Here is a 247,583-nt window from a genome sequence, read left to right on the forward strand (position 1 = left end):
TGTAATAAAGCATTAAGTTCCTCTGTTATACCAACCACATTTTAAGTGTCAACAAACACACGTGGCTAGTGGCTACTGAACTTGACAGTGAAGATACAGGATAACCCCACCATCATGGAAAGTTCTATTGGACAGCGCTGGTTAGAATGAAATGCTGTGTACCATCAGTTTTTATAAACTATGAACCCATTCAAATGTGTTAAATGAAATCTCTAGCGGAAGTCAAGTGTGTTGTAGAAATTCAGAAGAGCTTTGTACGTCTTACTCTCGTGGGGGGAGTGCATGGTGATGTTTTGGGGTCTTTAGTATGGGTTAGCTCAGGAGTGGCATTTTAAAGCCCTTGAAACATCTGGCTTGCTTGCTCCCTAGTGTGCTAGATCCGGGCTCACTAAACAGGGCTTTGTGTGACTGATGTGAGCACGTGTGAGCGACTGAGCACCCTGGAATGCTCACTGTCCCTGGATGGTTCTCATCTGAGGTAGGGAGGGGCCTCCTAGGCAGCCTGCAGGGCTTGGATTTGGCCCTTGGTTGGACTGCATGCAGCCTGGCCTCAGAGAGCCCTTCTGGAGTGTAGTATTGCTCAGGAAGTCTTCCCTGTCAGTAAGAGGTAACATTCTTCACTATGTTCTTCTATGTCCCAAAGTTTTTATTTAAAAAATTCTTTAATTCAACAAGAAATCTGTTGGTGTATGGGATGTGAGGTAGGAATCTAGTTCTGCATTGAATAGCAAATGTCCTATCATTTCCCCCCCCCCCCCAACTAATTTGAAATGCCACTTGGGTGACATAATAAATTTCTCCACATAAATGGATGTTTTTCCACTTATCTCTCCCTACATAGCCATTACCCTGCTTTAATTGCTACAGCCTTGCAGTTTATTTTGTTATCAAGCAGGGCAGTACCTCTCTCATTATCCTTATTTTTCAATCTTTTATCTGTTCTTGTTCATTTCCTCTTACTGGTGCACTGTAGAATTAGTTTATTAAGTTTTCCTAAATGTCCAAATGGAATTTGCATTGGAATTCACAGGCTAATGAGACAATTGACATTTTAACAATATTGGGTCTCTTGGTTTATGAACAAGGTTCTCTGTTCCATTTATCTAGCTTACGCTTCTTTAAAGTTTAATATTTGTCTTTATTTCATTGTGAGTCAATTTAAAAGTATTTGTTGTGGCAGATGTGAAAGTGTCCATTTTTCCCATGAAGTCTTAAAGTACTTAATGCTAGTATAAGGGAAAACTACCATTTGTCTGAGTGTGTGTTTCAGTTAGATTTTTAGTTGTGGTGACCAAATTATCTGCCAAGAACAACTTGGAGGTGGGAAAGTTTATTAGAAGCTCATGATTTCAGAGGTCTCAGTCCACAGAGAGCTGACTCTGTCGCTCTGGGCCAGAGGAGAGGGGAGGGGCCCAGCAGAGGAAAAGTGCTCAGCTCCAGGCAGAGTCCGGAAGCAAAGACTGGAGGGATGGGGGGAGGGACCAGAGGGAAGATGCATCTTCCAGAGCACCTCCAGCGACCTGCCTCCTGCCTACAGCTACCACCCAGTTAACACAGGAGCTTTTGCAGGGACACCTCAATCCAAACCATAACAGGATTGGTCTTACTGAAACTTCTCTTTTTATGGTGTTTTTGTTTTGTTTTGTTTCTGTAAACTCTCTCGGATTTTTCTAGAATGTCATACCACCTACAAATCAAGACAGCTTTTCCTTTTTTTATTCCTGGTGTCTTCACCTCCTCTCTCTGCTTGCATTGCTTTAACTTTCTCGAGTATCCAACATGATTTATGTAATAGTGGCAAAAACAAGTCTTCTTGACACTTAATAGGAACACTTCCATTAACTCACCATTAAGGATAATGTTTACTGAAGGATATTCATTTCTTTTTTAAATTTGCTCAGAGAGGTTGAAATTCAGTCAGAATATTGTTTTACACTTGAGATAATTTTATTGCTTTTCTTCTTTAAATTGTAAATTTTGAATTACAGTAAGATATTTCGTATCATTGAACAACTTAAAATCCTGGAACAAACCTTACTTGGCCAGTTATATTAGAATTAGCGTTTAAACATGCAGATAAATTCCATTTGTCAGTATTTCATTTGAACTCCCATTTTAGGATTTTTGCGTCTATTTATTTGTCCAACTACAACTTTTTAAGTTATAGCTGGACACAATACCTTTATTTTATTTATTTTTATGTGGTGCTGAGAATTGAACCCAGCGACTGACATATGCTAGGCGAGTGCCCTACTCCTGAGCCACAACTCCAGCCCTGCATCTGTATTTTTAAGTGATGTTTCTTCATAGGTTTCTTTTTAGCCCATTTATTTTGAGTTTTGTCTCTTCAGGGTTATGCTAGCCTTATAGAATGACGAGGGAAGTTACCACACTTTTCAGGTCTGGAATCTTTATATATCCTGAGGGTCCGGAGGAACTTTCCTGTAGCTGAGACAAAGAGCTTTTTAAACATAGATTTTTTTCACTAATTTTAGTAGTAGTTTGTCTATTGTGGTTTTCTACTTCTTTAAGTCACTTTTGGCTCCATTGTTCGGAGCAGCATTAGTCACAATGGCCAAAAGATGGAAACAATCCAGATGTCCATCAACAGAAGAATGGAAAACAAAACGTAGGATAGACACACAATGGGACTTATTTATCCATAAAAAGGAATGAGGTTCTGCTACATGCTATGACATGAATAAACTGTGAGGACATGCTTACTGAAATAAGGCAGTCACAAAAATACAAATGAGTATATAAGTCTATATATTTGAAATAACTAGAACAGGCGAATATGTAGAGATAGAAAGTAGATTAGAGGTAACAAGAGTCTGGGAAGACAGGAATGGAGGATTATTGCTTAATGGTTACAGAATTTCTGTTGGGGATGATGGAAAGGTTGGGAAATAGATAGTGCTGATGGTTGCACAATAGTGTGAATTAATGCTACCAACTACACTTAAAGTAGTTAAAATGGCACATTTTATATTGTGCCTATTTTATCACAGTAAAAAATTTAGATCCACATAAAGTAGTTTTTGTTTTTGAAAAGGTCACTTTCAGTAATGTACATCTTCCATTTCATCTACAAGTTTAAAATTATTGGTATGAATTCATAGTTTATCCCTTTTCTTAATTTTATGTATTTGCATATCATTTCTTTTTGGTTATTCAGGTCACCAAAAGCAAGTTTATCCCCTTTTTCACCTCAAGAAACAGTTTTTTATTTTATTGATTAAATATTCTAATTTCTTTCTTTTTAATTAATTCCTCCTAATAACTGTATACATTTCTTTTTCAAGAATTATTCCATTGTATTTTTAGTTCCTTTTTTTTTTCGGTGTGTGTGGGGGTCCTATTACCTTCACTGTCCTTCGTTTCAAAAGAGTTAATGATTTTAGTTAAAATTTCATTTTTAATTGTAGAAAGTAAGCATGGCTTTTTTAAATTTACAGGCTGATTGTTTGCTTGTTTTCTTTTTGGCTGCCACTTTGCTATTTCTCCTTTCTAACTTTACTACCTTGTGGCCAGAGACTGTACAGCAATGTGTGTCATATGTGATTTGTACTTTGGCAACTATACTGAAATTTTCTATGTGGCCTAATGAATAGAATCTTTTATGAGTGTTCTGAGGTCAACTGAAAAGAATGTATGTGATATATATGTATGAACATGCAAATATTTATATGGATGTGCATAAATAAATAAATAAATGCATTCTAACAGTTACTAATGTTATTCAAATATTCCATATACATACAAAAATTCTCTTTTTAATCTGTAAATTTCTAAGAAAGATCTGGGTTAAAGGGTTCCAGTAACATTTTTTAATTATCAATGTTTTTTGCATATTTGTATATTAAAGGTACATAGAGGACAAAGGTTTATAACAATGACCTTTTATGAAGTATCTTTTCTCATTTTATCTAATGCTTCCAATTTAAATCCTATTTTTTCCTGACTTTAAGAGTGCCATCCTAATCGTCTTTATTTTAGATCTTTATTAATTTTAAGGTACATGGATTTAAAAATCAAATAATTTTATGAGAGTTAAAACAAAATAAACTCTTGACCTTGCCCCTTCCACCGTTGATTTCCTCTCCCTAGAAGCAATCGCCTACTACCTTGTTTTTTCCAATAATTGCATCCATATTTCTAAATGATAATTTTTCCCACTACTATCTCTCAATTCTCAATTTTAGATTTCATCTATTTCCTGTTGTGGAATATTATTATTTCTCTCTCCCTCTCTTTAAATTTTTTAGTTATAGGTGGACACAATGTCTTTGTTTTACTTTATGTGGTACTGAGGCTCAAACCCAGTGCCTCACACATGTTAGGCGAGCGCTCTACCTCTGAGCCCCAACCCGGCCCTATTTCTCTCTATTATGTGATCCCACCACATTCCAAATTCCATTCCGCATACCCTTTCGAAAGGGTTATAATTTGTGTTTATGTCGATATTCAATTTTTGTTATTATGCCTCTTAAAATGATTCATAACTAGGCTACTTAATATATAACGATTATATATCTTTTTGATATAATTTTCTGTTTTCCCAGGAGCTAATAAATTTAGCCTTGTCTGATTTTTTAAGTACTCATCCACAAATTCATCCCAACTTTCCACAGTGAATCTCCTGTCCACAGCACATAGTTCCTCCTGCCAGAGGTTGACCTCAGGGCCTCCTGCATTGCTGTCCTCCTCGGATTCAATTCTGTTACCCTCATCCTGGGTATCCCCTTGATCTATCTCCTGTGTTGGATTCTGTAGTTGATCCCATACCTTTCTTTTTCTTGGTTTACTCTCTTGTTTTGGTGGGTGGTGTCCAACTTTCTCAGGACAGGATAGATGACGGTGACCTGTCTGAAAATGTCTTTTTTCTACTCTTCATTTGAATGGTAGTTTGCAGGTGTCTATAGATTTCTATGTTGGAAATCATGTTGCCACAGGATTTGGAAGGCAATGCCAGTTCTGGTCTTGTTCTTAAGACACTAATGACGATCGGACTCCTATTACTTTGTCTATGACTTGTTGGTTTCCAGGAGGCTTTCAGGATCTTCTCTCCTGAGAGCTATGAAACCTCAAAGTGAGTTGCCTCAGTACGGATTTCTTTCCAGGCATTATTCTGGGCCTTATTGGACTCTCCATTTAGAAACTTGTGTATTTTATGGCTTGGAGATCTGTTCAATTGTGGACTTGATAATGTCTTCTCCTTTGTTCTTTCTGGAACCCACTAAACTGATGCTCTATTATTTCTAATCCATTTAAAATTTTTAAAAACTTTTTTTTTCAGTTGTTGATGGACCTTTATTATTCATTTATTTATATCTTGTGCTGAGAATCAAACCCAGTGTCTCACACATATGAGGTAAGTGTTCTACCACTGAGCCACAACCCCAGCCTTCTTTGTAGTCTATTTTCATCTTTCTTTTATATATATGTAAATGTATATGCATATATTTAAACATATATACATTTGTATATATGTGTGTATACACACACGCAGGTGTATATAAAAGGACATTTTAATTCTTATCCTTAGAAACTATAAAGACTATACAAGATTTAGAAATGAGACTGGCCAAAGAAGAATCATGCATTCTTATGCCTTTTCTTTTGTCTGATCTCTCACAAATATAATGTTATCAGCTATGAATGTCAGTGCTTGTTGCCTCACATTATTTTTATCCATACATTCTCTGTAGTCTACTTTCTCTTCCACTTGAATCCATTCTATCCTCCACATTCACTTGAATGCAAGACCCCTTTTTTTCACATACTGATATGCCACTTCTCTAAGGCCTGGCTGGAACACTGTTACTCTGTGCAATGTTTTGTTTTTTTTTTTTTCCATTAAGGACCAAGGATCTTTATTCTCAGTTCTGAAATGAAGTCCATGACTCAGATAATATGCCACTGTTTGAAAAAAAGAGATCCCACCAACTTCACTGTATCATTAGTTATTAGAGAAAATAGCCTGACTGAATTTTTCCCTTCCACCTGTCTCATGACAGGGTCCTGACCCACTTGCCCAAGTAACTGCACATAATTCAAAGATCTTTCAAGAACCACACTGTTGACTATTTCTGACTTGTATCTATAACACAGATCTTGGAAACCTGGCTTCTATTTTTTTTTTCTTACAGTCTTTTCGTTTTGAGGCTTTTCCTTATATGCTTACTCACGTATATGATTGCACTCTTAAATTAATTAAATCATGTGTATTATCACATTTTTAATTCCTGAGGCCATTTTTGAATATTCCTAATCTTTATTCATAGACACAATTATCTTCTCTCTTTTACTTTTTTGGTCCTGGGGATTGAACCCAGAGTCTCATTCACGTTAAACATGAGTTCTACCACTGAGTTATATGCCTAGCCATCTTCTCATTCTCCAAATTTCATTTTCTCTTTTGTTATTTTTTTGATTACTGCTTTTATGTGGAAACTTTCCTCAATTACCTGTCAACCCTTAGATGACCCTTTATAATTAGGAGTAAGTCACTTAAAGCATATGGGGGGAAAAACCTTACTCTAAGCTGCTTTCTGAGGGGTGTGGCTTGTTCCCTAGTGAATTTACTATAAGGAGATCTGGCTGGGCAGTGTAGTTGGGGAAAGCCAACCATCAATGTTTGAATGTCTTTGCTCTTAAGCTACTCAGATACCTTAGAAAAGGGGCTCTCTATTGCCTGGAAGTAATAGTGCAGACTAGCAGCATTCTTGGAGTCACGTGAAGGCAAAGGACCTGGAATCTCATAGTTCCTAATATGCGGCATTTCCTTTAACTCTTCTATGTTCACTATAGTCCTTCATTCCTGTCCTGAGGCTGGAGTCCAATGTTGCTCTAGTTCCTTCTCTCCCTAGTCTTTTGTGGGAAGTGTCATTAGAGCTTTAACTCGTCATATATGGACTTTCCAACAATAATCCCATTTTTAGCTTCACATCCATTCTATCCTCCATATTCAGAATGCTTCCCATGCTGAGTCTTTCTGGTGGATTGTGCCACAAGGCTGCCTACTTCTACTTCCACCACTGCCAAACAGGTATTAGTATTTTCCGGTCATTTAATCATTCACAAAATAGATTACTTTCCCCAGCTAGTGTAGATTTTCCAAGATATATATATATATGTATATATTAGTTGTAGGTGGACACGATACCTTTATTTTATTTATTTATTTTTTAATGCGGTGCTGAGGATTAAACCAAGTGCCTCACGCCTGCTAGGCAAGCACTCTACCACTGAGCCACAACCCCAGGCCCCCTTTTCCAAGATTTTGTTGCAGTTCTTTGTCCTGATGAGTTTATGCCTATTTAAAAAAATCCCATTACTGTATCATTAGTGGGTGGGAAGGGAGTGGGAACATCTTCAATCCATCATGTTTAACTCAGTGTTCTGTGCTTATTTTCTTATTCTAACTTGCTGGGAGCCATTAGCCAAGTAGGTATGACAATTTCCTTGCCAGCGTACCCCATGTTGCAGTGACATTGAATGTACGTGACCTTGCTCAAGGACCAAGGCAGATTAGGGTGTTCCCGGTTTAGGTTCCAGGTTTAAGGTTTAAGATTATTCCTGCTAGGAATAGGGCGTATCCTGCTGCCTGAGTTCCCCTTGAGTTCTCACGGGATTCAGACAGTATATTTTGGAGATAGAAGCCCAGTGGAGGTGGATTTGGGAGAGAACGAGGATTTGGGCAGAGAACGTGGATTTCCCCAGAACGTGATTGTAGACGGCTGGTGTGAGTTCGGGAATAAAGAGTTGCTGTTTGAATCTACAAGCTGTGTGGTGGCTCGTGATTGTGTGCCCAGCCAGACTGCGGCACTACCTTTACTTGTTCCTGCATTTGGAAACTTTAAACCATAATTTTGTTTCAGGTGTTTTACATAGTAATAATAATAGCTAACATTAAGCACCATTTGCTAGGCACTTACCACATTATATATATATTTTCACACACACACATGTATTGGAGAACAGGTACTATACATGCATTATATGATTTATTACTCACAACAACACTATTAAAAAGGTAGCAAATACTATTAATATGCTTTCTTAAAAATCCTTAATGGGGGAACTGGGGTTGTAGCTCAGAGGTAGAGTGCTCGTCTAGCATGTGTGAGGTGCTGGGTTTGGTCCTCAGCACCATATAAAAATAAAGGTATTGTCTACCTATAACTAAATAATAAATATTTTTAAAAATCCTTAATAGGTGGTGGACCCAAGAGGGAGAGCCAGAATCTGTTCTACTGTACTAATGACTGTACTACTAGTAATGGCAACTTAATTTTTTCTTTAATCCTGTAGACTCTTTGTCCTCTAATAGGAGAATTTCAGCCCTTCATACTCAATGGGATCAATAACATGCACGAATGTGTTCTTACTAACTATGGCAAATTGTACTATTTCTAGCAATCATTCACTCTTTTCTAATGTGAATTGAGCTGCTATTTATAGCATTGATGTGGCCATATCATTATCTTATGTTGATTTTAAGCCCTTTGGATATATACCAAGGAAGTGGTTCCATTCCAAGTTTTCTGAGGAATCTCTATACTGCTTTCCATAGTGGTTGTTCAAATTTGCAGTCCCACCAGCAAGATATGAGTGTATTGAATTGCTTTTGTGACCCTGAATTTAAACAGAGTTTTCTTGTTCTAGTTTTGCCAACAATGCAATCCTTTTTTTTTTAAAGAGAGAGTGAGAGAGAGAATTTTAATATTTATTTTTTAGTATTTGGCGGACACAACATCTTTGTTTGTATGTGGTGCTGAGGATCGAACCCGGGCCCCACGCATGCCAGGCGAGCGCGCTACCGCTTGAGCCACATCCCCAGCCCGCCAACAATGCAATCCTATCCACTTTCTATCTTCTAAGAATCCCTCAAATTTCTGGACTATGGAAGCTTCTTTCTTATTTGCTTTGTTATCTTATGTTTTAATTATTCCTGTAATAAAGAGCAGGATAAAAATTTGTCTTCAGTTCTTCCATGAGCCAACTTCATTCAGCTCTCTCTACTTCATCTTAAAAACACATTGTCTCTAAAACAAAGTGGGGAAAGAGAACAAGTATCTTTGTGAAGAAAATTGCTTCCTCAAAGTCACTTCTGATTGCTTCCCGGAGGATACTTTAACATCTGTCTCACAGTCCACTTCTAGTGAAGACTGATGCTTGGCCAAACCAGCTAATTCCATTTTTTGAGTTATTTTCACATTTTTCATTTTAGTATTGCTTTTCACTTGTCCCCCTTCCCCAACCCATCTATCCCTTATTTCAAAAGTGCAGAATTGCCACATAGTCTAATTTCTCTTATATAGAAAATTGTCTAAGAAACTTATTGCATTAAAATGTTAGGAATTTAATATATTTAATAATATAGTTTCCATACCAGTAATATATAAGTAGTTCTGCCACAGTCTGGCTGGGCACAAATGCCGCAGTCTGGCTGGGCACACAATCACGAGCCACCACACAGCTTGTAGATTCAAACAGCAACTCTTTATTCCCGAACTCACACCAGCCGTCTACAATCACGTTCTGGGGAAATCCACGTTCTCTGCCCAAATCCACGTTCTCTGTCCAAATCCACGTTCTCTGTCCAAATCCACGTTCTCTGCCCAAATCCACCTCCACTGGGCTTCTATCTCCAAAATATACTGTCTGAATCCCGTGAGAACTCAAGGGGAACTCAGGCAGCAGGATACGCCCTATTCCCAGCAGGAATAATCTTAAACCTTAAACCTGGAACCTAAACTGGGAACGCCCTAAACAAGATTATCTTAAAACCGGGAACACCCTAATCTGCCTTGGTCCTTGAGCAAGGTCACTTACATTCAATGTCACTGCAACATGTCAGCAACATGGGGTACGGTGGCAAGGAAATTGTCATACCTACTTGGCTAATGGCTCCCAGCATCTCCCCACTTCTGATTAATTAAACAACAAGCAATGTGGCTTAAGGACCGTGCCTGGTAGGTTGTCCAATTCAACATATGGTTCTTACCCGTCATCGGAAAACTGACCTTTAGGCGTCAGCCTCCTGTCTTAGGTTGATACCACTGCAATTGAATCATACCCGTCACTGACTACCGGTCCAGCATACAGCCATACTTGTGGATAGGTCTATGCACCAGTGGGGGGGTGAGGTTCTTTGCCTCACCTCTGTTGGCCCCCAAATTTGGCCTTGGTGCCAGTGGGGGAGTGAGGTTAATGTGGCTTATGGACCATGCCTGGTAGGTTGTCCAATTCAACATATGGTTCTTACCCGTCATCGGAAAACTGACCTTTAGGCGTCAGCCTCCTGTCTTAGGTTGATACCACTGCAATTGGATCATACCCGTCACTGACTACTGGTCCAGCATAAGCCATTGGCCCCCAAATTTTAGACCATCACTAGCAGAAGGGAGGAGGATACAGAAATGCCACGACACCAAGCCAATTGACGGCTCCTTGGGAAAAATTGCATCACTGGTGACACCATCAGCAAAGATATGCCAGCACTACCACAACTAACATGGGGTGCACTGGCAAGGAAATAAAAATTACATCACTGGTTAATCACTGTCGCAGATGTAAGAATGGCCAAGCTGGAGTTCTGGATATCAGCTGTTATGGATTTGAGTCAAATCATCTTCTTTTCGATCTGTAGAAATTGTTTTAGTTAATCTCTCTGGAATCCAAATCGGCTGCTGTTCTCCCTGTGGAAACACACAAACAAAACCCCGACTCCAGACAATCACTGGGTCAGGACCTTTCCATTGTCCTGTTAGAATATCTTTCCAAAGTACCTTAGGCTTATGTATATTTTTTGGATACATATGTCTTTCCGCAGCACTAAGTCCTGATGAATCCAAATTTAAAAAGTTTAGAGTAAAAAGCGTTATTTTAAGTTTATCTTTGGGGGATATATACCCCTTTCCAATTCCCTCTTTTTGCTTTAATAAGTATGTCTGTATCTAATAGTTGTCTTAGCTTTTTGCATTTTCTATCTGTAATACCTTACTTGACATTTTCACCATCTTATTTTTATCTTCTAGTTGTCTTTTTTTTTAAGGTTTGTATTTTTACCCTTAGTTGCTTATTTTCCTCCTAGTTTTTTTCTTTTCCCTATTTTGTGGGTTTAAAATTCTTGTCTTCCTACATTTTTTAATCTTTCTACATCTTCTTTATCTTTTTTCTTTTTAACTTTCTATACTTCTGTCTTTAAAGTTTTTCACTTTAAATTTTTAATCTTCTTTATCTAAATATCTTTTATCCTATTATCTTCCCATTTTTTTTAAAGTAATGCCTTTAAGATTAAGCTTCTTTCCTCCATCATGAAGGCATTTTAACCATCTTCAATTTAACCTTTTAAAGCCTTTTAATTATCATCTATACTGTACTTTTAAATGTACTTTTTCACCACCTACAGCTTCACTCTTTTAAACGAGGCTTAGATTTTGTTTAAATCGCTTCAATGTTAGTTTACATGGCTGCCTTTCAACCAAAGGCCTTTTTTTTTTAACTCCATTGAGAAGCTTTGTCTCAATCTGCCATGTACAAATATCTTTTCTTCTTTCTTCCTTTCTCAAGCTTTTAAATTAAGTCTAGTTTCCTCAAAATTTTTTTAAATGACATTTTACAACTTTTTACTTTACCACACAGAGATTATCTCATCTAGAAACATTTCTTTTTCCTTTAACCTTTTATATTAAAATATATTTCCACATCTTGAATCTTTTTCTCTCTTTTTTAACCGTTAACCCTTTTTATAAATTCACATTTTGAAACAACTCTTATAAAATTTCTGATTTAGACAAATTACTCCACTTTAATAAGATGAAAGACTTTCATGTTTTTTATGATACTATAATACTATAATTGAAACCTAACTGAAAATTTTTCTACTCTTTGTATATAAATTACACATGATAGAATCTTAACACTTAGTAACCTTGTTTTAGCAAAGACACAGACCAAAGCAATATTAAATATTTTTCCATTTACCAATTTATGAAAACACACATAATGTTTAAATATATTACCTTATGGAACTTAATAAGTAAAGAGTGGTTGCTGTTTCAACATTTTAGCTTTGTAAATTAATCAGAACTTTGTAGAAACCAAGATCTTAGACAAGTGTAGCAAACAGAACTAGCCCTCTCTTTCTTGTTGAAGAAAAATCTTTCTACAGGATACCATGATGGTCCCATTGATATACTTAATAACTTGTCTTTAAAAAGCCATTGGCTACATTTTTGTATTGTATCAACATATGCCCTAATTGTTCTTGGTCTCACTGGGGTGCTTCCTTCCTCTAACAATTTCTCTTGCTCGGAGGCGAACAAATTCAAACCTTGAGTCACCCATTTTCCCCAGTTTGCCTGAGAAAGTTCTAGGAACAGGCAACTTGAAATAAAAACAAAATAAATCAAAACAATAACACATTGTTTTTTGAAATGTTCACCCATTCTTTCTCTCTTCCTCAGGGGTGAGAAATTTCACTTACCTCTAAGCTTCAGAAGTTCCCCGTACGGGCCACCAAATGCCGCAGTCTGGCTGGGCACAAATGCCGCAGTCTGGCTGGGCACACAATCACGAGCCACCACACAGCTTGTAGATTCAAACAGCAACTCTTTATTCCCGAACTCACACCAGCCGTCTACAATCACGTTCTGGGGAAATCCACGTTCTCTGCCCAAATCCACGTTCTCTGTCCAAATCCACGTTCTCTGCCCAAATCCACCTCCACTGGGCTTCTATCTCCAAAATATACTGTCTGAATCCCGTGAGAACTCAAGGGGAACTCAGGCAGCAGGATACGCCCTATTCCCAGCAGGAATAATCTTAAACCTTAAACCTGGAACCTAAACTGGGAACGCCCTAAACAAGATTATCTTAAAACCGGGAACACCCTAATCTGCCTTGGTCCTTGAGCAAGGTCACTTACATTCAATGTCACTGCAACATGTCAGCAACATGGGGTACGGTGGCAAGGAAATTGTCATACCTACTTGGCTAATGGCTCCCAGCATAGTTCCCTCTAGGGGGAGATGTATTCTAAGACCCTCAACGAATGCCTGAAACCTCACATAGTACAAGGACTTTATATACTGTATTTTTCATCTATATCTATATATCTACATATCTATACACCTACATATAGAATTACATATATAGATATATACATATATAGATACACAGATATACATATACAGGTATACACATATATTAAAAAGCTTAATTCATCAATTAGGCCCAGTAAGAGATTAACAACAATAACAATAGAACAGTTACAGCAGTATAGTAATAAAGGTTATGTGATTGTGGTTTCTCTCTTGGAAGTGTCAAGACAATTATTAATATTTTTCAACTGTTGTTTACCATGGATAACTACAATTGTGGAAAGCAATACTGGGGATGAGGGAGTATACTTTGTATACTTTGGAAGATGATGAATGAAGGTAAACAGTGCTCATTCTAAAGGGCCAATCAGTAATGGTGGCATTCCAGATATTTCAGAGAGAGAGGTCTTCAATGTACAATTGCAGACTATTTGCAAAGCCACTTTGCTTATTCATAAAATTAGCATTGCCTTCTACAGACAGAATTCTTTAGCAGCTCTGACCAAGTCTGCAAGGTGAGCTATTGACAATCACTTTTGTTTTCTGCTTAGTCCTTTGTAGTTAATGATAATGATGATTATGATTTTTGAGTAAAAGTCAGTGCATCCCTCTGGAGATTTCTTGGGGGTGGCACCTTTGGGATGGTGGAAGTCTTCGTGAGTGGGTGTGCAAAAGAGGTATTTTGAATACACTTTAGACTTTTCTCCAGAAATGGCACAAAGACAAGCTCAGTTTCCACAAATCTCATTCCCTGCTCAGTGACCCGCCCTCATAGGAATTTACTTGGTTTAGGGGAAGGAAATAATCCCACTCTGCACAGCTGTGTCTGGGAGAATTCATTAGCATGGAAATGTTCAACTCACTAAGCAGTGTCAACTCACCAGGTGTGCACCTGACACGGGTTAATTATTTCAAATTATGCCTCCCAATTATTGGATCCCCCTCCTTTACCCTGGATGGCATTATCTTAACAACTTGTCCAGATTCCACATCTTCCCTGCAACTTTTGACTTTTTAGCTACTCACTCCTACACTTAAGCCCATCCTGTCCATTTCAAAAATTTGTTCTTCAACTCAAGTCAGTCTTCTCATCTTCACTTCCCAGGGGTAGGGTGAAAGAGTGCCCTCATTTGCCCAAGACCTTCCCAATTTATGCCAGTTTTTCTGAGGTCAAATCTGATTTATCTTTTGGTCTAGACTTCATTTTTTAACTAAATACTGTTATTAAGCTAGGTTGGGTCTGCTATAACTGTGCCTTGTACTTCTAGCTGCATAGGGTGTGAACCTATGTGCAGTGAACAGAGCTCTCATCTTATCATGTGCTTAAGTCTGGCGGATGACCCTATGCTGACGGGCTGTATTTAATGCCTCATTTTCAAGGATGGTTTATAGGCCAGCATCCTGAAAACACAAAGTGTATAGAGAAAAAAAAAATGGCTGGGGACAGCTAATTTCTCCTAATCTTGGAGACAGTGGGAAACATATCCAGTGTTCTTGCCCTTGCCATTCACTGCGTCCCAGCCAGGTTTGTTGTGGCCCATAATGATCACTGAGATATCATTGTCAGGGTCAATGGAAAATTATAGCATAGATGTATGTCAATATGTACAGGATCTAGAGGTCGAACAGTCCTCCAGAGGGTTAAGAAAATATTTTGAACACTTGCATAGTGGACTTGTGATTTATAGTGTAAATATATACAGAAATATTTCTACCCCTTTATATCAGTTTATCTATAAACTGATATATCTACAACTATTATCTACAACTATTTATTTTGAGAAATACAATGAGCATTTGCACTGCATTTGGCGGGGTTAAGAAAGAAAACATGTATGTATAATGAAAAGGAAATACCAGGTTTCCATTGTTCTGAATGTTGATGTTGGATCTATAACACCACACTAAATACTTGTTGACATTTACCAACCACCATAGGGATCCTACTGATTTCACTAATCAGATAATAACCAAATGACATATGTCTGCTGAGGAAGCATCAGCACCTACTTGGAAAGGAGTAGATACTTTAAAAATCACTATGCCCCAAAACAACGATTGACCCTGTGAAATGCAGAAGATATACATTACCTATGACCTTAAAAACCCATGAGTTTTCACTTAGATCCAATAACTGTTCTAAGTTCATTTCATGAGTGAAAAGTGACAAATAATTGTTAACAGATTGACTTCATTCATTGAAGAAACCTTTTAATATTTTTAAATGATTCCAGTTAATATCTACAAATAAGACTTAAATATAGAAAAAACCCATACTCTAGTAATGATTGTCGTTGTTTGTCCCAACTAATTGAACCAATGAAATCAAAATATGGTTTTTGAAAGTTCATTATGTCAAAAGTGAAAAATCTGCCGTTGTTCATGCACTGTGAATTCAGATTAAAATTTTAGCATTGAGATAAAAATACTTGTAGTGAGATTTTTGTGATTAGAAATAATACTCTGATAGCTTGGAGCACAAATATATAGCATAACTGTCTCCAAACAAACTGTGATATTCTACCAATAGAAATGAAGCTATAGTATAGTTTAGTAAAGTAGCTATATTTCAGAGTACAGAAATATTCTCCTATGTGTACAGTTAGAAGAAATAAATTACAGTTCTTTGTGTCATGACACTGACATTGGAGGAAATCCATTTGCATGGAATAACATTTATTCCTTTATTATTAGTGCTAGGCATTGAACCCATGGACTTATACATGCCAAGTATGAGCTTTACCATGCATAGAGGAATTTTGAGAAAGCCTATGATTTCCTATCATCTAAATTTGGTGAAACATTTAAAACGACCATAAATACAGACAACTTTACTGACAAATGTAATCTTATTAAAATATTTATTGAAAAAAGTGCTCTGGGGGCTGGGGTTGTGGCTCAGTGGTAGAGCATTTGCCTAGCATGTGCGAGGCCCTGGGTTCGATCCTCAGGACCACATAAAAACAAATAAAGAAAATAAAGGTATTGTGTTCAACTACAACTAAAAATTAAATATTAAAAAAAAAGAAAAAAGTTCTCTGAATGAAGCAAAAGAATATTAAATGGGAGATTATTTAATGCCTATCTGTTTCATTGTGGGAAAAAAAAAGTGGACTTGGGAATATTCTCCATTAATATATATTTTTGTGCTCATCAAATCTCCCAGTTCTCTCCCTGAGAAATCCACCCTCAGTTCAACCTCTCTCCTCTCTCCAGTCCTCAGTTCTTACCAGCCACACGCAATCAGTCCATTTTGCTCTTGGGTCCCCTCTGCTGAACATGGCCTCTTGCGCAAGATGTCTAGCAAGAGGTCTGAAGACCAGGTACCTTCTTTAGTGTTCACTTGATCCTTGGGGGAGTCAAATGATGCATGTATAGTTCACTTAGTCCATTTTCTGTTGCTATATCAGACCACCACAAACTGGTTAATTCATGAAGAACGGAGGTTTATTTAGTCAGTAGAGGCTAGCAGGTCCAAGCTAACAGCTTGGCTTCTAGTGAGCACCATTTTGCTATATTATGACAGGGCAGAGGACATCAAGTGGCCAGACAGAACAAGCTTGCTAGAGAAAGCTCACTTTTAAAACAAAACCACTCCTGTGATTACCCATTCATTCATTAATGGGTCAATTCATTCATTAGCCAGGCCTGATGACCCAATCACCTCACAAACACTCCACCTTTCAAATATCATTAACATATGACTTTGGGGATGACACTTACAGAACATGAAATCTGAGGACTATATTCAAACCATAGTAGTTGCTCTGCTGTTGCTTCCCTCTCGGACCTATCACTCCTTCATCTTTTCTTCTACTGGGACACTGGGTCAGATCAGTATGGCTACTGGCTAAGCAAAGCAAATGTCCAATGAAGAAGCAAACTGTCCCTACCTCCTTCCTTGAAGGCATTTCAAACACTATAAGTGGATTTCTTGGAGAGCCTCCCCTTCCCCTTAGCTTTGGGAGGGAAAAGGGCTCCTTCTTCCAGCCCAACACAGACATACCCCATGAAAAAAAAGAAATAGTATTTATTCATAAACACCACTCCTGCATGTCTGCTTGAGTCAGGGTAGGGAAGGCAGTCAGCCCTGTAAGAAGATGGGGGCCCCGACTGCTGAAGTCTATCGGAGGCTCCTGAACTCACGATGTTCCTTGGTCCTCAGCCTGGGGACCTTGCCTGTAATTCTGGATAACAGGAAACATTTCAAGAAAATTCCACTAATAAGCCACATGATATTTTTCCTGAAAATAAGTTGCCTTATTCATGAGCTGCTGGTAGATCTTACTCTTCTTGCTTGTCAACTCCAAGCATTTCTCCTGTTAGCCCTAGCCGTGGCATGGGTTTAAATTTCCAAGCACATGAGCTGTATCTTAGACCCTGTTCTGCAATGTGTTATGCTTGGGCCAATTACTTGACTACTTTCAACCTATTTCCCCATCTGTAAAATAGGCATTATAATAGTTCTACCTGATAGGATCATTTATCAATCAAATAGTGCCTTTCATGCCAAAGACTTAGCAGAACATCTTGCATGAGAGGTTGTGTTTGGGCAAAGAGTGGGGAGCCAAGAGTGGAAGGCAGGGGTTTTCCTTCTTCCAAGCTCATTTGCTCCAAGTTGGACTTAATCAGTAGTTTTTTGTGTTTGTTGTTATATTTCGAATTTTTAAGATAATAGATGCCCAGTTATCATGACCATGGTTAGGGTATCATAAAAATGTATAAGAGAAGGAAAGAACGCTGTGAAAGGAGTGCTAACCTGTTCAAGATGCTGATGTGACGTGGAAGGTAATATGAGCATGGTATCTCTCTCAATTGGCAGCCTCCTTGCCATGTAGGGGCAGAACCTGTTTCTTTTCTTTTTTAAAAAAACATTTTTGGGGGCTGGGGATGTGGCTCAAGCGGTAGCGTGCTCGCCTGGCTTGCGTGCGGCCCAGGTTCGATTCCCAGCACCACATACAAATAAAGATGATGTGTCCGCCAATAACTAAAAGATAAATATTAAAAAAAAAAAAAAAAAAAACATTTTTGTTTTTTAGTTGTAGTTGGACACAATTATTTTATTTTATTTTTTTGTGGTGCTGAGGATTGAACCCAGTGCCCTGCACATGCTAGGTGAGCGCTCTACTGCTGAACCACAACCTCAGCCCCCCCAGAACTTGTTTCTTTACTCATCCTTCTAAGGTCATAGACTGACCATGCTTCTGCTTTGGCACTCATTGTGCTGAGTTATTACTAATATTTATTTATATTAACAGCAGATCTAGAAAAGATCTCAACAATATTTAGAGTTAATAAGAATTAATTGATAAGAATCGTTTAAATTATTTGATTCAATTAAACTAGGTCTGATCTCCTTTATGGTTTCCTAATATTCTTTTAGGGAAACTTTTAAACCTACAGAAAACTTGAAAGCATGGTACAATATGCACTCATATAATTTGCTTATTTCTTTGTCCACATGTATGGTTTTGGAAGAGCCACCTGAAAACCGTGAGCATTGTGACTCTTAACCATACTTTTAATTACTTAAGAAGGACTTTCTCATACATGTTGTGCATCTCTCATTCAAAATCCAAAATATGAAATACTCCAAAATCTGAAACATTTTGAGTGCTAACATGATGCCAGAAGTAGAAAATTCCATGTGATAAAATTTTGTTTCATGCACAGAATTATTTAAAATATTGCATAAAAATTTCCTTCAGGCTATGTGTATAAGATGTAAATGAAACATACATGAATTTCATGTTTGGACTTGGAACTCATGCATAAGATATCTTGTTATATACATGCAAATATTCCAAAATCCAAAACACTTGGGCTTCTGGCCCCAAGTGTTGTGAATGAGGGAAACCCATTGTACTGTTATTTCACTACAGAAAATTAACAATAGTTCCATACTATCATCTACAGTGTGATTTTCTCATGTCCCAGTTGTCTTGACAATGGCTTTTTTTCTTTTTCTTTTGGTACCAGGGATTAAACCCAGAGGCACTTAACCACTTGAGCTACATCCCCAGCCCTTTTTAACATTTTATTTAGAGACAGGGTCTCGTTGAGTTGCTTAGGACCTCACTAACTTGCTGAGGCTGGCTTTGAACTCCCAATCTTCCTGCCTCCACTTCCCAAGCCACTGGGATTATAGGCATGTGCCACAGCACCTGGCGACAATGGCTTTCATAGCTGTAATATTTCAAACAGGGTCTAATTAAGGTTCCAAAATTTTACTTGGTCATTACCTCTCTTTAGTCTTTTTATCTAGAATATTTCCCATAGTTTTTTTTTTTTTTTTTTTAATTATCTGGAGAGATCCAGCCACTGGTAGGCATATCTGTTCATATCCCAGATTCTGGACTTATTTCCTCATGTAATCATTTAACTTTTTCCTCTATCCCCTATATTTCTTGTAAACTGGAGGCTCAGTTTTACATGCATGATTGGTTCATGATGTTTCCTTTTCTTTTTTCCTTCAAGAAGACCTCAATCCCCTCTTTTTATTGGCCAAGAAATGAAGGTGCAAGCAAGAATTTGGAAACAGGCTGTGTACACGTTTTTGGGTTTTATTTATTTTTATTTTATTTTTTTTTGATTCTTTTATCTTTTTTATTGATTTTTTTTAAAAAATAAACGACAGCAGGCTGTGTACACGTTTTTGGGTTTTAAAGTCAGAAGATCTGAATTGAAAATAAGTCCTACTTGAATATTTGTTCAATTGGCTTTATCTTGTTGAAGTTTATTTGCCTCTGGCGGGGGGAAAGTTAGAGGGCTGAGGACACAGCTCAGTTGGTGGAGTGCTTGCCTTGCATGCACAAGGCACTGGGTTCAATCCCCACTGCCACACACACACAAAGTTAGAAATGATGCTCCCTAGAATGTTTTTGGTTCAGGTTTAAATATCCATTTTTACATTATTAATGCGGTGATCTTGGACTTAGGAATTCCAATCTCCTTTCTCTTAATTTGGGGTTCTTCGAAATTACTATCTTTGAATTTACTATATTGATTCCTATCAAACACTTAACAGTGCTTGTTCTCCTTCCTTTTTTTTTTTTTTTTTTTTTGTTGTTGTGCTGGGGATTGAACTCAGGGCCTGGTGTGTTTGTTTTAATTGATATAATACTTTAAAGTATATATTATGATAAATTTTATATTTGTATATAACCCACCAGCCAAATGAAGCTATGGAACACATTAGCAGGGTCTAGCTAACCCAATGACTTTACTATTGCTAAATTTAGATTGAAAAAGCACACCTCTATAGTGTCACCTGATATGTAAAATGAAAGGCAGTTCCAAAGTTCCATCACACTGCAGAATTAGAAAAGTCAGCAAAACAGTGTTGCTATAATATTGCTATTTTGGCATGCTCTTCTCTGGAGCCATCTATGTAGGAACACCATGCAAACATTTTAATGTTAATTAAGCATGTTTTATTATGTACAAATTTCAAAATAAAATATGAAAGTGCCTGTGTTCCTGCACTTTATCACTCACCCCTCTGAGTCAGCTTCATGGTCCAACATAACATTCTCTTCTGGGTGCCAATTGTAGTCACTTTTTAGGCACAGAAAGCACCAAATTCCAATAGCAGCCATGTCCCCAGAGACCTTGGCTGTAAACTTACTTCTTTTAGAAATTGTCTTGTGCTTCTTATTTCTCCCCTGCTTGAATATTGCTCAAAATAAAGTGGGTATTTGGTAAAGTTTAAGTTGTCTGTGAATGTGTGTAAACATACGATAACACATCTGAAATGAACAGGCATATCTGGAAATACTCTTTATTTTGTTCTCCATCTTCAGCAGAGTAATTGCACCTCACACCCTGCAACCCTCCCTGCCTTTCTTTTTTCAACACTGCAGAAGGTTCGTGAACCACGCCTGGGGTTGGACCTTGTTTGCCTTTGTTCAGACCAACAAACTGGGCATTGTCTTTGCACAGTCAGTCAGAGCTCTAAATAGTGGTCAAGAATGTGTAACCAGACATGTAATTACCAAGAGTGCCCTTTTCCAGACCCCATTTCAACTAAGTGCATTCCCCTCATTTCTCAAATTTGCCAGGCTTGTCGGTTTCTCAAGATTTCAGGCCCAAAGGCTTGGGACCATCTGTGTCTGGGATAGTATCTATTATGTGACTGGAATTCAGCAAATGTTGAAAAATAATTTCTTGTTGAGCAAGTTCAGAGGATCCTTAATATAATGCTGAGTATTTCCACTTGTCAAGCGGGAGGATCTCTGACAGAAAGCCTCTGTTCTTCAGAAGAGAGCCTGAAGGACAGTAGACCGTGCTTGGGGCTTCTCTGCATGGAGGGATGCGGGCTTGAGTGAGTCACTTTGCTTAAATCTGAGACTCTCTCTCTGCAAAATGCTGATGGTTATGAAGTTGCACCATTCCAAGGCTTTGATGAGGATTAGAGGAAGCAATGGGCAGAAAAACACCTATCAAAACTGTCCTGTCATGTCATGGCATTTCCACTGCTATGGTTCCTCGTGCTTCTCAGGGGCCATGGACCTACAGTTGTGAGCTGGGCAGGCAGTGCAGAGCACTGATGTGGTCTCTTCTGTTCTAACACCTTCTCTACCAGACTGAGGGTCCTTCCTGGACCCCAGTGGGAGACATCAGGTTGCTGCCTCTAAGGTATGTCTTAAGAAGTGACAAATGTTCTACATTCCCCAGGACATCTCCCTTGAGAGCTGCACTGGAGCCTGGAGTCCCCACCTTTAAACCTTCTCTACTTATAACTTAGCAGAACTTTTTGGAAGGAGTTTGACAAAATATACTAGGAACGTTACAAATGTTCATAGTCTTTGTTATGGTTTATAGATATATGGTGTCCCCCAAAAGGTCATATGTGAGGCAATGAAGGAAAGTTTAGAATTGAAATGACTGGGTGAGGAGAGTTTAACCCAGCCAGTGAATTAATGATCTGATAGGGATTACCTGAGTGGTAACTGAAGGTGGGTAGGGTATGGCTGGGTGCATGCCTTGAAGATCTATATTTTATCCCTGGTGAGTACAGTATCTCTCTTTCTCTGCTTCTTGGTGCAATGTCCGGAGCTACTCTCCCCCATCACACTTTTCTGTCATGGTGTCTGTGCCTTGCATTGAGCTTCAAGGAATGGAGTTGTGCTGGGAGCCATTAGCCAAGTAGGTATGACAATTTCCTTGCCAGCGTACCCCATGTTGCAGTGACATTGAATGTACGTGACCTTGCTCAAGGACCAAGGCAGATTAGGGTGTTCCCGGTTTTAAGATAATCGTGTTTAGGGCGTTCCCAGTTTAGGTTCCAGGTTTAAGGTTTAAGATTATTCCTGCTGGGAATAGGGCGTATCCTGCTGCCTGAGTTCCCCTTGAGTTCTCAAGGGATTCAGACAGTATATTTTGGGAGACAGAAGCCCAGTGGAGGTGGATTTGGGCAGAGAACGTGGATTTCCCCAGAACGTGATTGTAGACGGCTGGTGTGAGTTCGGGAATAAAGAGTTGCTGTTTGAATCTACAAGCTGTGTGGTGGCTCGTGATTGTGTGCCCAGCCAGACTGCGGCATTTGTGCCCAGCCAGACTGTGGCAGAGTTGGCCATTTATGGAGTGAGACTTTTGAAACTGTGAGGTTTGTGAAAACAAACCTTTCCTCTTCTAATTGTACTTGTGATGTCTTTTGGTTCACAGCAGCAAAAAAGCTGACTAAAAAAATCTTTGAATCTACAATTTTAAAAAATATTTATTTATTTTTTTAGTTGTAGTTGGATACAATACCTTTATTTTACTTATTTATTTTTTATTTTTTTATTAATTGTTCAAAACATTACAAAGCTCTTGACATATACTTATTTATTTCTTATGTAGTGCTGAGGATCGAACCCAGGGCCTCGCCCATGCTAGGTAAGCACTCTACTGCTGAGCCACAACCCCAGCCCTGAACCTACAATTTTATTTCAAGAATTTATTTTAGGAAATTACCATACTTCCCTCTCTTGCCTTTGGAGAATACATTCCAAGACCCCTCAGTGGATGCCTGCAGTGCTGGATAGTACTGAACCGTATGTATGCTAAGTTCTTCCCATACTACATGACTAATGAATGGGCAGTATCTAGAGTGTGGTTTGCTGGTTGAAGGAATGATTTGTGTCCCAAGTGGGACTCATGGCAATAGCAGAATATTTTATTATGCTATTCAGAATAGCAAAATTTTAAATTTATGAATTATTTATTTCTAGAATTTTCCATTTAACATTTTTGAATTTCGGTTGACTGCAGGTAACTGAAACTCATGAAATTAATGGGTAGGTAAGGGGAGGCTACTACAATAACCTGTATGCTGATTAGAAACAACCTACTACCCAAAGCCACAGGACTGGTAAAATACGATATAGTCAATCAACCTATTAAAAATTAGGTTGTGGGCTGGAGTTGTTGCTCAGTGGTAGAGCGCTTACCTTGCACGCGTAAGGAACTGGGTTTGATCCTCAACACCACATAAAAATAAATAAATAAAGATATTGTGTCCATCTATAATTTAAAAATATTTTAAAAATTAGGTTGTACATGAACAATCAGAAAAATGAGAAATTATACTCCATTTATGTATATCAAAGTGCATAAATGTATTCTACTAACATGTATAACTAATTAAAACAAATTAAAAAAATTTAAAATGCTTTTTGAAACCTTCACATTTGTGTAATTGTTAAAAAATGGTAAGATTACTTCCACTTTTCTTTTTTCTAATGGAAAATGTAATTATATATTTTATTTGAAAAACCTTAAATATCGAAAACAATAAAAGAAGTGGAAGAAAAAAATTAGGTTGTAACAGGTTATTTAATGACGTAGAATGTTAGCAAATATGAAGTGAAAAAGAAGCAGGCCACCAAATCAAACAATTTCTGTTACATTTATAAATAAATAAATAAGCATGCTTAGGGAATTTTTTTAATATGCCTCCTTCAAGTTAAGGAATTGAATCTTTTCACCAAGGCTTAGTTAAAATGCACAAGTTACCTAAAACTTAACAGTTAAAAGCATGGATTGCCCAAATGGATCTGGTCTTTAATCCCAGATTTGCTATGATTTAAGGTACAATCAGAGCCAAATTACTTAATGTCTCTAAGCCTTGGTTTTTCTCCTCCACGAAACAGTGATTATGGAAGTATTTGTTACACAGTGTGAGATAAAATGCTTGGTTCAATCCCCAGCACATGGTAAGCACCCAATAAATAGGAACAGCTACCACATTCTTCTATGAGTACCTCATGGATGTCAGTGCAGGTGGTGTGTCAGTTGACAGTCATCCTTGATGTATACAGGGATTAGTTCCACGACACCCTCCCTTAGCATACCAAAATCCGCAGATGCTCAAGTTTGTGTATAAAACAGCTAAGGATTTGTAAAGAATTTATGCACATCCTCCAATGTACTTTATTTTTTATTTTTTATTTTTTTGAGAGAGAGAGTTTCCCAATATTTTTATTTTTTAGTTTTTGGCAGACACAACATCCCTGTATGTGGTGCTGAGATTTGAACCCGGGCCGCACGCATACCAGGCAAGCGCGCTACCACTTGAGCCACATCCCCAGCCCCTCCAATGTACTTTAAATCATCTCTAGATTACTTTTACCTAATAGAACATGCGTGCTATGTAAATAGGTGTTATATTGTATCACGTAGGGAATAATGATAAGAAAAGTCTATTCTTTCCATATAGATACAATCCTTTCCCCACCCCAAATGCTTTCAATCCACAGTTGTATCCACAGATATGGCTGAAGATAGGAGGGGCTGACTATAATTTCTGGCTGCCTTCTTATAAGACAGATGAGGAGTTGGCAGTGGGAGAGGGTGGGGATTCTACAAGACCCTGGGCTGGTGAGCATCCTCTCTCCTGGTTGAGTCAATTCTGCTCAAAGTCTTGTGCACTAAGTTGGGGAGATGAGATACTTTTGTATCCCAACAAAATTCCTGTAAGGAAAAACTGCCCCACTTTAAGTTTTCTGACATATAATGTTCAGAGTAGCCAAATATCAGTGGCTAGAAGAACAACAAATTCTAATTTCCTGACTTGTAAGCAGTAAAGTTTCATAGTATTAACATAGCTTTGCATTTAATTTCCTTAGCTTTTTGACACAAACAAAGCATTCCCAACAAGAAAAAGAAAATAAAAGGGGGGATAAAAGCACAATGGAATATGCATGCCAATCTGAAGATATCACTGACATTCTCATTAAAAAAATGAATGCATGAAACAAGAGAAATAAATACTTTCACTTGCAAAGCATGCAGCAGTAATATAGCCATATTCAGGGATTATAAAGACAGTCAAGCTTGCTTTATCTTTGTCATGCCATAGTTCTTTTTTTTATATTATTATGTTAAGCATTTCTGTCAAATTTAGCAAAAGGCATCATTCTTCCAAAAAATAAAATAAACATACTTAGGTCTCAATATTAAAACAAAAACAAAACCAAAAAAACCTATTTCTAGCTTTTCCATGAGAAATAGTCACAAAACATAGTTCAGAGCCAGACATCATTTTAAAACATTAGCTAATTCACAAATACCCCAATCATACTGGAGATTACTCAATGCTGAAAAAATATTCCTTTTGGCAAAATCAACTTCTATTTCAATCCATTTCTACCTTAGTCTTCTTTTTCCCATATTAGTCTCTTCCCTGTCATGTTATGTCTGTAAAAAGATCTAAGAAATTTTTTACAATTTAATTTTAAAGACACTCTTTATAAATGACTTGCAGACTGTAGTTACTTATTTAAAAAGTCAATCTAGTTGGGATATGGCTCTTTCCTGGTATGTAAAATACACTTTCCTGGTTTTTTAAATATACTTTCCTGGTATGTAAAAAAAAGAAAGAAAGAAAAAGAAAAAGAAAGATTTGTAAGTTTTGTTGGGTGTGGAGGCATATGCCTGCAATACTAGCAGGAGGATCAAAGTTCCAGGTCGGCCTCATCAACTTAATGAGGCCCTAAGCAACTCAAGAGACCCTGTATCCAAAAGAAAAAGAAAATGCAAAAAGTGTTTTTGGGGATGTAGCTCAACAGTAAAGTGCCCCAAAAACAGAAACAAAAAGTCATTTCAATGTAAATAGAAGCAACTTGCAACTCATACTTAGAAGAGAGTTTGTGTAATTTTTTTTTTATTTTGATGTATTAACAACAAATACATGTGTCTAAGAAATACACCTTAGATAACAAGGAGGGTGACAGGACAGGAGGTGAGGGGGATCATAGCAAAAACTACAAAACTGACACTTTCCTAAACTACCCATGTGCTAAAATGTTGAAACCACTACATTAGGGCAAGAAAGACTAATGGTCTGCAACTTCTGTAAGAAACATCAAAACTGTTAAATTACTCTTACAAGTTGACTTGTGGCTTCTCTACCCTCTCAAAAAAGATATGGAGAAATCCTAACCCCCAGGATCTCAGAATGTGACCTCACCTGGAAACAGAGTTGTTGTAGATGTACCTGGTAAAGATATCCTCATGCTGGAATAGGGGCCCTCCCTCCAGTATGCCTGGAGCCCTCACATGGAGCCTTGCAGGAAGACTCAGACACACAGGGGGGACATCAGAGCATGAGTAAGGCTGAGACTGGCGTGAACAGCTGCAAGCCAAGGGACAGCAGAGACTGTCACAAACACCAGAAGGGGGAAGAGGCAGGGCAGCCTCCCCATCTTGACCCCAGCCTTCCGGTCCCAGGATAGTGAGACAATCCAGTTGTTGGCTGAAGTCCCCAGTTCATGGTGCTTTGTTAGAGTAGCCCTAGAAAATGGTGATTACTCAATTTCTTATTTTATTTTTAAATTAATTTTTTAATATCACAAGATATGTTCATAGAGAAAATTCCCAGGACCCATATCTTAAAAGGAGGAAAAAAAAACTTGAAATTTTGTTAGCCAACACCTACTAAAATTTGCTGTAATTCTTCCCATTATTTTTCCTATGACTAGTTTTTAAGTTTTAAATAACTATGTCATAATTTCAGATAAATTTCATATAGTGACATTTTAAATTGATATCACAATACACATTTTCTATGTGACTACAAACTTTTTAGACATCTTTTTAACTTTTCAGTGAAATCAGTGTTGCCAAGATTATTGTCTGGCAATTTTATTTTATAATTCTACTAAATCTAAGGAATTTAAAAATGCTTTTGATTATCTGATCAATTCTCTAAATTGTGCTTCGTGAGAAACAAGAGGTAGACTATTTTATTTAAAAAAAAAATGTTCATAGACCCTATGACTTAGTCCATTTTTTATTGCTGTAACAGAATGCCTGGATCTAGGTAATTTACAAACAAGAGAGGCTGATTTAGCTCACAGTTCTGGAGGCTGGAAGTCCAAAACCAGGTGGCTACATCTGCTCAGCTTTTGATGAGGGCCTTGTGCTGCTTTAAAGCCATGGCAGAAAAGCTCATGGACAAGTGGGTATACAAGAGGATCAAAGGGGGCTGGATGCTTCACAGCTACTCACTCTTGCCACAACCAACCTACTCTCTTGGGAACTACATTCATCCCTTCATAAGGGTGAACCCCCCAGGGGCTGGGGATGTGGCTCAAGCAGTAGCGCGCTCGCCTGGCATGCGTGCAGCCCGGGTTCGATCCTCAGCACCACATACAAACAAAGATGTTGTATCTGCCGAAAACTAAGAAATAAATATTTTTAAAAATTCTCTCTCTCTCTCCCCTCTCTCTTTTTTTTTCTTTTAAAAAAAATTCTCTCTCTCAAAGAAAAAAAAAGGGTGAAGCCCCCATAGCCCCAATGACTCCTTAAGGCCCCACCATCTCTCAAAACCGTTACATTGGCAATGAAATATCAACATGAGTTTTGATAGGGACAAACATAGACTGAGGTCACAGCTCACTTCAGATCTATGCATTACATGAGAGTAAAGAACCAGATAACCAACACATAGTTAGTCTCATGAAAACAGACTGGGTGATCTAACCATTCTGACAGTTTAGTTTCTGGTAAAACCAAATCCAGAGCTCAGCCCAGGTTCCCTGATTGCCACTTCTGAATCATTTCCTTTTTTCTTCTTCTTCAATATTTTCAGTTGTAAGACGTAATATCTTTATTATTTTTATGTGGTGCTGAGAATTGAACCCAGTGCCTCATACGTGTGAGGCTAGCACTCCACCACTGAGCTACAAGTGCAGCCCTACATCATTTCTTTATCTCTGCTTAAGTCATAGCAGTGATCCCAAAAGTGTTTATAAAGTGCAGCCTAGTTTTGAACTGAGAAATACATTTAATAAATAGCTGTGTCATGTGATCATGGAAATCTTTGATGTCAAGTGTACTTTAACTCAGGATTTCCCAACTTCTCTTGGCAGTGGAAATCTCAGAAACATATTACTCATATTCCTAACTTATACAACACGTAAAAGCAGAACTTGTGTGGTGGAAGGAGGGAGGTACAGGCAGTGAGCTTAGCAGTACTAACTTCCCAGAAATCCCTTGGAATAGTCAGGAAGCCATGAACCATCTCCAGGGAACCTAGAGCTCTAAGGAACACAGTTTTCATCCACTCTGCATAGAATGGAGGTGCAGAAAAGGACTTTCTCAGAGGTCTGACATGTTGAAAGGATGGTTTTAAAAATTGTTCTGAACTTTTTTTTTCTCCAGGCTACTGGTTCTCTCTTTCTTTCGATCACCTGCCCTGTTCCTTATTCCTGGAAATAGTAAAATAAGTGGTGACAATTACAAGTGGCCCATGTTGAATCCATATCCAGATCTTCAATCTTCAGTTCTTCTTCCTGTCAGCTAGCACCCCACTTCTCTGCATTTTCTTCTTTCTATAGAACTAAAGAGCTAAGCTTTGATTCTAAAGATTATGCTTGTGTAGTGCTTCTCCACAAGGACCATTTCATATCTAAATACATTCTTTTTTTCTTAAGCTACACAGCTAATAGTGATAAGTTCTAATGCAATAAAAGATGGAATTTGGTGAGAATGAGTGGCCCTTCCTTTTGTGATTCTAAGTGCATTTCTGGGAGACTTGTCTCCATCCATTTATACTTACTTGTCTCACACCACCCTTTCCCAAAATCTTCCCCCCCTCAACTCCCAAATAACCCCAGGACCTATCTGAAGCCAAGAATAGACAAGGCCAGGTGATCTAAGTCAGTCATAGCTGGCATCTTGACCTGATTCTGACTATGTTTTTAAGCTAGTTGGTCACAGAATGTAGATATGGAAAAGAAGATAAAAATGATACTTGTGTTTATTCAAAATAACAGGAAATTCACAAATACGACATTTATAGTTCATTGTTTATTACTGGTATGTCACTACTTAATCTTTTGATATAGGACATATTTTAGAAGGTTTGAGACTGGAATCATTCTAATTACCTGAGAAGTGCAAATTGATAGCACTAGTGAGCTTGTAGTAATGCTAATGGAGCCTTGTGGTGCATTCATTTTTAAAGGGATAAACTTGATTATGATTAAATCTCCTCTTCAATGATGCATATGGGCCAGGATCTGATACTTTGCATTTGAACTTATGATTCTACTTCAGTTGTGACATATTAAATGCTGGAGCATAAGAGAGGTACCCTGTCCCGCTACTTCCTGGGATGTATCTACACAGGCTGAGGATATAAATATCTGAGGAAGTATAAATAAAAGTCTACATCTTCTCAGCTAACAGGTCTGAGCTCCTGATTCCTTTCACTTAACCACTTACCAACACCAGACATCCCTGACAACTCTTGGCATCCCCACCCAGCTTTTCCCAACCACTTTCTATGGCTGCCATCTTGGTTTCTAAAGCTAGGGTTATCTCTGACCCAAATTTTGAAGCCCCAAGAGGATCTTGCAAATAAAGGACTTTTTTGCAATTCAACTTCACTTAAGCAATCCTGACATAGAAATATAAAGGGGCACTGACGCCCTAAAAGGTTTAAAATAGTTATTATTCTGTATTTTTAAAAAATGTTTACAAAAACCTTTTCTACAAAAAAAGATACTATGGATTGAAATTTGATTGTTATTGTGGCTTTCTTGGAAGGTAGGTCCTCATTAGGAGGGATTTAAGGCCTTTCTAGAGTTCACTCTTCTTCAGTTTGGATTAGTAAGCCTGAGGACTGGTTGTTATAAAGTGAGACAACCTCTTGTGTTTTGTCCCTTCTGTATACATTTGCTTGCGCTTCTGCTTTCAGGCAGGAGTTGAAATAGCATGAGGTCCTTGCTGGTGCCAAGCTCTTAGGACTTCCCAGTGTCTAGAACTGTGAGCCAATAAATCTCTTTTCTTTAAAAATTACCCAGCCTCTAGTAACAAAAATGGCATGGTATTGGCACCAAAATAGACTTGTAGACCAATAGTACAGAATAGAGGACAGAGAGACAATCTCCCATAAACACAGTTATCTCATACTAGACAAAGGCCCCAAAAACATACATTGGAGAAAAGATAGCCTCTTCAACAAATGGTGCTGGGAAAGCTGGAAATCTATATGCAGCAAAATGAAATTAAACCCTTGTCTCTCACCATGCACAAAACTCAGCTCAAAGTGGATCAAGGACCTAGGCATTAGACCAGAGATCCTGCGCCTAATAGAAGAAAAAGTAGGCCGAAATCTTCATCATGTTGGAGTAAGCCCCAACTTCCTTAACAAGATTCCTAAAGCATAAGAAATAAAATCAAGAATCAATAAATGGGATGGATTTAAACTAAAAAGCTTCTTCTCAGCAAAAGAAACAATCAATTAGGTGATAGCCTATAGAATGGGAGCAAATTTTTACCCCCAGAGCACTAATCTGTAGGGTACATAAAGAACTCAAAAAACTTAACACCAAAAAACCAAGTAACCCAATCAATCATTGGGCTAAGGAACTGAACTGACACTTCTTAGAAGAAGCTATACAATCAATCAATAAATATATGAAAAAATGCTCAACATCTCTAGTAATTAGAGAAATGTCAAAACTACTCTGATTCCATCTCATACAAGTCAGAATGGCAGTTATTAAGAATACAAACAACAATAAGCATTGGCAAGGATGTGGGGGAAAAGGCACACTCATACATTGCTGGTGGAACTGCAAATTGGTGCAACCAATCTGGAAAGCAGTATGGAGATTCCTTAGCAAACTTAGAACTACCATTTGACCCTGGTATCCCACTTCTTGGTCTATACCCAAAGGACTTACAAACAGCATACTACAGGGACACAGCCACATCAATGTTTATAGCAGCACAATTCACAGTAGCTATACTGTGGAACCAACCTAGATGCTCTTCAATAGATAAATGTATAAAGGAACTGTGGTATGTATACACAATGGGATATTGCTCAGCATTAAAAGAAAATAAAATTATGGCATTTGCAAGTAAATGGATGGAATTGGAGAATATCATGCTAATCGAAGTAAGCCATTCCCCAAAATACCAAAGGCTGAATTTTCTCTGATAAGTGAATGCTGATCCATAATGGATGGGGGCATGGAATGAGTGGAGACACTTTAGATTGGGCAAAGGGAGGGAGTGGAGGGGAGGGGAAATAGAGGTAGGAAAGATGGTGGAATGACGCAGACATCACTACCCTAGGTACATGTATGATTGAATGGTATGACTCTACTTTGTGTACAACCAGAGAAGTAAAAAATTGTGCTCCATTTGTATACTATGAATCAAAATGCATTCTGTTGTCATGTATAACTAATTAAAATAAATAAATAAATTACCCAGTTTTAAGTATTTTGTTACAGTAAAGGAAAACAAACTGAGATAACAAACAGGTCCACATAAAATGTATCTATAAGTAAGCTAGGACTTCTAGCCCTACTGCCCACAGTAATAACCTACTGATTAACATATTCATTAGCACATCTCTGTTCCATTTTTCACTTTCCTCCCTTCTTCACTGTGCTTTCAGGGATGATCTCTCAAATAAACTATCAAAACCAAATTATTATCTTAGGATCTGCCTTTGAGAGACCTGAGCTCAGATAACTTCCTCATCAGAGATGTGGCAACACCCACAGTTTTGAACTGGTAGCAAGGATCTTGCTCCTGGGCCACTTCTTCTTTTTTTGCCCTTTGATCTGCCTTCTGCATCCCCCGCCTTCTACCATGTTAGGCACTAGAGAAGTTGCTTCCTTTTAATTCAACTGGTATACTAGTTTAAAAGATTTTTATACTCTCCTCCAAAGCTCAAAGATGGCTTTGAAAGTGTGGAAGCCTGCAGCCCAATCTATAGTATTCCCCTTGTGCCATTAATAATCTCCATCCCTCATCCACCCTAGCTAAGAGGTATACATGATTATAGGGCTGAGACCAGGGTGATATAAATTAGTGTCTGCAAGGCTCTAAGAGGATCTGCCAATCATTTCATCCAATCCCTAATCTCACTTTAGAAAACTGAGGGGCCAAGAGAGTTAGCATTTGTTCAACACCTTGTCCATCAGAGAATGAGAACTCAGAGGTCTGACTCTTAAGCCTATGCTTCTCCTCTCTGAGCTTTTTCACATCAACCATCTCTCCCCTTGTTTGATTAATTCCCCTTGCTCACTAATACTTTGATCACTTACTTCCAGTTTGCCTAGTCCTTAATGACCCCAAACATTCAAGTCATATCCGTGCAGTCCTCTGCTCTCCTTATCCTCTGTTTTGTGGTTAAAAATCCATTTCCCCAAATATTATTGTAACAAAGAAAAAAACTAGGAAACAAATGATGAACAAGGGTCATCACTGTCAACCTTACATTCCTGTATCATTAAGCTCCCTCTAGAACTCCTGTGCCTGAGTGTAAGAGGACTGCCAGCCCTTCCTACCCCTACAAGATAGGCATTCATTTCCTTGGCTTCCTCAGCTCAGGGGCAGCATAACTGTTGCTGTGGTTGAATACATCCTCCACAATTCGTGTTGGAAATGAAATTCCCAACCAAGAATGTTAAGAGGTGGGTCCTTTAAGAGGTGATTACATCTTGAGAGCTCTGTCTTCGTGAATGGGCTAATGTGGGGAGCCTCTCTGAATGACCCATACCTTCCATCCTGAAGCAAGAGGCTCTGCCCATCACTACATTTCGTGGTGACTTGGGCGTTGTTCCAGCCCAGGAAGTAGAAGGCATGTCTTCAGGAGCTACATTCACCTATTTCTTTGTACTACTTACTACCCCTTTGCCCTGTTTGGGATAGAATGTTCCATGGAAACGCCCTTTGTGTGTCCCCTTCTCTCACTTGGCCTTTGGGTGTGGCCTTCCTAGCTGTTAGTCAACCTGCTGACAGCAGACATCACAAAGCTAGACTCAACCCCCTGAAACTTGACCCCTGGCTTCATTTGAATGGCTTCTCCTCATGGGCTCATGGGCTCTCTCTCTCTTTCTGCGAACCCTTAAGGTCAGAAGAGCCTTCATAGGACCCAAAGAAAAAGGCATCTCTGTCTCTAGTGTGATTATTTCGTGCAGCCCAGTTCACCTGGAGTGACCCTGAGTGTTTTAGTCGTGAGGAACACAACAGGCTGATATCACAGGAGTGGATTGTTACTGTGGGAGTGGGTTCCTGATAAAAGTTATGTGTTTGGACCCTTCTTCCCATCTCTGTTTCTCTCTGCCATACACTTGTGGGTGTACACAGAAACACACACACACACTCTCTCTCTCCTTTCTGCCTTCTACTATCAGATGATATAGTAAGAAGGTCCTTGCCAGATGAGGGCCCCTTGAACTTGGGGTTTTGTCCTCTACAACTGAAAGAAATGTCTCTGTTCTTTATTGGTGACCCAGTCTCGGGTATTCTATTATGGTAGTACAAAATAAACCACGACAAATGCTACTCTAGTCCTTAGTGACCAGAGAACTTGTTGATGTGACTGATAGTCTGGATTCTGTTTTCAACCCCTGACCTCAGTTTGTCTCCACTTAAACTGTCTCAATTATGTTACAGTTTGGATCTTAAGTGTCCCTCAAAGACCCGTATGTTAAGGATCCCAGGGTGTGCCATTCAGAAGTGGTAGAAACTGTAAGAGGTGGGGTCTAGTGTCAACTCTTATGGCATTGGGGTGTCCCTTGTTCTAGTCAGCTTTTTTGATGCTAAGACTAAAAGACATGACAAGAAATATCAGAGGAAGAAAAGTCTAGGGGCTCACAGCTTCAGAAGTTCCAGTCCATAGAGAACCAATTTCATAGCTATGGGCCCAAGGTGAGGCAGAATATCATGGCAGAAGTGTGTGGTAGAGGAAAGCAGCCCAGGACATAGCCAGCAGGAATCAGAGAGGGGGTGGGGTGGGGGAGACTGGGAGAGGGAGAGGGAGAGATCAGGTAGGAGAGGGAGGGGGGTGAGAGTGTTCCGATTACCCTGGACAAAATATAAACCCTTAAAGCAAACCCCCAGTGACCGACTTCTTGCAGTCACACCCTATCTGCCTATAATTACCACCCAGTTAATCAATATCAGTGGATGAATGCTCTGATGATGTTAAGGCTCTCATAACCCAATTATTTCACTTCTGAAAATTCTTAATTGTTTCACACATTAACTTTTGGGGAATACCTTGTATCTAAACATATGTACCAGCCCTTGAAGGGGATAGTGGAATCCTACTCCTCAGCTTCCAGCTGCCATGAGATGAATGATTTTGCTCCAATCATGTGTTTGCTTGCCACAGGCCCAAAAGAAACAGGACCAAACAATCATGTACTCAAACCTCCACATCTCTGAGCCAGAAATAAGCCTTTTCGTTTTAAAAGCCAAGTATTTCAGGGACTTGTTACAGTGAAAGAAAGTTGAGTAACACACACTGTCTTTCAGGGTTCTCTGAACTGAGTCCTCTGCCCAGGGTGGGCAGTCTTTTCATTCCTTTTCTATTTTTTCATTCTTTGCCCAAGCAAGCTATTCCCCACTCCTCTCCCCTGGTCTAAAATGCCAAATTAGTATTTATTTTCCAATATATCAACTACCTTGATTATCTTTTTGGATGGCTTTGTGTCCTCAAATAGATTCTTAAGGACAAGGTCCTTTCTGGCATTGTGTACCACAGGCTTGTTACACACTGAGTTTGTCCCTGCAACCCCACTGTGCATGTGTTGAAGCTCTAACCTCTCATGTGATTATCTGGAGACAGGGCCTTTAAGGAAGTAATAAAGGCTGGACTAGGTCATAAGGATAAAGCCACTACGGATAGCATTGGTACCCTTACAGGAAGAGATACCAGCAAGTGCATCCCTGTCTCCTTGAGTATGCACCAAGGAAAAGTCATATATGTATGTAGGGAGCAGGTGGCTGTGTGCAAGCCAGGAAGAGAACTTTCATCCAAAACGGAATGATATAGGGCTGGGGTTGTGGCTCAGCAGTAGAGCACTTACCCACCAAGGGCAAGGCCCTGGGTTCGATCCTCAGCACCACATAAAATTAAAAAAAAAAAAAAAAAAAAAAAACCCAAAACGGAATGGTACATAGCTTTGATCTTGAACTTTTAAACTCCAGAACTGCAAGAAAATAAACATCTGTTACAGCAGCCCCCCTTATCTGTATCTGGGATACTTTCTAAGATTCCCGGTGAACTCCTGAAACCATAGTACTGTGTACTATGTACATATGTACTAACCCTACATATACTATGTTCTTACCCTAAACACACATACTTATGATAAAGTTTAATTTATAAGTTAAGCACAATAAAAAATCAATAACAACAATAAAGCAGAACAATTATAACAATATATTATAACAAGTAAGATTTATAAAATTTATTTCTGGAGTTTTCCATTTAATATATTCAGACCACAGTTGAGCTCAGATAACTGAACCTCAGAAAGTGAAATCATGAATAAGGTGGAGGGGGTACTATATTTAAGCCACCCAGAATATGGTATTTTGCTATGGCAGCCTGATCTAATACATGGCTGTTCACTGAAAACACAGCCCCTACCCTTGGAGCTGGAGTGGACTTTCAAGGTGGGCAGGTATCTACTATTCTACTGTGAAAAGTGTACTAACTTTAGTTTGCTGTTCAAACCTTCCTTCTTCACTACTTCTCAGCAATCCCCATCTTTACCCCTGCTCAGAACAACATCTTGCAATTGTGAACAAGTCTTTCACCTCCTTGTCTGTGCCACCTTCTGGCACACCATCAGAGATCAAGTCTTAGAGAATCCACCATCCCCAGACCTCTTGCATTCCCTGTCACCAGGTCTTATTACCTTGGCCTAAGTTCTTATTTCTTACTTGTTCTTATCTCTAGTTTTCATCTAGTACACAGAAGAGGAAATAGATGCTCAGAAATTAAGCAACATGAGCAAGGTTGCACAACTGACAAATAATAGAATGAGCATTCAAATCCAGTTCAGTTTTGCCCCACATCCAGCATACTTAACATCAGACCTGTTTAGTGCTCTTTCCATCTTGCTCAGATTTACAGTGTTTGGCCTTGTTGTCTGGCTATTTATGAAACTGCTGTATGCTCATTATCAGAGTGCAAGCTCTCTGAAGACAGACTTGTGTTGTTCTTCCTAATATCCTGGGCAATGGCTAAGCCAAAGGCTTGTACTGTTCTTTGAGACCAGTTTCTGACTCAAAAGTGAGAAATAAGTGTTCCAATGATTATATGGGAAAAAGATACTTGAGGGCAGGGTGATTTAGAGAAACTCTATAGAAGAGATAGTTCTGAGCTGGGCTTGAGGTGACAGAACTTGAGAGAAAGAGGGGTGGTCTGAGGTGGGTCATGCCATGGGTTTAGTGTTGAACCAGTAGAAGGAGCTCCCTGGGGGGGGGGGGCGTGGGGCTGGCACTTCTGTATGGGGACCCACTGTGCACAATGAGCAAGTTACTTAATTTTTTTAGATATTGGTTTTCTAATGTGTAAAGTGAGAAAGATAAGAGTACCAGTAGATTAATGTGAAAAATAATGAGGTAATATGTGTACCTAGTATTAACAGTAAACACTATTAAAATATTAATAATATGGTCTGAAAGTTCATAAGTGCACCAGTCTAGTTCTCTAATTATTTAACCTGTATTCATAGTCAATTTCATTGCTGTTGATGGATAAAAATAAAAATTACTTGGAAGCATTAATAAATATATAGAAACATTCTGGTTACAGCGATTTTCCTAATCTGTGACTAGTAGGAGTCTTACAAGAGAGTCTCATGTCAAAAATCCTAGAAACTAAACTGTCAGGAAGAAGGAGAGTGCAACACATATTTTGGGTAGAGCAGATTAACATGGCTAAATCAGACTTAGATTTTGGAAACAGATGGCCAAGACGCAATGCCTGCTCCCCTTCCAGGTTATGCTTTTAAGGGTTTGGGTTCATTCTTTTATCTTCCAGTAGTACTTTAGTTTCCTTATCCCAGTGCAGTAAATTGGATGATGTACATAAAACCCTCAAGAATTGGCAGCTAATGACGACAATGAAAGTGTGATCTTTGTGAAACCCAGTTATGAAAGGCCTTGGCTTTTCATCCCGGTGGGACCCCGTACTCAGCCTATGTTCCTGTAACAGCAAGGTTAGTTTCCTTCGCGAACTTGTCAGAAATGCACGTTCTCAGGCCCATTCAAGACCTCCAGAATCTGAGCCTGGGGGTGGGACTGCTTTTACAAAACCTCCTGGTGATTCTTCTTTAACACCTGCTGTCAAGTAATAGGCAGCCAATGGAAATTTTTGGCTGATGCAGGAATGTGATAGAGAAGACTCTGATTAAACAGATTGCCCAGGTACTGACTAGCTTCCCAGGTTGCCGGAAGAAGCCTGTTTGTTGACCCTTAGTGACCTCCAGGTACAAAACACGGGTTAGTGCTTGCGACCCCAAACACAGTGCTCACGCTCTGAACGCTGTCAGAAACGGCCGGGCAGCCAAGCGACACTCAGCGAAGCCCGGGTAACTACAACCCTGTCACAAACGTAGCCTGGAAAAGAGAAAGGAAGAGAAAACGGTGTAGGGAAACCGGAAACGGGGGTCTTCAGGGCACTCCGCCTGGAGGTGGTGGGGGATGGGGAGAGGTGGTGTGAGGAGGGAGGGAGGGAGCACCCCTCGCCCCCTCCGCGGCCGGGCAGGGCGCGACACACCCCTCCCGGCGGGGGGGGGGACCCCAGGGGCTGTTGCCTCCAGCTTTGGGGTCCCGCTCAACGTTCTCGCATTCATTGTTAGTGCGAGCATGGGCGTTTCCTCAGCCCGGGCACCTCCCTGGGGGAAATCCCGCCCGCCGTACCCCGGGCCCGGCGTCTCGGGAGCGCGGAGCGGGCCGGGCGCCGAGGCCCCACCCCGGGCGCCGGGCGTCGAGTCCCCGCCGCTGCCCGCCGCCCGGCCATTGTTCGGGCCCCACCCCTGATGAATATTCACGCCGCGCGGGCGCCTCGCCCCGCGCCTCCCCGCCGGGGCTTCGGGGCGTGAGTGCGTTTCCGCCCGTTTTTCCTGCCGGAGAAGGAAAGGGGGAGCTGTTTTCTCTCTCCTCAGAATATATTTTTGGTGTCCCGTTTCTCCTCCTCCCGCGCCGCCGCCGCCCCCTCCCTCCCCGCCTCCCCGCCCGCCTCCGCCTCCGCCTCCCGGGTTATCTTTGTCTCGCTGCCTCGCGCTCACTCGCTCAACTCTCGGCGGCGCCGCGGCCCCTCGCTCCGGGCCCGTCCTCGAGGCGCGCGGGGCGCGGGCGCCGGGGCCTGAGGCGGCGGGCGACGCCCGGGGGGCCTACCGGCCCGCGCCATGGTGTGAGCGCCGTCGCCGCGCACGCTCCGCCCGCCCTCCGCGCGGCCCGGCCGCCGAGAGCCGCGAGCGGCCGAGAGCGCGGCCGTCCCGCCGCCGCCGCCGCCGCCCCCGGCCCCGCGAGGAGAGTCCCGGCCGGCCCGGCTGCGCGCGAGCAGCGCCGTCGGCGGCCTGGCCCCGGCCGACTCCGCAGGGCCACAGAGAGATTTATCGTTAGCATTTGTTTTGGGGGTAGCCAACAGGAAAAATGGCGAACGACTCCCCTGCAAAAAGTCTGGTGGACATCGACCTCTCCTCCCTGCGGGTGAGTGGGCCCGCGCGGGCAGCGGGCAGCGGGCAGCGGGACCGCGCCCTGGCTGGCCGGGCGCTCGGGCGGCGCCGTGGGCAGAGCCGCGGGCGCGGCGGCCCTTTGTCTGCCGTTCGGCGAGTGCGGGGACCCGGGCGCGACCCTCGGCACGGCCGCCGCCCCCGCGCACGGGGGCCGAGTGGGGCGAAGCCCACCTCTTTTGTCACCGCCCTTTCTCTCCAATTGCCCCGTCTATTGATTCATTTTGGGTCTCTTATAAATGCTATCCTCTCCCCTCCTTTCTCTCCAGGACCCTGCTGGGATTTTTGAGCTGGTGGAAGTGGTTGGAAATGGCACCTATGGACAAGTCTATAAGGTCGGTGTGGGGCGCCTTCTTTGTTTCCCGTGGCATGTAGAAACTTCTTGTTGGGGGACGAGGGAGAGGGTGAGAAATCCGCTGCTGACTGGAGGCCACGCCGCTTGGCTGAAGTTGGGAAAGGGGTTTCGCCTGGCATCCCCTTGCTTTTTAAACATCGAGTTTGTATTCACACTGGCCTTAAAAGACCTCATTTCCTGGCTTTGAGATAAGGAAATAAGCTACACAGTTAGGCATGCAGTTTAATTCAGCAAAATGGAAAAGGATCCCCCCCCACCCCCAAGACAACCTGATTTTTTTTTTTTTTCTTTTGCTCCAAATCTGACTTCCTGAGTTGTGTGTCAATTAAAATTCAGGATAGGCAGGCCTTGTCTATGATTATCCTAAACCACTGTCTTGGCTTTCTTGAAAATTGTCAAGAAAATTGTCGTGTTTCTTCGTTTTGAGTGCTTGCCAAGTGCTCAAGGTGGGGAGTTTGGTGTTACCTGGGACTACTTCATAAAAACTTTGGCTATCTTACCTTCTACTGATGGAAACATATTTTGGGGAAGCAGGGAGGAGTGTATGTTTGGGCAACAGGAGCAGGAAGAATTACAGTGTGGGGATTATAAAGTATGAATTCCAGGAATAACCTGTTTGACAGCTGTGTAATTGAAACAGAGATGAGGGAGAGCGGGGAGGAGAGAGGATGCCCTGGTTTCACACCCACCCCAGGTCTTTCTCTTTCTTTACATACATTCTTTGTATTTATATTTTATCACCCCCCCCCCCCCATGAAACTAGAATCTGGACACTGTGAGTCTGCACTGAGTAGCTGACACCTGATGTGACTAACAGTGTGTTGTTCATTTTTATCCAGTGCAGATTATGAAAGAGCTGTAGGTGAGGCAGGCACAGGCCTTGAAAATTCAAAACAATGTTAAATTCTCTCTGTCTCGGTTTGTTTTCTTATTGCTAAACGTTTTCTGAAAGTTATCTGCACTGGGGGAGTTTTCTAGCTGTTAAGAGTGGGTACAAGGTTGGGCTTGAGAAAAATTATCTTATGAAGCAGGGCTTTGTGGTTCATTGAAGAATTGTCATTGTCTCATTCAAAAGGGGGGGGGGAGTTGGAGGGCTTACTGTATACTTTGTCTTAGGCCAAGTGAAGTGTGGATCTTATTGTCTCCTTTCTGCTTTATGAATAGGCCTTATCTATCACTTGAACATTTCGCCCCAGCCCCAACTTCCCCTGGTCTGGGCAACTACTGACTGGCCTGTGGTCTGAACTTGAGTCCGTATTCTTAGGTGATCTCAAGTGAATTAGCATGTGTTTTGTTGGTTAACTGTTGGGGCTGGGGCCAGATTTTTGAATTTGAAAAGAAGCCCTGTTAGCTCTTCCTGCTGGGCTCAACAGAATTTGGAAGGCTTTGGAAAATTTTGGAAAAGATTGTGTTGCAACTCACTGAGTGACTGGTAACTGGCTTAAAGACATTTTCCCCAGCCCCAATGTTTGCCTAACCACCAGGCGGTTTTTTTTTTTTTTCTTCCCTAACCCAGTTTTTCTGGCCAAATCTAAGTGGTGAGTATACTCTTCCAAGTGAGTTAGCCAAAGCTTGTTTTTGACCTGGTTACACAGTAGTTGGATTGTTTGTATATTCCTCGGTCAGCATATGTGTTAAGGGCAGTGAAGTAAGTTAGAAGGCTGGAGCCCTTTTTGAAACCATAAGAAAAAGGAAAGAATAAAACCCCAGTGTGGATTAATTGGTTTTAAGAGATGGGTGCTCTTTATGGTAACAGCTTGGGCAGGTTCATTGTTGTTTCCCCTTCTCATTTCCTCTTTCCTTCCTTGTCCTTTACTGCTCAGGCTATTGAAAGAGATTTACTGAGACTACATTTGGGAAGTATTTGGGATAGTGACAATGACAATAGTGCTCTGACTACAAAGTCTGCACATTTGAGTAGAAATTCTTTAATTATGCAAACCTCCAAGGAGTTATAAAAATCTGTGCAGTTGCATATAATCCAGAATAAAGTAGTACTTGAGATTTTGCTGGTTAATTTTACCATTTTGGAAATTTTCAGATATACACAAAGAGAATTACAGTTCAGTTTAACGGTTATCAATCCATGACTGACCTGTTTCATCTGTATCTTCCTCCCCTCCTTTATTCATTTGTTTATTTTTGTGGTGCTGGGGATTGAACCCAGGGCCTGTGCATGAAAGGCAAGCACTTTACCAACTGATCTATATCCCCAGCCCTCCTCCCCTCCTTTATTTTAAGGTCAACCGCAGGTACTATTTTACCCTTAAATACTTCAGTTCATTTATTTTTTTCTTTTAACATAACCACAATGTCATTATCACATTTAGAAAATATCAAATATCCAGCATTAATGTTTTCCTAATTGTCTTAAACATGTCCTGGTACTTGTTAATATCACAAGAAGTTCTTCGATGATTATGAACTGGTACGTGGAACTTTAATCTACTGTCTTCAGTAGAGACAAACATCTCTGATTTCTTTTTAAATGTATAATTTCTAGAGTCATTTACCATTATGCATAGGGGTTTATTTAGGATTTTTGTTGGCTGATTGGTTTGGGAATTAGATTTTTAACACTTGAGTTAACTTATAGCATTTAATTTATTACTAAATTTTTTTTCAGAAAAACATTGTCAGGTAAAACACCTGTAAGCTGAACAACCTGTAGTACTGATATATTTCAGTGTTAAAGTTTCTACATTTTTGTTTTTTCAGTGACGGGTTGCTTATTTTGTAATTTATATGGAGTAAATGAGTCGAGAGTTTCTGAGTTTTGATATGTTCTATGAAAAGTACATTTTGGGGGGATAGTGTCTAGTTTTTAAATTACCTCTGAAAAAATGGTAAATGGTTGGGTGTATTTAATGGCATAAAACTTTTATCTTAAAAAATAGTCGAAAAGCATTATATTCTGTTCAGAGAGGTTTATTTCTAGCTTTATGTTTTTAAGGGCTCATAGGAAAGGATACTCAAAAATTAAAAAAAATTTATGGGTTTGAGAGTATAGCTCAGTGGTAGACAACTTGCCTAGCACTTCCTAGGTCCTGGGTTGATCCCCAGTACAAATATCCCCCAATTTTTTTTGTGAATTTATGTCAGAATATTACATTCAGAGTATCATATAAAAGAAGTGTCTGTGGCACAGTGGTCTGTATGTCTGTTTACTGATTCCCCAGGTTGAATAAATAGAATTTCATTTTTTTTATGAGTGATAACATGACAAATTAAAGCCAGAAATAAATCAAATTTGTTTTCATGTTGTTTGGATTTTATTGTTTAAGTATTTGTTTCACCATTTTTTGGTTTTCTTAGTAATTACTGCTATTTTGTGTTTTGTGGGCATATGGCCAGACTTGGAAGGAAAATTCTGAATCTTGAAAGGACTGCAGTGAGGGGTCAAGGGGGAAATCCATTAATAGTAGTTGTTACAGAGTTTAGAATTCAGCAGGTGAAGTGTCTGAAATCAGGGCTTGTTCAAGGAAGGGATGATAGATTTTATGTATGTAAGATGGAACATGTCTGACCCTATCTGTCCTTGGAGGAAAGGTACTGGTAGACCTTGGAGGTTGAGCAGTAGGGTACTCTCAACCCAGAGACCTTGGTGGTAAGGGGAGCTAACTGTGAGAGCCTCGTCCTCCAGCCACTGTGCTAATGCTGTACTCCTCAGTTAAGAAAGGCAGGGAGGGGAGGGTGTGCCTGAGAAGGGCTGAGTTACCTTTGGGAATGGCAGGAGGTTTAGGGAGTAGGGGTAGTCTCAAGAAGGCATTATTTGTGCTGGAGTTGAGGAGGACATCATTCTTTAAACACCGAGGAGCTACTGAAAGGTTTCATTGTTTTTGAGCCAGACCCAGTGGCAGTGGAGCAGTCTGTAATCCCAGCTCCTCAGGAGGGTGAGGCAGGAGGATTTCAAGTTTAAGGCCAGCATGGGAATTTAGGGAGCACCTCTCTCAAGATGATGATAATGATGACAATTAATAAAAGGGTTGGGGATGTAGTTCAGAGGTGGAGGACTTGCCTAGCATGCCTGAGACCCCAGGTTTAGTCCCTAGCACCACTGGGGGTAAGAAAGGGTATGTTAGAATTGGAAATCCCTGGGAGTAGGGGATTTGAGTAGATGATGTTTTGGAAGGAGCAGGTAAGGTAGCTGGCAATGGTCCAGAAAGAGGAGGTGAAGGTTGAGTTAGGGTAGTAGTGGCTGTGATGGTAAAGAGGAGGTGAGGTTGTGGCAGATACTTGGGAAACCCTCTTTGTTAGATTTAAGTTGCTGAATCCCCTTATTCTCTGCAGGCTTTGGTATGTCTCTTCAATGAGTACACTGCTCACTAGATAGGAGGAACCTTGTGATTAGCAAGGTGAAAGTGCTAAAATTTGATTGCTCAGTGGTATAATGCCATATAAACTATCTGGCTTTTAAAAATCATTACTTTTAACATTTTGGAGCAAGCACTTGAACCTTTGTGAGGGATTCTCTAAATATTATCTTTTAAATGTAGCATCTCTTGTTTTTAATTGGAGGTGAGGACATCCATTGGAGCAATGTGAATTCTGTAGAACTAGATGTTTTCATTAGAAGGAGGGTTGTGTCAGCTGATCTGCTGCTGAGTGGCATGTTTAGACTTGTTCTGATATCTGGATTTCCTTCACGCTAGAAAGATCCTGGACTTCGGTAAGGTGGGAGAAAGCCACCCTGTTGAACAAGTATTGGTGTGAAGCTATTAAAGATTATCAAACCCACACTTCCCAAAGCTGTTTTCACTAAATCAGGAAGCTTTTACAGAAAATCCAACCACCGCTGCTGATATTGGGTTTTATTGCTTGAAACTTTGTAATAAATATGTATTCATTTGCATACCTGCAAGTATTATATAGATGTGTATTTTTACTTATTATAATCCAGAAATATTATCCACATACTTGTGGTACAGTGTATGTGTTCACAGGTTCACAGATTGAGCCTTGAGGAGTAGAGAGACATTTTTGAAATTTTTTGAAATAATGCATCCTACTTTTTTTTTTTTTTGACACTGGTAATCAAACCCAGGGGAACTTTACTACCTAGCTACATTTTCAGTTCTTTAAAAAAAATTGTTTTTGTTTCAAGATAGGGTTTCATGAAGTTGCTGAGGCTGGCCTGGAACTTGAGAGGTCTTCCTGCCTCAGCCTTCTGAGTTGATGTGATTACAGGTGTGTATCACCACACCCAGCTTGCATATTACTTTTGAAATAATATATCACTGAACAGGTGTGTTGAGCTAAAGAATAAGGAGTTTTATTCCCAGGGAACTAAATATTGTAAGTTGAGTATGTTTTACCTTATGGAGAGATATTTTAATATATAAATTTCACATATGCTCTTTTATTTTGTTTCTTTGCTTTTATTAGCAAATACTTGCCTAACAGATACGAGCAAGTACCTGCTTGCCACTCTTAATATCAAATATTTCCATCTCTTTCTCAGTTGTATTAAGTTTATGATGCCTGGGCTTCCTATTATTACTATCAGCGCTTTAATCTTTTCAATTATTTAAAAAAATTGGCAGATTGCAATAGAATATTTAAATAATTGCCAGATATCCTCCTTTTCAGATATAGGATGTCCAGGCATTGAGGTCAGAACTGTGATGAGAAGTGAGCCACAACCATGGGGTTACCTGGCAGGTTCATTCCTAGGTATTGGGTAAAGTGTATTAGGACATTCAAGGTGAAATGTACGAAAGTGCAGACTGCTAAAATTCTCAAAATCCCACTATTCATTTAGAATATGTAATAATTTTAAGGATTGAGACAATTTTAGGTCATTTCTTTAGCTTTTGAGTCAGTATTTAAATTTTTTTTTCTATCATAAATAGATGGATAGTGGGTGATCATGGTTCATTATATAATGAGTATTTGCAAGTAGGTATTTTGAAAATTTATTATAAATAGATTTTTCACTAATTGAGTTTGGCTAGTTTGAATTATCAGTGTTAAAGTATTGTGCCACTTTAATATCTAATTTGGGGACTGTTCCTTGATTATCAGTGTAGAAATTCCCAAGTACTTATTTAACTTGTAGAAGTTGACAGTTGATTGACTTTAATATGATATTACAAGATATGAGTCCAGGTAATTGTTTTGTATGTATGGAAGGATGGCTAGGAAGAGAATGGAGGATAGGGTAATGTGTTATCAGTGGCAGTGTGGCAGCAATATGTTCTTGGTCTGTATAATGTTATATCATGACTTTTCAAACATAGTATCTTTTGTTATGAGACTGATCTAGGGATAAAGACTACTGGCATTATGCAGAAGAATAGCTACCTTTTAGGTTAAATAATAAAGCAATGTAGGTTGGGAGGTACTTGTAAGAATTTCAGAGGAAAAGGTGAGAATGGTAAGTTTTAGGACTTTTCAAATTCAAAAACTGGGAACTTAAAAACCTTGGTAGCATTATAAGGAATTTAGAAAACTAAATTGGGGGAGGCAGTGAAAAACAACCATTTGGGCTGGCTTCATCTAACAAGTACTAACTGTGTGTTACCAATGCTAGGCCTGTTGTGAGTATTTGTATGTCATGATGAACAAAACAGGTGAAAATCTACGCTCATGGAATGCTAGAAATTCAGGGGAATGGACACAAAATGCCAAAAATGTAGTATCAACTGTAAATCCTGTGTTGTCTACATTTCCCAGGTCCTCCACTCAGCCCACTTAAAATCAGACACAAAGAATTCTCCAGAACATCAAATGGCATGCTGCATGTGCTCTTTTTAAGTCTGAGTGACTCAGCCTCAGCAGAGTTTCCTTTATGTTAAAATTTAGTGAAACAAAGCACAAGAAAATTTAAATGAAAAAGTAGACATACAGAATACCAGCTTAAATTTTTTTTTTTATCATTAGAGCTAAAAGGTACAATGTTATCCTGTTTGCTATAAAAGTTTTTACACATTTAACTCTTAATTTCTGAAATGATCTCGCTGTGTAACCCAGTCAGTAGACCACACTCTGAGATGCTCTGAACTGGCAAGATTGATTTGGATTGCTTAGTAAGCTTGAGTTGGTGCAATAGCAAGCTGGAGAATTTGGGGCTCTTGTCCATGCCCATCACTTGATTCATCTACCATTGAGAAGCAGGGAGACAGAGCAGGTGTGCTTAGTGGCCAAATGTCTTTGACTCTGGACGGTATAACTGGGCTAAATGTGGACAAGTTATGCTATTTCAAGTAATTAAAAGAAAAAAACCTACCCTTTTACATTGTAATTTAAAAACCTCTTATTTTAGCTAAATGATGAGTACAGCCTTAAAAAACTTACTGAAGTTATGCATGCACATACTTAACAGGTGATACCAAAATGCTCATTTCAGAACTTGAATTTATCCTATTCCTCAGAGGCATCTATTTTTGATGCTTTTAGCTGCCACATCTTATGTTTACTGCCATATATCTACATTATGAGCTTATATCACTATTTTTCAATTTATCAGTTTTGTACATTTATTGACTTTCTGCAGCAGTAGTTAATTCTTGTTGAACTACTGTAGTTCAATAGTAGTTGGATATTTGGCTTCTATACTTCCCTTAAATGAGTTTGTCATAATTTTGGGTTAATAAAATAGTTGTTTATATTATCATAACTATGGAGATACCATTTATATGAGCCAAACAGTTGAATATTATTACATTTCCTTATTTAAATAGCACCCCTTGTCATTATTTTACTTTTGTGTTTGCTTGTTTTTGCCTCTTAGATGCCCTAGAAGATAAATCAAATGGCTAGCAAAATTCAGCCTCTCTTAACAATTTTTCCTAATGCTAAATATGTCAGATAATTTATTGTTTCTGATACCATGTTGATTTGAATTTTTCCACCCTGGAGATAACCTTACAACTGGGTAGGTGTGATTACCCTGGACCTGGTGTATAGTTGTTGTCATGGAACTTCACTGTTCTTGGATACCACAGTTTTTTTTTTTTTTTTAATCAATAGCACATCCTCCAGTAGCTTTTTTTTTGGGTGGGGGGTACCAGGGATTGAACTCAGGGGCACTCGACCACTGAGCCACATCCCCAGCCCTATTTTGTATTTCATTTAGAGATAGGGTCTCACTGAGTTGCTTAGCCTCACTTTTTGCTGAGGCTGATTTTGAACTCATAATCCTCCTGTCTCAGCCTCCCATGCCCAGCCTCCAGTAGCTTTTTAAGAAAATTATGGGATGTGAAGGTTTTAGGTCCTTTCTAAATCCTAAAAACAGGCCGTAAATCCCTGTTTTTTAATCTTGTATTCAACACTTTGCTCCATGTCTTCTCATCTAGAGCATCACTTCTTTCATCTCTACAGGGACTAAAGTTCTGAATTCCCAGGGATGTAGAGTGATGTGGGATAGTCACTAGATTGAGATAGAGAAAGGGGTGCAAACTTGTACCAATTCTCCTGATTTTAGCCTTCAACCTCACTTGATATTGGTTGTTTCCAAATGATGATTTTCTCATCATTCTAGGGGCAAACTGCCTCACTCTTTGGTGGTGTTCTCAGTAGCACTTAGATTGTAACATTTTCTTCTTTACTAAGTCACTTACTGCTCTGTCTACATTTTAGCTGTTCAACCTGGTAAAAATGATCTCTGCTGCCATCTTTTTTTATCTGTTTTTTGGTTTACCTTATAGTTTTTATGGGAATTAAGTCCCATGACCAATGTGATCAGTCCATCATGTTTAACTAGAAGTTGTATCTTTTTAAACTATGGTTTTACTTAGACATTTTTCTTTTCATCCAGGACAATAATAATAGAAACAACATCAACAACAAAAATGGAACAGATCATCACCTTTGTGGTGACTCTTAATTTGGGATTTGCAGGCCCAGGAGATAAGATGAGGGAGGAGAGAGGCAAGAGATAAAGTGGTGTTGTGCTATATTACTTTAAAGACACAAAGGAATTTGCAGGTTTTTTTTTTTTTAAATATAAGGCAGCTTATATTTTATATATATATATATATATATATATATATATATATATATATATATATGCCATGAAATTCACCATTCACCACAAAGCATTCTTAGAACATTTTGATCATCTCAGTAGGATCCTCATACCCATTTACAGTTAATCCCCATTGTAACCTGAAGCCCCAGGCAATCACTAATTATTCTGTTTCTAGAAAGTTACCTTTTCTGAACATTTTATTTAAATGGAATTAGTGTAGTCTCTCCCATGTAATTTTTTTTCCACTTCATACATTGTAATATTCATCCATGTAGCAGTGTGGAGGTTTGTTTCTGTTACATAGTAGTGTTACAGGTATGAGTGTGCCACATTTTGTCTGTATGTTTACCAGTTGATGGGCATTGGAGTTGTTTCTACTATTTGTCTTTTGTGAATTCAAAAGGTGTTTTTAAGTTTTTAAAATTTTATTTTACTAGAACATTATAATTATACATACTTTTGGGGTTCCTTTTGGTATAATTATACATATAAGAATTTGATTTCAGTCCTAATTCCCGTTCCCTTTTCCTCTCTTCCTCCCTCCTCCTTTTCTCCCCATTCTACTTATTTTCCTTTCTTTGATTGGTATTTTTACATACATATACAAGTGAAATTCCTTTTGGTTTTTTGTACATTTCCATATGTTATATAACATGATTCAGTTAGATTCATTCTGTATTTCTTTCCCCTCCCTCCCTTTTCATTCTTTTTCATTGATCTTCCCTATGTCTTTTATGAAATCTGATCCCCTTCCCAACTGCCTTCTTTCCCTTATTTTTCCCTAGTTTCTTCATATGAGAGAAAACATTTGACTCCTGATTTTCTAAGTCTGGCTTATTTCACTTAGCATGATTTTCTTTATTTCCATCCGATTACCAGGAGAATCTATTATTTCTTCTTTATGGATGAGTAAAACTCCATTGTGTGTGTGTGTGTGTGTGTGTGTGTGTGTGTGTGTGTATGTATGTATGTATCATATTTTCGTAATCCATATATCAAGGAGTAGGATAGCTGGGTTGTATGGTAGTTCCATTTCTAGTTTTTTGAGGAGCCTCCATACTACTTTCCAAAGTGGTTGTAATAATTTACAGTCTTACCAGCAGTGTATGATGTGGCTCAGTGGTAGAGTGCTCACCTAGCATGCATGAAGCCCTGGGTTCAATCCTCAGCACCACATAAATGTAAAATAAAAATATTGTGTCCACCTAAAACTTAAGAATAAATATTTCCTAGCCAGAATTTATTTTTCATATTCTTCATTTTTAAAATTTTATTTTTATGTGGTGCTGGGGATAGAACCCAGTACCTCATGCATGCTAGGCGAGCACTCTACCACTGAGCCACAACCCCAGCCCTATTTTTCATATTCTTAATAATTGCCATTTTGGCTAGAGTGAGATGAAATCTTAATGTAGTTTTGATTTGCATTTCTCTGATTGCTAGAGATGTTGAACATTTTTTTACTATATTTATTGGTTATTAATTGGTTATTTCCTTTGAGAAATTTCTGTTTAGTTGTTTTGCCCACTTATTGATTGGGTGTTTTTTTTTGTTGTTGTTGTTATTGAGATTTTTCTGAAGGTGTTTTTGCCTTGCATCACAGTCTTGTTCAGAAAAGCTACCTGATGGTGCTGTGTGCTGGAGCAAAGACCAGGAATTTATCTGCCTGTGTCTTCTCATTTCTCATCAGTTTAACCAAACATCTAGTTCTGGTGGCTGTTTGGAGCAGAGCTTTACCTTCCCTATTCTGGCTGTTTTTCATCACTATGAGCTTAAGTCATTTCTTTAAATATGAGTCCATTTTCTTTCTTATCATCATAAAGACAGTTTACTATTAGTGAGGTTACTGATATTAGTAACTGGGTCAAATTAGTTTTTCCTTCTCACTAATTGTTGGGGATTCCATTATGTGATAGCTATATGTGATATGCCATGTGAGTTTCCCTTTATCCCCAGCAGAAGCTTTTGAAACACCAGAATTTAAAAATACAACAAGGGCTGGGGTTGTGGCTCAGCGGTAGAGCGCTCGCCTAGCATGCATGAGGCACTGGGTTCGATCCTCAACACCATATAAAAATAAAAAATAAAGATATTGTATCCACCTACAACTAAAAAAATAAATATTAAAAAATAAAAACACAACAAAACAAAATCTATTCTCTTTGGTCAGAGAATGTATTCCAAGTTAAATAAATGCCTTGCCGTGTTACATGGGGAAATGAGTTTACTCATATTAATTTGCTTAAAGTGTATCTTCAAAATATTTTTGTCATATTTTCTAAAATTCTTCTATGATTTTTTTTCAAGTAGTAAATTAACATTCAGATAATATTTAGTTAAGTTTAATAATTGTTTACTTTTTGCGAATTCTTGAGCTTGAGAGTATTCTTACCTGCTTATGACATTAAAAGAATACCAATTGACTACCAGATCCCTGCTTCAGTTTTTGGGATTGTCTTTGTGTAATTGATGTGTAATTTTATGACTTCAATTTTGAGATCTCCAGTCAAAGGGTGCATTATCTGAATTAAGGTTTTGCATTAAGGCAAATACAGTTTATTTGGGATCCCCAGTTAGACACAGAGTATTGCCTGAAATTGTGCATTCAAGTGGCAACATAATTCTTTGGGTGTATTCATTCACTTAATAGGACTTGTTTCAAATTCTAGGGCCTTTCTTTTTTTTTTAATATTTATTCTTAAGTTTTAGGTGGACACAGTATCTTTATTTTACATTTATGTGGTGCTGAGGATCGAACCCAGGGCTTCATGCATGCTAGGTGAGCACTCTACCACTGAGCCACAATCCCAGCCCCTAGGCCCTTTCTGGTTTGAATTTGGTGTATTAGAGCATCACAATTCTCTGGCTCTATGTGCATGTGTTCTCATTCATTCTTTTTTTAAAATTTTTAATTTTAGTTGTCCATGGACCTTTATTTTATTTTATATGAGGTGCTGAGAATCGAACCCAGTACCTCACACATGCTAGGCAGGTGCTCTACCACTGAGCTACAGCCCCAGCCCTCTCATTCATTCTATATATATATATATAAATCCCTTATCATATATATGGTTCACACACTTATTTTCTTAATCCATGGGCTGATTTTTCATTTTGTTAACTCTTTTTGAGAGAGAGAGAGAGAGAGAATTTTAATATTTATTTTTTAGTTTTCTGCGGACACAACATCTTTGTATGTGGTGCTGAGGATCGAACCCGGCCGCACGCATGCCAGGCGAGCGCACTACCGCTTGAGCCACATCCCCAGCCCCTCTCATTCATTCTTATTGGTCCCTCCTTTGATTTTCAGAAGAAAAAAATGAAAACAAAACTTTTGGGTATATAGTCCTTTTACTCAGCAGTATTTGAGGGCTTAGTATCTGGTTTTTTGATTCATTGTCAGCAGCTGCTTTAAGCCTATTTGGTAGGCAAGATTTCTCTTATTCGTTTATTACTGAACTACTTAATGCATGTGTAATGTGTGCCAGGCACCATTTGGTGACAATGGACAAGAAAGGCAGTCAGCTTGTGCCTTTGTGTAGCATAAGCCCAATGTGTAAGGCAGAAAACGAACAAACAGTTTAAGAGGATGGTATTGCAGATGGGGAAGAGCTGGGGCCTATGTGGGCATACAACATGATAGCTAAACAGATCTGATAAAGAAGATGAGATGGCACACAACTTTGATGTGCTGGTTGATGAGGCATAGATGTGTGAGGAGAAACAGTCTCTTCAGTTTTAGAAGAAGCCATTGATCCTATGACTCATCATCTTGGTTAATACAAGATGGGGGAGGTTTGTTCCATTGATTATGGTGATTGACTGAATTTAGTTTGCCTTGATACAGCTGTGTGCCTTGCCTCCAACATCTGCTGTTTTGAATCTCCTGTATCACTTGAGAGTTACCAGCTTATTCATTTAGCAAAATATGTCTGTCAGAGGAAAGTGGAGGAGGAGCCCTCATGTCCCAGACCTCAGAAAGTCCTTTGAACAGTGTCTGAAATGATACCTGGTGAATGGATGGCCTCAAGTAGATCATATCTGCCCTATAAATGGGAGTTTGCTTTGTTCAGCTCCTGGTCCCCATGACCTTAGGGCTGGAAAGGACCTCTGTAAAATGGAAACATTGGTGTACAGGTTTGTGATATTCAGGTAGTTTTTAGACATTTCTATACTTCGAGTTTTGGAAGGAAATGATTAAAAGATTATTTGCTCTGTATAGTAGGGGCATCACTTGATGGGGACACTAGAAGTGTGTCATTAGTCAATATCATCAATTATATGAACATCATAGAGTGTTTACACAAACTAAGATAGCTGCAGTGTCAGTAGGTGATAGAACTTACAGAACTACCTTTATACGTGTGGTCCTTTATTGACTGAAATGTTATGCAGTGCATGACTGTATTTGCTTTATGAAGATGTGAACAAAAGAGCTGTCACATTTTATCTTTAAAATACGGTAGCTTTTAAATTTTCTTTTTCTGAACCTACTAATTAAAGTGGTTTTGTGGGCCTTTTTAAAAAGAAAAAATTGAAAATAATTAGAGTAAATATTTTTAATCCTTCTCTAATCTTAGTGGAAAACAGGATTTTTTAATTTTGAGTGCTATCCTTCAAAGTATAAAATTCTTTTTGGTTTATTTTGCTTAAATAGGACTGTTTTAGTCATTAACTTCCAAGATTGAATTAGACATTTCATATTAGTTTACTACTCAACTAGCTGAAAATATATTCATTCTTATTGTTACATGAAAATTTTAATGCTAAATTTTATACAGGACATTGTTTTTCTGAGGAGTTGCTCTCATTGGCAGTCTTCCTTTTTACACTTCTTTGTGATTGAATTTTTTCTCATTTTATTTCATCCCTTTTACTGACTTGTGTATAACTTACTTGGTAGGTTTCTTTAGGTTTTGTAGTACACATCTTTAAGTTATGGTCTACCTTCAAATGATACATACTTCATGTGTAAGAAACTTACAGTAGTATTCTTCTATTTGTACCCATTTGACTGTAGTTTGGCATACAGTTTTACTTTCATATGTGCTCTAACTCCCAAAATATATTTGTTTCAACAGTCAACAATTTTTTAAAGACAATTTGAACAGTAAATAAAAGAAAGCTAATATTTGTATTCATATGATCATCATTTCTAGTGCTTCTCATTTTTTGTATAGATCCATATTTCTTCTTCCTTTAGGTCTTTCGGCAATTTAGGTCTGCTGGCAACAAATTCTTTCAGCTTTGGTATATCTGAAAATATCCCCTTCCCCCGATATCATTTTTGAAAGACATTTTTGTTGGGTGTAGAATTCTAGGCTAACATTTTTTTCTTTTGGTATTTTGGTTATTCTACTTTATTCTCACTTGTTTTGCGGCTATTGAGAAGACTCCTGTTAATCCTTGTTTTGTTCCTTTGTATGTACATGTCATTATTTTCTGACTGCTTTTAAGACTTCCTTTATCCTTGATTTTGAGTGATTTGATTATGCCATACTTTGTACTTTTCCCCCCATTTTTTAAATTTAGTTTTTAGTGGACACGGTATCTTTATTTTATTTTTATGTGGTGCTGAGGATTGAACCCAGTGCCTCATGCATGCCAGGTGAGCGCTCTACCAGTGAGCCACAACCCCAGCCCTCCCCCGGTTTTTTGTGCTTGTGGTTTCTGAGCTTCTTGGGTCTGTGGATTCACTGGTTTCATCAAGATTTTCCCCCTGCCCCATATTCCCTCTGCCTAGGCTTTGGGACTCCCATTATGTACATATGTGTTAGACCCCTTGAAGTTGTGAGCCCCTCACAGCTCACTGATAACACTTTTGGGGGAAAAAAAACCTCTTTGAGCTTCATTTTGGATAGTTTCTATTGCTCCTCATTTGTTTTTTCTTCAGTGCTGACTTTGCCAAGTAATCCCATCCTGCATATTTTTCTTCTCAGTGTATTTTTATCTCTAGAAATCTGATTTGGGTCTTTAAAAATATTTTTCCAGGATTTACATTTTCTTTCTACTTAGCTTTTTGAAAATATGGAATATATTACAATAGCTGCTTTAATGTCCTTGTCTGTAATGCTAATGTGTCAATTTTGCATTGTTTCAGCTAACTGTTCTCATTATTGGTTATGCATCTCCGTGTAGTAATCCTTTAAAGGATGCCATTTATTATTAATTTTACCTTGTTTAGATTCCGTACTTTTTTTTTTTTTTGGTACCGGGATTGAACTCAGGGGCAATCAACCACTGAGCCACATCCTCATCCTATTTTGTATTTTATTTAGAAAGGGGTCTCATTAGTTGTGATTTACATTTCTCTGGTAACTAATGATGCTGAGCGCCTTGCTCCTTGCTGAGGCTGGTTTTGAACTCAGGGTCCTCCTGTCTCTGCCTCCCAAGACACTGGGATTATAGGCGTGAACCACTGTGCCCGTCCCAGTACATATTTTTGAGCTTTGTTCTGGGATGCATTTAAGTTACACAGAAATAATTTGTTTCTTTCAGGTCTTTTATGATTTTTGTTAAGTAGATCTGAAGCAGTCTGTGGTCAGTCTACCATGAACTGTTCCCCATTGCTCATGCAAGACCTTTCTGACTATTCTTAATTTCCTGGCTCTTATGAGTTATTACAGTTGGTCTGGTTTGAACAGGCACTGTTTGCTTCCTTGTGTGAACACCAGCTCTGCTCTATCTAGTCCTTTTGAATGTGTAGTTTTTCTTCAGACTTGGGTATTTTTCTTACATGTGTGTACTGACCAGCGCTTTGGCTGAGTACACAGGGGCTTCTCTTCAGAGTTCCAGAGTTCTTTTCTGTGCCACTTTTGTCTCTTGACTGAAACTCTTAACTGCCTTGATCTACCCAGACTCTCAGCTGCTTCTCCTTAGCTAAGGGAGTCTGCTGGGTTCTATGTTTCTTCTTCCTGTGCCATGACCTGAGAACTCTGTAAAGTGCTTAAGTTTAGGCAGGTTATGTTTCAGGGGTCACTATCTTTTCATTGCTTGATGTCGAGTTTCTTGAACACCACCCATTCATCAATTTGTGTGGGTTTGTTTTGGTTGTTTCAAGTGGAAAGGTGAATCAGTCCCTGTTAACTACATCCTGACTGGAAGTGCAGGCCCAGTGCCAATAGCAGTCTGTTTCTAATTTACCACTCATTAACAATGACAAACTGTAAAATTAGCCCTCCCCTTTTTAAGTGGGGGTTATGAGAATGTAAGAGAGCAACCATAGCTTTTAAAGGAAACATTAAAAAAAATTTATTGATTTTTTTTTTTTTTTTTAATTAAGATTTCAAACACCACAATATTCACCAATTTAAAGCATACAATTCAGTTGTTTTTAGTGTATTCACAGAGTTGTGCAACCATAGCAGCAGTTTTAAATTTTTTTTATCCCCAAGCTTCAATCCTCCTATCACTCTTTTCTCTCCTCTTCCTGCCCCAGTTATGGGCTACCACTAATCTGCTTTCTGTCTTTGTAGAAATATCTGCTTATTGTAGATATTTGTAGTTATTGTAGATATTTCACATAAAAGTTTTGTGATTGGCTTCTTTTACTTAGTGTAATTTTTTTTTTTTTTTTTTTGGTACCAGGGATTGAACTCAGGGGCACTTGACCACTGAACCACATCCCAGCCCTTTTTTGTATTTTATTTAGAGAAAGGGTTTCACTGAGTTGCTAAGCACCTTGCCATTGCTGAGGCTGGTTTTGAACTCTTGATTCTCCTGTCTCAGCCTCCTGAGCTGCTGGGATTACAGGCGTGTGCCACCACGTTTTATTTTTATCATTGAATAATATTCTGTTGTGTGTTTAAATAGTACATTATATTGATTCATTAGTTGATGGACATGAGGGTCATGTTGACTTTGGATCTGTTTGGCATAGTGCTGCTATGAAACTTTGCATAAAAGTTTTTGTGTGGGCTATGTTGGGTTTATATGTAGGAGTGGGATTGCTGAGTTATATGATAACTCTGACCTTTTGAGGAGCTATTAGAGTGTATTTCAAAGTGGTAGTACTATATACATTCCCACCAGCAGTAAATGAAATTTTAAATTTCTTTACATCTTGCCAACACTTGTAATTATCTGTCATTTTCATTATAGCCTTGTAGTGGGTGTGGAGTGTTCTCTCATTTTAGTGTTTGTGATTTGCATTTAACTAATGATGTAACTAATGATGCTGAGAATCTTTTTATTTGCTTGTTTCAAACTTGGTTTGGAATCTTGGAATCTTTGGTTCCAAGATTCAAATCTTGGAACACTAAGATTTGAATCTTTTCTTTGGGACTCCCCCCCCCCCCCATTTTTTTACCCATTATTTAAATAGGGTGAAATTGGGAGTGGTAGTACATACCTGTAATCCCAGCTATTGTTTTTTTTGTTTGTTTGTTTGTTTGTTTGTTTTTTGGGGGGGGGTGCTGGGAATTGAACTCAGGGGCACTCAACCATTGAGCCACATCCCCAGCTCTATTTTGTATTTTATTTAGAGACAGGGTCTCACTGAATTGCTTAGCACCTCACTTTTGCAGAGGCTGGCTTTAAATTGGTGATCCTCCTGTCTCAGCCTCCTGAGCCGCTGGGATTATAGTCATGTGCCACTGTGCCTGGCTAATCCCAGCTACTGGGGAGGCTGAGACAGGAGGATCTCTAGTGTGAGGCCAGCCTGGGTATTTGAGGTTTTGATTTGCAAAACTTTCCTCCCATTCTGTTACTTTTTTTTTTTTTTTTCACTTTCTTCATGGTATAATTTCAAGCACAAACATTTTTAATTTTGATATTCAATTTATCTTTCTTTTGTTTGTGCATTTGGTGTCATATCTAAGAAACTACTTCCTGATCCAAGGTTATGAAAATTTAGTCCTGTTTTCTAGTTTTAGCTTTTACATTTAGTCCTTCTATCCTTTTTTGTTTGTTTTAGTACTGGCAATTGAACCCAGCGACACTTGACCACTGAGTCACATTCTCAGCCCTTTTTTAAATATAGTTTTTAGAGATAGGGTCTCACTGAGTTCATGCTAAGTTGCTGAGGCTGGCTTCTTGTTGAATTGCTTTAGCATACTTGTCAAAAACCAATTGACTTTGAATGTGAAGGTTTCTGGATTCCTTAGTTTTTGAAGTTTTTATACTCTTCTGTTCCATAGGTCTCTATGTCTATCCTATGCCATTATCACACTATCTTAATTATCACACTATCTTAATTTAACTAATGACGTAACTAATGATGCTGTAAGTTTGAAGTTAGGAAGTTTGAGCTTTCCCGTGAGGTTCTTCAAAACAACTTGTTGATATTGCTCATCTTGATACTAAAGGCTGACATTAATATATACTTTCAAGGACCAGTATTTTTGCAGTTGCCCTAAGTTTTATGAATTGATACTTAGACTCCTTTTGCAATTAAAATTTTTACTGTTTTGCAAACTAATGTCTGTTTATACTTACGTACATATCATGCATAGGAAAGGTTCCCATATATTTGTAAGGGAGCATCTAAAGACATTCCCAAATCCTCTTCCCTCTGCAGATGGGTCAAGGAATAATTTAATAATATGATGTTTTCAGAGTCTTAGTGATCCTAACAGTTAAGGACCATATGATACAGAGGAAGAAAAAATAAAAGATCTAAAGAATGGAAACCACACCAAGATATCTACATGCAAAAAAAATCTGTCTAAATGATTTTATGATTTCTTATGAAAGTAGCATGGTAAAAAAAAATGTCTCCAGGATATGTACAAATTATATACCAAGATAACAAACCTGTCATTATCACAGAATACAGTGAATTTTAAGGAAGATGGAAGATTCTGGCCTTGGAATATTAAGAAATTGCTTTGAATTTCAAGAGCTGATTAATCAAAAATTTTTGTTTAAACAAAATCTTTATTTTGCTTGAAACATTTTAGCTCAGAGGAAGAATGAATTTTTTGCATTTTCAGTATTCCAGTTTAACAGTGATAAATGAAAAAGTTCTTAATCACCTATCATCTGACCCTACCAAAAATAAAACTCAAGGTGCTTTCCATTTCATTTACAATCCTGAAACTCAGCTGGCCTTAGGACAAGAATAAGTTGTATAGTATCTTTGTCTTGGAACCTCATTCATACAATACAGATAAACCTCAAATCCAATCCAGAGCATTACTTCAAGGAACAGTGTGATTTTAATACACTTTGAATGTGTGATAGTGCTACATCAAACTCTGGCAAAAAAATGTATCTGCTATTTGTTCTAGAGACTATAAGCCCCACCTATAGAATTCTTTAGTCACAGAAATGGGACTGAAATCCCCCCATTCCTAGCTAATTAAAAAAAAAATGACTTGCCACTCAGTACTTCTATAAATTCCTTAAACTTTTTGCTCTTCAGAGAATGTGATGAAAATATGTAGCCTCAAGAACAACAAGTGATGTGAACTCTATGCCTATACATTTGTGCTTGGGCTACCATAATGGAATGCCGCAGACTGAGGACCTTCAACAACAGATTTCATTTTCTTACATTTATAGAGGCTGGAAATCAAGGTTGAGGCCACGGCAGGGTTGGTTTCTCCTGAGGCCACTATCTTGGACTTGTGGAGAGCCACCTTCTTGTTTTGTATGGCATGGGTTTTGCTCTTCACATGCCTCCACAGTATCTTTCAGGATGATTCACATTTCCTTCTCCTATAGGGACACTAGTCAAAATGGATTAGGTCCCTTGTTTTAATAATAGAGTCCCATGCATGCCAGGCATGTGCTTTGTCCCTGAGCTATACCCTAGCCCCCAGACCCTCATTTTAACTTAGTCACCTTTTTAAAAAGCCCTGTCTCTTAAGTACTGCCACATTCTGAGGTACTTGGGGCTAGAACTTCCACATATGAATTTTGGAAGCTTTAGTCCATAACATACAAAATATTTTTCCTACTGAAGATATAGAAAATGATTATGCTCTAGAGTATTAATGATTTTAACACTTGATAAATCTGGAACTTTATTTTTAAGAAATAAAAAAATACAGAGAGTCTTCTAACCAAATGCATGTTCATTCAACACAAAATACTGTTATAGATGATAGAGATACAAAATTGGCGCACACACACATACACAAAGGGTTAAACTCCGTATTTTCACGTGGTTGAGGAACACCAGAAAATAAATGCATTAGATGGTGATAGTTGCCTATTTCAGTCATCTTTTGCTGAGTAACAGATCCACCCCCCTCCCCAACTTAGTGGCTGAATACAGGCTTTATTTTGTTTGCTGATGATTTTGTAGGTCAACACTTGGATTGGGGCTGTTCTCAGCATGGTGGTTCTGGTGTCTCCTAGGGCCCCTCAAACAGCTGACTTCATCTGGTAGTTAACTGGGGGTTGCATAGTGTAAGGGGCTGGTAAACTTCTTAGGCACCTTGGCCGGCCTTTCTTTGTCTTGTCATAATTTTCTCTTTCTGGCCTTTCTTCCTTTTATTCTTTTAGAATTTATTCTATTTTAGTTTTTTTGTGGTAATGGAGATCAAACTCAGGTTTCTCACATGCCAGGCAACTAAGTGCTCTACTGCTGAGCCACATCTCATATCTTTCTTTTGTCCTTTATTTAGGAGTTTTAAAGGGGTTTTGAATATTGTGGGAGATTCCATTTTGGGGGATAGAATTTGAGACACAATGTTGACCTTTTAAAATACCTTTATATTACAAAAAGTTCTAGTTACCAAATGCATTCACTATTACCAAGTGTTCTGTTTTAGGGCTGGAGTTAGGATTTTTCACCCATTAATTTGGATAGGGTAATAATAGCAGAATGGTTAAGTACATCATAAACTTTGCCTTGGCTTTAGGATTGTCTCAGTTCTCTTCTGGCAGTGCTAGACCTGCTTTTCTTAGCTCAACAGGAAATGAGAGTAGGGCTGGGCAGGGGAAATCATGCATATCCAGCTTTCAGTGTGCAGGCTTCTCATTGGTTTTCTAGGACAGTAAATCAAGTTTGTCTTCTTCCCCAAAATGTTGATTACTAAGGGGAAATGAGATATAGCTACAGGTAAACTAACTAGTTTGTGCCTGCTGCTTATGTGTCAGAAAATGAAGTGTAAAGATGTTTGATTTCTTAGGATGAATAAAATAAGTGATGATTTGAGGTTCAAGTGCCTCAGCTTAAGGCTGTCATAGAATAACTAACTCTTAATTTCTTTATTGTAGGGGAAAGAACAAACTCTTGGCTTGGATCAGCCAGTTATTTTGAAAACTCATAACCTTCTCTCATTAGAGGAGAAGTTGACTGGGACTCCATTGCAGGTGGATTTTCAGTGTCAGTGGGTGGCATGTGAAAGTGTCTGGTGTTCCATGTGCAGTGCACAAGACACAGGTTTGCAAATGGAAGGTGTTCCACAGCAATAATTTTGATGAGTTTAGAAAAGAATCAAGATATGTAGTAAGTGCAGTGAGGACTCAGTAGCCTTTGGTAATGTGTTTAGATGAATTAACAAGAGTTGGAGAGATGAAGACTTAGAAGAGAAAAATGCTAATACTGGAGGCTAGACTGATTTGTAGGAGTTCGGGAATCTATATGCTTTATTTGAATTACTGAAGAAGATATTAGTAGGAAGGGAGAAATCAGGAGAGCTTCAGGCCCAGGATGACAAAGGAAAGAGGAGAGCCAGGGCACTAAGGATGGATGAGAGGCAGAGGAGGTGATGGGAGGAGCACATGTTGCTACCATGAAGCTTTCCTTTTGCTCTAGTTTTGAGTCAACTTTCAAGTTTATCACACTTTAGTGTGCACTTGAATCAACTGGAGAGCTTGTTAAAATGCAGATTCTGATTCAGCATGTCTACAGTGGGGTCTGGGATTCTGAATTTCTAATATTCTTCAGGATGATGTTAAAGTAATTCCACACTTTGAATACTAAGAGTGTAGTGGGGCCAAGAAGTTAGAGAAGGAAAGAGTATTGGTAGTTTGCAGCTGACTGAGGTGTTTCATTAGAACACAGCTGTTAGGGTGTCTTATTTGGACTAGGATTATGTTATCTCTTTAAAGTATCTTGTGTATCTGTACAGTCAAGATGATGATTTTGTGAACAGATTGTAACTTTCAGATTACTAGAATCTGGAATACAGATTCTAGTCTTTCTGGGAATCACAGGGTAAATTTATGTAGGTTAGGGTGTTAGGAAGTTGACAGATGGGGAAAGAGAGACTTTGTGGTTTGGTCAGGACTAGGGTCACAGACATGTGGGATCTCCCTTTGGCCCCTTGTATGCTCTGTCTCTGTCTTTCTCACTGTCTGGGTTGAAAGGCAGTACAATGAAGTACTGCTACCTCCTTGCCATCCAGTTTGATGATTTGGTGACATGACAATATCATATATTGATGATGATCCTCATGATCCTTTTTGGTGTGTTGTGCATATGCTGGCATAGAACTAAAGTGTTTGAGAGAGTAGTAGGTCAGGTGCCAGGGTGGCCTAAGCTGTGGCAGTAAGTTTCTAGTAAAAACAGATGAGGCCATTGTGGTGTTGTGGAGAAGACTATAGACTCACACGGCAGGCTGTCAGACAACAGCTGTGTTTTGAGTCAGGAGAGGGGAAAAGTGGGCAGGTGTAAATGTAATCAAGTGGGTAACTTGGGAAAGACTCTTAGGCATGTTTTCTGGTTCTTGATTACATGCTCTCTCTTGCATCTAGCAAAAGAAGCAATAAAAAATGTCATTGTTGGAATAGAAAATTCAAAGCCAGACTGAGGAGTTCTGAAAAAGAGAGCAAGGAATGGAAGGTAGGAAGAGCTTAAAGAGCTGAAGTAGTTGAGAAGGAAGCAAGTTAAAAATCAGTCTTGGAGGAGATCTGCACAATGCAGTTGTGTTTAAGTGTATGTGTCTTTTGGGGATGGAGGGTAAGGCCATTTGTTTTTAAGTTAAATTGCTGGAACTGTAGAATGATAATTCTGGAAGAAACTCCAGAAAGCCTTTATTCACCCCCTCATTTGGCTAGAAAAGAGCCCCAAAAACCTAGTGAGGTGGAGGGACTGATTGAAGATATTTGCAGCTATACAGTGAACTATGGACTTTCACATTTTTGCCTCAAATGACTTGATGTCTACCCTGGCTTTCTCTCATTCATTTTTAAAAAATATACTTTCCTTGAGTTTCTTTCATGTGCAGGCACAGTAATAAACTTAAAAAAAAAAAAACATCATTTTCCTTTTATTTTTTAGATTGTGCTTTCTGAAAGTTTAATTAATCTTTTTGTTCCTTTTTTTTTTTGATGGGGGAATAATTACTAGATTTATCTTTTGTAGACCTTAATTGAACTTTAAAAACAAGTTCAAGTATGGCTGATTTTGGGCCGAGTTGATACTACCAGTCTTTAAAGAATAAATTTTTTAATACTCCATTTTCCTATAATTCACGTTTTATAATTTGGCTTTTAAAACATTGTACTCTAGCTGAATTGCATTTAGACTCATAGAATTTTTACTAGCATTAATTTCTATGGTAGAATATGTAAGTAGTCTCTGACATTTGAAAACAAGAGAGGATTAAAACTTGATTGATACTAGAATTTGTCAGTATCTCACGGAAGACAGTGATATGGAGGTATTTTGAGAATTCAAAATATACTTCTGAATGACTTTGGAGAGATGCAGGTTTTTCCTCTAGACCTCTGTTTAAAAAAAAATTCCGGAGAGGAAATTGCCCAGACTTTGTGAACTCTAGGGATGGCTGATTGGGCAGGGAAAGAAGACTCTGGCAGAGATAATGTATGGAATATCTGAATATTGCGTTAAGGGTGGTGTGTTGACTTTTTTAAAAAAAATTTAGTTGACCCACTGGTTCAGAGGAGGTGGTAATTGATACTGAATTCAAGAATTGTCATAAAGATAAGGTAACTATCCTTCCACTTTCTCTAGTAAATTGTAGATATTTAGAGCAGAATCCTCACTACTCCCCACAAAACCCCCAAATCCAATAAAAGTCAGACACAGTGATCTTGCTATCAGCTGATAGCAACTTTCTGGCTTAATTTTATTCCCTCTTTCTGCACCTGGTCAACAGAGTTCCTGCTGTGACCTTCCTGTGGACTTTGAGGCTATTAACTGTTGTGAGGGAGATAGAAGTGGTGGGAAATCTGAAGGAAAAATCATGGCAGAAGTTCTCAACTGGGTATACTTTAGAATCTTCTCAAGGAGCCTGAAATCTTCTTAAGGAGCCTGAAATCTTCAGCCTAAAGTAGCAAGTCCCAGCCTTGCATGCACATCACAGTCATCTGAGAGATAAGAGAGAAATTGATGCCTATGCTATAACCCCAGGAAATCAGACTTGATTATTCTAGGGTGCTACCCAGGCATTGGGATTTTTTTTTGGGGGGGGGGTACTAGGGAGGGGCACTCAGCCAGTGAGCCACATCTCCAGTCCTATTTTTTATTTTATTTAGAGACAGGGTTGTTGAGTTGCTGAGGCTGGCTTTGAGCTTGTGATCCTCCTGCCTTAGCTTCCTGAGCCCCTGGGATTACAGGTGTGTGCCACTGTGCTCCTCTGCATTAGGATTTTTAAAAGCTGCTTGCTCTGTGGTGCATGCAAGCTTCAAAACCATTGAGTTTTGGATGACAGCTGTCCAGTTAATACCTGAAACTGATGGTATTGAATTTGGAAGTTCTTTTGCACTATTTCCTCTCCTTTTCTTTTACCTTTATTTATTTTTTTATATTTATTATTTTTTACTTGTAGTTGGACACATTATCTTTTTCATTCTTATGTGGTGCTGAGGATCGAACCCAGGGCCTCACACATGCTAGGTGAGCGCTCTACCGCCGAGCCACAATCCCAGTCCCTTACCTTTATTTTTTTTTTTTTTACCTTTATTTTTTATAACCCAGTTTTGGAAAACACAACATTTAGTACATTGTGGGAATTTATCTCTTGAGAAAGAGGTAAATATAGGTCTGCTCCACTCCCCATCCCTGTCCTCAAATGGAAAGGTTATGAATTACTGTTGATTTTCTATCTGACTTAAAGTTTTCAACTAGGTGTTTTATTGGAGGTTCTTCCTTTGTATTTTGTTAATTTTCAGAGTTTGTAAAGATTTCATCTCACATATACAACTTTGTATGTAATTTTATTGGAGAGTATTTCCCAGAGGATACCTGTTGCTTTTGGAGGAAGAGGAGAAGAAACCTAAGAAAAATGGGCTTTAGATAAGCACAGAAGGTAGATTAAAAAAAAAAAAAATGAGAACCTACTTTAAGTTTTTGCATAGTATCTGGAGAACTGTCAGAATCGCTGTATTCTGTTGGAATTGACTTGAGAAGTCTGTTCCCTGCTTGTGTGCCTCTAGTGGTTGAGCCCCTGGCCAGAACCCAGATGAATTCTCAGTGAGGATGAGCAAAGCTGGAGGTTTCACCTTACACGTGGCAATGATTTTTTCCAAAATTTGAAGAATTAACCATTTATTTTTAAACTTTTTATTGCCAGCTTTTTTTTCCCCCCTTGGAGAGAAATTGAGAAGAAAATGTAAATTGGCCTGGTGGAGTTAAGAAATTGTAACTGGAGAAGGAGTATGTGGGTTAATTTATTCTGACTTCCTGCCCAGGCTCAGAAAGCCCTCTCACAGCATCTCTGGCCAGTCATTTGTCCTTTTCCTAGGGACAGGAGCTAATGGTCACTATTAGGTACACCACTCAAAGCAGTGTTGTCTGACATTTTCTTCCCTGTAACTTCTGCCCTAGTTAAGTAATGACTAGCCAGATTATGAAGACATTGGTCATGATACCCTAAGTCTTCTTAGCATTAACTGAGTATCTTTAGTTTTTTATTTCGAATATTTGACACATCTCATTGTGTCTTATATTATACCTTTGGAAGTGCCCCATTTTGATAATGATGCATTCAGAAACCTGTGGTACTTGGGATGGACATAGTGTTCCAGCTCTCCATCTAGTATGTGATGTCTTGTACACTTGCTTGACAGATTACAGATTCTGGATCAGTCCAAGAAAATAGGTAACAGGCTGAGCCATCAGGTTAGTGAGTGGTATAGCATCAAGGGCTGGGAGGGGCTCCCTCATTGGAACATTGACAGATCAATTATCTTGAACCAATCTGCTTATCTCTTTGGACTCAGTTTTCTTCTCTGCAAAAGGAAGGAATGGACCAGTCTGAGCCCGTTCATTTCTCAAGTGTTCAGTGCATTCAAAAGGTTTTTGAAACCTCTAGTACAGGATTTCATTAGAAGGCAATTAATATTTACAGAGCACCTGGTTTCACTCACAGGCTAACCCTAGACAGTGTTTTAGGTCTTCACTGGTTTCTTAGTTTTTGGTATTTTTCCACATTCAAAAAGATGCTGTTTGGAGGGAATGAAAACAATATCAGTTTTGAGCTTAGGACTTAAGGAATAGTTCTTTCACAGCTGTGGGAGATTGGCTCAGAGAGCAAATTTGTTACAAACAAATTGATCCCAGTACTCTACTCAGGCCTACGGATGAGGCCTAGAAATCCTTTTTTTTTTTTTTTTTTTTAAACCTTTGAAAATAATTAGCAATGTTTGGGAAGTACTAGTTTCAATAGTGTTCATTTCTATAGAGTGAAGTCTTTTTATGTAACATGGCATGTACCTGGGATTTACTTCAAAATAGCTTCATTTCAAAATAGCATAAGGGAGGAGGTAGGTCAGAGTACGGATGAAATAGGACTGTCCATGCATTGATAATTATTCAAGCTGGTGATAATAATTTAAGCTAGTACTTCTTTTTTTTTTTAAATTTTTTTTTTTATTTTTAATTTTTTATTGTGGGTTGTTCAAAACATTACAAATTTCTTGACATATCATATTCCACACTTTGATTCAAGTGGGTTATGAACTCCCACCTTCACCCCATACACAGATTGCAGAATCACATCAGTTACACATCCATTGATTTACATATTGCCATACTAGTGTCTGTTGTGCTCCGCTGCCTTTCCCATCCTCCCCCCTCCCCCTCCCCACCTCTCCCCTCCCCACCTCTCCCCTCCCCTCCCCTCCCCTCCTGTCTCTCTACCCCCTCCACTGTATAACCCTGAGGGTCTCCTTCCATTACCATGCAATTTCCCTTCTCTCTCCCTTTCCCTCCCACCTCTCATCCCTGTTAAATGTTAATCTTCTTCTCCTGCTCTTCGTCCCTACTCTGATCTTAGTTACTCTCCTTATATCAAAGAAGACATTTGGCATTTGTTTTTTAGGGATTGGCTAGCTTCACTTAGCATAATCTGCTCTAATGCCATCCATTTCCCTGTAAATTCTATGATTTTGTCATTTTTTAATGCAGAGTAATACTCCATTGTGTATAAATGCCACATTTTTTTTATCCATTTGTCTATTGAAGGGCATCTAGGTTGGTTCCACAGTCTTGCTATTGTGAACTGTGCTGCTATGAACATCGATGTAGCAGTGTCCCTGTAGCATGCTCTTTTTAGGTCTTTAGGGAATAGACCGAGAAGGGGAATAGCTGGGTCAAATGGTGGCTCCATTCCCAGCTTTCCAAGAAATCTCCATACTGCTTTCCAAATTGGCTGCACCAATCTGCAGTCCCACCAGCAATGTACAAGTGTACCCTTTTCCCCACATCCTCGCCAGCACTTGTTGTTGTTTGACTTCCTAATGGCTGCCAATCTTACTGGCGTGAGATGGTATCTTAGGGTGGTTTTGATTTGCATTTCTCTGACAGCTAGAGATGTTGAGCATTTTTTCATGTACTTGTTGATTGATTGTATGTCCTCCTCTGAGAAGTGTCTGTTCAGGTCCTTGGCCCATTTGTTGATTGGGTTATTTGTTCTCTTATTGTCTAATTTTTTGAGTTCTTTGTATACTCTGGATATTAGGGCTCTATCTGAAGTGTGAGGAGTAAAGATTTGTTCCCAGGGTGTAGGCTCCCTATTTACCTCTCTTATTGTTTCTTTTGCTGAGAAAAAACTTTTTAGTTTGAGTAAGTCCCATTTGTTGATTCTAGTTATTAACTTTTGTGCTATGGGTGTCCTATTGAGGAATTTGGAGCCCGACCCCACCGACTGTAGATCGTAGCCAACTTTTTCTTCTATCAGACGGCGCGTCTCTGATTTGATATCAAGCTCCTTGATCCATTTTGAATTCACTTTTGTGCATGGCGAGAGAAAGGGATTCAGTTTCATTTTGTTGCATATGGATTTCCAGTTTTCCCAGCACCATTTGTTGAAGATGCTATCCTTCCTCCATTGCATGCTTTTAGCCCCTTTATCAAATATAAGATAGTTGTAATTTTGTGGATTGGTTTCTGTGTCCTCTATTCTGTACCATTGGTCCACCCACCTGTTTTGGTACCAGTACCATGCTGTTTTTGTTACTATTGCTCTGTAGTATAGTTTGAAGTCTGGTATCGCTATACTGCCTGATTCACACTTCCTGCTTAGCATTGTTTTTGCTATTCTGGGTCTTTTATTTTTCCATATGAATTTCATGATTGTTAAGCTAGTACTTCTTCACTACCGTGAATTATTACCATTCTGCCACCTTTTCCATCTTTGTGGTGTGTTTGAAGTTTTCCAGACTAAAAAGATAGGCCAAAAAAAGTGGTATTTTGAAACATTTTACTTCTGCCTAATGTTTTTATTTTGTAGACATAAAATAGTGATAAGGTATGGAGGAGCATGCTCATCTCATTTAAAACAGACTCAAATCAGATCCCTCACATGAATAAGCCTCTACCTCAGTCTCTACCTCAGCATCTGCTGTGTTAAGTGTAGGGCTGATCATCACCCTTTTGGCTTCAGGTCTATAAGATACCATGAAAAGAGGGATTCTCTCATACAATGCCCTTTTCCTGAATCAGCATCTCAACACACTTAGGGTATGAAAGGAAAACTCTGGTGGGTGGTGATTGTGGTTGAAGATTTAGGGAGGAGCCAGGATGCCTGTGTAATATTCACACATGGCATGTAGCATTCTTTAGGACCTAAATAGTTGTAGAGTCTCTTTCTTCAGTCTCATCTTCCCCCTATAACATATTTGTTTGTGGCCACCTCATATTTCTTTGGTGGAAGTCTAGATAAAAGCTGGAGTTCACTGAATTTCTGGTGACCTGTGTGTGGGATCTTTGATGTGTAGTGGTTTTTTTTTTTTAGCTTGTGAAGATGAAGTAGTCAGATCAATTTAATATTAGAGTGGCAACTTTGAGAGTTTTGAAACCGTACTAACTTCAGGGATTCAGCATTATAAAAGGTCTTTAGGCTTATGTTTATTTCTAGTGATTCAAGGACTTTGGAGGAATTATGATGACTACTTTTGAATATGTGTAGGGTTTAAAAACCCATGAAAGCATCTCTTTATGGTCACGGGTTATGTGGGTAGGCAGGTGGATGTGGACATTATGCTACAGAAAACTTTTGCTACTTAATTGAATTTATGAGCCTTTCTCCTTGAGTATTTTTTATTTTAAATATTTTTTTAGTTGTAGATGAACACAGTATCTTTATTTTAATTTATTTTATGTAGTGCTGAGAGGATCAAACCCAGGGCCTTATGTGTGCAAGGCAGTCTACCACTGAGCTTCAGCCCCAGCACTCCCCTTTATTAGTATTTTAGTTTTGATTTTTATTGTTGACAAAAACCACTTAATATTAGTTAAGCATCAGCCGATATTAGCTACTCATCTTGGAGTTTATCACAGGCCTTTTCAGGTTCTTAGTCACTTTTCCACTCCTGCAGCTGGCGTAGGTCAACTGATACTTTCTATGCCATCATGAAGACCTCAAGCTTTACTTAGAACATAAACGACTTTATGTTGGAGTTAAAGAGCCTTAGTTGTCAGAATTATAGATTATGTTTCTTTTTTTTCTTTTAAAATTTTTTTTAATATTTTCTAAGTTGTCAATGGATCTTTTATTTTATTTATTTATAAGTGGTGCTGAGGATCAGACACAGGGCCTCACACATCTCAGGCAAGTGTTCTACCACTGAGCCACAACTCCAGCTCCTTGTGTTTCTTTAACTACATAGGAAAGAGGAAGATGTTTTTGAATGGCTTGGCTGGATTGTTTCATGTGAGATGGAAGAGGAATTCAGTTTGACTTCATAACTTTTTAATGATGTGTGTTAGGGTCGTCTACAAATGATCTGTAGAAATACACACTTAAGACAGTTAGCATTTACTCTTGTAGCAACCATCTTCTAAAAGAAAAAGATCTACTTCTGTAAAACTCAGTGGACCTTTATTTTAAAGGTCCTATGACAGTTTACTCCCCCCAGGAAATCCAAGAAATTAATACATGCTTTTTTTTTTTATCTTTTATCTAGCAGTATAAAGAACCTTGTATAGTCACTAGATTGTCTCTTGATTGTAAATGCAGAACTCCTTAAAGATAAATCCAAATGCTATAAAGGAAGCAATAGATGAAAGCAGAGCAGCTGAAAGAGTTAAAGCTGAGTTTTGTGTGTGTGTGTGTGTGTGTGTGTATGTCCCTCCCTCTATATCCTTTTCTTCCCTTCCAGGTCTTCCCTAAAAATATGCTTGGTGTTGTGGAAGATATTATATTCAGGAAATGTATTTTTTGTTTATTATTATGTTTACAATATCTTGTCCTCAAATTTTTCATAAAACTATTTTTGTCAGATATAACTTAGCAATAGCAAATACATAGCTACGAGTCTATTTTAGACTCTAAATTTTTTTTTTTTGCAAATACATATAAGTCAGTTTGCACGAAAGAGAGACAGGAGATGCCCAGTTGTCTCTTGGTTTGGCATTTGGTGCTAGTGTTAAAATTGTAAAATAGGAATGGGGGTGTAGCTCCGTGGTAGAGCATTTAGTTAGCATGGACAATGGACAAAGTCCAGGGTTCCATCCCAGCACCACCAAAAAAGAGGGGGGGACAATGAAAACACCAAATAAGGAGCGCATTTAGCACTCCAGGTAGGAATGTGTGGAACTAGAAAAGTAGAAGTTTGTTACACTGCGTCCCCCCCACACACACACACACATAAATAACTAAGGGAATAACCAGAGTTGGTAACATTAAGATTATAGCTCAAATAATCTGATGCTGAAACTGCACACTTAGAAGCAATGACTGTGAGTGGTGCTGAGTTCAATCTCTGGTACCCAAGGTGGGGAAAAAGAGTCTTAGAGAAGTAATGGCTGTATATTGTAATAACCTAGGGAGCTTTCATCCCAAAATTCAAATCAATAGGGAAGTTAGGGGTATATTCATGTATCACCACTTAAATTTTATAGTTAACATTTTATTAGTTTATTTTCTCACCTAAGTATCTGCCTATCAGTCTGTCTTGTTTTTTTTAAAAGGCATTTTAAAATAAGTTGTGGAAATCAGTACTCTTTACCTTGAAATGTTTCAACTTTAATGTTATCAAATAGAGTACAGTGTTTATTAGAACATTTTCTTTCTTTTAGGGGAAAAATGTACATGTAATGAAATATACAAATCTTAATGAGTTTTGACAGTGCAAATACCTGTGTAACTCGAACCCTCATTAGAATATAGAACATCACCATCACATCTGGGAACTTTAAAAAACTTAATTTAATCGTTGGTCCCCAATGATTAATCTGGGATGAGGTCCAGGGATGGCATTTTAAAAGTAAATCCTTCATTTGATATTAATGTGCAACTGTGTTTGGATACTGTTGCTCTAGATACTCCTGAATCTTGTAGTATGTGAAATAAATTGATTTATATTTGGTAACTTGGAAAAATTAAGAACTGAATCATTCTATAACATGAAAAACTGGTGAATATTTCACAAAAGTTAAACTTTTAGGAATTTAAAGATGCTATAAAGGAAGCAACAGATGAAAGCAGAGCAGGTTAAAGAGTTAAAGCTGAATTATGTGTGTGTGTGTGTGTGTGTGTGTGTGTCTCCCTCCCTCTCTGTACTTTTCTTTCCTTCCAGGTCTTCCCTAAAAATGTGCTTGATATTGTAGAAGACATTATATTGAGGAAATATATTTTTTGTTTACTATTATGTTTACAATCTCTTGTCCTCAAATTTTTCATAAAGTAACCAAGCAAGTAGCATTTCTCCATTTGTGGGGTGCAGTTGACCAGTGGGTAGCATAACCCAACTATTGGGTAATTAATTGAACAGGAAATAAAGTGCATCACATGTACTATGAAACCTTTATTTACACATATGTATATTGGGTAGTGTTTTTAATTGTACTATCTTAAGTTACAATAAAGATAGTTTGAAAACTCCTTATCTGGGAGATTCTAGGTTTGCTTTAGTGAAAGTTAGGAATGGTTAATAAATAAACTGAATTTTTAGGTATTTCTTTTGAAATTAACATTTCATTAGTTTTTTTAGCTTTATTGTACACTGATATCTGTGGTGTTGTTTTTAGTTGTATTCTGTTGGTGTTAGGTCTCGCGGTGGCTACACCCATCAAGGTAATTCTTCCTGCCCACCTTTGACTAGCAAGTCTTCTTCTGTCTGACTTTTTCTCTGTTGGCAAAGTGTTTCCTGTCTTGTGGGTAATTTAAACTAGTTTTGAGGAAAGGTTTGGTTCTTGGCACCTCCTACAGCCTGTAGCTGGCACAGCATCAGACGGCATACAGAGAACAGATGATCTGAGATGGCGAGAAACTGTTCTCATTTCTCTTCCAGCAGCTCCCTGGGGCCCTTGTGAGTATGTCTTCTCTGGAGAGACATGGACTGTGTTCAGGGGACCTTCCTTTAAAATTTGTCTGGCCCTAGAACACTTGCAAAGGGGGACTTTTAATAAGTTTGGATTCTCTTCTGAAACCCCTTTTTCCCTATGTTTTTAAAATTGTTTTTATCATTTGAAATGCCCATATTTTCTTTCAGATTTAAAGAATAGTGTGATAGATGGTCCATTTGGGGATTATATTCATGGCTTAACATTACTTTTCCTGTTTTTCTCCTGTTGTGAGAGATTTTGTGGTATATTTATGAATCTGAGATAGAAAGGTGTGTTGAATTGAATGATAGTTGTCTTAAGTTTGTTTTTTGCTGCTATAATAGAGTACCTGAGACTGGGTAATTTATAAAGAATAGAAATTTATTTGTTTGGCTCAAAGTCCTGGAAGCTAGAAGTTCAGGAGCATGGCACTGGTATCTGGTGAGGACCTTTGTATTATATTATCCTATTGGAAAAGGGCAAGCAAATCCAGAAGACAAGAGAATGGGGCCCTTATTGTTGGAATGTGGTTTTTCCCTAAGGGTTTGTGTGTTTGGAAGCATGGTATGATGTTGAGAGGTGGTGGAATCTGTAAGAGGTGGAATCTAGTGGAAGTTCGTCCCATCATTGAGGAAACTGCCCTTGAAAGGACTTAATTTAGTTCTCTTGAGACTCTGCTTAGTTTTTTGCAAGAAGTTTATTATAAAAAAAAAGCCAGACTGCCCCCTCCCTTCTGTTTGGCTTGGTGTATCACCATGTGATTTTTCCCCTTTCATATATTCCCACCATGATACCATCCATATGATGAAGCTGGGGGGCTCTTTCTAGAGCTGAACAGGTCATCAGTGTGAAGTTCTTCAACCTTTAGTATTGTGAACTAAAATATTACACCCCCCCCACCCCCACCCCTGCTGCTTTTGAAACAAATTATCCAGCCTCAGGTATATTGTTTTAGCAGTGGACTAATATAAGGGACTCAACATACCCTTTTATCAGGAACCCACTCCTGCAATAATGACATTAATCCATTCTAGAGAGTAGAACTCTTAAGATCTAATCACCTGTCCCAGCTCTCAAAACTGTTGCTGAAATACTTGCTCTTCTTTTCACTTCCCCTCCCTCCTTTTTTTGGATGGTGATTGGGAACAGTTTTTCAGTTTGTGTAGGCTACAGCATAAGTCAATCCTGGCTGGTTAGGACAACTGCAAAGAGACACCTGACTAATAAGGGAGAGTGGTAGAAGGAGCTGACTGCTCACTCACCCACTGTGGTTTGGTGCTCTTGCTTATTATTGACTCCAGAACTCTTGACTGCTGAATGTGTAGTGGTTATCCAGAACCCCAAAACACATTGAAATGATTTTTAGTAGGTTTGAGGATACTTTCTGGATTTTTATTTTGAGGCTACCATAATTTTTTTCATACTGGGGACTGAACCCAGGGACACTTTCCCACTGAGCTACATCCCCAGCAATTTTTAATTTATTTTGAAACTGGGTCTCAGCAAGTTATTTAGGCCCTTGCTGAGTTCCTAAGGCTGACTTCAGATCCTCCTGCCTCAGCCTCCCAGTTTTTGGGATTGCAGGCATGTGCTGCCAAACCTGGCTTGAGACCACCATCAATTCTTATATGTCAATTTCTATCAAATTACTTCAGCTCAATAGCATATAATAGGAATTTTACTTTAATTTGAATTGGACAGTAGTTTTTGTTGTTGTTGTTTTTTAATTTCAAAGCAAAGAACAGAAAATAACGTCTTCTAAAAACAAAAAGGGGGCAGGGTGAAGGGAAAGGAGTTTCAAAATGAAATGTTCCTGATTTTTATTCACTCTAGATTCCTTTTAAATGCAAAAGTTTTGGTTCCTGGTAGTGGATTTTACCTCACCTACACTTCTACAAATGAATAGGAAAATTATTAAAAATCCCATAATTTTGTTTGGATTTATAATATCATGATGCTTTCTGTAATTTTAACTGTTCTTTAGAACTGAGGAGGGAAAGCTGGTTCTGTAGTTTTCTGTGGTAATTATACTAAAACCGGCATTGAATGAGTAGATGCAGATTTTAATATAATTTATTATTATTTTTAAACTCAGAGGTGAAATAGGCTCAAAGAACCCACAAAAAGTAGCTGCTATATGATTTAGCATGGCTCTAGGGCTGAAGTAACCCATGCACTGTTCCTTCATAAACTTTCAGAACGTGTTTATGTTGACTTTATTTCTTTGAGAACTGATTACCTCTTGAGAGTGTAATCTAGATTGGTTTGTGTGGACTCGGGCTGCAGAAAAACAGCAGGTGACCTTCTCAGAGAAAGTGGCTTTACCATCTTGAGGAGAATAAGATGTAGCTGTTCAGAAAATGGGATATTATAAAATTCAGAGGCACTTTTGACTTTGCCTGTTCATCTCCCACATGCAGCTGCATCTCCCCTCTTCTGCTGTGCTGACAGAAAGGAAAGGCAGCTTTGCTAGTCATCTGCCTGCATCCAGCCAAATGTTATATGCTGGTGGACTTGGAAGGATGAAAGTATAGCCATCGTCCCTCATGTGTTTAGGGTTTAGCGGCTGTCCTCTCACTCTGAGTCCGTGACACTTGACCTCTATTCCTTTGTTACATCTTAAAAAGTCTTTTAGGTGTCTTTTCAGACAGTTGAAACCAACAATTTATCTGTGTCATGAAATGACTAATGAGCTACCATGAACTAAAAAGCCAACCTCTGTCCTTTGCATGCTCTTGGGTTCCCTGGCCTGGGCCTGTGTCTGCAGGAGTAGGAAAGCAGCCAAGAACAGACTTGTAGGTTGCACCTGCACCTCTGTGACTGAAGAGGGATGTGAGGCTGTTGCTGATGGGGTGCAAGAGTGGTAAGAAAAGACCCAACTTTTTAGGGAAATGAGGAAAGGGAAGGGATGTCAAGAAACCACTGAGCCCAAGGCATATAAGACCCACTGCTCCATTATCCTCTTGGGGCCCAGAGAGGGTCAAGGTCTTAGCAAGTTGGTGTCAAGTCCAGAATGAGAATTTGGGTCTTTTTGAAGGCTGACAACTTGACTGTTAGGTGCAGCACTTGATGTTGAGGGAGTAGAGGAGTTAAGAGGAAGTGAGGTGATTGGCTTAAAAGGCCAGAAGGCCAAGTGTATGGAGCATGCATGGGGCAGTGGGACAAAAACGAATTTTGGAACCAGACAGATCCATCCTGCTTTACTTTGAAGATAAACTGCCATGTGTGCAGATAGCCTTGTATAATGCTAGCCCAGGGTTTCCTTCTTTTGGGCTCTCTAGCTCTGGAACATCTGTTCTGTTGGAGGAGAGACCTCATTGTTAGAGGAAGAACACAGATTTGGCTTCTGAGTTTCTAATCCAATTCCACTTTCACATACTGGCCATGCGACTTTGAAATGTCATGGACTTTGCTCCCTGAGCCACCCAGTGGGCTCAGCAATCTTGACCTCAAAAGCTGAGGGCAGGGTGGGGTTGTGTTAGTGCATACATCTAGCAGAGTATGTGGCAGCTGGTCCACACTGTATACATGTGATGAAGTATTTGATAAGAATTCTTCATTTTCTTTCTATTATTATTTAGATTATTGATAGAAAAAAAATCCTCAGAGTGGGTAGAGATTATTGTCCATCATAGAGGGTCATAGAGGGTATCATGGTGTAGTTTCTGTGATAGGAAGAAAGATTGATGCTGTGAAATGATTTTTAGTTGAAAATCTTCAAATTTAAATATTAAAGAAAATAGTGACTTGGTTAAATGTTTCGGGGGGACCCCCATTTTTTCTTTACATTGTATAGGTAATAATCAACTTCTACAAAGTTTACTATTAAAAAAAAACTGGGCGAAAAACTTCACAGATAAATCTGAGGCACATTATTATCTATATTGTTGTGTTGAGTATAATTTAGTATGAACATCAGGTAATTTACTTAAGGTTGTAATCAGCTTTATTACATAAAAAACCTAAATTTTAATACACTCACTTTTCATTTCCATTCTTTAGTATCTGCAGTGACATGCTGGTTCAGCAGCATTATTTTACATACAGTGTTTGGTTGTTACCCATTCATTCATGCACACCCTGGAGACCTCATGCTCCTGGGCTGCTCTCTGAGAACTACTCTTGTCTTCCCCACACTTCTGCCTGTGTATGTCTGGGAGGCCTTTGGCTGACTGCTTTGTCTTGCAGCCAGCTCTTCTCCCCTGCCTGCCTTCTGTTGCTACTTCGTATGAGAGAGGTTCAGGCGACAGAAGTTCTGGATTTGTCTGTGCCATGTATGTGCTGTCCAGCAGCATGATCTCCTTTGCTGTTTTCTGATTGAAGCTTTAGCCTGCATGGGGGAGGGGTTGTGAAGGAGAAAAGGCTCCTGAAAAAGGGCTCAGAGGTCCTCAGCATCTTGGACTCTTAGAGAATTGCTGAGAGTAGTTGAGTTTATTTGGTAGATGTGTTGGGGCTAGGAGTCAGGAAAGAGCTAAGCTCAGTTAGCAAACATTTGGGCTTATGGACTAGATGTTAAATTTCCTTTGTCCAGCACCAAAGCTCTTTGTTTTCCCTTGGTAGAAGGCTTAACATGTAGATGTACAGTATAGTGACTTGAGTTTTAGTTGCTCAGACCCCTGTTGTGATGGCAAGCATGAGTTAGACTAGAAAGAAGCAAAGCTCTAACTCTAGAGCAGAAAGGAAGGTAGAGCGTACATGAGGGGCAGTCTTGCAGGGGCAAATGGCGTTACATACAGCAAACTTCTGGACTAGTTATTTTTGCCAAGGCTAGCCCTGTTTTTATTCATCCCTGTACACAACAGGCAGAAGTTATCAGAGAACAAAGGTCTCCTTTTTTTGGATGGTATCTGAGCAGCGTGCTTCTTGAACAGCTCAGTCAGGGCACCAAGTAGATGCCACCTGCTTTCATTTGATCTCAAGAGGGTTTCCTGTTGAGATCAAATGAAAAAGTCTGTGGGTTTTGGAGTAAACACTTCTCAGAATATCCCAAGTCATTTCAGTCATTTGTTGGGGTAAGCCAAGCCCAAGAGCCAGTGAGGCCAGAGATTCTCTGTCAAACTAAGGAATTCAGCCTTCCTCCTGAAGCTGCAGGGTGAAAGGTGTGAAGCAGGAGAGAGGGAGATAACTTGGTAGTTGGAAAGACCAATCCAGCAGAATGGGGAGGGTGGTGTGGAACAGTGTGACTGAAGACAAGTTTGGTTGCTGCTGGAATAGGAGCCAGAAATTGAAATAGGCATGGAAGTGGACCAAGGATGTAAATGAGAGTGGTGATAAAATCTGCCATTCACAGGTGTTTTATTCTACAAAAACAAATTGAACCAAATACTTTGAAAGCTAAAATGGTAGACTTGCTGCCACTGCTGCTGTGTGCAGGATCCATTCCCATTTGTTTTCTCAGGGTTCGCTATAGTAGCCTTCATTCTTCCTAGCTTCCACTTTTCTTTTCTTTTTTTTTTTAAAGAGAGAGAGAATTTTTTTTTTAACATTTATTTTTTAGTTTTTCGGCGGACACAACATCTTTGTTTGTATGTGGTGCTGAGGATCGAACCCAGGCCGCATGCATGCCAGACGTTCACGCTACCACTTGAGCCACATCCCCAGCCCCTAGCTTCCACTTCTGATATGTCCCCTACCATAAGCTCTAGGATCTATTCAGAACAGTAACCTGATCATGTCACTCCTTCAGCAGTCACCCACTACTCATATGACAAAGGTCAAACTCTTTTAACACTCTTGTAGTTTAGGCCCACCTGTCATGTGGTCCCCTTTTCTCTCTTGTTGCTGCCTTTTTGACCTTTTGTCAGGTCTGCTTGCCTAGCTCCTGCCTGCCAGGAACTTAAGGTTTCTGTAGAGCCCTCCCTGACTTGTCAGGTGGGTCTGGTTGTGAATACAAGCCCTTTTACCACTTTGTTTCTTCTTGTCTTATCACTTGGTACACAGTTGCCTTTGTGCAATCTCTGAGGGCTCACTACCCTGTCCTCTGACTTATCACAGTTCCTGGCATACAGATGAATTCAGTTTAGCCTATTATAACAATTCACTCTGTTGCTGAGTTTCACTCATCCAAAAATGTTTTATTTAGTATATCTTTGTTTCACATACTTGAGTCCCTTTTCAATGTGCCCTCTAGTTCCCTGTTTTAACTTTGTAATACTCCTCACAGTTTTCTGTTAATTTCTTAATCCTTCCTGCTGGAAAATAATTTCTAGGGATTCAGTTGGTGCTCCTGATACATATTGTACTTTGTACTTCGTGGATAATTAACCGTTTGTTGACTGAAAGTATTTGAGAATGATATTCATTAAATTAAAATAATTGAAACCCTGGTGGAAAAGAGTTCATCAGTTTGTCTCCTTCCTTATTTCTTTTTTGCCGTCTTTGAACAGGCCATTTCTACTATCACCGTATTGCATGCTTGCTATGCTATCATGAGCTGTCCACACACAGGAAAGAGGGGGCTGTTGGGCAATTTGGAGTTTTGATTACGAACAATTAGTCATTATGACAAATTAGTGAAATGCAGATGATAAAGCTGCTAGTAAAATTTAATCTGGTAAAATTATTTGTCATCTGAAAGAGCTGCCATTCTGACATTTAAAATATCTGTTATATTTCTGTTGGGGCTAGAGCTTTGGTTTCTGCGTCAGTAATAAGCAGCCACCCTTACTTCTGTAATGAGGCTTATGTCCCCTTTTTAATTTTTAAAAATATATCTTATTTTAGTTGTAGATGAACACAGTATCTTTATTTTTATTTATTTATTTTTTAATGTGGTGTTGAGGATCGAACCCAGGGCCTCATGCATGTGAGGCAAGTGCTCTACCACTGAACTACAAACTCAAGCCCCTTTTTTAATTTTTTTAAAATTACATCATGTTGTTTATATGGTTCCAAAGAACTTTTGAATGCACGTTATCTCTTCAGATACTTAAATTAGTTAGAACTTAATGTTTTTTTTTTTTTTTTGCTATTACTAATTGTTGTCTCATTTGATGGGTCACAGTGTAAGATTGGGAGAAGAGACAGGCCTGGAGTGGTCTGGAGGTAAGACTGGGGAGTGTTTCATTAAACCTGCTGATGATTGCACACAGTAGAGAGATAATATGCATTTCCTTTCTCTGCCACTCCTTTGAATTGCTCAAGGCCAGGATTCTGTCTGGAACAGGTGACTCAGATGAAAGTAAGTTTGAAAAGGAAAAAAGCTATCATTTTCTGGTTGCTCATTGTTATTCAGGGCCCAAATGATACCCCTTCCCCTTTCCCCCAGTTCTCTTCTTCCTTCTTGCTCTCTCATGTGAATTCCTGACTCCTTTAACTTTCTTGCTGCACTTTTTTAGTTTACCAGGAATGAATGAAAAGGAAAGGAATGTCAGGAATTAATATTTGATGGTCACTTGCTCTATGACAGGCTCTGCAGTTATTATTTTGAACTTCAGAGAGGTTACCTAACATGCTAGCATCATCCTGCTAGTAGATGGCAGTGCTGTGGTTGAACCAGGAGAAATTGTCTTAAAAGACAGCAACAGTTACACACCTCTTCCTCCTACCCAAAGAGGATGCTCCTTTTACTTCTTTGAAATCACTAAAATACATTTCTAGGTAAAGGCTGGAGTGCTTCAAACAATAAGGATCTTTATAAATCTTGATTTTTCTTTCAATCCATCAAATGAGGCAATTAGGAAACTAGTTTCTGAGTAGAAACTGACTTTAACTTCTTTTTTTTTTCTTGTGTGGTGCTGGGGATTGAACCCAAAGTCTCCACATGCTAGGCAAATGCCATTCTGGATGAACACTGAGCCTAGTCTGAAAGATAGTACTGCCTTAGGCATGATATGTTGAGAAAGAAATTCCTTTAGTCAGTACTAGAATTAACACAGATTTAAAAAAGCATGAGGATGTCTTTTTAAATATGGGGCAATTAAAGTCAGTTTGGGTTGAACAAAATTCATAATAGTTGCTTCTTAGAGCAATATAGTGTTTTGAGATTTGTAGAATGAAAGAAATAGGGTAATGATCAACAGAAGAGTTTTTGTCTCAGTTGTTGTTGATGGTGTTTGTTTGTTTTAAGCATGTTGAATCTTATTCTCTCATCATTCTTGTGCTTTGTAGTGCTCTAACCAGACTCAGGTGTAGCCCCCTTTGTAGCTGGTGATCACATTTTTTGCCCTCCTTGCTTTCTGGGTTCCTGTGCTTTGATCTCTGAAGCTTAGGGAAAATATAGTGGAGATATAGATCACTGTCTCATTGTCACCAAATTGTTGGCAACCTTGGGAAAGAGACTGGTTCTGAGAGTTCATTTTTTTGAGCTGCCAATTACAGTAGTGCTTATTTCATGAGGTGATTGTGAGTTAAATAAAATAGTGTTGGTAAAGACAAATGGTACAGTAAATGCCATTATTGCTAGCCATCATTATTTCTTGGTTGCTCTGGTAGGGTAATTTGCTTTATTCTTCTATTCAGCATTTGAGAATGATATTCATATTCTTTTCAGCATGTGTGTCTATGGTTTCATTGTAATTCTTGTAAAGCAGAATCCATGACTTAAGAGATAGGACAGGAGTTGAAATCACTGATAGTTTCATGACTTGTTCCATGAATAGCTCTGCTGTGGACTCCTCAAAATTGTCAGGCAACACGGAGCTTTCCTTCCTTGCATGTGCAATAAGAGAGAGAAGTAGTTCCTGAAGGTGTTATTTTTGTTGTCTTCAGGTTACAGTATGGATGACCCCAAAAGTAAAAGCCTTTATGAAGATGTTTTAAATAGTATATAAATGTAAATACCAATCTCCATATGTAGGAGTCCTGAAGAATTTTTTTCCTGAAATATCACTTGATTCTAAGGGTTTAAAAATTCTTTTTGGTGATAATTCAGTGTAATTTAAGCAGAACATTTATTTCTATAATAGTTGGTATGTTGTGGCTCTGGGGTATTGGTAGTTGTAATATACATTTCTTGGAGGTGGCTGCTGCTTTTTCAATCTGCTCTCTTGGTGTCTTATAGAACCAGGACTTATTGTACATACTTACTTTTTAAATTTTGTTGATTAAAGGTTGAAAAAAAATTAGCCCTACTCTGGAAACTTGTTTCCTTTACAGTTGGTAGATAAGAAAATTTTCAGTGATCTCTAAGCCCTGGAAATTAATTCAGAATTTACTCAGGTTAGAGATAATTATTTCTTAGTTCAGCTCACTTTGATAAGTCAGCTGTCTTGGGGCAGCCAGCCTTGGGGCCACCAGAAGGGCTCCTGCCTGTTAATCTGAAAATGAAGAAGACCATGTAAATGTTTTGTTAAAGTAGTCAACCCTCCTCCCTCCTTATGTGTGAGACTGTGACCCTTCCTATGCTGTTGGGGAGGCTTCCCATTATTTTATACTAAGGGGAAGTATAAGGAGGAAGAGTTGAAGCTTTTGAGCATTTGGATTATAAGCTAAAGGCCCATGCATGCAGATTTCGAGTATTCTGGCAGGCTGGAAATTCCTATTGAACCTCCAGTAAAACATCTGCTTTCTTTGGATTCAAGATGATTTATATGTTTGTCTCCTCCCCCATCATAATTTAATCGCCCATATTGTATAGTTGTGCCTCTAAATTATTACATAAACCTGGAGCCCTCTACAAATAAGGGCATATACTATCTGCAGTAGAGTCAAACTTGAAGCAGTGCTTTAAAAAAAAAAAGTTATTTTTTAGTTGTAGTTTGACACAATAGCTTTATTTTGTTTACTTATTTTTATGTGGTGCTGAGAAGGGAACCCAGGGCCTCCCATATGCTAGGTGAGCAAGCTACCGCTGAGCCACAACTCCAGCCAGAAGCAGTGTTTTTTGACCTTGATGTTTGCAGTTACTATTCTTTTCAAGCACACTAAAAGACAGAAAGGAATGTTGACATTCAGATGGGCAAAATAAATATTTGAAAGGTAGGTTTTAGTCTTCTTAATTTGCACTGGCAGCATAAGCAAAGCTCTTCCGTAATCTCTTTGAAAAGAACCTTATTTTTAGAGTAAGGGAAGGAAACAAGTCTGTTCAGAAAACCTTGCTAAGTTTTGTGGAAGTATCTCCTTTTCTGTAGCTAATATTAATAGCAGCACTGGTTACAGTCAACATTTGGGAGTTTGTGAGCCAGATTTTGTACCTTAAAGTTTCTCCATTAATCATTCCCATTGTTAGTATGATGAGACTGAAGCTTATAGAGGTCATTTTTCTCACTTAGGCCATAAAGAATTAAGAAGTGGATCTGAGAGTCAAATCCAGCTTTGAGCTGTTTCAGGACTCATTTAACACTAACATATTATAAACAGGTAATTTTGACTTTGTAACAGGTATTTTTCTCCCTTAAGGATATCATAGACTGTGTTAATGAGGGGTTCCTTGCCCATGCTAAAGTAAATCAAGGGCATTTTACTCTGTGCCTTCCTCCCCCTTCCATTACTCAGTTTTAGTTTTTAATGAGATCAATTTTGATATGATTGACCTAAACAAAAGTTCTATGGACTTTTCAATTTTTATGAGTGTGAGAAGGTGTACTGGGACTAAATAGTTCAGAACTGCTGACCTAGGCTTTGGTGTTAGCAAGTCCTGGCTTTAAGTCCCTATTCTAGTTTTAGCTATGGGCTCTTGTGAGGATTATTTTTTTGATCCTCAGTGCCCTTATTTAAAAAATGGAATTAGTAGTAGTAACTAACAGTGTTGTGAGGATTAGGATTAAATAAAACAGTACATGCCAAGTGTTTCTCTAAGGGCTGGACACTATAAATGCGATTGCTACTGTGCTAGGTGGTGGGGATGCACAGATGAGTATTGTTCTACCAATCTTCAAAGAGTTTACATCATTTTGATATAGTCAGACATGTCAACAGTTAGGGGTTTGTAGAGGAAATGAAGAGCCCTCACTAGTGTAGAAGTTCTAAGAAGAGGGCTTAGCTTGGAAAAGGTTGTCACCAAAGGCATTGGACAATTGTGGGAACTGGCCCTGGGCCTCACATGCTCCAGTGGGTCTTGCCATCTGAGCAAGAGGAAGAATTGAAAGGGACCCTTCAAAGTACCGTGCTTTTGGGTTGGGTCCAGCCTGACTTTAGAGGAGGAGTGTCATTCTGCAGTGAATCTGAGACTACTCTGAGACCTCAAGTCACTTGTGATATCTTTTAGAGGCCTCCTAGGCAGGTACCAGCAGGTTCTGACCTTGATTTATTCAGGCATATTGAGGAGGCAGCAGCACAAACTGATTGGTAACCTAGGGAGTGTCTCTTCTCATCAGTGACCTCTTTGGTGTTGTTTTCTTTAAGCCTTTTAAAATAAATTGCTTCTTTCATCCTCCTCAGCTTCCTGTGCCACACTGCCTGCCATCCTCCCTTTACTTTCTTCTCTTTAGCACTCTTTGCTACTTTGTCATCCAACTTTAGGAGGTTTCTTAAAAGTAAGTGTGTGCCAAAGAACCTGAAGCCCCTTTAATTTAATGCTAACTTTGGCCTGAATGCAGTAAGTAAAAACTAAAGCTAGTTAGTGCTCCTTTCCTGCTTTCTCTGGTCTACCTTCATTGCACAGAAAAACTCCTGTTGCTGGTTGTTTTTCAGCAGGTAGAGCTGAGCACTTCCAGAGGCCTTGCTTAGTAGCCTTCTTTCTGCAATGCATGGTAGGAGGGGCTAGCAGATAGGGGAACAGGAACATTTACTATTCTGCATGTGGATGTATCAGTCCTAATTGCATTTTCTGGAGAAAGAAGGGTAATGATTCATATTGCCCTGATGAAAGAGAGGGGTAAGAGCTAGTTTTCACCTTTTCCCCAAATGTCAGTTATAATTTAGAATATATTGTCCTCTGAAAGGACAAACCAATTTTTTTAAAAAAGAATTTAAATTCTAAAGTGAAGTGAACAATCTAACAAGCAGCCCTCTCCCCTTATAAATGAGGGTTTCTTTACTTTAGAGATTATTATAAATACTGTGTACATTCAAGTTTTTACTTAGCCTCAAGTTTTCTGCTTGGGGGCTGGTGAGGTTAATCCAGTCATTCTGAAATGAGAATGTTTGGGCTGAGTGAGCTGTGAAAACCCCATGTGGAGTTGCACGTGCCTAATAATCCCAGTGGCTCCTCCTATAATCCCAGTGGCTCAGGAATTTGATATTGGAGGATCAGGAGTTCAAAGCCAGCCTCAACAATTTAGCAAGACCCTGACTTAAAATAAGATACAAAAAGGTTTTGGAGTGTGGCTCAGTGGTTAAGTGCCCCTGGGTTTGATCCTTAGTACCAAAAAAAAAAAAAAAAGAAAAGAAAAGAAAAAATCCATGTGAGCATATTTTGGGGGAGGTTTGGAAGGGGGTGCTCACTGCCTCAGTTTTCATTTGCTTGTACAATGTGCATACTGATCATTTATGTTGATAAATGCTTCTCTTTTCTTTATTTGGGGTCTTTTTTTTTTCTTTTTAGGGCTTACATGTCATAAGTAATATTTCTAACATGGTGAAAATAACAGAAAAGTTTTTCTCTCAGAACTGTGACCCTTGTCTCAGTGACTGACTTACAGAGAAGAAGAATATTTATTTGTTACTACTTTTTGGATCAAGTGTTTATTAAGGTCCCCATTCTTAACAATAATAACTCTTTCCCATAAATACGTTACGTGTTCCTTATCATTTAACAGGGCTACCTAGAGCTCTTCAGGTGGCCTTGAATTTCGCTGACATGATGTTGCTTTTTCTGTTCTGTCCTCTTTACCTCAGACATGATAGTCATGTCTCACATTTTAAACCAACCCCAGAAGCAGTTAATATTTGAAGGAAGGAAAATGTGTTGAAGGTAGAGATTACCTGGTTTTCTTAAGATTCTAGTTTTTTTTTTTCTGCCTTACTCTGAGAAATCTGTTAGAAGACCGAGTTTAAAACTTAATGAAATTTGTCTTAGCATGGTAAGACATTATAGAGTCTCGAGCAGCACTGTCCAGTAGAACTATGGTAAAAGGCCACATGTAATGTAAACTTTTCTATTGTATGTATATAAATATGAAAAGAAACAGTTGAAATTAATTTTAATATATATTTAGCTCATAGCCAAACTATTACTACTTCATCATATCATTTAACAAATACATTAATCAGGCATTTACATTCTTTGCTATCTCTGTTGGGACTTGCCACCTTCCAAGTACCCAGTAGCCACATGTAGACTCACCAGATTTAGAGTTTGATTTTTTTTTTCTGTCTCCAAAGTATATATTTTTATTTTTATTTTTTTGTTTTAATTAGTTACACATGACAGTACAGTACAGTGATCTTGACATATCATACATTTGAATCAGATGGGGTATAATTTCTCATTTTTTTGAGTGTATAGGTTGCAGAATCACATTGGTCATGCAGTCATGTATATACATACAGCAATAATAAAGTCTGTTTTATTCTGTTGTCCTTCCTTTCCCCCCTTTAGGCTTGTACAGCAGAGGCAGAATGCTCAGTAGTTCCAGCCGGTGATTGTGAAAACAGTTTAGTAGCCCCTTGAGTCTGAAGTGTTATGTAGGACTCAGACAAGAATGGGTAATTTCTTAAGGATCCTTTGTTAGTTTGGCAGATATTTATTGGGCACCTTTCCAGGAATTCAAATCCATGAAATAAATGGCCTCTGCCTTCCCTCATTGAACAGATAGTATGGTGGGGAAAATGGATGCAAAACAGATAACTCCTCAATAGGTGTTTTATTGGACATGTCTTGTGAGAAATGGTTAGGAGGAGCTGTCTCTGTGTGATTGTCCTAGTTTGATGTCGTGGGTTTGAAGTTTCTGTGTATGGTACTGTCAAATGAAGATGTTTCTGGGATTCCTTTAAAATAGGTTAGGAGGGAGCTGGGTGAAACTAGGAGAATGAGTAGGAGAGAAGGGAAGTAGGAGGAAGAGACATAGAGAGGAGGGTGGTAAGAGAGAAGGGGAGGAGAGAGACGAGGTTAACACACTTAGAACTGACTCAGATCCCTTTACACTTAATACCATGTACTGGGTTTGTTGTACCTACAGTGAGTCTTTATTATTGTCTTAGACAGTACGTGTTACATTTACTTACAAATTGGAGTTGCTGTTCTAATTTATTTTTGCTTCAGTTTGGTCCCAGAGGAGCTAGCACAGTGCTCATTAGCCAGAAGGAAGTGTCAGCTGCCATTCCACTGCTTTCTTATCAACCAATATTTTATATTTTAGTTCTTATCTGCGTAGGACAGGTGACGTCAGTGGCTGCGGAATGAGCCATGAGAGAATGTTCCCTAAGAGTGCTGTAGAGCAGTGCTTTACAAAAGCTTGTGGCCTTTCAGTTTCCTATTTGATTTTGTTATGTTTTCCTTCTGAACCTCCTCTTCTTTCTAGGATTTGTAAAGTGGATTAGAACTAATTTTATATTGATATTAGAAGTTTTATGACATATACATGGATAAATGAAGTCCAAGTATCAAAAACACAGTCTGTGAATGAAAGATTTCTTGAAATTTAGTGAAAACAGCATAGGAATACACTTGACCTCACAGTTTTAAATTTCTCAGATTGTATTCGCAGTGTGCCAGCTTGTCTCTTATTGAACAGTTCGTTTCTCAGTGATTCATGTTCTTATCTGAAAGGTGTCATCTCATTAGTCCAACTTCATGTTGGTTCATTCTTGGCTGGGGAGAGGTTGTCACTCCCTATATTAATCTGCATTTTCTCATGTTCTTATTCACTTATCACCTAGCCTGTTTTCTATTGATCACAGTTGACAGGCTTGTGCCTTCTGCCCAATGTCACTTGAAATTAAGAAGTTTCAGGGTGAAGGAGGAGGAAAAGAAGATGATTTAGACAGTGCATGGAGCCAGGCACTATGCTAGTATTTTCATGGGCAAAGATTTGTTTGAGGTAATGTCATATTCCCATTGAGCTGAAGAGAACACTGGAAGTTTAGCAAGGTTAAACTACCTGCCTGTGGTCATATAGCTGGAAGGTGCTAGGTTGAAGTTCAGGTTCATTCCACTGTACTGTACCAAGAGTTTTTACTAGCCTTATCCATATTTCACTTCATTATCACTGCTGGCTCATCCCGTTTGTGCTCACAAACGGGGCTCAGAGGACTGCTGTGTTTCTCCTGGTGCCAGGCACTGACTGCAGGGAGCATTGGCACCCTTATGCAGATGGAGTCATGGCATTCCAGGGCAGACTCAGACCACAGGACAATGCCAGTTCTGTTTTCATTGCAGATTCAATAATAGTAACAATAGCCAGCATGCCATGAGTTGTGGAGCATAACTGTATGCACACTATTTCATTTAATCCTTCGAATTAACACAGTCAAGGCAAGTGGTATTTTGATGTCCATTTTTTAGGTAATGAATCAGAGGCCTAGAGGTTTTTGTGCAAGTTGCCTGAGACTATGTAGAACCTAGTCTACATTCGATTTTAACTTATTCTCAAGTTTGCCTGTGGTTAAATCACTTTCACTCTTGTTCCCTCAAATGCCCACACCCATCCCTCTTCTCTTCCCTCCTCAATAGCACCCTTTTTCAAAGAAAATCTTTGTTTGAAATAAAACCTTTTGAAATTGCCTTTGGCATTTTGAACATAAACATTCTCATTGTGCTGTTGGAGGAGGCTGTGGAAATGCATTCCCGGGAGGTCTTAGCAGCCTTTTTTTATTTTTTATTTGGTTGAGGTGCTAGAATATGAGAAATCAAGTTAATAATATCCCAAGGCCTCAAAGCCCCATCTAGCTCCAATTTATGAAACATAGCAATAAGGATTTCAACAAGTCCACTTTTAGCACTTTTGTGATACTCTTCCAAACCATTTTTGTCTGCAAATATTCACTGAATTTTGTTTAGCCCAATAAGAACATTTCCAACCTCTAGTCTTATATAGAAGACAATTTCCAGCAATATTCATAATAGATATTGCCAGCATACTAAAAGGTTTTGGTGATTGCTTTTAGTTATTTATGCCCTTTTTACAAAGTTACCTCAATCTTGTGGCTGAAAAAGTTAAACCTCCTTGGTATGAGAGACTTTTTAGTGTTGGCTTCTTTGCTCATGCTACTTGGGGTTTTCTTTTTATTCTTTTAAAATATTTTTAGTTATAGATGAACACAATAACTTTATTTTGTTTATTTTTTTTAATGTGGTTCTGAGGACTGAACTCAGTGCCTCACACGTGTGAGGTAAGTGCTCTACCACTGAGCCACAAACTCAGCCCCCTACTTGGGGTTTTCTGCTTGAGCTTTGGAGGAGCCACTTAAAGCATAGCTCTCTCCATTACGTCTGTCTAGAAGGTTGAAACACCAGCCCTTGGGGTTTGGATTATTACTGACTATTTCCAGTAACAGTGAAGCAGACAGATTCCCAGTATGATTGACCAGCCCAGCCAGCATGGCATTGCCTTTGTTTTTCAGTGTGAGATGTTTATCCATGCTGTCTTCATCTTCTCTTTGTGTTAATGTGAAATGCTTTCAAGGGAGGGAGACTTCATCTGCAGGATGTCCTCTTAATGGTGAATATGTTTTCATATTTCACATTGCTGATAAGATTTGAAGCTGGTTGCTGGCCTTTTCTATGGGAAATCACTATCTAGGTGTGAGTTGTGTCATTCTTTTTTCACTATATGTTTGTGGTTGTTGATGTAACTTCATTAAGCCGAGTGAAGTAAATTGAAGCCCTGGGAAAATGCTGCCAGGGAATGTACCTGCCATATTGGATGGTGCTAAAAGCAACAACTTCTCAGTCCTCAGCAGCTCCATGTTGGAAAGGGAGGTAGAAGGGGAGGAAGGAGTATGAGGCTGAGGGGAAGGGCCCTGTAGTGCCAGCAGTGACCACAGAAGCCCAGTGAGTTTTGCTGTCTCACTAGAGGGAATTAACAGGGTGTGATTAAGGGTATTTGTTTTTATTTATTTGTGCCTTGTTCTAGGAAGAATTTAAAACAAATATTTATTATCCAGTATAACATATTGAAGTAATGAAATAATTTTAAGTGCCTGGGCAGCTGCTTTTACATTTCATATGCACGGCTAAGCAAAGTTAATGAGGAATTGTCCTGGTGCTAGATTTTGGAATTTTGTCCAAGAATGACAAAATTTGTCATTTTGGTACCCTCCCCCTTTCTTTGTTAGATCAGAGTGAAAATGTCTTGTATTCTGGGCTAAAATTTCTTAAAGATTTTTTTTTTTTTTTTGATTTCCTAGTAAAGAGCCTTTGTCTATTTTGCAGGCTTTGAATTCACATGACCAGTGCTAGAGAATAAATAGCTGCTTAAACACAGCAAAAGGGAAGCCTGGTCCATCTTCTTGATCCTTTTGTACTATTTACTTTCCACCTCAGTCTCTTCCATTATTTCCAACCCCAGGATGAACTCTTAAGGAATAAAAGTTCATGCAAATTAGTGCAAGGCTTGAGATATCCATTTAAAAGGACAGAAATTCCAGAAAAGGATGCCTCTAGTATCGTCTCTGAGTGAGAGTTTCTGGTCTTTCTGTAGTTTTGTATCCTCCTTCCCTCCCTTGCCTTGCCCTGCCTTGCCCTGCCCTGCCCCTTTTATTATATGGAGTAGACTATTGAAATTGGTAGCTGAATTAGGCCAGACCCTTCCCCCTGTCAAATACACCTGGGGTTGCTGTACAGGGCAGTTTGTACTTTGTTTTTATCTCCTGCCTTTGTTTTCACTAGTAAGTGCACGTCTATATGTCTTTTAACCGGAATTTTGGTGCAGACAGGGAAACTAGTCGTAGCCTGAATCCTCGCTTACAAATTTCTCTGAGTTCTTTTGCTTTCTTTATTGGCCACTCTTCTGGAAGTTGTGTATTAGCAGTCAGTATGTCCAGTTTTCCAGACACATTTTCTCTGCATTGGCCTTCTCTTTTTCTTTTCAAGCAGTTTTAGATATTTATTTCATATGTAGACTCTCATATACAGTTTGCATTTTTGACAGTGAATTTTTTTTCAATCAAAATAATATGAAAGGTCTTAAACTGAGTTGTATAGCTTAAGCTAGGTAGTGAATCTCTGCTTTGTCATCAGTCTTTGAGAAATATTTGATTACAGCACATTCTTAGTTTATATTCCTTTTCTATAGTAGGAAAAAGGTATTAAAATACAATTTGACATTTTTCTTGGGAGGAAAAATATTTGCCATTATGAATAATTTGAACCATAAATATATGCACAAGGTGACCACTCCTGGCACTTTTTCTTATTTTACTTGGGTAGGCACGAGCAAATCCAAGTAGTACTACTTTTCTCTTTGCTTCATTTGGTAGCTATTTTTATATCCTTTATTTGTGGTTATGAAGCTTCTTTATATTCTTTAATTGAAAAAAGATGATACAGACAGATTTAAGGACACTTCGCCAATGGCATCTTACTCTACATTTAAATGTTTATGTTGACCAGTTGCAGTAAAGCATACAGTCCCAGGTTTTAGGAGTGCAGCCACTCTCCTTTGATGACCTTGGATGATTCCATAGCATTGCTTTAGACATTTTCTGTCTTAGGAGAAAGGATGCATCTAGTCTAAAGAAGAAAATAAGATTTTTGAGAAATTTGTCAGAAATCAGGAATATAGGCATTAAAAATAATCAAACACTGGGCAGCATGTTCTCGGAGTTAAGCAGAAATTGATCTCTTGGGTACTTGACACTATTTAAGAAGGGTTACCTTTTCACTTTAGGTTCTTGTTTTAGTTTTCAATAGACTACAGAGGCTCATTAAATTAGGTTAGATTTCTATGTGAAAAAGTTTGCTTCCTTTGGTTTCCTTTGGCATTTTTCTCCTAGAAAGAGCTCTTACCAGTTTTCCTTTTCTTGAAGGAGTCTTGCATGACACCATCTCCTTGGCATTTCCTCTGAATTTGTGAGCAAAAGGAAGGGATTATTTCATAATATAAGAGAAAGTTAATGGAGCTATTTCTTTAACTGTACCTCCTCCTTTTTTATTTTATTTTTTTAAGATTTAGGCTATATTTCAGTGTCTTTCATAGTCTCATACTATTTAGGTTCTGAAGCTGGATCTTAGATATACTGAGACATTTATATATAAATTAGATACAGTGTTTTACTTAAAAAATGAAGTGGTGGGAGAAATAGAAGTAAGATACTGTTTCTTAAAATAATATGAAAATTTTTTTATTTTAGCTAGAAGTGGAATGTTTAAACATGTTAGCAGTTAGATAAAGAAGACTAGACCGAATCCAAAGAACCAACTTTTTTTATCTTTAGAACTTTAACTCCTGGGAACAAAATGTTTAGGCAACAATAGCTAGACTTTTAAATAGAACATTTGTGTTTTATGAACTTGCTATAGAGGTTAAATGTACTATATGGAGGCACTCTGGGTTTTACATAAAGGAAATACTTCATATTTAAGATTATATAGATTAGGGTTTTAGGGTTTGTTGTTATTAGATATATTTTTTCCTCATGGCTTTTTGTTTTTATGATTTTGTAGATTGTGCTGACAATGGCATTTGACCTTTTCCAGTGGCTTGGACCCTGTCTATCACTTCTAGATGTGTGTGTGCTGGCCTCATACTAGGTGCTAGGGATATAGGAAGGAGTCGGGCCCTGCCCTGAGGATCCTCTCACTTTGTAGATAGGTAATTAAATTACAGTGAGAATGGGCATCCTGAAGAGAAAGCACTTAATTTTCACTTGGCCACCTCTGCTTCCTGAACTGAGTTCAAGTAGCACTGGTACCGACTCTGAGCATCCAGAGTCTGGGCAGCTGTGGCTGGAGACTGATTGATAGAACCTGATGGAATCTCAGGTCAGTGCCTCAACAGGTCTGTAAGCTTGGGCAACTTATTCAACCCTTCTCAGTTAATTTCCTTGTTTGGAAAAAATAGTACTAGGAACACCTGCGTATCAGGCTTGTTTTCTGTATTAGAAAACATATGATGGAAAGTGAATTGACTTTTAGCTAAGCATTCTGTACATGGTGTTATGATCCTGTTGATAACCTCTGGCATCAGGAATTGTGTACCAAACATTTAAGATACCTCACTTTAAATACCTTGAAGAACTTCTTATTGTGAGTATAGAATCTGGCAAATTGCCAAGCCATGATAAGCTGCTCATTCCACCTTGGCTTCACCTTGGCAACAAATCCATGGCTGGCACAGGTAGCGTAGTTGTCCCCTTCCCTGCTCACCTCTGGGCAATGAAGTTTTTCCCTTACAGTGTCTTAAAATTCCTGGGATTCAGAATGCCAGAGGAGTTTTCAAAGGAGACGCTTCTGAATAGAACCTCTGTCCAGCCCAGGCCCTCATACTCCCATTCAACCCTGAGTACAGAAGTACTTTTGATACCATCTGCTGAGTTGTCAGCTCTTGTGGAGGTAAAACGGCTAAAGTGGCACAGGGGGGGATTATTAAGGGCACAAACATCTAAATGGGAGCTCTTTAACAAAAGTCTGGCACTGGACAGAGTTTCCTCATTCTAAATTACTGTGAAGGTTCCCCCACCCCCAAGCATGTGTTGCACAAAGCTGTACTGTTGTCTCACTGGGGCTAGCAGAGGGCTGTGAGGCTCTCTGACTTTATACAGTCCCCTCCTCCTTCGCTTTTTAGTGCTTGGCCCTCCCTGTGTGGGTGTAATTGGAACTGGGAGAGGAAAGGATTATAGAAAGCAATAGTATGCTTTTTGCTAGTTGCCAGCAGCTGTTTTGGACCAGTGGGGGGCTGGGATGTTGTGTGTGCCATTTGAATGGCACCCTTTTTAGAACGGTGACATCTGATTATTGGTTGATAAGTAACTAGATAATAGGAATGCATGGCCAAGTAGCATACAGGCAAAAGGTCTAGACCACAGCCTCACTCTTCTTCCTTACTTGCCCCTTCTCTGACCTGTGGTGTGGCATCTGTGTAGGGAGCATAAATCTACTTCGCATTACCACACAGCTCTAGGAAAGAATCCTATAGGAAGACAAGAAGCAGAATTTCTGTCACACTTACTCTTACTTTCTACTCTAGTCAGTGGATAAGGCTCTCAGGCTGCTGTAAAGTTGGATGGAAATGGTTCACTTGGCCAAGAGTAAAAGCACAACTCGGTTATGATCATTTTACAAGTCACCACCACAGTATCAGGTAACTTCTTATACTGTTACACATATACTTGTATCATTTTATTTTGTGCTTTGTCTTGGTGACTGTGATTTTTCTAGTGCTTTGGAGGCCACTTTGGCCAGTTAATTTCTTTTCGATTGCAGAATAACCAGAATTGTTATGAGAATGTGAAAAAAAAAATGTGTACAAGTCCTCCAAAGGAAATAAGAGTAAAGTAAGGTTTTCAAAAGATTTTAAATCTACCAGTACTTCTGGTGCAGAACTCCTTAGCATTCATGGGTTCTAGACTATACAACACTTCAGTGAGAGAGAGAGAGAGAGAGAGAGAGAGAGAGAGAGAGAGAGAGAGAGAGAGAGAGGGAGGGGGAGAGAGGGAGGGGAACCAGTGTGAAAAGTGTCTTGTCAAGAGTTTTTGGGAGAAGTAGTTAATAGAATTCTAGTGTAAATGCTTCTGTAAAATAGGGTTATTTTCTAATTTTGGAAACTTACTTTAACCTGAAAAGAACTCTCTTGATGCATTTAGAACATAATCTGACTTAAAGAAAAACAAACAAAAATCCAATGTGCCAGCACAAGGCTGAGAATGGAGAGAGGGCAGGTGAGGAAGAGAAGGGCTAGGCTGCATGCCTCTGAGGTGTGCTGTTAACAAAAGGTGCTGCTTTGCCTGAGCAGATGGGAATTGATTCTGGTTCTGTTACATTTTTTTGTTCTGTAGGGTGGAGCAGTTAATGACATGACTTTACTATGTGGGAAGTCTGTGTGGGTTTACTGTTCATTAAAGAGGGTTTATTTAACACATTTACAGATGTTTAGTCAAATAAGAGAACATGTAGGATTTTAAAAAATGTGTGTGTGTGTGTGTAGTGTAAACCTATGCATATAAAATATGAGTGTTGTGCATATATAGCTTTGTACTGCAGTATCATGAATACAGATGTTTCTGAAAAATTGTACACAAATTGAACCTTATTTTTAAATTTTTAATTCATCTTATTAGAATGGCCATCATACTTGTCAGATGACTTGGATTTAACCATAGTTTTGATACTTACTGTTTCTGAATCTTTGCCTTTGAGCTCAAATTCCCATTTGTAAACTGAGAAGGAGAACATTTTAGTCCTGCCTGTGTCCCAGGAGTTGTTAACAGTGATCTACTGTGTGAATATATATGGAAAAGCCTATTTACAAAGTATATAATGGCTTACAAGATGGCATACTATGTATTTTGCATTTTTAAATGCATTTTAATGGAGTCCAAAGAATTAGTTATAGGGAAAGTTTTGTAGTGTTATTTATCTGAATAATTGTATCTGCTTTAAAACTCCTAGATTTTTCAAAGCATACTCTGTACCTGAATTACTGTAGACTTCTCACTTTCTGGTTACATTTGTCACTCAAATCTAGGCTAATATAACTAAGACCCTGACCTCTTCCTCATTCTGTGGTTCCTCTGACCTCCCTGCCTCTCCCCCCAATTCATATTGCCCTTTTTTTTTTCTTGCATTCTTTTTTTATTTATAAATGTATCTGCAGGAATCCTAAATACTTTAAAGTAAAATAATTTAGATTTAAATACTTATTTTCCCACTTAAGTTTAGGACCACTAAAGTTGGACCACTGAAGTTTCCCACTTAAGTTGGACCACCTGACATGAAACCCATTGCAGTACTGTGAAGGCATAAACCATAATCCATGAAATGGTTCAAAAAAACGTTAATCAGAATAACTAAGGTAACTTGTGGCTAAGAGAAACAAATTACAACACAGGTAGCACAAATGAATAATCAGATAAATACAAAATATACTGGGAAGGTTTGTTGTAGAAAAAGTTAATTTTTTTTTTAAAGTAAGTATGTGAATGTAGTCTGACTATTGGATAATATGGGGGTTGTTATTTTCTTTTAGCTGTGATATAGGCTTGGGTATACTGCCATCTATATTTAGAAAGAAGGTATTAAGATGTCTATATTTTGAAATATTCATTCTTTGTAGGAGAAACATTTAAATAATGTCAGAATGATAACAAATATTGAATCTAGGCATTAGCTACTCAGATACTTACTCTATTTAGGATCATTCCTTTCACTCCTCTGTGCACTTTGAAATTTCAGTTAAAAATAAACGAAAGTTATCTTCATTTCTGAAATAATTGCTCAATGAGTAAAGATCCAGGGCTGGGGTTGTGGCTCAGTGGTAGAGAGCTTGACTAGCATGCGTGAGGCACTGGGTTCGAACCTCAGCACCACATAAAAATAAATAAATAAAACAATATAAAGGTATTGTGTCCATAAACAACTAAAAAAAAATATATATATATATATAAAATGTAGATCCATATGAATTTCTATTTCTCAAAAGATATTTCTTTGTACTACTGATTTTTGTTTTGTTTTGTTTTGTTTTGTTACTGGGAATTGAACCCCAGGGGTGCTCTGTCACTGGGCTATATCTCCAGCTCTGTCCCTTGAGACAGGGTTTCCTAAGTTGTCTAGGCTGGCCTTGTGCACCTTCCTATCCTCCTTCCTCCCGAATAGCTGAGATTATAGTCCTGTACCTCTGGGGCCTGATGCCATACTGGTATTTTGCCTCTTTTCAGCTTTCTTGTTGAGTCTTTAATAACAAAAAGTTACATGCTGCACTCTGAGACCAAGGTAGTTGGGAAGTGCTTGATGGCTCTTGTTGGCCCTGGCTGTCTCACAGATGCACTTTTTTGTTTACCACATTTAATGGACCCTTATCCTTAACAGCTTCTGGGAAAACTTTCTTCCTCACCTGGTAAATTGTACTGGTGCTGCTATCCACTCTTTCTGTTATATAAGAATCTTTGAAATTATGGAAAAATAAACTTACTGGAATGATTTCCTCTCTTTCAGAGAGAGGCCTGGACAGGGGAAAGCTGGGTGATCATGAGGTTTAGTGGGAAGGTTGCCATTGCTCTAGAAGTTATGTCACTTAGCCAGATGGATTTGATTTTTGCCTGTGACAGGTTCAATCTTAAATGCCTTAAAGTGCACTGTGGAAGGACTCTGAAGCAGCCCCTGCTTCACAGTCTTTGTGGCATGACCTGGGTCTCTTTAAAGTTACTTTATGAAAGTTTGAATTACATATGTAACTTGAATCAATTGGGTAGTTTTGAAGGAAATAAAACTTAGGCCTCCGTTTTTCAGCCATATGCCTTGTTGTCTAAGAGTTGTTCCCCCCACCCCCTCCCGTTTCCCCCCCATCCCCCCTCCCATCTCCCCCCTCATCCCCCCTCCCATCTCCCCCCTCAGCACCCCCTCTCTCCCCACCCCGTCTCCTCCCATTTCCCCCTCCCTGTTTCCACCATCCCCCCCCATTCCCCCTTCCTTTCATACTTTTTTTTTTTTAATATTTATTTTTCAGTTTTTTGGCGGACACAACATCTTTGTTTGTACGTGGTGCTGAGGATCGACCCAGGCCGCACACATGCCAGGCGAGCGCGCTACCGCTTGAGCCACATCCACAGCCCTCTCCTCATAGTTTTCTTAAAAAAAGAAAAATTGGGTGTTTTTCCTAACTTGTTTCTAGCTTTGATGTCTTTATGCTCATTTTCTTTTTTTTTTATTATAACATTACAAAGCTCTTGACATATCATATTTCATACATTTGATTCAAGTGGTTTATGAACTCCCATTTTTACCCCTTATACAGATTGCAGAATCACATCGGTTACACATCCACGTTTTTACATACTGCCATACTAGTGACTGTTGTATTCTGCTGCCTTTCCTATCCTCTACTATCCCCCCTCCCCTCCCCTCCCATCTTCTCTCTCTACCCCATCTACTGTAATTCATTTCTCTCTCTTGTTTTTTTTCCCCCTTTCCCCTCACTTCCTCTTATATGTAATTTTGTATAACTCTGAGGGTCTCCTTCCATTTCCATGCAGTTTCCCTTCTCTCTCCCTTTCCCTCCCACCTCTCATCCCTGTTTAATGTTAATCTTTTTCTCACGCTCTTCCTCCCTGCTCTGTTCTTAGTTGCTCTCCTTATATCAAAGACATTTGGCATTTGTTTTTTAGGGATTGGCTAGCTTCACTTAGCATAATCTGCTCTAATGCCATCCATTTCCCTGCAAATGCCATGATTTTGTCATTTTTTAGTGCTGAGTAATACTCCATTGTGTATAAATGCCACATTTTTTAATCCATTCATCTATTGAAGGGCATCTAGGTTGGTTCCACAGTCTAGTTATTGTGAATTGTACTGCTATGAACATTGATGTAGCAGTATCCCTATAGTATGCTCTTTTAAGGTCTTCAGGGAATAGTCCGAGAAGGGGAATAGCTGGGTCAAATGGTGGTTCCATTCCCAGCTTTCCCAGGAATCTCCATACTGCTTTCCAAATTGGCTGCACCAATTTGCAGTCCCACCAGCAATGTACAAGTGTATCCTTTTCCCCACATCCTCGCCAGCACTTGTTGTTGTTTGACTTCATAATGGCTGCCAATCTTACTGGAGTGAGATGGTATCTTAGGGTGGTTTTGATTTGCATTTCTCTGACTGCTAGAGATGGTGAGCATTTTTTCATGTACTTGTTGATTGATTGTATGTCCTCCTCTGAGAAGTGTCTGTTCAGGTCCTTGGCCCATTTGTTGATTGGGTTATTTGTTATCTTATTGTCTAATTTTTTGAGTTCTTTGTATACTCTAGATATTAGGGCTCTGTCTGAAGTGTGAGGAGTAAAAATTTGTTCCCAGGATGTAGGCTCCCTATTTACCTCTCTCATTGTTTCTCTTGCTGAGAAAAAACTTAGTAAACTAGTTTGAGTAAGTCCCATTTGTTGATTCTTGTTATTAACTCTTGTGCTATGGGTGTCCTATTAAGGAATTTGGAGCCCGACCCCACAATATGTAGATTGGAGCGAACTTTTTCTTCTATCAGACACAGAGTCTCTGTTTTGATATCAAGCTCCTTGATCCATTTTGAGTTAACTTTTGTGCATGGTGAGAGAAAGGGATTCAGATTCATTTTGTTGCATATGGATTTCCAGTTTTCCCAGCACCATTTGTTGAAGATGCTGGGAAAACTTTCTCCATTGCATGCTTTTAGCCCCTTTGTCAAATATAAGATAATTGTAATTTTGTGGATTGGTCTCTGTGTCCTCTATTCTGTATCACTGGTCCATCCGCCTGTTTTGGTACCAGTACTATGCTGTTTTTGTTACTATTGCTCTATAGTATAGTTTGAAGTCTGGTATCGCTATACTGCCTGAATCACTCTTCCTGCTTAGAATTGCTTTTGCTATTCTGGGTCTTTTATTTTTCCATATGAATTTCATGATTGCTTTATCTATTTCTACAAGAAATGCCGTTGGGATTTTGATTGGCATTGCATTAAACCTATAGAGAACTTTTGGTAATGTCGCCATTTTGATATGATGTTAGTTCTGCCTATCTTCTAAGATCTTCTTCTATTTCTCTCTTTAGGATTCTGTAGTTTTCATTGTATAAATCTTTCACCTCTTTTGTTAGATTAATTCCCAAGTATTTTATTTTTTTTGAGGATATTGTGAATGGGGTGGTTTTCCTCATTTCCATTTCAGAAGATTTGTTGCTGATATACAGGAATGCCTTTGATTTATGCATGTTGATTTTATATCCTGCCACTTTGCTGAATTCATTTATTAGCTCTAGTAGTTTCTTTGTAGACCCTTTTGGGTCTGCTAGGTATAGAATCATGTCACTGCAAATAGTGATAATTTAAGTTCTTCTTTTCCTATCTTTATGCCTTTAATTTCTTTCGTCTGTCTAATTGCTCTGGCCAGTATTTTGAGAACTATATTGAATAGAAGTGGTGAGAGAGGGCATCCCTGTCTTGTTCCAGATTTTAGAGGGAATGCCTCCAATTTTTTTCCATTTGGAATAATGCTAGCCTGAGGCTTAGCATAGATAGCTTTTACAATGTTGAGGTAAGTTCCTGTTATCCCTAGTTTTTCTAATGTTTTGAACATAAAGGGATGCTGTACTTTGTCGAATGCTTTTCTGTGTCTATCGAAATGATCATATGGTTCTTATCTTTAAGTCTGTTGATGTGGTGAATAACATTTATTGATTTCCGTATATTGAACCAGCCTTGCATCCCAGGGATGAATCCTACTTGATCATGGTGCACAATTTTTTTGATATGTTTTTGTATCTGATTCACCAGAATTTTATTGAGGATTTTTGCATCTAGGTGCATTAGAGATATTGGTCTGTAGTTTTCTTTCTTTGAAGTGTCTTTGTCTGGTTTCAGGATCAGGGTGATGTTGGCCTCATGGAATGAATTTGGAAGAACTCCCTCTTTTTCTGTTTCCTGAAATAACTTGAAAGTATTGGTATTAATTCTTCTTTAAAGGTTTTGTAATACTCCGCTGTATACCCATCCGGTCCTGGGCTTTTCTTGGTAGTCTTTTGATGGCTTCTTCTATTTCCTCCATTGTTATTGGTCTGTTTAAATTGTGTGTATCCTCCTGACTCAATCTGGGCAAATCATATGATTTAAGAAATTTATCGATGTTTTCACTATCTTCTATTTTATTGGAATATAGAGTTTCAAAATAATTTCTAATTATCTTCTGTATTTCTGTAGTGTCTGTTGTGATATTGCCTTTTTCATCCTGTATGTTAGTAATTTGAGTTCTCTCTCTTCTTCTCTCCCTTAGCATGGCTAAGGGTCTGTCGATCTTATTTTTTTTTTTTTAAAGAACCAACTTTTACTTTTGTCAATTTTTTCAATAATTTCTTTTGTTTCAATTTCGTTGATTTCCACTCTGATTTTAATTATTTCTTGCCTTCTGCTACATTTGCTGTTGTTTTGCTCTTCCGTTTCTAGGGTTTTGAGATGAAATGTGAGCTCATTTATTTGTTGGTTTTTTCTTTTTTGGAGGAATGAACTCCAGGCAATGAATTTCCCTCTTAAAACTGCTTTCATTGTGTCCCATAGATTCTGATATGTTGTGTCTGTATTTTCATTTATCTCTAAGAATTTTTTGATTTCCTCCTTTATGTCTTCTGTAACCCATTGATCATTCAGTAATATATTGTTCATTTTCCAGGTGATGCAGGATTTTTCCTTCCATCTTTTATCATTGATTTCCAGTTTCATTCCATTATGATCAGATAAGATGCATGGTGTTATCTCCACACCTTTATATTTACTAAGGGTTGCCCTATGGCATAATATATGGTCTATCTTTGAGAAGGATCCATGTGCTGCTGAGAAAAACGTATATCCACCTGATGATGGTTGATATATTCTATATATGTCGGTTAAGTCTAGGTTATTGATTGTGTTATTGAGTTCTATAGTTTCTTTATTCAACTTTTGTTTGGAGGATCTGTCCGGTGGTGAGAGAGGTGTGTTGAAGTCACCCATAATTATTGTGTTGTGGTCTATTTGATTCTTGAACTTGAGGAGAATTTGTTTTATGAACGTTGCAGCACCATTATTTGGTGCATACATATTGATAATTGTTATGTCTTGTTGGTGAATGGTTCCTTTTAACAGTATATAGTGTCCTTCTTTATCCCTTTTGATTAACTTAGGTTTGAAGTTGATTTTATTCGATATAGGTATGGCCACTCCCGCTTGCTTCTGAGGACCATGTAAGTGGTATGATTTTTCCCAACCTTTCACCTTCAGCCTGTGTATGTCTTTTCCTATCATATGAGTCTCCTGAAGGCAGCATATTGTTGGATCTGTTTTTTTAATCCAAGTTTCTAGCCTATGTCGCTTGATTGGTGAGTTTAAGCCATTAACCTTTAGGGTTACTATTGATATATGGTTTGTACTTCCAGTCATGTTTATTTATTTATTTCTTTATTTTAATTTGGCTTGTTTTTCCTCTTTGATTATTTTTCCCCCCTTTACTGAGTTACCTCCCACTGTTGGTTTTGTGTGCTGTTTTTCATTTCCTCCTCTTGTAGTGTTTTGCTCAAAATGCTTTGCAGTACTGGTTTTCTGGCTGCGAATTCTTTTAACTTTTGTTTATCATGAAATATTTTAATTTCATTGTCAAACCTGAAGCTTAATTTTGCTGGATACAATATTCTTGGTTGGAATCCATTATCTTTCAGCGTTTGAAATACATTGTTCCAGGATCTTCTCGCTTTCAACGTCTGTGATGAAAAATCAGCTGTTAACCTAATTGGTTTACCCCTGAATGTAATCTGCCTCCTTTGTCTGGTAGCTTTTAATATTCTCTCCTTATTCTGTATGTTGGATATCTTCATAATAATGTGTCTTGGAGTTGGTCTATTACAGTTTTGTATGTTTGGGGTCCTGTAGGCTTCCAGGATTTGGCAATCCATTCCATCTTTCATGTCTGGAAAGTTTTCTAAAATTATTTCATTCAACAGATTGCACATTCCTTTGGTTTGGACCTCTATACCTTCCTCTATCCCAATGACTCTTAAGTTTGTTTTTTTTATGACATCCCATATCTCTTGGATGTTTTGCTCATGGTTTCTTACCAGCCTTTCTGCGTTGAGTATACTCTTTTCGAGTTGACATACTTTGTCTTCATTATCCGATGTTCTGACTTCTACTTGATCTAGTCTACTTGTAATATTCTCATTTGAGTTTTTGATTTGGTTTATGATTTCCTGCATTTCTAGGATTACTGTTTGTTTTCTTTTTTAAATCTCTATCTCCTGGTAGAGTTGATTTTTTGCTTCTTGAATCTGTTTATGTAATTCATTTTCAAAGTATTCTTTCATTGTTTGGACTTGCTGTCTAATGAATTCTTTAAGATTTCATTCCATCTGAGTCAGGTATGCCTTGAGTTCTTTATCTGTCTATTTTTCTGATATCTCTAGGTTCTCCTGTTCTATCGCTGAACTTGCTGCGATGGGGTCTGATCTGTCGGAAACTGGTGATGGTGACGTCAGCTCTCCAATATGGTGGCCGCTGGCTTCCTCAGTGGAGTATCCGGTGTGGAGGGCCAATCTGGACTGTTTCTCTCCCCCGTCTCAAACCCAGAACTCAGCCTGGAGCACTGTGAGGGCACAGTTGGCAGGACCCCACAGAATCTGTAGCACCATTTCTCTGCGTTGCTGGCCCGTTGGCTCTCAGGCTCCAGCTGCGGGGCGGGCCGCTGATCAATCAGCCTGAATCTCCTGGCTCACGGTTCACTCGTGATTGAGCGGCAGTAACTGATCCTCGGGTGTTGAAATTCTTCCTCTAGGTTTTAGTGCACCCCAATTTTGCTGGACATTCCTAACAAGATAGCTTCTGGCCGTTCTAAACTCGCTAATCACCTGCGCGGTGATGCGGTACACGGGGGTGTCGCACTCTATTCGCTGCCATCCGCTCATTATCCTTTATGTTTCCTCTACTAGGAAATAATTTTTTTCAAACTCTGTTGGGTTGCATAGGTTGAGACAACTTTCTACTATTGAGAGATTTATTAACAATAAAAAGGGGACAATGGGCAAATGGTCCATTTTAGTGAAAAAGCTGCAATGATTTATTTTGGACTCGCCTTAGGAAGGGTAAATGAAGAGCCAGGCATGCTTTGCAAATATGTTATCTCCCTGGAAGTCATCATTTAACCTGGTTTTTATTAGAATTTTTTCCATTAGTTCAAAATTGTAAAGTTTATCACTTTTCCCTTAAATGGGATTTCCCCAAGCTATTCAGTTGTAATTGAGTTTCAGAGGGAGCCTTTAAACATGAAGGCTCTCCCTGTGGCAGCTTGTTTTGGTGTCTTTGTGCTGTGATATGTTATCTCCAGAATGGCTGTGACTTTTAACTTTCAACCCTAATCTTTTCTTATGAACCTCTGTCTCACCTTTGGTGAAGTGTCTGTCTCTTTAATCTACCCCAGTACCCTCAGGGGCAAAGAGAAGTTCTCATACTTGGCTCCAGACTGCTCTCCTCTGAAAGAGGGATGTTTCTCTATAACTTGCATTGAAGTGGCGTGTATGGTAGGTTAGTGGTCTCAGTCTTCAATTAAGCAGGAAATTTGCTTTAATAATTGCTGTGACAGCTTGGCTTGGTAATGCCTGGCTTACAGTGAGGTGAAATGCACTGTTACTTAGACCAGTTATTTTTTTTTTCACTTGTCCACAAATAAAACCGATTTTTAGTTTTGGTGGCTTAGTATCAGTTGGCACGGTTGTTCTTAATTGTTTGTATACTTCCTCTTTACATGTGGCTTATTACTATCATTACTTAAGCTGCATTATGATTATCTTGCACCTTAATCATAGTAGTATTTTAATACTATAAAGAGTAGGGAGCCTGTAGTGACCTTTTGGATTTCTCATCCAGTTACGGGTTGTGCTTTGTCCCTTTCCGAAAGATTTTGATCTGTTTCCTTTATATTTGACTCCATTGGGCTTGGGAGTTATCTGATCATCACCATGGATGTTTTTTCTTTTAATAGTAGTCATTGCTTTTAGCAAAGAATACAGTGTTGGGTTAGAAAAGACAAAGTTAGCCTTTCAAGGAGAAAGAGTCCTTGGGCGGTTTATAACTGTCTTTAGTGTTAATATTTGGCTTAGGTTTGTGCATTTTAGATATAGTCCTGATATTTTAATTTTGCACATTTTCTCCTAACTTTAGTATAAACCACATAATCCATTTCTTTTCTGTGCAGAATTTGAGGTAGTGCTGCGCACCTCTGTTGTTTGCCCCCATTGCCCCCAATCTGTGGAATGGGTTTTTCCTGTTAGTGGACCAGCAGAAGGGTAGGGTTGGATTAGGTGATCACATAGAATTGTTCCATGGCAAAAGGGTGTTTCCAGTCAGTGTCATTGATGTTGGTGCTTCTCAGCCTAAGGGTTTAAGAGCTACTAGTTAGTGTTGGGTGGGAAGATACCCTCTTTTGGCCCTTTCTTGCAGTGTTGCTACTGCTTTGCAACAGACGGCACAAATGTTTAATTTGCTCTCATGTTCTAGTTCTCAGTGAACATAGGATGTCTGTGGCCACAGTTGGTTTAAGTGTGTTCAAATTCTTCTAATTTAAAGCCATAATGTGATTTGATTGTAAAGATAAAAGGGAGAAGAATCTGTGAGGGTCTAACATTTTATTTATGTACTCATTTTTTGATTTTAAGATGAGCAAGAAAATCTTTGTCTTTTGCTTTTACCAAAATCTTGTGCTCATATTTGTTATATAGTTTCTGAATCTTAAAGCATTAAGTTACTTTCTTCAGAGAGGTAGAATGTGTTTCAGCTCCTTTCATAATACTTGTACATCTCTGCTGTAAGAATTAGAAGTCATCAGAACAGGTCCCTGCCTCCTGTTGCTTATAGACCTTAGTGGTTGTTAAATGAAGGCACAGAGGGGTGACCATGGCAGGTAGAATTTTAGAAAGAAATAAGGATAAGTTAATGGGAATGGTAGAGAATGGGACAGTTATTTACACTTTTGTGGCTTGTACTTTCATAGTTTATTTGAAATGAACTGGGTTCTCATATGTTTGTTATTGTGATTCTCATCACATACATTTGCAGTCATGATTTTGAGCTACATGTTGGGTGTTGTGCATCTAAAATGAAGAAGTCTCGTGGAAATTGGGGATGAACAACAACCCTATTAGCTGATTCATTTCAGTGAGATAGTATTGTTTTTTATTAATTGGTTATATCAGCAAAATAATATTTCATAAACATTTAATAGGAGGATAAACTCATCACTCATATCCTCAGTTACTAAGTTTTGGAAAAAATATATTAATATACTGTGTAGCTTGAACCTTCAAATAATATCATTTAAAATAGTACTAGGTTTAAATTTCACAGAACATTACATTTTTGTTCACTCTAATTTTTTATAGAATGATAACATCACGTAAAACTCTGTGGTAGTGCATATGATGTGATCAACTACAGCTTGTCTTCCACCTCGCCTCATTTCTAAAATAAATGGGTCTTCATGTTCCAGTATTCTTCTTGCCTAATTTCTGTTGGATTGAATTGAGAAGCCAACCTGAGATTCTTGGAATTACTGCTGTTGTCTTGTATGGCAACCTGCTGAAGGACCCACAGTTACCCCAACAGATAGCTGGGTAGACAACTGTCACCATGTGGAACCAGATTGTGGTCAGGATCCAGCTGAACTTGAGTTGCAGAAATAGTTCCCATGCTGTCCCCCTCACCCCACTTGCTAGGTTTTAGGCTTTCCCTGATCAGTTCCTTCAATTACCCTTAAAACTTAAAAAAACACTTTGGACCTACTTACAGCACCATGGCACCTTTCCTCTATCCGTTTTTCTTAGGCCCAGGTCTTTTAAGTGTACCAACTACCTTCCCTTTTGTCATTGCTTATTTACATATCTCCCTGTGAGCCAAATTCCCTGGTTGATTTCATGACTTCCACTACATTTTTAACTGTGTGGAGGCCACGCAGAATGTAGATAAGTAGTTGAGTTGTACAGGACTGCCAGCAGTTAAAGCACCACTGCTTTCTCCTCATTCACATGCTGAGTTGAGCTGCATGTGCTTCAGAATTGTCAAATCATTCAAAGAAGTGGAGACTATAGTGAGAAGATTCCCAGTCTACCCTGCTCACGGTTTATTTTTCAGATAGAAGCAAAATCCCTACACCGTTTTAGAGTAAGCTTGTTTACTTAAAATTGATGGTTGAAATATAACTGCTGATGGCCTGGATGCTGAAGTCCATGTTGGGTTAGCCAGGTTTCTCTGGGCCTTTCATGTCTCCCTCAGAATATCAAGTTTTCCTGTCTCTGTGCTGAGATGGCTATGTTAGGATTTAAAAGTCTGTGGGCTCAGTATGCATTGAAAAGATGTGCCTATATAAACATTGTTGCCCTTGGCCTCTACTTGGACATGACCCCGGATGAAGAGGATTGGAGGTCTGTGGACTTGAAACCACCTAAAATCATTCAGAAACAAATTCTTTGTATTTTATTCCCTGGAAGAGCAAATTGTCTCCCTTGGGCTGACAGTCTTGTGTCCCCCATTTTAAACAAACCTTGTCTCTGAAGTTGGAGTTCACACACGTGAAAAAAAGATATTTAATAAAATTTCTTTAGACTGTGTGAACTTTAGTTAACGTTATCAAAATTCTTCAAGTATCAACTTAGGAACACAACTACTGATTTAAAGGAGATATAGCTATTGAAATGTTTATCTGAACATAAATTTTGTTCCTTTTTCAATTGTGAACCGTTGTGATGTCCTTTTCAAAGACCTGAATGAGATTATTTTGCGTGTGCATTCAAGAAAGTATTATTATTTTTTAAATGTTGCTACTGATTTTTCTGTTATCCACCTAATCAGTAATAATAGTGTGCTTCACTTTCAGCATTAAATGGGACAAGTAGTGAATAAATCAAATCTTAATGAGGTCCTGTTTGGCAATCATGTTGCCTAGTGTTTTCATCTGTTTTACATAATGTGAAGAATTGTTTCTGCAGTCACAGTAATTATCTCACCTTGTACTGTCCACTGCACTAGATTCCTCACACATGGAGTGTCAGTCCTCATCTTCATTGAGGCTCAGGTGTCTAGGAGGAGAAGGTAATGATGTTACTACCATCCCTGGATTCCAGCCCAGGTGATTTACCACTTTATGTGAATACTCTGCTTTGATTTATCTGACTGAATAGTTTCTTTGCATTGGGTTTTCATAAAGTGTCTTAGAATTCACCTGTATGTTGGTATAGGGTAGTGCTTGTGAATGTCATCAACTTTGAGACCATTTATAGTTCTTTGCTGCCCACCTTCCACCATCTAGCACTTCCTCCTTGACTGTAGCACCATGTAGGGATTATGCTTATCCTGGCTTTGATATTTTCCCAATTGAAGATCCCAAATCTATTGGAGACTCTGAATTACAAGTGTCTTGAATGACAGTGTGATAAGAATAGGAAATTAGAGGGCAGCAGGCGGGGGCAGGGAAGGAAGATAATGCTAACAAAGCAAAATCCCTAAGAGGATGTGTCTGTCTGAGGGGCCCCTCACTGAGCAAACAGAAAAAGTCTCAAGGGCCCAGGCACCTCCTAGGTTTTTGAATCACTGCTGCTTCCCTTTAGTTTTTTATTTTTATTTTATTAAAAATTATTGTAAAATTGACCTTAGTTTTCTTTTTATTACAGTCTGTACGGAGTTTTAACACATGTTTACAGATTGATGAAACCATAGAATACCAAATAGTCCATTACCCAAACACATCTATGTGTGCTTTCCTGGAGTTCAGATTTGGAAGGAATGTCTTGAGTGTGGGAGAGGCTTGGGCTCCCTGTAGGTGGGACTATTTCAAGACCCAGAAAGAGCTTTGGAGGAGCTGAGGCATGGTGGAATATGGGCAACCCCTCAGAACTTCTCCAGAGGCCTGTAGTTCACTCCCAGACAGGCTTCAGATCTTTCCAGCTAGGTGTTCTTATTTACTTTATCATATTTCTATTTTGCTTATTTATCATTTTAATGGAGAACTTACTAATGAACTAACTTAACTTCCTTCCTGTTGGTTGAAGGCATTCATGGGTTTTGTAATAGTATTTTAGGACTTCACAATTAATCTTAACCCCCCAGGTTTTCTGTGTATTGTTGACTCAGTGGTTTTGCAGGGCCACACTATACAGTGTGGCAGGCTGAGTTACTGGGGAACTTTGGCCTGTACCCATAAGGAATAATAAGAGTGTCTGGCTCTGGAGAGGAGAAGCCCTATTCACCCTAGAGGCAAGTGAATCAATTCTTGGGTCATTTTTGGCCACCTTCATTTTATTGTGTTTCTTATAAAGAATATGTACCTCACTAAGTTTATACTTGAATGGTCTGTTGAAGTTGGAGAACTGCCTAGGTGGACTTGCCTGGAAGCCTCTGAGAAGTTAAGATCACCTGGGAGGTTGTAAGATTGTGCCTCCTATTTGAGATTGTTTGTATTTATAAATTGCTGAATAGATTATTCAAACAAGCACTGATTGGCTCCTTGATTATTCATTGAAAAACCATTTGCTGATTACATACAGCTTGCAGGCCTGGGCTAGTGCTGGGGCTGGGAACTTAGAAGCTAGTAATTAGTGATTTGCCATCTGGGGTGTTTTTTTTTTTTTCCCCCTTCTTCCTTCTTAAAAAAGAAAAAGAAAAAGAAAAAGAAAAAAATCTTGCTGCTTGATGAAGAGAGGATGACCATACCTCCTTTTGCCCAAGGAAGCCTTGGTTCACAACTGCTGTCCTTGTGTACTTATTATTAGTGCCATTTGCTTTCAAACATTCTGTTTGCATGGTGGATTAGTATGGCCACCCCAAGGGGTAAAGAGATTGAGTACTTGTTTGGCATTTACCAGTCATTGTTTATGTTGGAGTATTCTGGCCTCTGCTCCTTGGGCTTCTCCGAGAACACAGTCAGGGCAACACCTGTTTGTTTTCACAAGTCCAGGAGATAACCATACATTTTATTAGCTGCAGTATAATGCTGAACTTACTGTAACATGTGATCCACAGTAGTGTTGTTTTGGGGGGCTTGCAATTTTTTTTGGAGGAATTTGGGTTTGTGTTATGTATCCTGAAGCCTATGACGTTATTCCCCATGGGGCTAGGGTTACAGATATTTTGAATTATTCGTGGGGGAAATTAAGATGCCCAATCCCCACTTCTAGGGATTTTGATCCAGTAGACCTGGGTGAGACCCAAGCATATTTAATTTGAGACAAAGAAAAATCACCCAACAACAACAAAAATCTCTTCCAGTGTCTGTCAGTTGTGGTTTGAAGAACCATAGTTATTCTCCAGTGGAGAACGCTGGGCCTGTGCCTGGCAAGTGCATATGCCAGCATTCTGATGGAGTTGTGGGGTAGTGCTGAGATCTGCTGTCACCTCAAGGTGAGTGACTGTCCATCTTGGCTCTACACGTTGTTTTTTTGGGCCTAGCCTGGAGATGTAGCTTTAACAAGTTCGTTTTTTAAGAGAAATTAGAAATCTGGATTTTAAAAATGTGCAACTTCCAGATTTTTGGAATATTCAATTAAAAAAAAAAAGGCAGAATGCAGCCTCCACCCTCATAAAAAGTACTTAGTCAGTGCATTACCAGGGGGAACAACCTGTTTTTAGTGTCTAGAGAGTGGTTTCTGACTGTAGAACTCAAAGAAAGTATCTTAGTAAGATGCCACAGTAATTTGAAATGGGAGAACTGCAACCTATAACAAACTGATAGAGGCCATTTTTAATATGGCTCTATTAATGGTTTTTGTTAGTATTATTCAGTAGTTGAAATGTGTAATCTCATAGCCTTCGTAAATTGTAATATACAACGATGTGCACTATAAATTAAGAATTTTATTGTTAAGTTAACCATCCCCCCTCCCCACTTTCTTTTTCTATTGTCTGTACAGGATGAAGGGAGATACTGCTTTCTTTGCAGTTAGAAAATGCTCTGTCAGTATGGAATTCAGATCTTAACCTTGAGTGTGAATTTTACTTGATAGATGACTACTGAAGAACAAATATATAGTCAGGCTGTGGATTGGAGAAATGGGGCAGATCTTTTTTTTTTTTTTTTTAAAACCTGTGCTTTTTGCCTTTTGTAGCCTTTTCTGTATAACCCAACATTGAGCTTTGCCAGAGGTGGTAGCCAGTGTTGGCTGGGCATGTCTGGAGACGGACCCAGCCTGTTTGCACAGCTGCCTGCAGCGCTGGGTTGTCCTTTGGGCTCTGTCTACTGCTGACGAGAGAATGGAGCCACATCACCATAGTTGAAACTTTTTTTCTCTAAGCCAGAGAGTTGAGTTCTCTTGAGTGCATTAGTGATGATTAAAGTGATGTTTCAATATTGGGATTATGCTATGGATATAATTCCAAAACAGATGTACCTGTGAAGTTACAAGGGAGAAATGTAGAGAAACTTCTTGGGTGAAGAGAGGGGAACTCTACAGAATAGTTTTGTCTTTCATTCTGAGAGTCAGTGGTTGCCATTATGATGAAGGTTTTTATTCAAATTCACTGAATCATTTTTTTTTCTTTGTCGAATGCCTTCTGAGGTCATGTGCTCTGGCTGGCTTCATGATTGTTGGCATGGTATAGCTGTGTCTGTTACTTTTTTGTTGCATCTTGGGTTCCATAGCTGATCAGTAGGGAAGCCCATCCACATTGGCATCCCGAGCAGTTCCTTCCCATTGGTCAGTTAGTTACCTTTTATTTGGTGTTAATTAAGTTGCTTCAGGAGTATTGTGACAGTCATAATGACTGAATTTCAGATTTATCATGATCAGATTTACTAAGTAAGTACTTATCTGTTGAGTGTCACATGCTGTGTCTCATAGTATCTAAAATATAAGAACTTTATAATAAGTTTGCATAAAGAATGGTGAGGTTTTTTTTTTTTTTTTTTTTCATGCTGTTAAGTGTTCTTTTGCTGTTTTAAACTAAAATTGCTGAACCTGCGGTCAGTTGGGCTTTTCAAGTGAGGGGAAGGAAAGATGATTGCATGTAGGCAGTAAATGTTAGTGATAGCTGCTGTAGGATGTGACATTTCCACTGTTTTAGATTTAATAAGAATACTTTCCAGTGCCTTCTTTTTCTCTATTGAAAGAATGTACACACTAATAAACCTTTTTTCTTTCCTAGTATTTTTCTGGACCCTTTACCATTGTTGCTTTTAGATTTGCCAGTCTTCTGCTTCAAACATAGTTCCTCATACTTGATATTATAGGTCAGACTGCAGGGCTATTGCCTCCCTTGAAAAGCACACTGACCTTTTTCAGGCAGGTTTACCAGGTATCTTTAAAAAGTAGCTGCCCTTTCCTCTCACCTAACCCATTGCAAAGCCAAATCTACTCTTACCCCGCTTCAAGGAATTACTCATAAATGCTTGGGACAGTATTTCTTCTCTTGCACCCTTTCATTGTGTGTTCATCCTAACTCTCTACACTTCTATAATACAGAGGTGATTTTTGATTCAGTGATAGCTCATTTAACTGAGTCTTAGCTTGCTGCCTGCTCCCTCCCTCCATCAGTTCTAGAACACAGTTCTGTAAATGACAGAACAAGCAGGCAGAGCCCAGATGACAGGACCCTTTGTACTGCGTGGTGTAATATTCCCTGAGGCTGTCACTTAATTGCAAGGATTGAAATTGATGTTCGTAGTGATTTTTTTTTGAGCCATTAAGAAAAGCATCTTTAATGTATTCAAGATTTTAGGGTTTAGAAAGATTTTTATCTAGATTGGCTCCTTAAAAAGGAAAAGAAAGATTTGTTGCATAATTTACTTGTCTGCTCATTCATCTGTGCAAAATGATGACTCATTTATTGGGGACTGGGTGGTAGCATTAGGTTAACTCATCATATTGTCCATTTTTGACTTTTCCTTTTTATCATTAGTCTACCCATTCACTGTGATTGAGGCATAGTTTTCCAGATGTAGCTCCAACCCAAGGAAGGTATAGTTTTGTATCAAGGCTATTAATTTTAAACTCTTGAGGGAATAAAGCTCTGTCTTATTAAATCACAAGTCCTGACTGATTTTATAACACATATTCCTGTGCTTTATTTATCTACCTGCTGATCCATGACCCTGGTCAGGGAAGGGAGGGCCAGTAGATAAGTAGATGTTGATTTTAATAAGAAGTAGTAGTCACAAGGATGAACTGTGTAAAATATGACCTTACTTCAGACATGTTCTGCATTTTGGAGGCCAGTGATTAGAACAGCACAGGGATCAGTGGGCTCATCTTGCCTTATTCCTGATTTGTTGCAGGGAGATGTTTAGAAAACCAAGCTCTTTCCCCAAGTGCTCTAAGCAGACTCTCTCCTATGTTAATGACATGGATCCTTATCTTAGACAGCTCATGGAGTGCTGTCTGGATAATATGTCTTCCCCCTTCAGTAATTTTGGATTTTTCATAGACTCTTCCTGGAAAACAGCACTCATGAGTGAGGCTTGTGGTTTTGGTGTTTACAATTCAGAACCAGTTAAGCAGGTCTTTGCCCTTTTGGGGTCGATGGAAAGAGTGGTCAGCAGATTGCCTGGTATTGAACTCATGCCATTTACCACATGCTTATGGAGGTTCCATATTTGCTATAAAAATAAGGAAATTCAGAAGGGGGAGTGGATTGGAATTTTCAAGTTGAGCTATGAGTATTCTGGGTAAAGAATTAATAGGCCAGTTTTGGTTTAACTATGAGGTATGAATTATGGTAGCTTTCTGGGTTTACATTCTCATGTGTAAAATCACCTTTTTATTGAACCATACTTGCCTATATTTTGAACTCCTGAAGTCCTGTAACTTCAGGGAAAGAGTTAGGTGTTTTTCCAGATCCCATAGTTGTCCTTCTTTAGAATTTACCTGGTATGAATCTAACATTCACATACCCCAAATCCCCAGATTATATTTAAAAATTGGATATATTGTTGTATTGTTTTTTTGTACCAGGGGTAGAACCCAGGGATTCTTAACTACTGAACAACACCCCCAGCTCTTATTTGTATTTTATTTAGAGACAGCGTTTCACTGAGTTGCTTAGAGCCTTGATAAGTTTCTGAGGCTAGGTTTTGAACTCGCGATCCTCCTGCCTCAACCTCTTGAGCTGCTAGGATTATAGGCATGCTCCACTGTGCTTGGCCTGCATATTTTGTTTTAATTAATACTCCATAGTCTGAAGGGGAGATGAGAATTTGTATTTGGCCATTTTCATTCAGTCTTGAGGAAGTTATTCCCAAACCTAGAGTACATGTGAAATTACTAGACTCTGATTTTTAAAAGTCTGGATTTCTGTATTCTACTTACATAATACTTAGATTGGGTCTAGAATGGAAGTTTGCAACATGGATGAAAGTAAGTGATTTTGGTATTGGACTTGACTTGTTCACTAGAGAAAGTTAACCACCACTCCTGTAAACTTCTTCCTTCTAAAATACAAACACCCCTAAATCAACAAAACACCACTAAAAAGTTAAGGAACAATGATCAAGAAACATATTTTCCAAGTTGGATGAGAATGAGAAGCAACCAGGCTAATTCCCCTCTTGAAACAGGTGCACACCCTACACACTAGGTAGAATCTCTTCTTCCAGTGTTGTGAGAGAGACTAGTATCTTCTTGGTTAAGTGTAGTGTATGAGAACCTCCACATGTCCCTCCTTGTCCTCAGAGAGGTGATTTGGTTGTGTTACACTTCTAGTTAGCATCTTTAATGTATTCATTGTATTCTCCCTTTTTCTCCTGGCCTGTTGCTTCCTGCATTACTGTCCTCTTCTAGAAATTAGGAAGGACTGCAAATTTTGAGGGATCCATGTCCTGTCCTTTGATGATCTTCAAGTAATGTCTCCTTAATAGTCCCTTTGGCCCTTCCTGTCAAAATAGCACTGTCATGTTTCCTAGGTGTTTCTGTGCCTGGACACATAGTGTGTTTCTTCAGATAATGTCCTTTGTATGTGTGCTTGCACTTAAACACTCCTCCAAATTACAAGCTCCTTGAAGGCTGGTGCCCCTTGTTTTATCACCTTGCAAATGTAGGGCATATCCTTTGCATTGGTGAAATGCAGTTGGTTTTCAGCTTGATGAGATTTGCATTAGTAGGTTTTGCTGGTAAGCAAACATAAAGCCAATTTCAGGAAGTTAATCTCTGAAGTTTTTTGTTTCTGATTAAATTCAGCAAAAAAGCAGTTTGATCTCTAGTACTCATTGAAGAAAAATTTATGATGGGCTAAAGGTGGGAGCAAACAAAAGCCCCTTATCAGTTTTAGAAAGCCATGGATGTGTGACTCTGAATGTACTCATATATGTCTTTGGGTTCCCTGAGGAATTCCTGTGGGGTGTTTCTTTATCATAGAAGGTTCAGGCCAGGGGTTGAAAATATATTTATATTGTTGGTTAAGATAATGTCATGTTGATAAAATATTTGTAGAATAGTTTACTTGGCAGTTCCTATATAAGTTGGTTAAATAGGACATTGTGCCATTTCTATGTAAGAGCCTAGTATAGGGAATAGGTCTGGGTATGAATCTTGGGTTGGTTAACCTAACCCTCTCCAAGCTTTGGTTTCTCCATTTTATAAGATGAAGACAGTGATAACTTATTGAGTTGTGTGAAGAGTACAGAATTTACATGGAGAATGTTTGCTCATTAAATGTCTCAAGTGGGCCTTCGTGGTGCCTGTATTCTATTCTTCCAGCTCTGTCTCAGTATGTAGTGCTTTCAGGTAACAAGGCCAGGCCCACTGTCATTTAGGCTTAAATGTGCCTCCCTCTGGGCTGTTGAGGGAGGAAGACATTTTTATTCCTAAGTTATGTGTTCACTTACCTTACATAGTGTCATAGTAGAATTTCCTTCTGTATTATCCTATTCCATTTTCTCTCTGCTAAATGAGCCACCAGAGCTTTATGATTTATGAGGAAGGACTAGCTTTAGGTAGAAAGCACTTTGAACAGAAACAGTGCTACATTGCAGTGCACTTCCTTGTTAAGGTGTGAGGGGAGGATACTTGAGGGAAGGCTGAAGGATGAGTGCTAAAACTACTTGATGGAGTAGTTAGTATGGGACTGTTGGCGGGATCATCCTTTAGGATTGGAGTCCTAAATGAAGGGCTTTCATTCTTGGGTTCAGTAACATCTTCTTTATGTTTCCTCTTAGTGTGAACGAAACCTCCAGCATTTGCTTCTTTTTTTTTTTTTTTTTTTTAATTTTTTATTGTTGGTTGTTCAAAACATTACATAGTTCTTGATATATCATATTTCACACTTTGATTCAAGTGGGTTATGAGCTCCCATTTTTACCCCATATACAGATTGCAGAATCACATCAGTTACACATCCATTGATTTACATATTGCCATACTAGTGTCTGTTGTGTTCTGCTGCCTTTCCTATCCTCTACTATCCCCCCTGCCCTCCCCTCCCCTCCCCTCTTCTCTCTCTGCCCCCTCTACTGACATTCATTTGTCCCCCTTGTATTATTTTTCCCTTTCCCCTCACTTCCTCTTGTATGTACTTTTGTATAACTCTGAGGGTCTCCTTCCATTTCCATGCAATTTCCCTTCTCTCTCCCTTTCCTTCCCACCTCTCATCCCTGTTTAATGTTAATCTTCTTCTCATGCTCTTCGTCCCTACTCTGTTCTTACTCTCCTTATATCAAAGAAGACATTTGGCATTTGTTTTTTAGGGATTGGCTAGCTTCACTTAGCATAATCTGCTCTAATGCCATCCATTTCCCTGTAAATTCTATGATTTTGTCATTTTTTAATACAGAGTAATACTCCATTGTGTATAAATGCCATATTTTTTTTATCCATTCATCTATTGAAGGGCATCTAGGTTGGTTCCACAGTCTTGCTATTGTGAATTGTGCTGCTATGAACATCGATGTAGCAGTGTCCCTGTAGCATGCTCTTTTTAGGTCTTTAGGGAATAGACCGAGAAGGGGAATAGCTGGGTCAAATGGTGGCTCCATTCCCAGCTTTCCAAGAAATCTCCATACTGCTTTCCAAATTGGCTGCACCAATTTGCAGTCCCACCAGCAATGTACAAGTGTACCCTTTTCCCCACATCCTCGCCAGCACTTGTTGTTTGACTTCCTAATGGCTGCCAATCTAACTGGAGTGAGATGGTATCTTAGGGTGGTTTTGATTTGCATTTCTCTGACTGCTAGAGATGTTGAGCATTTTTTCATGTACTTGTTGATTGACTGTATGTCCTCCTCTGAGAAGTGTCTGTTCAGGTCCTTGGCCCATTTGTTGATTGTCCAGCATTTGCTTCTTGATGGACATATTTAATCATCATATATATTTTAATGGAGTTATCTAATACTTGGTGAATTAGAGGATTTAAGAAGATGGGGACATTGCTATGTTTTTCTCTTGAGATTTAAAAGCTTCTCTTAAATTCTGTTCCCTCTGCCTGTAGGCTCCTTTGAGGGCCTGGGACAGACTTCAGTGGAGGCAGAAAAGCTGCCACAGTGCCTGCATGTTAAAACCACGTGGCATTATTTATCCTGGAACGTGTGTATTTGCAAGTGCAAGGTGGCAATTTTGACTTGGTTAGAAATACTAAGAAGAGTTGAAAAATATACCATTTTCTTTAGTTTGGAACTCTGCCAAAAAGTTTTCTTCCTAAAAAAGAAACATTCATTTTCTCAAAATTTAAAAACTAAAAATGAATCAAAAGCCATGAAGACTGCTTGATGAGGTGGGTGATCTGGTTACTGTGAGCCTGTCAGACTTTCACGAAATAGTACTGATGGAGTCAAAACTTTTAAGTCTAGATCTTATTATGTCTCCCTTTGAAAGCATAGAATGGAAATAACTTAAGCTGTGTCTTTAAAAACAAAACAGTTGATAGTAGCAATTTGACAAGTTGGTAGAAAACAGCGGGAGTTCATCTCTTGCTTTTCATGTAATCATTGCTGCCATTGTACCTCTGGGCATATAACTTTTTTAATAATAAAATTGGTTCACAGTTTCTCACCTGTGGACTAGGTTAAGGACTTGCTTTGTTGCCCTCCTAGAGATTTTCAGAATTCATTGAAAAAGTACATATGAACCGTATTTGGAGACTTTTCATTAAGTGTTTCATAAATGCATTAATGTTTACATGGTATCACTTAAATAAAGCAAGCCAAGAACCTTTAATTCCTGCTGTCTGGCATTTTATAACTCTGGATGGGCCATCTGCTACTGGATAATAGGACAAGAAAGTTGAGTTCATAATGGATGTGTTAGGTATGCATACTTACTACTGAAAAAGTCATTTTCTGTTGTATTTTAGAATGTGTATGTACAAGAGAGAGAGAAAGACCCTGTTACTACTTAGTGCACAATCAGTCACTCCATGTGCTAGTTAGATGTTTCAGTGACACAGTGCTGGATCCCAAGTCAGGTAATGGAGTGTGATCATTGTTTACCTGTAGAGAGCAATACTGTGGAGGTTAAAATGGGGTGATATAATATATGTACAGCCTGAAACTTCAGTGTATCCTTAAATTGCCAGCACATTGAAGTCTGTTATGTTTATTTTTTCTTCAGGCAGGCAGTACAGAGGAGGGCCATGCATTATAGATAATGGGATGCCAGGAGAGGCATGGGTATAGTCTTCCGCAATGGGTGGGTCAACCAGATTGGGCACATTTGTTTGTAGCTCATCCTTGGGTTGGAGGCAGTCAGTAAACTCTCTTTTGGGTAGTGTTGAGTAAATCACAGATATATTTTTATCCTTTAAAAATGTTTTGGTTGTAGACTTCTAGGCTCATAATTATGATAGTAATATTTAGTAATTTAGTCTGAGCTTTATTTTGGGCGGGGGTCAGGCTGTTTTGCTGGCCATTTTGTTTACTTTATACAAAGGTGGTCTAGTTCACTTTGATAAATTATGACTTGTGGTTTCAAATTTATAGGTTTGCTTTTTTCTCCCTAGTAATTAGAATAGCATGCTATGTTAGTGCACCATAGCTGCCTCTGTTATTGGCCATGCTTCCAAAAATTACAAATGGTCCTAAATTGACAAGGTGCAAGGTAGTTGGAATCTTGGGGGTTGGGGGGTTGGGAAAGAATTGGCCATGGGCCTTTTATGAGAGGGACAAGGACACTCAGCTGAGATCTCACTGTGTGCTAGGCCAGAATGGCCAGGCTTTCCATACTCTTCTCTACTTCATCTATAGCCTGGGCACCAGGCATCTGAACACATTGAGTTTTGTAGCAGTATTAGGAAGTTCATGAAAGTTAGCAGCTTCCCTAAGGAAATATAGTGATGGCTTGAGGAGGAAGGAGAGGCACCTGAATCCCATATTCTTTTTTCACTAGTACTTTTATTGTTTCTTAGAAAGGAAGGAGCAGGATTATTAGATTTCTTGATGTGAATTTAAATTTAAAAGTGGGACCTAATTTGGAGACCTAGTGTGTATTAACAAAGATTAATGCCTTTGCATGATCTTACTTTTGTCATCAAAATAATTGATTCATTACTAGGTCCTAACTTATAATTCCTTAGTAAGGAAAATTCATGTTCTATATTAAGCAAATGCTGAGTGAATTCACAAATCTGAGCTTTTTATGCCACTGTCAAACTGCTAAGATTTGAGAGTACACACTTGCATTTCTTGAGTTCAGGCATAGAGGAAAGCCCAGATGATTTTCTAGTTGCTCCTTATCGTGATGTCTATGCTAACTTATTTGGAGAAAGAGAGAGAGAAAGAACGATAACCACTAAACAAACATCTGGAGAGGATTTTCATAGACCCTTGGATTTTTTTGACTGTAGGGATCTTAAGCGTTACCTTGTCAGAACAACCCCACATACATTCCCAGTGTTGTGTAACTACCTCTCAAAAAGAATGGGGCTGGGGCTGGGGATGTGGCTCAAGCGGTAGCGCGCTTGCCTGGCATGCTTTTGGCCCGGGTTCCATCCTCAGCACCACATACAAAACAAAGATATTGTGTCCGATGAAAACTAAAAAATAAATATTAAAAAAATATTCTCTCTCTCTCTCTCTCTCTCTCTCTCTCTCTCTCTCTCTCTCTCTTAAAAAAAGAAAAAAAGAATGGGACTGGGGTTGTGTGTAGCCCAGCGGTAGAGCACTCGCCTAGCCTGTGTGAGGACCTGGGTTTGATCCTCAGCACCACATATAAATAAGTAAATAAATAAAATAAATGTTAAAAAAGAAAAAAAAGAAGGAAAGCTAGGGCAACTCATGTGACATTTTCCCCCAGCTCTTGATTTCTGTTAGTGAGAAGTTTGCTTTAGTCATTTGGAAATAAACCCACTGAGGTTTTGAGAGCTGATGTATTGAGATGATCTTTTTATCCCTTACATGGAAGGTATCAGAGGATTATTTAGTACGATATCCTCTTAAGTTCTGCTCTTTCTTCTTGGAAATAAGTAAATCATAATTTGGCTTCATGATTCAGTTGCCATAGTCATAGGAGCTGTGTGATATTGTGATCGGTTGAGGGCATCAGTGTCTGGCCACATTTTTTCCTGGGTTGTGCTTGACCACTGACCACATGCCATGCCTTTTTCTTTGCACCTCGATTGTACACCACAACCTTATGCTGCAACCAACACTGTTGTTCCACTGTTAGATCGGCACCCAAGGCCCACCCATCTGGGACTTGCCAGGTCACAGTTACTGAGAGTACTGGTTGTCTTACAATGTCATTTTCATGTAGTTGCTTTTTCCAAATTTTAACTTGAGTTCTTGCATAAGTTCTCCAGGATAAATGGAGAATTTTCCTCAGGTTTGAAATAAAAAATTCACTACTGTCTTCATCTTGAGACCACAGAGAGACAGCCTCTTGGGATTTCTTTCTGTTTTGCATTTGTTGTGGAACCATTTCTGTTGAGTCTTTAAGAGGTTCATGCTCAGGTATTTGGTTGGCTCTAAGTATAACTCTTATGAATATTAAAAAATAAGTATTAGGAGTTCACCAGGAAAAAATGGCAGGTCTCTATTTCTGACATAAAAACAAGTGTCTGGGCTTTTGATCTTTTTTATTTATTTATTTTTTTAATTTTCCATGTGGAATGTTAAAAAGGAAAAAGTAGTCAACCTATTGTGTTGAAGCATGTTATTTAAGTTGCTTGAGTATAGTGATATGCAAATTAAATATAGATGCACCACTTTTTAAAAGAAAGTGAAGAAGGAAGGAATTAATGCTTTTATCAGAATTCGTTTGTTCTATTTGATGTCTTTTTAAAAAGTGATTGTTTATATTAGAAACTCTTTACTATTGGAAAGCATAGGACTGTTTCATTACTTTTAATTAATAAGCAAAACACAGAAGATTTGTTGAAAAATTTAACCATTCTGTTTTAATGACTGTGCAAAACTGTGCTGATCAATCTTTTCTTGGTTTCCCAGGGTCGACATGTTAAAACGGGTCAGCTGGCAGCCATCAAAGTTATGGATGTCACAGAGGTAAGACTGGATCACATATTTTAAAGGAAAACCCACCAACATAAGAGTATTGTTCTGTTTGAAGATTCTGATTACTGAAACAAATTGCCCTGGTGTGACATTGTGAGTTCATAGATCTTGTAGCAGACCTGGTGACTTAAATTGTTCCAAATGGTTCCTTTAGATAGTAGCATTTGCTTAAACACAGACACACACACGAGTGATGTCATCTTTGGCACCATATAATGGACCATAATTGGAAACATCTTCTGTAATGGAAAAGAAAAGATTTGAGAAGGGATCATGGAAGTCACATGAACAAGAAGATGGAGGGGTGTGGGATGGGGAAAAGCTTCTCTAGGGTATTAGGCCACATTTGTATCATTTCTTTTATTTTTAACATGGGGGAAGAAAACAGAACCAGCCAAGTTCCCAGAGGTTGGAAAACAGAAACATCTGTTAGAATGCTGAGCAGATTGTTGGCAAAATTTAGTAGCAAAAAATAGTTATTGGGATGGTCGCATGAGGATTTACTGTGCAGCTTTAGGTGGGAAAGAGGAGAATTTAACTCAAACAAAAAGAGTGTGTGTATGTCCCTGTCCCTGTGAGTGTAAGAGACAGGATCTCACTGAGTTGCTTAGCACCTCGCTTTTGCTGAGGCTAACTTTGAACTTGGGATCCTCCTGCCTCCGCCTCCCAAGTGGCTAGGATTACAGGCATGTGCCATTGTGCCTGGCTTAAATTATTTTTATCTGTACACTCATATTGCTTCTGGTTTGCCTAATTATCAACAGGATTGAACACTGGATCGCATAGATTCTATAAAGAATTAACTAGCAGCTTTAGCAATTTAGAATAGCTTTAAATCAAGCCTAATTCCTCAAATCTGGGGTCTTCTAAAAGTGATGATTGCTAATAAACTGATTTGTTCGGTGTGCTCTCCAGTAATCTGGAGAGTCCTGTGGCTGCCTCCCACTATGCTGATCTTCACATCATGAAGTGTTTTCTGGGGCTGGGGATGTGGCTCAAGTGGTAGCGCGCTTGCCTGGCATGCGTGCTGCCCGGGTTCGATCCTCATGCACCACATACAAACAAAGATGTTGTGTCCGCCGATACTTGAAAAATAAATATTAAAAATTTTTTTAAAAAATGAAGTGTTTTATTTTTTTTTCATCAAGGAGGATACTAGAGACAAACAAACAGACAAAAAAGCGAAAAATGCTGTTGCTTGGTGAATAATCTAAAGGTTCTCTAGCAAATTGTGATAAGGACTATTGTGTTGAGTTACAGTGGTACTGTCTTGGCATGCAGCTCAATGGGAAATTAGGTATTTTCCAGTTAAATATGGTTTTAAGATTATTTTAAAGAGTGTGAAGAGCAGTAAATTCTTATTGTAATTTAAGTACAGTAGTTGAGTTATTTATGAAGTGCCATCTCTATGCCTGGAATGATCATTGGTACCTTCCTGTGAAAATCTCTGTTTTAGTCAGCAATTTTGCTGCTGTGACTAAACTAGCACAATTATAGGGGAGGAAAAGTTTACTTGAGGGCTTATGGTTTCAGAGGTCTTAGTCCATAGAAGGCTGGCTGCATTTTCAGGGCTGGAGGTGAGGCTGAGCATAATGGCTGGAGAGTGTGGAGGGAGGGAAGCAGCTCACATCTTGGTGATCAGAAAGCAGAGAGAGACTCCAGTCTCTAGATACAAAATATATACCCCATAGCAATGCCCCCAGTGAACCACTTTCTCCACCCACACCCCACCTGCCTCCAGTTACCACTCAGTTAATCTCATTAGGGATTAATTCACTGATTAGGAGGATATAACCTAATCATTTCTCCTCCAAACCTTCTTGCATTGTCTCACAGTGAGCTTTTGGGGGACACCACATCTAGACCATAACAGTCTCCATTCATGTCATGGTATATATTTTACTGCCTTGAGAAATGGTGGCACTAGAGCCTGCATTTCCCCCCCCCCCCATATTTATTGACTTACTTCTTGCCCTGTTTACTGGCAGACTTGTGGGTACCATTTTAAATGTAAGCTTTGGAGTTTTAATGAATTGAGAGTTAAGTTTCTTTCCTAGGGTGCCTTTAGCCTATGCTGCTGCTTCTAACACTGCTGTCGTGGCCAGCCAGTGAATGCCCTCTTTTACATCTCAGGTATAACCCAGTAGGCCCGAAGCCTGTAAGCTGGCTCTGATTAAAAATGTGCAATACATAGTAGTCAGTGTGGAAAAAAAGTGTGAAATGTATGAGAGTATAAAGAAAAAAGTAGTTGCTTATATTTCCCTGCCTTGTGACAGTCTTTAGTGGTGCTTTGGTATATTTTCTTTGGACCATATCTCTGAGTGTAGCTGTAAAGTACTTCATATTTGCATGTGTAATAGATGGTTTTGCATTTCATGTCTCCTTAGATTCCCTCCTCCCCTTATGAGCTGGAGATCAAACCTAGGTCCTTATGCATGTGAGCTAGGCAAGTGTTCTACCACTGAGCTACAGTTGAGTTGTCTACAAAAAGTATTTCCTTACCTTATTTTAAGACAGTGTTGGGCAAATGGATAATACAAGTATTTTCAGGACTCCTTTTTAAAAAAAAAATAATGGAAAACTCATATGCTCAGGTGAAATGAAAACCAGATGGTGACTTTTAAAAAAAACAACAATAATTAAAAAAAAAAAAAACCCCAAAACCCAAACCCAGTCAACCTTTTAGCATATTGGCCTTTCAGTGATGCTTCTTGTGTGCTGTTTTTCATGCAGTGACCTCTGCCATAACCTGTGGCTCAGGAAAGACCCAGAGTAAATCTTGATTATGTTTAGAGGACCATGTGTAGCTGGCAGCTGGGAAAACATGCCTATCCTCCATGGCAAGGGCTCCCTGGCTGTTCTTGTGAAGTTGTAGGCCTTGGTCTGACTGGGAAAGAGATTTTACAGCTGATGCTCGTGGTTATAATTCCAGCAGGAGGGGCTGTTGGTAAGGATTTGCATGATGAAGGAGGATTCTGCTTGGTTTTTGATTTCCACTCAGTTTCCTCTTAGGAGCAAAAAGATACAAATACTTATTCTTGGTGGTGGGGGGTAGGGATCAAAAACTTGTTCTGACTCAAGTGAAATAGAGAGGCAGTTAGCAGGCTCAGAAGGCAAGAAGATTTGCAGGCGTGGGAAGTTGAATGGCAGCTAACTTCCCAGCAGTTAGCTGTTGGCAGTGTAAATGAGCTGAGCTCTCTGGAACTGACTTCAATTGAATGCAAAAATGTGATCCCTCTTCACTAGCTCAGTTATGTGAAAAATCTGGAAACATAACCAATTGAGAATTCAGATTCCACTTTGGAGCGAGGTGACATGAGACCTTAGTAGCAAACTTAGGGGTCTAGAAGTGAGGCATTTATTTGTAGATGTATGGATCTCTTCACATTTCCTTTTGTTCTTCACTGGTATTAAGAATTGACTAGGACTAGGATTGTAGCTCAGTGGTAGAGCACTCAGCAGCACATTTAAACAAATAAAGGTCCATCGACAACTAAAAAATTATTTAAAAAAAAAGAATTGACTAGGATTTTTAAGGATTGTTTTGAAGGAAAGCATGTCTTTTGATTGGCTTTTGGGATAAGTTTAAGGAGCCAGTTAGCAATACATTCAGACTGGATGATACTAGCACAACAGGTCTGTAATGTGTGTTTTGTTTAATTATAGATTCACAGGAATTTGCAGAAAAATGTGTAAGAAAGTCCCATGTGCCCTTCACCCAGTTTACTCCATTGATAGTATCTTGCATAACTGTAGTACATTATCATATTTGGAGTACATGCATAAAACAAAGCAGAGCAGGTGATTGCTTTTATAAACTAAGGGTTTCACTGGGACTCCAAATTAGGCTGCTTCATTACACTTTGTTTGCCTGTATGTCTTAGGGCGAATACAGACCTGGAAACCAACTTTGGTTCAGTCCGCAGAGCCTATTTAGATTTCCTCAGTTTAACATGTACTCATTTGTGATATGTTTTGAGGGATAGTTGAATTGGTCATTTATATTCTTTTTGTTTGTTTGTTTGTTTGTTATGGGGGGGAGGATACTGGGGATTGAACTCAGGGGCTCTCAACCACTGAGCCACATCCCCAGCCCTGCTTTTTTTATTTAGAGACAGGGTCTACATTGAGCTGTTGAGTGCCTTGCTTTTTGATGAGGCTGGCTTTGAACTTGTGATCCTCCTGTCTCAACCTCCCAAGCTGCTGGGATTATTGGCCTGTACCACTGAGCCCAGCAGTAATTTATATTCTTGATAGTTTTTTCATTTCAGTTCTTATGTCTTAATGTTAAACATTTATTATACATAAATGGCTCTTATATTGTTCCTTTTACTTTTGAGTTAACATTACTTTCAGTTAACTTCTAAGATTAAAAACGTGAATTAACTAGACATTAATGGTGCCTATTTGGGGTTCATAAACTCTTTGAGTCAGGCGTGTCTGTAAGGATAGAATTTTATTTTGTGTTTCAATAACATTTCCCCAGCTTTTTATTATGAAAATTTTCATAATTATAGAACTGTTGAAATAATAAACACTCTCTACACTTTACTTGAATTCAACAATTGTTAAAATTTAGTTTGAGATGTATGTGTTATATATGTTGTTGTTAAAATTACCAGTACCATCATGATACTTAATCTGTAAATACTTAAACCTGCCTTCTTAAAATAGACATTCTTTACATAATCATAATTCCAGAATTTCATTCTAATATTCAGTCTACATTCAGATATCCTTGATTGTGCCAAAAATATTTTTATAGCTAAGTTTTTGAATCACAGTCTGATCCAGGTTTGTGCATTTCATTTGGTTATTTTTTTTTAAACTCATTTTTAAGCTAGTAATGATTCTTAGTAACCCCCTTGCCCCCGGCCTCCCCACCTTTTGTGGGTGTTAAAGAAATGGACTTTTGGGAGAGCCCAGCCAATTGTTTTGCAAAATATCCTGCATTTTGGATTTGTCTAATAGTTTACTCATGTTACATTTTAACTTGTTCCTTTTTCTCCTGTATTCCTGTAAACTGGAAATTAGGTTGAGAGGCATGACTGGATGTAGAATAACTATTATTTGTCAAGAACACCTCATTGGTGATTTTAAGTATTATATATTTTTAATTATCAGGGACTTATCAATTCTAGTTCCACTGTTAGTGAAGCCAAGTTTGAATGTTTGGTTGAAGAGGTGAGTACTAGGTTTTTCCACTATAGAGGTGCATCATTTGCTTTAATTTCCAGGGTGATACATTAGCATGGTGTGGATATTCTGTTCACTCAAAGCCTTTTAACTAATGGTTTTAGCAGTTTTTTGATGACCCTTGCCTGGGTAAGTTACTATTGCAAAAGGATGATTTTTCCTGTTTTCTGTATGTATTAGCATCACCCATTTGGACCTATTCCACCCTCTCCTGTCTTTTCTCTTTCCCTGGATATTGCTATTAGACATGAGCAGTTTTGTTCATTCAATGTATTAACTCAATTACAGTTGTTGTTTTTGTTGTTATTATTATTATTATATAGTCACATTTTACCAAATTAGGCAGTGGATTCTTTGACTGGTCCCAGTGGGTTCCCAGTAGAATCTGTAGCCTTTTAAGTAGATTAATTTTGAGTACTACCTTGTGTTTTGATAAAATAGATCATTGAAGCTCACCTGCTACAAAGGGAAATCTCTTGTTCTGAGGAGCCTTACTTCTGCTTAATAAGAAATGTAGACACCAATATCTGAATCTCCTTTGCTACACAGGTATTACTGCTTCTAGGCCCTTTGAATTATGAAATACACTTTTTCTAAAAACTATTTTTCTCTTAATTTCTTTCTTATCTATCTCCTGTGTTTGTTTTTTCTTTTAGAAAAAAATTGATTTCTAATAAAAATAATTTGCTCATTTAGGCTTCAGTGAACATAGAGTCATTTCAGAATTACAGTAACAGTTACTACTCAAAATATACATGGAGTAAAGTTTACCATTTCTCTAAAGTTCTCTTTACCATTAGAATGTTTTCTGTTAAGGAGATTTATAGATTCCTGTGTTCAAAAGTAGCATGAGATCCTTCTTTTTTTCCTGTATGGTTTATCGATTTATTATGTAACTGGTTTTAGTTTCTACAGATTTAATTACAGGGTTTGTTTTTTCTATGATTTAACTTTTGAATGTATAAACTATTTACATAGTTCAGAAGTCAAAATTATATAAAAAGGTACCCATTTTGGAAAACAGCTTTTAAAAATTTGGACTAGATTACTTGGATGATGGACCACCTTGCACCCAAGTATTGTCATGCCTACATTTGTATTGTTTCCTTTGGCTAAAGCAGGGTGCTGAACGTTCTTGGGTTAATGGAGAAAGAAAAGAGGCAAACTGTGTGCGTGTGTCAAATGGTAATGAAGTGGTGCTCTGTAGTATGATGTTTCATTGGGGTTCGTTACCAGTGATAGGGAGAGCTGCATGCAGTCCAGTCTCCTGGCCAGCCCAGTGGTTGTTCCTCTACTGTGTCTCAGCTACCCTGGTAAAAGACTGTGTTGAATAATAGCAGTGGATTCAAAGTTTGGTTTGTTGGACCAACAGTGGTAGCAAGCACCTGACGTTAGAAATGCACTGATTCAGGTTCTTCCCCACAGTACTGCATCAGAAACTTAGGGTAGAGGCAGCCCTCTATGGGAATCTGATATATCCAGCGTTGAAAACCCTGCCTTCATGGAACTCAGGAAAGAGGCCACTCCCTCCTACTTGCAAATAAAGCATTCCAGGAGTACCTGTTAGAACCCAGATTTTTTTTTTTAAGAGAATAAAAACAGTTTAATTTTGTCAATTTCAAAACACTGACTTGTTTTGGCAAGGGAAATCAAGTACTTATAAAAGAAAGCCATACAGTAACAATGACAAAAGTAGTACAGCAGTTTAGATAAACCTATCATTAGTAATAAGCAAACCTTGTGTGAATATCAAGATTCCCCTTAACTTCATTACTAACACATTCTTGGAAGTGAAGTTGTACAAAGTTTATGTTTGTTTTCTCCAAAGATATTCTCCTGGGTAATGAGTCTTCCTCATTTTTAATCCCTTGGGACTAGATTATCGTGCCTAACACCGATTAAGCATTAAGCCACAGTTAAGTATTGATTAGATTATTATCCCCTACAACTGGGATTCTTATTCATATAGGAGCTTCAGCGTCACCTAGAGATCATTTCACAATTATGTCGGTTTCCAGACAAAAGGATTCAGTTAAGCCCCAGACTCCATGTAGCTATTCTTTAAAAACTAAGCATTCTGAAATAAAAATCCAACTGTTAAAACCCACACATACAACTTATAATATACAGTCGGATTTGTATGCACTAATAGAAGTTGCTATTTTAAAACAAGTACAAAAGTCAATCTAGGATTTAAGATAGGTACCTAGTTTCTTCTTCAACAGAAAGAAATCATAGCAAAACACTTTTGAAAATCCTCAAGAATTGACTTATCTTGCATAACAAGTGGCACCTAAACCTAGAATTGACATACAGTTTTTCCCAGTGCTAGCAAGAGTATTCGACTTTACATCTATGTGATTAACAAGAACTAGAATTAACAGCAGATGAGCCACAAGAATGAAAGAGAAGGATAATGTCAATCACTTTTTCAAATTAAACAATGAGGTTATTATATGATCAGTGTCACTCAGTCAAGCACCTATCCTGCATAGTAAGCCATGCTTAGGACCATAAAAGTAACATTCTTAAGACTCAAGTGTATCCAGCTTATAGACTGGTTGAGGGCAAAAAGTGTATTTTACTCACTTTAAGATGCCTCTAACACTTAACTGGCACATGGAAGTTTCTAGCCATTAAAAGAATTAAACTCACCCCTTTAGAATATTCTTATTTCACCAATTAATTATTTCTAGTTATAAGAATAATGAAAACCCTGTTATTTAAATATCAAGTGGGTGAAGAAAAGCTTATTTCAGGTGGATATCTGATTTGAACCTTAGTTACTTACTAGCTATGTGACTAGATAAGTAATTTAACCTCTCTCTGTAACTGTTACCTCATTCATAAAATGGAGTTAATACTCAAAGGGCTTAGAAAGTGTTCGATATATAGTAATGGTTATGGTTATGACTTAATTATTATCAGTAGCAGATATATGCAAAGTAAGCCTTTTAAAATGTCAAAACCCAATAGGTCATTTACAAATGTAGTGGTTAAGAGAACACTAGGGAACCAAATGACCTGGATTCTGACTCCAACTCTGCCACATATGAAATTAGGTGTTCTCCCCTCTTAGCATCTGTACCCTTGTTTTCTGATTCAAAATAGAGATACAATTGCACCTACTTCCTACACTTGTTTTAAATTAGTTAATACAAGTTATTATTTCAAATAGTTACAACACACTGATAACTATGAAAACATGAGTTTTCTTTTAGGTTTGGTTCATGTTCGATTTTGGGTAAAGTTCTCAAATATCCTCAAAACAGATGTACTGTAGTCATTTTATTTGATGGGAGTGGTACAATTACCTGTGGCTCCAAACACCAATCATTTTGGAGTTCCACTTTTTAAATTTTTGTTGTTTAATAGCCCTACTTATGACCATAATGGTTGGTACAAATAAAAATTATAACAAAAGACAAAGGGTAAGAATATTTGATTGGTTTAAGAATCGCCATACTAAAAATCCAAACTGAAGGAAAAAAATTTAAATTCTATGGCTTGTTCAAACACACTATTAAAGGTTCAAAGTATTCCAGTAATTATCATTTCAATAAAATATTAGTGAAGAATATAGATATATCTTAATATCTGTCTTTGAGGACTTCAGATGACAATTTCAAAGTAGGTGAAGGAAAACACAAAAACCATACTGATACCAATGGTTAACTTTACTCTTTAAGAGGAAGGTTAAAAGAAAAGCAACCCCTTCAGAATTGTCCCCTCAGTAAAACTGTTTGGACCTGGGAATATTTCTAAAAAGTTTCACATGTGGTATATCAAACCACAAACAAGTTAAAATTTTCTATAGGTTGGATCAGCCATGTCCCAGAAACACTGGTTCTCCAATTTGGAAATTGTTTTATATCAAGACTCAGTCTTATATAATTCTTTATAATAGTTAGAACAAGAGAAAACCTGGTATTAACTAAGATTGCTAGACTGGAAATAACAGTTAAAAAAACAAAACAAAACCTGTTCATGTGAATTACACACTGATATTAAAAAGGCAGTAGTAACTTTAGTAATTATTAAGAGTGACATGTGCCAGAGGCCTGTTCAAAGCCACACAGTTAACCCCTGTCATCCTCAAAAATATCTAGAAACTTAAGATTTGTTTTTACTGTTGGCATCCTAGTGTCTAGAACAGTGCCTGGAGATCTATTAGACACACAAGAATTTATTGTTAATATATAACAAATACCCATCTAATAAAGACACATGGATAAATCTGCTTAGAGCTAGAATTCTAATTGAAGCATTTCTCCTCAGTGGTCACTCTCTACCATTATGTTATTGCCTCTCTAGAGTTTTAAAATCACCATTAAAGTAGTGTCAGCAGAGGGTATTACCTTATTAATCCGTTTCAGCACCATAGTCTGTACTTTTCATCTGGCTCCTCAGTGTCTCCGGGTGTGCTCACAGGTCACAGGCGCCTCTTCACTACTGCCACGTATCAGTCTGCCATCGCCACCATTGCGAGCAAAGGATGAATCCAGAACCCAGATTTTTGATTCCCAACTTACTATAGTTATGAGAATATTTATTTAAACACCAGAACCTAATAAAACCTATTCAGTAATCAACCATTTTTCACCTTTCTAAAGTTTGTTTTAGTAGATCAGTCAAAACTTTTTTTTGGTCTTAAGACTAAAATGTTGTGGACTGACAATCCTTGGCATATTGTTTAGGGACAGAAAAATATTGGGTATGTTGTCTGTTGGATCATGGGAACTGGGCAGTTGGCAGATTTTGTTGAGCATCTTCTACATTCTTAGGATTATGCTATGTGAGCAAATCTGTAAAAACCTGGTTTATGCCTAAAACATCCAGGTAAAAACCCAGCCTCTGCCTTTAATTTTATTGGAAAGGCAAGAGTCACACTCCAGGTCTTGAATGCCACACAGTGTGCATCACTTCAGGTAGACAGATATTTGAATACCTCTGAGGTAAGGACCCACAGATGGCAGGACACCTTATTCCTAGCAAAAGAGTAAAACCAGAATACTCAGGTAAAAAAGCAAAGCTCTGTAAAGCTTAACAATTTTACCATTTTGCAGTTGAAGGGGAACACAGTGTAAAGAATGTGCTGTTCTAGACTGAGAATAAGAACAAAAGGGAGGAGGGAGAGATCTTTGAGGACTGTGTGACCTATTGTTCCTTCTGATTATTCCTCAGAAGCCAGTCAAATGCTGCAGGCCTTGTAGCTTGATACTGGCTTCTTCCAGTTCTGCCAATTGGTGGCACTTTCTCCCTGCCCTTCCGTGTTTCTGACAGAGTCGCCAAAGGACTATCCAGGAGAGTCAGTCTCTCTCTCTCTCTCTCTCTCTCTCTCTCTCTCTCTCTCTCTCTCTCTCTCTCTCTCGTCAAAGTATACATACGCTGTCCACCCCATATTCTTTCTCACTTTATCTTCTATTTTTAAAATGAACTACCTTCTTTCTCTTAAGTACTTGAGCAAAATTGATGTGCCAAGTTTGTGGAAAGCTCTGTTTCTTTATTGGGTATTACCTTCGAAAGTTTCAATCTGACTTAAATGATATGCAACCCAATTTTGAGAATGTCTGGTATAGAGTGATAGAAACACAGTGACCTTTTAAGAGGGAAAAAAAGCATGGCTATCACATTAGATATAATACACTGCATTAGTTTGGTATGGAAATTGAGTTTAGTGCACTTTTAGTCAGCTTTCTCATTACTGTGACTAAATGACCCAACCAGCACAACTATAGAGGAGGAAAAGTTTAAGGGCCCACGGTTTCAAAGGTCTCAATCCATAGACAGCCAACTCTGTTCCTCAGGGCTGGAGGTGAGGCAGAACATCATGGGGAAGAGTGTGGCTCACATGTTGATCAAGCAGCAGAGACAGACAGACTCCACTCTCCAGATACAAATATATACACCAAAGCCATGCCCCAGTTCCCACCTCCTCCAGCCACACCTTACCACTTCAGTAACCTCTCATTTAATTCCTGTCAGGGGTTTAATTCACGGATTAGGTTAGGACTATAACCTGATGGTTTCTCCTCCAAACCTTGCATTGTCTCACACGTGAACTTTTGGGGGACGCCTCACATCCAAACCATAACAGTGTACACATCAGTTTTTGAGAGTAAGGTTAACATCTCTCTTTTAAGAAAAAAATTTTTTTTAGTTGTAGATGACACAATATCTTTAATTCTTTTTTATGTGGTGCTGAGGATTGAACCCAGTGCCTCACACCTGCTAGGAAAGTGCTCTACCACTGAGCCACAACCCCAAGCCCCAAACATCTCTTCATCTAGATGAAAGAACAAATTCTGGGGATTTATACCAATGTTTTTCTGATTGTAAAGCTGATTCTTTGTTCTATCTTTCTATCTCTAAAAATAATAGCTAATTTAAGATTAAATTTGAACTGTTAAAAAATAGGTACTTGTTAAGATGTTTTAAAAATAGCTGAACTGGCATTGATGCCATAGTAAAATCTGAAGGACTATATAATTTGTTTTAGGTAGGGATAGAATGTGATTTTATTTTCTGTTAATTCATTCTAACTTAAGATTGCAATTGGGACTTAAACAACATGGAATTCCTTCCTGGATATTCTTATGTAGTTAATTAGTAAGCAGAGGAAGATAAGTTAGCTGTTCACCCAAGATATATTGTTTTGTGAAGCTTAAGAACCTTCATTTTATTTATGGATGATTGCAATTGGAATTTAAAGAGGTGGTTGACCTACCATAGCTTACTGCCAGAATGGAGTCCCAGTCTTATTTTCTTTATGCTGTGGTATTTCCCAGTTCACTATAGGAACATAGCAGGGGTGTTTGGTGTTCGTATTTACATTTTAAAAGCAGTGGTTCCTAGTAAGGTGCAATGTTGTGTAAGTACTAGGCACTCACATCTTGGATGAATTAAATAGAATGCTCCAAATTTGGTGATGGTATTTGGGTCACTCTGAGAAAACACATAATAGACATTAAATATTGATTTCTTTGTCCATGAAAATTATAATTGATATAATTATTGCAGAGAATTTGGAGATATGATCACTTTTTATACTATTCTCTTTTTTTGTAATCATACAAAATAAAAATGCTAGCAGTAATAAATAATAGCAAGATATGCTTTTATTTACTTTCATACTTAAATATCATCCCTCTGGAAAGAAATTATTAGGGAGCTGGGCGCAGTGGCTCACGCCTATAATCCCAGTGGCTTGGGAGGCTGAGACAGGAGGCTTGAGAGTTCAAAGCCAGTCTCAGCAAGAGCAAGACACTGAACAACTCAGTGAGACCCTGTCTCTAAATAAAACCAAAACAGGGCTGGGGATGTGACTCAGTGGTTGAGTGCCCCTGAGTTCAGTCCCTGGAACCAAAAAAAAGAAAAAAAGAAAAAAAGAAAAAGAAATCATTAGGAATTAGAAAGAACAAATACATTTCTAGGTTTTAAAGCATTTCTAGAGTAATCACTGAACTATCTTTTAACCTTTTTCTCCTCTTTCCTATGAACATAAATTTAGGGTCCATACATCTCTTCCAAGGTGAATTATAGTTTATAAGTCTCATAGAAAATTTGCCTCATTATTGAATAGTCATGTCCTGATTTTACCCCAAAATAGGAATACATCCTTTATTAAACTACGGCCTAGAATTAAACTTAAAGCTTCAGTTTCCTCATTCATAAAATGAGGCTTTTTACCTTTTAGGCTTTTGTCAGAATGAAAATGACAGTATCTAGCATATTATTTTTTACATTGTGAATATATGAGTTTCCTTGCTCACTTCTTCTCATTGAAGATATTAAAATATCACTTTTGCTGAGAAAAACCTCAAGGCCCCTAGATACTTTCCTCTGCTACTTTCTCTTATGACACACACTCCTACCCCCCAACCTCCTTCCTCTCAATGCAGCTTTCTTTCCTGTCAGCTCCTGTCAGATGGCTTCTTTATCCCCCCTGTGGCCCTTTGGTCTAAAAGGAAGAACTGGCTATAGAGATAGATTAAAATTTGGTACTACAGGATGAAGCAGCATTATCTCTCTGGTCTTTGTGAAAACAATTGCTCCCACAGCTCCAGCTGATCTTCTCCCTTATGCATCTTTAACTCAACATGGTCTTCCTTAATGATGGTTTGAGTGACTAATAAGAACCATGTTTGTTATTTTTATTTTATTTTTATTTTTTTTGTGTGAAAATGCTTTTTAGTGCCCTAGTTTGTAGAATGGGGTAGCAGGGTGTTAGGATAGCTGTCAGTTTTATTCAGTCAGCTAGACAAAAATCATGGGACAGTGGTAACATTTAGACCAAAGGGCCTTCTTCACAGTGCAGTCCTACAAGTTTCTTTAAGTTATGTTAACCTGCTACCTTATAAGTGATCATAGGTTCTAGTTATTTTCCTTAGTATGTTTTTATTGTCACCATTAAGAGGATGGAAAAGCATATCCATTGCTCCTAATGTTTCTGGTCGGGCCAGAGTAACTGAAGACGATTGTGGTGTGGGTGCTCTGTGTGTGTGTGTGTGTATAGTGTGTGTGTGTGTGTGTGTGTGTTCGTTCTTTGACTTAGGACTTGCTGTCTTCCTGCCTGTGCAGGGATCATGTATTTTCCTTCTACCCACAAGTCTATGGCTGGGCCACTCTAATCCAGCAGAATTCAAAGATGAATGTAGCTCCAGGGAGGTCATCCCATATAAAGAATACTTTCTTCACAACTCTTCATTCTGGCTTAAAAGTTCAAGGTTGTTTGGGCCTTTGAATTTTACTGGTTAGTTCTACTCATTTAGATGGCAGAAAGTTGAGTCCCCAAAACAAGTTAATATAGTACACTATGACTTTTGTGATTCCTACATTATAGATCAGTAAAGCTGTTGGAACAGAAAGTTTAAGCAACCTCTGGAATAAGTTTAAATTTTTCTATGAATTAGCTATTGTAAGAAGAAAATACAGATAAGTGAAAAAAATAATTTCATAATTCATCATTTGGTTTAATTGCTTTAATTGTGTGTGTGTGGTGTGTGTGTTCTTTGACTTAGGAACTAAGTTAAATATACAATGTTAGTGTATATTCTTAGTTTCATATAGAGATTACATTTATATTTTCAAATATATTTAAAAACTTTAGAAATGATAAAAAGCCTTATTAAAAATAATATACTCATCTAGAAAATTGGAAAAGTCAATTTGTATTTATTCCAAGAAGATTTTCTCAAATAATTCAGAAGATGAATTTCTTAACTTTGCCTAGTCTCAAATATATAGTTTTCTTAACTTTTTAAAGTTACCACTTCATAGTACACTTCTGTTTTTGAGCTTGTAGTGTGTATATATTCTGTATTCATGTAGTGTTACTTCTTCTGTCCATACACCTGGACAGGACAGTGTAACCTTTAGATTGTAAACTACTAAAGAACAGATCAATTTAAGTAACTTCATAGTATTGAACAAAAGTGTTTATTATTTTTAGTTGTTATTTCATATTGGCTTACAAGATCTTGAAAGGTAGACTAATCACTATACATACTGGGATTTGAATCGATATGTTTTTCTTGTCAGATAGTTCTTAGATGACAAGATTTTTGTCATAATCTTCATTAATTCATTTGACTATAAATAAAACAAGAAAGCCATTTGTGATTTAAGTCTTATAATAACTGTTTGAAATTCACATTTTGAAACTTCTTGATAGAGTCTGTATATTTCTGGTGATACTTAAATATTAGTTAGGTACTGTTTTACATATCATGCTACTTCATTCAGCAGCCTGGCCTATCTGTGACCAGTGGATACAGATGTGGGGTTACCTGTTTGTGAGACAGCACCAACTTCAAAAGCATCTGGTCTTAGGGGCTGGGGATATAGCTCAGTTTGGTAGAGTGCTTACCTCACATGCGCAAGGCCCTAGGTTCAATCACTAGCACCACCAAAACAAACAAACAAAAAATCTGGTCTAAGAATATAATTCTCTTCTGCAACTATATGAAAATTATTTGGAACATAATGAAATAATGACAGTTACAGTTAGAAGACAAATGATTCAAAAGCCCAAGATTATTTTCTGAGCAGTTGTGAAGATTTCTGTGAATTGGAAGTAGCTCTGTCTTATTTGAGCACACATCACATAGCCCAGTGCCTGTGCATCCATACTGTGGGTATGTTATTTTCCTTCATTCTAAGTTGAAGGAATAGCTGGTTTGGAATAATAGGTAGCAAAACCAGCAGTGAAATCTTTAGCCAAACCTTGAGAGTAAATTTGGTTCAGATCTCACAAGGAATGCTGTGTCTAAGGTGCTTTTCTTTTCTCTCTTCTTCTCCTCTCTTCTTGAACCCAGGGGAGATTAACCTCTGAGCCACATCCCTGACCCTTTTTATGTTTTATTTTGCCAAGATCTGAGTTACTCAGAGCCTCTCTATGTTGCTTTGGCTAGCTATCCTGGAACTTGTGATTTTCCTGCTTCAACATCCCAAGTCTCTGGGATTACAGGCATGCACCTCTGAGTCTGGTTTTGGGATGCAGCTTCTTAAGTAGCCGCTATACATTTTGAAGGAATGTTTAGAAAAGATGCCATAGTATCACCGCATTTTTATGTGTATGTAATAATTTCATTGGACTTTATATAATGTTAATTTATATACTTATTAGAAATTTGTGTATTAAAATTAACGTACACACATTGTTGACATATAAGCAGTTCACTACATTGACTTTTGTACTGGACATGGTAGGGGATTCTTCCTTCTGAACTGGTAATTATTTTTATAACATCTGAAAAACTTCAGAATACATTTAAAAGCAGAATTATCCCTAGAATTTGTTGTTTATAATATTTCTTAAGATTTTATGATCCCCTGCCCCAAATTATTAAGGATGTCAGTCTTCAAGGAAATTAACCATTGAGAAATTCTAGTTCTCAATTGCAAAATCAGCTTACCTCTTTACACTGTACTCTTTAGCTTAATTGGCATATGTTTTTCTTTCCTTTTGATTTTGCGGTTTTACCTTTAAAGTTGTAAGCCTTAGGGAACCATAAGTTTTAAACTCACTTCCCCTTCTGTATCTAATTTTAGTTAGAAAAACTGATAAACCCAATTAATTCTGTAAACAGAAATTATAGTGCTTTTGTATGTCGTTGTTTTCATTTTTTATTAGAGAACTATGCATAGTTTTGGGGTTTATTTTGACAAAATCATACATGTGAAGCGTTTGATTTCAATCCCCATACTCCTCTTTCGCCACTCCTCCTCCTCTACTAAACTTCCTTGCTTCTACGTATACATAAACGTGAAAGTCCCTTTGGTTCTTTTCCATAAGAATATAACATGAATTTATTAAATTCATTCTTCAAATTTCTTCCCTGCTTTCCTCCCTCACTCTCCTCCTACTCCACTGATCTTCCCTGTTTAAGTTGTGTGTCAGTTTTTAGCCTTAGGCTTAGTATTCTTCAGAGAGACTAGGTGCTGAGTATATACCAGTGTGTAAATGTCCATGCACAAGAGAGCACCTTATACATAAAGCTGATAGATTCAGAGGTGAGGCTACAAGCCTCTAGTAAGAAAAGAGGATATTTTCTTGATATCCTTTATAGATGTATTTTATTAATAGCATAGTTAGTCTGGGCTTAAGAATGTGCATGAACTTTCTCTGGTGCCTGGGTTTGCTTGCATCATTCTGTGTGCTGTGGATCCTCATTTGGATTGCTTTGATGCTCTCTCTTCCCAGAGTTCTTTTCTTCCTATAAGATCTGCCCAAGTGCACCCTGAATGCTTTTTCCTTATCCTCTGGTTGCCCTTGCAGCTGGTTGCCCTTGCCTGTTTCCTTTTCCTTGTGCTTTGTAGTCTCTGTCAGTGTTAACCCATAGCCATTTCCCTGTCCAGTGCCTGTTCTCTAGCTCTAGGGCACAGTGCATGCTGTGAATGATATGTACTTGCGAATCACATGTGTTGAACCAATGGATGGGTGAATGGACAAGCTCTGAAAAGGCTGTTAAGGAGAGTGGCATAACCACTTCTTAGCCTTTATTTTTTGAGTAATGTCAGATGGTAGATTTGGTGGTTTGTATTGGTGGTTGGAGGTAAATGAGTTGGACAGGTCTCAATGAGAGTATCCTTTGTGCTTATTTGAATTGGTAAATGACCTTTAAGGGTCTTTACTGAAGCATTTATTTCAGCATGTAACTAAATGGCCTAAATTTTGGACTGTATAAATCCATATATATTTTTGGAGGGGAGATACTATTTGAGACTTACTTTGTGTTTGTTTTTATGATGGTGATGGGTTTATTTTTCCTTTGTTGAAGAAGTCCAATTCCCCTGCCCCATTACTCTGAAGATAGGCATGTAGTAGTTGATGGTCCTCTTTTTGGCAACTACATTTTTTTCCTTACCCTCTCTAAGAATTTTATTTTTAAAAAATTGGTCCGACTTGGCCAGCCTCAGGAGATTGATTCCAGGCAATCTCTGACCATATGTTTTATTTCATGTCATTCAGAGTGGCAGGAGATGAGAATCCCAGGAGAGGGAGGACTGTGTTGTTCTTTAGGGAGTGGCATCACTTGACTGCTGGTGGACAGAGAGCAGCTGTGGTGTCTTGAGGTCCTCTTCCCAGATTTCTCCCACTGTCTCCATTCTGCCTCCTCATAGTACTCACACTCCAGAATGGAGGGAATGCATTTAAGGAAAAGTTTTATATTGAGTTAATGAGTTATTTGTAGATTAAAAATGATTTATCACAATTTTGTGAAATGTGTAAGCAGTAGATTAACCTACAGTGCCGTATAATGAATGATTAATAGCAAGAAATTGTGTTCTGATCTAAAAAAAGAAATTCACTTTTTCGCTTTTTCTGAATAATCAGTATGCAGCTTGCTTATGGTGCTGGATGGGATGGTGGGATAGTAGGTGAATTTATTATAAAAAGGTTTAAGAAACAGGTTTAAGCTAGGATAGCACCATTTATGTTTATAAAATTTGTAGAAGTTTAACTTCTGTTTGTTTATTTCAATTGGATCACATCAGTCCTCTATTATTGACTTCCCTTATAAAATCTGAAAAACACTTCTTATGCAATAAAATTTGACATTTGTAAATAGTAGTCCTGTATACCTTCTAAAATCATTCAAATGAAACATAATTTTATCAAAAAATACAGAGAATTCAATATTAGAATGTTTCCCAGAATGCACCCACTCGGGTTGCTGCAGGATGAGTGTCCATTGTCTTGGTGGTGGTGATGTTACTGCCGGTTACCAGTGAGAGTTCTGCTTTCTCACATGTTGAAGTATAACATTAGAGAAGCATGCCAAGATAAGCATATAAAGCAGGGTTTATTTAAAAGGAGGTAACATAGACTTCTTGGGGTGGGGAGGAAGAAAGGGACCATAGCTGGTATCCTGGTATCCCCAGAAGTGAGGGTGTTCTGCCTTTGTATAAATCCTAGGCTTCCCTCTTTCTCCTACTCTATTCCCCTTATCTCTCTCCTTCCTGGGTATGTGACTAGGCCCAGCAAATGCTTGGTGTGATGGCCAAAAGGTGAGAAGCAGATGCTCTGGAGGGGCCAAGGTGGCCTGAACTGGGCAGGAAGAGGGTCTAATTACAACTCTCTGTAGCTAGGGACAATCCCTGAGACAGGTTACTTAGCAACAGGTTGGAACAGGGGCAGGTTATCTTGATAAGGGTGGAGGAAGGGCTCTGAAGGAATCAACATTTCAATCCCTATATCCTCTGGATCAGACCCTTGCCTATCTGCCTGTCTAATTCTGGCTTTAGCAACACTTTCCTCTAATGCAGTTGAGGAATGTCAGTCTCAGCAGCAGATTGTCTTACTCCCAGTTGAATCACATGTGAAAGATAATTGGTTCTTTCCTTGCCAGTCATCTTGATATCTATGAACTTTCCACATCTTTTTATGTTTTTCCAGGAGGAACATCAGTAGTGTTGTATGTATTAGCGTTCATGTATGAATGGAGGTAATAACATAAGTAGTTAGGACACACATTGCGGATCATTCTTGAGTAATAAACCCAACCTAAATATAGCAGTTGGGAAGAAAATAGATTACTCTGCTGTTGGCAATTTTGGCACCTGGCATCCTTGCTCAGACCTCTTAGCTCATCACAGCAGCAAGATTGTAAGCCTGCCTGTCATTTAATTGATTGCTTCCCTATTCACTGTTGCTAATAGGAAGGGGGATGCAGGGGTTCATATCACCTGAGTTAACTGGGGCTGGCTTTTCTACAGGCAGCTTCAGGAACAGTTTGTATTTGGGATTATTCAGTTAATAAAGTAGCCGAGATAGTTATAATTCATTTTCCAAAAATCATAATGTGTTTTCACCATATGCTAGGCTCTCAGAAGGTCTTTGCATGTTACCTAAATCTGTGACCCTGGGTTGTGTTTTACCTGCTAAGAGCTGATTAGAGTTCCATGAGGTATTGTCTTCATCCCATATATAAGTAAACTGAGGTTCTGGGATTCTCTTGTTTTGTTTTGAAAATAAATCCAGTTTATTGGGGTTCTGGTGTATACAGTGGAACATGTTTAATATAGCAAGCACTGCTGGGCTACTGAGATAAACAAAACAAGGCCGTGTCACTTCTTGGGACTTGCTTTTTTGTAGAGAAGGGCCATAAAAGGCAATCATCTGTCTGAATTCACGTGGTTTTTATGCTTCTGCACTTTTTCTTTTTTTCTTTTTTTTTTTTTAGAGAGAGAGAGAGAGAGAGAGAGAGAGAATTTTTAAAATATTTATTTAGTTTTCGGCGGACACAACATCTTTGTTTTTTTTTGTATGTGGTGCTGAGGATCGAACCCGGGCCGCACGTATGCCAGGCGAGCGCACTACCGCTTGAGCCACATCCCCAGCCTGCTTCTGTACTTTTTCATTTGCCTTTCTAGGTTCTTCTGAAGCCCGAGATTTACAGTTGGCATGGCTGTGGTGTATGTATAGTTGGAATTGGAGTGAGCTGGGCGGGGGCACATTTTTTGAATTTCTGTGCACCCAACTAGACTTTTCCAAGGAGGACCCACTTTTACACATGGGCTTTAACTGAATATTCTGGTTTGTTTCAGAGCAAACTCCCTCTTGGCTTTTGTTAGGTCAGTTTGCATGACTAGTTTGCAAATGGTGCCCTGTAGGGATCAGGTTGTTTTCCAGGGGAGGATTTTAGTGCTTTTCTCCACGTGATCATTATTCTGTTTCATCTTTTTTCCTTTTTAAAATCATCTACTGTGGTATATCATGAAATGCTACCAGAATAATACATAAAGTAGGATTTGAGGTAGTTTAAGAAGATAGAAATGAAGACAAGAAAAATAAGAGAAGAAAAAGAAAACATGAGACATCAAAAAATCTTTGCTTGGCCACTATTTGTGAAGTGAGACTTAAGATAAATGTTACGTAAATACTGGTCAGCTGTGCCCCCACCCCAACACCTATCCAAGTATGGGCTATAGAAAATAGTTTTTTGACATTGTCTATATTTTTGATTCAGGCATAACTTTAGGATTTTTTTTATTAAACAAATTATTTTAATAATATGATTAAAATGATGACTTTGCATATTAATTTTATTGAAGTGTTTTTTTTTTTCCTACATGTGATTTAGTTTTTCAGAGATTATGATTATAGTCTTTTAGTGGTAGGAAAGTAGGAACAGATGACCTATCTGTTAAGTTTTTACCCTGCCACCCTGGGTTGAGTAATTGAAGCATTTGTAAATCTAAGTTGTTGCTTTCCAAATGCACTGGGTTCTGATTTAATGGACAGTATAAAATAATTTGAGCCTAGAGTTCCTTTGTGAACATACTGACTACCAGTAGAGGTGTAGATTGTAGGCTGTTTAATGGTTTTGTCTGTTATTCTATCCTTTGGATTATATTTGGTTGATCCCTGTCCCTCTTCCCATGAATGTATGTTTTAGCTTCTTTGTTCTAACTGAGTGGTTTTTGTTTTCAGTTTCTGCTGGGTTATTACTAAACACTTGGGCTTCTTTTTTTTTTAATATTTATTTTTTGGGGTAGATGGACACAACACAAAGCATTTTATTTTTTTTATGTGGTGCTGAGGATCGAACCCAGCGCCTCGCACGTGTTAGGCAAGTGCTCTACCGCTAAGCCACAACTCCAGTCACTATGTTTTAGCTTCTTTGAATGCCTGTTAATTTTAAGTTAGGTGCCAGGCATTATGAATTTTACCTCACTAGATATATCTTACATTTTATAATATTCTTGACCTTTGTTCTGGAATACAGTCAGTCATTTGGGAATAGTTTAATTCTTTTAAAATTTATTTTAAAAAAAATCAGATCAGCATGTGGTCTAAGGCTAATTTGCCCCATTATTGAGTGCTCTCCCTAATGTTATATGAACAATGCATTTTTCCCCATCCCTGTGAGCACTGGTATACTATTCTATGGACTCCTTTCAGGATTCAACTCTTTGCCTGGCTGTATGTGGTTTTCTCAGAGGTGAAGATGCTATAACTGATGGAGCTATACTGAATCTTCAAGGCAGATTCTCAGATCTTTGCCTTACTTGCTTTCTGTGAAGCTCTTTGGAATTCTGTCCTGTACCTGTAGTTGATGTGGTCTCTCCAGAGACTCAGCTCTATCTTCTTAACTCATAGACTCCTTTGGACTGTAGTTGAGTTTCTTTTCTCTGGACTGTAGCCTGGAATCTCTTCTAAGAGGTAATAAGCGGGGCAACCTCTCAGGGAGCACTGTCCTGCATTGCCTGATATTCTAAACTCTTTTCATATGTTTGGTTAATTTTACTTGTTTAAGTAGGAGGTTAAATCATTTGGCCCTTGATAGTTTATCTTGGCCGGGAGTAAAAGTTTCTTCATTCTTTTTTATTGATCACTCTTTTTGGAGCCTGGCCTTGATCTAATTCACCATGTCAAGTATGCAAGCAGGTGCATATTTGTGCACAGATGGGGTCAGTATGAAATGCAGAAACAGGTATTGCTTAAAACACTGTCTTCAGAGCTGTGGTCAGATGTTGCCATTGCTTACTTGGAGCTGGATTTAGGGTTTAAACAACACTGTTCTGTGTACATATTATTAGTTTCCTACTTGTACTGTAGGAAGTTTCATGGAGTTTGCTTCTGGCTTAGACAAGGGTCTGCAAGGAGTGAGGCCAGGTGCTGCTTCAGGGACCCTCTGGCAGGTCAGGAAAATGAAGACAGAGTACAACAATGTTCCACTTACCCTCTTCTTCTGTTCCAAGAATGACATAAACCTACAAAGAGCTGATTTTAAGAAGTTGTGGGTCTGGATTGGTGCAAATATGAAGAAATAACCCTAAGGCCAAGGTCAGAACCATTTGGTACAGTTTAACCAACAAGGCTCTAGTTTATCAGGCTCTTTTGCACCTCTGACCATTGGTGGAGTAGTCTTATCAGAGGGATAGCAGTGACCCTAGAGTAGCAAGGGACAGAGGAGAGGCAGACTGTGGGAGTTGCCAAAAAGATTTGCATTCTTATGGGCCTATACCTCTTCTGATCTAACTCTATATTTATTTTTTCCTAAATTAGGAAACTAGCCATGATAATTGTACAGAATTGTAAAGTTAAAGAAGAAACTATCTATAGAAATAATCTTTGGAAGCTTTTCTTATTTTCCCCTGTGTATTCATTAAAATATGTTATGTAGTTGTCTAAACATACGCAGACTTGCATTGATTGTAATTGGCAAAATGTTGATGTCAGGGACATACTCTTGTTATCTACAGAGTGTTTTAGATTTTGCTTCCTTTTTCCATTTCATAATAAAGAATTTTGGATCTCAAAAAGTTTGAGTACAATCAAGGTTTTTGGTAGGGTATTTTGGCACTAGTATGTATGGTATTTGGCACAAGTTGTATTGTTGAAGATACTTGAACCCATGGTGTTTTACCTTATATATTGGGACTTGACTTGATTTCTGCAGGTTAATAACATGAAACTTTGGAGTTTCTTTTAGAGCCTAGAGAAAATAGCAATCTGCCATATTTCGCTTTATTGTTTAAGATTGCCATATTGAGCTTTTTGGTGTTGGCGGGTGGTGGTGGGCTAAGGCAGAGGTATATTTTGGGCCTCCTTGTGGTTTCTTGGAAGCAGCAGTCTCATGATTGTCTATGAGTGTGTGAAGTAGTGGGAAATGGAATAAGTTGTATTTACCATGCTGCATCATTCAGTTTATCTAAAGTCTTCCCCTGTTCTTCTAGGTGAATGTTGTTATGTAATTTTCTGTTATCAAGTTTTTGGATACCAACTGAGTGATAGAATTATATTGAAATAGAAGAGGTAAACTTTATAGAAGATGAAGGAGATGCAGAGGACTCTTTGAAAACTTTGTTCTATCTTAAAAAAAAATTGTGTATTGTGCGTTTAGACAAAAAAGATGGAAAACAGTTTTAGGGCTTCAGGACCTTATGTTTTGACTTTGGAATTCCAGAAGAAATTCATTGATTCAGTATCAGATACAGAGCATGTCTCCCTGCAGTGTAATTCAGTATAGCCAAGTTAAAGAACCAGCATAAGTATTCATCATCACATGAATGGATAAAGAAAATGTCACACACACACACACACACACACACACACACACACAATGGAGTTTTATTCAGCTATAAAGAAGAATGAAGCCAGTGGTGGTGGCGCTTGCCTGTAATTCCAGCAGCTCTTGAGGCTGAGACTGGAGGATCCTGAGTTCAAAAGCAAGCCTCAGCAAAAGCAAGGCTCTAAGCAACTCAGTGAGACTCTGTCTCTAATTAAAACACAAAAATAGGGCTGGGGAATGTGGCTCAGTGGTCAAGTGCCCCTGAGTTCAATCCCTGGTACCAAAAAAAAAAAAAAAAAAAAAAAAAAGAAGAATGAAAGTATGACATATGCAGGAACTGTAGAGCACTGTGTTAAGCAAATGAGCAAAGAGACAGACCAGAAAATCAAGGGACTTGTGTGTTCTCCCTTGTGAAAGCTAGAGAGAAAAAAGGGGAAAGGGGGTGGTTTGATCCTGTGAAATTAGAAAGGAGACCAGTGGAGTGGAAGAAGGGGACTGGGAGGCGAGGTATAGGAGAATGAAATTTATTAAATTATGTACATATACAAATAATAGTGACATTATGTATAATTTAAGAAATAGAGCCTTTTAGTTTGAAGTGTGTTCCAAACACTGCTTTTTTTGAGCATGCTGTCTTGAATGTCTTGAATGTATATGATTTCTATTTTGGCTTTGTTAGATTTGCAATTTTCCTATTGGGATTTTATTCTGGGACTAATTGCCCTTTGGGTTGGGATCTTGTCATTCCTTCCTTTTGTCCAAATCCTCTAACCTTAATTTTGTTCTAGAATCTATCCTGCGTAGTTTCTTCATATATGTTTAGTTGAATAGTCAGTGAATTTAAGTTGCATAAAGTTTTCATGTGTTTAAATAAAAAAAAAAACTGCAGTCATAAAGAAGAGCTTAATAGTAGTTTTCTAAAACAATCTGTAAAACTGATTTTCAGAAATAGGTATTTTCATTAAATGTACATTTAGTTGTACATTTTGGTACAGAAATCTGCCAGTTGTATATCTCATTTTTACAGCCCTCTGTCCAACTAATACAGTAAAAATCAATTGCCCTTTCCTATTTGTTCACGTGTCCCTGAGTGATACTTAGTTCTGTAAAGTACGGAAGCTAGGTGGTAAGATGATTAGCTCAGATAATTTTCCTGGTCCTGTTGAATCCTAGGATGTGAAGTTTAACTTATATGAAGTTTGCCTATCTGCACAGCTACCTAGATCAGTGGAATGAGAGAATTTAGGTAACTAGAGTCTAATCCTCATTTTGAGGGAACATTAAAAAACAAAGAACAAAATGCTAATAATATGCATGGCTGTGTGCTGAGATGGTGGAGTGGGCATGACTTGTCATATGACTCATTCACAAACCCAGTGCTCCTTGTGAAAATTCCCACTATGCAGATGTTCTCCCCTCCCCCATCCTCTTAACCGCCAGGTGAGGCAACTGAAAACTTCCTCCACTAATTCATTCCAGCCAGAGACAAAGACCTGTTTTTTTTTCCCTGTGAGAGTTGGCTTCCACTTCCAAAATGCTAATTGGCATCAGCTGCATTCAAACACCGCGGAGGCTGGGGGCGGGGCGGGGCGGGGCGGGGTGGGGGCTTGGGGGAGGCAATCAGCTGCCTCACAGAAAAAAACAGAAGGAAGTCTTCCTTTCTTTCCAAAAAGACCTCCCTGTCAGGTCACCCTGTTCTTTTCCTTTTTTTCTTCTCTTTTCTTTTTTTAGTTTTTTTTTCTTCCATTTGTGTAAGATGTGGCCCCCTAAAGAAGAAAGATTGTGAAAGGTCACAATAATTTGCACTCTGACAATACAAAATATATGGGCTGGGGATGTGGCTCAAGCGGTAGCGCGCTCGCCTGGCGTGCGTGCGGCCCGGGTTCCATCCTCAGCACCACGTACAAAAAACAAAGATGTTGTGTCCGCCGAAAACTAAAAAATAAATATTAAAAAAAAAAAATTCTCTCTCTCTCTCACTCTCTCTTTAAAAAAAAATACAAAATATATAAAGCCATGTAATTTTGCCAATCCAATTTTCTTTTCATATGTGGGATTTGTTATTGTTTTTACTTTTCAGTTCTAGCCAGTCCCAAGTTTGTTTAGTGTAGTATCTTCTTTAGCTAAATAAGCTGTTTGTTTTGGTGGTAATGGTAGTGTTACTGCCCGTTACCAGTGAAAGTTCCCTTTCCCCATAGGTTGAAGTTGGAATACCCGAGAAATGCTAAGGCAAGTGTAGAAAGCAAATTTTATTTAAAGAAAATATTAACACAAGAAGGGGTCCCAGAGCTGGGTGTCCATGAGAGGGATGAATCTTGTTTTTCACTTTACAGGTTTTCTGTCTTTTTATCCCACCCATGCAGCAAAAAGGTAGGAAAGGAGCAATTCAGGGATACCTATCCCCATTTTACAGGGGAGCAGTCCAGGGAATACTCATTAATAATTCCCCATTGGGAGGAACTGTCCCTCTGGAGGCAGGTGACTTTGGCCTTGAGTGACAGGGAAGGGGATGTGTCCTAAAGGCATTAACATTTCAATATCCCAGGGTCATTGACTTTGGCCAAGAATGTAGGGGATGTATCCTGCAGTATTAGCATTTTCTTTCCCTTTGAAGCAGCTTCCATCTTCCTGATCTGACCATCTGTCTACACTAACTGCCTGACCTATGTCTTGCTTCATTGGTACATACTATGTAGTGTTAGCCTGAGACCACCAAACTTCTGTATTTCACCTTGTTGCCACGGCATTAATGTATATATTCACAAGTGTTCTGTGTATCTTAATCTTGCACCAAATACAGTTTAGTCATAAATATTCTTTAATACCAGCAAAAAAATATGCTTTATATAATGGTTATATCCCACCCACCCCCATTTGGCATAAAATTTGCAACAATTCCAAAGGGAGACTGGAACTCAGAAGTTGGTTCAACGTAAAATATTGTATATTTAGTTATAATTAGGATTCCAGTTGTAGTTGGCTTAGAGCCATTGGGCAGATTCTGTATTTCTGATTTTTTTTTCCCTCCAGGAGTGGGCATTCATAATTAGACAGTGAATGACAATTAGTGGTGCTAAATGTCCTTTTATTTCATGTCTTTTATTTTAAAATCATAAAAGAGGGAATGTTCAAAGTATCTGTATACATTATCCTAAACCAATAATTTTGAGAGGAGAATGTGCTTCAGAATTTGACTCCTCAAGACCTGGGAAATAGTTTTGAAAGAGACATTGGTCTGATCACTATATTTCTAGATGATATTTGAATGGTTCAGTCTTGTTAAAAAAGCTATTGTCCTACTTGATTGCATTTAAGTTGTTCTTATGTTTCATTGATTCCAAGGTGCAGCCCAGTTCTGAAGATGTTACAGTGTGAGTCCTATGGTTCCTGATGCATCATGGTTTCATTATATAAAGTAATGGTGTGTCTCTATCAGTTAAATATGCCCCAAGATACTCTGCCAGCCATTTTTACCAATATTTATATTCGGTCTATGGGAGCACCAGCATGGTACTGAATCCTTAAGCACTCCAAAATGTGTGCTTGATTTCTGTCTCATTGGGATATGAAAACATCAAGTGACCTGGAAGCCCTCCAGTCTTCGTAGAGTGGTGAATAAATTAGATCCTGGAAGACTCTGATTTGTGTCACTAAAAGAAAAAAATTCATTGAAATTCATCAAAAATGTCATGATCCTTATTGATCAGGTTTCTTATGGGTAGTCTTTTTTTTTTTTTTTTTTTGGAGGGGATTGAACTCAGGGGCACTCGACCACTGAGCCACATCTCCAGCCCTATTTTGTATTTTAGAGACAGGGTCTCACTGAGTTGCTTATTGCCTTGCTTTTAGTGAGCTGGTTGTCTCCTTCCTTCCTTCCTTCCTTCCTTCCTTCCTTCCTCCCTCCCTCCCTCCCTCCCTCCCTCCCTTCCTTCCTTCCTTCCTTCCTCATGGTGTCATTAAAAAAATACCTTTATTTGTTTATTTTTATGTGGAGGCTGTTTTTGAACTCGCTGTCCTCCTGTCTCAGCCTCCCAAGCCACTGGGATTACAAGCATGCTCCACTGCACCTGGCTTCTCATAGATGCTCTTGAACAGCATTTACTTTTTGTCAAGAAGTGAAATGTGTTGGCAGAGTATGAGAGGAACAGTGACCCTGGTAATAGTTTCACTAGGAGTAGGCATGAAGGGAAGAAGGGGTAAGGAATAGGACAAAACAAGCCTCTGTAATCCAATAAATTCATAAAGTATGCAAAGTAATCAGCTGGCCGATCTTTCTACTAAGACAAAATTAAAATTAATATTTTGACTTTTTTCCTTTTATAGTGCAATATTACTCTTTTTTGTGTTTGTGAAAGCTTATAGGTTACTGATTTTGAACAAGAATAGAAAAATCAAACCTTTCTGATCAGCTGGCTGCAGTAAATGAATATTTGGGTCAGTGAGCCCTTTCAATAGGGGCATAAAGGGCATTCAGTAGGAATCTGATTGTGGTTTTTGACATGTTCTAATTTTTTTTAAGAACCTTTCTGTCTTGACAGGATCTCCTTAGGGTTGTCCTGGGCTGTTTCCTACTTGGACCAAGTAGGTGGCTTTTCTAGAGCAAGTTGTGGAGAGTTCAGAGCAAACAGACTCAATATGCCCCCTGCCAATGAGTAGGGACATTACTGTATTATGTCCATCATTCTTGATGTATGAATGTGAGTGCGTAGAAAAAGCACAAGTAAATCTTTTGATGAATTGGACTTTCTGGTTTTCTTTGGGGTCTGCTTCCTGGTACTGTTAATAAAAATCACCACCCTGTTCTGTTTTAGTATAAGATTCCTTTTGAAGAAAGATCTTAAACAGGTCTGTTTTTCTATATTGGCCAATCTAAATACTGGTTTTGTTTGTTATTAAGACACTTTTATTGAGTATTTTCTTTTCCATTGCTCCTTTCAGCATGGCAGTATTTAAATCACAGATGGAAGGTTTTCCTATGTGTGGGGTTAGAATGAGAATTATTTTGTAGACTGTACTTTTGGCCATGTGATTTCTGTTGCTGTATTGGTAGTTATCATCTATAAATGCTCTAAGGCACTGTGTTTATGGAATATACTCTTATAATATTTACACCAAGCAGGAAAACTACCATTTTGAGAATCAATACTTTAGGGTGACTACATGTCTTATTCTGCTTGGTTTCCAAAGCAGTAATGCACAACTGGATTATTTATTATTTATTTTCCTTTTCCCATTTCTTCTCATCATTAATGTCTAATTAATGACATTGACAGGACCTTCCTTCATTCTTCCTTCCTGCCTCCCTCCCTGCTTTGCCTCATCCCTCCCCTTCTCTCCCCTCCCCTCAGGCACTTAACCTCTCAGCCACATCTCCTTTTATTTTGAGGTAGAGTGTTGCTTAGTTGCTTTGACCTTGCAATCCTCCTGTTTCAGCCTCCTGAGTCCCTTGAATTACAGGCATGTGCCACCACACCCAGCTGAGCTTTCATCTAAAATATATATATATATTTTTTTGTTATAACCTTTATTTTTTTTTTAATTTTTAATATTTATTTTATTTTTTTTAGTATTTGGCGGACACAACATCTTTGTTTGTATGTGGTGCTGAGGATCGAACCCGGGCCGCACGCATGCCAGGCGAGCGCGCTACCGCTTGAGCCACATCCCCAGCCCCATCTAAAATATATTTATAAACCGAATTTCCTTAGGTTCTGGAGATGCTAGGCTAAAGCAGTAGGCATCTTCAAATTGTTGTGTGTGTGCACATATATGCTTGTTTATGAGTGTGTGCTCTGTTGCCTTTTGTTGCATGTGTACACATGTACCTAGACTATTCACAACCTCTAAATTGTCCCTGGCTGGAATTTCTTCCCTAGGTGTATGTAAGAGAAAAGTGAAGACCACAGGCTTCTTAGCTCTCATCTTTCATAAGAACAGTTTTTTTTTTTCTCTTCCAGATTTATACCACCATTTGTTTCCTTCATTCCCCTAACCCTCCATCTCACCCAAAGTCATCTTTTCTTCCATTGCTTATCTTATTTTAATAAGAGAATACGGGAAAGCCAAGTTTGAAACCCTGAGAATGAAGCAATCTTTTGTTTCTTGAGGGACAGAGAACTTTAGCTTCTTTTGTTATTGCATATGTGGGGGGAAAATAAAGTCTCCTATATCATTCAAAAGCTGTGTGTTGTTTTTTCCTCCCCCCTCTCTTAAGGATGAAGAAGAAGAAATCAAACTGGAGATAAACATGCTGAAGAAATATTCTCATCATAGAAATATTGCAACATATTATGGTGCTTTCATTAAAAAGAGCCCCCCAGGACACGATGACCAACTCTGGGTAGGCATGTGTTTCTGAGTATTTTGTGGGCTTTTCTTTGTGGTGTATTCTTAAGCGCATTAAGAATTGTGCCAGGGTAGACCAGAAACAATGGAATTCCAAGAAGAAAACATAGGATCAGCACTCTAGTGTATCAGGCACAGGCAATGGCTTTCTCAATATAACAAGCAAAGGAAATAATGCACAGAGTTAATAAATGAAATGTATCAAATTAAAAAGTTTCTGCACAGCAAAGGGAACAACTGGGAATGAGAAGAACAAACCCACAGAATGGGAGAAATTTTTTTTTTTTTTTTTAAGAGAGAGAATTTTTTAATATTTATTTTTTAGTTTTCGGAGGACACAACATCGTTGTTTGTATGTGGTGCTGAGGATCGAACCCGGGCTGCACACATGCCAGGCGAGCGCGCTACCGCTTGAGCCACATCCCCAGCCCAGGGGGAAAATTTTTGCCAGCTATACTTCTGACAGAGGACTAATGTCTAGAATATATAAAGAACTCAAAAAACTTCACACTAAAAAACCAAATAACCCAATTAATAAATGTGCAAACAAATTAAACAGATACTTCTCAAAAGAAGAAATACAGATGGCTAAAAAATATGAAATAATGTTAAACATCATTAGTAATTTTTGGGGAAACACAAATCAAAACTACACCGAGATTTTCTCTCACGCCAAGTAAGAATGGTAATCATCAAGAATACAAACAATAGCTGGGTGCAGCTGCGCACACCTGTAATCCCAGTAGCTAAGGCAGCTGAGGTAGGAGTTTAAAGCCAGCATCAGCAAAAGCAGGGTGCTAAGCAACTCAGTGAGACATTGTCTCTAAAAAAAATACAAAATAGGGCTGGGGTTATGGCTCAGTGGTTGAGTGCCCATGAGTTCAATCCCTGGTGGGCCCCCCACCCAATCCCCCAGAGAGGGAGTGGGTTAGGGGAGAGAAACAACAGAGGAAAAGGGACCAAGGGGTGGGAGATAAGGAAGCAAGGGAAAGTGCTGGGGAATATATTGGCCAAATTATATTGTAGTATTGTGTGCATGTACCAATATGTAACATTATTATTTACAACTATAATCACCAACAAAAAATATGGATAAAAAGAACTTGGCAAGGGACAGGAATGAAAAGCAAAGAAAGGTCAGTAGCTGGTGGATTCTAAATGCTTCCTTGGCCTTTGTTGTTGAAGATAAACTAAATGTTTACTTTGCTGTTGATTTCACACATTGCATGAAAAAAAGTTAGCTTTGTCATTCAGGAACAAATTGGCATCTTCCAGGATGAATGTGACCATATAATAGCAAGGAAATTAGGATCTTGGAAGAAAAATAATAAGAATTTTATGTGGGAGCCAGTTGATATGAAAACTCAGTGAATTTCTTCTTTTTTTGTAACTACCTGGAAGTGAGGCAAAGAATATAAGAAAATTTTTGTCAAACAAGAATTAATGATAATACTTAATTTAAAAACGGTAAATATTTAGGAAAATTTCTGAAATCAACACTTTGTAGCCTTATATTTTCATGAAGACATTTTTATTCAAGATGATGTTTCACATTAGTTAGAAGGGAAAAAATACTCTTATTATCTAACTTCAGTCATTAAACTTTTAGAATAGTTAATTTCTGTTTATATACAAATAAGCTGTAATCATTTTTCAATCAGATATAAATACTGCATTAAAATTATGTAATTTCTAAAAAATAGCATTATCCTTTTAAATTAAACCCAGTTGATACAAAATGATTTAATAATGATAAAGTATGAAAAATAGAACATGTTTGAGATTAAAATGAGAAAGAATGTAAGGGCGCACTTGAATCCGATTTCTGATAATTGGGCAGTGATAAAGAACAAATGGCACTTTTGTGCCCACATGCTTAGAAGAGGCATCTTGGCTGGTACATGCCATAGAGTGTTAGGCATTCCCAGTCTGTCAGACCACATGTGCAGAGTGAATACACAGGGGCATGGAATGAGCTGTCATTAACTTGGATACCTCTAAAATGATCACATGCCTAAGTGTCCAGGAAAGGGAGTGAATGGAACTGCATTTCCTCACTTCTCTGCAAGGTAAGTGTACTGAAAGCTGGTGTGTTAATCACAATGTGTCTTGTCTGCCCTGTAGCTTGTTATGGAGTTCTGTGGGGCTGGGTCCATCACAGACCTTGTGAAGAACACCAAAGGAAACACACTCAAAGAAGACTGGATTGCTTACATCTCCAGAGAGATTCTGAGGGTAAGGAAAGCAGGAGCTACTGTGCCTCAGTGGTGATCTTGTATTTACATTTGCATTTTCTTAGCTCCAATGTTGTCTTTGCATTAGTTATGCCTATCAGATAATTCTATTTTTGACAACCTAGGTCTCTGTATAGCCATCTAGGTTTGGTGGTTTAAGCAGAAAGTATACTTTTTTGTGTGGGTGTGGCACTTGAACCCAAGGCCTTGTGCATGTGAGGCAAGCACTCTACCAACTGAGCTATATCCCCAGCCCACCTAAAGAAAGTATACTTAAACAAAAAAAATTTAGTTTTTTATATCCACAGACTGTGCATGTGTGGATCAAAAATATTCAAAAAAATAATTGCTTTGTACTGAGATTGTAGACTTATCATTACTCCCTAAATGATAAAATAGCAAATTATTTATGTAGCTGTGATACTGTATTAGCTGTTATAAATGATCTAGATGTGATTTAAAGTATATGGTAGAATGTGTGTAGGTTATATGAAGATACCATACCATTTTAAATAAGGGACTTGAGCATCCTTAGATTTTTGGTATAAGAAGGTGTTGAGGGATACCATGGCATAAGCATTCTTCCCTCCCACCTGGACACCCAGGGACATCTGTAGTTTTTGTGTGTTTCTCCAAATTTGTGTTCGGACCTAATTGCAGTGGGAATTTCCTTTGGAGATTTAAAAGGAAATCAAGAGTGGAAGGAAGAGAAATAATCTCAAAACTGTTGGTTTTAAATGGCATCCTGTGCTTAATAAATCAAGGTTCATTGTGCTAAATGCTGGTTTCAAAATCATCTTGCAGACTTTGGCATTAGGTGATAGAATCTGTAACAGTATTTACAAAGAATAATTCTAATGTTTAATGTTATTTATAGCCAGTTGCAAAGCTGCCTAATGATCTTAGAGTAAGGTTTTGAACTGCTGTTTTAGCAGCAGTGGTTTCTTTAATAATAAACTCATTATGATACATTGGCAGAGGGTTTTTAGGATTTCATATTTTAAAGTTGTACGCAACTTACTAATAGGTGTCTTTTTTTATTCAGCCATTACCATGTTTCTTTCTACTTTAACCCTAAATTACAAACTTAAATTATTGATGCACTTTTATTTACCTACCATGTTTTAAAAATAAACACTGTGTTGTTAAAATGAAATCCAGTTCTTCTGCTTTCCCCACTAATTAAAAAAAAAAAAAAACTTTAAGTAGTAGTTATTTTATTTCTTTATATAGGTAAAGTCAGTAGCTTTACCTGTTAAGAAGAAACAAAATATAAGATTCATACAGGGCTACAGATTTAAAAACTGTCATATGGAATTCCTAAATAAATGTTTAATTTCTTTTTATTTAAATAGTCTACCAATAGGAAGTGCAGTGGTACATGGACCATATTTTTATAATCATATGCACATATCACTGTTAAAATATGAGTCTTTTATTGTAGGAAGCAGAGCCTAAAAGTGAGAAGCTAATTAGCCTGTCCTACACAAGTGAAGGAATACAGTAAACAGCAGGCAGGATGAAACCATGGTTAAGAGGTTTTGATGGTGGAGTCAGTCACAACTGGGTTTGAGTCCTGCTGCTGCTTCTGCTCATTTACTGTGTACTTTCTGGGCATCACAGAGACCAACTATGAAATTACTATTGTTGGAATTAAATCAGTGTTCATGAAGCACTTACTGTATTCTGTGCATATGTGTTGTTACTATGTAGTTAGTATTCTCTGTTTGAACATGTATACAATATCTTTTTTGTGTATAATTCTATGATGTGGTTTCTTAAGCAGGGAATTATTAGCTTCTAGCATAATGTCCCAGATGTCAAAGACATCAAAGATAGTTTATATTTTTTTGTATGCCCAGCAAGCATTGTTTACCTGCCATGTATAATATGTACATTTAACTATCTTACTACCATCAATCTCAGGCAGCATTGAAAAGAAACGGCATTTGTTTGTAGCTCCTAATCAACTTCAGTGTGATAGGCAAATGGACATCTTTTTGTGATGCTATAAATCTTTTCCATCTCTTGAGTGTCTAAAACAAGAACTTTCTTTCTTACTATCATCTAGAATGGGAGTTTTTCCTACAACAAAAGTTCAGATTAACTTAAAGCATACAAATGCCTTATGGAGAGTTAGTGTATCTCTTCTGGTATGTATTTGTTACAGGAGTTGCCAAGAGTTGGCTTTGGTAGAGAAAGTGGAATAGTAAGATGAAGATGAGGTTTCATGCAAAAGGAGGGCAACCACCACTGAACAGATAACCTGGTTTATCACAGACATGGTTGTGGGTAGCAGGTATCTGTAGTGACAGAACTTTTCCCTGTTCCTTAATAGATAAAAGATAATAGATTTAGGTGATATGTTGAGATCTTCTAAGGGGCAAGGGTTGGGAATATGTAGGCCTCAGCCCTCAGCAGAAGTGTTCTCTTAGGCCAACCCACTGAAACTCTCTGGACCACAAAGTTTACCAGCAAGCCAGTATGTTCTTTTTAGTGCACTTCCACATTTATATTCTGTGCAATAGTTTCATTTCATACGTAGAATGTGAACCTAGAGCTTTCTGTAACCACTGCTGAGGAATATCCTTTGTTCTTTTCAGGAAAAATATTTCCTAGTTTTGAAACGTTGATTAGTTTCCTTGAACATGCGGTATTTACTGAGTATTTGGACTTGCTATCTCTGACTTATCTCTGCTGAGGAGAAGTAATTGTGGCCTGTCTTCTGGCATGAGAAGAGTCACAAACAGTCCTGGGTACTTCATACAAAAAAAATGTATTCATTGTTCTGAATAATCATAACTCAAGTTAACATCATTACTGAGCTGTTAAGACACACCTTGAGCAGTTTCCCAAGCAGAAGTTGAGATCCCTTAGCAGTGTGTGGACAGGAAGATAGGCATGGTTCCATGTGCATTTACTGCTGGCAATGAAACAAGATGTAGGCCTACAAGGGTTTGAGAAGATATGGATACTTAATGTTTGTTGCTAAGCCTGTGAAAGTATAAGAATGGGGTTTTGTAAGTTAGAGAACAAATTCATGTGAAGTAATAGAAGTAGACATTTTTGTCTCCTTGGCTCTTCCATGTCAAATCATGCTAACAGGAGGACATATTTCCTTTCTATCTAACTAGGGCACTAAGGGACCATATATTTTTAGACATTTTTCTCTATTCAGTGCTTATTGGGATAATATGCACATCCCATGTTATAAAGAGTAAACAGCCATCAAATAAGGTATTTTATTTCATAGGCAGAATAATAAATGAATTTAGAGCCCCCCATGTTAGAAAAATTTATCTTCTACAGTGACTATTATATTTAATTCATATCCTACGAAGTAATGTTAATAACAAATCTCATAAAAATAATCAAATCCTTATTCGTGATCTACCTTTTAAAAGTTTTTTTTTTTTTTTTTTTTTTGGTAGTTGTAAATGGACAACATACTTTCATTTATTTTTTATGTGGTGCTAAGGATTGAACCCAGTGCCTCACATGTGTGAGGCAAGTGTTCTACCACTGAGCTATAGCCCCAGCCCTGATCTACACTTTTCGATCAAGATGTTTCAGAGTATATAGGTTGCTGGTATCTTAAGGAGACAGGCTTCATATTTAGCTTCTCCAGTTAAGGATAAAACAAACAAATCAGTTGTGAGAATGATGGCTGCTATCTTTCAGACCATATTTGGATGCAGCATGTGGTTTTGTTCCTCTACTACCTCTCGAGAGACATGCTCTTGGGCTTCATTCTAGATAGAAGGTCATCAAAAAGTGCTATATGCCCAGTAGAGTTTGTTTCTTGGGAAAGAAAGATATTTTAATTCAACACAAGGCTCTTTTCAGAATCATTTTACACTTTGGGTAGAGGTGGGATTGATGAACACTTAGCAGTTTGTCACTGTACAGTGGGAAGACAAGATGACATTTTATAACTAGATTTAAATCTGCTCTAGCCCTTTGTTTTTCTTTTGGGATTTGTCTAGTGCAAATATACCCATGGTCACCCACTGAAAGATAGACATTGTCGTGGGAAAGGAACCACCCTGTACACAAATAGCACAAATTATAGCAGAGAAACTGTAGATGGTAATCTAAAGTGTGTCTTAAAGGCACAGCTCACAAGTGCTCATGTTGCGGAGGGGAAAACTAGCCGGTTGAAGTTGTGGTTAGGTGGGTTTCTTCTGTATGATAGTATTGGTGTGTCTTCCTAGGTATGTGCTAAAAGAAAATTTTATGTCCTAATTATGAACTTAACGAAACTTTTTGGATCACGTATACTTTGTTACAAAAGGTGTGTTGCTAGCTGTTTACTAACGGGGACAAAGAACTAAAATTCTAATCTGTCTGTCCTTTTCAGGGACTGGCACATCTTCACATTCACCATGTGATTCACCGGGATATCAAGGGCCAGAATGTGTTGCTTACGGAGAATGCAGAGGTGAAACTTGGTACGTGAGGGATGTGTGGCATACTTGCCCCTCAGGCAACTTGCTGCCCTGTTTACATTTAGCTAAAAGTTCATTTTTTTTTTTTAATATTTATTTTTTAGTTTTTTAGGTGGATATGATATCTTTATTTTATTTTTATGTGGTGCTGAGGATCAAACCCAGTGCCTCACAGGTGCTAAGCGAACACTCTACCACTTAAGCTACAACCCAAGCTTCTAAAAGTTTATTCTTTTACCCATATTTTCTGTTTCTGTTCCTGTTCTTAAAAATGTGGGCCTGGGCTTACTGCTTAGCCAGGCTCCAACCTCCTTTCTCTTGGGCTTCTCCTCTGATTTGTTCTCTGTACAGAAGCCAACTGATTGAGACCATGTCACATTCCTGCTTAAAGACCCTTAGTGGCTTCCTATTTTACTTTAGATAAAATACACTTGAACTCTGCTGGTCCATAAAAAGCCTTGTAGGAACTGGCTCCTACTATTTTCCCACCCCATTTTGTGAGCCTCTTTTATTTCCTTTCTCAATCACTGTTTTTTTCCTCCCCACTTCTTAGAACTTGCCTCAGGGTTTTTGCACATACTGTTCCCCATTTGAAAGATTTAACCTCTATTTTGAAACTAAAAAGTTTTCTCCTCATCTGCAGGAGGCTTTATTTGGCTCTCTTATTTGTCTTGGGCTGTGTTTCTTTTTCCTTTCCCAGCACTGTTCACAATTTATAATTACATGATTATTTATTTTCTTGTATTTCTGTCTCCTTACCAGAATTCAAGATCTGAGAGTGTGTGACCAGGATTGTTTTGTTGTTTACCAGTATATTCTTACCCAGCACCTAGTATGTTGCCTCCAGGGTAGATTTTTGCTAAATTTCTGCATGGATAGATAATTGAAGACTCTGGCCGTCCCAGAGATGGCTTTACAATGATTTTTAAAAAATATTATCTGTTTCCCTTAGCTGGATCTGAACTTCTTCCCATCTAGTTTCATATAATGGTTCTTTGAAGTTTTTTTAAAGTCTGTTAGAATTAATTTTTCTTTCATTGAAACATCATATAAACACTTTTTATCTTTATGCTCACAAGAATCTAGTCCATCTTCCTTTCAAAAACCTTGGCACAATAGTTGTACTTTAAAATTTTCATCCTTGCTTTGTTGTGTAGTGCCTGTATTTATTGATCACCTGTGGAGGACTAGTCTGCGTATTTGGAAACTCCCCTCAAAGCTAAGATAGGAAGCCCTTGAGTTGTCCTCACTTAATGATTTCAATGAACCTGTGTATATTGGCCTTCTGCTGCCAGGCCTATGATAGTCCCTCAGTAATTACTTAGTGATCAGTTGCTGTTGCTATCCAAATTGCTGTGAAGCTTGCTCAGACTTTCTGTGCTTACTTTGTGGCCCATGCTTCCCTGTCTTGAGCATTCAGTTAATGAGCCCACCCCCAGCCCAGTTGATTCCCAAGCATGTTCTGTAGACAGAATTGGAACCTTTGACACCAATGAATTATCTCAGCAATTCATAGACTCGTTGGCATGAGCAGCTCCTACTCCTCTGTGCACTTCTTACTGGGGTCATGGCAGTTTGCAGGTAGTGATAATGTTGGTAGATACTGATGGACAGACATTCTGATGTGGACTTTCTGTCAACCCTGCCTCCCACCTGTGAAGTTCAGCAGAACTATTCTGAAGTTAAATTGGGCAGGAAGTAAAAGTCCCTCTGAAAACTCAACAGAAATCCCAAGTGCTTCTGGGGATGTTTTTTGTATATTCCCTATTCTCTTTATTTAGAGCAATGCTTTATTCTTTTCAAGAAAACCTTAATTCTGCTTAAAACAAAGAAGCTAAATCATTTGGAGTGTAGGTCATTTCTCCTTGGGACTTTTCTGAACCTGTACTCATTTATGGCAGTTGTGTTCTTTGAAAGCACTAGTAGTCATTGATGCAAAAGACCCTCTGCTGATCCTGGACCACGCCTCCCAGGAGTTTCCATATGGCAGAGGATCTTGCAAATGACTTTGCTCTGGAAAGGGCACTCCTTTTGGAAGTGTCCTACTTTGAAGAGTTTTGCAGGTTCATCAAACAGTGCTATTTTAGTTTACTATGAAGATACCTTTTCCATCCAGTTTTTTCTTTGCATCTTAAATCATGTTCTACTTTTTCTTCCTTTTTCTGTCTTTCACAGTTGATTTTGGGGTGAGTGCTCAGCTGGACAGGACAGTTGGAAGGAGGAATACATTCATAGGCACCCCCTACTGGATGGCTCCTGAAGTTATCGCCTGTGATGAGAACCCAGACGCCACCTACGACTACAGAGTAAGAGGCACCTGCTTGGCTGGCCTTTGCTCAGTTGTAGGGGTGAATGGAGGTTGCTTATGTATTTCATACATACTTCTTAATTTCTCGAGGAAGACATGAGCCCCTGTTGTGGGCGCAAATTTTCCAGAACAGTGTTAAGTGACTTTTTTGTCCGTTTGCTTCACTAAGGATTGCACTTGTGTCAGACAGTACAGGCCACTGGGTATGTAGTACATGGAACTTTTCTTCATGAGTACATTAAAAGTTTTCTCCCATTTGTTATCCTTTTTAATTTGAGGAATTTCTTAAAATCAAATATATTTTTTAAATATTGTCAGAATGTATAAGAGCTACATTTATAAAATTTTAGATTTTTCTTGTTAAAAGAGTCTCATAGTTTTCATTTAGTATACAAATATATTGAGATTATTAGAGTGACCTTGAGGGACTTGAATCAATAATGCATTTGATCCAGGTATAAAAATCCATATTTGGTAATCAGACTTAGGTTGGCTATATTTACAAAAATTTATTTAAAAAAAAAACTTAATTAAACAAACTGGAGTGGTTAATGTACCTGTTAGTGATATTCATCGTGAAGTTTGTCTTAACAGTCCCCAGTGTATTTCAGTATTTATTTTAAGTACCCAATTACTGAGGCTTAAATTAAATCAATGCAGCTGAGGAATTTTTATTGTTTCTTTTATATGGAGTTTTAAAAAATAGGTTACAGATTTTGTGACATTTTATTTTTTAATGTTATTGCATATCTCTTAAAATTAGAAACCATTTTTGAGTGTACTCAAAATATTATCATACCTAAGTGAATTCAAATAATTCCTTATACAGAGTTAATAATTGAAAATCTTAATTAAGATTATAGCTGATTTGTCCAAACCAGTATCCAGTGCAGGACAGGACGTATTTGGTTGTTTGGCCATTGAGTAGCTTTTAATTTAGAATGCATCCCCATTTTTATTCATGAACCTGACTTGCTTAAGACGTTGGGTCTATTGTAAAATGTTCTACTCTCTAGATTTGCCTGATGATTCCTATGTAATATGTGTTTCTTGTTTCCTGTCAACTGCAAAGGCTCAGTTATTGTCAAGGAAAGCTCACTTACAAGATGACCTCATAGGAGCTGGGGTACTTTGTGTTGCCTTATGCCAGGAAACCTACAGCCCTGCTTATGCGACCATTGACACTGCCAAAATGTCCTCTGGTTTAAGGCAGTAAGCCCTTTGCACCCTTGTAGTATGGAAAATTCCATAAAAGTAAGGGAGAAATTTGTAGGTCTATTCTTTTTTTTTTTTTTAAATTTTTTATTGTTGGCTGTTATGTAGGTCTATTCTTATTCTTGTATTCAAACATAATTACTTTGTAAGATAATTATAGGTTAATATTGGAAAACTTAAATTGAGCAACTTTGAGTAATTATATGATCATGATAGCATAAAAATGAAATGTATACTAATGACAATAACTGTCTATTTTTCTTTTTTAAAATAAGATTTGTTCTTCAGCCGGTGCTTATTGATTATCTATCAGATATTAAAATGAACAAAACAAAAACACTCGCCCTTGTGGAATTTTGAGCAAGGAACAAAAGTTTAATTCAAAATTTAAAGTTAACATTTCAGGGGAATCAGGAAGAATAGAGTCCTTGCATACAAAGACAGTTTACTTCCATCTCTCCCTTGTTTGGTTTGAAGATGGAGTACAGAGGCCCCATAGTATGATTTGAATTAGTGAATAAGTATTGATTTTATGAATAGTTTTAAGAATTTTGTAAAGAATGGCTTCTGTCCTTTAAACTTAAAATCTTAATTACATTTGAGGTGCTAACATAAAATATAAAAACAAACATAAATCTGATCCAGGAGTCTAGACATAATGCTTGTAAAGAAATGTGGGTGCACACTGAAGAGGAGAACATTCACTGAGCTGTTAGAGGGCTTTTACATCAATTATGTCTGTCTCGTTTACAGCGATGAGTGGTTTTAATCAGCTAATCTTTATTATTTTAGGTATCATCTGTTCACTCACTTGTAAGGTGTTCCTATAACTGTGTTTTCACTTTTAATATCCTGACAAGTTGTTTTGTACACTTGAAAGAAAGCCTTTATTTCAGTTGTGTGAATAGTCATAAGTGAGTTAATGGCTTTGCAGCTAATATGGCATACTGTTTTATTTTTGCAGAGTGATCTTTGGTCTTGTGGCATTACAGCCATTGAGATGGCAGAAGGTGCTCCCCGTAAGTAATTTTTCTTTACTTTTTAGCCCAGTTGTAGTATGTAACCTAAACTAGTTCCTAGGTGTCAAAGAGTAGTTTCATGTATAAAGTGATTCTTGGTGGAGGCATTTGTAAACATTATAAATGCAATTCTTGATAACCATTGTCCCTTATGGAGATCTCTTGGTATGTATAGGCTGTATTTTCTTTTTATTTAAGTAGAATTCACATGTGTAAGCTGAGATCACATCAATAACTGGTAATTTTTGGTTTTGCATTTTAAAGTTAATATCCAGTTAAACTGGTTCCTAACATGAAATTTTAGTATTACTTAAGTTTTGACTTAATAAATGGAGGCATTATTTTTATTTACAGAATTTTTTTGGAGGGGGGCGGATTATTCATGAAAATTTGTAGGAGTGTTTGCTTTTCCTTGGATTAAATCAATGAAAACTTTATAAAATTGAGAGTTTTGATCAGGGTTGGGATAGAATAACAGAAAAAAAGAAAAAAGCCATATTTTCTGCTGGTTTCCCTAAAAGGGAAAGACAGTGTAACTGCCTGGTACATAGTTGCTGAATAAATATTTGTTGAATGAATGAAAAAAATCATTGAAAACAAATTAGTTTGCAATACAGAAATAGATATCTGCTTTGAATACCAGATGTTCCTCATGTTTCTTTCTAAGGAATTGGGACAGGGAAATATTGCTTGATCCTTTGTCTCAGTTTTCTTTCACAATGGGAATACTATTGTCTGCGTCTCCACCCCCCACATTCCCAGCTGCCTTATAAGAATCTCTTGAAGGTAAATAAACACATGAAAATGCACATTACCTATGGTGACATTAATGCATACATGTGTGCCGACCATCTTTATTGGAATGAGTGATTGTAGAGGTAGTAATAGCACAGAATTAGACAACTCCATTTTACTTCCACATTTTCACTCTTTCATAATAATACTAGCTATAACAATAGTCAGCAGCATCTCTGAAGGGCTTAACTATCCTTACTCTGTTCCAGGCATTGTATGAAGGCCTTCCCAAGGTGTGTTCACAAGCAGTGCCTTGTTTAATCCTTATTAGAACAACCCTGTGAAAATACAACCATTTTCACTATAATCTTACGGATGGCTTAAAAAACATAAGTGTTTTTATCTTCTTTTAAGACTTTGAATTAATTTTTATCTTTGGTTCATGAGAACTGTCCAATGTCTGTTTGAAAGTGTATATTCTTCTTGTTGCTCTTGTCCTTTGTATATTTTATATTTTTAAATGAGAAATTCAAGGTATGCCCAGAGTTCCAAGCTAGATGTCTAGACAGCTTGACATGAAGCCTATTAATTGGGCAATTGGAACAGACCGTTTGGTGTTACTTATGAATGAGCCCTAGAAGTCAAGAATGAGTAAAATAAGTGCCATACTGACACGACCGTCTCCTCTCCCCAGCTCTCTGTGACATGCATCCAATGAGAGCACTGTTTCTCATTCCCAGAAACCCTCCTCCCCGGCTGAAGTCAAAAAAATGGTAAGCTATGTATGGATTTTTTGTTGTTGTTCTTTTCTTTCTTTTTTAAAATCGTATTGTTTCTTTTCAGTTTTACTTTCTTTTGAAGTAAAATTCTGGCCATTCTAATTTCAACCATTGTAAAAGCCAAACACCAATTAAAAAAAATAAATTAATATTTTTAGTCCTTTTTTTTCTTGATAAATTCTCTTTACAAAATAGTGTCAGGTTATCATGTGAAACACCATAACGTGGTTTCTTTTTAATATTTAAAAAAATAAAATCAAATATATATTTAATATTTGCTTTTAAGTACAGTATACTTTTAAACATCTTTCCATTAAAACAGCAAAGCTATGTTGACTTGAAATCTCTCAGATGAAATAGGACTTTAAAATTAATGGACGAGTTTACCATAATTATTGTTATTAAGTGTTTTTTTGGCATGCTTGTTTTCATTCCGGAAGAACATAGTAACAGACCGGACCCCTCTCCTTGGCAGCCACCTTCCTTCCCTTCTTGCTTCTCTCCTGCATGTGTCCGACGAGACACTGATATCCCTGGGAGGGCTGTGATGACAGCCTTCCCTGAGGAAAGCCTTTAGAGTTTCAGTATTATGGGAGTATGTGTTTGGGTGAATTTTAAAATCTTAAAGGGAGGGGGCCAGGCCCGGATATCGCCGACCCCAACCCCAAGAGTTTTTTTTCACTTGTTCCTTCCTGAACTTTTTTTCTTGAATCTTTTTTTATCAGGTCTTGTCTACACTCAAGCTCCTCATACATATATGGGGGCCTTTCTTCCTTTCTCTGTTTCCCTTCCTGTTTCCTGGGCTTATCTATCTTTATTGATGCTTACCTACTGTGCTCTGCTGGTTCCCTCTTACCCCAACCTTTCTTCTTTTTAAAACTATTCTTATTAGTTTTCCAGTTAATGTTTTTCCCTTAGGATTTTGTCTCTTCTGAAATATGCACAAAGTCTCCGAGTCTTCCATTCAGGATTTGTTCTATTCCTGTGTACTCTGCTCTTGATTGTTTGTTTTCTGATCTATTGCAGTTTTCTTTTCCCCTCTGGGGTATATACATGTACATACATTTTCACCCCAGCTTCCTTTGTGCTTCTCCCTTTCCTCACTTTTTGGGTTCTCACACATTTTACTCTTACTTCCCCATCTTTATTCTAGCTGGATTTTTCTCATTCTTTATGCAGTGTCTTTAACTGCATTGGATTCCAGATAACTGAGGCCATCTCATTCCATTTACCAGTTTTAGAGAGGTTGTCAAAGGCCACACAGTTGCAAAGATCTTAGCTTGATTGGTCCACTGTGTTAAGATATAATAACTTTTGGCATCATGGATAGGCAGCTCCAGGGACACCAAGTGTGTACAGTGGATATCACTTAGGAGTAAGGTAGGGGGTGGAGTAATAATTTTTTATCTAGCTCATCCTAAACCAAGTGATTCTTGTTTTTCTTTTTTCTTTTCCCTTTCATATTTTTTTGAAGGGAATATTTACTGGGAGGATTACTGAATTAATGCTCTGTCTTCAGGGTACCTCACACTCTGATTATTCTGTCCATTACTTGCAGTTTTGTGTACTATATGTACAATATACAATTATGTAAAAATATTGTGGTGTAGGTTGTCATCGTAGAGATAAATGCTTCCTGGATTCTTTTCTTAACACCAGACTTCCATGTTCATCCATTCACACCACTGTTCTCATTTTACCCAGGTATTCTAAAGGGGTTAGAGGATTGCAGACATAAAACCTTCTTTCTTTGGGACTGCTATTTTGCTGTCTACCAGATGTAAATTTCTATTACTGTTTCTGGAGAAATGGTGATTAAAAAGATGATTAATAACCTCTCTTCCAGCAGAATTGATTGTTGATTTTTAAAGAAAATATTATAGATTGTTGATTCCTGAATGTCGGTTGTTGTACACAAAAATTCCTTTGGAATCTTTTCACTCAGAACTCCAGTGTTTGGTCTGGGGAATGATTCATGTATTTGTATCTTTAATAAATTCCTTGAAATGATCCCCAAGGGCAGCAGGATTTAGGGATCTCTGAGTTAGAGCATTCCATTTTATAGTATTCTCTAAATTTCCCATGTTTCTCATTAAACACCTTCTTTGATGTTGAAGCCTTTCTCTGAGCCAATTCTAACATATTTCCGCATTCTTCTCCACTTTCATAGTAATCTCAGAAAATGACTTCTTATTCTCTGATATTTTTGCCCCTTTGTTCTTATTGTTCCTTCATGCTGTCTTTTCTCTCTCATCTTTGGCATATCAAACACCTGCTTTTTCTTGATGTCTAACCCACTGTAGTAGTTTTTGCTTTTTCTCTTCTGTAAGTTTGATTATATATCTGTTATTGGGCATACCTAAATTTTCTCTGTTTCTATTTACATTTCTTATAGAGCCTACCATAAACAAACACATATATAAATATTTGTTGAATTGAAAAAATAGTAAGTTTGAATGGAAATAAAAAATAATTAAAGTGATTCTTTAAAACAATGAAAGAAGTGAATTAATTTTTTAAATCACATTTCTAAAGACTGAATATTTCATTCATTCAACAAAAATTTATTATATACCTTTTGTGGTATGCCATGCTTAGAGTTTAGCATTGCTAATAAGTAAAAAAAAAAAAAAAAAAAAAGAGAGAGAGAGAACTGTTCCTTCCTGAACTATTTCAAACCAGTAAAGGAGACAGAAGCTTAAAAGTGTTCAGTATGTTAAGTGCAGATAACACCAGAAAAGTCTCCTATCTTGGGGTATGTAGGATAAAATGTTGCCAGGAAAGACTTACCAAAAGACATGACAGGTGTGTCTCAAAACAGAGTGGGTGAGAGTATCTTAGCTAAGGGCAGGGCTGGAGAGTCTTTGTGAATAAGAGAAGACCAAGGTCAAGCTAAAAGTGGCTGATAGTAAGGGTGGCAAAGTCATTGCCCTCTCAAAACTGTCATTCCTACCTTTGTATATTAAGCCAAATGAAATCTGGTTGAAGTGTCAAATGAACAGGTGTAAGAGTCCCAGCATTTTGTCAATGCAAGGCTTCTTTGCCCCTGTGTCTGTCCTCATCTTTTAGGTGTCAAGGTATCTATCTGTCCTGTGTTTGACTTCATATTAGCAAAGACCTCCCCCCTATTCCTGCTTCTCCTACCCATGGCTTAGTGATTAGTGAGCAACATTAGATTTAAATCCAGTACATTTAAACCTGATTTCCTTCACAACGCTTTTTGTAGTGTGTTGTCAGTGATATGGTATAATTCTTTAAACTATTAAAATCATGCTCCTGATCACCAAGAACCTGAGTTCCTATTTGCATTCTTGTATTGTTCCTGTGCATTTGCAGAATATTCATAGTGGATCCTGAAAATCTTTGTTTTCAAGTTTATAAGTTACTGATATTTTGGAACTTTGCTCTTTGTGGCAGAAATTTGATGATATTTTTCACTTCCTCTTACAGGTCAAAGAAATTTTTTAGTTTTATAGAAGGATGTCTAGTGAAGAATTACATGCAGCGGCCCTCCACAGAGCAGCTTTTGAAACATCCTTTTATAAGGGATCAACCAAATGAAAGGCAAGTTAGAATCCAACTTAAGGATCATATAGATCGAACCAGAAAGAAGAGAGGAGAAAAAGGTATTAAATCTGTTTTTATTTTCATCATTTAAAATTTTTCTTTTTAGATTCTTGCCATTCCTTCCCTAGCTGTGAGGTGGTTCTCACTTGGCCAGTTCTCAGATAGTTTGTCTCTGCTGTGCAGTACAGTGATCTGGCCTAGGATCTGAGCAGCCAGAGCTGTATGGTGTGTCCCAAGTTGACACCAGTTTGATTAGCATTGTGGTAGCTCAGCATGATGGGATGTTTTTCCTGTCTCTCCTTGGCAGCACCTCAGTGGCGCTATTTATTTTACTTCATATTGGATGTTCTTACAGTTTCCTTCACTTGGGGTTTTGGACCATCATCATGACAGTGTTCCCATATTATTCTCCTGCTCAGGAACCAGGGTTTCCTGCTGCTTTACTTTGCTACAGGTGGTATGCTTAGGCATGGTTCACTTTTCTCTTACTTCTGCACAACACAAACATTCTGTTATACGAGTTAATGAGGGTTCCCTTCTGTCTCAGCATCTTTGTTTTCTTTCTGTAAACCTACTGTGCCCACCTGCCTGGCGTGCCCCGTTTTCCTTCTGCCTAGCAAGGTACAGTACATGCCTTATCTTTGGGCTCCTAGTGACTTTACACTAACCTCATAGAACAGCATTTGCATAACTGCATTCCATTCATGAAATTAAAAAAAAATTTTTTTTAAAAATACATTTCAAGGTCAAAGAAGAAACTAAAGAGAGCAAGTCCAAGGCAAAAGAGAGTTAGTCAGGGGCTGGGCTCATAGTTAAGTGCTTGCCTAGCATTCATGAGGTATCCTGGGCTTCAATTCCTAGCACTGCCAAAGAGAGAGAGCTGGTCAGAGTCATCCTGGAGCCTCTATGGAGCTTTTTGTTTGTTCATTTGCATCTTGGACAACTTAGATATTCTTTCTTAGTGAAGCCTTGATTGGTGTTCTTTTTCCCACTGATGTATTCAGTCATAAAAGTAATTAAGCTTTGTGTATAGAATTATGTGATTGTAACAAAGTGTGTGTATAGAATTATGTGATTGTAACAAAGTGAACTAAAAGTTGAAAACAAGTCTTTTTTTTTTTTTTTTAAACAGTTGACAGGGTAGCCCTATTTGTGGCAAATATTATTTTTATATTGGATGATTTTCCTGTTACTTAATCATAACAGCTAATATTCTTGCTGTGTACCAGGTGTTAATTAAGTACTTAACCTGGATCACCTCAAGTATCCCTCATCTTTTACATTTTGCCAATGTAAACAAGTAGTGCGCCTAACCTTTTTTTCTTAACTTTAAGTCACAACAGCTTATTTTCTTTTCACATTCACCTTCTATAAACCCTCAGCTTCTTGTTAGTAGTTACTGGTTTATAGTACAAAATTTTAAAAATAATGAAGTACTCATTTAAAAGATTCCAGTGATAATTTAGGTTGGAATTTCCCTTAGAGGGTGGCATGTATCTATCAGTCTATTAAAATTATGTAACTTGGGCTGGGGTTGTGGCTCAGCAGTAGAGCGCTCGCCTAGCGTGCGTGAGGCCCTGGGTTCGATCCTTAACACCATATAAAAATAAATAAATAAACAAAATAAAGATATTATGTCTAACCAAAAAATAAATTAAAAAAAATTATGTAACTTTGTCCAGAATAGGGAAGAACCAATGTCATATGTACAGATTGACAAATTGGTCTTAAACCATATTTTAAGTCCTTAGGCCTGTTTTTCTCACCAGGAAACTGATTTTCATCTTGTGTACCTGACAGAAAGCACAAGTGTATTTTTTTGTTGTTGTTTGTATGTAGACTTTTAAGTCTCTTCAGCCTCTGTGGTTTTGATTGCTCTTTGGAGTAAAATGGCTCACTGAAAGTTGAATACCGACATTTGTAATGGGACCAGTAAAATGGCCTACTACTTTTAGGAAAATGAAATAAAACCTGTGGAAGTGAAAATGAATTATTCATGTTGAAACTTTTGATTACAGTCTAGTCTTAAGTTGAGCAGCTTTTTTCCCCATCCATTTGCTATATTGTTTGGTTCGTTTTTCCCTGGTTTAGTTCTTATAAATTGTGGGAATATTTGATTTTGTTTTCTTACTACATAATGCTTCACTTTTTGTCCACCTAGCAAACCTTTCTCTCTGCTGTACTCCCAATGGATCTCCAGTATTTAAAAATAACCAAACAAATTTTCTTGGTTGTTTTGGTTAGTTTCAGTAGCTCAATCTGTTTCTTTTCAATTTTGACATCAGAATAAACTTCTGTGAATTTGCTGGTGCTCTAGTCACTTTGATTTTGTTCATCTGGAGCTCTTCTCAGCAAAACCTTCAAGGATTTTTATTTTGAATGAGGCAGAATCAGATCTTCCGTAAGGGGTTAGGCTACCCTACAGAATTGGCACTTTAAATGTGGGGATTTGTGTCTTTTCCTACCTCCCTTAGTGTCCTTCATACAAGTTGCTGTTTTCATAAATAACATGTTGTTTATCTTTTGTCATAATGCTCTTGGAGATGCTTGCATGTGTAGGCACATGTCAGGATATGAACTGTCCCATTTGTCTTGTCCTTGTCTTCATAGATGAAACTGAATACGAGTACAGCGGGAGTGAGGAAGAAGAGGAGGAAGTGCCTGAACAGGAAGGAGAGCCAAGGTAAAGGCACAGCCTCTGTTCATAGACTGCACTTGGTGCTGATGCCAGGATTTTAGAAGGCTCATGGGTAATAGGAAGGAGTCTTAAATTACCTTGAAAGTGCCTTACTATCTCCCATTTCTCTCTCTTTTTCTCTCTCTTTTTGACAGATTCCTATAAACATCTCATTACCCACTGTTGGTTTTTCTTCTTTTTTAAAACAAGGATTACACATTAATCCCTACCCAGTAACTTGGAATTGTGCATGGCTGTGTTGAACTTGGACAGGAGACTTTGTCCCTGCTATTTGTTGGTCCAGAAGGCACAGATAATGCAGGCCTTACACTGGGAAGATCAGTCCTACACTCAGTAAATTGTCCTGCTCATAAGGCCAATTTTATGTCATCTGGAGCTCTTCTCAGCAAAATGTTCAAGGATATTTATTTTGAATGAGGTAGAATCATGGCCTGCATTGAAAAACTATGCAGTCTTTCCCCAAACCCCCCATCCCCCATTTTTTGCTCCTCTCACAAATGGGGTCACCAGCATTTGATTTCCTATGTTAGAGTGTGTTCTGCACTGATCCATTTTATGTTTTGATTTATTTTGGGCTTCCTACGGTGCAGTATACAAAGATTGAGGAGTTAAAACTGGTAAGATGAACTTCGTAAGAACATCAATCAAAGAGTAAAGGATTTTTGGATTTTAGCGATGTTTTTCCTGACACCCATTCATGACATCACTGCAGGAGCCATGTGTTTGAGAATGAGGGTTTGTTGAGAGAAGAGAATTTATTAAAGAAACAACATTTTGCTTTTTACTGTAGGAAAAGATTTGAATCTATTCTAAACTGAAAAGTTTAGAGGAGTTTGAACTGATTTCACAGGATATATAAAATTGTTTTGGGGTTGGAGAATGATTGAATAAGAGGTAATTGTAGGAGATTTGTTAGCTATGATATTTTGGATAGCATGGAAGGGGAGAAATAGAGAGGCCAGGATGGGCGCTGGTTAATTTATCTGCAATGGCTAATTCATGAGACCCATGGAGTTCAGCTGGTGACTTGAACACAAAAACTGGGGGAGGACATACATGACAGGACGTGGTAGTTGACAAGGTGAAGATAAAGGAACAGTTAGTACTGAAGACTGCCCTGATATTTTTGTTTACTGATGGAAAACAAGGGGCAAGACAGTGAAGTGAAGTTGCCTGTAACCTTTCATTTTACAGAGTTTGGATTAATAAGTATTTTGTCAAGCAAACATGTAGGATAGAATTTTTAAGATGCTCCTAAATGGTAAAAGAAGATGTGGGACTATTGAGCTGTAAGTAACAGTCATTCCTATGGATGTTTTAATTTAACTTCTAGGGTCAGTTGGGGACTCCCATTAGGAATGAATTTAGAAAGGGATTAGGATACCAGAATTGCTACCTTTCCTAGAGGTCAGGGTAATGTGCACATACCCATGAAAGCCCTGCTTCCTCTTACAGTTCCATTGTCAACGTGCCTGGTGAGTCTACTCTCCGTCGGGATTTCCTGAGACTGCAACAGGAGAACAAGGAACGCTCTGAGGCTCTCCGGAGACAGCAACTATTGCAGGAGCAACAGCTCCGGGAGCAGGAAGAGTATAAAAGGCAGCTGCTGGCAGAGAGGCAGAAACGAATCGAGCAGCAGAAAGAACAGAGGCGGAGGCTAGAAGAGGTAGAAAATAAAAATGTCCACACTGGTCTTTTCTCTTTCATATTCACTTGGTTGCCAAGTACTCCAAGGCGTGTTGTCTGTAGCCCACTGAGATAATACCCATCCTCTGTGTAGCTTTTCAAAAACTTCTAAAGGAAAGCTTGTGCTTTGGACTGGCAGGCCTTCACATTCTTGAGGTCTTAGAAATGTTTTCCTTCCTTGTAAAAACTTTGAGGATCTGCCCTACAGTTACTCATCGACATATTGTGAGATGCAGAGCATTGGTGTCCCAGAGATGGCATCAGATGAGCTTTGTGCAGTGTTTCCATTGTGGTTAAGTTGGCTTGCTCAGGCTTGACCTGATTTCTTTTCCATTCTTGGCCTCTAGGTTCCAGTTTGTATGGTTACGTTTTTTGGAAACTTCAGACTTTTTCACATGAAAACATTTTTCTCTAAAAGCCTTAACTTACTTCAAAGGAGTATTTAGTTAGGTTGAGGATGTAGCTCAGTGTTGGTTTGCTTGTCTCACATGCATGAGGTCCTGGGTTCCATCCCCAGTACCATAAAAATAAACAAAAAGTGACTCTTAACTATACCTTTATATTTTTATATATATTTAAGTTAAGGGATGCAGAATATTTAAGAATAAAGAACACAGAATTTTAACATGAGATTAGTATGTCCTGTTAGGTAGAAGGACCTTTTGTATCGCCTGATCACTCATTAATATTCTTAACAGTGGTGTGTAATTACCTCCAGATTTTCATTTTTAATTCATGGAAACATATCATTCCTCTGTATTTTACTAGGTTAAAAGGATCTTTTGATTTTCTTTTTTGACTTCCTTTTGCTGTGTATTTCACAATCACAAATTTCCTTTTCATGATCATTTGTTTCTGTTTAATTCAAACATCTTATTGTTTTACCTTTATCTTTCTCCTTCAGAAAAAGAACAAAACCAGTAAAGTCATGAAGTGATGTTTTCCAGTAGAGTTCAATTTAAGTAACACATGTTATTATTCAAGTTTTCTAGCAATATATTTTGGCAGAGGGTCTTGTTTTATTTTGTGTGTTTGTAGTCTACATTCTGAAAACTGATTATAATTTGCCCCCTGATGAGAAACCAGCACCCCTCTTAACTATGGAGCTTGGAAATATTCAGCCAGGTCTTTTATCGAAAAACATAGGCCATACCTTCCTTTATATCAGCTTAGTGTTTATGTGATTCTTTTTGTAATTTATTTGCAAATCCCTTGTAAAATTTTGTTAAGGCTTTTCTCAGTATTCTCCAAACACAACAAATTCTGGATGGGTTTGGAAGTTTGTTCAAGTTGTACCTTGACCATTTGTACTTAGTATATTAGAAAAGCTACTTGAGATTCGGAACTGTGGCTATCTGTTTATAGATCTTTCTTTATGTGGTATTCTCCACTGTCCTTTGTAATCCTGGTTAGGTTCTCCTTAAGCAGATCATACAGGTAACTTTGTTGGTGTTTAACTTGAAATGTGAAGGATCAGATCAGTTAGAGCTGTTCGTAGCACAGGCCTCAGAAATAACTTTATGTAGTCAATCAGTAGTGAGAGGATTTTCCATTATTCAGCCCTTGTGTGAGGTAGTCAGTTAAGGTTATGGTTCAAGGTGATAAACTGAAGTTTTAAGGTCATTTAGTTAGAGTTGTCTTCTAAAACAGGAGTTTTGTACTTTGCATGTTTCAGTTTGCCCTTTAACTTTAGAATCTCAATAAAAGTTCAAACTTAGTGTCATCTCTTTGTATCTCTTAATCAGGAATGGTGGAGATGGGCACTGAAAAGGGAAACATGGACATGAGTGGAATCCGCTTGTTTGGATTTTTGGTGATCTGGGTCCTAGAAGATTAACGGGAATATTTGAGTCATAAATGGTTTGGGGCCCTTTATTGACATTAGTGGTTCAGCTAAAACTCTTTGGAGAATAGATTCCTTATTTCATGAACCAAGTAGCTAAAGGTAGTCGATCTTACTCATAAGATAAATGACAACTAAAACTGAAAGGAGGCTGGGGATGTAGCATGCACAAGGCCCTGGGTTCAATCCCCAGAACCATAACTACCACCAAAAACAAACAAAGTTAAGTCAGAAATTGAGGCTAAGGAGAAACATAATGCAGATGTTCCTTTCCTTGCACTTGCCACAAAACCAGGCCCACTAGATCTGGGGGCTTCTCCTGCACCAACACACTCTTCTGCCCTCATATCTTCCTGCATCTTTCAGAAGTATTTGTGATTAGCTGCCTGCTAATCAGGGCTGTTTGAGACCTGCTGTTGCTGGTGTCTGCTTCTTCCTCCTTGGTTCCCTTGTTTGTTAACTGTGTTTCTTTTGAAAGACCTTGCAAATATTTTGGAGTCTGTTTTCCAGTTTTACTGAAAATGAAATTTTTGTTTTCAGTTTTCCTTGATGGTTTTGGATGGTCCTACAAGGAAAAGTGGAGAATGCTGAGCTCACACAGACAAGTTCATTCTGGAAGTCCCACCAACTGTTCCTTTCTGTTCCTCAATAGCCTCCATGTATTTGATGATGATCCCTGTGTCTCTCTCCTTTGGACCCACTCATAAATGTTTTATTTACTCTGGATATATCATCTAGATTAAAAATTCCCGCCAAATAATGATCTCCCTGCATGCAAAAGTTTTAACATTACTAATACTACTTTTTGTATTTAGAGCATTATCATGCCTTTGGCTCACAGAGAACTTTGTCAGTGGCTAATTTTTTAAAAAATAAATATTTATTTTTTAGGTGTAGGTGGACACAACACAATGCCTTTTTATTCTTATGTGGTGCTGAGGATCAAACCCGGGTCCCACTCATATGAGGCGAGCGCTCTACCACTGAGCCACAATCCCAGCCCCTAATTTTTTTTTTTTTTTAGGTAAAAATTGTTTGTATGCTAGCCTTTCTCCTAATCTAATAGTTACTCATTTGTTTTTCAGGAGAAATGAAATCTATTTCATTGTTATCCCATATTTTTTTGTGTGTCTTTTTTCATTGAGTCAGATTTGGTACCCATCACCTATTCCTCCTTGCATATATGCTGGTTAGCCTGTTTTCCTCATTGTTTATCTTAAGTTTAATAAAAAATATTGAAATGGTGTCCTAGAGAAAGCCTGATCCGCAAGCTAAGATAAGCTTACATTAGTTTTACTTGGGGTATGATTTTGAACCTGTTATGTGTATAACTAAAAATCATGTCTGCTGGTTTGTATGTCTTTATTTTGATCTGATGGAGACAGATTATTAAAAGAAAAAGAAAAGTTTCTAGAGATGATTTGTTTTTAGTAAGCCTTGTGCCCTCATAATAGTATATTCTTTAAAAAATTTTAATCAAACTGTACAAAAATTATGTTAATCTAAATTTGTATTTGATGTTTCTAGATCTTATCCTTTAGAAAAAATTTCCAGCTGGGGATATAGCAAAGTTGGTAGAGTGCTTGCCCCACATGCACAAGGCCCTGGGTTCAATCCCCAGCACCTCAGAAATAAATAAATAAATAAATCCCCAAATTTTCAATCCCATTTCAGTCACATTCTCGTGAGATGAAGACCATATATACTCTGAAGACTTAAAATATTTGCCATTGAGGTCAAGCGAGGAACTTCACTTATTGATCTGTGGATCACTTTTTCTACTATTTGTGTATCTTTTCTATTTTAGAAGACTGCTAATATGATACTTAAATCCTCCTGCCTCACATCCTTTCTGTGGGTATTATAAGATAATCTCCTGCCTTTATGATCTTTCCTTGCAAAGTGTATAGCACTGGAATCTCAGGTGTCACTGTGATTTTAGAGAATCTGCTTCCCTGAAGTGAAGGGTAAAGGAAGTATGTGCACTTCTAAGGTTATAGTTTGGTGAAAGTGAGAGAAATTAAAAACAAAGGCAAGAAGGAGAAAAAAATATTTTCTTTGTGAAATGGGTTTACTATCAGTTATAAGTTTTAGCACTAGCAAAACCATGTTTTTCCGTAAAAATTAAGAAACTATACCTTGTATTTGTTTTATGTTTCTTGACTCTGAAACCTTAGAAGGAAGGCTTTGAACTTCTTTACCCCAAGGACTTTCCAGCAGTGATTCATGAATTTTAAAGAAAGAAAAAACATTTCTTCATTTTACATTGCCTACAGAAAAGGCCTTTGTTTTACAAATCATTAGAATCTAACACCAGGAGTACTGTGTTGGCACAGTGCTACTTTTTCACAGTTCCAACTTTAATATATGCAGTAATTCTAGTGACCAAGCAGCCAGTGACCCTATGGCTAATGCCTTGATTTATGTCAAGTCAATGACTCAGTAGTTGTTTTTGCAAATTCTTGTTTTTAAGAACATCTTTAAAAGTTCTTAAAAGTTCTCTTGGCACCTAGCCTAGTGGTTGGTTAAATTTTTCAGAGTTAGTTTAATTCAGCAAATATTATTTGTTGTCTCAAGATGGAGAAGAGTTGTCTTTGGGGAGAAGAGAAGCAAGTAGTTTCTCCACCATGGCTTCATCAGAACTTGTATATTAAGAAAAAAAAAAATCAAGCATTTTTAGTATATGTGCGCAGTAATGTGACTTCAAACCTTTAGAAATAGCTGAATCTGAAGAATGGCTTGGTCTATTGAAGTTTACTAGTTTCCATTAAAGCAAGTAAATCCAGGGGAGTATATTTAAATGGGCCTTATTTTCAGTGTGACTTAGAAAAAGTTTTCAGAATTATGAGATGAAAGCATTGCTTTAAATACCAAACTAGAAAGGGAACTTGAATAATTAAAGCATTGCAGGAAAAGTACATATTTACTTAGGCATGCTTGGGAAAATTTAAGTAATAAGGAAATCTTTTTATAATTTAAGAGACTTGGAAATCACTTTATAGCATCATTCAGTTTTTCAATTTGTTTGATTTTTGTTTAAAAGAAAAAAATGATTTAAGAACATAATGACATCAGTTTGCAAAATCTTCAAAGGATTATAACATGTTTATTATTTTTAGTAGGATAACCTGAAAAGATGTATTCATTAGATTCCCTAGGGTTTTGTTATTTGAAATGACAGGCATATGGTTAATTCCCTAAGGATTGATGTTGATGGTGTATGTTTCATTTTTGGCTGTTTCGAGCTTGTAATGCAGGAAGCCAGGTTTTCGTGATAATTATTCAGATAAATTTAATGTAGGTTTTCTTACTTTAATGGTTCCTGACTGTGCCTATATCCTGATGTGTCCCTCTCCCCCTGCAATGGAGAGTTTGTTCTCATTAGAGTGGCTTTGTGATTGATAGTTTGAATTTTTGCTCCTGTTCCAATCTACACTTTGAAAAATCAGAGCATAATGTGGGAAGAGGAGTAAGTAACCATAATGTGCTTTGCCCATTGGCCTTGTCAGCAGGTTGGTCTCCTAGCCAGGATTTGCTGAGTAGGCTAATCTTGGGAAATAGGACACTTTCCACGTTGCCTTATGAATTTTTCTAATGTATGTAACTTACTTACCATAAGACTTAGAGGAGAGGGCCTGCTTCTAATTCGTACCCATGGGACTTAATTAGTAAGTATTTTTTCAAATAGGTAAGTCAATCATTCATAGTCCTGTGTGTATCTCTAGAAAGGGTCCATTCAAATTTATTCCTGTTTGAAAGTGGACCCTTGGACTTCAAAGCTCGAATTTGAGTCCCAAAGCCACTCAGAATACTTCAAAGGACTTTGTATGATACCCTGAGACATAGAGTGTGTTGCTGAAGCATGAGGCATTATGCAGAGCAACAGTTAATGTTCAGGCCTTTGTGCACTTACTTGGTGATCTTGAAAAGATTGCTTTAGTATTCGATTGGATTTCTTGAATCTTTTATTACTCTAACTACCAAGTATTGGGTAAAATCACAGCAGTCTTTGTTTTGGATGTCATATGCTTGGTGTGAGGGTGAGATTTAATTAGGAAAAATAAAAGTAATGCACAGGCTGAGGGAGTAGCTCCTTGTTAGAGTATAGGCTAGCATGTGTGAGGCCCTATAACTGATCTCCCCACAAAATAATGCATTCTTCTTGTGAAGATGATTTACAACAGGGGGAAAAATTGAAAAAAAGTGATTCCTGCTTTCAAGCAATTTACTAAGGCCTTAAGATTTCACATGAAATTAAGAAGGAAAGGCCTTTTGGAAGCTTTTGGTTGCTAATTGAGATTTTTTTAGATAGATTGTCCCTTTTTTTTGAGATGTTGTTTGCTTCCTTTTTTTTAATGTCTTTTGAGTAAATAATAAATTTTAATTATTTTAGTTAACTGAATAAATATTTAGTTATATTGACTTTGAAAAACAATGGAACAGAAACTTTCATAGAGAAGTCCCTCTGAAATGACTGAAAAAGTAAAAAACAGCATAAACAACAGGGATTTTTTTAAAAAGCAGAAAAGAGACCTAATTGTGGAAATTAATGCATGGAAGAATGCTGATTCTTAGTACAAATCTTGGAAGAGTCAGAAGTGGGAAGCAGTAGGTGGGCTGAAAGCAGGATTTTTAAAAAATTTGTTTTAATTAGTTATATAGGACAGCAGAATGTATTTTGATTCATTGTACACAAATGGAGGAAAGCAGGATTTTTTTGAAGGTGGGGGAAATATAGAGAGAGGACAGCTAAGACTTCCCAGCCTGTGCAGCCAGGCCACTGTGCTCGTACCTCAGCAGGGCCACATGTATTCTCCCTGGGAAAGTGAGCAAAAGAAACTCAGAACATGGAGAAATCAGGCACAGCTGAGCATGCAAAGGGATGTACAGCAAAAAAGGCATTTAGTGAAAATCTCCTGATCAATGTGATTGCAAATGTGCTCACCTCACTCAGTCCCCAGGGTGCTGACAGTCACACTTATTACAAATGCCACCTATTTCAACCACATCCTTTCTTCAACTCCAGACGAATATTGGGATGATTCCCAGAATATTGGGAAGATTCTTCTCTGGACCTTACTGGCCATTTGCAAGGAAATGAGGCTTCCATGAAATGATCATAGTTGCCAAATGTGGTCCACCTATTAACCCTTATGGTTTGCATTTTAGTGTCTTTTAGTATCTTTGGCATACTCACATTTTAGTAAGTATATAGCCAAGATTACAAACATTAAGAAAAGTCTTTAACATGAAAAATTTCAAAAAAAAAAAAAATACAAAAAGGAACTTAAAATAGGATGCACCTAATGCATATACACATGCATTTATACAAAATCTTATCCTTAGAGAAAAGATTATTCATGAAACAAGATTATTTATGAAAAGAATTCTTCATTTAAAACTTAACTCAGAAAGGAGGGAGATACATTTGATTAATATAATTGATAATACAGAAGGTCCAACTTCTGTTTAATAGACATCCTAGAATTGAATATGATGGGAGAATGTACAGAAAGTAATTAAAACAAAGTTTCTAGAACTCAGTTTCTGGATTGAAAGATTCATCAGTTACATAGCACATGAGTGAAGAAAAGGACCATGTAAAGGAACATAGTCACTTGAAATTCTAGAAACTGAGGACGAAAAGAGGGTTCTAAAAGCTACGTTTGGGAAGCAGTCAGTAGAGTAGGAAAGGGAAACTGGAATGGTCTTAGATTATTCAGGACGAGAAACTAAAAGATAACATTCTAACTCTGAGATTCTGAGGAGAAATTATTTCCTTAGCCAAAATTGTCAGTATATCATGAGAGGAAAGAAAGATTTTGAGACAGTTTTCACAGCCTTTACCTCTTCTGCACTCTTTCCCACGAGGCTGTTGGAGGATGTGTTCCAGCAAAATAAGAAAATCATAAGGGTTCTAGGTAACAGAGGATCCTATCCAGGAGAGTGTAAAATGATTCCCAGGAAGTTGATGGTCAGAAATATAGAGTTACTGAAGAAAAGTGAATAGTTTAGTGTATAGAGTGTATAGAGTCTTAATCTCTAAGATAAAAAATGACTAATTCTTCAACAATATTGAAAGGAGTTTTTTTTTAAAAAATGCAAGGCACTCAGTAATTTTATTATAGATCCAGTGAAAATCAAATAAAAAACAACATAAAAAAGAGGCAGTTAGTAGTAACTTCTGGAAAAAAATAAAAGGAAAGTTAGTCATACATGTCTTAGTCATGCATGTAGTTTTTACTTATCCAGAAATTGTCATACTGGATTGGAAATATGGACTGGATGGGGTAGTACAGTAGATGGTGTCTAAGGTAGAAAGTTATTTAAAAATAGCTCCATATGTGAGTTATTTACAAAGAAGGATGTGCTGGCAAGTGATAATTGTCAAGTTATATTGGTATATTGTGTACATGTACAAATGTGTAACAAATCCCATCATTAAGCACAACTATCATGCACCAATAAAAAAATGTGGAAAGAGGAAAAATAAAGGAAGATAGAAATAATGGGGGCAAATTTGAAAGCTTTAAAAATACTTATCCTTTTAGAGTAAGGATTGGGAGTTAGGGAAATAGGACAGCTTTTTTTTTGTTTTGTTTTTGTTTTTGTTTTTGTTTTGTTTTGGTGTTGGGGATTGAACCAGGGACTTGTGCATGCAAGGCAAACACTCTACCAACTGAGCTATATCCCCAGCCTGGACAGCTTGTTTTTGACATAAGCTATATAGTCTGTCTCCTTTTGACATTTTAAAGTTTCTACTTAATATTTTTATTAAGAAATTTAGATGACAAATATGTTGGAAAAAATCCTTTGTGTTACTTTTTAAGAGCATTCTAAAGAACATTTTTTAAAAATTCTTTTTAGTTACATATGACAGTGTCTTTTGGCAGATTATACATACATAAAATGAACTTATTCTATTTAGGATCCCACTCTTGTGGTTTTACATGATGTGGAGTTACTCTGTTCTTATATTCAAATACAAGGGTAGGAAAGTTATGACTGTTTAATTCTACTATCTTTCCTATTCCCCGAAAACTCCCTTTCCTATGTTTTTCTTCGTCTAATCCAGTGGATTTCTATTATTCCCCTCCCCAACTTCCTTTGTTTTGAGTTAGCATTCACAATCAGAGAGAACATTTGGCCTTTGGTTTTTTAGCATTGGCTTATTTCACTTAGCAAGCAGGATATTCTCCAGTTCCATCCATTTACCAGCAAATACCATATTTCATTCTTCTTTATGGCTGAGTAGTATTCCATTATCTCTATATATCACATTTTCTTTATCCATTCATCTGTTCAAGGACACCTAGGTTGTTTCCATAGCTTGGCTATTGTGAATTGAGCTGCTGAAAACATTGATGTGATTGTGTCGCTGTACTATGCTGATTTTAAGTCTTTTGGTTATAGACCAGAAAGTGGGATAACTGGGTCAAATGGTGGTTCCAAACAGCATTTAGTTAGAGGAAATAGTCAAGATTTCCTTTCATGCAGGTTGCCCTTCCCTTGGTGCACTTGGGAATAATCAAGAAAGTGGATTCTATACATTGTTTTTTTAGTAGTGGGGGAACTTACTGTCCAGTGAAAGAATGAATGCTTTTACTTAAAGAGTCAAAGCACATTTGACCAGAGGGCATGTGTGAAGGACAGTAGGTGTCAGTAATTCAGACAGGGGTAGAAGGGGGAGAGGTAAGCATAGATGAAGAACTGAATTTTTCATCTTATTTCACTCAAAATTGAGTTTCACTTTAAAATGTCCAAATGTAGCTGATGGCTATAACATTGAACAGCACAGCTCTAGAGGCTACATAGCCAGCACATTTCTGAGACACCAAACTGACACTATCGCCACAAACTTGATTTGGGAGACCGAGCGTAACTATAAATGTTTGAAGTAAAGTTGGGGGGATATTAGACGAAAAGGTGAAAAAAATCAGTTCTTCCTCTGTGCTGCTTATATTTCAGGGGCTCAGTGGCACTCAGTATTGATGACTAGGGCCATTAGTGACTATAGTATTGATCATTTCAGAAACAGAACATTCTCATTATCTCCAGGGAGTTCTGTTGGACAGTGCTGGCCAAGGGCCTGTCATTTTTCATATTCATGGGACGATTTGGTCAGTGTTAGACTCCATATTGAGCACCACACTCTCACTTCCCTATGTGAGAGAAACTGTTAGTTTAGGAGCTAGTGGCTGGCTCTAATGTTCTGTACTATAGGATTATATGGAGCAGTGATAAAGTGATTTTGGTGACTTGGTGCACTGTGTGCACCTGCTGACAGATGCAGGGTGGTATGTGGTCAAGGGCATCAGCTTTAGAGGCAAAATAGCTTTTACACCTGGTGGCTTGCTGCTGGTGACATTGGGCAAGTTATTTAACTTTCTAAACTGTTTTCTCATCTGTAGAGATGCAATGAGATACTTACGGTTGTTATGAGAAGGATATTAGGTGAAGTAAATGAAATTTAAAAAGTCAAATACTGAGCACAGTGCCAGGTACTTAGTAGTAAGAAGGAGCTCAGTGGTTGCATTTTAAAATTCATAGTAATGATGATGGTGCCTGTTACTCTTGCTAATGTCATTTCTTCCTTTTCTGATACATGCTTCTTTTCTTCTCTTTTATTCCTTGGTGCCCTTCAATTGTCCTGTATCCTCCTTTATTCCTTTCCCTTATGTATTTTTCTTCTGACTTAATGGCCTCGAAGAACTGTTAATGACAGAGTAACCCCAAAATAAAGAATTTGTAGTTTTGTAATTGCTATGGTACAGTGAGCAGTGGGGATAATTGTTATTAAAACAAAATCAAAACCCTCAAAGTATTCACAGAAACATAGAATCTTTGATGAGTATTTATGCAAAGGCTGTTAGATACAGGGCTAAGGGGTTAAGTGTGGAAATAATTGCCCAGTAGAATTGGGATCTTTGAACTTCACTACATTGTCAGTAACTGACTGGTTAGCAAACTATTCTGGAAGACACAGCTGAAAGATCCCTGGTAATCACACATTTTTACTTATGCAGCAACAAAGGAGAGAGCGAGAAGCTAGAAGGCAGCAAGAACGTGAGCAGCGAAGGAGAGAACAAGAAGAAAAGAGGCGTCTAGAGGAATTGGAGAGAAGGCGTAAAGAGGAGGAGGAGAGGAGGCGTGCGGAAGAAGAGAAGAGGAGAGCGGAAAGAGAACAGGTGAGTCCAAGAGTGCTGCAGCCATTAATTTGTGAAGATTGTTACTTTGTAAAGCTGGGGGTTTGAGGTAAAATGTACTCACGTGTGTATGCTTATGCACATATACTATACTGCACACACTCAGAACGTTGGACATCTGAAAATGCTGAAGCACATGGAAGCATGCTAATAAGTTGAGTCTCTTGTCTTAAAAAAAAAAAAGAAAGAAAAATCTTCTAGGGTATTACATCTTAGAAAATCCTTGAATCAGCTCAGTGGTCTCCAAAAAAATTCAGACTAAGTGAATATTTGATGTATCTGCTTATAAGTTGATATATACATAAAAAGCATTAAAAAAGTAACAACTTTGCATGGTTCAATTATAGGATTTTATTAATAGCATGGATAGCTGTATTTAGAAATTTTGTTTTGTGAACCACTTTTGTAAACAAAAATTGACTATGCCCAGCTTCCTTGCTTTTCTAATGTTTAAGTTAATTGTTCTTTGTTTTGAACTTTGAATAAAGAAAATTATATGATGGGGACCGATTTAAATAATATTTGAAATTCACATTTAAAATACTTATAAACCATAGTGATAACTTCCAACTATGTCTAATCTACTGTCCTTGGTACTAATAGTGTGCCTCTGGTTTTTTTGGAGACTTGATCACTAATGTTTTCATAGGAATTTCAGTGCTACTCTTTTATCTATTACCGTATTGGCATTATTGATCATTTAACTATAGCGTTATATATGTGTCTGTGTGTGTTTTATTAACATTCTGGCCATGTATTTACCTGTGGGCTGCAAAGAGGAGGAAATACCAGCTTTTAAGAAATTACCTAGGAGCCCGGCATGGTGGCCCATGTCTAGAATCCCAGCAACTCAGGAGGCTGAGGCAGTAGGATCATGAGTTTGAAGCCCGCCTCAGCAAAAACAAGGCCCTAAGCAACTCAGTGAGACCCTGTCTCTAAATAAAGTACAAAATAGGTCTGTGGATGTGGCTCAGTGGTTGAGTGCTCCTGAGTTCAATCCCCAGTAACCCCCCCCCCCCAAAAAAAAATAGCCTTCTTAGAGGAAAAAAAAATGAGGTGATCTCATTTTAATATGAAAATGATGTTATTGAAGGTTAAAAAATCAAATTAAAAAAAAGTTGAATTGGAAAATTAGATAACTAACAAGCCTAGTGATAATGAAGCATAGAGAAATATGGCAGTCAATAGGAAATAGAAGTAATGCCCATTGCATAGATATCTTTGGAGATCATGTAATTCCAGTTAGGTGGTAAGTCAACAAAATCCAAATATGAACCCTATAGCTGTGTGACCTGACTTTGCTCTCAGTTCTTTATGCTCTGTGTTTCCATCAATTACTTTCTGTTCCAGTTTATATATATATATATATATATATATATATATATATATATATATATATATATATGTTGATAGACCTTTATTTTATTTATATGCAGTGCTGAAAGTCAAACCTAGTGCCTCACACATACTAGACAAGTGCTGTATCACTGAGCTACAACTCCAGCCCTATGTTTCAGTTTTTTAAGCGATCTGTATCCTCATTTCCTTATCTATAAAATGGAGCAATGATAGTGTGCCTATGAGAATTACATTAATTAATATTTTGAATAAAATTAAAACATTGCTTTAATTTAACTAAACATTTTGGTATTCAAATTGGAGCATTCATATTCATAAAATTTTATGTTCAATCTATAATATTAAATAATTCCTGTTAATTTAAGAAAAATACACTTAAGATATTTTAATTAAAATTAAGTTAAACTGCAGCATATCGATATAGATAGTGTTTTGATTATTGAAAAGTCAATAATTAACATCCTTATTTGATATTAATCCTTTTAAAAATCAGTTATTAAAATTATCACTTATGTGTATTGTACTTTGGACAAGAAGGTAATCAAAGACTAGTGTATCTTATTCTTTGAATGTATATGGTAGGGAATATTTTGAGAAACAATCTGAAGACTCAAATTATTGGGACAAAATTTAGAGTGTGACTTTTACAGTGCTACATGATATCCTAGTGTCCTACTCTATGGAAATAATTTCTAAAATAAGAAGCTTTTAACTAGTCTTTTGGGGAAAAATCCTATAATAGGTCATTTGAGAAATAAATCATCTTAAGGAAATATATTCACAATTTAGAATTCACTTGGTCAAATCTAGTATATCCTTCAATAAATACTTATCAGTTCCTAATACTGAATATCTACCTCATTATTCATTTTGGGTGATATATTAAATATGAGGACATTAAGAACCAACTTTAGCTGGGCATGGTGTTGCACACCTATAATCCCAGCGGCTCTGGAGACTGAGGCAAGAGGATAGGGAATTCAAAGACAGCCTCAGTAAATTATTGAGGCCCTAAGTAACTCAGTGAGACCCTATCTCTAAGTAAAATACAAAAAAGGGCTGGGGATGTGGGTTACTGGTTGAGTGCCCCTGAGTTCTGGGTTCAATCCCCGGTATACCCCTCCCTTCTTCCCCCCCCGCCAAAAAAATTACCTAGGGATAGTTATAATTTGATAGTGACAGGAGAGTATGATGTTTACTGCATCATTAATTAGTAGTCATTAGATTTTGTAAATAGCAAGTATTCTGCAGTTCTTTTGAAAAAATTCTAAAATCAGCTTTGCTCTGCTTTTCTTGTTCTGTTGTAAAATAGGTTTTCCATGTTAACAGTGCTATAGGACACATTTCATTCCTAAGTGTGTCTATCTGTATACATTTGTTGTATTCTATATGTTCATTGTACATCAGGAGGACCTTTGTGGTTTGGATAAGATGTGATTTTTCTGTTTGTTCCTGTGGTTTAAAGACAGAAAACAAATAAGTATAATAACTTGATCTTTCAAGCTAGAATTTAATTCTGTTTTGTTCAAAAGAAGGAATGAGTTGGGAGACAGGTCCCTTTTCTCATTTAGATTGGGTAAGCCTGCATGACCATCGCAAAGGCAATTATTGGCATAGTGTGATCATGTAGGGTCAGGCATAAATGAAAGGGAATGATGCTCAAATCAGAACCAGGTACCTTTGCCAGTGACTTTATGGATAAGCACACCCCCCCCCCACACACACACCCATTGGCTTTTTTTGCCTCTATGGATATTTACATATGTCATGATTTCTGTATTATCTTTGATTTTCTTAGCCAGAATTGTTGGTTAATTTAAACCTCCTTTCAGCCTATACCTATGACTATTTTTATTTTAAGGTATGTGCCATGAAAGAAGGAGATGGTCAGCTGTACACACTACAGAAATGTAACCGAGGTCCTGGTGTTGATCTCCAGCATCACAAAACAAAAACAAACATAACCTGAATTTTAGAATAAATTTCTCCGTATGTCCCTTAGTCTGTTCCCCTTCCAGGGTAGGCAGCCTTTTTCACTGTCAAAAAGGAAGGAAACTTCTTTTACTTAAAATGTCATTTGCTCTTCAGTGTTATTTCATAACTGTCTCCTATTTGAACCTTACACAAACATGAGAGTTGGGAGAAATCTTTGATGCTCATTTTTCAAGTGAAGTGACTGAAAAAAAAATGGAAGGTTGAGAGTGTATAGTAAGTCATAGAGCTGATCCCTCCTGGAAGAGGGATCAAGGCTTCGTGATCTCTTTTCCTAATAATAATATAATATGATATGATATGCACGCAACATTAAGATGCAGTCTTTCCCTCTTTACGTGATGTATTTTGGGTTCGTTTACCTGTTAGTTATTCTCTTCTTATAAAAGCCATCTTCATCCCTCACACACTCATACACACACACACACACACACACACACACACACACTTCTGCATGCATCATTTTGAAGAGCTTAGGCCTGTTTATTTGCAGAGAGTTGTCCAAGTCTGATGTTCCCAGACCATGGCTTTCAGAATAGAGTCTCCAGGTACCTTCTCTGAATTATCAGAGAAAGCATAAGTCATGTTTCTTTTATGTTAAACAGTTTTTGGTTTTAGGTTTCAAAAATTGACGAGCCATTCTTGTATTAAATCATAATTAATAAGCAGACTTTTATTAATTAGAACCTTCTGATTTTCCTAGTTTTAGTTTTTCTGGAGTCTATCATCTGTAAGAGGATGGCATCCTCTAAAGTTCTTCATTGTATATGATAGTGGTGTCCTAACAGAAACGCCTCAGTGACCTTCGTATATATCATTGGAATGTATAAAAGTCTTGGGATCTTACTGGTCAATTTGAAAATCTTGAGAAAATCCTTAGCAATAGAGTGTTTTTAGATTAGGTATTTATCACTGAGTGAATTATCACAAAGATGATTGGAGTGGCAGTTCTTGGTGCTCCATGCAGGTTGATCTAATACTTTTCTTTTGGATAAATTGATTGCTGGGTAATTTCTGTGTGACAGGAGTATATCAGGCGACAGCTAGAAGAGGAGCAGCGGCACTTGGAAATCCTTCAGCAGCAGCTGCTCCAGGAGCAGGCCATGTTACTGGTAACGCCCCACCTCTGTCCTGTTCCCTAGCACTAGGACGTGTTTGTCCCTTCCCCAAGTTGTCAAGCTGTGGTGATTGCCAGATCTTTTTGGTTTTGCCTTGGGCAGCCAGGCTCAAATGGAGACATCCTTTATGGTCAGACTGCTTGGGTACAGTGCAAGGTGGCTTTTATTTATTCATTTACTTCCCATTAGTAAGTCACTGTTAGGTAGTAACTGTTCTTGTTTAGTAGCTACACAAGGTGTTGAACAGGACTTGACATTCAGCGAACATGCAGCTTATGCTGTAGGATTTATACCTAGTATACACACTGTGAAATCAACATTAAATTGAATTCTCTCATGCTCTCCAATGATGTTATACTTAACAAGAGCCATCATATTTCTCCACAGGTAATATTCTGTTTAAGATCCCAGCCATTTTGCTGTGTTATAAAACAAGAGGGAGGCCAGGGGATTGTCTTGGTGGTGGTGGGGGGGAGGAAGTCAAGCACAAATCCAGAGAAGAGGCGAGCTCTCCAGTGTCCCATAGATTTAGTGTTATCCTCTCCCTCTCCAAGGAGTGCCGATGGCGGGAGATGGAGGAGCACCGGCAGGCAGAGAGGCTCCAGAGGCAGTTGCAACAAGAACAAGCATATCTCCTGTCTCTACAGCACGACCACAGGAGGCCGCATCCGCAGCTCCCGCAGCAGCAGCAGCCGCTGGCACAACAGGAAAGAAGCAAACCCAGCTACCACAGCCCAGAGCCCAAGTCCCACTATGAGCCTGCTGACAGAACTCGTGAGGTATCTTCCTTCTTGCTTGCTTAGACATTGGTCCTGCTCTGGAAAGTAATCTACTGACTGTTCGGAGTAGTACAGTGTTAATGGTGGAATAAGTCTTCTTAAGATCAGCTGATAGTCCACCTTTATTTTCTAGCTGGTAGAGGATGTAAATGTCCAAGCTCTCCTATCTGGTTTGTGCTTTTTCTATAAAGGACCAGGGTACCTTAGTTAACAGATCTTAAGAATTGAAAGCTAAACTAAGTGAAGATTGATTTTATGCAGAATAATTCTCTAAAATGTAAACAAGAGAAATGGTAGTCTTGGTTTACTGTTTCTCCACAACTAATACCAGGAGGAAGAGTGCCTTTAGGCCTGTATGTTACTGAATCAACTGATACTTCTGGGCTAAACCGAACCTCGCATTGGATGCAGCAAAGTACACCCTGTTCTGGGTTGTTGGGCAGGTGGGACTGGTGTGTTTCCACAAGTTGAGTTCCTTCCTGCCTGTAGGTGGCATCCTTCCACTGTTGTCTTTTCTCAGAAGTAGCAGTTCTAACAAGTGTTATGCTTGGTCTGAAAGTGTTATGCTCTTTATTTTTTGAGGAATGAAATGGCTCTGTCTGAAATGCCTTTATTTTCTGAGGAATGAAATATGTTTTGGATTCCTGATGATAGTCTTTAATCTGTTGGGTTAGTTGGTTTTGACAGATTTTTTCCCTCTAGCGTATCATTATGTATAATCCTAAAGCCCTGGGCACAGAGATCTTAGAGGCTGCAGTGCTTAATTTTTATTTTCATAAGTACTTTTCCGAAGTCAAATCCCAGCCCTGCTCTATCTGCCTTTTTTTTTTTGCCATCAAACTGCGTTTCTCTTTTCATATAGCTGAGGGAAAAAAATACCAGAAAGTTTCTTTTTAGAGTTCTTCCACTTTCAGACTTTCTTTGACATCTCTGCTTTTCCCTACTAACACAGAGTTATGTCTTCTAATTCTCTGCTGCAGGTGGAAGATAGATTTAGGAAAACTAACCACAGCTCCCCTGAGGCCCAGTCTAAGCAGACAGGCAGAGTATTGGAGCCACCAGTGCCTTCTCGATCAGAGTCTTTTTCCAATGGCAACTCCGAGTCTGTGCATCCTGCCCTGCAGAGACCAGCGGAGCCACAGGTAGCAACAGCCAGCTTTTCCGTGGTGGAGGAAACTTGTGTGGCTCGCTGGGCCTTGGGCCTTCTTATAACAGCCACCCTTAGTTTGTTACTAAGTGACAAACTTTTAAAAAAAAAGAAAAAGAAAAAAAAAAAGATAAGCAAGAGTCTCTAATTGATAGGAAAAAAGGAAACCTTTTTTTAAAGGATTTTGGTTGAACTTAGTAAGGATATTTAGAGTCAGTAATTTCTTTTTCTTGCCTTCCCTCAGATATGAAATGCCTCCTTCTCTTTCTAAAACAAGAAGACTTTTTAGTTTAGTTTTTAGAAGGTTAATATTATAAGCACATGAAGAGAAGAACCAGAACCTTTTCTCCCAAGCATTTTAAAAGTGTTTGCTATGTGACCCCTGGCTCCTACCCATTGCTTTGAGTGGACCTTAAGGAGCCAGTGATATTCCTGAAATTCTGTGCAGATGTTTTTGTCTAAATATGCATGTATTTCTTGAAAAGGGCCTTTTATCAGATTCTCAAAAGGTTCAAGATCCCTTTGATTTATGATACAGCAGATTGGGCATGAATTTCTCTAAAGGAAGCCATCTAGGCCATTCTGCCTTTTCTGGGTGAGGGAGCACCTTTGGTCTGAGTGTATATGGTTAAAGAGAAAAGCTGCAGCTGGGTGCAGTAGTGCATACCTGTAATTCTGATCCTTGCATGAGGCAAAATGTATTCCAAGCCCTTTTATTTTTTTACTTTCAGACAGTCTAGTGGTTGAGGCTTCTAGGATCAGAAGTTTGAGGCCAGCCTCAACTACTTAGACTGTCTGAAAGTAAAAAATAAAAAGGGCTGGGAATGCATTCCTTGCCTAGCATGTTGGAAGCCCTGGGTTTAATATCAAGTTGCTATGCTGTAGAACAGCAAAAATTTCCTAGGCCAGAGATCTCAGAGAGCCCTGAAACACTTATTTTGCTATCTCCCTGAAAATAGCTGACATTTAGACATTTCTCCCTTGGTACTGTGGAATCCAAAATGTTGGGAACTCAGGTTCCTAAGCCTGGGTGTCCTTGTCAGGGGGATTTGTGTGTGTAGGGGACAAAAGTTTGTGTTCTTGAGACAGAAGTAGCAGTAATGTTCTGAAAAACACATTTACTTGATAGCTTTAGAGTGATACACAGTAAATAATCTCCTTGAACAATGCGGGGGAACTGCAGCCAGGAGGAGTTAACAAAAAGAAAGAAGAATACAACTGAGGCAAAGACAGTGGTGTGTGGGTGAGGAGGATTTACATGGGATCAACAGAGGAGCTGGCCTGTCTGCAAGGAGAATAAGGGATGAAAAGGAAAAGACAGGAAAGAGGAAAACAGAGGTAAAAGAAGAGGGGCAAGTCGACTAGGTTAGATGGTACTTTAACAACTTGGCACTTTCCCAGCACAGATAGATTTGAAGAGTAGAAAATAAAAGCTTCAGTTCTGGAAATTAGGCTTAACACAAATGGAAAATCTGTTTGGCCCCTAACAGTATAATATAGGAGTTCCTGAGTTATTTCATGTTTAGTTTAATTATTGAATAGTTACTTCATGATTAATTAACTGTATGGAAATACTCCTTTCTTCCTATTTTGAAGTTGATTTTGGCTGAAGCAAATACCTATGATGCATTCTTAGGGGGAGAATTTACTCATGTGGGACTCTTTTAAACCCTATTATTGATTGTAATTTCAGGTAAAAAATTTATTTGTATGCTTTCCCCTGAAAATCTCAAACATGTTAGAAGTCTGGGATTAACCAATAATTGGGATTATTTTAAGCTTACCTGTAAATTATAGATATTGTACACATGGAACTAACTCTACATCTTATTTATACTTGAGAGGTTAAACAAGTTGTGATTTGGTATTTTCTGTTTTCATTAAATACATTGAGAAAATAGATATGTAGCTAGAATTATGTAAGTTGAATGTGGAACAATTATTTTTAAAGAATGAGGTTTATATTTAGTGAAAATATTTTATGGGTTTTATCAGAGACTGTTTTCCTACTCTAAAAGTACCCAGATAAACTCAGCTGACAAGTATTTGTCACAATTCTCGAATTGCCAAGAGGAGTATTCTAATAGCAGACATTTTAGGGATTTCCCTAGTACTAAATGTTCTTAAAGAAATCACATTCTTCTTTTTAGAACTAGTGTGAAGGTGTATGAGTATTTTAAGCCCTGGGAAGAAATAAGAAAAATTGTTGATAAATTTGCAAAGTTGGCTTTTTTTTTTTTTTTTTAAGTTATAGTCTTTCAAAACAGGTGGTGGGGTTGTCTTTGCTCATTCAGTGTGTTGTATTGTTACTTGGTCTGAAATCTCAACACTGCCAGGTGGTATGAGGAGGACAGTAGGTGGGTTTGCCTAAACAGTGTTTATCTTGAGATCTATTTTCTGCCTTTCTTTGCCTCTCTAGTATCTGCTTTGACATCAATATGCATGTAGTCCATTGCCCCACTTCAGGCCTATAAATCTTGACATTTACTGCTATCTGTAACATTTGTCTGGATAGTAGGAGTTTTCCTTATTAAATGTACATTTGTTCTTTCAACATACTGTTTTCCCCAGATCACGTTTTCATTTAGACCTGTAACTGATTTACTGCCCTGTTACCTTGTATTATACTGCCCCAACTTGCATTCCACTTTTGCCAGTTCCTACTTTGGATTTGGTATTGACCAGAAAAGCCAGTTTTATGCAGAATGCATTGAATGTTTTGTGTTTTGTTTTCTTGTAAGGTACAGTGGTCCCACCTGGCATCTCTCAAGAACAATGTTTCCCCTGTCTCGCGATCCCATTCCTTCAGTGACCCTTCTCCTCCCAAATTTGCACACCACCATCTTCGTTCTCAGGACCCATGTCCACCTTCCCGCAGTGAGGTGCTCAGTCAGAGCTCTGACTCTAAGTCAGAGGTACCTGACCCCACCCAAAAGGCTTGGTCTAGATCAGACAGTGACGAGGTGCCTCCAAGGGTAAGGAGCAGAAAGACAGATGTATGCTGCTTTTTCCTTTTTATTATTTTAAAAATATTTATTTTAATAATGGTTATGGTGATTTCACCAGAATTAAAGGGGCAATGAAATTTCAAAGGAGCCTTTTACCATGGGGAACAAGTTTTATAATTAGGCAGTTATATTTAGTCAGTGGCCAATTAGCTTTTTTTGCTGTTGTTAACTCTGTACTTAAACATAAGAAAGCAAAATTTGATTCAGAGAAGACTCTAAAGAATATGGTTCTAGAACAAATAGAATCATAATTCATAGGTTTATAAGAGGCTATACAACATTATTTTAAAATTGACCAATATCAAAACTTTCAGAAAAGGTCTTCTAATGAAGATTAACATGCAAATCTCAATGAAAATGTTTTTCTTTTTCAAAATTTAAGTTTTTTTATTTTTATTTTTGGATGGTGGGGGTAATTACTTAATGGTACAATTAAACAAAAGGGCACATTTTAGTGTAATTTTCTTCCAGTTGGAATTTGCTTCTTCTGAATATTTCCTTGCTTCTTGCCAATCTTTGCTTTCTGCTGATCGATTTGAAGACCATTATTTGATTTCCTTGAACTTGTTTTCCTGATTCTCATGTTATCTCAGCAAAGTGCTCTTGTATGTCCCCTGCCAGCAGCTTTAGTCTAAACATCATTTAATTGTTGCAGGAGCACAGCAGGGCCGTTTGTCCTGGCTCCTTAGATGCTTTTGGCTAAACCAGTGAAGGACCAGAGGAAGATTAGGGAGGGAGTGAGTGGGTTGATGACTATCTTAAAAATACATTTGGTAGGGAGATCTTTGTTCTCCACCTCAGGTTTTCTATAGTTTAACTGCTGTATTTTCTACCTAAAGGTTCCTGTGAGAACAACATCTCGCTCCCCTGTTCTGTCCCGTCGGGATTCCCCACTGCAGGGCAGTGGACAGCAAAATAGCCAAGCAGGGCAGAGAAACTCCACCAGGTAAAGAAGAGTGCATTTCTCCTATAGTTTTATGTTGTCTGTTTTAATAAAAACACAAACATTGATATTCTCAGGCAAAGAGATTTAAATATATGTAGATCTACACAGATAGATCTATATAAATATTTATTCACAAACATGAATAACATCAACTTGATCTAGAGTAAAAAGAGGGTTGGAATCTGGGTGTGTATTGTAGTAATTTTGAAGTTAAAACAAACTGACCCTGATTAAAAGGAGGAACTGTCAGAAGAGAAAGAAGTTCTAAGAGATATGTAATCTATGGAGTTTTCTATCCAAAGAAAGTTTTAAGTCCTGTGGAATAGTGTAGAAATCATAGATAGGCAACTAAAGATAGCCAATGGTTATTTGACAGTCTAGTGAATTAACCAAATAATACGGCTTTCTGGTTCTAAAGCACCAGTGTAGTAGCTGTTAGCCATGTGTGGCTTGTTAAATTTGAATTTAACTTAGTTAAAATGAAATAAAACTAATACATCATTTCCTTAGTTGGATCAGCAACCTTTCAAGTGGTCTGTAGCTACATGTAGCTAGGGGCTAGAATACTACACAGCTCAGATGTAGAACAGTTTCATCACTGCAGAAAGCTCCTTGACCAGCATTATGCTAGGTGAGAGATTTTGTTGAGTGTTTTATAACTGGTCATTACTGAGCCTTTCTAAGGCTGGCCTTTTGCATGTGCCCAGCCTTGGTATAACTTGAAGTGGGGAGATGGATAATAACCAAGGATCTTCAGAGAACCCGTAGTATTTATGATCAGAGAGGGCTGTGGTGTTCTGTGACTGTGTCTGTGTTATGAATTCTTTACCCAGCAAATGTGTGCTCTGAGTCTGTCTGGTTATGGCAGGAAATCCATCCCAGCCTGTGCTTTCAGTAATATTCCCCAAACAGCTCAGTTAAAGAAGTGTACTTTGAAAGTTTAGGGTATGAGAGCTGCAATGGATAGGAGAGAGCACACTAGATCCAAGAGATAAGTGTGTTTATAATTATATAAGTAAAGTTTTTCATAATATTAAGACTTGAATTAAATTTGCAATGACAGAAGTAGTGATGTTTCTAGACTGAACAGTCACATTTTGTTTCAGACCTGAATGAGGAGTTTAGGGGTTTTAAGAATAGGAATTAGCTAGCATTTTTGGTTGGTTAAGATATCCAAGATAAAATCCATGAATAAAGTCACTACAACTTTTGGAGAATTTAATGTGAAATGTTGTCTAAGGCTGTTTTCTCATCCCTACTTTTCACAATTCAGGCATATGATTGTCATTTGGTACTATGTCTTGGGATGATGCATTAGCTGTTGTCTTTTCTTTCTAACAGCAGTATTGAGCCCAGGCTCCTGTGGGAGAGAGTGGAGAAGCTGGTGCCCAGGCCAGGCAGTGGCAGCTCTTCAGGGTCCAGCAATTCAGGATCCCAGCCCGGGTCCCACCCTGGGTCTCAGAGCGGCTCTGGGGAACGCTTCAGAGTGAGATGTAGGCTGCTTCTCCTTTGCTCTTTCCTTGTGAATAACCCTGGGCTATGATCATTATATCGAAAGGCTTTCATTTGTTTTAAAAAAAAGAAGAAAGATAAGAAAAATCTATGGTTTGCATGTCATGAAACAGTGCCTTAGTATAGGTTGCTAATGACAAAAATAGACATCATAATTTAATCACAGAGCTAAATTTTGAGAGCTTTACACGTGTTTATCACTGACAGCACTTTACAATTGAATGTGATTAACTGACTTGTCCAACATAACTAAATGTCTAAGCTGCCATTTGAACCCCTTTCTTCCAATATGAGCTCCAGGGCCATTGCTCTCCCCAGTATTATTGATGATTATTATTGATGATATCATAGTAGTGAAAACTGCCTCCACTGTGTTCTTGACGTAAGGTATTAATTTGGTGCATACATTCAGTAGTGTATGCTGATGGAGAATTCTGAATAAGGCATTAGAAAGATACCAGACTGCCTTCGGATCTCCCTTTTGCCCTGAGTTCAGACCTTGCATGAGTGGGGCTAATAGAAGTGGGCAGTAGAAAAGGGGGAGAAACTGAAGACTGTGTGAGTTGGGACAGCTCAGTGACATACATCTTATGTTTATATGTGTCTTTCTTGTCTCTTTTGAACTTAACAGCATCATCCAAGTCTGAAGGCTCTCCATCTCAGCGCCTTGAAAATGCAGCAAAAAAACCTGAAGATAAAAAGGAAGTGTTTAGACCTGTCAAGCCTGCTGTAAGGATTGCATAAAATGAGTCTTGCTTACTTTAGACTTAAGTGAGATCTTTCTATTAAAAATATGGTTGAGGGGCTCAGGGTATAGCTCAGTGGCAGAGCCATGTGTTTAGTATGCACAAGGCCCTGGACTGGATTTTCAGCTGTTCATGCGCACACTCACATGCACACACAGTGTTTGAGAGGCCTGCAATTTTTTCTTTTGAGCTCTTCCCAGATGTGAGGAATTGCACTGTCTTATACCCAGATACAGTTGTGCTTCTCCCTTAGGCATTTATTTCCTATGTAATGTCCTCAGTATAGAATGAAGTCTGTTTTCTAGTGTTTCAACTGTACACTTTGTGTTCAGTCATCTTTACAAAGAAACACGGAACAAAGTGTAGTTTTTACTTAATTAAATTTCATTTTAAGAAAAGCCTTTATATTGCTTTGCTTGGCATTAACTTCACTTATTCTTCATGACTTGATCATTGACAGTGCTGGTTTTTAGACTAAATTTGTTTGATTCACCTTCCTAAACTCATTGGCTGCTTAAATTCTGGCTTTCAGTCCCTGGGATGATGATGGCTGGGACTGCTCCACGTACTTCCCCTGTGCTCCCTGTCTCATTCACTGGCCATGTAACTATGGGGGTGTGGTGGAGTTTCAGATCTGTTTAAGTTTTGTTTTCCTGCTTCAACTGATTTCTGTACTTCTTCCCCATACCCTTCTTTCTGCCATGTTCCCTCTTCTGTGTACTCTTCATCAATGATGGCTTCTTGGACTCCATGAAACTGCTGCTGTCCTGAAGGGCGAAGTGGTAAGCCCTGTCTCTGAAGAGCTCAGCCTCAGAGCCAGCTTTCCGAACGACTCTAACTAGCTCACCTTTGAGCTACATTCCTTCTCCTTCCTCACCTTGCCTTTTTGATCTTTTCTAGGAGATAAAAGCCTTAAACTTAATGACTTCAGCTTTGTTAATGCACAAAACATGCTTCATGCATCTAGTATTATTTAATATAGCTTTTTAAGCAACTATAAAAGGCTACATACAACTTGTAATCACAACAGTTAAGTAGACTCATAGCCCTACTCTTGATCCGTGTTCAGAAGCTTAAGCGCAAAGATAAGAAACATATTCTCATCAGTAAGAAGGAAGAAAACTAAGTTGGAACTACTAAAAATAAAAAAATAAAAAAAAAACAAAAACAGCTACATGGCCTGCTTTAAAAACAAAACAAAATACTCCTTTAAAATTCCCAAGTAGAAAGATAAAATTTGGACTCGCATAAAAATGTGGAGTATAAATATAGTAATCAACTCTTAAAAATTAGATTGAGAGGCTGGGTGTGGTGGCACGCATGTCTGTAATCCCAGCATCTTGGGAGGCTGAGACAGGAGGATCGTGAGTTCAAAGCCAGCTTCAGCAAAAGTGAGGTGCCAAGCAACTCAGTGAGACCCTGTCTCTAAGTAAAATATAAAATAGGGCAGGAGATAATGGCTCTGTGGTTGTGTGCCCCAGAGTTCTATTCTCTGCAAAAGGACTCCTCCCTTGCAAAAAAAATTACATTAAGAAATTTGAGGGCTGGGTTTGTGGCTCAGTCGTAGAGCATTTGCCTAGCATGTATGATGCACTGGGTTCGATTCTCAGCACCTTGTATAAATAAGTGAACAAAATAGAGGCCCATCAACAACTAAAAATTTTTTTAAAGATATGAATATTAAAATGTCTATAAAAAAGTCTAGATTAAAGTGTAATGAAGCCCTTTTTGAATAAATTTTAATATGGATTTTTTTTTCTTTCTTTCTGTTCACTTTCGCTAGTGGTATGAATGGGGAAATGTGGGTAAGGCTGGGAAAAGGGGTTAGTGGGAAGCCTGCCCTGTTTGCCTTCCTGCCCACAGCACATGAGAGGTCATTGCTTTCTCTCTTCATAGTTGTGAACTTTTTTCAGAAATGCGGCAAGTTACTAACAGGAAAATATCACACTGGTCCTCACTTCAACTCTCATTTTTCTGTTGGCTTGAAAATTTTTTAAAAATTGGAGGAAAAATTTAAATAAAAACCTGCTTTAACTAGAAGCTTGCTCTCTGGATTGTCCCCTTAAAAGAACATTTTTGTCATATATGTAGATGTCTTTATAACAGAGATCAACGATCTTTCTGTGTACATTGGTTGATCTGGAGTTTTGCCTTATATCTGAAAACAACAAAAAAATACGGTCATCTTATTATAAGCAGACTGTTACATTGTTGTAAGATTCGAATTGTCTGCAACATTCTTGACTTTTTTTGTTCTTTTCTATTTTTTAGTCTATTTTTATTTCTTTCCCTTTCATATCAAAAATTACAAAAACTTAACTTTGTATGAAACTGGCAAATAGAAAATTAGTTTTATAAAACTGACATTGTGACTGTTCATTGAGATTTAAAATGAAAAACCTCTGTCTTTTGTGTTTTCTTACCACCTTCCCCATTTCGCCTGACTCACTCTTTTCTGCCCTGTGCATTAGGATCTGACTGCATTGGCCAAAGAGCTTCGAGCAGTGGAAGATGTGCGGCCACCTCACAAGGTGACGGACTACTCTTCCTCCAGTGAGGAGTCAGGGACCACCGATGAGGAGGATGACGACGTGGAACAGGAGGGGGCTGACGAGTCCACCTCAGGACCAGAGGACACCAGAGCAGCGTCAGTCCTTAGCATATTTTAGGATGGTCTTCCCAGTGGCAACCAGACAGTTTTCCCCAACTTATTAATGCTCATAGACTCTGTGAGCATTAATATGTAGTTTCACTGCTTAAGCAGCAAACAGCTTTTGGGCTTTCCCCCTTTATCTCTGTATGTGTGCATGTCAGTGCCTCCCTCAACATCCCAACATATGCTTTATTTTTTTCTTTAATGATTTGATAAAAAGGAAATTTCAGTTGAATAACAAATTAACTATAAGAACTCCTTCTAACTTTTTGCTCATGCAAAAATGCACAGCAGGAGAATTCTTTGTTGAAGGGACAAAGCTAAACTCTTGCTTTCCTTCAGTAGACTTTATACTGTAGCCTTATCTCACGTTTTGACTTTTGAGAAGGTAAAAATTCTAAATAGGATATTTTCGACTTGTGGGAATAGAGTCCTTCACTTCTGGATTTTGTCTCCTTAGGTCATCTCTGAATTTGAGCAATGGTGAAACAGAATCTGTGAAAACCATGATTGTCCACGATGATGTAGAAAGTGAACCAGCCATGACCCCATCCAAGGAGGGCACGTTGATTGTCCGCCAGGTACCATTATCCTCCTTGTCAGAGGCTAAGCTTCTCCTATAGTCATTAACCCACTTGCTCATTCACTCACTCATGCTGTTTCTGCATCATCATCTGTTTTCATGTTAACAAGACCCTGAGAGTAGTGTGTCTGGGGCTAGGGAGGCAGGTGTGTGCTGCATGCCACAAAGGTAGCCGGTAGTCCTCCACCCCACATTGCTGGTCCTCTGCATGCCTGTGGCAGCCCTCATCCAAGCACCACGCTGAGTCTCACAGTCTGTGTCTGAGCAGTAGAAAAGTCATAGGGTGTCAAAGAGTAAGGGCACAAACCTTGAATGAGTAAGGGCACAGACCTTGAGAAGGAGTGGACAAGGTGGGTGGGATGAACCTCGTTCCAGTCCCGTGGAGCCTTGGGCACACGGGTCAGGAGGTCTGTCTTCTGTGCTCCAGAATATTAGTTTTCCCACTAGGTGAAGAATTAAATGTGTACCACCAGTTGTGCTCAGTTTGGATCGCTGTGTCGTACAACTCTCTGTTCATTCTTAGCTTAGACTTTCTTCATCCAAGTGATATGCTCCTCACTGAAACAGGACAGGGCACCCTGCTAGTCTTTGGGACTTGCCTCAGTGTGTTTCATGCTACGGCAATGCATTTGGATGGAAAGTAGAAGGAACGTGGAAAAGACCAGGGAAGCCACCGGGTACTCTAAAGAACTTTAGACAAAGATTTACAAAGAACAAAAGGGGTAGTAGTCTTATAAGAAGTGAGTGCCCTGCGTGGAACAGATGGAAGAATCAACTGCTAGAGCTGTGTGGCCACCAGAGGAGGCACTTTGAATTCTCTTGGCTCAGCTTAGGCATTTGGTGAGCAAGTGTGAGCAAGTCCGGCTAATTTCCTTGGTTTTCCCTTGGTATTTTAACAGAGTTTGAAAAGTCACACAGCACCTAAAACAAAGCAGTTATCAGTAGGGTCGTAGGCAATGTCAGCAGCGCTTGAGCGAGACCAGTGTGCCTGTTTTTTCTACAGAGTACAGTTGACCAAAAGCGTGCCAGCCATCATGAGAGCAATGGCTTTGCCGGTCGCATTCACCTCTTGCCAGATCTCTTACAGCAAAGCCATTCCTCCTCCACTTCCTCCACCTCCTCCTCCCCATCCTCCAGCCAGCCGACACCCACCATGTCCCCACAGACACCCCAGGACAAGCTCACTGCTAATGAGGTATGTCTCACACCACAGCTGGCTGCTTTCCTGGGGTTAGACCAGCACAGCCTAGGAGCTAGTTTGCAAAGGAGACCTTTCCGACACCCTCTTCCCTTCCCTTCCCTTGCTTTCTTCTGTCACCTACCCTCTTCCCCAACCCCCAAGTAACATGTTTCAGATCTGAATACAAATCCCTTAACCCTAGATTGATTTCCCTCCAAACTTGCCAGTTCACTATTTACTTTCTCTAGATAAGTATAGTTGCATGGCTTTCTTTATTCAGTTTATTTTCTTTTAAATCTAAATAAATGATTGCTGTGTTCTCAGATCCATTATGTATTTGGCATGAAATTCTCATAGTCATTTGTGGAAACTTCCCTTTTCATTCTTTTTATGCAGTAAATATAGTATAGGAAAATTTGGTTAAGCAGACTAGGCCTTACCTGAGGGAACTGGTTATCTTGTGAAGGAATCTCCTTCAAACAGGCCTGGATTGTTTTCTTTTTGCTGGGAGGGTGGGGGTTGTTGGTTGGTATTCTTACTTGTTTTTACCAGCCCTTTTCAAAGGCTTTTCTTTCCTTGAAATTCACAGTTACTCAAAGTGTTATAGAAGGCCAAATGCTTTTGGGGGAAACATAGAAAATTAGGATGTTAAGCAAGGACAAAGGAGAGTGAGAGCTTCTAATTTAAGACTTTGTATGGGAAATCCTGTGTGTGTGGTGTGGCTGTGCTACTTGGTCTGGGTGCTAGCTGGGTGATTCTTTGCACTTTGAACAGAATCAGGCTAAGTGCAGTTACAGAGTACACCTTGAGCACCGTGTAAATAAGTAATTTGACTTCACAGGAGATTAGGTTTAAATGCATTTACCTAAGAATTCAGGGAAGTTGAACTAACATGTAGCTTCAGCCAGTCTCATTAATATAAACACTTACCTGACTTCTGCTCCTATTTTCATTCCTTTGTTAGAAAGAATTAGAAAAATCTTCTCCCTGAGGAGGAGGCTCAGCATCCGATTGGCCACCAGCTGGGTTGGCCACTGACTCATGGGGCAGGAGGAAAGACTGTGAGGTGCCACCTGTGTCAGGTGGGGAGCTCAGGAAAGCCTGGGCTATAAGAATGGTGACTTTAGATGCCCAAAGAGGGAGTGAAATGATAAAGCACAAAAGCACTTGATCAGACATGTTCTTTTTTGCTCCTGGGATGTGTATCTCACCTATACTTGCATTCCTCCTTATATTTTACACTTTGCACCATTTTACTGTATTTTACTATAACCCTTAACTCACTAAACTGGCAAGTTTATTTTCCTGTTTGTTTTGTTTTTAATTGTCATTACATTTTCACTTAACAATTGTTTCACTTCCTTTGTGGGTTTTTTTTTTGGCGGGGGGGGGGGGGTCTTAAGTTACATTATTAACCAAAACACTAGTGTTCCTAAAAGATGGAAAGGATATGCCTTATTTCATCATTAGCACCTTTCACTAATGAGCCTGTTTGGTGTGGATTTAATGATGATGCGCCTAAAATGATGGCAGCCAAAGCTTCTGTAACTTTCTGGCAAGAGGCTCCATTTAAAATAAATAAAACAAAATTAAGGTTTGCCAGATTTCCAGCATAGATTAATTGGACTTTAATAGGCAGGGGAATAAATTTGGAAATTAGTGAATTGAAATTAACATTTCAGGCCTCTATTAGGAGTTTACCTTATAATTATTTAATTTAAATAAAAACAGGAGCATGAAATATAGATTTTATTATTAGCTTGTGGCATGGCTCCCTAGGTGCACATCTCTGAAAGAGATGGGATTTCCCCACTGGCTGCAGGCGAAAACATCTGTTCAGGGGTATGCCTGCCCACATGGAGGCTCACTGCAGTATGTCTGTGGGAAGTTTTGTCTGTAGGGTTTGGATTGGGAAATAGTGCAGTATACCAAAGTAGACTTAAATATGTGTGGGGCTTTTTGTTGTTGTTGTTGGTGGTGGTGGTGGTGGTTTTTATGTTCACTTTTAAAATGTCATTTGTATTAATGAAATTGAAATTTACATTGCAGACACAGTCCGCTAGTAGCACACTCCAGAAACACAAATCTTCCTCCTCCTTTACACCTTTTATAGACCCCAGATTACTACAGATTTCTCCATCTAGTGGGACAACAGTGACTTCTGTGGGTAAGTATAGCAGCAGTAAGAAAGTAGCTGACAAAAGAGACTTGTTCACTTAGTGTTGATCTTTCAAGTGGCTTAGGCACAGCAGGAGGGTTGTGCACAGGGCCAGGCCTTGGGTGCAGAAACCTCCCAGCTCCCTTGCATTGCCTTAACTCACAGGGAACTGCATAGGCATTTACTTTTTCTGTTTGCATTTCTTACAAAAACATTTTTTTCTTGACAAAGTATCATTTATGGCGTATGAATATTTACTTGAGGTATAGTGAGAGAGGAAGGAAGGCATGGTTGTGGATGTGTATACAAAAAATAATTTCAATCATACTGTGTTTCAGTGGGATTTTCCTGTGATGGAATGAGACCAGAAGCCATAAGGCAAGATCCTACACGGAAGGGCTCAGTGGTCAATGTTAACCCCACCAATACTAGGCCACAGAGTGACACCCCTGAGATTCGCAAATACAAGAAGAGGTTTAACTCAGAGATTCTATGTGCCGCCTTATGGGGTAGGTATCTTTCTGTTACTCTGCCTCTTGCTTTTATTCTGGAGAGTGGTCAGGTCTTTAGAGAATTACTATTTTTCATAGTTGGGTGATTTTTTTTTTAAAGGGTTGGCAGCTTCTATGATTTTTCTACTGAGTGCATTGATAGGCAGAGAGAGTCCCTATGCACTTGTGGTTGTTTCAGCAGTCAAATGCTAGAACACCAGTGTGAAGAACAGTAAAGAGAGAGCATTTGGTCCGCACTTACAAGAATGAAAAAGTTCATTGAGTTGCTTTCCTTTAAATATTTCAATTCCTCTTTCTGTCTTGTTCTCTGTGCTTTGGACTGACATCCAAATAAGACTTTTAAAAGTAGTCTGCAGCAGGAAGGGACTGTTGAACCGGCTGGCCTGTGGAATCCCTGCCGTGTTTGTGTAGCATCCTCCAAACTAAAGATACTGTGAGAGGGTATCTGTGATTGATTGGCTGCATGGACACATCTGCCTCTTCAAATTCTGAAACTTGCCTTCCTGCCAACTCTGATCCTGTACTTGTCCTAAACCTGCCATCCGGGCATATACTTTAATTTAATTCTTCAGCTGACTATTTTTAATAATGAGTCTACTTCTACCCAGAAAAATGCCTTACTTTCTTGGTGTTTGTACATATAGATGGTAGAAGACATGGAATCCATGGGTTTGAGGTCCACACCTGTCCCATAAACAGTCTTGTTTCTTGAATGCTAGCAGCCACTGCATTCCTCAGGTTACTGAATCGGCTCTCTTCTCCTCACCCACTCTGGTCTCTGGCATACTTAGCCACTCTCCTTCCTGATGCTTCATAGGAAAAACAGTTGGGGCTGACATAAGGGCTTCCACTTTCATCTTTCAAACCTCAAAAGTGTTTCTGCTTCCTTTTGTTGAGGAAGGGGGCCTCCTCATTCCTCCTTATCTACCTTCTTTTTATTTAGTCTTTCCTTGACTTCTCACCCTGTTCATAAGCTCCTACTTGTCTGCTCACCCAAGGTTTTGGGGAGAGTTGATATCCATTGCAGGTATACCTATTTTCTTTTTTATACCTTGAGATCTGGATTTCTGGCCTTGTAACTACTGGAAAAGTATTCTGAAAACTCTAATAATATATAATTGTTTTTTTCTTTATTAATCACATAGTTTAGTAAAGGTAAGAATAACTCTTTGGGGATTGTAGGCATTATGGAAGCACCTGACACAGCATCATCACCAGCACATGGATGTCACATGATGTCAGTTGCCACCATTTCAGGGAGTGGAGTTTCATCATTTTCTTTCATATTAAAGGATTTCATTGAGAGCATTTGTGTCCCCAAAAAACTATTAACATTACCTATATACAGTATAGCGATAGTGTGAAATAAATCAATACTTTTCAAAGTAGTAATCCGTGTTTATCATGCTGCATTATTTTTATTCTGAATAGTTGTGTTTGGGAGTAGTCTTATTCTTAACTTTATGTTTCACTAGTGCCCTAGAGAGTGCTGAACCCCATTCTGAGTTCTGAACCCCATTCTGTATACCATCAGCTGAATTTTTATTAGTTAAAAATGAGACTTCTGAAATCTTTCTTTTCCTGATTAACTCCTTCAGGACTTCTAAGAAAATTCAACAGTATCTTAGGACATTTTTTCTTTTTTCCTTTTTTTTTTTTTTTTTTTTTTTTAATGCACTGAAACTTCACATTTTATCATCATGTTAAAAGAACAGATAGGGAGATGAATTAACATTGAAATACGTTTGTGTAAATAAGTGTGTTGAGATGCTTTGGGGATTGGTGTACCTCAGGGATGGGTTTTTTAAAACTGCTGTGACTGTGATTTAAGTCACCTCCTCAGTTAAAAAGGAACCTCTGAAAGATTTAGATTCAGAAAAATTAAAATATGTGCTATGGGTGCTATAGCCCCACAAGAAAAATTTCAGAATATATTATAGGTGGTATTATTTTTGAATGGTAAAATGCACACACAAGTTATTTTTTTGCATTTCCTAAATGCTAGCAACAAACATTCTTCTGTAATCATCTTATGAATGACTCATAAATTGCTATAAATTGCTTTGTATTTCTTATATATAAATGTGTATTTAATAGTGTGTGTGTGTGTGTGTGATCATCTTGAGTATCTAGGTCTATAGGTGCTGTGATTTTTTCCCTGTTTGAAGCCAGGTTTATTTTAGCACATTTTGAATATGATTATTTTTTGTTGTGTTCATAATGAATTGTCTGCACTTACCTTTAACATGATAGTTTATCTCAGAACCTAAATGAAATTTTAAATCATGAGACGTAGAACTGTTAGGCATTTCTCCCATCAACCTACACAGGATTCCTATGAACACAGTTGCAATTCTTAGTAAACTACTGTGTGAACAATTAAAATGATTACAGGAAGGAGCTCTTAACATTGGCATTAAAAGATTTACTTATATCTAAAAGTTGAAGTTAAAAATGTATTATTATTAAATATTATTAAATCATGTAGTTCAGATTTTTTCTTAAGGCCTTCAATTTTCAAGATTGCTACTTTCAAGGTTGCTACTTTCCAATGACTGTGCACTTTAAGTAATATAATAGAGAATTAAAAGGTAGGATATAAGTGCCAAAATATCAGCAGTTTTTAATGGATATGAAAGATTTTTTTCAGCTTTATCTTTTATTCCTTTTTTCTTTCCCACTGTAAAATCTTGTGATTTCTACTTATGTGCTGCTTATTTTATTTTATTGTTTTAAGTGGAGTACATGTTTATTTTGGACTCAGTTTCAGAAGTTCAGTCCATGACCATTTAATTCCATAGGGCATGGCCCAAAGCAAGGCAGAAATGTCATGGCAGAAGGACAAGGTTGGGGAGTTGACACTCTATGTGCTACTTATTTTTGAAAACCACAAATAATTTATTTCTTGATATGATTCATGTTTTCGGTAGACTACCATATTCTTGACAGAAGTATTTTGTTTTTCACTTTTAAGCTACTTGATAAGGAAAATATCTAAATGTCCTATATAATTTAGCCTTCAGAATGGGCTCTGTTTGGCATCAGCTCTATCAGAGAATGTTTGTCTTTTGTGCAGAGAAGTTTAAAGCTATTTAGAATTGACTCACCTAGGCATGTGGAAGAAATAAGTCTAATAAATTTTGTCTTATTTAGTCAGGGTAACATGGTCAACCTCACAAGTAAAATTATATGAAAATAAGTGGAGTGTACTTCATGGAATAAATATTAATTTTTCTTATTGACATTTTTTTTCAAATTGAACAGCAACTTTTTCTATTAAGTCACTCTAATATTTATATGATTTCTATTAAACAAGAACTCACAAACTCTAATTTAATACCATGAGGTTATGTAATATCAGTATCATCCATAGTGACACTGCCTATTATGGGAGCACCTGCTTAAATGAATTAAAGTAAAATACCCAGTTTCTAAGTTACATGAGCTACATTTCAAATATTTTTAAAATTAATTATTTATTTCAATTAGGTATATATGACAGCAGAATGCATTTTGATTCATTGTACTGCAGCACAACTTTTCATTTCTATGGTTGTACAAGATGTAGCATCACACCATATGTGCAGTTATACATTTACCTATGGTAATGATGTCCATCTCATTCTACCATCTTTCCTGCCCCCATGGCCCCTCCCTCCCCCTCCCTCCCCTTCACCCCATCAAAGTTCCGTCATTTTTCCCATACACATGTGTTCCCCCCCACTCCCCATTATGGATCAGCATCCACTTATCAGAGAGAACATTAACCTTTGGTTTTGGGGGATTGGCTTACTTCACTTAGCATGATATTCTCCAACTCTATCCATTTACCTGAAGATATGCAGTTTCTTTATCCATTCATCTTTTGAGAGGCATCTAGGTTGCTTCCACAGTTTAGCTATTATGAATTGTGTTGCTATGAACATTGATGTGGCTGTTTACTGTAGTATGCTGATTTTAAGTCCTTTGGGATAGACCGAGGAGTGGGATAGCAGGGTCAAATGGTGGTTCCATTTCAAGTTTTCTAAGGAATCTCCATACTGCTTTCCAGACTGCACCAATTTGCAGTCCCACCAGCAATGTATGAATGTGTCTTTTCCCCCACATCCTCGCCAACACCTATTGTGGTCTGTATTCTTGATAACTGTCATTCTGACTGGTGTGGGATGAAATCTTAGTTTCGATTTGTATTTCTCTAGTTACTAGAGATTTTGAACGTTTTTTCATATATTTGTTGATCGAATGTATATCTTCTGAGAAATGTCTGTTCAGATCCTTAGCCCATTTATTGATTGGGTTGTTTGTTTTTTTGGTGTTAAATATTTTGAGTTCTTTATATGTCCTGGAGATTAGTGCTCTATCTGACATGTGTGTGGCAAAAATTTGCTCCCAAAATGTAGGCTCTCTCTTCACTTCATTGATTGTTTCTTTTGCTGAGAAGAAGCTTTTCAGTTTGTATCCATCCCATTTATTCATTCTTGATTTTATTTCTTGCACTGTAGGAGTCTTGTTTAGGAAGTCGGGGCCTAATCCAACATGATGAAGATTCAGGCTGACTTTTTCCTCTATTAGGCACAGGGTCTCTGATCTAATTCCTAGTTCCTTGATCCACTTTGAGTTGAGTTTTGTGCATGGTGAGAGATAGGGGTTTAATTTCATTTGGGTGCATATGGCTTTCCAGTTTTCCCAGCCCATTTGTTGAAAAGGCTATCTTTTTTACAATGTATGTTTCTGGTGTCTTTGTCTAGTAGGAGATGAATGTATTTATGTGGGTTTGTCTCTGTGTCTTCTATTCTGTACCATTGGTCTACATACCTCTTTTGGTGCCAATACCATGCTGTTTTTGTTAATATAGCTTTGTAGTATAGTTTAAGGTCTAGTATTATGATGCATCTTGCTTCACTCTTCTTGATAAGGATTGCTTTGAATATTCTGGGTCTCTTATTTTTCCAAAAGAATTTCATGATTGTTTTTTCTATTTCTATAAGGAATGATGATGGGATTTTAATTGGAATCACACTGAACCTGTGTAGCACTTTGGGTAGTATGGCCATTTTGACAATGTTAATTTTGCCTATCCAAGAGCATGGGAGATCTTTCCACCTTTGAAGGTCTGCTTCAATTTCTTTCTTTAGTGTTCTGTAGTTTTCATTGTAGAAGTCTTTCACCTCTTTTGTTAAATTGATTCCCAAGGTTTTTTGTTGTTGTTTTGTTTTTTTTTGAGGCTATTGTGAATGGGGTAGTTTTCCTACTTTCTCTAGAGGATTCATCACTGATGTATAGAAATGCATTTAATTTATGGGTATTGATTTTTATATCCTGTTATTTTGCTGAATTCATTAATTATAAAAGTTTTCTGGTGGAGTTTTTTGGATCCTCTATATTGTCAACAAATAATGATAGTTTTGACTTCTTCTTTTCCTATTTGTATCCCTTTAATTTCTTTCATCTAATTGCTCTGGCTAGAGATTTAAGGACTATGTTGAATAGAAGTGGTGAAAGAGGGCATCTCTCTTGTTCCAGTTTTTAGAGGTAATGCTTCCAATTTTTTGCCATTTAGATTGATGTTGCCACATGTGATTGATTAGTCACATGTGACCATTGTCTGGTAGACAATGCAGACAAAAAGCATTTATATCACTGTAGAAAGTTTTTTTTTGGACAGTCTAGCTTGGTATTTTCTGTAAGAAGATTATGGATGATAGAAGAAACTGGGTGATCTTTTGTGGGGGTCATTCACTTTTAAGTTTCACTCCAAATCCCAGCCTTCTGCTTTTCCCCAAATTTCTGAGGTTTTCTTGAAGTTTTTTGAAGCTATTGATATTCTGCCAGGCTCTAAAAACTGTATTTTAAAAGATCACACTGGGTAGGAAGCACCTGTGGAAGGGTGGAGTTGTGTGTGCATGATGCTCTTAGAGTTGTACACTATTCCCATAGGGCAAGATGGAGACATATATTGTGTGCTGAATAGATTTTCAGTTGTGTACTTACATCAGGTCATACTATTATCAGGAACTGTAAATATTTCTGGCACTCATAAGGTTTTTTTTTTTTTTTTTTGAGGTCTCCAGGTGTGGTGGTGTGATAGTTTAACCTGTGGTGCTTTGGCTTGTTCCTGTTATCCTTGAGTGCTTGGCAGTGTCAGTCACTGCCATTCTCACTTGAGTTTAGGTTAACAGTGATGGTAATTATGAATGTAAATTCTAGGCTCCCGTCTTTCCAGTTTCCTCAAAGGATTCTTGGGTAGATTACTATCCATCAGATGTTGGCATAATACCTACCTGAGCAGGAACAGAGCTGTGAGGAAGCTCTGGGAGGCTGTTCTCTCATTGCTGTCACAATTATTCATTTCATATTCGCTGAAAATAGGGTGTGTGTGAACTTGCCATGATACTCTTCCCTGCTATTCCATCTCCCTGATAGTGTTGACTGAGCAAATACTTTACAAAAGCACAAATACTTTATTCCTTATCTCAATGAGTTTATTACCCAACAAAGTTGATCACTGCAAGCATATATGTTCCTAGTTCCCTCAGAGTATAAGATAATTGGTGCTATATGTTACAGAGGTGGTTTAGACAATGAAATTTCTATAGCAAGGAAGCAGGAACATTTTTGAAAATAAGAGAATGATAAAGAGGGAGAACTATGGTGGTTCAAGGACAAGAAGTCTTGAATGCCAGCCTAAGGCTTTTGAAAATTCTTCTCCATAGAGTGTGTGGGTTTTAAAGGTACAATCTGGCTCAGTGGGTAATTTTAGGAAGATGAGAATTGATTTAATGTGCAGTCAAGAGAAAGTCTTAATAGTCTGAATTAAGATCTCTGTCCATCTATTACAAGGTTGCCAAAGCCTGAACTGGAGTGAGAACAAAGGATAGGGAAAGGAAAGGAGAGCAGAGGAGGCCTTACCAGGATTTGGTGCCTAATTTGGCTAGTTTTGCAAAATGGGGAAGCTGGTTTCAATTGAAATCTGTGTCAGATGGAAAAGCAGGCAGATAGAACAAGGAGGTACAGTGTGGAATAGGAGTTATTGGTTCAGAGAAACTGCTCATGCACAGGTGGGTATGTATGTTATCATCCAGATAACAACAGCAGGGTCTCCGTTTTAACAAGCAGAGCAAGTTTGTCAAATGGAAGGGGATGTCCCACTGCAGCACAGGAGTAGGAAGTACGTGGTCAGAAAGTTAGAATGGGTCCTAGGGAAAGTTCCCAATATTTTAATATTCTTAAGAGATGGAGAAACAAGGGAACTGGGTTGTGTCTTGATGCCTGTGGAGAAGGATCTTAAGAAAAGCTTAAACTGAGCATAAACGTAGACTCATAAGCTGATAAGGAGTTGAGGGAACCTGTATCTATATAAAATTCATCCCAGAAGGTTGCCAGTGAAGATAAAGAAAGCATGAAGACACCATGCTGTCAGGTGAAGGATTGTTTAAGTATCTCATGTGGCCAGTTAGATATAGATCTGTAAAGCCACAGAGATAGTGAGCTCCTAACATTCGTGAGGAATTAAAGAACTGGAAGTAGATGAGCTATGAAAGAAATTGAGTGGGTGAGGCACCCCTGTTCTTCCCCTTATATCCTTTCTCATAGCCAAGTATGTCCCTATTACTCCTATACAGTGATGGAAGTTTGGTTGCTATTATAGGCATTTCTTTTTCTTGATGAATTAAGGAAGCTGTCTTGTTTTCCAAGTAGGTAATATTACCGTTTCCTTACAATCCGGCTCTTTGCTAAGCACAGCATAAAATTTAGGCTTTTCTGTGTCCATGAAACAGGAGTGAATTTGCTTGTGGGCACAGAGAGTGGCCTGATGCTGCTGGACAGAAGTGGCCAAGGGAAGGTATATCCTCTGATCAATCGAAGACGGTTTCAGCAAATGGATGTACTCGAGGGCTTAAATGTCTTGGTGACAATATCTGGTAAGTCTGTTTAGTAAAGCAGAATCTAAGACACTGTTTACATTTTAACGTTATGTGCTAAATCTTAGCACATTTCCTGATGTACTGATTAAAAGAGATGTAACTATATTGCAGATTTACAGTAATGTGAGAGAAGATGTACACAGCTTTGACACACCTATTTTCCCCTATTAACATATTTTATTAGTGTGGTACATTTTGTACACTTTATTATGTAATAATAATTCATTAGTATTAACTAAACATAGAGTTTATATTAGGAAAAATATTTTGTGTGGTTTATTTTTTAGTGGTTTTGACAAACATGTGATGACATGTGTATTAGTCAGCTTTGCATTGCTGTGACCAAAATACCTGACAAGAACAACTTAGAGGGCAGGAAATTTTTGTTTGAGGCATGCATTTCAGAGCTTTTTAGTCCATGGTCAACCTACTCCATTGTTCTGGGTCCAAGGTGAGGCAGAACATTGTAGTAGAAGGGAGTGGCAGAGGGAAGCTGCTCAGCTCATGGCTGTGGTGGACCAGAGGGAAAGACAGAGATGAGATACATTCTAAGGCTATACCCCCCAGTAATCTACTTTAGTCACACTCTACCTGCTGCTATTACCACTCAGTAGTCCATTCACGTTATGAATCCATGTAGTGAATTAATCTACTGATCAGATTACAGGTGTCATAATCTAATGATTTCATCTCTGAACATTCTTAAATTACCTAACACACAAATTTTGGGGGTAAAATATCCCAAGCCAAACAACCCATATCTGGTATTATTGTACCTTTTAGACTAGTTTAAGTTCCCTAAAACCCCTCATTCATCCTTCCTCTTGAGGCCTTGGCCATAAGTGATCTATTGTTATCATGGCTTTTCCTTTTTAAGGATGACATATAATTATAATCATGTAGTATGTAGTTGTGTATAACTTGATAACTTCACTTATTAAAAGACATTTTGGTTGCTTCCAGGCTTTGGCAATTATGTATAAAATTGCCGTATAAATATTTGTGTGCAACTCTTTGCATGGACATAAGCTTTCACCTTGTGTGTTTTGTAAACACAAGTACAACTAACTAGGACACATGGAAAGACTATATTTAGCTTTGTAAGAAACTACCAGGCTGCCTTCCAAAGCAGCTGTATCATTTTTGCATCCCACAGGCAATGAATGAGAGTTTCTCTTGCTCCACATTCCCTTCAGAATTCAGCATTGTCAGTATTTTAGATTTTAGAGGTACTGATAGGATAGCACTACAAGTGTTATCTTGTTTTAATTTGTGGTTTCCTAGTGATATATAGTGTTGAACTTCTTTAGGCCATTTGGTAACTGGGATGCTTTTTTCCTATTGTTGAGTTTTAAGAATTCTTAGAATAATTTGGATAGAAGTTTTTTTTTCCATATTTTTTCTTTATTGATGCATTATAGTATACATAATGGTGAGATTTGTCATGTTATACATGCACACAGTATAACCATATAATTTGGCCAATATCATTCCCCAGTGGATAGAAATCTTTATCAAATAAGTGTTTTTTAAATATTTTCTTCCTGCCTATAGCTTATCTGCTCATTCTCTTGAGCACTGTCCTTTGCAGATGTTTTAAATTTTAATGAAGCCCAACTTATAATTTTTTTCTTTGATGTATTATGCTTTTGGTGTTTTATCTAAAATTATCGTCGAATCCAAGGTTTTTAAAAAAAAGTGCTTTCTCCATTGAATTGTCTTTGTTCCTTCGTTAAAGATTTGTTCACAGTGATTGTGTGGGTCTATTTGGGGATATTCATTTTGTTCCACATGATCTCTTTGTTGTCAGCCTCATTGTCTTGATTCCTGTAGATGTGCAGTATAAGTCAGGAATTGTCTACTCTTAACTTTAAAAAAAAAAAAAAAAAAACATTATGTTGACTGCATTGTCTCTCCATTTAAATTTTAGAGTCAGTTTAACAGAATAACTTGCTGTGATTTTCATTAGAATTACATTAAATCTGTAGATGAGGTTGGGAAGAACTGACAGCTTGATAATGTTGGGTCTTCCTGTCCATGAACATGGAATCTCTCTCCATTTATTTGATTCCTTGAAACTTTTTATCAGAATTTTACTGTTTTCCTCAAATAGATCTCAAAAAGGTCTATTTTATTAGATTTATACCTGTTTCATTTTGGTACTAATGTAAATGACATTTTTAATTTCAAATTATACTTACTTGTTGCTAGTATGTAGGGAAATCATTGACTTTTGTGTAATAAGCTTATATCCTGCAACTTCACTATAATTGTTTGATAGTTTGAGGAATTTTTTGTTTGTGGGTTGTTTTGTTTTGATTTTTGCTGATTCTTTGGTATTTTTTTACTTATAAACAAACATAGTAATTTTGTTTCTTCCTTCTCAATTCTTATTTATTTCCCTTGGTTTTGGACTTACGGCATTAGGTTGGATACCCAATATTATGTCTAGTAAGAGATGTGAGAGGAGTTCTTCTCCCCATATTTCTAAATATCAGAGGAGAATCATCTAGTTTCTAACCATTAAGACTGATGTGCTTTATCAAACTGAGGCAGTTCCCTTCTTTTTTCCCAAGAGTTTTTTCCAATGAGTATGTTTTGATTTTGTTTGATATGATAGCTCCTGTTTTTTCCTCTAGTCTGTTGGCAGTGTGTAGCTGCCCTTGCTTATCGTCAATTTTTGTTGCTTGTAGCCATAGTTGGTTCCCCTTTGTCCCTATGTGTGACTGTGCCACAGTTTATTTACTCATTTTGGCATTGATAGAAAGATTTATGTTGTTTCCTCTCTGGAGGCTCTTGTGCACACATTTGTTGATGTATTGGGATATTCAAAAAACTCATTATTTGAGAAGAGAAGGCATTGTACTTTAGGTAGGGCATGCATATATTTTAGATTAATAGATAATGCCCAACTCTTCAGAATTACTCAGCAGTAGTTTATGAAGTTTCTAGTTGCTCCACACTTTGCCTGACCTTTTAATTCTAGACATTCTGATACGTGTTTTAAAATTTTATTTCATGGTTTTAATGTACTTTCAGCTATTAACTGCAAGCACCTTTGTGAAGTATATGAGCCTATTCTAGTTCTTGCCTGGTTTTTCTATATGGTTATCTCTATTTGATTTATAGGAGTTTATTACATAATCTAGATATCAGCTATTCAAGTGGTTTGCATCTTCCCCCAGTTGCGTGGGGGATTGATTTAATCCCTGTGCTTATCTGTCAAATTGAAAAAACAGCTACTTTAGAGAGTTTTGAGGGACAGATGGTGTAATACATGTGAAAGCATATTATAAGCTTTATTGGTTGTGTTGTTGTACAGGTGTGAGGAGAAGTAAGCAAGCAGTTACTTCAGCAGGTCACACCAGCTGAGTGTCCCCTAATTCAGTTCATTTCTGAAAGTATCTACTGGAAGTGGCATCACATCGCACACAGATTGAAGGCTCATTTGTACAAGACCCTCTATCCTATATCTCCTTTAGACACCAGTTACAAATCCAGGACCCAAGAACTTGTTATAAATTGGGCTTTCAACAACCCGCTCCTTGGGTTTGATTGATTTTTCTGGCAAACAGAACTCAGAGAAAGATGTTTGCTGTATATTACAAAGGATACAGATGCAGAAATGCATAGTGTGAGGTAAAAAAGAAAGGTCACAAGACTTCCGGGCACTTTTTTATGAAACATGTGGCTCCTTTTTGGTATTTGTTTAAGCATACCATTTCTCAGGAATCTCCAGTGTGTTCAGCTATCTAGAAGTTCATCTGAGCCCTGTGCTTTTAAAGAACCTTTATTACATAGGCATGATTGACTTCATTGGACAGTGAAGATGAACTTAACCTTCACCCACTCTTCCCTCCCTGGATGGTGGGGGTAGAGCTAAAGGCCCCAACTTCTAATTCTGCAGTGGTCTTCCTGATGGCCATCCCAATTCTGAAGCTACCCAGGGGCTGCCAGCCTCTAGCCAGTTATCAACACCCAAATAGACACATTATCACTTTGAAGATTCTAAGGAATTTGCCAGGAAACAGGGACAGTATGTATTTCACAATGTCACAGTATTCCTACTGATTTAATGGTAACTATCCATCTATGTAAGTGTGAGTTCATTATTTTTAAACCTTTCCTTTTAGCCATGCAATATACCCATTGATAATTATGTAGGAGGTTCAAAAGCCCACCTGAAGAGCTTTTAAATTGAATCTCTGGTAACACTTAGATGCAAAATAATCTCTTGGAAATGATATTTGGTATTCATAGAAGTTTCTTTCATTTGCTATTGTTATTGATGATACCTGTTTATATTTATTTTGCTAGGCAAAAAGGATAAGTTACGTGTCTACTATTTGTCCTGGTTAAGAAATAAAATACTTCACAATGATCCCGAAGTTGAAAAGAAGCAAGGGTGGACAACCGTAGGTGATTTGGAAGGATGTGTACATTATAAAGTTGGTAAGTTCCAGTGGGGGCCTAAGTGTTTTGTTTTTTCCAGAGATGAATTAGGGTTAAGTTTATAATTAGGGTTTAAGTTTATAATTATGTATTCTTTGAAACTTGCTTCTGAAACGTGTGGCTCCTTTTGATATTCTGTTTTGAAGGCTTCTTCTAATCTTGAATTCTTATTTAGACATCGTATTACTGCCACGTGTACCTATGAGCTTAACAGTGTGTTCCCTCGGCTTGCTCTGTCCTTAGTCCCCGCCCCCCCCCCCCCCCAACCAAGATGCGATTCAAAGTAATTTCTTTAAGGAAGCCTTGCCAAATGAAAGCCAGTTGACATGGAGTCCTTCTTATATACCAACTCATTCTTCATTTAGAGGACTGTAGGTCCTTGACATCAATGATAGAACACTTGGGTGATCCATATAGAGTCGTGGCTTGTTGTTTTTAATTAAGTGCACTGCACAACGCTGCCATGCTCGTAATTAGCAAACGCTTCTAGTTGGCCAGTCCATGTTTCATGGGAACTGATTGTTGTCCCCACTCCTGCCCCTTTTGGTATGTAGGCATTGATTTTTATGAAGTGAAATCTTTTTTTGTTTTTTCTCCCATATTTTTTATTAGTATATTATTGTTGTACATATTGATGGGATTTGTTGTTACATATTTGTACACGCACACATAATAACAATATAATTTGGCCAATATCACTCCCCAGCACTTTCCCCCTCCCTTCCTCCCCTGTTCCTTTCCTCTACTCTAATGTTCTCACCTTGATTTGGAATTTCATTTTCACCATTTAAAAAAAAAAAAAAGATGACGATGATATAAGGAAGAACCATTAAATGATTATGTGAGTGAAAAATACATCCAAGGAGAAGGAGTTGGTGTTAAAAGGAAAAGAATAGAAAAAAGGATCTCGTGTATATAAAAAAAATTCCATGATAAAGACCAGTAACACATCATATGCAAATGTCTTACTGGCTCTGTAGAGAAAGATGCCTAGATAGGTCTGATTAGACAAGGTATCAAGAGAGTCTGCCTGTCCTATTGAGCTTTTATTATCTATCTATCTATCTATCTATCTATCTATTTTTCTTTAGAATTTTTTTTATAATTTTTTAATTTGTTTTAATTAGTTACACATGACAGTACAGTGATCTTGACATACCATACATTGAATCAGATGGGATATAATTTCTCATTTTTCTGAGTGTACAGGTTGCAGAATCACATTGGTCATGCAGTCACGTATATACACACAGCAATAATCTGTTTTATTCTGCTGTCCTTCCTTTCCCCTCTTCCCCTCCCCTCCCTAATCTGACACAGTGAAGTGAAATCTTACAGGAACAAAACCAAAGTCAATTTTTTATTATATATGAAAAGGGGAAATAATGGACCTTAGCCAAGGCAAAGTTTTATGGGAATAATAATATATTCTAATGGATTTGAAACAGGAGGTTGGTCTAGGACTGATTAACATTAGGAATTCATTGAACATTGATCTCTGCTTGCATGTTTTTTGTTTTCTGTGCTTATGCAGGTGCATACTATACTGAGTCCCTTTGTTCCCATAATATAATATGGGAACATAATATAATATATATAATAAAACATAATATAATATAATAATGTCAGGCATATTATGATACTTGACACTGCAAAGTTTCTGCAGTCTATCTAAAACACCCAGCTCATTGGTTAATAATGATTCCAGAGATACAGAGATAGTATTATTTCTTTGGTGTAGATTTGAGGACGAGGGTTCTCTGTGTTGTGTTTTTATGATGTACTTTTATTTGTTGAGGTATAACTAAAGGCTAAATTTAATGAACTTCTCATAACAGCTCAATTAAACATGAATGGATTATCCTACAGGGGAGCTAGAGGCAATAGTGTTATATTATACTGGGATTTTCATCAGAACAAAACAATAGTCTTAAAGCCTGCTGTTCTTACAGAATGAATCACAGATATTTTCTGGAGATAAGTATAAATAACACCATTCATTCATTAACTTGAATATAGTTGCCATCAAGAACAGGGGGCTGTTTCAGAATAACAAACTGCATGGTACTGGCCTAAAAACATATAGCCGAATAGTACAGAATAGAAGACACAGAGACAAAGCCTCTGTTGATCCTCAACAAAGGTGCCAAAAACATACACTGGAGAAAAGAACCTCTTTAAGACAAAGTGTAATGGAAAAATTGGTTAACCCTATATGGAAGAATGATATCAGAACCTTATTTCTCACTCTGCACAAAAATCCACTCAAAATGGATTAAAAGCCTAGGAGTTAGACCAGAAAATGTAAGGTCAGCACTCCAGTCTTTAGGTACAGATGATGACTTTCTCAATAGGACTGCTGAAATAATGCCAAGAGAGTTAATAAATGGAATGAAGTCAAATTAAAAGGCTTCTGCACAACAAAGGAAACCACTCGCAATTTGGAGAGAGAACCTATGGAATGGGAGAAAAATCTTTTCTAGCTACTCTTCTGACAGAGGATTAATATGTAGAATATATAAAAAAAAACTCCAAAAACATCACACCAAAAAAACAAATAGCCCAATTAATAAATGGGCAAATGAACTAAATGGATACTTCTCAAAAGAAGAAATATAGATGGTCAACAAATAATATGAAAAAATGTTCAACATCATTAGTAATTAGGGAAAAACAAATAAAAACTACACTAAGGTTTTATCTCTTACCAGTCAAAATGGCAGTCATCAAGAATACAAACAATAATAAATGGTGGAGAGGATGTGGAGACCAAGGAGCATTTACACTGTTGTTAGGATGATAAATTAGTAGAACCACTATGGAAATGGGTATGGCGATTCCTCGGAAAACTATGCATGAAATTACCATATGATCCAGCTATATATCACTCCTCAGTATTTATCTTGAAAATTAAAAGTCATTATAGTACAGTGATACATGCATACTTATGTTCATAGCAGCATAATTCACAACAGCCAAACTATGGAACCAGCCCAGATGTCCATCAGCTGATGAAAGGATAAAGAAAATGTGGTGTATAGACATAATGGAATTTGTGTAGCCATAAATAAAATGAAATTATGTCATATTCAGGGAAATGGATGGGTATAAAGACCATTATGATAAGCAAAATAAGCCAAACTCAGAAGGTGAAGGGTTGAGTGTTTTCTTTCATATGTGGAAGTTAGAGACAAAAAGGAAGCCAGGCTTGGTGGTAATCCCAGCATCTCAGAAGGATGAGGCAGAAGATCACAGGTTTGAAGACAACCTCAGCAACTTAATGAGACCATGATTCAAAATAAAAGGGCTGGAGAAGTGTCTTAGTGATTAAGCACCCTTGGATTCCATTCCTGGTACCCCACACCCACATTCCCACTACCCTCCATAAAAAGAGGAAAAAGGAAAAGAAAGGTGGAAGGAGTGGGGAGCTCATGAAAATCAAAGGGGAGATTAGTAGAGGAAAGGAACAAAGTGGGGAAGAGGAAAGGAAAGAGGGAGGGGGGAAGTTCTGGGCAGTGCTATTGGACAAATGATATTGTGTGCATGTACCAATATGCAACATCAGATCCCATCACTATAATGCACCAATAAAAAATGTAGAAAGAGAAAAAAAGGAACAGTTTATTTCGATTAATTTTAAAGTTTATTTAGATAATTAAAATTAAGTCAACCTTGAAATTTAATTCTTCTGTTATTCTAGTACATTCTAATTGCCTAGTAGACATTTTTGGCTAGTATCTGTCTGCCATTGGTAGTACAGACAAAGCATTTCCAACATTTCAGAATATGCTTTTAAACAGGGCTGGTTTGGATAATCTCTTATAATCCTTTTGTCTTAAAGTTAATGACTTAACTCAGGTGATCATTCATGGAGTTTAATAAAGAAAAGGTATCAAGTTAACAAGTACCCCTTCATGCACAAAGAATCACATAATAATTTGATGTAAAGTAGCTTATATAGAAGCCACCAGTGTATCTGCATCAGAGTACTAAATCGTGTGTAGTCTTGGACCTATGTGAAGGAACCAAAGCAACTATGGAAAGGTTGCAGGTTTTCTTTGGGGTTGAAAAGAGATGCATTTTGGCACTTCTTTTATGGTGTAGAACTTGGTAGAATTCTAGAAATAATTATCACTGTAGATGAGGAAATGACCTGGAGTGATAAGTTCATCTTGTGCACAGATTCTTCTATTAATAGAATTCACGACTCAGAAGTATTTTGGTTTAACTTCTTGTTCCTCAGTCTGTGAGAGCCCATGTGGAACTTGGGGAAAGCAGCATGGAAGACTTGACTTCTTTTTATGTGACTCTGGAGTCTCTAGACTGATTAACTGTCATTATCCTTATGGAGCAATGCTAAGCCTTAAGGACTTTTAAGATCCTATGCCTGGCATTGTCCTTGATAATACAATATTTGGACTCTATGAAGATTAGGAACATTAGTGAAAACATTCACTAATAGTATCTCCAAACTATTGGAATTGAATCCAATACAACATTTAAAGAAAGGTGGGAAAACATGGATTATACATTAAAGAATTTGGGAAAGGAAAGTGTATAGCTTGATGTCTATCTGAATTTGCCCCTTTCCTGGTTTGGATGGAATCAATGGAATACATATGTATAAAATTTGTAGAAGTTAGAGTTCTGTGTTGATACTGATAATGTGCCTCTCTTTTTTTTTTTTATATTTGTTTTTCAGTAAAATATGAAAGGATCAAATTTCTTGTAATAGCTTTGAAGAGTTCTGTGGAAGTCTATGCGTGGGCCCCTAAGCCATATCACAAATTCATGGCCTTTAAGGTAATAACAGCAAGTACATTTAAAAATAGCACCATCCATCCAAGCTGCAACCAAGAGCCAGGGATCAGTTTTAAAAATCTGAGCAGTTAAAATTAGCACTATAAAGCTGTGTGCTAATAGACAGCCATAAGAGAGGCCATTTCTAACGTAATGTAATAAGCTTAGTCAACTGTTTTCTAAGCCCTCAGTAACTGATGTGTTAGTACAGTAACAGGAAAAGACAAAACACCTCTTCCACCCTCCATTAAAGACATGGATGCATATAAAGATCAAACAGTTCTAAAGCATAGCTGTTCACCAGAGTACTAATTAAAATTATTAATATTGTGTATTATGCATTAAGTGGGAAAAAATAAAAAATAAGTATAATATGGTTCTGTTTTAATTAAATTCTAAAAATGCAGTTAAACATCCAAACTTTAAAATAAGATGTTTTTGCCATTTTACAAGTACAGTTTCAGAAAGGTAAATGAATGAGCACTATGTTTTAAAATTAGGACTGTTTCCACTTGTGAGTTCACACATACTGTCATGTAACTAACTGATCACAGATATACCTCTGGTGGTTATATTTGTTTGTTTTTGAGGTGTGGATTTGAACCTAGTGCTTCACACATGCTAGACAAGACCTTTATCATTGAGCTATACTACCAGCCCTGGTGGTTAGGTTTCTAAGGTATGAATAAATTTTTAGTGGACTACAGTCTTTATTTAAATACAGTTTTTTAGAAATAATCTATGGAAGATTAGCAATCATTTTTTATTTGTATTCTTAATAATTCTTTCATAACTTAGTTTATACTAAATATAAATGTATGAATAAGAATACTGTCTTGGACCATTTTAGCACAGGTCAAGAAATTAAGAAATTTTCGACCTAAATAATTATAGTAAAATAGTTTTGATATATTTTATTGGAGGGGTAAATTTTAGTTATTTGGAAATTTTATATTTTTGATTGCTTGTGTGTGATTACCTAGTGAAGCAGGATAAATGAGGCTATTATGTTGGTTTAATAAATAAATTCTAGTGTTATTGAATAAAGATAACCCATTATGAAATGACATCAATTTCTGTGATCTTGTCTTTATACTAGTTGCTTTTTTTAAATATTACCTTTTTTATATCTGTTTCATCTTCATCCCAGTCCTGTGAGCTATTAGTGCTAATGTTAATGAAGAGCTAAAGCCAGGCACTACATATATGCTGTGCAGTAGTACATCATAGCCTTTCGTCACCCTATCAGTCTTAGTCATAAAATTTCAGCAGGAGTCTTTATAGTGCACATATTGGTAAGGGTGACAGCGTTGGTCAGATTCTCAGCATATGATTCTCTACAGCTCCTCTCTTCACCACCCGCATTTGAGTAGAGCTATTATGCTGCAGAAAGTCCTGTTTCACTTTACACGTTTTTCTTATCACGACTAGATAGAAAGTGACAGTGCAGAATGCTTGGACTGGGTAGGAGAGATTGAGGACATAATTTCCCAGATGGAAAACTATGTTGTTGCCTCACTACCTGGACTGAGTACCTTGGTTCCTGCTTCTCTAGTGTCATCTGAGAGGTATAAGTTCTACTTCACCTTACTGTTTCTTTCTTCGTTATTTCTTTGTAGTCATTTGGAGAATTGGTACATAAGCCATTACTAGTGGATCTCACTGTTGAGGAAGGCCAGAGGTTGAAAGTGATCTATGGATCCAGTGCTGGATTCCATGCTGTTGATGTGGATTCAGGATCAGTCTATGACATTTATCTACCAACACATGTAAGAAAGAACCCACACTCTATGGTTGGTTGACTGGCTTCATTTTGTTTTGACTTTTTCCTTTTACTCTGCTTAGTGAACTAACACAGCAGGGTTTCCTCATTTCCCCTTGATGTGGGGGTGAGTATTTAAGTTATATACCATTTTTATTAGCTCCATGCTCTGAGAAAAGTGGAAATATCCTTTTCTGGCTCTCTGAAGCCCTGCTGAAAACTTCTCAGCCCTTGCTTTGACTAACATGGGGTGAATTTGGGTGATTGCTGGCAGACCAGAACACTTATGGGATGGGAGAGGTTCTCAAATGGAGCCTACTACTCAAATGAGTTTCAGGGGCCTGAGGAAATGTGTCAGTGGAGTATATGACCTGTAAACAGTAGACTTGGGATACATGTCACATGGATTTTCCAGAATGTTACCTCTTTCCTATATATGTCACCAGGGATATGGTACCAGTGCACTCACTAGGCAGTCTTATTGACCACTGTGACAGTGCTGGAAATAGCTACATACATGCTTCCCTGTGCTCTATTGCTCTTCTCTAGATCCAGTGTAGCATCAAACCCCATGCAATTATTATCCTCCCTAACACTGATGGGATGGAGCTTCTGGTGTGCTATGAAGATGAGGGGGTTTATGTGAACACATATGGAAGGATCACCAAGGATGTGGTTCTGCAGTGGGGAGAGATGCCGACATCTGTAGGTACGTAGCACCTGGGATTGGGAGCATTTATGAAAGTGGAGTCTTTTCTAAGACTGCATCTATTTCTCATACTAATTTTGCATTTAGTGGAGTTGTTGGCAATAGGAGTGAAAGAGTGGAAAGTTAGATTGTAAACCATGGAAATAGGATAATCATAGATCTGTCTTAGAACAAACTCCCAAGTAATTTGTATGGTGGTGGGGGTGGGGAGGATAGGGTACTGGGGATTTTACCTAGGCACACTAGGCTAGGCAAGCACTGTGCCTCTGAACTATACCTCCAGCCCAGCTCATACATACTGTTTAAAAACTGTTATCACAGTCTCTCATTTAATCCTTGAGACTTCCAGAGAAAATCGGCATGTTTTGTTTTGTTTTGTTTTGTTTTAACTGCTTTGTGGGAAGTATATATAGAGAGAAAACTTACTCTTGAGTAGCTCTGCCATAACTAGAAGCACTGTTGGCACTCAGGAACAGAGGCTGATATGGAAGTTTTAGTAGCTTTGTGTTTATACTCCGGACTGTCCTGGTTTTGTTGCAGTGAAGTCCCTGTATCTGTCTACTCAGAGTTTCTGATCCTTACCTTCTCTCATGACTGGAATGATAAAAACATGCACTAAAGCTCTGCATTTGGTGGGCCATTTCTGAAGATAAGCATGAGGGAAATTAGTTCAGCAGAGGTAGATTAGAGGTTACAGAATCCTTAAAAACAAAATCTTCAAGTACTAGGGCTTTAGGGGTATGTTTGAGTGTGTGTACATACATGTACATATATATCACATAAGATTGTTTTCTTACCTTTAACAATTTGTATTTTCCCCTCCCTGAAAGCATATATTCGGTCCAATCAGACAATGGGCTGGGGCGAGAAGGCCATAGAGATCCGATCTGTGGAAACTGGTCACTTGGATGGTGTGTTTATGCACAAAAGGGCTCAGAGACTAAAATTCTTATGTGAACGCAATGACAAGGTAATGTTACCTTATGTTATTGGCTTTCTTTCAGTTTGTATTTTTTTTTTTTAGCAGTGGTGTGTTTTCCATGGAGTTTGGTGATGGACTACAATTTTGATAGATTCTGAAGTAAATTAAATTAATTAAAGAAATTTTTCAATGTCGTGTTTGGGGTATGTTTGTATGGTTTGGAGTGCTGGAAGGTACTGAAAGGCCTGGTAACTGCACCTTCTCTTTCTTTTGCAGGTGTTCTTTGCCTCTGTTCGGTCTGGTGGCAGCAGTCAGGTTTATTTCATGACATTAGGCAGGACTTCTCTTCTGAGCTGGTAGAAGCAGTGTGATCTGGGGATTGCTGATCTCTGAAGTCTTCAGGATCCTGAGAACTTGGAATTCCTTGCAACTGGAGCTTGGAGCTGCACCGGTGTAGCCAGGACAGTTGTGTGTGCAGGCCTCACGTGTTGGTCCTCTCTCCCTTCCTTCCTACTCCTCTCTTTGACAGTTTATTCCTGTTTTTTTCTTTTCCCCTCTTAAAAATAAATCAAGGCTGCATTGCAGCTGGTGCTGTTCAGATTCTACCATCGGTGCTAGAAGTGTTTGGGGTTGAGCATCAGACTGGAAAGAACCCCTTTCCTACAGCTCCAGAATTCCTTGTCTCTGAATAACTCTGTCCTATGGGTGTCTGAAGGTGGCGACAATGAACACGCCATCAGTTTTGTTGGCAATGGGCACAAGGAGGTGAAAAGTGGTGGTGTAAGGAGCAGTTTGCTGAAGCAGAGAGCAGATTTAATATAGTAACATTAACAATGTATTTAATGACATTTCTTTTTTTGTAATGTGACAATATGTGGACAAAGAAGAAGGTGCAGGTCTAAGAAGTTAATATTTATAAAATGTGAAAGACACAGTTACTAGGATAACTTTTTTTTGTGGGTGGGGTTTGGGGTGGGGTGGGTTAAGGGGTCCCATTTTGTTTCTTTGAATTTTTGGGGGGGAGGGTGTCCTGGCCAAGAATTCAGTCGTTTTTCTGTGTACCAAGTTTTGCCTAAATCATGTGCAAATGGTTCTAAAAAAAGAAAAAAGAAAAAGAGAATGTGTGCATTTTGTATTAACGGCCAGAACTTTGTTGTGTGACAGTATTAGCACTGCCTCAGTTAAAGGTTTAATTTTTGTTTAAACCTAGAAGTGCAACAACCGTTTTACCACAGTCTGCACTTGCAGAAGAAAAAAAAATTCAACCTACATGTTTATTTTTTTGCCTACCTCATTGTTTTTAATGCATTGAGAGGTGATTTAGTTTGTTTTTGGAGGAAAACATTAATGTTTAATTTAATCTTAATACCAAAACTATCAGATTGAGGTTTGTTATTTTTGTCAGAAATCTAAGCAGATGCAAGAAAAACTGTCCATGATGGTGGGAAATAATCCTGTGGCTGATGCAGTTTGCTTTCTAAGCTTAGAAAGCAGAATGCTTTATTTTCATGAGATTCCCCATTAGTGGTTGAAGGGCAACTGTTGCCTGCAACACATGAGATGTGTTTGTTTTCCATTGGGGGTCTGGTAGCAGACAAGTGGTCATGTTAGAGTAGTCACACAAACTGTTTAGTGTTTCAGGAACCGTTTCTTGGGGGTGAGGATATGTCCCTTTTCTAAAAATGCGATGCACTAAAACTATTTTAAGAATGTAGTTAATTCTACTTATTCATAAAGATGGCATCTTCCTGTGTTTTAGGTGTAATTTGGAAGCCCTGGCTCTTGTCTTCTCACTTGCTCTCTTGTTCTCTGTTTTTTAAACTAATTTTACTTTATGAATATGTTCGTGACATTTGTAATAAATGTCTTGAGTAATGATTTGTTTCATGGCTTCCTGGTCATCTCTCCATTCCTCTAAGGATGCTCGTGTCTTGGTGTAGGAACAGTGCTCAGAGCCATGGCTCTGCTGTCTTGCTTCCTCTGGTGTTCAAGTGGGAATATTACATGATAGCTGCTCTGTTCTTCATTACCCAGACAGAAGCATGATATTTGTAGGCTTGATCTTCCTTTCTGGTTTTCTTTTATAACATGAAAATGGGGGCTGTTTTCTCTTTCCTCCAAAATGTAACAGTTGCCTGCACCTATTTGCCAAGCCTCTGCCCAGCTTCCCTCTCATTTGACATTTATTCTAACAGCTCTCATTCTCATCCTCCTGGTCAGTATTTTTCCCAAAGGCTCTTCTTTAAACCACAAAAATCTGGTTAAAAAGAAAGAAAATGCATCTGCTCCCAAACACAGAAGAAGTACACAGATGTACATACCCATAAAGACTAGATAAGTTGAGAAAGCCTTACTTTCTTAGAAGGACGAGGAGATGGAAATGGGTTTTTCCATGATGTGACTTGTAATGCTAATGGCCAAAGCAGGAAGAACTGGTCCTTATCTGTTGGTTAATCTAGTTAACCCAGAGAAGGGTGAAGAATTAATCCCACCAGTGAAAGGAACTTGAAGTAGGCCAGATTCTATCACCAAAGGACTTCAGTCAGAATCAGATTCCTGATTTGATCTTCTCTCTGCATTTAGGCTTTTCAATAGATGGAAGATGCCAAGGTAAACACACCTATCCAGAGGAGAAGGAATGGTTTAGTTGATTACAGCCCCTTCCTTGGCCTTTAGAGAGCTATGAAAGATGGGCAGATATCTAAGTGATATTTGGCACATGATGCAAATAGTATCTCATTGGAATTTGGAGTGTTTAGAACTTTGCCTCAGGAGGGTGTGTGAAGGGGGGTCTAACCTCCTGTCAGCTCTGCCTGTGCTGCTGGCACAGCCCAGGCACCCCCTGGGCACTCTCTTAGTATTTGAGTTGAGCATAGTTAAATCCATCGTCAGCTTGATTTGCTGAAGTAGGACAGCTGTTTGTCTTTGTGGGATGGGTTCCTGGAGTGGGCTTCTTGGCCTCATCCCCTTATGAACCAAATTGAGTTGCGACAGTTTAATGCAGAAGTCAGTGAGATTCCTTCATAAAAGATTGTGAGCTATTGAAATCTCAAGATTCTTTTAGGGAAGGAATTATTCCCCCCTCCCTTCCACAGAAGTGCCAATGTGGGGATTTTGCAGAAGCAAACAGTATTCAATTGATATATCACATGTGGAATGTGGAACTATTTTGGGAATGCTCTTCAAAACAAGAAAAGCCCAGGTGTGTCCAGGTGTAGCCAGAGCTTCAATAGAACCTTTTTGTAAATCAGAATAACCCTTTTTGTACTGAGTGCAGTGTTTTTACTTTTTTATCATGCACATTTTATGTTGGAGAAAATGTTTACAAAAATGGTTTTGTTATACTAATGTGCATCACATATTTATGGTTTATTTTTAATGATTTTTATGGATATGTAGGTTTTTGACTTAGTTGTAGACACTTACGGTGATTTATAATCCCTAATTTTGCCAATTATAAGTTTGCTAAGTAGTAATAAAAATGACAGATGGCATTAAATTCACTAATCATGAAGCTGCAGTGCAGACTGGTGGCAAGTACATGGCCTTTTTTTTTTTTTTTCCAGTACAGTGCTAACTTGTCTACTGTGTATTGAGAATTATTGTTGTCCCCATACCCCCTTTTCCTCTTAAAAATAAAGAAAAATGACACCTTATTTTATGTGGCATGAGTTTCAAATACCTTCTGATGCTTCAGAAATTTCCCTTGTGTGAGCACCCTGTTTTATGTGTAACTCTCCCTCTCACCACCCTCCAGCTGTGTCAGAGTTGGCTTCCAAATATGCTGTCTCCAGCAGCCCTGATGATCACCAGCACAAGTTATAAGAGTAACAGATGTTTGCATGAAGGTCTCAGAAATAGATGAAGAGCTGTCCATCCTCAGTTTTCTGAAGTCAAAATGGGATAAAGCTGATTCTTAAGAAATAAGTTTGGATTTTTGCAAGTCTGAACTGAATTGAAAAGTAAAATAATATGATATTTTGTACCCAGTAGTACAGTTAAAGTAGCCTTTCTGAATTTGACATATAAATAGCAGATGTAATGTGGTGGCTGAACATGAGCTCATCCATGCCCTGTGGGTCTGCCAGGTACAATTTCTCACCAACAGTCTGTGCCTTCAGGGCAGTGCATACTACATCAACCACTTATAAACACTTTGTGCTTAGAAATGACATACTAGAAATGTCATTTCTCTAAGTTTAAAATCAAAATTAAATATCCATGCCACCAGATGAGTAAAATTCACAAATATTATTGCCCCAACAGGATGCCCTATGCTCTTGCTCTTCTTGTCCTACTTGATGTTTGTTGCAGCTGGTATAGAGGTTTTTTTGATACTGCTGTGGTGTCCTCCTGTTCCATCTTTCCACTGGTTTGGTTGAGATTTCACTTAAAGCAGCCAGAATCAAATCAGTCCCATAGCTGACACCTGCTCTATACTTTGGCATCACATTCAAAGATGCAGTAAAATTGCTGCTTTGTACCACTTTAAAAAATACTTTAGGAGAAGTAGCTGTAATGTTTTAAAAAGTAAAATTGTTGGGGAAAGTAATTACTACGTTTTCTTAAGCAAGAGGAGTGAGTGCTCTTGTATGAGGTTCTCATACCTGGTCTCTCCCTTCATCTTAAGGTCGATCATACTGTGTGTGCTTCAGTCTTTCAGAAACTCCCATCTTTGGGCTGCCCTAACTTACCTGTGCATGTCCTGTCCTGTGCCCTGATGACTTGGCGTGGTGTTCTTTTGTCACTGTTTCTTGTTGGATACAGTATGTGCATATGTTATTTCTCAGATCCAATAACCAGCGAGTCCAGAATTTGTGCTCTGCCCCTCAGAAAACTAGCACACAAACATTTTGCTCATGTTTTGTCAATGAACATGAAATAAAAACTGGGGTTAATCCAAGAGAAACTGCCCTGCCATGCAGCATGGGGCTGGTAAGGTAGAAAGCTGAGCCAACCAGCCAGGAGGGATGTGGAGCACCACTAGGCTGGGCTCTAGACTGACCTCTCTATACTCCAGTTGGAATTTGGGTTGTTTGGTAACACTGCAAGGGTTCCATTCCTGATTCCAGTCTTCGATAGCTTGCGTCCAGAGATTGTGCATTTGATATTTACCTCAATCTAAAAATCTGATAGGGTGTACCTCCCAGGATATTTGGGGATGGATGTGGATAGAGCAAGGATCCTGCATCGTCAAATTTGCCAGAACCCAAACCTGACTACATCCCTTTGAAACCGGTATCAAGTGAATTTTTACAGTCTATGATACTCAATAATTTCTTGATGTTTGTAAATAGCTTTACTGAGATATAATTCCCATAGTACAGTTCATCCACCTAAGGTACAGAGTTGTGCATCCATCACTGCCATAATTCACAAATCTTACTGCCCCAACAGGATACCCTACGCCCTTGCTCTTATCCTCTGATCTTCCAACCCTCTCCCCCACAGCTTTAGCCGACCTTAAACTTCCTTGCCATTGTTACGGATTTGCCTCTGGAGACCACACTTCACTGTGTTCCTCTGTGACTGGCTTCTTAGCACCATGCTTTTTATAGTTCATCCACATTGTCCCATGTGTCAGTATCTTTTTTGTTTTTTTTACACACTTGGTTCTTAATCTGTGTCACTGGTATCTGCCTTCAGTTTTAGGGCCAGCTGTTTCACTGACAGCGCATGAGTCCCTCACCTTTAAGCAAAAGCTGAAGTTAATCTTTCATCCCTCAGTTGCGAAACAGTCCAAAAGCAGCCGCAGAAATAGGTTCCTACCAAGGTACATTGTCATTTGGAGCTTGTTGAAACCCAGGGCTTGCCTCCCTCAAACAGTTTGAATGTCAGGCTCATGATAGGTCAGGTCCAGGGACTCAAGAATTGGAATGCAGACCATTTGGGGAGCCTCCAACCACACCAAGCTAGGGCTGGTGGGCACACTCTCTGTGTTTGAAGATTAGATATGCAGGTTCTCCCAGTTAAATGCGCTTGCTCCTGGGAAGAGACCTCAGGGCTGGCTTGCTTCCTTTTCTCATGCTGGATAGGTGCATGCACCTGTCTGTTTCAAAAGGATCCTCCTGTCCTGTGCCCTGTTTTATTGGCATCAAGGATGCTTCCTCAGTGTTGCCTCCCAGGAGGCCTTGTGTACCACTCCCACCCCCACTGCAGGGTTCATGGTTGCGTAAGTGTGGGAGCTAGTAAACTTCTGGGAAGTTAGTGGCACTTTGGTCAGTTGAACAAGTTGAGCAACCCTCTGTGTACTAGGCAGTCTTAAGGTATGGTGATCCTGTGAGAAACAGGAGGGCACTAATGGGTAACTAAAACGATGCTTAGTGTATTCTTAAGGATAAAGCAAAGCCTCTTGCTGTGGCTCATATGCAGAAGATTCATAATTTTTAGCTAGAACAGCATGTAGCTGCCCAAAAAGCTGATGAGAGTTTGGACTTTGTATAAAACAAGTGAGAGATGATAGGTCACACTTGGATACACTTACACTGAGAGCTAGACCAACTGCAACCTCATCATAGGAGAGCAGTCCTGCTGGAAAGGACACTATAAACTAGTTCTGATAAAGATTGGGTGAAAGAAATAACAACAAATAATTAGTAAATGTAGTTATGTAAATCCCTAAATATAGTCAGCTGAGAACTCCAGAGCTTTGGGGATAGTAATAATGACAGTGATGGTGATGGGATTGTGTGCATTTGCTGTGCACCAGACACCAAGCTGAAGGTTTTACACACATTCTCAGCCTGAGGAAGAGATTCGGTGTACCCCCTTTTGGCTTAATTTATTTGGAGAGGCATCAAGTGGCAGAGCTAGAAAGAGTGTGTAGAGCTTACAGGGCAGCATCGGCCTGATACAAAAGGAGCAATCAGCTGTCCAGCAGGGTCAAAAGGACAACCCCGATGGCTGGCCAGGCCCATCCCATTGAGGTAGGCTTGTTTGGATGTAGGGTCTGAGATTCCTCCAGCATCTGCCTACCTGACCGGAATCTGTATGAGGTTTATAAAAAGGAGGAAAATGGTCTATGAACCACTCAAGAATATTTTGAATCTCTATACAAAATGGCTTTGCTATTCCTTGTAAATGTGAATGGACTTGAGCAAATGGGGATTCAGACAACAGTTTCTGGGTGCAGAAGTGAGCAAGATAGAGGACCGGCTCCAGGACCATGAGCTCCCTCCCTCTCCAGGGCCTCTCTGTAGAACACTTTGTACATTTGACATCTGGTTCCCAGTGGTGTGGCTAACTCCCTGACAAATTCCTCACTGTAACCAAGTTGGGAATTCTTAAGACTTTCCACCACAGAAAGTGGGCAGGCCCTGCTGGGTATGAAATCAGGCAATGTTGTCCTCTTGGCCCTGGAGAGCTTTCTTATTTAGCAACCCTCTGGGCTGCAGAAGATGATGACCACCTGTTCCCAGATTTCCAACCTGAATTAAACATGAATGCCAGTATATACAGCAAATGAAAGTAATTTATAATGCTCTTTTATTTTTTTAACTGCTTTTATTTTTAAAATACATGACAGCGGAATACATCACGATTCTTATTGCACATATCAAACACAATTTTTCATATCTCTATATAAAGTATGTTCACACCAATTCATGTCTTCATACATGTACTTTGGATAATGATGTCCATCACATTCCACCATCCTTGCTACCCCCCTGCCCCCTCCCTTCCCCTCCCGCCCCTTTACCCTATCTAGAGTTTGCTCCCTCTCCCTACCCCACTATGAGTCAGTCACCCACCTTATATCAGAGAAAGCATTCGCCATTTGTTTTTTTGGGATTGGCTAACTTCACTTAGCATTATCTAATCCAGTTGCATCCCATTTACCTGCAAATGCCATGATTTTATTCTCTTTTATTGCTGAGTAATATTCCATTGTGTATATATGCCACATTTCTTTAATCCACTCATCTACTGAAGAGCATCTAGGTTGGTTCCACAGGTTAGCTATTGTGAATTGTGCTGCTCTAAACATTGATGTGTCTGTGTCCCTGTAGTATGCTGTTTTTAAATCCTTTGGGTATAGACCGAGGAGAGGGATAGCTGGGTCAAATGGTGGTTCCATTCTAAGTTTTCCAAGGAATCTCCATACTGCTTTCCATATTGGCTGCACCAATTTCAGTCCCATAAGCAATGTATGAGTGTGCCTTTCCCCCCACATCCTCACCAACACTTATTGTTGTTTGTCTTCATAATGGCTGCCATTCTGACTGGAGTGAGATGGTATCTTAGAGTAGTTTTGATTTGTATTTCTCTAATTGCTAGAGATGACGAACATTTTTTCATATATTTGTTGATTGGTTGAGTATCCTTTTGTCTTATATTAGACAAAGGCACCAAAAACATGCACTGGAGAAAAGATAGCCTCTTCAACAAATGCTGCTGGGAAAACTGGAAATCCATATGCAACAAAATGAAATTAAACTCCTATCTCACCATGCACAAAACTCAACTCAAAGTGGATCAAGGACTTAGGAATTAAACCAGAGACTCTCCGTCTAATAGAAGAAAAAGTAGGCCCTAATCTTCATCATGTGGGATTAGGCCCCAACTTCCTTAATAAGACTCCTATAGCATAAGAATTAAAACCAAGAATCAATAAATGGGATGGACTCAAACTAAAAAGTTTCTTCTCAGCAAAAGAAACAATCTGTGAGGTGAATAGAGGACCTACATCTCGGAAGCAAATTTTTACCCCTCACTCATCAGATAGGGCACTAATCTCTAGGGTATGTAAAGAACTCAAAAAGCTAAAAACCAAATAACCCAATCAATAAATGGGCCAAAGATATAATTCTCTTTGAAGGTCAAACAATGAGAATAGATAATGCCATGCTTTGGAGTGTGGAGAATATCTCTGTTGGCAGCAAATTTGCTTTTTTAGTTCTGTAATGAGAAAATTATGTTGCTCACAGGTATATGATCGTAATTTTTAAATAGTTAATATTCTAAGATAAGAACCTAAAAAATGTAAGAAGTCCATAATGTTGGGGTACTTTTAAAAATTGTAATTGTGAATGCTTATTAATTGTACAAATGAACGGTTCCACTGACATTTCCATACAGGCACACATTGTGCTTTGATCACACCCACTTTCCCTTCTCTCTGCTTCCCCTTCTGCCTCCCCACTGTCCCTAGTCCCCTTCCCGTCTCCAGAAAGTCCCTTTTCCACTCTCAGATCTTCTTGTTTCCTTTTATCCCCCGCCCCCCACTTTCCATGTATGAGAGAAAGTATGCAATACTTATCTTTCTGTGTCAGGGTTATTTCAGTTAACACAATGTTGCTGTGGTTCTATATATTTTCCTGAAAATGACATGATTTTAGTCATCTTTATGGCTGAATAATGCCCATTTTTTGTGTGTGTATGTGTGTGTGTACACCATATTTTCTTTTTCCATTTATCTGTTGATGATCACCTAGACTGATTGCATATCTGATAAAAGTTTCTTCTCAGAAATACCTGTAAACCCCTGTTTATTGTGAATAGTGCCACAATAAACATGGGTTTACAGGTATCTCTTTTGTATGCTGACTTCACTTTCTTCAGGTATATACCCAGAAGTGGTTTAGTTGGTTTATATTTATCTCATCTTAGTTTTTTGAGGAATCTTCATACTCTTTCCAAAGTGACTGTGCTAATTTACATTCCCACCAACAGTGTATAAGGGTTCCTTTATCTCCATATCCTCTCCAATGTTTTTTTTATTTTGTTGATAGTAGCCATTCCAAGATGGAATTTCAATGTAGTATAGATTTGTATTTTCTCATTAGCTAAAGATGTTGAGCTTTTTTTTTTTTTTTTTCATATTTTTGTTGGCCATTTGTTTGAGAGGACAACATATAGAATGGAAGATCTTTGCCAGCTATTCATCTAACAAAGGATTAATAACCAGAATATATAAAGAACTCAAAGAATGTAAAAACAGAATAACATAATTTCAATCAATGGACAAGGGACTTGATACTTCTTGGAATACTTTTTAGTGATTCAAGGGTAGCAGGAAAAACTTATAAGTTGTACACAAAAATAGATCAACTTGGCAACACAAGCCATAATTTTTGTTGGTCTCTAGTTTGACATACTACATTCATTTAAAAGTTGTTAATATATTACACTCAGCTTATATGTTCAAAAATAATATTTCCAACCCAAACATTTTATAAAATGAGATAATCTGCATTTTTTTTCTACAAAGACTTTGGACTTGAATGTGTATATTACATAACTGCATCTTAATTCCCACCAGACGTAATCTGCACGATAGACGCTTGTGGCTGATGGCTACCATCTTGCTAAAGGCCTTATAGACACTGCCATAGTCTTTTGTGGCAAATATTGTCAACATCATACTGAGCTCTTCAAAGTTAAACCTTCAGGGCATCATTCTAGAATTTATTAATGGAGGATCCAGGACTAGGACTTGGTTGGCTAATACCAGTGGCTGTCTTTTCTATATCTCAGTGCTTATGGGGTGGGGTGGGGTGGTTCTGATCTATTTCATTCATTCACATTTTCATTAAAAATGTGGATTTTAGAAAACCATTTTTTTCCCAACAAACTTTTGTTCTGGATGTATTAACAGAAACATGCAAAAATCTAAGGTGGGCAGAGGCATGATTTGCAGACTTCATTTTTCCCTATAAGGTGAACACAACACATTTTAACACTGATCTGTCTTTTCCCAGGCTCTTCTTCATTTCTTCAAGGCTGCAGGGAATGTGGGTGTCCACCAAGGTGCCCCACATACAGTCCCAAGATGTATGGTCTAAACAGCCAGGTGCCCACTTCTCCTGAGAAAGGTGGTGTTTTAGACGGAAGGACCTGCCCACTGGGATGGCATTCGCCCAGGGACCCCTGAGTCACCTGGGAGAGCAAGTGAGGGCCTATCCTGTTGGGAAATGAAATTCTCAGAGACTTACATAGTTGTAGGGAAAATAAATACTGGTCCCTGCCATTGTATAAATGTGAAAGAAAGAATGGAGAAAACACCCACATGACAGAAACTGAGAAATGCCATGGGAGCTGGATAACGTGTCCTCACAGCTCATTTATATGTAACCTAGTCACTAACAAGATTCTGAATGTTGTTCTGAATCAACCTGTACAGTTCTAAAAGTTCAGATTATGACCTGGGAGTCCGGGTCAGAATCTCTCTGGTTGGTGTCAAAGGACAACTCTTCTCTTAATTCACACTCTTCCTGGTTTCTGGTGAGCTGGCTGCAGGTGTATCTTGCCACGATGCAATCTACCAGAAGTAATGCCGTCCTGTTATGTAGGCCTGAGCTCATCTTAGATGACCTTCCTCCAAAGTTGGATAATCAAGTTCAACTATTTGAGATTATTTTTTAACCAACATAAAACTGCACATGAGCCAGGCGTGGTGGCACACACCTATAATCCCAGTGACTCAAGAGGCTGAGGCAGGTGGATTGCAAGTTTGAGGTTAACCTCAGTAACTTGGTGAGAACCTGTCTCAAAAAAAAGGCACTGGGGATGTGGCTCAGTGGTAAAGTGCCTCTGGTTTGGATCCTGAGTACGAAAAAGGGGGAAAAAAACATGAAATATCTGCATCCAAATAAGTGTCTCCTGATCTATATGCATAACGTCATTTATCTATTCAATAAATATTGACAAACTGTGATGCTTTGTACAGGCCTCTGCATCACAACTGATGTTAACCATAAAAAGTGAGGGAAAAAGTTCTGATTTTAGCTCAGATTCATCCTGAGAAAAGAAGGAACAGTACATAGAGATCCTGAGGGAACACCAAGAAGGGTGCAATGCTAGGCTCAGGTGAGACAGACATTGTATAGGTGTGAACACATAGGTATTCAACCCTGGAGCATGCATCAGACTTCATTTTTCCCTATAAGGTGACTTTGTTAGAGCAGGTGACGGATTCCCCAGATGACTGATTCTCAAGGTCTAAAGTGGAACCCAGAAAATATGCATTTGTAACAAGTTTCCAGATGGTATTGACACTACTGGTCTGGAGACTGCACTTTGGTATCAAATGGAAATTGTTATTAAAAATAGGAAAATTGGGGCTTTGGATAATGCACTGAGAGAAGCATGTTATGAGGTAAGCTCAAGATCAGAGAGACAGAAAACTGGTGGGGAAGAGAAGTCAGGCCAGAGGGGAGAGAAGCTGACACGGAACCTGGTCTATTATTTTGTAATATGCACATTTATTGGTATGAGGTGTTTTACTCTTGCAGCTGGGAGAGATAGTAGGACAGATCCTGTTGGTTCCCACCAGAGTAAATGACAAGTTTTCAGAACCAAAGCAAGTTTCCAGCCACTTGGAAGACATCTTCACAGCCAAGACTTCTGTTTAAGAAAATGGGCCACCTGGGGAAGTTTGGTAGGGAAAGGCAAAACAGGGTTCTGTTGTGGAATGACTTGTGTACCCCCACCAATATTAATTGAAGCCTTAATCCGCAATGTGACTGTACTTGGAGATAAGGGCTTTTAAAAAGTTGTTCTAATTAGTTGTACATTACAGTAGAATGAATTTTGATACATACATGGAGTATAAATTCTCATTCTTCTGGTTGTACATGATGTAGAATCACACCTGTCATGTAATCATATATGTACGTAGGGTAATAATGTTCAATTCTTTCTACTATCCTTCCTATCCCCACACCCTCTACCTTCCTGTCACTCCCTTCTGCCTAGTCCAAAGTACCTCTATTCTTCCCTAATCTCCCCCCCACCACGCCCCTCATTGTAAATTAGTATCCGCATATCAGAGAAAATATTCAGCCTTTGGTTTTTGGGGATTGGTTTATTTTGCTTAGCATGATATTCTCCAGCAGCATCCATCTATCTTCAAATGCTATAATTTCTTTAAGGCTGAATAATATTCCATTGTGTATATGCACATTTTTTAGTCCATTCATCTGAGGAAGGGCATCCAGGTAGGTTCCATAGCTTAGCTATTATGAATTGAGCTGCTGTAAACATTGATGTGACTGCATCACTATCATATGCTGATTTTAAGTCCTTTGGATATAGACCGAGGAGTGGGATAGCTGGGTCAAATGGTGGTTCCATTCCAAGTTTTCTGAGGAATCTCCATACTATTTCCCACAATGATTGCACCAATTTTGGCAAGGATGTGGGGAAAAGAAGACAGGAGTGTACCACACAAAGGGAAGTGAGAGAGGACACAGCAAGATGGCAGGTGACTGCAAGCCAGGGAGAGAGGGCTGAAGAGAAATCAACCTGCTGGCACCTTCCTCTTAGATTTACAGGCTCCACAACTGTAAAATAATGAATTTCTGTTGTTTTGGCCACCCTGTCTGTGGGACGTTGTTTTAGCAAGTAGAGCAGAATGATGGTGTCCAACCAAGGAGAGAGGGTGAGTTTCCTGAAGCTGGTGCAGGGGACGAGTTTGGGAGAAGGTTCTGCTGGTTGAGAACTGCCTCCAGGTGATAAGGCCTCTGAGGAGCTGGTATGTCGTGGGAAATATAGTCACAGGAGGCAGAGCCTCAGGTCACAGAGCCCACGGATAAGAACAGTGAGCATCTCCTTGGGCCAAGGGCTCCAGGCCTACCGTCTATGTCCAGATGACTCCTAAGCCCCAAGGGTCCTAGTACAATCATACAGAGAAGTAGCCATCCGTCCAAAACTGCACGGATTGGATGTGTCAACATTTTAACCAGTGGTGGCTTGGAGCTAGTTGGCTTCAGTCTCTGAAAATAATGTCTATTTCTTGCATTGACTGTTGTGGAGCAAATCTAGATCAAGTGCACAATTTGTAAATAAGTAATGGGCTAAGTTTATAACACTTTAAAATATCTTATAGTGGAAGAATTTAGGTATATGTGAAAATAGTAGAAGAATGGACTTGTTTCTATCACCCTGTTCAGTTATCACCACCTGTGGCTAACCATTTGATTTATTCTCTCACCCCTCGTCCCTCATGGATTAGTTTGAAGCAATCCCTAGATATTACAACAGTTTATCCATGAATGTTTCACTATCCTTTCCAAATTGACTAAAATTATCACATCAAAATCTAATGAAAGTTTTATTTTATCAAATATTCAGTTTTCAAATGTCCCTGGTTGTCTCATAGTGTTTTTGAAAAACAGTGTACTTGAGTCAAGATCTAAATGAATGTAACACATTGAGGGCGGTTGGTAGGTCCCCTCTCTTTGAAAAGTCAGGATTACCAGTGCTCAAGTGGTCTCAAGCTTTGGTCAGCAGCAGCCTCTTCACACTGGATGCTGGGTATTTTAGATATGATGGTAGTGGTCTTTGGTAGTTTTCTTGCCTTCTGGTGTGATAAGTTTCTAAGTTCTTTTTGTTCATTTCCCACCCCAAGCCCTGGAATCAGCTATTTCTCTAGGACTCTGGGTTTAGAGTGGTTATACCACCAGCTTGGTAAATATTTCATTTTGTCTTAGATTTTTATGGGTTGCTTTTCAATTTAATTTTGTTTTATAATTATATAAAATATTATCTTAAGTCAAATCTGCAGAAGAAAATCTAGCCAAAGTTCCAGTTTCCCTCCCTTCTCCACCAGTGTCTTCCTTACCTCGGCAAGTAACTATTCTTCATTTTCAATTTATCTTTCCAATTTAAAAGAACATATAAACAAATGAGTTTGTATTTTTCTATTCTTTTGCTGACCTCACTTACCCCCTCCTTTCTTATCTCATTAATAATGGCCCAGAGATCACTCCATAGCCTCTTAAAGATACTTTACATTTCTTTTAAAAACAGCTTTATTGGGAGCTGGGGTTGTGGCTCAATGGTAGAGCACTTGTCTTACACTGGGTATGATCCTCAGCACCACATAAAATAAATAAATAAGTAAAACAAAGGTATTGTGTCCCATGTTCAACTAAAAAAAAATAAAAATAAACAGCTTTATTGAGGTTTAACTTTTATAGACCTCACAAGTATGATTTCATCTTACTCCAGTCAGAATGGCAATTATCAAGAATACAGCAATAATAAGTGTAGTGAGGATGTGGGGGAAAAGGTACACTCATACATTGATGGTGGGACTGCAAATTGGTGCAACCAATCTGGAAAGCAGTATGGAAATTTCTCAGAAAACTTGGAATGGAACCACCATTTGACCCAGCTATCCCATTCCTCGGTTTATACCCAAAGGAGTTAAAATCAGCATTTGATAGTGATGCAGTCATATCAGTGTTATAGCAACTCAATTCACAATAGCTAAACTATGGAAACAACCTAGATCCCCTACAATAGATGAATGGATAAAGAAACTGTGGTATCTATACAAACTGGAATATTACTCAATATTAAAAGAGAATAAAATTACGGCATTTGCAGGTAAAGGGAAGGAGTTAGAGAATATCACACTAAGTGAAGTAAGCCAATCCCCAAAACCAAAGGCCAAATGTTCTTTCTGATATGATAGGTGGATGCTGATCCATAGTGTGTGTATGTGGGGGTTGACATGGGAAGAATGGAGGAACTTTAATTGGGCAAAGGGAGGGTGAGGAGGGTAGGGGCAATGAGGGCAGGAAAGATGGTGGAATGAGATGGACATTATTACCCTAGGTACATGTACGACAGCACATATTGTGTGATGCTACATCGTGTACAACCAGAGAAATGAAAAGTGCTTCATTTGTGTACAATGAATCAAAATGAATTAATAAATAAAAATTTTTAAGCTAAGAAGCTAGAAAATGAAGCAGAGCTTTTGGTAGTCTGTGAGTCTTAAAATCTCGTTAGTGGCCCACTAAATAAGAGAGCCCTATCTTTTTATTAGTACCTTCTTACAAAGGCTTACCCTAAGAGTAAGGGCCAATCAAGAAAAGGCTGGTCCTTCTCAAAAACTAAAACCCAACTTTGAATTAGACCCTAGTAGTAGTCATTCCTTTCTAACTACTTTCCAAGAAACAGATTCTTTGTGGGGAAAAAAAAAAAAAAAACATAATTTTGGTAAACCTCTAATTTTGTCTCAATTTTTTATACACATGCCTGGCATGAAATAAGAGATGACCAGGCATCCCAAGGAATGGGCAAAAATAAGCCAGTTTAAAAAAAAAAAAAAACTATAGAAAGAAACAGGTGATGCAGATACTGGAGTTGCATTGGATCATTTTATCATGTTCAATGCAAGACAAAATTTCTGCAGAACTGTAATCAATTAAATCAAATCAAATGGATATTTGATAACAGGAAAAACTTAAAAACTCATGGATGTGAAGTGAAAAGACAACCCACAGAATGGGAGGAAATATTTGCAAGTCATATATCTGATAAGAGGTTAATATGTAGACTATATAACAACCCAATAACACAAAACTAACCCTATGAAATCATGATTGAAGGTCTTGAATTGACATTTTTCCAAAGAAGATACACAAGTAGCCAAGAAAGCACATAAAAAGATGCTCGAACATCACTCATCATAAGGAAAGCACAAATCAAAACTATACTAAGCTAATACCTCTTGCTCATTAGGATGGCTATTTTCAAACAAACAACAGGAAATACATTTTGGCAAGGATGTGGAGAAATTGGAACCCTTTTGCATAGTTGGTGGGAATGTAAATTTGTTCTACTGTAAAAATAAATTTTAAAAAATTGATAGACCTCTAGCCATACTAACCAACGAAAAAGAGAGAAGGAACATTACCAATATCAACATAAGAGGAGAGGATATTACTACAGACCTTGCAGGTATTAGAAGAGTCAATAATCAACTCTTATATGAAGTGGATTAATTTTTTGTAAGACAAAATTATAACACTCAGGAAGAAATATGACAGCATGAATCAAACTATTATCTGCTGAGGAAACTGAATTTGTAAACTATAAAACAGAACAACTACTAAGAAAACCAGTGCTCTCAAAACACTTTCAACAAGATAGACTTGTATAGGAATACAAGAAAAGAAAGCAGGAATGAGAAACAGGACAGAAACAAAAAAACAAGTCATAGATAGCAGATAAAAGCCCTGGCATTATTTACCACCTTAAATGTAAATAAAAGTCCTGGTTGCCTCATGCATTTGGTATTGTCAGTGTTCTGTATTTTAGATATTTTCTCAGGCATGTAGTAGTATCTCATTGTCATTATGGTATTGTGTTTCTAATTTGGGGCTTCATATTTCATTTCAAAATAAAACATTAAAAAAAGGCTGGGGATGTGAAATCTGTAAGAACTCTATGCATCGTACCAATGTCAATCTCCCAGTAACTAGAAGGGTAAGGGGACCTCTCCACTGTTTTTTCAATTTCCAGTGAATCTATAATTAATTCAAAATAAAAGTTCTTTAAATCAATTATATTTCTGTTCAGCAGCAAAAATTCCAAAATAAAAATATAAATATGCCATTTATTATAGGTTTTAAAAAATCAAAATCCTAGAAATAATTTTAATAAAAACTGCAAAACTTCCACACTGACAACCTAAAGAATTTAAAGAATGAAAAAATGGGTTATTCTATATTTATCAATTGGAAGGTTTAAAAATGTTAATTTATTCTAAAATAATCTATATAGATTTAATATAATCCCAACTAAGATCCCAGAAGCCTTTTTGTTTTTGCAACGGGAAAAGTGGCAAACTAAAGTATATGATAAGCAAATGACAGGAATTTTCAAGATAATAATGAGAAGAAAAGTTGGAATGTTTTCACTTCAGATATCAAGATTTATTATGAAGTAACAGTGAGGTATTGGTGCAAGAACAGGAAATTAACCAATCAATTAAAATAAAATTCAGAAATATGCATATGAGGCACTTAATGACAAAGGTCTAGAATGGTGGGGAAAAGAACTTTTTCAGTAAATGAAACTGGGTCATTTTATATCCATATATGAAAATACATATATTCAACCCTACCTCATATGGTACCCAAAATCACTGTTGTTCTACATGTGAAAGGTTAAACAATAGCACTCCAGCAATACCCCTAAAGTATACTATAAAAGAATATCTTTTTTGAGTTTGGTGCAGGTAAACACTTTTTCAACAACAACAATACCATTGAATATTACTTGAGTCAGCTCTTTTTATAAGTTTTTATTCCTTTTTCATAGCACTGTCTTCTTGTTTTATGAATGTAGTATCTCCTCCATGGAGATATAAATTAGAATCTTTTAACTTGTGCTTTGTGACTGTCCAGCTTCACCTTTTTATTTGTTTACTGTTTCACACTCCTCCTCTCTACATACATCTGATGATTATAGGACTGATTACTTATGGGTGGCTGGTGTAAGTTTCCTCTCCTATTGCATAAGCAAGTTTGTTTCCTCATTAGGTCTGAATGGGAAAGCTGATGGGGAGCTTTGGGTACATGGCTAAATGGTAAGTCTTTGCTTGGAATCTCCTAAACACCTGGATTCTGATACAATGGGCCTATCCTTTGCCCAGGAATCTCCATTTCTCTAGAAGAGAATTTTATTTTTGTTTCTTCACTTAGAGATAAAGACTGGACTGCCAGTCTCTTGGAACCCATCATCTCTGCTTCTAAAGCCCTTGAGTCTCTCCAGGGAGACTTCTTCCCTGGCCCCCTGTATCCTTCTTTTGCATGTATCTTAGCCTAGCTCCCTTCACTTGACTTCTCCCAGGATAATATTCTAATCCCACTTTTCTCCTCCCAGAAGCATATTAAAAGCTCTCATCCACTGCAGACCAATCCCTGTATTCATTTCTTTTTGGATATATGCTTAATGGTAATAAGTGTGTGTTGGGGGGAATATGGTTTTAGTCTACTCTCTTGAAATGGAATCTTCTAGCTTATTCATCTTCTACATAACAGCTAAACTGAGCGTTTGCCAAAATTACAGCATTTGTCTTTTAGTTTATTTTCTGTTGCAATAATTGAATACTTGAGTCTGGATAACTTATAAAGAAAAAGAAAAGAGGTTTATTTTGGTTCATGATTTTGGAGGTTCAATAGAATGGTGCTTCATGGAGATATAAATTAGAATCTTTTAACTTATGCTTCCAACTAGCTACTGCGGAGGGTCTTAAGAAAAAAAGGAGAATGTAAGTGGACATATATGGAAGGAAGAGAAAGAAACTTGCTTTATAACAACCTGCTTTTGCATAGGAGTTAATCCCCTCATGAAAATGGAGTCCTAATTATTTCTTAAAGGTCCTACAATCTCTTAACACTGCCCTGTTGGTGAATTAAGCCTATACTCAAACCATAGCAGTGTTCTATTGACTACTAATAGAAACAGTATTACATAGAGAGTTAAGGAGATTATGAGAAGTTTGACCAGTCTGATTCTGTGAATGAAAATTTTCACGTTCTTTTTGGAAAAAAAAAAAAAACAAACATCAGCATTTCTATGAAGAAAGATTGCATTTCTATGCAAGATTGTTGAGTTGCGTCATATGATTCAGAACTGCAACTCCAGCATCTTGGTGTCCCAAATCCCTGGGGTGTTAAGATTTCATAATCTTAACAACTGATTGCTTTCCCCAGGGGTCAAGTGAATCCAAAACTACTTCAGGTTTCATCCACTGATGCCCCTGTACCTACATCCTTTTTAGGGCAAGAATACCAATTAGGCTTCAAAATATTCACAGAAAATTGCCAGCCCACCTATTCCCTTACCAGCTCTCTTATCCATTCCTCTGCCTGGAGCCAGACACATGGAATAGCAAAACCCTGGGCCCTCCTCAGAGAGCCTGGCCCCGTGCACTTCTGACCAAATTCCAGGCCGAGGTAAAACACCCTGAGAGAAGAACATCTACAGCAATATTTTCTAGGTTGTTCCCTAGAACACCTACCACATGTTAATAGGTCTCTATGGGCAAAAGAAGTTCAGCCCTTTCATGAGAGCATGTCAGAGTGTCTAGGGGAAAAGTCTCAGTGGGACCAGCCTGTTTTACCTAGTTGAAACCAGCCTTTCCCTACAGGACAATTCTGGAAACTTTATTGAGAGGATTTCTAACAGAAACACATGTATGAAATACAGTTCTTCATTGTTACACAATGCTGTTGGGGAAAAAACAAGAAAACAAAACCAGAAACATCTCTTATGGAATTTATTGTCCAAAATGCTCCACGTAACAAGTGTCTCAGAATTTGTGTGCAAGGCTAGGGGGAGGGAGGAGGGACTGGGACACTTTTCCCTTTCTGCTGAGGGGAGCCATGTCCCTAGTTGTTCCCCTTTTGGCTCGAGGAAACTGTGAGTCAAACGTGAGAGTCAACAGCGAAGATATCAATCTGTGATTAGCATGTTGTTTTCCTTCCTCTTTCCATATTCTTACTGTTTTGATTTTATCTAGCTTTCTGTTAATAAACCACTTGGCAAACCATTTCAAAAACATCTAGGTGGGCTGAGGATGTGTCTCCAGGGCAGAGCTCAACCCCACCACTGCAAAACCAAACTTAGAAACAGTCAGGGTCTAAATGTGTTTCAGTGGGAAAACGTAACTATAGCTTGCCCCTCCTATGATTATATTTAATGCCAATATACAGTGATGTAATGTCTAGGTGGTATAGAGTCGACAACACAAACACAAACATTGCACATGGTGACGAGTTCCTCAGACCTGGCTGATGGATTTGCATGACAAGGGTACCAAGTCTATACGGTGGCAGAAAGAAAAGTCTCTTCAACAAATGGTACTGAGTCAGACTCCAGGTACAAAGCAAAAGAAAGAAATTGGACTCCTACCCCACACCATATATCCAATCTACTCAAGATGGAGCAAAGACCTACATTTAAATGGATTCTTATGATATCTAAATTACAAGCGACAATAAAAAGATAATACGTACTTTATCAAAATGAAAAACTGTTGTGCATTAAGAAAGTGAAAAGACAACCAATTAATATATTCCGTATATATAAACATATGAAAATCTATATAGAAGAAAATATTTGCTAATGATATATTGATAGATGTTTATTTTCCAGAATATATAAAGAATTCTTGTGATTCAACAACAAAATTCCAATTAAAAATCAACAAAGGATTGAAAGAGATATTTCTCCAAGGAAGATATACAAATGTTCAAAAGCCCATGAAAAGATTGTTAACATCATTAGTTTTTAAGGAATCACCATTAAAATCATGATACCTTTCTCTGGGCATTTTTTTTTTTCTGGGCAATTCTATAGTAACACATAACCTTAGTTTCCCTTTACTTGAAGACACCTTAATTCTCTCTTTCATCTTAAATAGATTCACTAAATATAGCTTTTAAAAAATTTTTTTCTTTTTATTTATACATGATAATAGAATGTGCTTTGACATATCAAACATACATGGAGTATAGCTTTCCACTTTTTGTGGTTGTACGTGATATGGAGTTACACTGGTCATGTATGAATATACAAAAGTAATGACTTTCCTATTTCCATCCCCCATGAATATAGTTCTTTTTTAAAAAATATTTTTAATTGTAAATAGACACAATACCTTTATTTATTTATCTTTATGTGGTGCTGAGGATCGAATTCAGGGCCTCTCATATGCTAGGGGAGCGTTCAACCACTGAGCCACCACCCCAGTCCGTGAATATAGTTCTTGATTGACCTTTCTTTACTTTCAGGACTCATTTAAAAATGTTTTATTCTTCTTTCTGACCTCAGTAGTTTCAGATGAGAAACCAGCAATCATTTAAATCATTTTTTTCCCTCTAGGCAATGGGTCACATTTCTTTCTTGTCTGGCATGCAGAAGGCTGTTGGTTTTATCTCCAACAGTGCAAAAATAAAATTGAAGGCAATGATAAAGATTATTTTTTGTCTTTAATTTTCAGAAGTTTAATTATTAAGTATATTGGTATGCATATTTTAAAACATTCTATTTGAGACCCACTCTGCTTCCTGAATCTCTAATTTTATGACTTGCACCAAATTGGGGGAATTTTTAGCCCTTGTTTCTTTGAATAATTTTTAACCCCACAATCATACTCCTCTCCTTCTAGGACAGTGAGCACATAGACGTTAGGTCCCTGAGACAGTTCATTTTTTTTTTAAGTTTATTTTCTCTTTGTTGTTCAGAGTAAGTGAATTCTATTTCATTGATCCTATCTGTGGTTACTTGTATTCTAATACTGAGCTCATCCAGTGAACTTTAAATTTCAGTTATTTTACTTTTCTTTATGTGATTTCCCCTTGGTTATTTTGACAACTTTTATTTTGCTGAGAATTCATATTTTTTTCATTTATTCCAAGTGGATTTTTAATTGCTTGTTGAAGCAATTTTTATGATGGTAGTTTTACCCTAGGTCCACATGTGATTTATGTCCACATTGGCATCATTTAAGTTGCAGTTTCCCTGGTTTTGGGTATGACAAGTGATTTTCTAATCTGGACATTGCAGATTATGTTAGGAGAGTACTGATCCTATTAAAATGTCTATTTTAGGAGGCCACTGCCATGTTTTGGTGTGGCGTTCAGGTTGTGGTCTACTTTTGTGGCAGTAATTCAGTTGACAACTTAGTTGAGGCTTGGATTGGTCTTTCATTTTCTGGTTCCACTTTAGATCCCCACTAGTCCTTGACGGTCTTGCCCATAAGAACCCCAAGGGGCTTCTCTGGGGCCTTACCTGCAGGAATGGAAAAGGCTTCCCTTGACTTTTCCTTCAGCCACCAGGGGCTGGTGGGCTTCCTACTCTCTCTCTGTGCTCACTGAGATGGAGAGGGAAGTCTGTTGGGCCAACTGCTGTTGAGAGCCACAGACAAGTCAAGATGGCGCCTGGCACTTTGCCAAGAGGAGTGGTTTGAGAAGTAACGCCAGCGAGCCATTAAGATGATAGAGATTCCTTAATAACTGATTACTAGATTATGTCAATTAAGTTAAGCTGTGTGTAATCATTAAGATGATGAGGATTCCTTATTGGTTGACTGCTGTATCTAGTTTATGTTAATTAAGTTAAGCTGGGTATTCAGTTATGTATATATACCTCTCTGTCCTGTAATAAAGCGGCTCCCACTCCTGCTGTATCAACCTTCATAAGTTGCTCATCACCCCCCCCCCCCGTGAGTTTGCCCAGCCAGACTGCGGCAAACTGCCACTGGGCTGAGGGTGGGAGCCATGGACCTAGGGTGCTCTCTGGTGCTGGTGGAAGTTTGGGAGAATAGGAGCCTGCCAGTACCACGGGTGTGTGGCAAGGGATGGGTCCCTCCGCTTGGGCAGCCTCTGCTTCAGAAATTCACGGGCCTTGGTGTCAGTACATGAGTGTGTTCTCGTCACAGTTGTGCTCCCACCTTTCCTCAGCCCTTTGGACAAACAGCACAGAAGTTTTCTGTTTTCGATCTCATTTTGCCTATGACTGTTGGCAGTTCTGGGTTACAGGTCTCTCCTGGGCCCATGCTGGGGGTACAGAGAAGATTAAGAAAAGAAAATCTGAGAACTCAAAATGGTGCTGTTCTTCAGGACCTGAGGTCCCTGTTCAGTTTGCCTCTTCCCCCCTTTTGATTGTTGAATCCTGTCCCTCATGATCAGTTGTACTTGAATTCAGTGGAAGGGGTAGGAGAAGTGGGAATAGACTGTTTTCTCAGAAATAGACTGTGACAGTGTTCCTATTAAGAGCTCCTACTGTGTGAGTGTGTGTGTGTGTGTGTGTGTGCTGGGGCTGGAGCCTGTTCCTCACACACACTAAGCACACACTCTACCTCTGAGCTTTTCCCCAGCCCTCTCCTATGCCTTTTAATGTAATTCCTTATTAAAGTATAACATACGTTTGAAAAAGTGAACATTCTATAGACAGAGCATGGTGGATTTCCCCAAACAGAGCACACCCATGGAACCAGCACTCAGATCAGGAAACTGGAACTTTCCGGCACCCCAGAAATCCCCTTGGGCCACTTCCAGTCACAACTCTCATACCCCACAGGTTAACTACCAACCTCCTCCCCACACTACAGATTTTATTTTTCTTTGACCCTCATATAAATGGGATCGGATGATGTGTAATAATTTTCCTGCTTTCTTTCACTCCAGATTTTTTTTGTGAGATTCCCCCATATTGGTGTTTAGACTCATGGTTCATCCTTATTTCTGTACAGTAAGAAAAAGAACAAGAATAAAATAGGATTCGTCAATTCATCTTACTGCTAATAGACATTTAGGTTGTTTTCTACATCTTTGCCTCATGTATTTCTCTAGCATGTTGTTTTAGAATACAGGGTTATCCCTCAGTATCCAAGGGTGATTGGGTCCTAGACACCCATGGATACCAAAATCTATGGATGCTCAAGTCCCTTCTAAAAACTGGTGTAATATTTGCATAGACCCTGCTTGTGTCTTCCCATATTCTTCAAATCATCTCTACATTACTTATAATACCTAATCCTATGTGAATAGTTGTTATACTGTCTATCTTGTTTATGGAATATTAACAAAGAAAAAAAACTCTATTCAGAGCAGATGCAATTTTTAAAAATATCTCTGAACCATGGCTGGGTAAATCTGCAGATGAGGAACCCTCGGGCAAAGAAGACTGGCTGCACATATAAAAGCCTTTGTGACAGGCAAAACTGGGGTCCCCAAAGATGTCCGTGGAAACTGTGACTGTTACCTGGTGAAAGGGACTCTGCAGAAGTTTCTAAACTGAGGATCTTGAGACAGGGGGAGAGAATCCTGAATTACTTGGGTAAACCCACTGCAATCACAAGGTCCTCATGGGAGGGAGGCAGCAGGGGCAGAGGGGCAGAGCACCATGTGGAAAAGGTTTGCTGCTGGCTTTGAAGAAGAACAGGACCTGCAGCAAGGAGCACAGCCCTGCCAATAGCACTTGGTAAAATAAATGTCAAGTTCCTGGTCTCCAAAACTGCAAAGTAATACACTTGTACAGTTTTCCACCACTAAGCTTGTGATAATTTGCTTTAGCAACAATAGAAAATGAACACAACCTTCTTAAAATTTGCCTTCATCATTAAATAATGCTTTCCTTGCTGTGTGAGTCCTATTAACCCGTAACCTTGGATCTCACCGTTTCTGATGTCAATCTGGTGACAGGGTTGCCAAGGCCACACTCACACATGAAGACACGTGTCCACCTCCAGGCTGCACTTGCAGTTGTTGGAGGAGGGTTTCCAGTGATCTATGTGGAGCGCAAAATGGACAAGAGTTGGGGTGCCTTACCCTGGCAGGAAAAAAAGACTGAAAGCTCCAAATGAACCCCCCACACACACACACACACACAAATGCTCCTGTGTGTGCTGTGTGCTCAGCGAATGCAGGAAACGTAGTCTGGGGGTGGAATAGGTCTCCCATTCTTTTTCCAGGAAAAGAAAGTCAAACCTTGAAATCTCTGATTTCTCAAAACTGTTGAGGTCATGCTCATTGGCAAATGCATTTTACAACTTGGAGTTTTGCTTTGGACTCTTGGCTGTTTCCCAGAATTCCTCCCCCAGCAGGCCACTCCCATTTGGAAGGGGATTCCCCTGTGCATGGACAGCTTCCTGTCTCTGCAAAATGGTGAATGAGGAAGAGCAAGGAGCAAGACCACCTGTGCAAAACTTCTAGGGCGAAGGAAAAGCAGATTTCAAAGGGCTTTAAAATAAATGGCCTGAGTCTGCTAACCATAAGAGGATCCCTTCTGGCTCTGCAGATCCTAACTTTTCCTCTCAGGTAGCCAGAACGACTGGAATAGCTCCC

General features: G+C 38.2%; 1 protein-coding gene across 37 annotated transcripts; it reads left to right on the forward strand.

Moving 5' to 3' along the window:
• The first annotated feature begins 38,894 nt into the window (after nucleotides 1–38,894).
• Nucleotides 38,895–223,866, forward strand: Map4k4 (mitogen-activated protein kinase kinase kinase kinase 4). Of its 37 annotated transcripts, none has more exons than XM_046419971.2 (32): nucleotides 38,895–39,083; nucleotides 39,376–39,441; nucleotides 119,860–119,916; nucleotides 149,857–149,982; nucleotides 152,112–152,222; nucleotides 156,582–156,672; nucleotides 158,845–158,975; nucleotides 161,157–161,211; nucleotides 162,641–162,719; nucleotides 166,176–166,351; nucleotides 168,903–168,975; nucleotides 170,446–170,656; nucleotides 181,546–181,707; nucleotides 186,102–186,188; nucleotides 186,749–186,973; nucleotides 187,954–188,115; nucleotides 190,862–191,095; nucleotides 191,968–192,074; nucleotides 193,416–193,567; nucleotides 194,218–194,315; nucleotides 196,804–196,979; nucleotides 197,446–197,566; nucleotides 198,572–198,763; nucleotides 200,798–200,915; nucleotides 201,245–201,415; nucleotides 209,197–209,340; nucleotides 213,661–213,795; nucleotides 218,498–218,598; nucleotides 220,215–220,388; nucleotides 220,907–221,066; nucleotides 221,897–222,036; nucleotides 222,265–223,866. In XM_046419971.2, exons 1-32 carry the CDS (start codon nucleotides 39,027–39,029, stop codon nucleotides 222,346–222,348), a joined length of 4,176 nt encoding a protein of 1,391 aa, XP_046275927.1. In that variant the 5' UTR covers nucleotides 38,895–39,026; the 3' UTR covers nucleotides 222,349–223,866. The 37 variants fall into 37 exon arrangements, with proteins under 37 accessions (XP_046275927.1, XP_058427395.1, XP_058427396.1 ...); XM_058571412.1 differs by having other exon boundaries at nucleotides 193,419–193,567; XM_058571413.1 differs by having other exon boundaries at nucleotides 190,868–191,095.
• Nucleotides 223,867–247,583: the final 23,717 nt, after the last annotated feature.

The sequence above is a fragment of the Marmota monax genome, unplaced genomic scaffold (genome assembly GCF_021218885.2).
Source record: "Marmota monax isolate L192 unplaced genomic scaffold, Marmota_monax_Labrador192_F-V1.1 WCK01_AAM20220418_F8-fsc00178, whole genome shotgun sequence".
Classification (NCBI taxonomy): domain Eukaryota; kingdom Metazoa; phylum Chordata; class Mammalia; order Rodentia; family Sciuridae; genus Marmota; species Marmota monax.

Coding starts and splice junctions, on each gene's coding strand:
- Map4k4 (XM_046419971.2), top strand. CDS start 39,027: ATGGCGAACGACTCCCCTGCAAAAAGTCTGGTGGACATCGACCTCTCC. Junction 170,657..181,545: donor AGAGGCGGAGGCTAGAAGAG/GTAGAAAATAAA, acceptor TTACTTATGCAG/CAACAAAGGAGAGAGCGAGA. Junction 191,096..191,967: donor GTGACGAGGTGCCTCCAAGG/GTAAGGAGCAGA, acceptor TTCTACCTAAAG/GTTCCTGTGAGAACAACATC.